Here is a 275,071-nt window from a genome sequence, read left to right as displayed (position 1 = left end):
AAAGATCGGATTGTAGCCTACCGCGATTGCGGTCCATCGTATCGCGACATTGCTGCTCACTTTGGTCGAGATCCAATGACTGTTAGCAGAATAAGGAGTCGGTGGGTTCAGGAGGGTAATACGGAACACCGTGCTGGATCCCAACGGCCTCGTATCACTAGCAGTCGAGATGACAGGCATCTTATCCGCATGGCTGTGACGGATTGTGCAGCCACGTCTCGATCCCTGAGTCAACAGATGGGGACGTTTGCAAGACAACAACCATCTGCACGAACAGTTCGACGACGTTTGCAGCAGCATGGACTATCAGCTCGGAGACCATGGCTGCGGTTACCCCTGACGCTGCATCACAGACAGGAGCTCCTGCGATGGTGTACTCAACGACGAACCTGGGTGCACGAATGGCAAAACGTCATTTTTTCGGATGAATCCAGGTTCTGTTTACAGCATCATGATGGTCGCATCCGTGTTTGGCGACATCGTGGTGAACGCACATTGGAAGCGTGTATTCGTCATCGCCATACTGCCGTATCACCCGGCGTTATGGTATGGCGTGCCATTGGTTACACGTCTGGGTCACCTCTTGTTCGCATTGACAGCACTTTGAACAATGGACGTTACATTTAAGATGTGTTACGACCCGTGGCTCTACCCTTCATTCGATCCCTGCGAAACCATACATTTCAGCAGGATAATGCACGACCGCATGTTGCAGGTCCTGTACGGGCCTTTCTGGATACAGAAAATGTTCGACTGCTGCCCTGGCCAGCACGTTCTCCAGATCTCTCACCAATTCAAAACGTGTGGTCAATGGTGGCCGAGCAACTGGCTCGTCACAATGCGCCAGTCACTACTCTTGATGACCTGTGGTATCGTGTTGAAGCTGCATGGGCAGCTGTACCTGTACATGCCATCCAAGCTTTGTTTGACTCAATGCCCAGGCGTATCAAGGCCGTTATTACGGCCAGAGGTGGTTGTTCTGGGTACTGATTTCACAGGATTTATGCACCCAAATTGCGGGAAAATGTACTCACATGTCAGTTCTAGTATAATATATGTGTCCAATGAATACCAGTTTATCATCTCCATTTCTTCTCGGTGTAGCAATTTTATTGGCCAATAGTGTAATAAGACATGTTTTATTAGTTACTAGCATTTTTTATCGTTTTTACTTTAAACACTAGCCACTACACACACAATGCACCTAACTAAATCATTAAAATATCTCCCAGTACACTGAATGAGAGACTAATCTGGAGCCCTAACCATCTAACCACACTAAAGAAAGTCCGCAATAGATTAAACCATCTGCCCGAATACGGGGGTTAAATTTCATTAACATCATCCGCGCATCTTATCTGGCCAACCTTTATCAACAATAATATAGTTCTGCTCCTCTCATTTTTTCTCACACCCTCCAATTCCTTAAACTCCCCAGACATTTAGAATACCTTCACCCCTCCCACTGCTCTATCAACTTGCGTCCCAGCTCCCTATAGTCTCTCTCATCCTCGAGAACTCTGCCCTGTTGCCACACCCCCATAACCCCACCTTCCCTCCGTCTCCATACACTCCACATCCTTTCCTAGCGTAATTACAACTGCCTTACCCTTCCATACCATGAACTCACCTTTGAAAGCTACCCGTCTTTCCCCACTTAACACTATCCATGCCATCCCAAATGGAATGTCGCAATAAACCTTTAGTTGTCCCACCGAGCGAGGTGGCGCAGTGGTTAGCACACTGGATTCGCCTTCGGCAGGACGACGGTTCAAACCTGCGTTCGGTCGTCCTGGTTTAGGTTTTCCGTGATTTCCCTAAATCGCTTCAGGTAAATGGCGGGAAGGTTTCTGTGAAAGGGCACGGCCGATTTCCTTCCCCATCCTTCTTTAATCCGAGCTTGTACTCCGTCTGTAATGACCTCGTAGTCGTAGGAGTTTAAACAGTAATCTCCTCCTCCTCCTTTCGTTGTCCAAGTGGCATCCCGTTCATATCGTAACAGCTATTTCGCACCTATCAGTTCCTTTCAGCATAAGACATCCCACTTCCTTTTCCGCATCCCAATATCTTCTCCAGTACTTCATTATAGCCCCTGATCACACTTACCACAGGCTCCACCACATTGTTTTCATAATGAAAACACTGTAGCCTACATCATGTCACAATCATTCGTTTTAACCTCTTAAATTATAAGAAATTTGTAAGTAAATTATCAAATGTCGAAGAGTAATCTGGCCGCCACTAGCCAGCCTCCAGTAGGGGGACCGCAAATAACTTTTAAATAGAAACTAATTTAAAAATAGTAAGTGTCAGTTTTTAAATATCGTATTATTTTATGAACCTAGACCCTAATCAATTTTTCAACATAATTTCCACCAATGTTGTTGTTGTTTTGGTCTTCAGTCCTGAGACTGGTTTGATGCAGCTCTCCATGCTACTTTATCCTGTGCAAGCTTCTTCATCTCCCAGTACCTACTGCAACCTACATCCTTCTGAATCTGCTTGGTGTATTCATCTCTTGGTCTCCCTCTACGATTTTTACCCTCCACGCTGCCCCCCAAAGCTAAATTTGTGATCCCTTGATACCTCAAAACATGTCCTACCAACCGATCCCTTCTTCTAGTCAAGTTGTGCCACAAACTTCTCTTCTCCCCAATCCTATTCAATACCTCCTCATTAGTTATGTGATCTACCCACCTTATCTTCAGCATTCTTCTGTAGCACCACATTTCGAAAGCTTCTAATCTCTTCTTGTCCAAAATGGTTATCGTCCATGTTTCACTTCCATACATGGCGACACTCCATACAAATACTTTCAGAAACGACTTCCTGACACTTAAATCTATACTCGATGTTAACAAATTTCTCTTCTTCAGAAACGCTTTTCTTGCCATTGCCAGTCTACATTTTATATCCTCTCTGCTTCGACCATCATCAGTTATTTTACTCCCTAAATAGCAAAACTCCTTTACTACTTCAAGTGTCTCATTTCCTAATCTAATCCCCTCAGCATCACCCGATTTAATTTGACTACATTCCATTATCCTCGTTTTGCTTTTGTTGATGTTCATCTTATACCCTCCTTTCAAGACACTGTCCATTCCGTTCAACTGCTCTTCCAAGTCCTTTGCTGTCTCTGACAGAATTACAATGTCATCGGCGAACCTCAAAGTTTTTATTTCTTCTCCATGGATTTTAATATCTACTCCGAATTTTTCTTTTGTTTCCTTTACTGCTTGCTCAATATACAGATTGAATAACATCGGGGAGAGGCTACAAACCTGTCTCACTCCTTTCCCAACCACTGCTTCCCTTTCATGCCCCTCGACTCTTATAACTGCCATCTGGTTTCTGTACAAATTGTAAATAGCCTTTCGCTCCCTGGATTTTACCCCTGCCACCTTCAGAATTTGAAAGAGAGTATTCCAGTTAACGTTGTCAAAAGCTTTCTCTAAGTCTACAAATGCTAGAAACGTAGGTTTTCCTTTTCTTAATCTTTCTTCTAAGATAAGTCGTAAGGTTAGTATTGCCTCACGTGTTCCAACATTTCTACGGAATCCACACTGATCTTCCCCGAGATCCGCTTCTACCAGTTTTTCCATTCGTCTGTAAAGAATTCGCGTTAGTATTTTGCAGCTGTGACTTATTAAACTGATAGTTCGGTAATTTTCACATCTGTCAACACCTGCATTCTTTGGGATTGGAATTATTATATTCTTCTTGAAGTCTGTGGGTATTTCGCCTGTCTCATACATCTTGCTCACCAGATGGTAGAGTTTTGTCATGACTAGCTCTCCCAACGTCATCAGTAGTTCTAATGGAATGTTGTCTACTCCCGGGGCCTTGTTTCGACTCAGGTCTTTCAGTGCTCTGTCAAACTCTTCACGCAGTATCTTATCTCCCATTTCATCTTCATCTACATTCTCTTCCATTTCCATAATATTGTCCTCAAGTACATTGCCCTTGTATAAACCCTCTATATACTCCTTCCACCTTTCTGCCTTCCCTTCTTTGCCTAGAACTGGGTTGCCATCTGAGCTCTTGATATTCATACAAGTGGTTCTCTTCTCTCCAAAGGTCTCTTTAATTTTCCTGTAGGCAGTATCTATCTTACCCCTAATGAGACAAGCCTCTACATCCTCACATTTGTCCTCTAGCCATCCCTGCTTAGCCATTTTGCACTTCCTGTCGATCTCATTTTTGAGACGTTTGTATTCCTTTTTGCCTGCTTCATTTACTGCATTTTTATATTTTCTCCTTTCATCAATTAAATTCAATATTTCTTCTGTTACCCAAGGATTTCTATTACCCCTCGTCTTTTTACCTACTTGATCCTCTGCTGCCTTCACTACTTCATCCCTCAGAGCTACCCATTCTTCTTCTGCTGTATTTCTCTCCCCCATTCCTATCTATTGTTCCCTTATGCTCTCCCTGAAACTCTGTACAACCTCTGGTTCTTTCAGTTTATCCAGGTCCCATCTCCTTAAATTCCGGCCTTTTTGCAGTTTCTTCAGTTTCAATCTGCAGTTCATAACCAATAGATTGTGGTCAGAATCCACATCTGCCCCTGGAAATGTCTTGCAATTTAAAACCTGGTTCCTAAATCTCTGTCTTACCATTATGTAATCTATCTGATACCTTTTAGTATCTCCAGGATTCTTCCAGGTATACAATCTCCTTTCATGATTCTTGAACTAAGTGTTAGCTATGATTAAGTTATGCTCTGTGCAAAATTCTACAAGGCGGCTTCCTCTTTCATTTCTTCCCCCCAATCCATATTCACCCACTATGCTTCCTTCTCTCCCTTTTCCTACTGACGATTTCCAGTCACCCATGACTATAAAATTTTCGTCTCCCTTCACTACCTGAATAATTTCTTTTATCTCGTCATACATTTCATCAATTTCTTCATCATCTGCAGAGCTAGTTGGCATATAAACTTGTACTACTGTAGTAGGCATGGGCTTTGTGTCTATCTTGGCCACAATAATGCGTTCACTATGCTGTTTGTAGTAGCTTACCCGCACTCCTATTTTCCTATTTATTATTAAACCTACTCCTGCGTTACCCCTATTTGATTTTGTATTTATAACCCTGTAATCACCTGACCAAAAGTCTTGTTCCTCCTGCCACCGAACTTCACTAATTCCCACTATATCTAACTTTAACCTATCCATTTCCCTTTTTAAATTTTCTAACCTACCTGCCCGATTAAGGGATCTGACATTCCACGCTCCGATCCGTAGAATGCCAGTTTTCTGTCTCCTGATAACGACGTCCTCTTGAGTAGTCCCCGCCCGGAGATCCGAATGGGGGACTATTTTACCTCCGGAATATTTTACACAAGAGGACGCCATCATCATTCAATCATACAGTAAAGCTGCATGCCCTCGTGACACGAATATTAAGCATTTATCATAACGGACAAGTAATGTCTCAATTCTATGCTTATCAAACTTCACCATGAGTTGTCATCCACTGTTCAAAGGGCATCTTCAGCGAGACATCATTGTTGTTGCGGAGATAGCATTTTCTTTTTGTTGGAAGAACAGAAGCTTTAATCAATGGGCGCTAGAGTATTGCTATGCAAAGGGTGATCAAATTGTTCCCTGCCATATGAAAAAAATGTGTGAAATCTTATGGAACTTAACTGCTAAGGTCATCAGTCTCTAAACTTACACACTACTTAACCTAAATTATCCTAAGGACAAACACACACACCCGTGCCCGAGGGAGGACTCGAACCTCCGCCAGGACCAGCCGCACAGTCCATGACTGTAGCCCCTGACACCGCTCGACTAATCCCGCGCGGCCCTGCCATACGACTCGATGAGATATTGTGCTCTTTTATCCGTATGACGACAGGTATTGTCATGGAGCAAATATAAAAAAAAAGTTTAATGAGATTATCACGCCTTTTGTCTGGGATTTTTCGACGCAGTCTAGTTAAAAATCTAAAAATGTTTCTCAGGGTTCACTGTGGTAAAATAAGGCAATAAATTCACAATCAACGTACACTGCCCATCAAGAATCGCAGTGTACATAATTTTTTGCGGTGACATTGCATTTGTTGGAACTGCACTTCTTTGGTGATGTTGAATGCCTTCATTTCATGCTTTGTCGTCTCGATTCTGGTGTAACGTGAGCCATCATTGTTTCAGTACAATGACAGTTAGGCTTAAAATTCACCACCTTTATTAGTGCACCGCTCTATAAAACTCCAAGCATTGGCTAGTCAATGATTTTGTGCTCCTCAGTCATCATTTTCGGTATCGAGTGTGGAGCACGATTCCCGGTAATTTAAGGATTCTGAATGAATTTCATAAAGAGCACTCCTTGAAACTTGAGAAAGCTAGCTAAATAAGGCCTAAATCATAGAGCGTTTGATTTTTTTTTAATTTTTCTTCCAACTTTCTGGAACCTTTCCGTATTGAGGATAGGTGTCCGCTCACTTCACGCCTCATCGTGAACATGGGTATGGTTATCTTTATAAATCTTTAACATAGTGTAGCGCTTCAGCAATCGTGAATTGTCCAGAAATTAAGAAATTTAGCCTTCAGTTGCAAGGTAAAATTTTATTAGTTTACCTAGGTTTCTATGCCAATAATGGTAACTTCTTCAGAACAAAAATTAAATTATTTTTAGGGCCAAACGTTGGCCATGTCACAGAATGAAATTAAAACAGAATAAAGACGCATAGTCATAAGATTTTGTCTCTCAAAACTACAAAAATTAAGACAAACGGAGACGTAGCTACGCCGGCCAGGAATAAGAGTCACACGTAAGTAACAAGGAAAGGAGCATCAAAGAACGACAGATATAATTCATAACCATTGTCGACGTCAGAGATCAAGATAAATTTGAAAATTTGTGGTAAGGTCTTATGGAACCAAACTAAGGAGTTCATTGGTCCCTAAGCCTACACACTACTTAATCTAACTTCGATTAACAATCGCTATGGACAGCCCATGCTCGAGGGAGGACTCGAACCTCACACGGGGGGAGAAGAGATCGAGGAGAAATGGAAACAGTCCACAACTTTTAAATTCAAAATGATGAATAAACAGGCAATAAAATGCCTGTTAAACCCATTACAGTCTGTTTGATTTATTCGTAGATTCAGTGATCGCATTATCTTTTTTCACAAATTCTGTAGTAGCAAACAACAACATAAAGATGTTTTTCTAAATTGTACATAACAACGCATCGAAAAAATTAAATATATTTTTTAGAGATAACAACTTCAGATGTTTTGATCATTTATCGAAGTTTCCTGAAGATTAAATATCAGTTTAATAAATGACAGTGAGTATATAATCAAGAACGAGTAGTTTAAGCTTTTGTAGCTTAAACATCTTTAGTATTTTCCAGCTAATTGATGAAACTTACATGTTAAATGTTGTCGTTCCGACAGATCTAAAGAGATATAATAATTACTTCCTGTTCATGATTCCGTGACAGTTACTACAGGAAGAATTTGCTTGTAGTTGTTCCACGAGCTTGGCCATTACAGACAGAAACCGTCATACAGACCATCGGCCCAGCAGGATGTTCGAATTCTGTGAATAGATATCTTAACAGTAAGAAAAGTATTGGTTCCTCATAACATTTATCGCTATGACATGACCACACAACGCCACCTTGACCTTTTTCTGTGGAAGAGTACACAGAGGTTGAACAACAAGGAAAAGTAACATATTTGTTAAGGAAGACTTGATACAGCGCACGAAAAAAAATCTTGACATTGAAATAAGTAAACGAGCTAATTTGCAGAATGATTAACTGACAGCTCGAAAAGCTTTGACTCATGAGATACAGTGCAATTTTATCGGCGGCAAGTAGTATAAACAGCCAACGCTTTAAGTTTGCGAACTTGACAATGTTTCACAAACTTCGACGGAAATGGATGAAATTCAAAGGAGATTCATATCAACATGACAACAGAATGTCTTCTTGGAATAACAGGATGACGATTATTTGTACCGATGCTGTTTCGCGCACATATTGTGAAAGAAATGGATTTTATATTTTCAATACTGCAAAATATGAAACAAGAAGAAATATCCTTACATTTATTTAAATGTTAAATATTTAAAAGAATATCTCTTCGGAGTTAGAGTCATTGAGTTCATTAGAAGTAGAGCAGTAGTTCACCTAAAAAGGGGATCATCTGACAGATTTTGCCCAGCCAGGGTCGTAACTCTGCAGCTACCACTACCCCAAGAGCGTTGGGTCCAACAAGCGCCTCGCTCAGTGTCTAGACATGGTTGAGTTAGACTGTTGAAACATGACAATAGGAGCGAACTTACTGGAGTACATACAGACGCATCGAATAAAAACGTAACTTACTTCGAGACATTTTTGTTGAGGTTCTTCGAATAGCACTTACTAACGTTTATAACTTCTTCCACTATTTTCTGTTCCGGAAACACTGATATCCTTAGACACAGACCCCTTATCAGAGAATATGATTATTATAACCGGTAGTAGAGTAAATGTGGATAGTGGATAAAGCTAAAATACTGCCGGAGTGTTTGCAGCCAACACCCAGGACTCATAAGCCTGTATAAAGAGTCTCCTCCACATCCTGTTAGGGGTAGAAGTACGGGTATTTTTAGACAACATGTGCCACATATACGGGAGAGCGAGATTAGGCTTCCCAGTAGGTGGAGTTTTCAAAGCAAGAACCACTAGCATTAGGTCGGACTAGGTCCAAAATGAATCCTATTGCAAACGCACATGGACTAAAGTAACCAGCATCGTCAATCTAATGCGTTATCAATACCTCCTACAGGTAGCCAGATTTAGATACAGCCGACGCAGTGTCATTCAAAGGCAGCCTGAACACCATCGCATATGAATAAATTGAACATACCGTAGTAGCACTGGGTGATTGTAAGGTTTCCGATATCGAATGCAGAAATCAAGTGTACATTAGGGTCGTCATGGATAAGTGTTTTTGCGAAGTAGTACCAAACTCATTATCACTCAACTGCGCCGAATAACTAATTCGGCTACTGACAACTATCGCTACAAGCTCATATGAGCTACTCAAGACTGTCACCGATGAAAAAGGGACTAGTGATCGGGATGCTATTAGAGGGACGATGAACACCAAAAATAAGTTCATCAGTAAATTTGTGAAACGAAAGCTTTTATCGTTGTGTCGATGTTGAGGTTTTCAAAGACGTATCACAAGGTACGATGAGGGGCGGACAGGAAACGAAATCAAACTATGACGACCCTGAACCCACTACCATATCGCGTTTAGTTGCGAATGGCCGGTCACGCCTGCTAACCTACGTGCAGGGAGTGGCAACTGACCCTTAACATAGACAAATGTAATGTATTGCGAATACATAGAAAGAAGGATCCTTTATTGTATAATTGTATGATAGCGGAACAAACACTGGTAGCAGTTACTTCTGTAAAATATCTGGGAGTATGCGTGCGGAACGATTAGAAGTGGAAATATCATATAAAATTAATAGTTGGTAAGGCGGGTACCAGGTTGAGATTCATTGGGAGAGTCCTTAGAAAATGTAGTCCATCAACAAAGGAGGTGGCTTACAAAACACTCGTTCGACCTATACTTGAGTATTGCTCATCAGTGTGGGATCCGTACCACGTCGGGTTGACAGAGCAGATAGAGAAGATCCAAAGAAGAGCGGCGCGTTTCGTCGCAGGGATATTTGGTAAGCGTGATAGCGTTACGGAGATGTTTAGCAAACTCAAGTGGCAGACTCTGCAAGAGAGGCGCTCTGCATCGCTGTGTAGCTTGCTGTCCAGGTTTCGAGATGGTGCGTTTCTGGATGAGGTATCGAATATATTGCTTCCCCCTACTTATACCTCCCGAGGAGATCACGAATGAAAAATTAGAGAGATTCGAGCGTGCACGGAGGCTTTCCGGCTGTCGTTCTTCCTGTGAACCATACGCGACTGGAACAGGAAAGGGTAATAATGCAGTGGCATTAAAGTGCCCTCCGCCACACACTGTTGGGTGGCTTGCGGAGTATAAATATAGATGTAGATGTAGACCTAGCTGCAATCCAGTCTGTCTTTCGTCGCGTCTAACTTCAGACTTCCAAGTAAAAACAACGAAATTAGTACTTTGATCACTGTTTTAAAATAAAATCGACTCCCTTACGATAGTTAACTACGTTTGTATGTGTCTGAGTATTAACTAGACCATTGCACTTCATCCAAAGGGTCTATCGGAAAAGTTGGTTCCTTATATCTGGAAACAAAGTATACATTTTATATCGTATTATTAATAGGTTACCAATGCCGGCCCTGGCACATACACAATATAAATTAAGTAGGTATCAGATTACACATCAGGCGTTAGGTTACACACTTGGGTTCCTTTGTAACCCCCACTTCTCTTCCTCTGGGGAGCAAACAGGAACTGATTAAGGCCACTCAGGGAACGTCCCTCACAAAAGCTGTAGGGATCTGTGTGTGTTACCGATAGTGGGTCATGATATATGAAATTGTTGCGAAAACACTCCCTATCTCTCACAGTCAACGGGAAGACAATAAAATGGCGGTAAACATAAGGGACCAAGGAACTGAGCTCTCCCCACCCCTCCCGCTATTCTGTTATGAATCCTGACGCCCAAGCCCCCCTCAGTCGAGATCTAATCTTCAGAGTGAGAAAATGATGAAGAGCCAGCAGCAGTACGCAGCAGGAACAAGCCAGAATCCCCATGCACATATGAAAGTAAGTAATAATAAAATTATTAATAAAATTATTTCTATCGTTCTCAGAATGAGATTTTCACTCTGCAACGGAGTGTGCGCTGATACAGTTTTAACCTGACAGGAAGTTTCTTATTTCTATTGTTATTAACAAACGTATATTCGAATACGTAGTTGTGGCTTGTTAATGTTCCAGCAGAACAACACTGTGCTGAACAAATGGCAGAGGAACTGCTGGGTGATGACAACCACAGACTACTAGCCGCAATGCTATAGCTACAGCAGAGCAGCAGCTGTCCACAGATATGCTTCCTCATTTACTGGACCTGGCGTGGTTCAGCTATAGTGTCCATGCCACAGCCACCTTCCCTTTACTGCCCTGTAACTGCGCTGCAGCCTCATCAGAAAGAGCTCACACAACTGCAGGTAGATCTCCCGTCAAGAGAGTTCGCCAGCTCACTTAACTTTACTGTGTGTGGATCTGAACGAGTAAACGTATCTCTGTCACCGGACAATGACTTTGCTCTCGTTATTGACGTTGGAAACAAGCAATGCATCAGTACAAGAGTTCAATAGTTATGGTATATGTGAGAAAATTTGTGTAATATGATGGGTTATACACCGAAGCGCCAAAGAAACTGGTTTAGGCATGCGTATTCAAATACAGAGTTATGTAAACAGGCATAATGTGGCGCCGGTCGGCAACATCTATGTAAGACACGTGTCTGGCGCAGTTCTGAAATCGCTACAATGGCAGGTTATCAAGATTTAAATGAGTTTCAATGTGGTGCTATACTCAGCGCACGTGTGATTGGACACAACATCTCCGAGGTAGCGAGGAAGTGGGGATTTTCTCGTACGACCACATCAAGAGTTTACCGTGAATATCAGAAATCCGGTAAAACATGAAATCTCCGTCATCGCTAAGGCCGGAGAAACATCCTGCAAGAACGGAACCATCGACGACTGAAGAGAATCGTTCAACGTGACAGAAGTGTAACCCTTCTGCGAATTGCTGGAGATTTCAGTGCTGAGCCATCAGCCAGTGTCAGCGTGAGAACCATTCGTCGTAGCATCATTGATATGGGCTTTCGGAACCGAAGGCCCACTCGTGTACCCCTGATGACTCCACGACACAAAACTTTACGCCTCGCCTGGGCCCATCGACACCAACATTGGACTATTGATGAGTTGAAATACGAGGGCGGTTCAGAAAGTAACCTCCGATTGGTCACAGTGCGGGTTATGGGGGGAGTAGCTACGCCATCTGTGCGTTCACTCACTCAACAGGTCAGTCGGCATCAAGCCGTGGTCGAGTGAACGTCGTACCTGCGCAGTTTGAAATGTGTGCTGCAATAGAAAACCCCGCCAAATGTGAAGTGCGTGCTGTCATAAGGTTTTTTACAGCCAAATGATATTCTGCAGCAGCTATTCATCGTTAGCTTTGTGCCGTGTACGGACCAAGAGTTATGAGTGAAGGAGTTGTCCGTGAATGGGTACGTTTATTTAGAAGTGGACGAGAAAACGTTCATGATGAAGAGAGGAGTGGTAGACCATCATTGGTGACTGACGAACTCGTTCAGACAGTTGATGCAAAAGTTCGTCAAAATCGACGTTTCTCAATGTCGGAGTTGTCTACTGGTTTTCCACAGATTTCCAAGACTCTCTTGTACGAGATAGTGACAGCAAGATTGGGTTACCGTAAGTTCTGTGCACGATGGGTGCCAAAAATTCTTACCGACCACCACAAAACTCAAAGAATGGCCTCTGCATTAGAATTTCTGTCACGTTATGAGGACGAAGGAGAACCATTGTTAAACAGAATCGTGACGGTGACGAAACCTGGATTAAGTACGTGAACCCTGAGACAAAAGAACAATCAAAGATGTGATCACATTCAAATTCGCCTACCAAACCAAGAAAAGCCTCGCAAGATTTTTCTGCCAGAAAACTGATGGCAACGGTGTTTTGGGATGCCAAAGGGGTGTTGTTGGTTGAATTCATGGAACGTGGTACGACCATTAATCAAGACGTGTACTGTGAAACAATAAAAAAGTAACGACGGGCTATACAGAACAAACGCCGTGGCATGCTGACTTCCGGTATCGTTTTTTTGCACGATAACGCCCGTCCTCACTCTGCTCGCAGAACAACGGCCCTTCTTGGGTCCTTCAAGTGGGACGTTATCAACCATCCACCTTACAGCCCAGACCTGGCGCCAAGTGATTATCACCTCTTCATGCATTTGAAGAAATGGCTCGGGTCACAGCGGTTTCATGACGACGAAGAGCTCAAAGATGCGGTCACAGGCTGGCTCCAGGCACAAGCGGGTGATTTTTATGCAGAAGGAATTTCAAAGCTTGTGAAGAGATACGATAAGTGCCTCAATCGCTATGGAGACTATGTAGAAAAATAGTGCAAAGATGTAGTTGTAAGATGTATATATTAAAATATTTTTATTTAACTTGGTGTATTTTTTTAAATCAACCGGAGGTTAGAACGGCCCTCGTATGTTGCCTGGTCGGACGAACCTCGTTTCAAATTGTGTCGAGCGGACGGTGGAGTACTGGTTTGGAGACAACTTTAATAATCCGTGGACCCTACACGTCAGCAGGGGACTGTTCAAGCTGGTAGAGGCTTTGTAATGGTGTGCGGCGTGTGCATCTGGAGTGATATGGGACGCACGATACGTGTAGATACCACTCTGATTAGTGACACGTACGTAAGCATTCTGTCCGATAACGTGCATCCATTCATGTGCATTGTACATTCCGACGGACTTAGACAGTTCCACCAGGGCAATGCGACACCCCACACGTCCAGAATTGCTACAGAGTGGCTCTAGGAACACTCTTCTGAGTTTAAACACTTCCAGGCATAAATTATAGGTATTTTTTACTTTACCGAATAACATTAATGAAATTATATTTTTTCCCCTTCTATGTATTTATGATGCACACCATAGGTAAAGCCACAGCCGTCAAGAGAGGAACGGAAATAATGTAGTGCACGTATTTAACAAAATTCAGATTTCTTTCAATAAAAAAATTTCTCTAATAAAAATTATTGTTTTCTTTTTAAAAATTATGCTGTAAGGCCGAGTTTTAAAGTCATACATATGATAACTTTCTTCAACCTTTTGTGCTGCCACTGTGGAATGAAACTTGTATAAAAAATAGTGAGTAAAATATATAATATTTCCTCTAACCACCCATGTTCTATTCAGCTACCTTTTAAAAGAATGTAGAGACAAAATCAGGCTGTTCCTATTCCTTAATAACATTGCCATGCCATCCGATGTCTGTTTGTTAATAACAATTTAATATTTCGTCAAGCGAGAAAACACCAGAGAACATACCCAGGCAGACATGTAAACTTCCACAATTTTAAGCATTTTATCGGACTGCTTGAGTTCTGTCTCGATGTCACGTTAACGTCGCGTTGCATCGACGATATGATGCCCTTAGACATTCACAGTACAGCAGGAGTCCGAGTTATCTCTCATCTTTAAAGCACTGCGACATTACTAGTGTATGTGTGACGTCAAAGTTACGTGTTAGAAACGAACATGACCGTAGAAATAATGACGTCACGTTATATTAATAAAGTCATAGCAAATACTGTAAGCATTACCGATCTCCTGCCAACGATACTGTATTTACAACAAATCCCGCCGCCACCACCACCACCACGTTACTAGATTGTGTGACGTCATATCAAAGTTCTTACCTTTCAAACAAAGATACTGTGTGTGTAGCACAACACTACAAAATACACAACTGCTATATCAGGGATATAAATATACATCTAGTCAACCAGGTCCTCCTCAGCGCATTCGCGGAATAACGCAGGTCAAACGAACCAAACGAGATGGCGGTAGGGTATCGAACTCATCGAGTGGCCATGGCCGTTACTAAATCCCTGGCGCTTTAATAATGGGAACCAAGGCATTGCTACTAACCTGCCACAACACGATATTTATGCAAATAAATCTTGCGATATAATTAGTTTGTGGCGATGCTATAAGACAATCCTACAAGTGCACTGACTTTGGACGAGGTCCACCAGGACTCACGGGCAGAACAAAAATACATGCAACTCTCGAAATATTAGTGTGTGACGTTACTATAAGACCAGTAAATAGAAGCGAAAATAATCTGAAGTATATACGTCGTCGCCGAATACAAATGAAAGTGAGAAATAGGCACATTGCAGCAAAAATAAACTATTTCTACGTACAAAGTGATAGACAGAGGTCACAGCACCTATCTGGCAACTTGATAAAAAGTGACCTTAGAGACAACTGCAGAGGTCGAACACCGACTATTTTCCAATCACCAATTACAGTTAACTCACCACAAATATTATTCAAATTATGAACAAGACACACACAATGAATGCTGAGAAAAGGGGGCTGCACATACCTGATAACAATAGAATCAAAACCATTTCTTCTCGATTTCAATGACCGCCCACAAGGTATCTCAGAGGTGTAGTCAGAACATTAATCTCCGTGTAAATGAAACGCCTAGTCCTGGGACCAGCAGCCTTAAGGCGTGGGCATTCGCTGATGGCAACTGCGAGAAAACGTCCTAGAAAAAACAGATAAATGTGGGGGATCACTGACCTATGTGTGCGTGTCGCTAACGTTAACGGTCAAGAAATTCCTTCCCACCACCGCATGTGAATCTCTATCGCACATTCCATAAACTTCTCTGCATTCATTAAATAAACAGAATCCGAGGATACTCTTCTCGGGTATGCAGCCAGATGATGCAGTCATCTTAACACAATATTTCAATGGACCATCTGGCCACCTTCTTCAGCTGAATGTGCTGATGCACAATCTCAACGGAAATGAGTTTCCAACAGATTCGGCTTCTCCTTATTACGCCGCGGCCTGCTCCTATGCATGCTCTAGCATTAGCCCTGCTGCCCTCAAGCGCAAGTGAACTGATGGTGCACTAGTGGAAGAAAACGATACATCGCTAGCAGACACTAATTAAATGAATTTTCTGGTCAAAGTAAGGGAAACCCTTGTCCCTTTTAATAATATTATTAGATAATTGAATTTCTATAAATTCCTTTATAACACATTCCCTGTAGTGTGAAGTAGGAGAGATCGTTTGCGTCTTATTATATAACATCTTATTCCCTCATTAAGACGGTGTTCTTCTATGCGGATTTCCCTGACTGGGATACAAGGAGTGTGACAAAGATGCTCCATACACCGACCCTGAATAGTACTGGCAATATGGCCAATATAAGCCATGCCACAATGACAGGAATTGTGTATACTTTGTATACTACGTGTTTCCTCAGGCCCACATCTTCCTTTGCCGATCCAAGAAGGCCTCTAATCTTAGTCGATGGCATAAAAATACTTTTAACGCCATATCTTCTTAAAATTCTCGAAACTTTCGGGAATATACACTTAGCAAACGGTAAAAAATGCAACAGATCTACAAGTAACCTCTAGTGGTTCACCCAGCGACTCGAACAGAAGAGCACGATAAATTTGTTGATCCGTATAACCGCTCAGCTTAAAAAAAATTTAAGATAATCCAATTCCTGTATCAAGTTTCCTGCGTCGAAAATGGCGTTAGCTTCCTTCAACGAAGTCCGCAAGACTGGTGTTGTAAATGACAGCTAGTCACTTGAAGGTGGGTTTAGTATTACTGTTGTGTCACCGCCAGACACCACACTTGCTAGGTGGTAGCCTTTAAATCGGCCGCGGTCCGTTAGTATACGTCGGACCCGCGTGTCGCCACTATCAGGATTGCAGACCGAGCGCCGCCACACGGCAGGTGTAGAGAGACTTCCTAGCACTCGCTCCAGTTGTACAACCGACTTTGCCGAGACGATAGTTAGCATAGCCTTCAGCTACGTCATTTGCTACGACCTAGCAAGGCGCCATTATCAGTTGCTATTGATCTTGTGATGCATGTACCGTCAGACCGAAGTTCACCATTAATGGATTAAAGTTAAGTATTCCACCAGCTACGTCCGTTTTTCTAAATTCTAATTTCCTTGTCCTGTTCCAGACCTCACGCCAGCCTGCGTGAGCTAAAACGCGTGCCTTTCGGCTTCTTCTAGTATTCCTGGGTTGGCTCTCCTGCCAATCCACAACAATTACACTATGCCGCAAAGTGCCATCACCATTTCTGTGAACCAAAACATCAAGAAAAGCAAGTTTCCCATCCTTTTCAACATTCATGGTAACTCTGATACTAGGATGGAGACAATTAAAATGCTCTAACAAAACGATTCAAAGCATGTGTTCCATGAGGCCAAACCATAAAAGTATCGCAACATATCTCCAAAAATAGGTGAGTTTAAGAAACGATGACCTGAATGCCATGCCCTCAAAAGCTTCCGTAAACAAAATGGCGACTATGGGGAAAGAGGACTCCTCGTAGGCACTCCGTCAGTTTGCTCAAAATATATGTCGTTAAATATGAAATACGTAGATGTCAGAACATGATGAAGTAACTTGGTTGTTTTATCGTCAAATTTTTCACCGATTAATAACAGGGACTCTTCAAGAAGAACCCAGGTAAAAAGTAACATAACATCGAAGCTAACAATTCCAATGCACATACTTCAACGGCTCGATGAAAGATCTGAGAAGAGCCCATGCGCTCCGAATCACAAGAAGCCGATGCCTGATAAGGTTCGTTGTGTACCACCTTCTGAAAGCGCTCTGCATCAGAAACCGTATGAACGAAAGCGCTGTAAAAGAAATTCTGTTACATAGCTCATGTGTGTGGATGAACACATCTGTAGGCTGTGTATTTACCCACACAGAGTTTTATTTTATAGTAGTGCAATAATATCATCAGCTGTAATGTGTCGGACATTAAGGATTTACCAGAAATCCATCTCTCTCCTGGTGCTCATATATCGTTAGATATCAGACTGTGCCCTGTATACGACATTGTCACTGATGAAGCATAAATCAGGTACTACCACGGTGAGTTCAGAGCCTGATGCCGCCGAGAATTGAAGATTATAGATAGGAGGAAAATACTAAATCTTTTATTTCGTTGTCTTGCAAGTCGGCAAATATGACAACTCGTTTGGAAAATGCCCATAACCTTAACATGTGATGTTTTCCACTTTTTGCACTCTGCTACATAATTTGTTCAGTGGCCATATGTTTAACATAGGGTGTTCGATAATCTGTTAACCCCACCTGATATGGGTCTCAGACTAGCGAATAAATCCTGTAATGTGGTTTTATAAGATTACTGGCCATATTTTGTTGCAGTCAATCTTTTATTGCTCATGAAAATGCTGTAACACACTTATTATTAAGTACACACATCAAAAGAAAGTTTTGCATCACCTCGGTTTAGAGAGTTCCGGAACCTGTACAGAAAATTGGAATAGAGATCAACATAAACATCATTTCCTCCATTTTTATTGCTCATGAAAACTACACATTGCATATTGTACCACCATACAGCGAGACCTATAGATGTGGTGGTCCATTTTGATGAGCCGCGCCGGGTAGCCGCGCGGTCTAGGCGTCTTGTCACGGTTCAAGTCCTTCCTCGGGCATGGGTGTGTCTGTTTTCCTTAGCTTTAAGTTAGATTTAGTAGTGGGTAGGCTTAGGGACCGTTGACCTCAGCAGTTTGGTCTCATAAGACCTTACCACAAGTTTCCAATTTTCCAGATCGCTGTACACATCTACCTCTAATACCCAGTATGGCTCTGAGCACTATGGGACTTAACTACTGTGGTCATCAGTCCCCTAGAACTTAGAACTACTTAAACCTTACTAACCTAAGGACATCACACACATCCATGCCCGAGGCAGGATTCGAACCTGCGACCGTAGCGGTCACGCGGTTCCAGACTGAAGCGCCTTTAACCGCACGGCCACACCGGCCGGCTAATACCCAGTAGCACGACCTCTTGCATTGGTGCTTGCCTGTATTCGTCGCGACATACTATCCACAAGTTCATCAAGGTGCTGTTGGTCCAGCTTTTCCCACTCCTCAACGGCGATTCGGAGTAGATCCCTCAGAGTGTTTGGTTCAAATGGTTCAAATGGCTCTGAGCTTTATGGGACTCAACTGCTGAGGTCATCAGTCCCCTAGAACTTAGAACTACTTAAACCTTACTAACCTAAGGACATCACACACATCCATGCCCGAGGCAGGATTCGAACCTGCGACCGTAGCGGTCACGCGGTTCCAGACTGAAGCGCCTTTAACCGCACGGCCACACCGGCCGGCTAATACCCAGTAGCACGACCTCTTGCATTGGTGCTTGCCTGTATTCGTCGCGACATACTATCCACAAGTTCATCAAGGTGCTGTTGGTCCAGCTTTTCCCACTCCTCAACGGCGATTCGGAGTAGATCCCTCAGAGTGTTTGGTTCAAATGGTTCAAATGGCTCTGAGCTTTATGGGACTCAACTGCTGAGGTCATCAGTCCCCTAGAACTTAGAACTACTTAAACCTTACTAACCTAAGGACATCACACACATCCATGCCCGAGGCAGGATTCGAACCTGCGACCGTAGCGGTCACGCGGTTCCAGACTGAAGCGCCTTTAACCGCACGGCCACACCGGCCGGCTAATACCCAGTAGCACGACCTCTTGCATTGGTGCTTGCCTGTATTCGTCGCGACATACTATCCACAAGTTCATCAAGGTGCTGTTGGTCCAGCTTTTCCCACTCCTCAACGGCGATTCGGAGTAGATCCCTCAGAGTGTTTGGTTCAAATGGTTCAAATGGCTCTGAGCACTATGGGACTCAACTGCTGAGGTCATTAGTCCCCTAGAACTTAGAACAAACCTAACTAACCTAAGGACATCACAAACATCCATGCCCGAGGCAGGATTCGAACCTGCGACCGTAGCGGTCTTGCGGTTCCAGACTGCAGCGCCATTAACCGCACGGCCACTTCGGCCGGCAGAGTGTTTGGTGGGTCACGTCATCCATTAAGAGCCCTTTTCAATCTATCCCAGGCATGTTCGATAGGGTTCACGTTTGGAGAACGTGCTGACCACTCTAGCCGAGCGATGTCGTTATCAAATCAAATGGGTCAAATGGCTCTAAGCACTATGGGACTTAACATTTGAGGTCATCAGTCCCCTAGACTTAGAACTACTTAAACCTAACTAACCTAAGGACAGCACACACATCCCTGCCCGAGGCAGGATTCGAACCTTCGACCGTAGTAGCAGCGCGGTTCCGGACTGAAGCGCCTAGAACAGCTCGGCAACAGCGGTAAGCTGTAGTTATCCTGCAGGAAGTCATTCACAAGATGTGCACAATGGGAGGGCGATTTATCGTCCACAAAGACGAATGCCTCGCCAATGTGCTGCGATTAAGACGTGTTTGTGTTTGGTATATTCTTTCGTCGGGTCATAGTGGAATGCTTCATTTGTTAGGTTGTAGGGTGATATTTTCACGGCTGGCTTGAGTTCGCAGTCTTTTATTGTAAGATTGTGTCGCAACTCTTGCTTCTTCAGTTCGGTCATTTCGTTATTCTTCGGTTTCTCTGCTTCTCACGGTACTCATTTCGTTTGTTGGGAACTCAAACGTGCTTTGCGCTCTTCGTCTGTTTCGTTTCTTCGGTGTTCTTTTTGTTTTCGTCGTTTTGCTTCAGAGCTGGCAAGGTCTCCTTCTATTTTACGTTTGGGCATTGTCTAAAATATGTATTAAATCAACATTTTACTAACAAGTACGCTAAGTACACTTTACGTACTTTTCACGCTTTATTTTCAACTTATATTCAATCACTGTATCACTTTGATTACTTACAGTCCACTGCTTGTTTTTATTCACTTACTGTGCTACTTTTTCGGTTCCTCTCTTCGTCACTGATAAGAAACTGACGTTCTAACCCACGTTATGTACCAGTGAATAGCCACACATTCTAATGTCTAATTACAGAGCATGTCAAACAGGTTTAGAAAGGGCCACTGTGTTCAAGAACATTCTACAACATTCTGGAACGTTCCACAATGATCTAGGATGTTCTCGGATGTTCACAAACTTTCTGGAATCTTTCCGAATGTTCCATACTATTCCCAAACATTCCAAAACATCCCGAATCATTTTGGAACATTCAGGAACGTTCGGAATGTTGTAGAATGCTCACGAATATTCCCGAATGTTCGAATGTTCTGGAATGTTCTAGTAAGTTTTAGAGGGCGAAACTTCCCAGCCCTTTTATCTTCAAAAGCACGTCCTCCAGGTAAAAATGGCAACCTTCTTCATGGATGGGGAATAGGGGGCTTCCACACCATATAACTCCGTTGATCGTACCTAGGCTAGTTTCTAAGTTTTAACGGCACGCATACTGTACACTTACCTTTATAATATATACTGATTTCCTGTTCCTGGGTGCTAAAAATATTTCCATTCACTTCTTTGGTTTCTTTTGGTCCCATTTTAATTAATATATACTTATGTATGCCGTTTGGGCGCAACAAGATGGCTGCTGTTTTCTTGAGCCCAAATGAAACGGCGCGAAAACCATTCCCATTTGGCTACTAGTTTTCGTACAAATGTTGCTGAGAAAAATGTCAAAAAAAACTTAAGCTGCTGAAAGGAAAGAACACAAAGATCTGTTATCGTTGAATCTATCCACGTAGCGCTAATGACTGCGATAACTGGTATACTTGGTCCTACCTTGCTTTCCGCTGACGTGCTCATTTACATATTTATATAAAGTTTTCGTTTCTGTTTTGTATTTCCTTTTCTTATTTTCTTTCAGGTTTCCTTCTGCGCTTTTCTTTTCCTTCTTCACTTTGACATTGTCAATTTCATGAAGGACACATACAGTGAAGAAAACACACATCACTATTATGTGAAGAATCAAATTCCTTATAACAGTTTACAGAAATTTTACTTAAAAAATGCGATAGGCACAGTCCTTGTAATTTCGCCACTTAAACTGTTAATATTGCACTATTAATCAATCAGTAAATTGTTTAAGGCACTCCCTACAGAATCTGAAAGAAAAATGAAAAATTTTCTACAAAGATTTTTATACAGTGCTAACGTTTGTATGAATTGTAGTTTCAAGTGTAGTTAAAAGCGCTGATTTTTCTGGAAATAATTAAAATCGACGTTTCACCTCTTTATTGTGAGGTCTTCCAGTTTAGTGGTGGTCCGCCAAAACGAATCTTGTGTTGTTCCCGTGTAGCCTTGATCCTTTTCTAGTGTCGAGTTGATGAAGAAAGTTGAATAATTCTGTTTTCATAAAGACTCACACGTTTTCCCTTTAAGAGTGAGTTCTTGTTACACAATGTCAATGTGGCTGATTCACTCAACATATTCGAGCAATGACTCGTACGAGAGAGATGAAGTTAATTAAAAAGAACTGGATGTAGCCCAATCTTCAACTTTCGTGTTTGACTTCAGAGATATTATGTTTTCTTAGTTCCTTTAACTATGTGCAATTGTATGTTGGTTGTAATCTTTGCAGCCCATCACACCACTTACGTATTTAAAAATACAGCCGTGCGATATGAAATGAATTCAGAATGCAAGATCAGTAGTAGCGTAGGCGAAAGTAAGACGTGTATGTTGGGGAAAGTGCGATATCGCTGAAAAGGAAATTGTATGCAAGAAGCTAGGGCGACGCATGCAAACTGTTCGGTGGTTTATCTAATAGACATGACAACAGCCAAGGAAGTAATTCAGAGACGCACAGCCAAGGTAGTAACAGGTCGGTATCACCCATACTGAAGTCTATCTTGAGGTTTTGAGGGATCTTAAATGCTATGTCTGGAATGAAGGCAACGATTGCGTAATTTTGAGAACCAGCATTGGAGGAGACTGCAACGAATCTGCTCCCACCATGGCATCTGCCGAGTGCGGATCCTTAGAAGAAGTGAAGGACGTGCACAGAGGCTGTGTTACGTTTCTCTTGTGTTCTGGTTCTACTAGATTCTTGGTTTTTATCTTTCCTCGGTACGTACGTGTTCTAAATGTTTCTTCTGAGAGCTTAAAGTATGCATTCGTACGTCAGTCACAAAGAGTCTAGTGTGTCTCCATAACTGACTAGTCAGTGCGGTGCCGCCGTGGTCACTTCGTGGTACTGACAGGAACTCACAAAAAGACAATCAGACTCGTTAATCACGAGTTTTTATGAGTATTACGTATATTGTAGATGGAACTGCTCTGAGCATCTGCCTAGCGTATTTTCATGCGACGGCTTCTAGTTTAAGAGGAAAATTTTATGCGTCCCCCCTGTAACTGTAATGTTAATGTAACTTCGAGCAACTGAGAGTAGCCCAGTGAAAATTCTCATCTCTAACTTTGATTTCATCTCTAATTTTGATCTCGACTATGTAATTAATACCGATCAAACCACCGGCCAATACCAATCGACGCACAGCAAACCCCTTGCCGAACAAGAAGTGCTAAACGTTCCTTTGCAGAAAATAGATCGAAGCAAGATTAGTTATTCCTTCACAAGACAGTATACTATAACTACGTCAGCGAAGATATACTTTTCCCTTTTCTTATGCATGTAAGAACCGTCCGAGAATTGTGAGAAATTCCTGAAAAAACAATTGACAGAGCTGATTAATTAAAAAATGTGATCGTGACCTGATCGAAATCAGGGTTAACGAAGGTGCCGTACGAGAAGTTGTTAAAGTGTGTCATTCTGTTTTACATGAGGGATAAGAAAAATTTTTGTAACTTTAGCGGGGAGAGCAGACTGGTCAGATAGTTTATTTTGTCAACGCTGTGATGTTTAACGTTAATTATAATCCGTCTTGATTGCAATCAAGACGGATTATAATTAACATTATATAAAAAGTGATTGCAGTATCCATGCAGACATTATGCTGTTTTTGCAAAACCTGTGATCTTTATTTTTATAGCCAGCTTAAAATTATTATCAAAAATTTAAAATGGTGCTGACTTATTGAAGATTGACATAGAAATCGCTTCTAGGGAAGATTCCATAGAAATACCTTCTTAAATTCTGCATCAATTTAGCGCACCCGATTTCACAATAATGATCATACATTTGTGGTCTCATTCGAAGTTTTTCATAGTCAGAACAATATTTTTGAATCTAAACGGTGTTTTCCAGCATCGCTTCCGAAAATCCTGTATGTCTGCAATCCAAGAACTTTCATTAAATGGACGTGGTGCTCCGCGAAATAGTGTTTCGGTTGTTTCTAAGACATATACCATACGAAATACTGTTCTTGCTCAACTAGCGGTACTGTAATCTATTCTGTAACAAACGGAATACATATATTAAGAAAGTTTGTTGTAGGGATTGTACTGGTACCGTCACCGTGATAGCCGACAGCATTAGTCGCTGCCTTACTCTCGTTCGGTCAAAACACGATTAACATTGCAGGTATTGGAGATTTGCACACAAGTTCAACATCGATTTGCTCGGAAACTAGAAGAGCATCGCTTGAAAAGTCGCTTGCCAGGTATTTAGGACAGGACCCTTTCCAACATACATATGACTCAACAGGCCTGACGGTCCCCTCGTGATTCCAATTGAGCAGCTACTTGAACAAGAAGTAGCGGCTCGAAGGCTTGGAAAGCCGCCAACGACCGGGAGAGCGAAGAGCATATGCCAGAGCAGCCAGAGCAGCCTGTCACCACAGCGCTTTCTTTCGGGCCGTTTTCTTAATGCGAGAGCCAATCTAATGGCTGATGTGTGCCTTCGGAATTTATTTCTACATGGGCAATCGGTTTTGTAAAATTATTGCATATTTTCTTTTGTTACTAGTCGTGTACAGGCCTCTAAGTAGGACCAGTGGAATCACATACCGAATTTGGGAATTGTCCCATGCATGCTAACTAGCTATTCGATTGACACTGGCGAACGTTCGGTGATTTTATAGTCTGAAATAAAATTTGGAACTCGTCCATCCGAGCTGCTTCCAGTTAAGAACACGAAATTAAAATTGAGGATGTGCTAGGTGGCGACCAGTTTGGCCTTACAAAAGAGAGGGTAAGTTTGAAAATTTGTGGTAAGTTCCTATGGGACCAAACTGCTGAGGTCATCGGTTCCTAGGCTTACAAACTACTTAATCTAAAGTAAGCTAACTTACGCTAAAGACAACACACACTCATGACTGAGGGAGGACTCGAACTTCCTACGGGGGGAGCCGCTCCAACCGTGGCAAGGTGCCCTAGACCACGCGGCTACCCAATGCGGAGTCTTTCGCCCTACTATTCAATCTGTACATCAAAGAAGCAATGATGCAAATAAAAGAAAGCTTCAGAAGCAGAATTAAAATTCAAGGTGAAAGGATATCAACGATACGATTCGGTGATGATATTGCTATCCTTAGTGAAACTGAAGAAGAATTACGAGACCTCCTGAATGGAATGAACAGTCTAATGAGTTCAGAATATGGATTGAGAGTAAATCAAAGAATCTCGATAGTAATGAGAAGTAACAGGAAAGAGAACAGCGAAAAACGTAACGTCGGGATCGATGGTCACGAAGAAGATGACGTTAAGGAATTCTGCTACCTGGGCAGCAAAATAACCTATGACGGACGAAACAAGGAGGAAACCATAAGAGGACTAGCACTGGCAAAACGGTCATTTCTGGTCAAGAGACGTCTACTAATATCAAACATACACTTTAATTTGAGGAAGAAATTTCTGAGAATGTACGCCTGGAGAACAGTATTGTATGGCAGTGAAACAAAGACTGTGGGAAAACCGCAATAGAAGTGAATCGAAGCATTTGAGATGTGGTGCTACAGACGAATGTTGAAAATTAGGTGGACTGGCAAGGTAAGGAATGAGGAGGTTCTGCGCAGAATCGGAGAGGGAAGGAGTATGCGGAAAACATTGACAATGAGAAGGGACAGGATCATAGGACATCTGTTAAGACATCAAGGAATGACTTCCATTGTACTAGAGAGAGCTGTGGAGGGCAAAAACTGTAGAGGAAGACAGAGATTGGAATACGTACAGCAAATAATTGGGGACGTGTGTTCCAAGTGCTACTCCGTGATGAAGAGGTTCGTACAAGAGAGGAATTCGTGGCGGGCCGCATCAAACCACTCAGAAGACTGGTGACCATCGATGGGCGGAGGTGTTCTCCCGGTATTTCTCAGTGAATATTTTACATGCGATGTAAGTACGTTAAAAAAAAAATTGGAACAGCAAATTTCAGATGAAAGTGGTTAGAATTGTGTGGCAGAGTCAAGTGACAGGACGCATAACTCTTTCGTTAACTGTATTACTTGGAGAAGCAATTGAAAGAAACAAAGAAACATCATCGACGTCGTGAGAAACGGAATAGGCAAGGAAATCGGCCTTGGTGTTGTCGAGGAAACAATCCCGGTGTCCGGTTGAGATGGTTGAGACCAAGAATGAATAACTTGATCGGGTCGACGTGACGTGTTACGAACCTATCGATTTCCAGGTAAGTTTGCTCAGATAAGCTGCTGAGGGATAACAAGCAGTCAAATACTTTTCTGGATGCTCGGCATCTCACACATTACGAGGGCCGCCGACTCAGCTTTTCAGCCAACCGGCTAGGACATAATATGACATTTTATATGATTCCAGCCAAGCTACAAATAATTTAATTAGTAGGGTTTCTTCCTTGCTACAAAATTGCTTCGGCTATAGTGCCGTTCTCAAATAAACCTATAGATGTTACATTTGATGAGTCTACTTTCGTTTATAAAAGTCGTATATATATATATATATATATATATATATATATATATATATATATATGTGTGTGTGTGTGTGGGTGGGTGGGTGGGTGGGTGTGGGTGTGTAGTTAATCCAATCACCGCTATTATCGATTACAGATTGGAAACTTTCTGGCATCCTTTCACGAAATTTTCTGAATAGTCTCTCGGTAATGGGCTCCATATTATCCTGATTTTATACGACAGCTGCGTCAAAGTATATGTTGGTTTTCCTCTAAGCTTCATCCTAATATACGACCAAACATTGGCGATCGAATTTTTATCCGGAGATATTGCAGGCCAGTCTATCGTGGACATTCCATTGTCTTGTTTCCTAGCTGTACAGAGACGGGAGCGATGTTTCATACCATTATCCTCTTGAAGCACCAAGTATGATTCGTTCGGACCAAATAGCTTCTTGACGAACTTCAAAAGGAATTTTTGATAAATATTGTACATTTTTTCAGCGTTTAAATAGGCTGTAAATAAGTGCAAATAAGCAAACCGCAACCGACAAAACAAAACATTCAACTCTTCCACTGTTTATCTATACACTGCAAAAGAGTATTGAGTACAGATTCGAGACCATTACCAGAGATGTCGCCGCGGACGTTACGCTTTCTTGCGGAACTGACTGTATATACTTAATTCTCGTTGGAATAGCAGACATATTGCATTAGTGAGTAAACTTCTGTGTTTAGTTGTTAGACTGTTATAAGTTACGTAATTTCTGTTTGTATAGAATTTTTTTTCTGTTAAGTACTTTTGACAGTTTATTCTCTCTGATGCTTTGTGTATAGAGTGTAGTCTTTGCTAGTCAATAATGATAGTTGTGTTTCATTGATTTTATAATTTTGTTATGAGTTGTGTCTGTGGTTATCTTTTGTTTTCGTTTTATCTGTTCTTGTTTTCCAGAATGTCAATAATTGTGACTATATAACTTTTTGTTTCATATCTATTTGTTCATTAAGAATATTGTTTGAATGAGTTTTCATGTGCGTATATATATCTATAATTGTTCCAAACTGTTCATAGCACGTCCTTTTGTTATTTCCTGTGAAACTTGCAATGAATTTTCCATATGTTCTGTGAGCCGGGTCGAAAAGGAATCAAATAGGGTGTTGCTATACACAAGATGGAAGCCAAACATTGTCAACATGGTGCTGACGTCAGCTGACAGTGTGAATAATGTGTGTAGAGCGTGTATAGTGTAGGCTGTAATCGGCGTTGAGAAAGGAATGAACAGGGTAGTACTAAATAGTTGCTTTTCTACACTGAGGACGAACCGAATGAGATTACGCAGCTTTATATCTATCTTCCTTTCCGCGTATTTGGAAGGATGGAGGCTCCAGCCTCTATCTGGTCATTCTGATATGGGGTTTCCGTGGTGTCCTTAAACTACGCCAGGACAATGCCAGGATGGTTCCTGCTAAGGCCACAATCGACTACATAGCTCATCATTGTCAAACCAGGGCTGTAAGCATGTGAGTACCTGTGTGTATGAATTATATTTTTTGTTCTCAATTTTTAATACCATAAAAATGAATAAGGCTACTACCGTAACTAATACTGCTACCGTCACTGCTATAGACGGCATGTCAAGCACACTGCGAGGATATTACAATAAAGACACTCAGAACCGTGAAATACTTGCTTTGTTCACGAAGCACTTTTCGCCCGATGTCTCGCGCACCAGCAGAGATGCGACAGTGGGTCATCGGTGTCAGCAGATTACGTCTGCTGTGGTCGAGGTCGTGGCCCGCCTGGACACGCAAATACGCTCACTACGGCTGCACGCAGATTGCCAACGTATGGCTCCCTGGCTCCCACGCAGAGATAAGTGTTGTAATACAATATGCTCAATAGACCAGTGTCACATCGGAAAGTGAAAAAGTGTGGGAGATGACATCAAGACACAGACGCCCTATTAATGAGAATAATTCTCTTTCGGAGACTGGCAGATTACGAAATCTTTCCCTGAATGTGAGAAGTGAATTACAAAAGTTGCCGTTACTCGGAAGCTGTACTGCTAGAACTCCAGCACAGTTATTTATATTTTTTGGCAATGGGATGCAATGATGAAAGTTTTTGTCTAGAAACGATTCTTTACACACAAATGGAAAATAGGCACGCTGAAGCAATGATAACATAAAGAAAGACAAAATTAATGAGAAGTAGCACCAAGTTAGATTAGCGAAAAACGGAAAAATAAATCGGGGATCTCGTAGTAGGTGAAATTATTTTGGAAGAAAGGTAGTGCTTGACTGATGTAGCAAGGAGGACATGAGAAGCAGACAAGCATAGACAAAGACAGCATTGCTGGCCAAATAAAATTTACTGCCACCAAAGATGGGCGTTAAAGTTATTAGAATGTACGTCTAGAGCACAGATTTGTACAGACCCTGGCGTTGACTCGTGGACTGTCGAAAGACCGGGGAATACATTATCTAAACGACTGATGTCTGATCTTACATAAAAGTGATAAAAATTAAATAGATTCACAGAATACATAATGAGGCGCTTTAAAGCGGAAAAGGAGAGGAAAGGCCTTAGTAGTTGCGGGAACCGTAGTAACTGGACTTCAAGTACGGGTTACAAGTAAAATGAAATGTGTGAAATATCTATACCACCTGGTTGATAAGGCAACGAAAAAGTTTTCAGTTCCGCCTGCTTCGCCCTTAGAAACTGTTGTTTTACTGACCTATAGAGGGAACGGAGAACATCCTTTGTTTACCATCACTCAGTACTGTTTTATGGTATAATTTTCTCAAGTACTGAATCTAGGTTCAGTAAGCATTCAGTTACAGATACCTATGGTAAGTTTATTATGTAAAGCTGAAAACCGGGCGTAGTGCGAAAGTCTTCAGGAAGCTTGTGCGTTAATAGATTTACCACTTGATAGTATTTGTGGTTAATAATAGGGGTGAATTTGAGGTAAATAGAGAAACTCAATACCAGCCGTAAAAATAATTTCCATATAGACTAAGCGTCCATGTCTAGCGCTGGAAATGAAGTATCAAATTACGGTGCTTAAGCCTTTGGCAGGTTGCCAGCAGGCACTGGACATTCGCCAACAGGCATTGGAGATCCGCAGAAAAGCTTACATTATCAGAAGTTCTTTCAATTTATTATAATATTTGGACACACGAGTGTCCATTCCAAGTAAATACTAATGTTTATATTCAACAGCGTTTAACTTTTCCTCCAGTGTTTGAACAGCTGACGGCATTGGCACTAACTGCGCTGCACGCAGTGTGACCTGGCGGCTAGTCTCTCTGGCTGACGTTCTGCTCAGTGTCAGTTCAAACCCAGCACTGCCAGTTCTTTGCCATCTGCTTCTTGCTATTTCTCGAAATTTCTTATATTTGTGGTGTTTCTATATTCGATGTTTGTATAAATAGCTGCACTTTGCGTCCGCGATGTCAATTCTGTTCTGTCTGTACTTTGGTGTACGTCATAAGAGGGCTTCCAGTGCTAGGTTCTGTATTTCATTAACGACCCTGCTTTTGTATTTGACTTTGTTTCTGGTTACGATGTGATATTGTTTGGTGGAAATACCGACTACTTAAAAACATCTACATTACCGTGAAAGGTGTCTGTGATGGAGCCACCCTACATTTGGATTACGTGTTTTTCGCATAGATTACGGGAGAGGTCCCCGCCTTTATTTTCTGATCGCACGTTGATCGTTTTAGATATTTATCTCAGCTATATGGGAAATACTTCAGTTTTACTCGTGGTTTTTGTAGACGATAGCTTGGTCAATAAACGGCTAGGGCAAAGTCACGTCACATGAGCAGGTAGGAAAGAACGAATTGTATGGAGCAAGTCTAGTCTGTTGTGGTCAAACGTGGGCAGTCGTTAATGGTCATATCATGTAATGTAGTGCATGATATTGATACTCAGCGCTGAGCAGTTTTACGTGTGAAGTGCCTGTTATTGTGACTCTTTGCAAGCAGGCAGACCTAGGCCGGAAGAACCCATTTGAAAGTTGTTTGTATCAGACAAGCTGTGGTCTGATAATTCTACTGCTACACAGTGGAAGAGAAAGTGCATAATATAGGATTTGGTATTGAGAGTGGCTACAATATTATATTTTGAGAGAGAGAGAGAGAGCTATATTTTTAACTGACTACGACAAGCACATGAAGCACCTCTCTTTTTATTCTGCTGAGCAGTACGAATTTAATTGAATTGTTTTCCTCGCAGTTTGATGTGTTATGTGGAGGCAGTACGACTGATTAGATTTTCATATGAACCGTCTACTAAAGTGATGGCTGGACTAAAATCAACATGCAGTATTTTGATTACTTTCGCGTCCCATATTTACCACTGATCGGGAGTTATTAAGTCATTATTTCATTCACCAAACAGACTGGTTACATTTATGTGCATTTATTGTAACGTTACCTATTCAAGAGTCGAGCAGAATCTGTTTTTACTGAATGTCGCAGATCGTTTCTGTTGTATTAATCTATTTGAATGCTTATCACAGTAATTATTCTAATAAGTAATAAATTTATTTAACATTTCCAATTTCATTGCCTTAATCAGATTGCTTTTCCCATTTCACGGGTTTCTAAAGTAGTAAAAAAATACCTTTTATGATTACGCATTTTTAACTTATTCATGCCTAATTAAGATGTCTATAGAGACTCACTGTTGTATAATGGGCTCAATTTTGTAAACGTATGGTAACACACGCTGCAGAACTACGAAACTCCAGCTGCCTAGTTATTACGTAATTTTTTGCAGGTCGTGTGGCATTTTCAGTCCCTGTTTGAGTAACCGTACAACAGATTTAGTTTCTTTATCCCATATATAAGAAAAGAACTGGCCTTTCGCGGCATACAGAGTTTATTTATCATTTGATGTACGCCAGAATATCTTCAAAGTAATGTATATTGTATATACATACCAGGGTCTGTCTAAACGGGCTGTGATACAGATGCCTCTCAATACGATTACTAGTCGAGTACATCTCACTATTTACAGATGCCTTTCGATAAATGTACAAGTTCACTAGGGCGGCACAGCCGAGCAGTGGTTCGAGAACAACGAAGAGCAGCTCAATACCTGATATAAAAGGAACGCCGAACTGAAGGAAATGTTCACCGACATTTTATCAAATGGTTCCAGTGACTAGAGGAAATTCCACAAAAAAAGTAGACTTCCGATTGTGGTCCCTTTCCCCTATCTTACGCCAGGTTTTAAGTGAAATACAGTATGTTAAGGCAACCAGAACCACCTGACTGAGTACGTGAGAGGCAGAAGCCACAAGTGTCTACCCCACACATCTGGAGGTAAGGAGAATGTTGAAGAAGAGGTATTCGATCTTTACCAGCAGTCTTCGCCAGCAGCCGATCGCTAGTAGAAGAATGGACTTGGGCGAAGTCGTTAAACGGCAACCCAGCATCCGGCAAACTTAGCTACAGCTAACTCCTCGGCAAAATATAACGCTCCGCAGAGGAACAGACATTGCAATGTCTCCACTATGGACGACCTGAGGACGTTGTGCGCTACCGCAGGGAAAGAAGACCAGTTTCAGAGACTATTATGCCACCAGACGTCAACCATCACAGCAGTTCACATCATTTCAGTCAACTGCAGACGATTATAGTCGACGTGTGGGACGAAGCCCACCGCCTTACCCTGGACAAGTCCGATCTCCAACACGCCGAAGCCATTCTCAGTCGCCGTACAGAGTAACCAGCCGCTCGGCTACGGCCGAATTGAGAAAAACTAAGTGAGGCGGGCACTATGGTGGTCAGACTACCACAGACAAAAATCCTCAATGGGCGACTACTACGAGGATGTCGGCAAATATCATTGCATCATCAACGACCAACGTGTCCGGGTAGTAGTCGACTCAGGGGCTTCCTTTTCTGTAATGTCGAATGCTTATCGTCGTCAGCTAAAGGAACCGATTATGCTGAAAGTCGGAAATAGAAAATACGTCCAGTTCACACGAACATGTATTACAAAAAGTGTATCAATGACAGAATTCGAGCCCTTCGAATTGATCGTTTTATGAAGTTGTAATAGTAATGTTATTCTCGAATGCGACTCCTTGTAGACATTACAAGTAGTTACACACTGTGGAAAATCTGAGGTTCAGATTGACGAAGCTATTTCAACAAGTTTACACAAAAGAGACTGCTCTGAGCACTTGTTTTGCTGTTAAAGACGTTGTTGTTCCGCCGTGCAGCGAGAGGAGTTCCAGCAGTCAATCGAGATGTTCAGATAAATTTTTGAAGCTTTTGTCGACTGCAAAAATTTATATGCCGGTTTTCGGATATTTTCAGATCTAGAGGGAGGATACAACAGACAAAATGGCCCTGGTAAAACACTGTATCAACGCTGGGAATCATCCCCCACTTAGCCAGCGATCGTAAAGTGTGTCGCCATCTGTACAATTCGTAATTCGAGAGAAAGTGAGGAACTTACAAGATGACGTCATTGAAACTTCGGAGAGTCCTTGGACCTCTCCCGTGGTCCTCGTGGAGAAGAAGGATGGCACATGGCGGTCCTGCGTAAACTAACGACGATTCAATCACATCACGAAAAAAGACGTCTACCCTTGGCCCTTAGACTGCTTGAGAAGAGTGAAGTATTCTCAGCTCTGGACATGCAGACAGGCTACTGATGAATTTAGATTGATGAGACTGACTGGGGAAAGACTGCTTTCATAACTCCTAATGGAACCAATGACTACGTAAGGATCCAGCCACCTTCGAGCGTTTGATGGACAACTTGCTTCCACCTTTGAAACGGACGATGTATCTCTGCTATCTATATGACATTTTCATTGTTTCTAACACATTTAAAGAACATCTAAGCTACCTGATAACCGTGATGAAGTGTGTTCAAGTTGTAGGCTCCTACCCGAATCGGAAAAAGCTCCTCTTCGCCGCCCAAGAAATAAAAGAATTGGCGTACCTAGTGAATTGCATTGGTGTTCGAACCAATGCAGAGAAAACAAGAGCACTCACAGATTTTCCGACTGTTGGCCACAGAAGTTTTCCAGGAATGTGCTCATACTGCCAGCGACTCATCAAGAATTTCTGTAGCAACGCACGTGCCTTGCAAGAACTACTGCATGGATACGCCAGATTTTCCAGGAACGAGAAGCAAGAAAGATCTTTCCTTGTACTTAAGGAGGCGCTAAGGTTTTCTCCAGCCATAACTTAACGAGAATGCCGAGACAGATCTTCAGCTACTGGTTACGGGATAGATGCAGTTCAAGTTAAAACCCAGTAAGGTGCTGGAAAGGTGAGAACTTATGCTTCCAGAATACTCTAAAAGCCCGAAAGCAACTATCCCACAACCGATAATGTGTATTTCGCCGTTGTTCGGACCATCTACTTTTTCCGGCTGTATTCCTCTGTCATAACATTAACCGTTGTGACGGACCACAATTCCCTATGCTGGCTAACTAACCTGAAGTATCTGTCAGGTCGATTGGCGAAGCGGTCACTGAGGCCCCGGGAATACAGCACAGGAGACACAAGGAAACCTTTGGCGGAATAGTACAGCGTGGACGAAATCTGAGTCATTCCTCCATTAAACGACATTGCTGCTGAACCGAAGGAAGAACCACCATCGCCAGAAACCTTAGAAGCCTTGAAAAACGTGGAACCAACGGAGAATTTCAATTGATTAACGGATCATTGTATAAGAGGAACTATGATCTGACGGGGTGAAAACGGTTATTTAACATCCCAACACATCTACGTCCTATTACCCTGACGTTTTCCCACGACGCTCCAACATCTGGTCACTGGGGATCCATGTAGACTCAAGACAGACTCAGACGCAGATATCACTGGGCAGGTGTCTACCGATCGATTAGTATGTGAGCCACTTTAAGGCAGGTGTCGTTGTTACCTCAGAGGCTTCTTGTAACAACCCCACCTGCAGGAGCACCGTTCCACTGAACTGGAATCGACCTCGTTGGGAGATTCCTAAAATTCGACAAACGGTTATCGACCCGTAATGGAAACGGAAATGAACGTATGGCGTCAGTGGCCGGGAGTTCCCAGGCGGGAAGTTCGGCCGCCAAGTGCAGGTCTTATTGAGTCGACAATGGGGATGAAATGATGATGAGAACAGCACAACACCCAGTCCCTGAAGGGAGAAAATCTGCCACCCCAGCCGGGAATCGAACCCGAGCTCCCGCGCGTGGCATTCCAACGCGCTGACCATTCAGCTGATGGGGCGGGCATCGACCGTTAGTAATCCGCACTGACTGATATGTCATCAAAGCTGTGCTGACAGCTGAAGCTCCAGAAATTTCAGGGTTGCCTGTACAAGACATCATTTTGAACCACGGACTGCCCCATTTTACGATCTCTGAGCTTGAAAAAGTTTTTCAGTGGAGACCAGTATCAGAGGTTATTTCACGTCGCGATATCACCCAGTTGTGTATAAGACCCGTAATAGATTCCTCGTCCTGCATGCAGATAAAAAACACCATACAGATGCTCCATTTGCATGTAATGTTCGGATAATTCAATCATTGTTTACGTCCCGACAGATGAGAAGTGCCTACCAGCCACCTAAGAAATTGGCAGCTATACGATGCAGGTTGATGTCGAACAGTGAGATTAGGATACAGTACCGCCCATCGTGACATTCGCATACAACGCAGGGAAGCCAAACATTACAAGCTTCACACCGTCGTTTCCGCTCCACGGTCACGAGACTGAAACGATAATGTATACCCGTCCCCCTTCCCGTCGTACAATACTCAGGATGACCTCATGAAACACCTCATTGCCGAGGCCGAACAAGTAAGACAGCTGGTTGCCATACGGAGCCTGGACGGGTGGGAGAAAGACTGAGATCGTTGTAATGCCAAGCACCTTTCAGTGAGGTACATCCCGGAAGACTTAGTATGGATTGGTGCGCCTGTGCGGAAAGTTGAACTATAGCAATTTACTAAAGCACTACTTTGGACTTATAGCAGTCTTCTCGTTTGTTGGTAGTCACTTACAAAGTTGAGGATTATGACTCACCATCAAGAAAACAAAAGCGCAGAGACGTTGTCCATGTCCGTATGATGCCCTACGACAGTCCAGAGATGCAAATCGATGGTAGGGTCTAGGTAAGACGCCTTGCTATACTCCTGAGGCTTAGTACGGTGATGGGGTCTTCTTGTTCAAGTAATCTGAAGGCTCACTGGACGATCGCGAATCTGCGATGGGAGGGGCTAACTTCGATGCGCTTCATAGTGAGTAGGACGTGACAACACGACCAAAACGCGAGGATCCGCCATCGCTGTCATACAGAGGATCATCGACAAAATTTAGGTCCAGAGTGGTGTAGCTGGCTTTGCAACAGCGAGTCTCTGATCCTCTAGGAGAGGGAACAATCCCACTATCTGTGGAACATGCCTTGTGATGTAGCGGTTAGAATCGCTCCCTGGCGTGATGTTTAGTACCAGCAGTTTTTTGTCGTTTAGTACTTATTATTTCTGGAAGGTTCTCGAAATTTCTTCTCTTTGTAATTTCTGTATATTCTGTGGTTTTCAGTATCTGTATAAATAGCAGCACTCCTCATCCGGAGTTCAGTTCTGTTCTTTCTGTATGACGGCGTTCGTAATAAACGTACTCTCAGAGACATTTCATTGACGATTCTGCTTTCAGATTTGGAATTGAATGTGGTTAAGTAGTGACAATATTCTGTGGTACCAGTTAGGTTACATGAATGCTAAGTGTGAAGAAGGTAGAACCACCACCTGAGTAGTGTGGGAGAAAGCGTTCTAGTTTTTTCCCAAGCAGATGCTTCTCTATTGATGTAAGCGTATAATCCACAACTAATTCCCGTGTTAAACAACGTGCTTAGGTTAGCATTGGCTAGACGTTTCTCCACTGCGCAGACGCAGCTCACAATGCTTGTTTCTGCCTCTAACTGACTCGATTCACAATCCACGAGGAATTTTGCTGAACGACATGTCTGAATGAATTAATCTAATTGGATATTATTCACATACTATCAAACTGTAGCGCGTTGTGTACTATTTATTTACTGAAAATTCTCTTGACATAAATGTACTGAACAAAGGTTTCTAGAAAGTTAGGTTACTGAAAGCTCTAATCCTCTTTGACCAAGCGTGGACACAGACGCATAACGACGGCAGAAACAATAAATTCAACTTTAATATTATTACTTTTTAATATTTCTCCATGCCACCCCTTTCTCATCCTCGTCACTACATCAATGAGTGTTAATGAGTTTCTTGTTAAAAAACTACGTCTTTTCAATCAGTATTGCTCGATGTCTAAATGATTATCAAATTAAAATCCAAATATCAGGGGTCTGATCATCTGTCGGTCCAAGGTTTCTTCTGGCGTTTATCGCTTCTTTCACCTCGTGCAATGATTTGTATATGTAAAAAACTACCTAACTGCACAGTAGTCCGTAGTGCATGTTACAGGTGCACGCCCCTCTACAATTAGTTGGGTACGTCGTTTCAAAGATCTATGCCAAGTAACGCACTTCGTCTTCAAACCAGACGGCGATACCTAAGTCATATGTCTGTCAAGTTGAACTGAATTAGCTCCAGGTATTCCACAGTTACGCATCGCTCTTCTAACCCTTTCCTGTCTTCAGCCCTCCCTATGGGGGTGTATAGGTTTTTATACATTATTTGTTTCCACTTACAAGGGGTCTGCGCGTACTCACCAATTTTGGTCAAATTTATGGCCACAAATGAAAGTAACATAAATATCAGCTCCAGACCGTCAAACGTTAAGGAAAAAAGAGTTTTCGATCGAGACGGGATAGGCATGCGTGGTGTCCAGATATCGCTTGGCACAACGGAAGGAGTGGAGAACGGTAGGTCGAGGGTTGTGTGGTCGAGTACCAATGCGGAAACTTTTTTTTATTTTCAACAAAAAATACGTTTCTTACACTCAAATAAAAGGAAATAATGCTCAGCATATAGTGTTGTTTGAATTTTCATAAAAAGAATGAAAAAACGCAAAGAAAAAATATGGTATCGCAAATAAATTTCCGAGAAAGGATTATACTTACAGCGACGACGAGGGTTCTGCAAATTAGTTTACAAGAAAGCGCTGTAATTAAGTGTACAGCACTTCGTATTCCGTTAGTTTCACTTTGACCTTCGAGTAATCCTTGGCAGCTAATGTAACCCTTTGATGTCTGTTTTCGTCATAGGTAAATAATTTAATGAAAAAGTTTCGAAACTGCTTTTATCGCATCGACCGAGAAAAAGAAATTACATTCTGGGAAGACTACATCATTAAAATACATTTCACTGCATATTTCCACCTATCCTCGCAAATATTTGGCAAAATGACGCGTTGCACATAGATTAAGGACAAACTGTGTGACGAAAGACAGCTTTGTATGGATGTAAACAAAATCTGTTTCTCTACAGAAACTTTAAAACAGCCATGCAATTGTGAAATGCAACGTTTATAGCGTGTGCAGCAAGCCGAGAAAATTACAGTTTTTTTGGTGTTCTTAAGTTTAATGTCACCTCCGGCATGTGCAAGCAGTCAATTGTAAAATAATGAAAGTACCAAATTTTACATTCGAAGTTCTTGTGTACGCCTTACAGTTCCTTCCTGGAAATTTATTAGCATTCCCAAATTTTCTTTTGCGATTCCTTTCCTTACTTATTTATTACATTATTAATAACTACGATACATTTAGCAATATTTGGGTTTATGTGCAGTATAACGTACGAAAAAATCGTAAATAAGAATTTTCTAGACAGGGACTCGACGGCACGACTTTCTGATATCGCTTTACACTTTTTCAACTGCGCCAACCGCTGCCTCGACACAAGGCTAAAGATGATAGCTCATGCCTCCCTGATCCACATCAAAAATACTTCTTTTTTCTTAAACGCTTGGCCATCTGGAGCTCCGACTTCATTTTTGGCCAAGCCCCGAATATAACACAAATTTGGTTGAAATGGCGATGATGAGTAGGCGCGTTCCGCTTCTTACTATCTAATACATGTACCAGGTTTGGTCGAAATTGATACAGGAGTTCCCAATTTCTCACACCACGTCACCCTTCTTGGATTGTTAATAAACGAAAATGCGTGTATGCTAAATTAAAATGGAAGCAGAGAATGTAAGAATAAACCTGATGAGGCCGGCCGGTGTGGCCGTGCGGTTAAAGGCGCTTCAGTCTGGAACCGCGTGACCGCTACGGTCGCAGGTTCGAATCCTGCCTCGGGCATGGATGTGTGTGATGTCCTTAGGTTAGTTAGGTTTAAGTAGTTCTACGTTCTAGGGGACTGATGACCACAGCAGTTAAGTCTCATAGTGCTCAGAGCCATTTGAACCAAAACCTGATGAAACTGAAGAAAATAACTTTATAGTGAAACGAAGACAGAAGAATAACCAAAATATATGCAGTCTAATCGAATTCTTTGACAGAGAGCCTGCTGACGTAACCCAGTGTGTAACGGCAATTCGGTACGCAAGGCAACAGCGGGCAGTGCAGTAAAAATGGTTCAAATGGCTCTGGGCACTATGGGACTTAACATCTGAGGTCATCATGCCCCTAGAACTTAGAACTACTTAAACCTAACTAACCTAAGGAAATCACACACATCCATGCCCGAGACAGGATTCGAACCTGCGACCGTAGCGTTCGCGCGGTTCCAGACTGAAGCGCCTAGAACCGCTCGGCCACAGCTACCGGCGGCAGTGCAGTACTCACCAGCGAAAGGTGTGGGATGCGGCTTCGAATTCTAGTTCCATACCAAATATTAAATCGTCGCAAATGCTCATAGCATCCTACACCCCACTAGAGAGTTAAAAAAGTCTTCTCCTTCTCATATGAGTTCCAAAATAAAGTATGTGATCAAAAGCATCCGGAAACCTGGCTGAAAATGACTTACAAGTTCGTGGCGCCCTCCATCGGTAACGGTGGAATTCAGTATGGTGTTGGCCCACCCTTATCCATGATGACACCTTCCAATCTCGCAGTCATGCGTTCAATCAGGTGCTGGAAGGTTTCTTGGGGAATGGCAGCCCATTCTTCACGGAGTACTGCACTGAGGAGAAGTACCGATGTCGGTCGGTGAGGCCTGGCACGAAGTCGGCGTTCCAAAACATCCCTAAGATGTTCTGTAGGATTCAGGTCAGGACTCTGTGCAGGCCAGTCCATTGCAGGGATGTTATTGTCGTGTAACCACTCCCGCCACAGACCGTGCTTTATGAACAGGTGCTCGATCGTGTTGAAAGATGCAATCCCAATCACCGAATTGCTCTTCAACAGTGGGAAGCAAGAAGGTTCTTAAAACACCAATGTAAGTCTGTGCTGTGATAATCCCACGCAAAACAACAAGGGGTGCAAGACCCCTCCATGAAAAACACGACCACACCATACCAACACCACGTCCGAATTTTACTGTTGGCACTACACACGCTGGAAGATGACGTTCACCTGGCATTCGCCATACCCACACCCTGCCATCGGATCGCCACATTGTGTACCGTGCTTCACTCCAAACTCCACTGTTCAATCGTCCAATGTTTAGCTCCTTACACGAAGCGAAGCGTCGTTTGTCATTTACGTGGCTTATGAGCAGCGGCTCGACCATGAAATCCAAGTTTTCTCACCTCCCGCCTAGCTGTTATACTACTTGCAGTGGATCCTGATGCAGTTTGGAATTCCTGTGTGATGGTCTGGATAAATGTCTGCCTATTACAAATTATGATCGTCTTCACCGGTCGGCGGTCCCTGTCAGTCAACAGACGAGGTCGGCCTGTACGATTTTTTGCTGTACGTGTCCCTTCACGTTTCCATTTCACTATCACATCGGAAACAGTGGACCTAGGGATGTTTAGGAGTGTGGAAATTGTGCGTACAGACGTATGGCACAAGTGACGCCCAATCACCTGCCTACGCTCGAAGTCCTTGAGTTCCGCGGAGCGCCTTATTCTGCTCTCTCACGATGTCTAATGACTACTGAGATCGCTAGTATGGAGTACCTGGCAGTAGGGCACTTTTGGTCACATAATATAGAAATAATAAACGAAATTAAAAGTTACTCGTCAGAATAGTACTCAACAGTTGGAAACATAGTGCCTAGAAACAGAGATGGCTACCTAATTGGGAGAAGCCGTACGTACTCATAGCGTTTCAGTAATGTTGCCGAGTGGGAAAATACAAGAATACCGCATTATAAAGAAGTATTGGTATCAACAAAATGAAGGTTTATTCTGCGAACAAGATGAAAACGGTACTAACTTAAAAAGAAAGAAAGAAAAACAGTAGAACGTTTGTCAACAGCGTAGTCCTACTGTCAGTATTATCCGGGTTGCGTCAGGCTAGCCTTGTTTGTGTACTAAAGGAAAATGGTGCTGTCCACTAACGGAAGCTAACTGCAAGTCGCGCGAACAGCGTGACGCGCCGGGGGACAAGGGTCGCTTGCTGACGTCACACGGTTCGGGCGGCTGGCTATAGATGGGACGCCGGCGTGGTCTGCAGCCTCAGTTGCAGCTGAGGATGGGCTTCAAGGCGGTCGTGGTTTCGGCGGCGCTGCTGGTCGCAGTCTCTGCTCAGGTTACTTCGCTTAGCTGGCATTCCATTAGTATGAATTAATATACACCGCAACAGTCACTTGTCACTAATACTGTGTTGGAACGATGCGTTTCGGGAGCTTGCTGCCATCATTAGGCGCATTTACTTTTACATTGCAGTTAATATGAAGTGATGTCAGTTTCTTCTGCTAATGTGCCAGTGAGGTTATGTGTAGAAAATGACGCCTGTTCAGGAAGATAATTGTGTTACGGTGTGCTCATTATATTGTGATAGGCATAAGTAGTCGTTTTCTTAGCGCATTTACTTACATTTTTATTGGTAAATTCTACGTCTACATCTACATGGATACTCTGCAAATCACATTTAAGTGCCTGGCAGAGGGTTCATCGAACCACCTTCACAATTACTATTCCAACCTCGTATAGCGCGCGGCAAGATCGAACACTTATATCTTTCCGTACGACCTCTGATGTCCCTTATTTTATCGTGGTGATCATTTCTCCCTATGTAGGTCTGTGTCAACAAAATATTTTCGCATTCGGAGGAGAATCTCGTGAGAAGATTCCGTCGCAACGAAAAACGCCTTTCTTTTAATGATGTCCAGCCCAAATCCTGTATCATTTCTGTGACACTCTCTCCCACATTTCGCGATAATACAAAACGTGCTGCGCTTCTTTGAAATTTTTCGATTTACTCCGTCAGTCCTATCTGGTAAGGATTCCACACCGCGCAGCAGTATTCTAAAAGCTGTGTCTGGGACACAGAGCACAGTAACAAGTACATCACAACTTAATGCTTTCACAATCATTTGTTTACATCAATCCAAAGACACTTGAAAGCTAAGATAAATTGATTTCTATTGCTGAAACAGTAGTATACAGTAAAGATGTAACATTTATATCTAGATATGTTTATGTCATGGCAAATATATTTTTTCCAATGAAATAGGCATTCAGCATTGGAGAAGTTTTAAAGAAGCTAATATCATTACAAGTTTCTCATTTAGTAACATGTCTCCATGTGTTATGCCATCAATGAATATTTCCAGTTCTTCATACGAGTTCATCTGGTACCTCTTGATCATTTTATGTAATACGTAAATATCGTGCACCATGTGAAGGACTCTGTGGCTTTTGTTTTTTATGTGGGTGGCTATTGCTGCTTTATTATAGTTGTTAGTGTGGTAGGCAAACATTATTAACAATTGACTGTTGCAGTACACATAAATATCATGCACTATGTCGCAGAATGGGTGGCCTGTGTTTATGTGGGTGGCTATTGCGGATTTATTATAGTTGTTAGTGTAGTAGGCAAATATTATTAACAAGTGACTGTTGCAGTATACATAAATATCATGCAATATGTCACAGCATGGGTGGCCTGTGTTTATGTGGGTGGCTGTAGCTGATTTATTATAGTAGTTAGTGTGGTAGACAAACTTTAGTAACAAGTGACTGTTGCAGTGTACATTATTTCATAAAAATCCTACAATACAGTCGCAGTCTCCAAATCACATCCATGTAACATGCGTAGATTTAAGTTAGACTCCATTGGTAGCCTAGATCTCATAGCAATTGCAACTATTTTCACCTCAAAGGAATATTCAGGGATACGATTTTCTAGTTATTTACATCTAAACCCATTTACATGCTCCACAAGCCGCCATAACGTGTGTGGTAGAGAGTATTTTTCACACCACTGCCACTCCCTATCTTTCCTGCTACAGGCGCGAACGGTGTGTACTAGAGGAGTCACTGTTTGTAAGCCTCCATGTGAGCTCAAACCCATCTAATTAGAATTTCACGGTCTTTTAGCGAGATGCCTGTAGCAGGAAACAATATGTTGGCTGATTCTTCTAGGAACGCGCACTCCCGGAAATGTAACAGCAAACCACACCGTGGTCCAGCACCGACTTTCTTGTTGCATCTGTCACTGGAGCTGTATGAGAATTACGCTTTCACGCTTGCTTAATGAATCCGTGAGGAAACACTCGACTATTTCCTAGATCTTTCCTATTTCCTCTATGGAGCCGTAGGGTTAAGGATCCCAGACTGAGGATAAACACTCGTATGCCTATAGAATGAGCGCTTTGTAAGCTACCTACTTCGTGGTTGGTCTCTTCCTCCTCACGACCCTTCCAGTCAATCTCAATAGAATTTGCCTTTCCTATGCTAGGTTTTATGTGGCTGTGCTGTTTTAAATAATTTTGTACGCTTACTCAGAAGTATTTAACGGATGTGACTATTTCCAATGATTAATCAGAAGCTATGTAATCAACCAATAAATAGATTTTCTCCACTTATGGTCAGCTTCTCGTATTTGTATTGAGGGTCAACTGCCAATCCCTGCACAGCATGGTGACGGGCTGCAGGTTTTCCTGCATTTCACTACAACATTCTACCTTCGAATTTTCTCGAAATACAACAAAGATCATCAGCGAAAACGCAAGTTGTTTCCTACGTGAACAGTAATACATCTACAATACTGTTATCGAAGTGAGTCGAGATCGATGCGTTTTCGGGCGAACGGCTGGGTGGTCGTGGTAATGATGATGATGATGACGATGATGATGTTCAGTTTGAGGGGCGCTAAGCTCGCGGTCATCAGCGCCCGTACAAAGTCCCAAATTTTACGCGGTCCAATTTTATCAAATGGTTCTGAGCACTATGGGACTTAACAACTCAGGTCATCAGTCCCCTAGAACTTAGAACTACTTAAACCTAACCAACCTAAGGACATCACACACATCCATGCCCGAGGCAGGAATCGAACCTGCGACCGTAGCGGTCGCGCGGTTCCAAACTGAAGCGCGTAGAATCGCACGGCTACCCCGGCCGGCTCAATTTTTTCACAGTCCATTGTAGCCACTATCACAAATGAAGATGATGACGATGTAATGATAAGGACAACACAAACACCCAACCCCGGGCAGAGAAAAATCCCCAACCTGGCCGGGAATCGAACCCTGGACCTAGTCGTGGTAAGGAAATACAGTAAGTATACTGCTGAAATGTCTTTCACGACCACCTTCATGCTTTCCTGAGCTATTCACCACTTGAGAAATACGTGAATGAAATAACTATCTCTTGTCAAAATATTCCATTCGCTACAGCGAAACGGTTGACCTAAACTTGTCGCCACACGAAATGATGTAAATACTTTAGCTGACTTCATTAACCACTGCGAAATACGGGCACACCTTAACGATGGAATGTGAAACACATACTCAGACTGCGCCTCGATAATACGGCACTGCTTTATGCCGTCCGATAAAGACCCAGAAGACGGCTCGGCAAGGTGTTTACAGTTATTAAAACGCTTACTGCTTCCTTTATGAAGTCGGCACCTGATGAATCTTTGCTCCATGTCGATCTGAAGTTTCTTTTCTTAGCTGGATGGCCATTTTAATGGTAAGAAATCGAATTGGGGGGGGGGGGGGCGTGTCATCAGTCTAGAAATCAAGTGCGCTCTGCTCGTTTGTTGTATTACAGCAATATTTGTGCCCAGTTTCGCTACCACGTAAAATGATACGCAGATTTCTCGATGTATCGACCGGTGGTGGTCAATTCAGGGAGCTGATTCGATTCAACTCTGGCTCACCTGCCAGTGTTCGGAACACTGTCTATGCAGAGTGGGGCAGATAAGACAAGTCTTCCCAAACATATTCGGAGGAGTAGATTTATCGAGGTGCGGTTATCGCTAAGTTGTGGAGCACTGTCTGACGCAAATTGATAATTTTCAGCATCTCAACTTGCCGAACCAAGTCACCGACATTTTTTTTAATTATATACTTTTTCCTTGGAACTGGAAAGCACCTTCGAAGTGGACAAGGACGTAACATGGAAAGTGACCAAACGGTAAGAAGACAACAGAGCCTCCAACCTCTGTCCTGTTGTCAGCGACTGCTACGGTCGCAGGTTCGAATCCTGCCTCGGGCATGGATGTGTGTGATGTCCTTAGGTTGGTTAGGTTTAAGTAGTTCTAAGTTCTAGGGGACTGATGACCTCAGATGTTAAGTCCCATAGGGCTCAGAGCCATTTGAACCTCTTGTCAGGAGAAGAGGTTCCACAAACGTGTGCGCCCTTATACCAAATGCAAGAAAACCCGTAGCTCAGGCACGGTTCATGTGTCTATCATTGTCACTGTCATTAAGGGCTGGAAATATTGATCTTGAGCATTCATACTTGATATAAAACCGTTACGGACACAAGATTCTTGTCGTTGAGTTTCGTCTGGACTAATCGAAGCACAATCCTTGTTACATGGTATTAATAATGTATTCTTTGTAGATTTCTTATTTAAGTTTGCTTACAAACAACAGTTCAGATGTGCTTTGATGGATGAGCGTGTAGGCCATTTTGTGTTTCCCGAACGACCGATTACAATCTCCAGTGTTCTGTACAGGTCTGTAATTCTGCGAGAACGATATGGGTTACCTTCTGTTCAGTGGTGTGTCTTTCAGTATATCTGTTAAGAATTGTAGATTCTTGCGGCTGTTTAATGTCCCTTCAATGAGTGAGGGACCAATAAAACCGTTCCTGCCGGCCGTTGTGGTCGAGCGCTTCTAAGCGCTTCAGTCCGGAACCGCGCTGCTGCTACGGTCGCAGATTCTAATTCTGCCTCGGACATGGATGTGTGTTATGTCCTTAGGTTTAAGTAGTTCTAAGTCTAGGGGACTGATGAAAAATGGCTCTGAGCACTATGGGACTCAACTTCTGAGGTCAGCAGTCCCCTAGAACTTAGAACTACTTAAACCTAACTAACCTAGAGACATCACCCACATCCATGCCCGAGGCAGGATTCAAACCTGCGACCGTAGCGGTCCCGCGGCTCCAGACGGTATTGCCTAGAACCGCACGGCCACACAGGCCGGCTGGGACTGATGACCAAAGATGTCCTATAGTGCTCCGAGCCACTTTAACCATTTTTTGAAACCGTTCCTAAGAAGTCTGCACCAAACGTTGACCAACCTAGGTTTGTACCCTTCTCTCAACCAGAGTTCTCCTTCAAGTCATCATTAGTGAGTATGGCGAGGACTGATTCGCCCATAGTTTATAAATGACGTCCCATCTGTAAACACGAGCTTGCACAGAAATGCTACACCACTCTGCAGTTTTTGTAGACAAAATTCGCCGAAATTTGGTAGAAGCTACTACCTTGAACGTGTTGATGGACCCAAAAGTGGAAAAGATTAAGTCAGATGATCCCACTTGTATACTGAAGCCATATGTGATTGTGCCTTATCGTTGCTAGAATAGTTTCCCCATTAGCTGCTCTTCTTTTTCTGTGCCGTATTTTGTTGTCCGCCCATCTAGTTTCTACATATTTTTATAATAATGTTTGTAAAGACAGGTCGTAAGGGCTTAAGGTCACATCAAGATACTTCACAGGAAACAAAAGCATCACTGCTCTGTTTTCCGGCATTTAACCCAAACGAAAATCATATCCAACTCATATACATTGTGAAAGAATGTCTCCACGAGTAAGTTATCTGATCGCTACAACAGGATGGTACAGAATGAGGGACTTCGAGACTATTGGTAAAAACACGTACCGCACCTGAGTTACAGGATACAACAGGCAGCTTACATGGAACGTTTTCTGGTGACTGTCGAACACTGGATAGCGGTGCTGTTTCATTGTTTCTACGCAATCGAAGTTCGAAACATGTCATGCCATAGAAGTCCTTCGAAGGATTTTTCGCACGTCATAGCAAAAAGATTACAAGAAGAGAAAACAGTGTCGTAATTCGGCTCCTATAAGCGCTAAAAATTACTCGTGTACATCGAACGGGGTACACTCAGCCTCGTGAAGCCAAGAGCGAAAGACATATTGAATAAAGAAGCAGAGCTATCACCAAGATTCATCTACTGGCAATAGCGGCTGGAGGAACTAGGGACACGCTGATCACGATCACCATAGATCTTGTATTGCCTTGCAGGCAGCAGTCGCCTAGTCGGAACAAGTCTAATGCGTAATCTTTGAGGTGTTTACATCAGAATATCCCCCCCCCCCCCTTTGCCACTAGTCCGATATACACTCCTGGAAATTGAAATAAGAACACCGTGAATTCATTGTCCCAGGAAGGGGAAACTTTATTGACACATTCCTGGGGCCAGATACATCACATGATCACACTGACAGAACCACAGGCACATAGACACAGGCAACAGAGCATGCACAATGTCGGCACTAGTACAGTGTATATCCACCTTTCGCAGCAATGCAGGCTGCTATTCTCCCATGGAGACGATCGTAGAGATGCTGGATGTAGTCCTGTGCAACGGCTTGCCATGCCATTTCCACCTGGCGCCTCAGTTGGACCAGCGTTCGTGCTGGACGTGCAGACCGCGTGAGACGACGCTTCATCCAGTCCCAAACATGCTCAATGGGGGACAGATCCGGAGATCTTGCTGGCCAGGGTAGTTGACTGACACCTTCTAGAGCACGTTGGGTGGCACGGGATACATGCGGACGTGCATTGTCCTGTTGGAACAGCAAGTTCCCTTGCCGGTCTAGGAATGGTAGAATGATGGGTTCGATGACGGTTTGGATGTACCGTGCACTATTCAGTGTCTCCTCGACCATCACCAGTGGTGTACGGCCAGTGTAGGAGATCGCTCCCCACGCCATGATGCCGGGTGTTGGCCCTGTGTGCCTCGGTCGTATGCAGTCCTGATTGTGGCGCTCACCTGCACGGCGCCAAACACGCATACGACCATCACTGGCACCAAGGCAGAAGCGACTCTCATCGCTGAAGACGACACATCTCCATTCGTCCCTCCATTCACGCCTGTCGCGACACCACTGGAGGCGGGCTGCACGATGTTGGGGCGTGAGCGGAAGACGGCCTAACGGTGTGCGGGACCGTAGCCCAGCTTCATGGAGACGGTTGCGAATGGTCCTCGCCGATACCCCAGGAGCAACAGTGTCCCTAATTTGCTGGGAAGTGGCGGTGCGGTCCCCTACGACACTGCGTAGGATCCTACGGTCTTGGCGTGCATCCGTGCGTCGCTGTGGTCCGGTCCCAGGTCGACGGGGACGTGCACCTTCCGCCGACCACTGGCGACAACATCGATGTACTGTGGAGACCTCACGCCCCACGTGTTGAGCAATTCGGCGGTACGTCCACCCGGCCTCCCGCATGCCCACTATACGCCCTCGCCCAAAGTCCGTCAACTGCACATACGGTTCACGTCCACGCTGTCGCGGCATGCCACCAGTGTTAAAGACTGCGATGGAGCTCCGTATGCCATGGCAAACTGGCTGACACTGACGGCGGCGGTGCACAAATGCTGCGCAGCTAGCACCATTCGACGGCCAACACCGCGGTTCCTGGTGTGTCCGCTGTGCCGTGCGTGTGATCATTGCTTGTACAGCCCTCTCGCAGTGTCCGGAGCAAGTATGGTGGGTCTGACACACCGGTGTCAATGTGTTCTTTTTTCCATTTCCAGGAGTGTAATTTAGCGAAAACCACATATCACTTTATTTGTTCCTCCTTGATAGGTTTTGGAAGGCATGTCACAGCTGCTTCGCCCTTAAACTACATCAAGAATTACAAAACATTTTATATCCCGGGCAGCCATAGTCGTGGAAATACATTGTGTTAAATGAGGAATCGCAACAGCAGTTAAATGATCCTTTATTGATCGGTTCCGCAGTTTGTAGCTGCATCCTCAGGTATATACAATGAAGCTCTAAACAAACTGGTATAGGCATGCGCATTCAAACACACAGATATGTAAACAGCACAGGACGGCGCTGCGGTCGGAAACACCCGTATAAGACAGCAAGTGTCTGGCGTAGTTACTAGATCGTTTACTGCTTCTAAAATGGCAGGCTATGAAGAGTTAAGTGAGTTTGAACGTGGTGTTATAGTCGGTGCACGAGCGATGGCACACAACATCTCCGAGGTAACGATGAAGTGGGGATTTTCCCGTATGACCATTTCACGAGTATACCGTGAACATCAGGAATCCCATAAAACATCAAATATCCGCCATCTCTGCAGCTGGTCAAAGATCCTACAAGAACGGGACCACCGACGACTGAAGAGTATCGTTCAACGTGACAGAAGTGCAACACTTCCGCAAATTGCGTCAGATTTCAATGCTGGGCCATCGACAAGTGTCAGTGTGCGAACCATTCAATGAAACATCGTCGATACGGGTTTTCGGAGCCGGAGGCCCACTCGTGTACCTTGGATGACTGCACGACACGAAGCTTTACGCCTCGCCTGAGCACGTCAACACCGACGTTGGACTGTTGATGTCTGGCAACGTGTTGCCTGGTCGGATGAGTCTCGTTTCAAATTGTATCGAGAAGATGGACGTGTACGGGTATGGAGACAACCTCATGAAACCATGGACCAGGCACGTCAATAGGGGGCTATTCAAACTGGTGGAGGCACTGTAATGGTGTGGAGCGTGTGCAGTTGGAGTGATATGGGACTCCTGATACGCCTCTGGCAGGTGACCAATACGTAAACATCCTGTCTGATCAAATGCATCTATTCATCTGAATTGCGCATTCTGACGGAGTTGGGCAATTCCAGCGGGTCAATGTGACATCCCACACGTCCAAAATTGCTACAGAGTGCCTCCAGGAACACTCTTCTGAGATTAAACACTTCCGCCCGCACCAAACTCCCCTGACATTAACAGTATTGAGCATATCTGGGATGCCTTGCAACGTTCTGTTCAAACGTGATCTCCAACGCCTCGCCCTCTACGGATTTATGGACGCCCTGCAGGATTCATGGTGTCATTTCCCTCCAGCACTACTTCAGACATTAGTCAAGTCCACGCAACGTCATGTTGCGGCACTTCTGCATCCTCGCGGGGGCCCCAGCTCTTTATTGTATATAAAGGGTGTCCCATAATGTGGCGACAAACTTTAACTCTACTTGAGAAACAAATTGAGAATGGTAACCTGTGTTCAGAAACGTCACAAAACTACGCTACAGAGCGTCGAAGCAATACGCGCCGGCAAAATCCAGATCAGGATTAAATGGACGACACAACATCCTGAGTTTTATTTCATTTGACTGATAATACTGGATCGTCCTTTAACCCTGTTCTGAATCCTCTATGAATTGATTATATAGACTAGAGGATGCAGCTATAAGTTGCGAAAGCTGTAGTTTCAATAAATGATTGTTTAACAGCTTCTGCGGTTCATCTTTTAACAAGATGCACACCAAGAATGATGTCTAACGTACCGCCAACTACAAGATCATTAGAAAGGGAGCAGAAGATCGGTTTTGAAAGGGATGTAGAACGAATAGGCCGAACTCTTTCCAAACAAAGCATCATGTCATTTATGTTAAGCGATTTGGGGAAACTACGGGAAGAACTTAGTTCTGTACGTCAGAATGTGTATTCGAAGTGGGGTTTCCAGGGACGCTGGTTCTGTGCCATCTCATTTGTTTCGGCACTGTTTAAGGCGTCATGCTAAATCACAGTTAATCATGTTTCACATGAAATGGCTGGCTTGGTAAATAAAAACTGATACACTTTGTGTTAATTCTTCGCCATTTTGTAAGTTTAACCAGAACGGTATTAGGGGTGGAAGCAATGCGGTACCTTTCATGAAATTCCGAAGGCGTCTTGGAAGTCTGAAGCTTATTGTCCTGTCAAATGGTTCAAATGGCTCGGAGCACTATGGGCTTTAACATCTGTGGTCATCAGTCCCCTCGAACTTAGAACTACTTAAACCTAATTAACCTAAGGACAACACATACATCCATGGCCGAGGCAGGGTTCGAACCTGCGACCTTAGCAGTCGCGCAGATCCGGACTGAGCGCCTAGAACCGCTCGGCTACCACGGCCGGATATTGTCCTGTCCGCAATTAATTTATTAAGGACGGAGCTTCAACGTCGGAGAAAACCTAATTCGACTTCAGCTTCAGCAAACGCAAGGGAAACCCAAATCTGAATCGCTTGACAAGGATTAAGCTAGAGCCTCCTCCCGAACATACATTACCCACACCATGTCCTCGCTCCGCTTAAAGAAATATCTTAATATAGAGCGATGTGCGGAAAATCCGTAGGAGTGTCACTGTTTATTTATTGGTTTGTATGGTACTGGATTCAATTTAAATAGTACCACCATCAAGTAAAAATGAAGGCTATTATCTTCGTAATATAAGCAAACTAGATTGTGAAGATTATTTAAAGATATTTCTATATGTTTCTCTTGATAGGACATTCACAACTGTTTTATAGATTATTCACGATTGATAACATCTGCATGTAATTGTATTAAATTTCATTTTCAAATGAAGTAAAGCACAGGCAGGTTTCAGAGCAACAGTCTTCTCTTCAGGTGCAACTGAAAAATTACAAGTGACCAAGTTATATTTCACTCATGTGTCACTCTATTGTTTTTACCCTCTACACTCCCTTTACTACCATGGAACTCATTCCCTGATGTCTTAAAAGATGTGATATCATCCTCTCCCTTCTTCCTGTCAGTATGAAATTAACTCGGAACGACAATACAGGGTTCCTTAATCTGGAATGGGTTTTTGCAATTCGTCGTCCTGCTATAGAGCAGCTCATCGCGGCCAGTTATCGGCTGACTTATGTTCCGCTTGTTGTCATCTCGTTTTGCAACAGCCGCGGCTCTCAGAGGAGGAAGCTATACAGTCTAATCAAGGTGAAATACCCTGAGAGGCTGACTCCTTGCGCACTGCTGTGTCCTCGCGGCAGCGACAGCAATACCACACGTCAGTTTGCCGTTGTAGCGTAGTAATTAGACCGTGATACTCCTCCTGAATGTATCCTGTAGAAAATGCGGCTGCATCCGCTACTGTAGCATGCAAGGGTCGTCTGGCAAACAGCCATATCTGCCGCCTACAGCGTATGCAGAAGCACAAGGGCCACGAGATTTCCCAAGCACGCAGATCCTTCAGCTATTCGTGGTACGCAAGGTTATCAGAACAACGGGAACACCCGCGTGGAGATGAGCAATACAGCGTCGGACAATCCTTGGTCGCGTGATACCATGGTCTTTCCCGCCTGTATCTATATGAAATTTACGCATGAATGCCTGATAGATACGCGTGTGATTTTGCGAACACGTACAGAAGTGCTCTTTACCCTGTAACTGACAAGTATTCTGTGGGCTTAGGCCTTCGTTTTACCTTAAGAAATTCGCACTAATGTGCAACTATAAGTAATATCCCCAATTACATAAGGATTTATTAGGTACATAGCGCAATGCGGCGTAAGCAAATGAAGCGCTAACCACATCCCACACTAGATATAAGAGTTTCAAAAGTTATGTAATGTACAATATTACCTCAGTTGACTGTATCTCATCATTTCTATAGATTCATTAAAGTAGTTTATTTTATGCCGTATAAAAGGGCAGAGACGGTATAAAATTCTGTCAATATCAAACAATGGAAAATCCAGGATGAAATAATGCAATATTATGAAAATGGTAGTTTGTTACTCATCATATAATGGAGAAGTTGAATAGCAAATAGGAAGTTAAATAGCAGATAGATTAAAAGGGTAGTTTGTTACTCACCATATAGCGGAGAAGTTGAGTAGCAGATAGGAATAACAAAAAAACTGTCAAACAAGTAAGCTTTCGTACACTCACGCAAACGTTACTCACACCCACACATACACATACACACACACACACACATACACACACACACATGACCAGTCTCTGGCTGCCTCGGCATAAGAAGAGGCGACAGAAAAAAAACGAATAAACAGACAGGGCAATTGACAGGTGTTTTGCACGTGATAGAGATTTTTTTTTTTTTCAAAATCATTTAGATGGAACCCATCACGAATTCAAGTGGTTCATCTCAGAGTAGCACCTACAGCCTATGCCCTGAGTTATTTGCTGGATGTATTCCAATCTCTATCTTCCTCTATTGTTTTTACCCTCTACAGCTCCCTTTACTACTATGGAACACATTCTCTGATGTCTTAAAAGATGTGATATCATCCTCTCCCTTCTTCCTGTCAGTGTTTTCCATATATTCCTTTCCTTGTCGATTCTATGGAGAATCTCTTCGTTCCTTACCTTATCAGTCCATCCAGTTTTCAACATTCTGTAGCACCACATCTCAAATGTTTCGACTCTCACATGTTCCAGTTTTCCTACAGTCCGTATCTCACTACCATACAACGCTGTACTCAAAACTTACATTCTTATAAATTTCTTCCTCAAATTAAAACCTTTGTTTCATACTATCAGACTTCTCTTGGCCAGAACTGCCCATTTTGCAAGTGTTAGTCTCCTTTTATGTCCTCCGTTCTAGGTCCGTCATTCAATGTGTTGCTACCTAGATGTTCCACTACCATACAATGCTGTGTTCCAAACGTACATTCGCAGAAATTTCTTCCTCAATACAAGGCCAATGTTTTATACTAACAGACTACTCTTGATCGGGAATGCCCTTTTTGCCAATGCTAGTCTACTTTTTTCGCCCTCCTTGTTCCGTTCATCATGGATTATTTTGCTGCCAAGACAGCAGAATTCCTTAACTACGTCTATTTTGTGTTCCCCAATTCCGACATTAAGTTTCTCGGTATTCTTATTTCTGATGCTTCTCGTTACTTTCGTCTTTTTCGATTTACTCTCAATCCATGTTCTTTACTCATTATATTGTCCATCCTATTCAACAGATCCTGTAATTCTTCTTCACTTTCACTGCGAATGAGAACGTCACCAGGGAATCTTATCACTGATATCCTTTAACCTTGAATTTTAATCCCACTCTTGAAGCTTTCTTTTATTTCGGACAGTGCTTCTTCGATGTAAAGATTGAACAGTAAGGGCGAAAGACTATATTCCTGTCTCACGCTCTTTTTAATTTTAGTCAGTGCCTTCTACAGATCTCTCACCTATTGAAAACATGCTGATGAGCGATATTTAGTCCATCCGCTTAATAGCAGGTGCTCCACCTTTGGAATGCAATACAGTACCGACCCTACGTGACACGAGTTCGACAAGTTCTTAATAGGTTTCTTCAGGTATATGACACCTGATGTCAATTGACAGATCGGGCAGTTCTAGTAAGCCAGTGCTTTGTGAGACGCTGCTCTTGTACCCATTATGTCCCAGACGAGTTCCATAGGATTCAGGTCAGTCGATTTTGGTATCCAAGCTGTCAATCTGAGTTGACACTCATGCTCCTCGAACCACAGTACGGTTCTGGCTTTGCGACACGGATAATTATCGTTTTGAAAGTTGACACCGCTGAAAGTGAAGACATCAGCCATGTTGGAATGAAGATGGTGCGCAATAATGTTTACGTGGTCCACAACTGTTCTTGTTGCCTTCAACTATTGTCACTGGTACAATGGAGGTCCATACTAATATCCCCCATAGCATAATATCGTGCCTATCTTCCTGCGTCCATTGTGTGGCGCTCGTTTTAAGCAAACGTTCGTCTAGATGATGGCAGTTACGGACATGACAACTGATCTTTTATAACAAGAAACGTGATTGATTTAAGCAACTAACATGTGTCCGTTGGCCCACAGTCAAATTAGATATTCCCATTGTCAGTGCAATTAATCATTACTGACTACATATACATAAAATGCCAAATGGAGACAAATTATTAAAAAACGATCCCTGAGAGGATAAGGAGCCAAAAATATGTGTTGTTACAGTGTCTGCACGTCCGTTATGGCCTCTGCAAGCACGACGTCTTTTAGGTATCCCCACAGGCCATGCGACTGTACCACCTCATATGACCCATCGTCCAGAGATATCTTTGCATGGGAACGTGGAAGTGAGATAGAGCACCATCATGTAGCAGCCACACTACACTTTGTACTAGCAAAGTCATTTGTTCCAGCAGGTGAGGTATAGTCACGACCAGGAACAAATATATTTGGTCTGTGAGGTGTTCTAGAAGGCTGACTTGTTACACGAGATGGTCGCCAACGATACCTGCCCATACATAAAGGCTGAATTGTTACTGCTGGTTCACTACCATCATACCATGAGGATCTCTGTGCTGCATAGGTGAGTAATTTAAGGTCGACGATACCGCCCCTCATACAGGTAGCCTCATCTGCGAATAGGATGGGTGACAGAAACCCCAGCACCATGGTGGCCTGTGCAAAAACCAAGTGACAAAAGTGTCACTGTGTAGGCAAATTCATGGGTATTACGGCATGCACGGGTTGTAAGTGATACGGTTGGCAGCAGTTGTCGCAGACAATGTGACACATTCTCCCCTTGGTTACTCTGTGTTTTCAGGCCATCTGCCTTGTGCTGACCCTGGACTCTGTTCCATAGTAAAGTTAGCCAGAGCGTGTAAAACTTCACGCATACATCGTGTGCTGCAAACATACAGCCCAGGGCTGTGTCTGACTCGGCACTACTCGGTAAGTCTCGGCTTTGCTCGGTTCTCCTCGGAAATAATAACTACAGCGCGACATTTCACTTGGCGTGCTATCCAGCAATTTTTCTTGCGACATTTGGTGCGGCATTTTCCGGTCGGCACGACATTTTTCAATTCGGTAGAATATTAGTATAAGCGCTGTTTATCCTTCGTTATTCGTTCGTGGAATGAAGGACATTCAGTAGTCAGTGGCTACTTGCACAAAAAGAGGCTATCTGGAATTACTGTCCTTTTTCGAAGACTAGGGTGGGACTCGTAATATCTATATTTCAGTCGAATAATCGAGGGTACCATAAATTTGCTAAATAGTGTCTATACAACAAAGCATTTAAAAGCTTAGTTAATGATGGAAAAAAATATTGTTTTATGTGTAGTTCTTCATTTGTATGGCCATAGTATCCGTAGTTGCTTAATAATTCTTGAGGGTATTTTGTGTTGTATAAGTAGACTAAAAAAAGGTTCATCAGTGTTAACATCAATCATTTATACATATCCTGTGAATTGACTTCTTTCATGTCGCATAAGAATCGTTCAAATGATCTGTGGGACATGCAACTAACTAACTAAAAAACCCTGTTGAAAGAACATTTGCAACTGAACACTATATCAGAGGTTGAAAATACCGTTCCAGTTGTAAATTCCTTTATTATCACGACCGGTTTCGGGCTCTCATAAGCTCATCCTCAGTTGTGGAAACTGTGCTGTGGTCCCCGAGCGCCGCGGTGGACCTGTACTTAAGCCCATCCTCACCTGAGGATGACCTTATGAGAGCCCGAAACCGGTCGTGATAATAAAAGAAATTTACAACTGAAGCGTTATTTTCAACCTCTGGTAACTAAAAAAGATCAACAGACGATCTGACTGGATTCATTGTCGTGTACATCAAAATGCACTTTGTGACCAATTTGCGGGCATGCTGCACATAATGAAATTGGTGGTGTGAACAATAAATTTTCTGAAGTCACACTCGTTATTACGCCGTCAGTTTTCAACAGTTTTTGATTGAACTGAACAAAGATTATAGAGAGGTTATATGCTACTGCGACGTACCTAACTCAAAGGGGAGACATCGAACGATATTTCGATTTAAGGCTCGCTATTGTCGAATTTATGAAGCAGAAAACAGATTTAGAAGATCCAGAATAGATTGCTCACCTTTCACTTTAAGTAGACTTGACTGCCCACTGGCTTCCCTCTGTAACAGACTGCAAGGCGGAAGGCAGCTTATTTTGATTTTGTGGGGACTGTGAATGCATTTAAAGAGAATCTCATACTGTAGAAGGGATGACTTCTGGCAAAGAGCACCACCAGTTCCCCTGAGCCCAATGACGTTAAAGAAAACGAAAATTTAAGAATTAAATGTGGATATGAAAGAATTACTGGAACTGTTTTATAAACATTTTAAGAATACTACCAGTCAACCGCCTGTTTTTGAGCCGTTTTCGAGACCATTCGCTGTTTCAGCTGAATGTCCCGTTTTGCGTATGAAGATGGAACTGATCTCCAGCGTAATGCGCGTTTAAAGATAGATTATTTGCTCTGAAATTGTCCAGGAGTTGTGCAAAGTTTTCCTTGCGAACAGTTTCTATATCTACACAGCTGCAAAACTGATATCAATGTTTCAATCAACTTATGTGAATGAAGGGCGATTTTGGATATGAAATTGAATAAGTGGGGATTACATGGCAATATGGGTCATGAAAATCTGCGGAACTATCAAATTTTGTCCAACTTCCAATAGTTTTCGGAAGATATAAATTTTATTATATCTTCAGCAAACCAAAAATAATTAAATAATAGTGAAAGTTGGTTTTACTTCTGATGTATGTGGTTCAGCAGTATGAAATATGAAACCAAGCTTTTGAATACTCTCCATGTGACTGCACTGTGATCGAATGCTCAAAGTCCGCAGTTTACTCATCTTCTGGCTCAAACAGTACACGTGGTAGTGGGGGAAGTGTTCAGTCAGGCGAGAGAGACCTGCACGCACTCAGATTTCTTGGCCATCCCTGTTCGACATCATTCAACACCTGTTCTCCCAAGACCACGCCATGTCACTCTCCTTTCATTGTTACTCATTCTTCTTAACGAGCCTGTCTTACACGAACGACGAAACACAGTTACCAGTAGTTCGTTGTGCAATTGCTGTCGGCACGCATACTTTTCCGGTACAGATATGGTATCACCCACCCATTGCCAGTTACCTGTCAGTTTGTAAAGACCACGTTGTCCTGTTCCTGGCTGATACACTGGGCCATCGTCTGTCCTGGCTGATATACCGGGCGATCGTCTCTCAGCGCTACACTACACACTCACGTCCACATCAGAGAGAGTCGACTTCAGCGGTGGTGCTGCTACTCCCTAGGGCTAATGTGTGGGCGCGGCACCATCAAGAACAACATTAATACCTCTTGAATGTGCAGCTAAAGCACTAGTACAGATTTCCACTTGTGTGATACATTCACATGTGTGCTTTCAATCATTGAGACCTACGTTCAGAAAGTTCTTTTGCCTCCATCTTCAAGTGTTTGTACATCCCATGGAAAGCACTTCCGAGAATACGACAACGTGACCTTTATGCTCCTTATCCTCTCAAGAATGGTGAATGGATTACCAGTTCTGATTTAGCCATTATCAAAAATGGTTCAAATGGCTCTGAGCACTATGGGACTTAACATCTGAGGTCATCAGTCCCCTAGAACTCAGAACTACTTAAACCTAACTAATCCAACGACATCACACACAGTCATGCCCGAGGCAGTATTCGAACCTGCTACCGTAGCGGTGCATCAACACATCCATGCCCCGGGCATGGATGTGTGTGTTGTTCTTAACTTAGTTAGGTTTAATTAGTTCTAAGTTCTAGGCGACTGATGACCTCGGAATTTAAGTCGCATAGTGCTCAGAGCCATTTGAACCATATATATATATATATATATATATATATATATATATATATATATATATATAAGAAGCATCAAATGAAAACCGGACACCTGCCACAACGAGACCATGGAATGATTCCACTGAAAATTAATCAGCGTATGTGTTACGACATTTATCCCAGTGGGAGAATAGACGACCATTTCCTGTCTCCTAGAACGCGATCGGCCACCGACGTGTCCACAACTGCACTTCCTTGTCCAGCTAAAACCGAGTCCACGAATGTATCTGTTCAAGTCCCCTGAGTAGTGAAAAACCACGCAGTGAAAGATTTGGACCGTACAGAGAAAGTTGCAAGGTGTCTCAACGAAATCGCTGAAACGTAGCCTTCGTCCGATTGGCAGTACGGAAGCGGGTGTTATCGTGCAAAAGGATGATTCCATCAAACAGCATTCTACATCATCCAGAGAGCAACAGTAGAAACATCGAACAGCTCCCCCCCCCCCCCCCCCCCCCAAAGAAATCCAAAGTTGTTCACACAAGTTCCGGTAAGGTCATGACGAACTCCTTCTTCGACTGCAGGGGATATCAGCCCTTTCCTTTCCTTGAGAGTGGAACCACAATCAATTTGCAGCGCTATGAAGACGCGCCATAAAGTCGAAAACGCCCAGGAATGCTGTCGGATGGACTAATCCTGTAACACGATATTGCCCGCCCCCACGCTCCAATCGGACGATGGCTCCGCTGCAGCGATTTGGTTCGCAGTCCCTTCTCAGTTCCTCAAGCGACTATTAGCAAATAGAATCATACTGCACAAAATACAACTGAGGACTGGCCATAAGTTACACAATGTATTTCGAATTAGATGTATCTTACTTCTTCCATACTTTCCAAATGTCTTCAATTTTTCTTTTGTGCTTATTGTTGTAATCATATAGGTTTTGGATGTGTCTGTAACTTTATTCCACGTATAGTATTTAATATTTAGTAAATGGTTCAAAGACATTGCTTTATAAATTGTGGTTCACCACCAAAAAAACTAAATTACGAGGGGATATCAAAATGGGAAGCATAGGAGTAACAGCTCTGTTGTGTGCAACCCACTGACAACATTGTTAGTGAAGTAGTTTCGTAAACAAAATTTGTACAATAACTCTAAGATGTCTTCATGTGCTTTACCTGTTATTCTTCGACGATTTATAACGTCTTTCACGTCTGCAGAGCGAACTAGTCTAAAATATTGCTCTGTCATGTGGGGTTGCATAAAATGACATCGGTAGAGACAGCTGAATCATCCTGCATGCAGAGGGTGTTAGGGGCAGAAGTGGTGATATTTCTACTGATGACTGACGACAGTGGGCTCCACAAGCTTACACCTGTATTTACTTCATTTTCAGACTAATTATTATTATAGAAATTGCGAGTAGTATGTTTAAAGATTGGTTAGCACTGCCAAGTATGCGTGGCACAAGCAAGACATTGTCAGGGCGGCTGGTCAGTTTCGAAATGTGGACGTGTGGGCACGGAACGAATAGTCTATACTGACAGGTGTAGTAGACTTAGTGGTGCAGTTACGATCATGCAGAACATAAGGTAGTAAATTATTTGATCTGTTTGCGGGAATACTGTTACAGATGCAGACAAAAAACAACACTGAAGTTGGTATATATTAAGTTACCAGTTACCACGATGTCTGCATCGGCCAGCACCGCTTCTCTATACAGCGTGATTTATGTGTATGTGTGTGTGTGTGTGTGTGTGTGTGTGTTTGACCGTGCGTGTGAAGGAGAGAGAGAGAGAGAGAGAGAGAGAGAGAGAGAGAGAGAAAGTCAGACTGCGTAAAGCCACAAGACAACTTTCTCTTACTGAACCTTCTTTTCCAGGGAATTCAGCAACCGAAGGTGCACAGACTGCATGTGTTGTCCGAGGTCCGCAACCGTTATGCTAAAACACTGATTACCAGCAGGGTTGGCAACCCTGCGGATCAAGCACAGGAAATATCCTTCGATGCTGTGTTGCCTGAGAACGCCTTTATTTCCCGCTTTCTAATGTGAGTATGCAGCGATCAGGTCAAGTCCTAGAGAACATGTGCTGCAAGCATCTTTCTCACATTGCATTTTCTCTACTTTGACGTCGATAAGCGATCACGAGATATCAATCAGATTTATTCGCATTATAAAGTAAAACTGAGTTATTATTTTATAAGCTTATAAAATACTTAGAGCTGTTTTCAGTACACTGGGTGTCTCTCCTAAGAGACACCAGGAGCTTTTCCTCTGGTGTTTCCGCAAACAGCTGTACGTTCATCGCCGGCCGCTGTGGCCGAGCGGTTCTAGGCGCTTCAGTCCGGAACCGCGCTGCTGCTGCGGTCGCAGGTTCGAATCCTGCCTGGGGCATTGATGGGTGTGATGTCCTTCGGTTAGTTAGGTTTAAGTAGTTGTAAGTTTTAGGGGACTGATGACCTCAGATGTTAAGTCCCATAGTGCTTGTAGCCATTTAAACCATTTGCACGTTCATTTTCGTAACTTGTCAATTCAGCCAAAGCATATTGTTTATAGAGTATTTCGTGTACTATCAAATATCAAAAGAAAAGAATCGGTTCGTTTACCATTAGCAATAACAGATTTTTGAGTGAAATTTTACGTGCCTATTCAATAAAACGATCCGAAATTAGCCAAGGGCTATATTTGATTTAATGGTATGTGTTAACAGGAACAGCAAAACACCAATATTCTAGCAAAGACTGAGTAGCAGTGTTACATGACAGTACATTACTCAAAAACTGGTACATGAGAAGAATAACTGGGGTTTGGAACTAGCTGTAGCACGTCATTCTACTAAAACGTCTTGACTGTGGTAATCTTCCGACCTGTATCGGTAGTGCTCTGTAAATTCAACCGATAACAACAACAGACAATTGAAGATTGGTAAATATTTGATTGCCACGTCCCCTTTCTACCAATTGCCCATTGTCGTGAGTCGGCAGTGTCGAGTACCACCGCCATGCAGAGCGAAAAGGCTGTGCTTTCGTCACACAGAACTGGGACTCCACGTGTGCTTACTGGTTCGGCACAGCACGCCACGACAGTCACGTCGTAACAGTTAAGTCACACATTGGCACCCTAGTGTCAGATCGTCAATGTTGGCTGTGTGCGGACACAAAACATTAGTGGGCCGAAGTCATTCGACTATTCCCTACTCAGAACTGGGGAGACATGATTCAAGACGTTGTGAACAAATAATACGTTAGCATAATTGAAAGCATTTTCGATGGCCACAACGAAGTTTATTCTCGCTCACTGACAGATATCTCCCTTGCAGCATTATCAACGACTCCGAATGTGTCGTCAGTGCTTGTGATCAAATGGCTTCAGTTATGTCACCTCTCTCTCTCTCTCTCTCTCTCTCTCTCATTCACTCTCTCTTCCCCTCCCTTTCTCTCTCTCGATCCTTCCCTCCCTCTCTTTCTCTCTCTCTCTCTCTGTCTCTCTATCCCCACCTCTCTCTCTCTTACACACACACACACACACACACACACACATACAAAAATGTACATAGTGGTATATATTGCTTTACTTTTTGCCTGGGGTAATCGGAAACGTTGTCCCAGAAACAATTAAAACGTTTCCGACCAGGTTTTTTGGTAGATTTTCCGTTGTTTGTCACGTAAATATCGGAGCTGACAATCCCGTTCCAGTTAGTCCCAATTGAGAAACCCGCTGCCCCACAACCAGCTCTCCTGGTAATTGACTGAAAAGTTCCGAGATTCTGTGATAGACCGGATCTAAAGATTAAACAATCGAAAGTGAGGAAAGAAGTCTCTTCGTTCATAAAATTAAGACGATTCTGATCCAAGGCGCCAGCCGCCGCCGTTCACAGACTCTACACACCCTAACTGCTTTCTCTCTGTCCTCGCCATTGCGAAAAAATGAAATTTATCTTTGACATGTGTACCAACTTAGCGCGTCTCTCTGAAAAGTTTATAGAAGTTTCACAAACATCTTTCTATGCGTTGTAAACATTCTCTAGCTTACATTACAACCAAATATTATACAAAACAACTAATTACATACAGCTGGAATACTTTGTGGTTATAATTAAAGTGCAGGTACTCACGGAGGTCCCATGTGGGCTGTAATTATCATATGGCAGCGACACTTGGTAGCTATACCAATACATTAATGAGGAACCGATTTATGGTGGAGAATTATTTCCAGTTTTGGCCACCAGGTTCAAATCTGGCGCTGCGCAATGTCTGTCTGACAATAGAACTTCCACACTGTTCCACACTGCCATTTGTCAAGCCATAACGTGAGTGAACAGTATGAGTATCGAGAAAAACGTGCCATGTTAACCTAAATATTTTGCCTGTATTGCAGTAATTACAGTGCTGCATTGAGAAAGTATCACCGACTGAAAGGTCTGAGGAGAGGCTCCATGTCATTAAATGATTTAAAGGAGCTGATAATGAAATTCGAATACGTGGGCGAGCTCGGTATGGCACCTGGAAGAGATTGGCGTCCTAGCCTGATGGAAATTATGTCCGAGGATGTAGTCGCCTTAGGAGAGAGCTAGTGCTCGTGCAGTTTCACAAGAATTGTCCATCCCGCGGTCAACAGAATGTAAAAGTTTTGCGGTCTGTTTTCTACTGGTACCCGTACGAGATCCAGCAACAGAAACCTCAAATGGTTCAAATGGCTCTGAGCACTATGGGACTTAACAGACATGGTCATCAGTCCCCTAGAACTTAGAACTACTTAAACCTAACTAACCTAAGGACAGCACACAACACCCAGCCATCACGAGGCAGAGAAAATCCCTGACCCCGCCGGGAATCGAACCCGGGAACCCGGGCGTGGGATGCGAGAACAACAGAAACCTCATCGTCAACGTTCTGAATTTGCTCTTCGCTTACTGGCACTAATAGAAGTTGATGACATGTAGCCAGGAAATATTGCATAGAGCTAAAAAGCTCATTTTACTCTACAGAGTGCAGTGAATATACAAAACGACTGATTTTGGATTACTTTTAAACCATGTTTTGTGCATGAAGAGCAACTGCACTCTTCGTATGTGACTGTGTGTTGTGGGTTCACAAGCAACGTTATTCTCGGTCACTTCTTCTTTGAAGTGAAAACACTGAGAGAGACTGTCAGATGTATCTCTACGTCTGCACGTTATCGAATCCTCCCTGTACACCATTCCTGCTTTGAAGGAGTGCAACTGTGTAGAAACCAATGTTTTCATGCAAGATGGGGAATCACCTCATGTCACTTACTCAGTGGAAGATATGCTTAATGCAACCTTCCACCAAAGTGTTATCTCCAGAGATTTTCCACATGCACTGCCTCCAAGATCACCTGCTCCGAATCTATGTGACTTAAGGCTCCGAAGGTATCTGAAAGAACACGTTTACCAGGTACACATTCAGTCTACACCTGATTTGAAGGGTAGTATACAGGAACATGTTGCAGAGATTCGACTAGAACTGCTATGAGCAACAACTGACCACGTCGTTTTATGGGTGCAACATCTTGTCAATGTCTTTGGTATTCATATTGAACAAACTAACGCGAATTATTTGCAGACGAATAGAAAAACGAGTAGAAACCGACGCGGGGAAGATCAGTTTGGATTCCGTATAAATATTGGAACACGTGAGGCAATACTGACCCTATGACTTATCTTAGAAGTTAGATTAAGGAAAGGCAAACCTACGTTTCTAGAATTGTAGACTTAGAGAAAGCTTTTGACAATGTTGACTGGAATGCTCTCTTTAAAATTCTGAAGGTGGCTAGGGTAAAATACGAGGAGCGAAAGGCTATTTACAATTTGTAAAGAAGCCAGATGACAGTTATAAGAGTCAAGGGACACGAAAGGGAAGCAGTGGTTGGGAAGAGAGAGAGACAGGGTTGTAGCCTCTCTCCGATGTTATTCAATCTCTCTATTGAGCTAGGAGTGAAGGAAACAAAAGAAAAATTTGGAGTAGGTATTAAAATCCATGGAGAAGAAATAAAAACTTAGAGGTTCGCCGATGACATTGTAATTCTGTCAGAGACAGCAAAGGACTTGGAAGAGCAGTTGAACGGAATGGACAGTGTCTTGAAAGGAGGATATAAGATGAATATCAACAAAAGCAATACGAGGATAATGGAATGTAGTCGAATTAAGTCGCGTGATGCTGAGGGAATTAGATTAGGAAATGAGACACTTAAAGTAGTAAAGGAGTTTTGCTATTTGGGGAGCAAAATAACTGATGATGGTCGAAGTAGAGATGATATAAAATGTAGACTGGCAATTGCAAGGAAATTGTTTCTGAAGAAGAGAAATTTATTAGCATCGAGTATAGATTTAAGTGTCAGGATGCCGTTTCTGAAAGTATTTGTATGGAGTGTAGCCATGTATGGAAGTGAAACATGGACGATAAATAGTTTGGACAAGAAGAGAATAGAAGCATTTGAATTGTGGTGCTACAGAAGAATGCAGAAGATTAGATGGGTAGATCACATAACTAACGAGGAGGTACTGAATAGGATTGGGGAGAAGAGAAGTATGTGGCACAAGTTGACTAGAAGAAGGGATCGGTTGGAAGGACATGTTCTGAGACATCAAGGGATCACCAATTTAGTATTGGAGGGCAGCGGGGAGGGTAAAAATCGTAGAGGGAGACCAAGAGATGAATACACTAAGCAGATTCAGAAGGATGTAGGCTGCAGTAGTTACTGGGAGATGAAGAACTTGCACAGGATAGAGTAGCATGGAGAGCTGCATCAAATCAGTCTCAGGACAGAAGACCACAACAACAACACATTGAACAAACTGTTTAATCTGCAGTTAATAACAAAATCAACATTATGCCTTTCTCACTTGTTCGACCTTTTCTGCCCAGGTCACATTTCTAAAACATTACGTATGGAAACCTTTCCATACGTCCTTCTTGCAATCACAATGCCAGATTTGCACCTGCTAGCCGAAGTTAGAACTATTTTTTTCCAACATAAATTAGTTACACATTAACAAGTTAGAATATCTGCCAAGTTTCGCTGTCATATGACAATTACATCCCAAACTGGACCTTTGTGAGTAACTGGACTTGGATTAAAACCGAATGGCACATACACAAATACATAAGGTTGAACAAAATTTTAAATTTAGTCTGATACAGAGGATAATGTTGTCCCAGAAATAATTTAAAACAGTTTCAATCTCATGGGCTGACACAGATTTCTGAGAAGTTTCTCCTGGTCATCAAGCAAATGCCAGAACTGGAAACCCACTGCTAAACACTTCCTATTGGGATTCTGCCGATTCCATTCACAGGCAGCTGGGATATTTGAGTGGAAAGAGCCAAGTTCTACAACATATAGCATTCGTCACATGAGCTGGGATTGAAAGATGTAAACAGACGTTGCATGGTATTGAATCCAGAGAATTATTATCTGCACCGATTACAAATTGAGTTGGTTAGTTTTACATACTACTCACTGATGTCATCTCATTGTTAATGGTACTGTATGTTGGTATGTATTTTAAGATGATTTAAGGTAGATCTCCTATTTACACTCCTGGAAATTGAAATAATAACACCGTGAATTCATTGTCCCAGGAAGGGGAAACTTTATTGACACATTCCTGGGGTCAGATGCATCACATGATCACACTGACAGAACCACAGGCACATAGACACAAGCAACAGAGCATGCACAATGTCGGTACTAGTACAGTGTATATCCACCTTTCGCAGCAATGCAGGCTGCTATTCTCCCATGGAGACGATCGTAGAGATGCTGGATGTAGTCCTGTGGAACGGCTTGCCATGCCATTTCCACCTGGCGCCTCAGTTGGACCAGCGTTCGTGCTGGACGTGCAGACCGCGTGAGACGACGCTTCATCCAGTCCCAAACATGCTCAATGGGGGACAGATCCGGAGATCTTGCTGGCCAGGGTAGTTGACTTACACCTTCTAGAGCACGTTGGGTGGCACGGGATACATGCGGACGTGCATTGTCCTGTTTGAACAGCAAGTTCCCTTGCCGGTTTAGGAATGGTAGAACGATGGGTTCGATGACGGTTTGGATGTACCGTGCAATATTCAGTGTCCCCTCGACGATCACCAGTGGTGTACGGCCAGTGTAGGAGATCGCTCCCCACACCATGATGCCGGGTGTTGGCCCTTGTGCCTCGGTCGTATGCAGTCCTGATTGTGGCGCACACCTGCACGGCGCCAAACACGCATACGACCATCATTGGCACCAAGGCAGAAGCGACTCTCATCGCTTAAGACGACACGTCTCCATTCGTCCCTCCATTCACGCCTGTCGCGACACCACTGGAGGCGGGCTGCACGATGTTGGGGCGTGAGCGGAAGACGGCCTAACGGTGTGCGGGACCGTAGCCCAGCTTCATGGAGACGGTTGCGAATGGTCCTCGCCGATACCCCAGGAGCAACAGTGTCCCTAATTTGCTGGGAAGTGGCGGTGCGGTCCCCTACGGCACTGCGTAGGATCCTACGGTCTTGGCGTGCATCCGTGCGTCGCTGCGGTCCGGTCCCAGGTCGACGGGCACGTGCACCTTCCGCCGACCACTGGCGACAACATCGATGTACTGTGGAGACCTCACGCCCCACGTGTTGAGCAATTCGGCGGTACGTCCACCCGGCCTCCCGCATGCCCACTATACGCCCTCGCTCAAAGTCCGTCAACTGCACATACGGTTCACGTCCACGCTGTCGCGGCATGCTACCAGTGTTAAAGACTGCGATGGAGCTCCGTATACCACGGCAAACTGGCTGACACTGACGGCGGCGGTGCACAAATGCTGCGCAGCTAGCGCCATTCGACGGCCAACACCGCGGTTCCTGGTGTGTCCGCTGTGCCGTGCGTGTGATCATTGCTTGTACAGCCCTCTCGCAGTGTCCGGAGCAAGTATGGTGGGTCTGACACACCGGTGTCAATGTGTTCTTTTTTCCATTTCCAGGAGTATATATATATATATATATATATATATATATATGTGTGTGTGTGTGTGTGTGTGTGTGTGTGTGTGTGTGTGTCCAGGATCTCCTCCAAAACCCCTGGATCGCTTTCACCTAATTTGTCACACAAATAGCAGGCATCATGAGGGTCAGCACTATAGGGTTTATAACCTCCCACCTCCAATAGGAGTGGAGATGGGGCAAAAATGTATTTGTGCACCGCTTGGTGTATAGGTTGCCCTCCATAAAAGGTATATGATGTAGGAAGAGTATCAGCTCCCTGACCGACCTGCTTTGCAGACAGATGTCTGGGGCAAGAAACAGGGGAAGGAGGAGAAGGACAGAGAGGGAAGGAGAAGACAGACACAGAGTGTGGACGAGATGGCGGTCACAACAGAGACCGGGCAGAGGAGGTAAAGAGAGAAGGGTGAGGAAGGGACAGAGAGAGACAGGGGTGAGGAGGAGGGGTTGGGCAGAGGGAGGGGGAGGAGGAGATGCGAGGTTCAAGTCCTCCCTCGGGCTTGAGTGTGTGTGTGTGTGTGTGTGTGTGTGTGTGTGTGTGTTTGTCCTTAGGATAATTTAGGTTAAGTAGTATGTAAGCTTGGGGACTGATGACCTTAGCAGGTAAGTCCCATAAGATTTCACACACATTTGTACATTGGAGATGCGAATTGAGGGGGAGGAAGAGATAGAGAGAGGGGAAAGAGGATATAGACAGAAGGGTGAGGAGGAGAAGGTGAAGAGAGACTGATGGAGGTGGGAGGATGAGGTGGAAGAGTGACAGTGGAAGAGGTACAACCAGAGGGGGGGGGGGGGGGGGAGGGGGTGGAGGAGTCTTGTGCAATATTGTGTTGACTGCTTATGCTGGCGAAGGCACGAGGAAAAGGCTAGTTTATAATAAATTAAAAAGGAAACTTAACTGATGTACCAGTAATCACAAATTACTGTGTCATTACACAGTACATGAAGATAGGTTTTTTACCAGTGAATTGGTGGCCGAGCGGCTCTAGACGCTTCAGCCTGGAACCACGCGACCGCTACGGTGGCAGGTTCGAATCCTGTCTCGGGCATGGATGCTTGTGATGTCCGTAGGTTAGTTAGGTTTAAGTAGTTCTAAGTTATAGGGGACTGATGACCTCAGATGTTAAGTCCCATAGTGCTCAGAGCCATTTGAACCAATGAAATGATATTTGTCATGGATGGTGCGCCGTTCTTCTATCAACAGAGATGATTGTTTCAACAGACATACCAGCTGCGAACTTTGTAAAATGGAAGTGAGTGACTTGATGACTGTTGTTGCAGAGAGATGGACAACGTGACATACGAGGCCTACGTGCGAGGCAAAGAGGAGGCCCGCCAGGAGTACGACGCAGCAGTGGCGGAAGGGCGTGGCGCGGCACACGTCGCAGTCGGGTGGGTATTCACACCAGTAGCAACGCCTCAGGAGCTGTGGCAATGCCAACAGGCAAATACAATATTTGCGTCTAACAATCAATCGCAGAAGTAATGCACTTCAATGTAAACTACGGAATTGTGGTAAGTGTGTGTGTGTGTGTGTGTGTGTGTGTGTGTGTGTGTGTGTGTGTGTGTGTGGTGTGTCCGTGTGTTTCAGTTAGTTTGTTAGTTATGTTTTTGTATATTCCGCGAATCATATTCACAACCACTAGCCGTGTTGTGGAAGTATCAGTATAGTCATAAAAAAGATACTTTTTCTCTGTAAAAAGATCTCTACATACGGGTCATTTACGTAACTACTTTTTTTTTAGTTCTACGACAAATTTTTATATCTGCAGCAAAGCTACAAAGATATGCTATATACCCAGAAATCAGTGTATGGAGTGCAAGTAGTTGCCTAGTAGAAATGATTTCCAGTTCTTCAGAACTTTCATCATCTGTCGGCACCTTTAATTCACAAGGAACGTGGTCAAATAGTTTCATATTACCTCTAATACTTCACAAAAACTCTGTAAGATAGTAAATATATTGTAGTTAATATTCCTAATCGTCACACGCTTGCCTACATGAAGTACAGGGATGGCCATCAATTATTATCGTTATAACACGCTGATGAGCAGTGCATATTTTATATTTGCGTGTGAAACCGGTCGAGAACATTATTCCATATATGGAATGTAAGTTAACTTTCTAATATTTCAATCTCCAAAATCAATAATTACTGACATCAAGCATTTGATGTCTTGGATGTCTTGATGTCTTGGACAACCAGTTTCACCTTTCCCCCGTGCTGTATTTTTATTGATCATTTGCCAATTACACAAGTGAATGAACCGTGTTTTTTAAGTTAAGTAGTATACCAACTGTAGTGGACTAATCGATATCAATTTACTGCACCTTTTCTCTTGTTGCCGCCCCCAAGGGGCTCTGTTGTGATGCCCACATCATCAGGAAAGACACTTTTTCTCATTCTTCAGTGTAAGACGGATATTCATTAATACATAGCATGTACATGGGTGGTCTCAGAATTGACATCTGTGGAACAAAAGAAGTAATTTTTGCTACTCAGTAGAACATTCATCAAGAAAGCTCCATGACCTATGTAACATGATTCATTGCTTCTTATCAATGAACAACTTACACATTGTACCTCGAAAGTTATAAACTTTTCAGTTCCTCCAACAAAAGATGCTACACTCAAATGGTTTAGACAGGTCACAAAAAACGCCGGTGTCGGAAATCTTCTCACTTAGATATTTTAGCATATGGTCACTGAAAAGGTAGATGTGATATTTAGTAGAGAGGCCCTTGTGAATCTAAATTGTGGCTGACAAAGGCTCTCGTATTTTCAGATGTGTTCATCTGTTCTTAAATGCATTGTCGTTTCAAAAACGGAAGTCAATAGTGAGACGAGTAGGGAGTAATTAATATCTGTCTTAGTATTTTCCTTAAAGTGAATTTTACAGTTTGTTTCGTGTGTGTGTGTGTGTGTGTGTGTGTGTGTGTGTGTGTGTGTGTGAGTGTGTGTAGTGCATTGACACGTGTTTGTAATTTTTATTGCCAGCCGCTGTGACCGAACGGTTCTAGGCGTTTCAGTCTGGAACCGCGCGACCGCTACGGTTTAAATTTAAAATTTAAATATTTCTACGTTCTAAGGGACTGATGACCTCAGATGCTAAGTCCCACAGTGCTCAGAGCCATTTGAACAATTTCTGATTTTTTGTAATTTTTATTCACAGTATTATAAATCTCTTACGCTAGTTCTATTGATTTGCATAATGTCGTCGTTGAATGTTGCAGCGCACGCGATTCCAACGTGGTGCACGTGTCCGTGAACGTTGAAGCGCAGAAAAAAGTAACCTTCAACCTGACGTACGAGGAGCTGCTGCAGAGGGAGATAGGCGCCTACAACCTGCGCATCAACATCAACCCTCGACAGGTACGTCCGCCAAGGTCTTACACAGTACCACTGCTACACCACGAGTGATCTTTGCTTCTGTCCTACATTCCTTGAAACCTCTGTTGTTGAACCAAGGATCACACAGATCCTAAGACACCGTAAGAGAGGGAAAAAAAAGACCGACTTCGAAGGCATGATCCGGATGCAAACCGATAGATGTAAAGGATACACAGTAGCATTTTGGTTGTGAAACGTACAGCTAGAATATTTCACCGTTTCAGCTTCACATCATTGGCGATCTGAAGAAAGATATGTGTGGACGTCTGTTTCAGTGGAACGAGGAACTGCAAGAGTGGTTGCGGTTGTGCATCCATCAGCGGCCGACCACGTTCTATGAAACAGGAATTGATTATCTCGTTTCCCAGTGGGATAAATCTCTCAACGCGTGTGGTGATTACTTTTGAATGCAACCATTCCATGGTCCCGCTTTGGCGGGTGTATGGTTTTGAGTATGCTTCATATGTAGCTATAGGTGAGACAGGTATAAGCAAAACGGATGCGACCTAAGACCGTAGCTTCTCTCGGACTGGAATGAAGTGACAATTTCAAAAAATTGGATGATTTGTTCAAGAGAAAGAGCTTTACAAACTGAGCAAGTTAATAACGCGGTGGTCCTTCTCTGGCCCATAAGCAGGCAATTATTTTCGCCTTGGCATTGATTGACAGAGTTGTATGTCCTCCTGAGGGATATTGTGCGAAATTCTGTCCAAGGGGCTAGTTATATAGTTAAAGTCCAGAGATTATTGGGTGGGGGGTGGGGGGGGGGGGGCTGTCCATAATACTCCAAACGTTCTCAATTGGCGAGAGTTTCAGAAAACTTTGCAGGCCATGGTAGGATTTGGCAAGCATGAACACAAGAAACAGAAACTTTCGTCATGTTCAAGTGTGCATTATCCTGCTGAAATGTAAACCCTGGATGACTCACCGTGAAGCAGCTGTAGTGTAAGGGTGCTGCAGATGTCAAACCAATGTCCTGCTATGAAATGAGATGGCACCGCAGACAATCACTCGTGGTTGTCGGACTGTATTGAGCCGAAATCAGTAACAACACAGAGCTATCTCTCTTTGTAGTTTAAAGGCGTTTGATAATTACCATCCGACCCATTCGTTTGTCTCCAATTCAAGAACATCTTTGTACAACCTCAGAAATACACCGGACTTTCAGAATCCCCCTCCAAATCGAGCCACGTAGGTGTTCCTGTCAACGATCATGCTGAAGCATTAGCTAGGGAACCTGAAACGTCCCCTTAGAAAAATTATACAGGACTGTGCTTAACCTGACACACAATATTTTTAGCGCAACGCAATCTGACTTTCAAAAATCCCTACAAAAGAATGGCCCTGACTAACATTAACCTATACATTTCACAAATCACTTACCTCACCAAAAATCTTCGTTACTCGAACTACTGCAAAACAGTGAGCGCCACTACTGCCAGCTAAATAAAAGATTCAAACTACGGAAGGCACTAAGTACTGATAGGCATAGTTAGGAAATGAAAGATTTTAGTAGAGAACAAACAATGTATTTACCTTAATAGTGTTGAAAAATCATAATATACATAACAGATCATGACATCAAGCTCCGCCATCTCTCTCCCCACATCCACCACTGCTGGCGGCTCACCTCCAACTGCGCAACGCTACGCGCTGTTAACAGCCCAGCTGCCCAACACTACAATGGCAGACAACAATGCAAACCAGCCACAGATTGCACACAGCACAGCCAGTGATTCTCACACAGAGCGCTACGTGGCGTTACCAATAAGAAAACGTAAACAGCCTACTTACAAACCTTACACATTAAACCAGCTGTCAATAAAAATCCCACACGATGACTTGCGTGCTCTCTTAAGACGCCTTATCTTATAAAAAAAAAAAAAAAAATATGGAAGAAGAGTGTGTGGCGAACATCCTTTCGAAAACTACTGGTTCCATTCAAAAGTAATCACCACATGCGTTAAGAGGTTTCTCCCACTGGGAGACGAGACGATCAACTCTTGTTTCGTAGAAAGCGGGCGGCCACTAACGGATCCACAACCGCAGTCACTCTTGCAGTTCCTCGTTCCACTGAAACCGACGTCCATAAGTATCTTTCTTCAGATTGGAGGAAGTCGTTATTAGCACAGTTACCACTGGGTGACTCTCTCACGCTAGAACTGACATCTTGATGAACTATACTGACGGAAAAAATTCGCAACACCAAGAAGGAATTGAGCGACATAACGTAAGTTGGTACGCGTTTTTCTACGTCTGAAAGATAACGCCTACTCAGATTTCGAGCTAGTCGCATGAGAGAGGCGCTAGTAGCACCACTATGAGGATCCATATCATGCCTGCTTTAAGTACACGGTGTAAGGGGGTAATTACACTACTGGCCATTAAAATTGCTACACCAAAAAGAAATGCAGATGATAACTGGGTATTCATTAGATAAATACTAGAACTGACATGTGATTACATTTTCACGCAATTTGGGTGCATAGATCCTGAGAAATCAGGGCTAGGGCAGCAGTCGAACATTTTCTGTATCCAGAAAGGACCGTAAAGGACCTGCATTATCCTGCTGAAATGCAGGGTTTCGCAGGGATCGAATGAAGCGTAGAACCACGGGTCGTAACACATCTGAAATGTAACGTCCACTGTTCAAACTGTCGTCAATGCGAACAAGAGGTGACCGAGACGTGTAACTATTGGCACCTCGTACCATCACGCCGGGTGATACGCCAGTATGGCGATGACGAATACGCGCTTCCAATGTGCGCTCACCGCGATATCGCCAAACACGGAAGCGACCATCTTCATGCTTTGCCGTTAGTGCACCCAGGTTCGTCGTTGAGTACACCATCGAAACCGCAGCCATGGTCTCCGAGCTGATAGTCCATGCTCCTGCAAACGTCGTCGAACTGTTCGTGCAGATGGTTGTTGTCTTGCAAACGTCCCTATCTGTTGACTCAAGGATCGAGACGTGGCTGCACGATCCGTTACAGCCATGCGGATAAGATGCCTGTCATTTCGACTGTTAGTGATACGAGGCCGTTGGGATCCAGCACGACATTCCGTATTACCCTCCTGAAGCCACCGATTCCATATTCTGCTAACAGCCATTGGATCTCGACCAACGCGAGCAGCAATGTCGCAATACGATAACCGCAATCGCGATAGGCTACAACCCGACCTTTATCACAGTCGGAAACGGGATGGTACGCATTTCTCCTCCTTGCACGAGGCATCACAACAACGTTTCACCAGGCAACGCCGGTCAATTGCTGTTTGTGTATGAGAAATCGGTTGGAAACTTTCCTCATGTCAGCACGTTGTAGGTGTCGCCACCGTCGGCAACCTTGTGTGAATGCTCTGAAAAGTTAATCTTTTGCGTATCATAGCATCTTCTTCCTGTCGGTCAAATTTCGCGTCTGTAGCACGTCATCCTGGTTGCGTAGCAATTTTAATGGCCAGTAGTGTACCTTTGGACGTGGTGAGTTGATTTTGGTCAAGAATGCCTTTAAGGCGACAAATGCCCCTTTATCAATGCCCCACCGAGTTTGAACGAGATTGTGAAACAGGGTTACACGAAGCTGGATGCTCCTTCTGAGTCTGAGGAGTAATACTTGGCAGAAATGTAGTCACTGTACATGATATGCTGGTAGCGGTGGTCACGAGAATGTACGGTCACAAGAAGACCGGACTCCGGACGGGCACGTGGCACTACAGAGAGGGACAACCATCATGTTCGGTGTATGGCTCTGGCGCATTGTACTGCATCTGCAGCAGCAATTTGGGCAGCAGTTAGCTCAACAGTGATAGTGTTACAAATAGGTTACTGCAAAGACAGCTCCGAGCCAGGCGCCCTGTAACGTGTGTTTCAATGACACCAAACCAGCGTCTCAAGCGAGAGCTTATTAGAGGACAGGGTGGAGATCTGTTCTTATGAAAGCTGGTTCAGCCTCGGTGTCAGTGATGGCTGCGTGTTTGTTAGAAGGAGACCAGTTGAGGGCCTGCAACCAACCTATCTGCGTGATAGACGCACTTGAGCTAAACCTAGAGTTATCGTCAGAGCAGGAACAGTCTCGTGATTCACACACCCTGACTCCGAATTTGTACGCCAGTCTGATAATTCTACCTGTCTTGTTGCCATTCATGAACAACATTCCAACAGGATAACGCTTGTTCACATACCGCTGTTGTAATCCAACATGCTGTATACAGGGTGTTACAAAAAGCTACGGCCGAACTTTCAGGAAACATTCCTCACACACAAAGAAAGAAAATATGTTAGGTGGACATGTGTCCGGAAACGCTTACTTTCCATGTTAGAGCTCATTTTATTACTTCAAATCACATTAATCATGGAATGGAAACACACAGCAACAGAACGTACCAGCGTGACTTCAATCACTTTGTTACAGGAAATTTTGAAAATGCCCTCCGTTAGCGAGGATAGATGCATCCACCCTCCGTCGCATAGAATCCCTGATGCGCTGATGCAGCCCTGGAGAATGGCGTATTGCATCACAGCCATCCACAATACGAGCACGAAGAGTCTCTACATTTGGTACTGGGGTTGCGTAGACAAGAGCTTTCAAATGCCCCCATAAATGAAAGTCAAGAGGGTTGAGGTCAGGAGAGCGTGGAGGCCATGGAATTGGTCCGCCTCTACCAATCCATCGGTCACCGAATCTGTTGTTGAGAAGCATACGAACACTTCGACTGAAATGTGCAGGAGCTCCATCGTGCTTGAACCACATGTTGTGTCGTACTTGTAAAGGCTCATGTTCTAGCAGCACAGGTATTAAATCATGATAACGTGCCCCATTGAGCGTAGGTGGAAGAACAAACTAAAATGAGCTCTAACATGGAAATTAAGCGTTTCCGGACACTTGTCCACTTAAAATCTTTTCTTTATTTGTGTGTGAGAAATGTTTCCTGAAAGTTTGGCCGTACCTTTTTGTAACACCCAGTAGAATGTCGACACGTTGCCTTGCCCTGGTCGATCAGCAGGTCTGTCTCTAGTGCTTATAAGACATCACTGGACAACACCTCCAGCGTCAACAATCTGGCCGTTACACCGGTTATTAATGTAGCAGCATTTAACATTTGCAATTGCTTATATCGCGCCTACATTAACCTGTGATCTTGCAGTGTTAATCACTCAAATATGTTACCTAGACAAGTGTATTCCCGAAATTTCATTAGTCTATATTAATTACCTCTGGTGTTGTTTTTTTTCTGTGAGTGTATTTATGCCACTAGTGCAAAGAAAATTCACGGCGCCGTTAATGGTGCTATTATTAATATTCGTTAAGTGGCTTAACATAAGTATCGTGACGTAGTTCGCGTTAAGGCCATTTCATATTATGTGACGTTGGTGCGTGTCTTTTCGGGATGCCCTATAAGTGTAGTGCGGTAGTGAAAGAAGTGACCTTTTGTGATGGATGAACATCACTGCCGCAGTATTTTAAAGATTTTGAATAGAAGAACAAGTCCATGTGGGGGAGATGACACGTGAATAGCTGCGAAACTAAACTGTTTCGCCACGGGATTCACACGATGGAGATACCGACACTAAGGCAAATATAACCATCGCTTCCTTACTAACCAACGTAGTTGTAGTAACTAGTTCCTTATACATAGGTACTATTCAAGAAAAACTTCGCTAACAGGAATGTGATGTATTTGCAGCATAGCTGAACTCAGCTCTTAACCATGCTTTAAAGTAGATCCTGTCGCCACTATTGTACCCACTTTTTCACATCCACTGCTACTTTGCATGTGTCAGGAAATCCTTGTCCGAGAAAATTATGTTTTATTAGGCTAAACGTTTGAGTTTGGTGCATGGCAAATCAAGGCTCCATGATGCATTTGCACATTGTTATAGTGAATTTATCGGTCTCTGATACTTGTGCACCTTCTAATGACCTAATGACAGCTCCAACCGATAGGATTGTCTCAGTGTACCACGCATTGTTATATGCTGCGAACACGTCTAAGAAATTTAAAAAGACTGGCACTCTTTTCATTAAAAAAATAAGCACCACGACTTTCTCTGTTCATCGCTGACTTAAATTTCTCAGGCCATTGGTAAGAGGTGTCATACCATCAGCTGAATTAAACTCTGTCTCCCGGTTCATAAAAACACGTTCACTTTTCGTCTTCTGTCATTGACTTTGAATGTTTCATGCATATCAGAGAGGACTACAACCTGCTCTCCCTCAAGCTTCGTCAAAAACAAAGTGCCCACCTGCCCAGCCAGCTAGCCGCGCGATCTAACGCGCTGCTTCCCGAGCGGGAAAGCATGCCGGTCCCCAACACGAATCCGCCTAGTGGATTAGTGTCGAGGTCGAGTGTGCCGGCCAGACTGTGAAGGAAGAGGTAACTAATATACATGGCGTCCACAATTTAAATTCTAGTTTCAAGACGCTGTAGAAAGAGAATCATCTCTCAGAATGACGTCAAATTGTTTCAGTGTACGAGGGGGAGACCCAAAAGAAACCGGATTGTTGTCATAAAAAATTTATTGAAGATCCTTTTTACAAAATTATTTCAGTCACCATCAAAATCTCTCCATTACGTGCGATGCACTTGTCAAGTCTCTTTTCCCACTGTTGGAAGCGTGTTTGGAACTCTTCAAGTTTGATATTGTCCAGTGCCCTTTGCGAAGCTGTTTTTACCGCCTCCACATCATCATAACGCTCCCCTTTTAGCGTTTTTTTCATTCGTGCAAATAGGAAAAAGTCGCACGGGGCTAGGTCCGGCGAATACGGAGCGTGGGGAACGACAGTCCACCTCTGAGATGCCAAATAGTGGGTCACTCGTAAGGCCGTGTGTGCTGGAGCGTTGTCGTGATGCGGAAACCAGTCACCTGATACCTGATCGCCAAAGTTCCGGGCGTTTCCTCCTCACATCCTCTCGCAGACGCCTTAAAACATCCAAGTACAAATGCTGGTTAACAGTCTGGCCAGGGGTACGAATTCCCGATGCACAATTCCACGAACATAAAAAAAGATAATGATCATCGTCTTCACGTTTGACCTCACTTGCCTTCCTTTTTTTGGTCTGGGAGAGTTGGGAGTCCTCCACTAACTTGACACTTGCTTGGTTTCTGGGTCATACCCGTAACACCAACTCTCATCCCCTGTAATGACTTTGTTCAAGAAGTTTGGATCACGTGCAATCTCTGTTTTCAAGTCCTGACACACATTCATGCGGATGGTTTTCTGCTCCTGTGTGAGACGGCGCGGAACAAATTTAGCAGCAACACGTCTCATGTGCAAATCCTCACTCAAAATCCGCTGGAACGAGCTCCAACTGATTCCTGTCTCTGCTGAAATTTGGTCGATCGTTTGGTGACGATCCTCGTTGATCTTTTGGCGGACCTTTTCAATGTTCTCCTCATTTCGCGATGTTGAAGGGCGTCCATGAATGATCTTGGTCTTCAACATACATGTCACCACGTTTTAAGAGCCCAAACCACTCGAAAACCTGTGTGCGGCTCATAGCGTCCTCCTTGAAAGCTTCCTGAAGCATTTGGTGTGTGTCCGTTACAGTTTTATTTAAAGCAGGAAACAAAATTTCACACACACTCTTTGTTCTTTTAAAGTTGCCGTAACGACTTCGCAGAGGTAACCCGCCAACAGTCAGAGAAACACAATACCACACTTCCACGTTCAGCTCTACACTGACGCCGTCTGCACAGCTGTTTCATGAAGGTCTCCACTACACCATCTAGCGTGAGAACCCTGCACTACGTCTACGAGTGGCAGCGCCCACGGAGTCCGGTTTCTTTTGTGTCCCCACTCGTATTATTGGCGCAAGAAGAAAAGTCATGGAACAAAAAAAAATTAAAGAAATTTGTACTAACAGATGGCGCTGCGACCAACAGAGGCGTGGCACACGGATCTTCCTCAGTTTGCATCCGAGAAGCCCAACATGGCTGTCTCCGTGAAGGGTCCCGTGCTGCTGGTAAAGCTCTTTCGTAAGAACGATAACTGAGCGCCAGTGGCCCTGCGGAAGTTCCGAATGCAAGAGTATGAAAAAAGGCAGTTGTCGGATGTCTGCAAAGGGTCTGAAGAAAATGATTACAAAACTAGAAAACACAGATTCTTTTGTAGTGCAACGTGGCAGAAGAAGGAATGTAGTTGAACCGATGTCTGTCGAAGATGTGACCACAGCACTGCAAGAGGGGTCGAGCGGTGGTGTGCAAACATGCACTACACGGGGAACTGACCGAAAGTCGGTCATGCCTGCGAGCAATGTGCATAAAATCCTACGAAATATTCTGCAGTACTATCCATACAAAATCACCCACGTTCTGGAGTTGCTTCCTGTTGACCTACCAGCTAGGCAAACATTCGTTCTGGAAATTCTTGTTCGCATGGGAGTGGGCAATGAACGGCCGTGGAATATTTTGCGGACAGACGAAGCCCATTTCCATGTAAATACGCAGAACTACAGAATTTGGGCAACGGAAAATCCGCACGCACATCAACCGGTACAGTTTCATTCTGCAAAGGTGACGGTGTGGTGTGTGTTGGGGGCATCGTGTATCGTACAGTGGTATAGTTTCGAGGAGATGAGTCCTGCCAGCCCTGTTACCTGTACCATCATTGGTAAATGACCTGAGATTGTTTTGCGCACCAACATCATTTCAACCTTCCAACAGCGTGGATCTGTAGATACGATCAGTTTTATGAAAGATGGCGCTCCTCCGCACACTACACAGTCATCGAAGCGGCTGCTGCAGAAGTACACTCCTGGAAATTGAAATAAGAACACCGTGAATTCATTGTCCCAGGAAGGGGAAACTTTATTGACACATTCCTGGGGTCAGATACATCACATGATCACACTGACAGAACCACAGGCACATAGACACAGGCAACAGAGCATGCACAATGTCGGCACTAGTACAGTGCATATCCACCTTTCGCAGCAATGCAGGCTGCTATTCTCCCATGGAGACGATCGTAGAGATGCTGGATGTAGTCCTGTGGAACGGCTTGCCATGCCATTTCCACCTGGCGCCTCAGTTGGACCAGCGTTCGTGCTGGACCTGCAGACCGCGTGAGACGACGCTTCATCCAGTCCCAAACATGCTCAATGGGGGACAGATCCGGAGATCTTGCTGGCCAGGGTAGTTGACTTACACCTTTTAGAGCACGTTGGGTGGCACGGGATACATGCGGACGTGCATTGTCCTGTTGGAACAGCAAGTTCCCTTGCCGGTCTAGGAATGGTAGAACGATGGGTTCGATGACGGTTTGGATGTACCGTGCACTATTCAGTGTCCCCTCGACGATCACCAGTGGTGCATGGCCAGTGTAGGAGATCGCTCCCCACACCATGATGCCGGGTGTTGGCCCTGTGTGCCTCGGTCGTATGCAGTCCTGATTGTGGCGCTCACCTGCACGGCGCCAAACACGCATACGACCATCACTGGCACCAAGGCAGAAGCGACTCCCATCGCTTAAGACGACACGTCTCCATTCGTCCCTCCATTCACGCCTGTCGCGACACCACTGGAGGCGGGCTGCACGATGTTGGGGCGTGAGCGGAAGACGGCCTAACGGTGTGCGGGACCGTAGCCCAGCTTCATGGAGACGGTTGCGAATGGTCCTCGCCGATACCCCAGGAGCAACAGTGTCCCTAATCTGCTGGGAAGTGGCGGTGCGGTCCCCTACGGCACTGCGTAGGATCCTACGGTCTTGGCGTGCATCCGTGCGTCGTTGCGGTCCGGTCCCAGGTCGACGGGCACGTGCACCTTCCGCCGACCACTGGCGACAACATCGATGTACTGTGGAGACCTCACGCCCCACGTGTTGAGCAATTCGGCGGTACGTCCACCCGGCCTCCCGCATGTCCACTATACGCCCTCGCTCAAAGTCCGTCAACTGCACATACGGTTCACGTCCACGCTGTCGCGGCATGCTACCAGTGTTAAAGACTGCGATGGAGCTCCGTATGCCACGGCAAACTGGCTGACACTGACGGCGGCGGTGCACAAATGCTGCGCAGCTAGCGCCATTCGACGGCCAACACCGCGGTTCCTGGTGTGTCCGCTGTGCCGTGCGTGTGATCATTGCTTGTACGGCCCTCTCGCAGTGTCTGGAGCAAGTATGGTGGGTCTGACACACCGGTGTCAATGTGTTCTTTTTTCCATTTCCAGGAGTGTATTTCGAAAATACTAGAGTTATCAGACATCATCCCCCTACAACCTGGACGTCCATATCACCTGATCTAATCAGTGTGACTTATGGCTGTAAGATTTTCTGAATGATTCTGAGTTCACTGCTCCAATTACTTGCTGAACTGACGGCAAGCATTGCTCCACGCGTTTGGAACGTGACCCCCGTGACACCCCGGTCTGCTGTGGAAGATGCTGCTTCTCGATTTCGACCTGTGGTAGAAAACGGGTGATAGCATATTGAACATGTCTTGCACCTGTCTCACGAAATTATAATTCTATATCATTTTGCTTTTTATCCGGTTGTTGGCCTCTAATTAAAACCTATGTTTCCCATGCGACGTGGTACGACCTCGCCGTGGTGGATGGGCTTGCTTAACTAACCCAAAACACTGGCATCGTATTGCAGTCATCTGTCATTTGAAGCCGGCCCTATTTACGTTATGAGGCTTTTGGCTAAATCTATTGGTACGATTTTCGTTATTTTTTCTTTGTTTCATTGATGTTTACCCCCTACGTCAATAATACGCAGTACTAGTTTGTGCCATTCTGATCAGTGGTTTTCTTTCTACAGGAACTTTGGTTATGTACACGCTGTATGAAAAATACTTACTAAATTTCTGTAGCCCTGTTTAACTCATACAACGCTTCTGTAATTAATACTGGTTTGGCATTTATTGGTTAGTCAGCCGATTAATTTAGTTTGGTATTTAGTTTATTTGCCAACTTCTGAATAACTAATTGATTTTCATTTCTTCATCTCACATGAATAGCGGATTCCAAGCAGAAGCGATGTGCCAGTCCGTGGCGGAATACAAGCGCATGAAGTTCGACAGCCACAGATAACTACAGAATATCAACAGTTTTACTGGTATATGTAGTAACTTTGTGGAATAAGTTGTCTCCAGCAGCTGTCACTTCTTCCCGTTCTATTGGCCAAGTATTATTACAGAAAGATGTAAATCAGTACACGTCTTCATGCTCTGTCACACATGTTTCCTAGCGCTGCATGTGGTAATACTTATAGCAACAAATCCTATGCCCCAAAACATTCCTGAAACAATAACAAATACCCTTTCACGCATTACATGAACATACAGGTTAATGAACTACAAATCATTGTTAAGACTGGAAGCCATATGAACCGATAAATAATCTACAAGTCTTACATTACATAGCTAATGGCAGAAGAAGATGGGAGTTGCTTCAAAGCATTTAATAAGCTGAGGAAATATCAGGCTGCACAAGTTACTGTTGCATATTTCTTGCGATTGTCTGTTGTCTTTAGTGTTGTCGTTTTCGACATCTTCCCCACCACTGAAGGTTCTTATTCATAATTAAAACTAGGGCCAAGATTATGTCGTTGATAGTGTGTGACGAAATAAGTAGCCAAAATAGTTATTGCCCCACACCGAGACAACCTCACCGTTATCCTTTCTCCCCTCTCTCCCCCCCCCCTCTCTCTCTCTCTCTCCCTCCCCCGTCTCTCTCACACGCGCACACTCATACATAGACAGAGATGTTGCCGTCAGGAAAGGGCATAAGTACAGATAAAAAGTAAAGATGAAAGGTTAACTCTCTTAGACGTCTGAGGCATTGGATGTGGTGCTCAAACTCGCATAGGACAGTGCTGTAATAGTGAAGAATATTGATCATGTTCTTCCCACAGGAACTACCTCGATATTTGCTTTTATTGGTGTAGGAATGCCATGGAGAACTTAAGCCTAACGGTTTGGACCCAACCCCTCTCATAACCGTATATGAGTGGAGTGTCTTAACTAGTGTAAAAGGAAATAGAGAGAAAAAGATGACACAGTAGATACTGAAGATTCTCATTACACTATCGTAGATCTGATTCACACGGGGACGAAGCAGGTAATAATGGCAGTGACAACAAAAGGTCTTACTGTCGCAGTGAAGAAAATATTATAAACGATTCTGCTTGCTCTTAGAGAAGCACCAGATTTTTCATAGACACAAACTGTCCATATTGTTGTAATAGGCGCAGAGAACGTATGGTTGAGGACCCTGTTGGTGCGTAACTCGCCAATAAGTTACATCTGAAATTGCGTAATGTAAAACTTCGGCTGTAATCAGTTATTGTTTCAGCTTTACTGAGTAGCGGTCAGTGTTTTCCGGTGGATCTGAATGCGACTGCCAACTGTTATTTGTTGCAGCCCGTAGATGATCTGGCGGTGGAAGTGCGCATAGAAGAGCAGGCACCCCTGCGGCTGGTGGAGGTGCCCAGACTGCAGGAGACCAACGAGATCCTGGACACGCCGGACAATGCCAGTAAGTCGTCATTCGCGTCAAACGACCTAAAGTACAAGGCAAACGAGATCTTCTGCTACAAATTTGGGAGAGTGTTCAGGGAGATTTGACTTTGTGTTTTGATGTAAGTGATCTTGTTACCGAGCAGTTTAATAATTACTATCCTTCACTAGGCTCAACGTATGAGGAATAATCATAGCTCCGGAGTCCCAGGTATTTACTATATTTCATGTTAACATGGCAATAGCTATGTGGAACATTATGTTCCCACCGTTTTCCGGCGCTGTACCGAACGTCAGCAGCACATAAAGTAAGGGAGACTAGGGCTAGTTGGTTGTTGTTGTTGTGGTCTTCAGTCCTGAGACTGGTTTGATGCAGCTCTCCATGTTACTCCATCCTGTGCAAGCTTCTTCATCTCCCAGTACTTACTGCAACCTACATCCTTCTGAATCTGCTTAGTGTATTCACATCTTGGTCTCCCTCTACGAGTTTTACCCTCCACGCTGCCCTCTAATGCTAAATTTGTGATCCCTTGATGCCTCAGAACATGTCCTACCAACCGGTCCCTTCTTCTTGTCAAGTTGTGCCACAAATTTAATTTTTTTTTTTTTTTTTTTTTGCAAATATGGAGCCACTTCCTTTTCATAGTCTAAATTCTTCAAAAAATAAAGTCCTCATGAAGATATAATATTTTAACAAACGTAAATTCTACTTAAGTGTATGAACAACAGTATGTGTTTAACTGTATGAACTAAAACTGAATTCATCATGAAAAATAATTTGGTTTTTATTATTATAGCTATCAATATCTACAGTTATCCGAATAAAATTAGCTCAATGCTTTAAATAAGCCACGAGTGTGGGCGTAGGGCATCTCTTCATTTGAACAGGTGGGTTCAATTTCCGCACAATTTTACTTTACCTTATCAAACTGAGCCATCCTCGTCTGTCCACCATCAGTTTTACCTTTTCTGGCCGTAGTGGACACGTGAATCTCGTTGCCATTTGTTTCGACATCTTTCCAGGGTGCTAGCGGACACGGTACTTCACCAAAAAGTCATTTGAGTGGTATTGCTGGTGATAAGGAAGTTCTTAATATTGTGGGATATCCGTTGATGGTCTTGTTCAGGGTGATCTGTTAGCATCTTTTTGCGGTTCTCCATGGTTCGTTGAAACTGTGGAGAACCCTCACCATAGTCTTGGTAGGAGGCTGAGGGTAAAACCTCTTCGCCACGGGGAGGTTCAGTCTCTGACTGTCAAGGAAGGACTATCTTACGTCACTTTCAGCATAGCTAATGTCTGACATGCTGTCATCAGAATACATAGAGGAAAAGTGAGATCGACGAGTTCTAGGAAGTCTTTTCTTCTTACACTTGTCAAATCTAGCCATGTCACCCTTCTTGATTGTTGATGGATTTTTCTTCTTTTTGACTTTTCCAGCAGTGATTCTGTCACTGATGGAACTGTGTGCTAGAACAGCAGTAAATCTTTTTCGGTCACGGTTGGGCTGCTTTCATGGCCCGCGCGAAAGGGAGATTTTTTAATGGAGTGACCAGTATTTATTCATTTAAAAAAAAAAATTGTTTCCTTTTTAATGAACAGTAATATAGTGTATGTCCGCTGCTCGTGGTCTCGCGGTAGCGTTCTCGCTTCCCGAGCACAGGGTCACGGGTTCGATTCCCGGCGGGGTCAGGGATTTTCCCTGCCTCGAGATGACTGGGTGTTGTTGTGTCGTCTTCATCATCATAATTCATCCCCATTACGGTCGGAGGAAGGCAATGGCAAACCACCTCCACTAGGACCTTGTCTAGTAAGGCGGTGCGGGTCTCCCGCATCGTTCCCCTATGCTCTGTAAAGAAACATGGGACTTCATTTCATTTCAATATGGTGTGTAGTTGACGTAGGTTTGGAGAGCGAGTTGCCATTGCTATGCCAACTCACCCCATGACTAAATGTAATCAGCAGCGAGCCAGGGTGTGAATCGGACGTTCAAAAGAAGTTATGATTCCCCTTGAAAATCGCAGATGGGGACGAAACGTTGATTTATAAGGTGACATTCATTCGACCACGGCATAACAGCCTGGAAAATTTCATTAATTGTAGAAGATTATATACACACATGCAACAACGGTTAACCAGTCTTTCCAAAACTACCATCAGTGGCACGATATTTCGATCTACGGGTTCAGCAGAACAAAGAAGTTTCAGTCAGAAAAAGATGAAACAAAGGTACTGCCTCCGTGACTCTTCTAAGCAGACTGAAGATACGGTGGATAACGCATCTTTACATAACCCCCACCTCCCACTAGCAGCTCTCTAACCTCACGGTGGAAGAAAACACATGTTGTGTGCCTAGTAGCCCCTTACCTTGTGCCAACTAACCCCAGTCTCCCCTATAGAGATCTAGAAACCTCACCTGTTGCCGATAATATCCTTACGAATAAGCACCAAATCTCTTTTGAACAGCCACGTGTTCCAGCCGTCAACAATAGAGATACGTATCCTAATGTGCTTGTGGAGTCATATTGACCCCAGTGGTATTAGGAAAAGTAAAACAACAGCTGATGCAGGAAACACTAATATGGATAAAAATAAGCAGAAAATAATATTTTCATTCTTGCAGGTGTTTCATGTAACAGCTGTTCAGCTCAAAATTCATCATTCTGTTTTCATAAATGTTACATTCACGAAACAAACAAACAATTAAACTTTGGGTCACATTGATCCCAGTGGTATTCAGTGCAAAAACTTTTAATGTGTTGTAAATATAAAAATGAAGGAAACATCATAGGATACAATGGATTCAGAGGGAAAAATTATAGATTTTGAAAATAATAGTTTTGAAAACAAGGGAGATACATGGCCCAAAGTACTTATGGCGTCATAATGACCCCAGAGCCAATTGGACAGTTACGATTGATAAGGTATTAGCAGACGCTGAAAGGTAAATGCGAAGTATACCGTTAAATACCACTTACCAAGTTTTAAGAAATAGTGTTAAGAATCTATATGTATATTGCAATGGTGCGTGATACCGATTTTATCCTGCCCAGCCCTTACCGCGTGCTGGCCTGTATGGACCACGCGGTTGTCGGGCTAGCTAGCTGCGCAGCAGACAGCGTGCTGTATAAAATAGCATAAGACCCCGCCGAGACTCTTCTCGCTGTATTCACTGTCACATTCCGTTGTCTGTGCTATATGCACTTCGCATGTGTCTGTAACTTCTCAAAATGTATAGACAAAATGGTTAAAATGGCTCTGAGCACTATGGGGCTTAACATCTATGGTCATCAGTCCCCTAGAACTTAGAACTACTTAAACCTAACTAACGTAAGGACATCACACACATCCAAGCCCGAGGCAGAGAAAATCCCTGACCCCGCCGGGAATCGAACCAGGGAACACGGGTGCGGGAAGCGAGAATGCTACCGCACGACCACGAGCTGCGGACGAATGAATAGACAGAAAATATGACTTTTATATCATCTACAGCGTCATCTGCGTCATTCCCACGTTGTGCCACGGACTTTTACAATGTGATTATCAGCGATTACACCATACAAACGAGAATGCTTACAAAACTCTTGTGCATCACATCTTAAAATATTGTTGTGTGCCCGACCGAGACTCGAACTCGCGACCTTTGCCTTTCTTGGGCAAGTGCTCTACCATCTGAGCTACCGAAGCACGACTCACGCCCGCTCCTCACAGATTTACTTCTGCCAGTATCTCGTCTCCTACCTTCCAAACTTTACAGAAGCTCTCCTGCGAACCTTGCAGAACAGTTTTAATCTGCCAGGAAGTTTCATATCAGCGCACACTCCGCTGCAGACTGAAAATCTCATTCTGGAAATAGTCACAGGTTTCTTCGGTTCTGAGAAAACCATCGGGAAAATTCTCAATAACTATAATTAGTACACCCTTGAAGATAGATCGAATTATACCGCAAAGCCCTACTTACCTATCTTTTAGAGCCACTGTAAAGTGAGAAATGCAGATATGCCCTGCAGCCCACTATGTATCACTCCCAAATGCATTGCAGAGACAAAACTAATTACATTGCCCATAGAGGCACTGAACAAGACATTCTTTCTCCATTTCATACGCTTTTGTAGTAAGCGGAAATGACCTAATATGTGGTACAATGCTTTGTGCCTTCTGCTAGCCATCTAACAGTGCTTTGCTGAGTATGTTATTTAGATATGGATATAAGAACACATTGCCTTTAATTCTGTCAAATTATTGTGATTTGCGATATTTTGAAATTAAGAATTACAATTAAAAGAATGTCAAAGGTAAATATATTCTGTAATCTTTTTGCTGTGACACACACTGTTCTAATCATAAACTATTACGTATGTGCATACTCTTAACGTGACGAGGTAAAAAATAAATGGATAAACAAGCACTACAGTGAACCTCGAACATTCTTGAAATCGCTGCTCACCTCTCCTCCGTTGTCAGTGAAAATAACAACACCAGTCGACAGGTACAGTGTTTTGATAGTCCCCCTATCTCCGTAGTGAGCAGGAGGGACAGTTTCGAAACCCATGTTTGGCACTAATTTTCATTCGTCGCTTCAATCTGTGTATACACCGGGTGATCAAAAAGTCAGTATAAATTTGAAAACTGAATAAATCACGGAATACTGTAGATAGAGAGGTACAAATTGACACACATGCTTGGAATGTCATGGGGTTTTATTATAACCAAAAAAATACAAACGTTCAAAAAAATGTCCGACAGATGGCGCTTCATCAGAATAGCAATAATTAGCATAACAAAGTAAGACAAAGCAAAGAAGATGTTCTTTACAGGAAATGCTCAATATGTCCACCATCATTCTTCAACAATAGCTATAGTCGAGGAATACTGTTGTGAACAGCACTGTGAAGCATGTCCGGAGCTATGATGAGGCATTGGCGTCGGATGTTGTCTTTCAGAATCCCTGTTCAATTCAATTCAATTCAATTCAATTTTTATTATCACATAACATGCCTTATACAATCAAAGATTGTGACATAGGTGACTTGTCAGTTTTTACACTACATATAACAATACTAAAAATAGACAATAAACTAATAATATACATGGTGTAACATCTTCAAAGAGGTATTTTAATTACAATTATAATGCATTGTTACCATTCATGAAATCTTCTACACTATAGTAACATTTATCTTTCAGATATTTTTCCAGGTCTCTTTTGGTGCCTTTTATATTTGGGTCATCCATATCTTTCCATATTTTATTTACAAATTTCATGCCCATATAGTATGGGGTTTTTTCATATGATTTTAAACGGTGGGTAGGTAACATGTAGCTCGTTCTATGTCTTGTATCCTATTGATGCAAGAAGAAGTTGCCCTCAAAAAGTTGTGGGTTTCTTTTCGTGAAAGTGAGAGTTTCATAGATGTATATGCTTGGAATGCTCATTAGATCCAGTTTTACAAATAAAGGTTTGCAGTGTTGCTTTGGTTTTGCTCCCACCATTGCTTGGATAATTCTTTTTTGTAGTCTAAAAGCTCTAAGTAAATTTGTTTTTTTCAGACCCCCAGAAAATTATACTATACCTAATGACTGAAACAAAATATGGATTATATACAGTTTTTCTTACAGCTAAATCAGTAATACTATACAAGATATTCATAATATATACAAGGCTATTCAGTCGACCCAGTATGTTATCCACATGGCGACTCCATAACAGGTTTTTATTGACTAACACGCCAAGGAATTTGACACAGTCTGCAGTCTCTAATTTTTTGTCCATATACCTTATTTCACTTATAGACTGTGCAGATTGTTTTGTGGTAAAATGAACAATTTCTGTTTTCGTAAAATTTAATGTCAAGTTATTGTTTTTGACCCATGCCTCCACTTCCCCAAATGTTTGTTCAATATGACGAATTAGGTCTACCTCATTTTTACAACAGACTACAGCTGTTGAGTCATCTGCATAGAGGATAGTATCAGATTGGACCTGACATGGCATATCATTAATATAATATAGAAAAAGCAGTGGCCCTAATATTGAGCCTTGTGGAACACCTAATTGAGTGTTTTTCCAGCCAGAGAGAAATTTCTTGCCGTTGATGTTAATAAGTACTCTTTGTTTTCTGTTTGCCAAGTATGATGACATCCAGCTAAGAGATTTGCCTTGAAAACCATAGCGTGCCAATTTTTGGAGAAGCAGGTCATGATTTACTGTGTCGAAGGCTTTGGACAGGTCACAAAAGATGCCTGACACACACATTCTATCATCAAGACATCTGCTGACTTTTATGACTAATTCATTTATTGCATGGATTGTGCTGCAGCCTTTTCTGAAACCATATTGATTGCCTAAGATAATGCTGTTAGATGAATTGTGATTTTCAATCTGATCACATGCAGCTCTTTCAAATATTTTTGAGAAAATTGGTAACAGTGAGATTGGCCTATAGTTGCCCAATTCATCTTGTTTGCCTTTTTTGTGTATGGGCCCAACTTCTGCATATTTTAATCGATCTGGGAAACATCCCTCATCAAATGATTGGTTGATTATGGAAGAGAGTGGATATGCAATACTGTGATGGACTATTTTTATTATTTCAGTGGGGACCTCATCCCACCCCGCAGATTTTGAATTTTTTAGGGACATTATGATTTTGATGACATCTGAGATGGAAACATGAGAAAACTTAAAACATGTGCAGTTCCTATCTGTCATATTGGGCTTTGTATTTGGTGGTGAACAGTCACCAAATTTGTTACAATTTATGAAAAAGTCATTGAATGATTCACAAATGGCACTGGGTTCTGTAACAGCTCTACCATTTATCACTATTTTAGAAGGGCATTTTCTCTCTGCCTCACTGCCAACTTCACTTCTTATAACAGACCAAACAGCTTTTGATTTGTTTTTTGCATTTGAAATGAAGTCGTTATTTGCAGTACGTTTTGCTAGTTTAACTATTTTGTCAAATGTTTTTTTGTATGTGCTTACATACTTAAGAAATTGAGGGCTTCGATTTACTTTTGCCTCCATATGCAGTTTCCTCTTAGTAGCACTAGACACTCTAATTCCTTTTGTTACCCAGGATCTACTTTTTTGGGACCTGGTCCTCACTGTTACAAAAGGGAAGCATTCATTGAATACACCCAAGAATTCAGTTTAGAAGTTATTGTAATTGTCACTTGTGGAAGTGTGTTTGCTGACTGTCCACTTGGTTTGGCTTAGTTTTTTGCAAAATACTTCCACATTTTCTTGACTGAAATTCCTACATCTTTTTGTTGTGCAGACTGAATTTTGCTTCGGTAGTGATACAAATAGTGCTTTATGGTCTGATACTCCTAAATCTAGAAGAAATTTTTCTTTTACATAATAATTATAACTACTTACAATATTGTCAATACATGTTGCAGAGCTTGCTGTAATTCTTGTATACTGATCGAAATTGAGATTTAGCCCATTTGTGGCTACCAGGTTCTTTAAGTGTGAAGAAAATTTGTCATCAGTCCTTACATCTATGTTGAAGTCAGCACATATAACCACTTTCTTGTACAGTTTCTCACATTTTAATTTATGTAGCAATGTATCAAACTTATCTAAAAATACAGAGCTTATATGGTACCCAGGGGTGCGATATATGCTGATAATTAGTGTGTTATACTCTTTAAGTTCTATACAACAACTTTCAAATGTGCGTTCTTCATTCAGATGGCTAAAATTCTGTCTGATATCATAGTCTACCGTGGAATGAACTAATATGCAAGAGCCTCCGTACCCATTGGTCCTACAAAAGCTGGTAGCCAGTTTATAACCTGTAAGTTCATTTAGGAGACTGATATTTTCAGATTTTAGCCAATGTTCATTAAGGCATATTACCTTCACAGATTGTTTCACACTTTCTAGCAAAATTTCTATATCATAAAGCTTCCTGATCATTTCTTCAGACAGACCTCTTATGTTCAAGTACATAACGAAATTACTACTGCATATATTATTAGGTAGAGGGTCTTTAAAACTAATTTGACTATAAAGTAACGGAACGTCCACCTGAGTGTTGACTACTTGTTCTGGATTCGTTGTATTGGGCCAAATTCGGATAGAACTGGCCCCTTCATCAGTTTCCCTGTGTGTGAGCATCTGGATGATGAGTAGGTACAGTTTTCTTGACGATAATTTCAGTCTTTGCTGTATGTTCTGAGGCTGGTTCTGGCACCTTCTCATCTTCTGGACGTGATGTTCCTGTTTGAGCTGGCACTGTGGCTGAGATTTTGAAATTGTTTTCTCGTTTATCCATTTCCTTGGTCGAAACTGGTTGCACAGCAGTTGCTTTTCTTGCAACGTCGTCGTCTTTTTGTATTAATTTCGCTATCATTTTGCCAACGTATGACTTTCCAGCGTTATTATAATGTAGTCCATGTTTCGTAAACAAATCTCTTGCATCTGGAAGATCAAGAAATGTTACATTTTGTTGGGACTTGCATATTTTGTAGAATTGTCTGTTTACTTTTGCAAGCTCCAGATTTACGATGGAATTGTCTTGCAGGTCGTATCTGTGAGGCAAACTAGTAACTATGATGTTCGGAACTTTCAGATCAAGTAATGTAGTTTTTAAACACTGGGTCGCATGTTTACTCTCATTTCTGTATACATCATTACTTCCACCCACGATTATGACGGCATCATTCTTAGATAGCTCATTAAGTGAGTTGCTGCTCTTAATTATCTCAGTCAAAGGTGCACTGGGTTTCGTCACACCTGTTGCCGTGAATAACGTACTGTACTCATTTATTTTTTCGGCAATTTTCTTGGCGTGGCTATCACCAAGTACAACAACTCGTCGTTTGAGGTTTACTGGTTTATTTTTCGTATTAGATGTTTTCTTGGCTGCGCACTCGATTGGAAGTTCCGTCACTGATTTTTGTTCGTCATTGTTCTTTGTCTTATCACAGTCTTCGTCTAGTGTTGCGAATTTATTTGCTAGCGGTATCGCCGGAACTGTACTCACTGTCTGTTTGTTTGTTTTTTTCGGCAAACGCCACGTTTTTTGCGCAGAACGACGGTTAACAACACTGTCTTGTGCTAGACGATGATCTCGCTCTATCTCTTTGTATTTCGTTTCCAGTTCTTGACATTTCTGCCGAAGTTCTTCATATTTCGTATTTATAGTCATTAAATCCTCTGTAAGAACACTTATTATTTTTCTTTTGATTTTATCGTGTCCATTGCCTCGTTTTTCGTGAGACTCACAACGCACTGACGGCATGTCCAGTCATGTTCGTCTTTTATATATTTTAGATTCACTTTAACACATTTGTCGTGATACCACGACCTGCACCGGATGCATAGTATACCTCTCTTTACCTTTTTTACGCAGATTTTACACACGTCACTATCACTTTTTAAGGAAACTGAGACTTCGTTACAGAACAAAGTTTCATTCGGCGCCATCTTAAAGATGTCGGTCGATCACGATACACTTGCGACTTCAGGTAACCCCAAAGCCAATAACCGCACGGACTGAGGTCTGGGGACCTGGGAGGCCAAGCATGACGAAAGTGGCGGCTGAGCACATGTTCATCACCAAACGACGCGCGCAAGAGATCTTTCACGCGTCTAGCAACACATTTTTTTTTGGTTCTAATAAACCCCATGTCATTCCAAACATGTGTGTCAATTTTTACCTCTCTATCTACATTATTCCGTGGTTTATTAAGTTTTCAAATTTATACTGACTTTTTGATCACCCGGAACATCAAAGATATTTGTGACTCGAAAAAATACAGGAATAAAGGTGTGTTTCATTTGATTAAAGCACCTATGCCGTGGTTTCAGGCTGGCTCTCCCATTTCGTTCGATGTTGGATTGGAGAGCTTCTGAAATGCTGTTGGAGTTTAGGGGGAATACTAAGTGGGCGGGGGCGTGAATGGAAATGGGAGGCGTGCTAGGGTAGCCCGGACAGACGTGCAAAGCCGCTGTGTCAGGGTAGCGTAGTGGTTAGCGCATCTGCGTACTGAGCTGGGGACCTAGGTTCGAGTTCCAGCCTCGGTACAAAGTTTCAGTTCATGGTGTGGGTTCCTGTAGTCATGTCCTAGTTCATGAACCACGGGCAACGTATGAGTGGCCAAGTAAGTGGTCCCGACAGTCAGGATACCAGTTACTTTGGAATAAGGCTGGGCATCTCGGACATATTCTGAGTCGTGGTCACCTTTGTGCTCATACGGCAAAGACTAACAAATCCACCGGTTAGTCCCTCAGCCGTTAGGGGTAAAACCCAATGGAACTCGGGGGAAGTAAGGCTAGCAACCTGCTTCCCTGGTACTTGAAATATGATGCTGGCAACAATCAGAGCAAAATGCCTCGAACCTTTGGAGGTGACGGAGTCCCACCTCTAACTGACAAACCAGGGACTCCTAAGATACGACTTGGCAAACAAATGGTAATGAGATGGGGAGCTATTAATATCAATGGGGGCTACTCTGGGAAGAAGGTAGAGCTGGCAGAGGCTGCAAGTAAGATGGGGCTGGACGTTTTAGCTGTTAGTGACATTCGGGTAAGGAGTGAGAAAGAAGAGGAAGTGGGAGAATACAAGGTCTACCTGTCAGGAGTCAAAGCAGGAATAGCACAATGGGGTGTAGGGCTTTACATCAGGAAAGAAATGGAACCCAGCGTAGTTGCAATAAGGTATGTAAACGAACGACTGATGTGGATAGATTTGACAGTGTCTAGCAAGAAAATTAGGATTGTGTCAGTATATTCGCATTGTGAAGGGACAGATCAAGATAAGATGGATAGTTTTTATGAGGCACTCAGTGATGTAGTTGTTAGAGTAAAGGACAAGGACAGTGTTCTGCACATGGGTGATTTTAACGCCAGGATTGGAAATCGAACAGAAGGGTATGAAAAGGTTATGGGTAAATTTGGAGAGGATATGGAGGCCAACAGGAACGGGAAACAACTCTTGGATTTCTGTGCCAGTATGGGCTTAGTAATCACAAACTCCTTTTTTAAACATAAGAACATTCACCGGTATACTTGGGAACGCAGGGGAACCAGATCTGTCATTGACTATATAATAACAGATCAGGAATTCAGCAAGGCTGTGAGGGACACACGTGTATTCAGGGGATTCTTTGATGACACTGTTCATTACTTAATCTGCAGTGAAATTGGGACTGTGAGGCCGAAAGTGCAGGAGGTCAGGTCCATATGTAGGAGGATAAGAGTGGAGAAACTTCAGGATAAGGAAATCAGGCACAAGTACATAACAGCGATCTCAGAAAGGTACCAGTTAGTTGAATGTAGTCAATTACAGTCATTGGAAAAGGGATGGACAAGGTACAGGGACACAGTACTAGAAGTGGCTAAAGAATGTCTTGGAACAGTAGTGTGTAAAAGTAGGATGAAGCAAACAGCTTGGTGGAATGATACAGTCAAGGCAGCCCGTAAAGGAAAAAGAAGGCGTATCAAAAATGGCTACATACCAGAACCCAGGTAGACAGAGAAAGTTATGTTGAAGAAAGAAACAAAGCCAAACAGATAATTGCAGCATCCAAGAAGAAATCGTGGGAAGACTTTGGAAACAGGTTGGAGACTATGGGTCAAGCTGCTGGAAAACCATTCTGGAGTGTAATTAGCAGTCTTCGAAAGGTAGGTAAGAAGGAAATGACAAGTATTTTGGACAGGTCAGGAAAACTGCTGGTGAATCCTGTGGATGCCTTGGGCAGATGGAGGGAATATTTTGAAGAGTTGCTCAATGTAGGTGAAAATGCGATCAGTAATGTTTCAGATTTCGAGGTAGAATGGGATAGGAATGATGATGGAAATAGGATCACATGTAAGGAAGTGGAAAAAATGGTCAATAGATTGCAGTGCAATAAAGCGGCTGGAGTGGATGAAATTAAGTCGGAACTCATCAAATACAGTGGAATGTCAGGTCTTAAATGGCTACACAGGATAATTGAAATGGCCTGGGAGTCGGGACAGGTTCCATCAGACTGGACAAATGCAGAAATCACACCAATCTTTAAACATGGTAACAGAAAAGATTGTAACTACAGAGGTATCTCTTTAATCAGCGTTGTGGGTAAAATTTTCTCAGGTATTGTTGAAAGGAAAGTGTGAGTATTAGTTGAGGACCAATTGGATGAAAATCAGTGTGGGTTTAGGCCTCTTAGAGGTTGTCAGGACCAGATCTTTAGCTTACGGCAAATAATGGAGAAGTGTTATGAGTGGAACAGGGAATTGTATCTATGCTTTATAGATCTAGAAAAGGCATATGACCGGGTTCCTAGGAGGAAGTTATTGTCTGTTCTACAAGATTATGGAATAGGAGGCAAACTTTTGCAAGCAATTAAAGGTCTTTACATGGATAGTCAGGCAGCAGTTAGAGTTGACGGTAAATTGAGTTCATGGTTCAGAGTAGTTTCAGGGGTAAGACAAGGCTGCAACCTGTCTCCACTGTTGTTCATATTATTTATGGATCATATGTTGAAAACAATAGACTGGATGGGTGAGATTAAGATATGTGAACACAAAATAAGCAGTCTTGCATATGCGGATGACTTAGTTGTGACGGCAGATTCGATTGAAAGTTTGCAAAGTAATATTTCAGAGCTAGATCAGAAATGTAAGGACTATGGTATGAAGATTAGCATCTCCAAAACGAAAGTAATGTCAGTGGGAAAGAAATATAAACGGATTGAGTGCCAAATAGGAGGAACAAAGTTAGAACAGGTGGACGGTTTCAAGTACTTAGGATGCATATTCTCACAGGATGGCAACATAGTGAAAGAACTGGAAGCGAGGTGTAGCAAAGCTAATGCAGTGAGCGCTCAGCTACGATCTACTCTCTTCTGCAAGAAGGAAGTCAGTACCAAGACTAAGTTATCTGTGCACCGTTCAATCTTTCGACCAACTTTGTTGTACGGGAGCGAAAGCTGGGTGGATTCAGGTTACCTTATGAACAAGGTTGAGGTTACGGATATGAAAGTAGCTAGGATGATTGCAGATACTAGTAGATGGGAACAATGGCAGGAGGGTGTCCACAATGACGAAATCAAAGAAAAACTGGGAGTGAATATAGATGTAGCAGTCAGGGCGAACAGGCTTAGATGGTGGGATCATGTTACACGCATGGGAGAAGCAAGGTTACCCAAGGGACTCATGGATTCAGCAGTAGAGGGTAGGAGGAGTCGGGGCAGACCGAGGAGAAGGTACCTGGATTCGGTTAAGATTGATTTTGAAGTAATCGGTTTAGCGTCAGAAGAGGCACCAATGTTAGCACTGAATAGGGGATCATGGAGGAACTGTTTAAGGGGGGCTATGCTCCAGACTGAACGCTGAAAAGCATAATCAATCTTAAATGATGATGATGATGATGACTTGAGTCTGCATACATACACCTTTGTCTAAAATGTTACCATGTATGGGACTCCAACCTAGGACATTCTTATGGCAGGTAAGCTCTTAACATAGAGCCACCTTGCCGATTAAATAGATGCATTTGCAACGCTCTGAAAACTTCAAAGTCGATTTTCTTGAGAATTTTTAAGAGTTTCATAGAAGTGCTTTGACAAACTGATATTTGAGTTCTGAACTTCACCTAGCACAAATACAGAAAAACACAAAAATCCGATTGTTGTGTGGTGTCCTTGTCCGCCCCGCAGATACACAGAGCAGCCCACCAAATACCTGCACTTGTGCAACTCCAGTCGGTGACCTAAGTTTAGTGATCGATCAGCGTACAAGCAATGGTACGTGGCCCTGAGAAGGCATAGCCTGAGAGTACCGAGTGTTACCTGTTGCAGCGGACCCCCTGGCTCGCATCGAGCGGCCCACGCCGTCGTCTGCCATCGTGCGCTGGTCGCCCACCAAGGAGGAGCAGCGGCAGCGGGGCGAGGAGGGCGTCTCCGGCCAGCTGGTGGTGCGCTACGACGTGGACCGCGACGCCAGCCCCAACCAGATACTCGTGAGTCGCCACTTTGCTTGCTCACAGTGCTAAGCCCTATTTGTCCCATACCAGGTTCAAACGGTTCAAATGGCTCTGAGCGCTATGGGAATTAACATCTGAGGTCACCAGTCCCCTAGACTTATAACTACTTAAACCTAACTAACCTAGGAACATAAAACACATCCATGCCCGAGGCAGGAGTCGAACCTGTGACCGTAGCAGCATCGCGGTTACGGACTGATCCACCTAGAACCGCTCCCCATACCAGGCTAACAGGTCCAGGGGGAAGAAATCACGCCCACGAGGAATGTGCCGCAGCTCGAAAGTCTGAACTAAACAACGTCCGAACAGGCCCTGGAAGACCGAGGGGAACCGACCGGCCGCCGTGTCATCCTCAGCCCAAAAGCGTTACTGGATGCTGATATAGAATGGCATGTGGTCAGCACACCGCTCTCCCGGCCGTAGGTCAGTTTACGAGACCGGAACCGCTACCTCTCAATCAAGTTGCTCCTCAGTTTGCCTCACAAGGGCTGAGTGCACCCTGCTTGCCCACAGCGCTCGGCAGACCAGATGCTCACCCATCCAAGTGCTAGCCCAGCCCGGCAGCGCTAACCTCGATGATCTGATGGGAACCGGTGTTACCACTGCGGCAAGGCCGTTGCCACAGCTCCAAAGGTTAGATCCGGTTAAAATTGATTTCACCTATAAAGCTCTTCATTCGCGTTCAAATAGGTCAAATGGCTCTGAGCACTATGGGACTTAACATTTGAGGTCATCAGTCCCCTAGACTTAGAACTATTTAAACCTAAGTAACCTAAGGACATCATACACATCCATGCCCGAGGCAGGATTCGAACCTGCGACCGTAGCAGCACCGCGATTCCGGACTGAACCGCCTAGAACCACTCGGCCACCGCGGCCGGCTTCATTCGTTTTCAATCAATGTTTGAAAATTAATGAACCTAAGGTAAACAGTGACATTGTATTGTATTGTATGTTAACCGTTGACCTAGAAACAACGGAGAGGCTCCGTCCCCGCTGCAGCCGCAGTGGTCCACAACCCCACGACGACTACCGCAGTCCACTTCACCCTTCCGCCGCCCCACACCGAACCCTGGGTTATCGTGCGGTTCCGCCCCCGGTGGACCCCCCCCCCCCACCCTCCAGGGAACGTCTCACACCAGACGAGTGTAACCCCTACGTTTGCGTGGTAGAGTAATGGTGGTGTACGCGTACGTGGAGAACTTGTTTGCGCAGCAGTCGCCGACATATTGTAACTGAGGCGGAATAAGGGGAACCAGCCCGCATTCCCCTAGGCAGATGAAAAACGGCCTAAAAGCCATCCACAGACTGGCCAGTTCACCGGACCTCGACACAAATCCGCTGGGCGCATTCGTGCCGGGGACCAGGCGCTCCTTCCCGCCCAGAAAGCCGTGCGTTAGACCGCACGGCCAACAAACAGTATCATACAATCATGCAACAGACAGTATGACCATATGATTTTCAAGAGCCATAAGTTGGTTTTTATTCAGCAAAAAAGCTTGCTTGAAACAATGTATGATTCCACATGGAGTATTAACAGAGTTATATTTCCGAAAATACAAATTGTTTTCGTGTGGTAACTTCTTCACTTACTTGTCATCAAAGTGCAAACACGAAATTTCAATGAAAAAGATAGCTGTCGACACTGCAAGGTGGGTTCACCAATAATTCCAAGTATTGCTCTTGTCAAATGTGCATATGGTTCGCTTCCACAGGGTTTTTAATTACTTCATTCTAATTTTTTTGGACTTTCTCCTGTATCTTCATGGGGTAGACAAGTTAATTACTGTATTTGGCCTTCTTAGTGGTAGTATAGGTTAGCCGGATTTCCTTCACATCTCCCTGTAGTGTCGGTAGCTGGACCGACACCGTGAAGTGAATTGCTGAAAAAGAAAGCTATAGACTAACGCTGTGGCCGATAGTGCACGCACGGCAATAAGCATACGGGCGTGAAGTCTGGAACATAAAAACTTATGAATGAATAAGAAGAAAAGTATGTAGATGCTTTTTACTTAACTTTTATTGATTCCTCGGAATACATCTCTCTTGAATACTCGTAAGCTATAGGCACTGATACAAATGGCTCCTTGCTAGTTCGTAGCCATTAACTTAGCTGATGGCTATTCTGTCTCTCGGCTAATGAGAGAGAAAGGCTTCGTACAACTGGGCGATAGCTAGGTTCGCGTACAACTGGGCGGTAGCTTGGTTCTCGTACAACTGGGGCCGAGTCCACTCTCGTATCACGAGACCTGCCTTGGTGGTGGCGCTAGGTCTGCGATCACAGTGGCGACACGCGGGTCCGACATGTACTACATGGACCGCGGCCGATTTAAACTACCACCTAGCAAGTGTGGTGTCTGGCGGTGACACCACATTCCTCCCCCGCAAATCGGCGAACGGTCGTGTAATAAGGCTTCCGCCCGCCGTGGGGAGGACCACATGTTGACGTATGCGATGAGGTGGGGAGCCTAACAACAGGCGAGGCTGTGCCACCCGCACCCGGCCATCCGGTCCGAGGGGAGCTAGGAAACGCCTGCAAAACTAGTCCAGGGTGCACGTCAACATGCGGTGTATGCGCCCGTAAAGAAACATGAGGGGCCGAAGTGTCGACCTCCATTGCGTCGGGGTAGCCGACGCGCGATGACGTCACGTGGTCAGGAGCGGGCGGGAGTTCCATGGCGGCGGACAGCTGGTCACGGGAAGCGATCGGCGGCGCGTGACCCTGGGAGGCGCTTGGCGGCTGCAACGAAGCGTCGAATGCGGTCGGCGGCGGCGGCGGCTGCTGCTGCTGCTGCGGCGGCGGCGGCGCGTCGCCATGGGGCAAAATGGAAGGCATCGTCGGTAACACCTGGGGATGAGGCGAGCCAGTAGATGGGTCCCCAGGGCGCTGACCGGACGGCACCGTCGCTGAAAGCAGACGGGGAGCGGCAGAACCCGAGCGACGACAGAGGCGCAGCTGATTGAGATGCCGACGCACCTCACCAGAGGCCCCCAAAACCAAATACATCGCGCGGCCGAGGCAGCGAAGAATGCGCCCTGCGAGCCAACGCCGTGAACCTCTATAGTTGCGATAAAATACAACGTCGCCTGGAGCAAAAGCAGGAGTTTGCCGCTGCGCAGGAAACTGATGCGGCGGATGCAGCAAAGACATCAAGGTGCGATGAGGACGACCGTGGAGCAACTCAGCCGGCGAGCGACCATCGCGGGGCTGAGAGCGATACGAAGACAAAAAGAGCAACAATGCGTCCTCCCGAGAATGCGACTCTTTCAATTTCAACATCTGTGACTTGAAAGTCCGGACCAAACGTTCAGCGGCACCGTTGGACTGAGGCGAAAACGGCGCGGATGTCAGATGTTGAATACCATTGGCCTGGCAGAATGACTGAAATTCTGCGGACATGAATTGTGGGCCATTGTCGGAAACAATAGTCTGCGGAAGACCTTCAATGCAAAAGATAGCAGACAACGCTTGGATGGTGGCGGAGGACGTCGTGGAAGACATCCGGACAACAAAAGGAAAATTACTGAAAGCGTCGACCAGAACCAACCATCGAGCATTCCAGAATGGACCAGCAAAATCAATGTGCAAGCGTTGCCAAGGGGAAGTGGCTTTTGGCCATGCAAAGACTTTCCGCGGCGGTGCGGATTGTTGTTCGGCACACGCCGGGCACGAAGAACACATATTCGTAATCGCAGCATCGATTCCGAACCAAGTACAGTGCTGACGAGCAAGTTGTTTCGTTCGCACTATACCCCAATGTCCTTGGTGAAGAAGCCGTAAAACAGAGGACTGTAACGAACGTGGGACCACGACTCTGGACTGATCATTATCAGAACGCAACAACAAAACACCACGTCGAACAAAAAGTCTCTCCTTGTGAGCAAAAAATCGGCGAACCAACGGATCCTCGATCCGAGACTTTGACAAAGGCCATTGCGTAGCAACAAAACGTAAAACAGTAGCAAGGACAGGGTCAGCAGCTGTGGCTGTAGCGACACGACGAAAATCAATCGGAAACGATTCGACCACTTCATCGGTTTCCGAATCAATGAACATGCAAGCAAGTTCGGAAGAATCGAATGCTTTATCCTCAGCAACAGGCAAACGGGACAACGCATCGGCGTTTCCGTGCTTAGCAGTGGACCGATACATGATATCGTAGCGGTACTGCGAGAGGAAAAGAGACCAGCGAATGAATTTCTGCGCTGTACGTGGAGGTACAGGCTTGGTCGGATGAAAAAGCGACGTCAAAGGTTTGTGGTCTGTGATGATGGTAAAGTGACGACCATACAAGAAATCATGGAACTTAGTAACACCAAACACGAGAGCCAAAGCTTCTTTCTCTATCTGTGAATAATTTCTTTGCGCAGACGAGAGCAATTTGGACGCAAAGGCAATAGGGCGATCATGTGAGCCAACTTTGTGCGCAAGCACAGCACCGATCCCGAAATCCGATGCATCTACCATCAACAAAAGGGGTTTCTGGGGATCGAAAGGCGTAAGGCAAGTATTAGAAAGCAACGCCGATTTCAACTGGCGAAAGGCGCGTTCACATTCCGGCGTCCAGACGAACGGAACACCTTTACGGCGTAAGCGATGAAGCGGAGCTGAAATGGAAGAGGCATTGCGCACATATTTATGATAATAGTTAATTTTACCCAACACACTCTGTAGCTGTTTCAGATTTTGAGGGGACGGCAAGTCTTGTATGGCACGGAGGTGCTCTGGACTCGGATGTATGCCTTGGGCATTAATGACATGTCCCAGGTATGGTAAGTCACGAGCAAAAAACACACATTTGTCCTTCCTCAAGCGAAGACCATTTTGCCGCAAGACCTGAAATAATGTTCGTAAATTCGCAAGATGATCTTCTTCTGTCTGTCCGGAGATCACTATATCGTCCAGATAGTTTGCTGCAGTAGGGACCGACGCACAAATAGTTTGTAAATATTGCTGAAACAAGGCAGGGGCGGATGCACACCCGAAAGGCAGTCTTTTGAAGCGGTACAATCCAAGATGCGTGTTAACCACCAATACGCGCTGGGATTCGTCGTCCACCGGTATTTGCAAGTACGCATCGGCTAGGTCCAACTTTGAAAAATATTTTCCCGGGCACAGTTTAGCAAAAAGATCTTCCGGGCGGGGCAAAGGAAAAGTAGCAGTCACGAGCTGTGGATTCACTGTGGCCTTGAAGTCCACGCAAAGTCTCAATTTTCCGGAAGGTTTTGGCAAAATTACTAAGGGTGAGGCCCAGAGAGAAGCTTGCACACGTTCAATTACACCCTGCGATTCGAGATCGTGTAACGTTCTTGCGACCTCATCACGCAATGCGTGGGGAACATTGCGCGCCCTGAAAAATTTCGGTTGCGCGTTTACCTTCAGTTCTAAATGTGCTTCATAGTTTTTAGCGCAACCTAAGCCCGGTGCAAAAATGTCTGCAAATTCGTCACACAGCCGAGAAACACTGTCTGTAGGCACAGTCTGATTCACAGATAGGACCTGATTTACAATAGACATGTACAAAGGCACAGTCCCTAGTAATTCCTTGCAATGTTGCTACCCACTCCCTATTAGTTTGACCGGCCGTACGTTTTGTACGAAAAAACGTATACCGTTTTGCAACCACATTAACTGTTTCTTTGAAATAGGCATCTAAGGCAGACAAAATTTCCTCGTAGGACAGAGTTGCTACGTCGCGTCGGGGAAACAATTTCACTATCACACGGTATGTGGACACACCGACACAAGAAAGCAAAAACGGCTGCCGCTCATTACCTTGAATTCTGTAGGCAGCAAGGTGGAAGGCGAACTGACGAGACCACTCTTGCCAGGTCTCGTGGTTCGGGTCGTAGTGCCTAAAAGGCGGTGCAACGGCAGGTTGTGGCTGCGGTAGCGGTGAAGCGGCTGCGGCCGCATCGGTGTGCAGCGCACGTTGACCCTGGACGAGCTGTCCAAGGGCATCCCATCCTCGTCGCCAATAATTGTAGTGTCGGTAGCTGGACCGACACCGTGAAGTGGATTGCTGAAAAAGAAAGCTATAGACTAACGCTGTGGCCGATAGTGCACGCACGGCAATAAGCATACGGGCGTGAAGTCTGGAACATAAAAACTTATGAATGAATAAGAAGAAAAGTATGTAGATGCTTTTTACTTAACTTTTATTGATTCCTCGGAATACATCTCTCTTGAATACTCGTAAGCTATAGGCACTGATACAAATGGCTCCTTGCTAGTTCGTAGCCATTAACTTAGCTGATGGCTATTCTGTCTCTCGGCTAATGAGAGAGAAAGGCTTCGTACAACTGGGCGATAGCTAGGTTCGCGTACAACTGGGCGGTAGCTTGGTTCTCGTACAACTGGGGCCGAGTCCACTCTCGTATTACGAGACCTGCCTTGGTGGTGGCGCTAGGTCTGCGATCACAGTGGCGACACGCGGGTCCGACATGTACTACATGGACCGCGGCCGATTTAAACTACCACCTAGCAAGTGTGGTGTCTGGCGGTGACACCACACTCCCCAGGACAGAATTTGTGTACCCCGACTGTCTTCTTCTACTGTTATCCCACTTGAAAGTGTGCGAACGTTTTCTAAACGTTTTTGAATCATCTAACTGAGGCGCGAAATGGGTACCAGCCCGGTATTCACCCAGTCAGAGATGGGAGATGTGTACGGGCGAATACGTTTGGAACTGTTGAGCAGTGACTGTCCACATAAACCAAGGTCTACCAACAGTATCTTATCTTCAATCAATCAACGATAATTGTTGCGTACGTGCCTCCATAGCAGGCGCCTCAATCATTCACCTATGCTGACTGCGCTTCGTTGACGACGGAAACTGGAATTTGCACACCTGTACCGCAACAGGATGTGCAGTGAGCGACGAAAGGTGGCCCTTCAGATGAATCACGCTTTACGCTCCACAAACGTGAAATATCTTAAACAAAACACACCGAAACAATCGTTGGAAGGGTTCAAACCGGTGGTGGGATCGTTGTGGACTGGGGAATGTTTTTGCGGCGTTCCCTGGCTGATCTCGTCGTTCTAGAAAGCACAATGGGTCAACACAAATATGTTTCTGTCTCTAGGGACCATGTCAACCCCTATATGCAGTTTTTTTGTCTCAGACGATAGCATCTACCATCAGTATGTAGTATCCTCGTCGCCACCACTGAAGCGTCTTGTACCATGGAAGCAATGGCGACGATGAAACTTTCTGGCAGATTAAAACAGTGTGCCCGACCGAGACTCGAACTCGTGACCTTTGCCTTTCGCGGGCAAGTGCTCTACCATCTGAGCTACCGAAGCACGACTCACAGCCGGTACTCACAGCTTTACTTCTGCCAGTATCTCGTCTCCTACCTTCCAAACTTTACAGAAGCTCTCCTGCGAACCTTGCAGAACTAGCACTCCTGAAAGAAAGGAGACTGCGGAGACATGGCTTAGCCACAGCCTGGGGGACGTTTCCAGAATGAGATTTTCACTCTGCAGCGGAGTGTGCGCTGATATGAAACTTCCTGGCAGATTAAAACTGTGCCGGGCACACAGTTTTAATCTGCCAGGAAGTTTCATATCAGCGCACACTCCTCTGCAAAGTGGAAGTCTCATTCTTAATGGAGAGGATGTTATTGGTAGTTGGTATCTTCTCTCCAAAACACAATTGCACTTGTGGAGTAACATGTTTTTTATTTACATGAACTATAAGTTTTCATGTAACTGGAATGGAGTCCATGTGTTGTGGTACAAGCCAAACTGGAGTGCGAATTAGTGCGTCAGTGACGAGTGACTGCATGATTGTAACCCTCCGGCTTGCGGCGGCCTAAATGATTGCAGTCGAGAAAGCGTTGGTGGCCTGTTGCTTGCGAGTCTGTCTTTGGCCTCTCTCGTGGTAGGCGCAATTGCTCCTGCGCCTACTATCGATCTTCTTGCTACATCTTTGACGATCGGTGTGCTGGCGACAGCTTATGTAGGCACATTCCTCCCCTCTGAAATGTCGCACCGTGGAGGAGGGCGTACTCCAGACCGTGCCCCGCCATCTGGCTTGCAAGGCAAATGGAAAATCCTCCTGTAAACTGCTGCCAGGGCACACGACCAGGCCTGAGGACGTGTCCTGGGGTGATGACGGCAACAGCGACGGAAGGTCCAAATCCATCGGGTCGGCTAACTGGGATGGAGGAGCGATTGCACATTGTCCATCCACTCCTCCTGGTGTGCCTGGTGGCACCAGAAGGCGGCTGCGAAGGCCGCGCGGTCCAGTAAGGCCATGAATCTGTTGGAAGAAAAGAAGCAGAATTAAAGAGCAACTGACACGCACGAATTTAGTTCTGGTGTCGGCGCTGCAAACCATCGGAACCTGCAATCAAGTACTGGCCATTAAAATTGCTACACCACGAAGAAATGCAGATGATAAACGGGTATTCATTGGACAAATATATTATACTAGAACTGATATGTGATTACATTTTCACGCAATTTGGGTGCATAGATACTGAGAAATCAGTGCCCAGAACAACCACCTCTGGCCCTAATAACGGCCTTGATACGCCTGGACATTGAGTGAAATAGAGCTTGGATGGCGTGTACAGGTACAGCTGCCCATGCAGCTTCAACACGATACCACAGTTCATCAAGAGTAGTGACTGGCGTATTGTGACGAACCAGTTGCTCTGCCACCATTGACCAGACGTTTTCAATTGGTGAGAGATCAGGAGAATGTGCTGGCCAGGGTAGTAGTTGAACATTTTCTGTATCCAGAAGGGCCCATACAGGACCTGCAACACGCGGTCGTGCATTATCCTGTTGAAATGTCGGGTTTCACAGGAATCGAATGAAGGGTAGAGCCACGGTTCGTAACACATCTGAAATGTAACGTCCACTGTTCAAAGTGCCGTCAATGCGAACAAGAGGTGACCGAGACGTGTAACCAATGGCACCCCACACCATCACGCCGGGTGATACGCCAGTATGACGATGACGAATACACTCTTCCAATGTGCGTTCACCGCTATGTCGCAAACACGGATGCGACCATCATGGTGCTGTAAACAGAACCTGGATTCATCCGAAAAAATAACGTTTTGCCATTCGTGCACCCAGGTTTGTCGTTGAGTACACCATCGCAGGCGCTCCTGTCTGTGATGCAGCGTCATGGGTAACCGCAGCCATGGTCTCCGAGCTGATAGTCCATGCTGCTGCAAACGTCGTCGAACTGTTCGTGCAGATGGTTGTTGTCTTGCAAACGTCCCCATCTGTTGACTCAGAGATCGACATGGCTGCACGATCCGTTACAGCCATGCGGATAAGATGCCTGCCATCTCGATTACTAGTAATACGAGGCCGTTGGATTCAGCATGGCGTTCCGCATTATCCTCCTGAACCCATCGATTCCATCGTCTGTTAATAATCATTGGACCTCGACCAACGCGAGCAGCAATGTCGCGATACGATAAACCGCAATCGTGATAGGCTACAATCCGACCTTTATGAAAGTCGGAAACGTGATGGTACGCATTTCTCCTCCTTACACGAGGCATCACAACAACGTTTCACCAGGCAACGCCGGTCAACTGCTGTTTGTGTATGAGAAATCGGTTGGAAACTTTCCTGATGTCAGCACGTTGTAGGTGTCGCCACCGTCGCCAACCTTGTGTGAATGCTCTGAAAAGCTAATCATTTGCATATCACAGCATCTTCTTCCTGTCTGTTAAATTTCTCGTCTGCAGCACGTCATCTTCGTGGTGTAGCAATTTTAATGGCCAGTAGTGTATATAAAAGAGCCAAAGCGTTCCCGGATCACGCCTCTTTCTCAGCACCCATGGTTGCCATAAACCCTGAAAACAACAAGATCACGCTGCACAAAGCGATATTTACTGACCATTGGTCGCGCCAGATGCTGCGATGGGTGTATCCATGCAGAAGATCCGCGGTGATCGACCGTTTCGTGGTTGAGGGAGCGACAAGAGGTGCGAAAGTGTTGCAGTGCCTGTTCCCGTGTGTGGATACTGCGAAACTTGGCCATCTGTTGCTTTAAAGTATTACGAAGCGTCCTGCTTCCCAATTGGACTGCGGCTGAAACGGAGCACTTGTTAGACGATGAATGCCATTTCGTTCACAAAACTGTTCAAAATCACATGAAGTGAACTGTTGTCCGTTGTCCGACACAAGTGCTTCTGGCTATCCTTCAATGCAAAATATGGAGGATAATGCTTGAATGGTGCTATGTGACGTGGTAGAAATCACAGGGACCGCAAATAGGAACCTGCTAAAAGAGTCTACCACTATGAGCTAACGACTGTTCTAAAATGCTCCTGCAAAGACATTGTGCACTCGTTGCCACGGCAATTGAATCTTAGGCCAAGCTGAGAATCTCTGTGGAGGAACCGACTGGTTTTCCGCGCATGCGCGACACTGTGACGTCACCTGTTCAATAGGGGCGTCCATGACCTGCCAAGTGCTCGCGCTAACTGTTTAGTGCGAACAACTTCCCAATGTCCTTGGTGGGCAATCGCAACACATCCTTTTACAACACTGTGGGAATAAGCACACGCGACTGTCCACTGCCATTTTGAATTAGAATCACACACTGTTGGATTGCAAAGTTAAGCCGACGTCCAAAATATCGGCGCACAACTAACTGAGTTCTGAATACTGTTTAATGAACGAGTCCAAGACGTGTCAATGTAATGCAGCAAAATCTGGGTCTAATTCAATGGCCTGTGCAATTCTTCTGTAGTGCAAGGGAAAAGATTCCAGCAATTTAGAGTCCTGCGCATCTATTTTGTAACAAGATGCAGCAGATGCATCAAACTCAGCCTGGGCCAATCGGAAGGCGAGATAGGGCGTCTGCATTCCCATACTTCGTCGTAGGTCTGTACACAAATTCATACTGATACTGCGAAAGCAACAAAGCCCAACGTTGCAAGTTCTGAGCTGTGCGTGTAGGAACCGGCTTTGATGGATAAAACAAGGACTGCAAAGGCTTGTGATCTGCGACCATACAAATAGTGATGGAATTTGATCACACCATACAGAATAGCAAGAGCGTCTTTAATTTGACAAGAATTGCACGCAGTTTGAGTTAACATCTTTGAGCCAAAAGCGATAGGTTCGTCTCTTGCACTAATTTTGTGCGAAAGCACAGCGCCAATTCCGTAGGAAGAAGCGTCGACTTGCAAAACTATCAACTTTCATTTATGTCACACAACTGCTGCTTGTTGTTTCTATTTTTGTTAGTGTACTTAATCTTAGCCAACGGGCTTACCGCAGTGGTAACACCGGTTCCCGTCAGATCACAGAAGTTAAGCGCTATTGGGCTGGGCTAGCACTTGGATGGGTAACCATCCTATCTGCTGAGCGCTGTTGGCAAGCTGGCTGCACTCAGCCCTTGTGAGGCAAACTGAGGAGCTACTTGATTGAGAAGTAGCGGCTCCGGTCTCAGAAACTGTCATACTGCCGGGAGAGCGGTGTGCTGACCACATGCCCCTCCATATCCGCATTCAGTGACTCCTGTGGGCTGAGGATGACACGGCGGTTAGTCGGTACCTTTGGGCCTTCATGGCCTGTGCGGGAGAAGCTTAGTTTTTTAGTTTAGTTTCATTTAATCTTAAGTATGCGACTTATGGACCTGGTGAGGGATAATCACAAATAGAAAGACACGGTACATAGGATTTTTGGAACCACTCACGGCACAGGTTTTTGGTTATAGATAAAACACAGTTGAAGGAATGACAATAACATGAAAACTTCAAGGATCTTTTAAGGCAATTTAATGGTATATAAGGCTATTAGTAAAAAACACACCATGGAGAAATACAATCATGTGATGCATCCCCGAAGTTAACACATATAACCTTCTGAGTTGAAATAATGAATATTTTTCACAGATCTGTACAAAAGTGTTAACTAAATATTGACACAAAGCATGAAATCAATGCTGTAACCTATAAAGCACCGCAGAGGAATTTAATACGTTAACAGATGGGTGATGTATCTTGAAATTCGTCAAGCAGCTGGGATTTAGTAAATAGTAAAGGGAGGTAATTACACAATTATTCATTACACTATGGACAAATTCACATACGCCACGTATTCAGTCAGAGAATATCTATCTATATGTTGATGAATAATTTGGAATGAAGAATGACGATCTGACACATATGAATGCGCAAGCAGAAACATGTGCAAATGTTAGCATAAAATTCGAGAGGGCCGTTCACCAGACCAACACAAAATTCGAGAGACTCTGTGAACGGAGTAAATATGTTTATCAGAACGTTTATTAGAGTATCATGTAAAAATCTGAAGTAAATCGGTCAAGAATGTTCGATGTTTTTGGAAACAATGTTTCCTCTCATTTCTCTTTTGCATATTACTACAGATGAAAAGTGCTATTTATCGCAAAATAATGGGGAATGTTCGGAATCACAGCGACAGTAAAACCTACAGTCATTGCAATGGCTTTGGGGGCCTACACAATTGATCGCCAGTCCAAATTTTAAGTGGGCCACCAACTTCCGTGAAGTATTTGTTGCTCTGGAGAAGGCGACAGTTGCAATATAGTTCACGAAATCTGTTTATGTTGGTATGTATGTAATGGAGCTATTAAATCTCCACATGTACCATTTTCATTATGAGTTTGAGAAAACTCATTTTGGAGATCCAAAGTTGCTTGATATAGACACAGACAGCTTCATTTACTGGGTGGAGAACTGTGATCCATACGAAGTGATCAGGTGTCAACTCAGTGCATTTGACATTTCTGAATATAACACAAATAGACCATTTGGTATAAAGGCAGCCAACAAGACTGAAATTGGCATACAAATGTTTATGATTCCTGAGGTAATTAAAAGCAGAATGAATGATTTGTGGTCGAGTGTCAAAATTCCGCTTGATATTAATTGACTGCAACTCTTCTATGATCAGGAAGACGCCTTCATCCATAAGGTTGCTTGGCAGTTGCTGAATACTCCCTCCACGATTTTTGGGACGTGAGGAAGACTATTTTTTCTTCGTCTAAGTTACACTGTGATCCTTTTGGATGTAGTTACATGTGTGGAATGATGCAAGAAGACGCTTTACCGTGAATGACGAGTCACTGAAGATAGATGGCACTTCTTCCAATTTTATTTTGTTGCGGTTTGCCTCTGAAGGAATACGATTACCGATCAATGATTTACAGCATCCTTTGCATGATTGTCCATCATTATAGGCAGGCATATCATTATGTGCGAGCAGCTTATGTATCCTGATGATACCCACACACCTTACCAAAAGAACGATTTGGCGATCACAAACGTAGCAAGATAGGTCAAGAAAGTGTCAAGGTCTGCCAAGAATTTTCTCACTCTTCTTTCAGGCAACTCTGCGAGCCTGGACAAACTTTTCCGTTGTCATTTCTTCTCACACACTTATCTGCCTTCATTGTTCCCGGAAGACCAGGCATTTTTGGTCGCCAGCCAAGCTTGTACAACTGATATGATGTTTGAGACATTCTGCAGTCGAATTACCATAAGAAGATTCCTGACAGCTAGCAGCCCTGTTACAAAGTTTCAGCTGTGAAGTGATAATGGCTGCACGATAAACGATAGGCTTCGATATAGCTGCGACAAAGCCGAGACATTACAAAGACGTTCACAAAATCGGTTTCCTAAAGTATTTTTACCCCGAAATGGCGGGAATTTTGTAGTTTGTTCGAAAGAACCATATTGACAGTCAAATATCATACAGGGTGACACACGGGAGACGGACGGTTTTGAACTGCGTAGTACTGAGGGCGCGGTGGTCGGAGGTGGTCGTGGTGAGGATAGTTCTGATCCACACAAGACGCCATTTCATTTACTCAGTCACTATGGAGCAGTGGGACTTACAACATCGAGTGTTTGTCTATGAAAGTTTCGTGAAAAGTGGTGAGTCTATTATTGCTACGCAGCGATTGTTTCGTGCATGGTTTAATGTCTGTCGACTTGGAGGTGTTCCGACCCGTAACACAATCCTCAGATGGGTGGAAAACTTCAGATCAACTGGAAACATACTGGATAAGAAGCATATTGGCCCGAGATTCAGAGTAACGACACCACAAAATGTTGAAGGGGTAAGGCAAGCGGCAGTCAGCTAGACGTCATACCAGTGAGTTACGAATCAATCGTGAATCAGTTAGACGAATTTAGCATAAAGAATTAAAATTCCCTCCCTACAAAATGCTCATTGTCCAACAACTTAAGGAAACTGATTTTGCTGTATGAGAAGACTTCGCTTACAGAACACAAGTGATTTTGGGATCGAATAAAAATGAAATTTTATTGATTAGCGTTGAAGCTCATTTTCGTTTAAACGGGACTGTGAATAAGCAAAACTCACGTTACTGGGCTCCAGAGCTTCCACACCTTATCCACCAGCGTCCTCTACGCTCAGAAAAAGTAACAAATGGTTCAAATGGCTCTGAGCACTATGGGACTCAACTGCTGAGGTCATTAGTCCCCTAGAACTTAGAACTAGTTAAACCTAACTAACCTAAGGACATTACAAACATCCATGCCCGAGGCAGGATTCGAACCTGCGACCGTAGCGGTCTTGCGGTTCCAGACTGCAGCGCCTTTAACAGCACGGCCACTTCGGCCGGCGAAAAAGTAACAGTCTGGTATGCTCTTGGCTCTGTTGGCATTATTGGACCTTATTTTATTTTAAGAGAATGAGGACACAGTTACTGTTAATTCGGTTCGTTACATTCGTATGCTTGAAACATTCTTGAAACAAGAACTAAGAAGATGACGAATCCCTTTAAAACGAGTTTTGTTCCAGCAGGATGGGGCAACATCGCACACCACAAACACTTCAATGACAGTTCTTAGATGCATGTTTCCTGGCCGGATTATCTCACCCTTTGGCAATGTTCCTTGGCCTCCCTGGTCTGCCGACTTGTCAGTATGTGACTTTTTTCTTTGGGGGTACCTTAAGAACTGTGTCTATAACCACAAACAACGAAATTTGGACGAGTTGAAGAATGCAATCATTGAAGAAATTGCTGCCATTCCCGCAGAGATTTTAATCCGTTTAATGGAGGATTTTGATAAGAGACTTGAGTCATGCATTCGAAATGGTGGACATCACCTTGAGGACATTATTTTTTACAAATAACTTTGTTAACTAAAATGGCAAATAATGAGCTCTGATTTTGTGTAAATAAACATGCATTAATTTTAAAGTTGTCTGAGTATTATTTCCTTAAAAACCGTCCGTCTACCGTGTGTCACCCTATACCAATACAACGTTTTATGTACAAAATTAGATCTGAAACTGGTCAGTTTCAGACCCCATTTGTCCATTTCCCACTCTTCGTTTGGCTACGTAAATTCGGACAAAACCCCATTCTGTAGTTTATAGGGAGTCGTTTGACCTAAAGTATTTCACGCGAACTATGGCTCTGTCAGTAATGTAATAGTGACTCAGGAATACGTACGAGGGACGTTCAATAAGTAATGCAACACTTTTTTTCTAAAAGCAGGCTCTTTTTGTTCGGGATTCCAATACACCACATTTCAAAGTCTTCTGGCTACAAAACCCTATTTTTCACCATAATATCTGTTCAATGTGACGACTTTTCGCCACGTTTATTGGGCGGGCCGGTGTACCCAGCACTCTCCACGTCGACTTCGGAGCCATCATCCTGCAGTGTCAATGATCTCTCCACACACGTATTGCACCAAATAGATGGAAGTCGTAAGATGCGTCATCCGGGCTGTAGCATGGACGTGGAAGAACAGTTCAATGAAGTTGCCAGCTCCTCTTTGGTGCACAGACTTGCGTGAGGTATTGCGTTGTCGTGGAGAAGGAGAAGTTCGTTTTCATTTTTGTGGCGACGAACATGCTGAAATCGTTTCTTCAATTCCCTGAGGGTAGCACAATACACTTCAGAGTTGATCGTTGCACGATGAGGGCGACATCAAACAGAGTAACCTCTTCAGACTCCCAGAACACCGTCGCCATGATCCTACCATCTGAGTGTACAAGTTTGAAATTTTCTTCTGAGGATTGCAGTTTTGTTTCCAATGTGGCGATGTTCGACAAAAAATTGTGGCGATCAGCCTCGTAACACGCAAGCAATTCCGCACTATTGGTCCTTCCGTTAGAAGGCGAGGAAACCAGTAGGTACACATCTTTCACTACACCAACAAGTGGACGAGTTTGTCAGCACTACTAAGCGGGTGAGTCAAACGAAAACTTCAGATTTGTAATAAGAAATCGAAATTTCTCGCCGTTATCCCGTAAGTTGGTAAGCGTGCTACAAACAGCGTTCAGCATGACCTGTAGGTGGCAGCATAGTGCAAATGCACACATACCATCGCAGTATCAGTATAAAGATGGCTGCCCCACTTGCGACTTGGACCAGGGAAGAACAGCGTTCCGTTATTCAAAAAATGGTTCAAATGGCTCTGAGCACTATAGGACTCTACTACTGAGGTCATTAGTCCCCTACAACTTAGAACTAGTTAAACCTAACTAACCTAAGGACATCACAAACATCCATGCCCGAGGCAGGATTCGAACCTGCGACCGTAGCGGTCTTGCGGTTCCAGACTGCAGCGCCTTTAACCGCACGGCCACTTCGGCCGCCCGTTCCGATATTCGGTTTTTGCGCAGTGAAGGTGTGAAACCTATTGAAATTCATCGAGAAATGAAGGTTCAGTACGATGATGCATGTTTGTCACAGCAGCAAGTCTACGAATGGAGTAGGAAGTTCGCAAATAGTGTGACTTCAGTGTAAGATGTCCTCGTCCAGGTCAGGGACAACGAGTTCTGACTCCACAGTACATTGCAGCAGTTGAAGCCGTAGTGAAGGAAAAACTGCCGAGTGACACTGAATGACATTGCAGCATGTTTACAGATTAGTCATGGGTCAGCACACCACACTGTGGATGATGTGCTCCAGTTTCACAAAGTGTCTGCAAGATGGGTGCCACGGCAGCTGACTCCTGAAATGAGAGAACAACGTGTTGATGCTTGTGCAGAACTTCTTCCCCGCTTTGAATGAGAAGGTGATGGCTTACTTGCAAGAATCGTTATTGGGGACGAAACCTGGGTTCACTTCCACGAACCGGAAACGAAGAGAGCGAACAAGGAATGGCGCCATACCTCATCACCAAAACCAAAGAAGTTTGAAACAGAATCATCAGCTGGGAAGGTTATGCTGACTCTCTTTTGGGAAGAAAAAGGCGTCATTTTGGAGCATTACATACCTAGAGGGACCACTGTCACCATTGCATCATGCACAGGTCTCCTAAAAAATCATCACCAGCCTGCAATCAAATCAAAGCGACGTGTATTGCTGTCAGCAAGGCCCCATACTGCCCGTACAACAGTTGCAACAATCACAGACCTGCATTTTGAGTGTCTTCCTCATCCATCATACTCACCAGACCTTGCCCCAAGTGATTTCCATATGTTTGGACCACTCAAAGACGCAATGGGAGAAAAAAAGTTCCGTTCTGATGAAGAGGTACGCCACGCCGTACATGAGTGGTTGCGCGGACTACCAAAAGAATTTTTTTCTAAAGGAATTTATGGACTTTGTAAGAGCTGGAGGACGTGCATTGATCGTGGGGGAGATTATGTTGAACAGTGATACAGCTTTGTACCACTTCCGCTCAATAAATAATATTTAAAAAAATATTTAAGGTTGTCATTTGACTCACCCTCGTAGTTCGAAGTTCTAGGGGACTGATGACCTCAGATGTTAAGTCCCGTAGTGCTCAGAGCCATTTGAACCATCTTTTAATCCTATTTACTGGTGTCACTAGTTTGCTGGTTTCCTTGCCCATGAGTGGCAGCAGCAGCGCTTATCGATAAGTGCACTGTCGTACTATTTCTGGCGCGACCGTTAGTATTTCTGGGTCGTCGCCTGTCGGGAGGTCAGTCGGGGACGGTTAGCGCCAGTGAGGCGCGGACAGCCAGTACTTGCCGACCGCTGGCCACACACATGAACTGTCCGACGGAAGCAGATTGGAGCGGGAACAACCGCTGGTTGGTCGTTCGGTTGGTCGTCTCATTGGGCGACGTGTATTTGGTCTTCTGATCGTTTCTGGGCCTCGTAAGTTGGTCATGCCGGACGTGGGTCGGTTCCTTCCTCGTGCAGAGATGTCGTCGCCGATGGGCAAGAGTTACTTCTGCATGGGTGGGTCCGAGCCAGTGTACCCGGGTCGCCGTGTCCCCGAATTCCAAACGAACAACGAGTTGAGTCGGGTTGCAGCTGCAGTGAGCTCAGGATAGCCAAGACTCGCCCGACCATTGCCGACACTCATAGCTTGAGTGGGGATGACCTTTATTGGTCGTTCGGTCGGTCGTCTAATCGGACGACGTGTATTTGGTCGCCGACCGTTTATGGAAACTCTATGTGTGTGACTTGTCATTTCTCCTTGTTGTTCCATGGTGATTGGTTTTTAGGATTGTCAGAGTTCTTGGTGCAAGTGTTTACGTGGAACTGTGTGTAGCTTCTTTGATTTCCGTTGAGCAGATTAATGTAGTTGGTGTACTGGAGTAGCCAGTCGATCGGTTGTCGCGCCTTTAGTTGGGTGGAAGGGAATTCAGTAGGTTGTTTGTTGGTTCTTCAGCCGTCCCTAGGCCGTGTTGCCACCGATTATTTAGTGTTACACTTGACTGCCTATCTCGCCTAAATTGTTGTTAGAGTTTCCTCCCCAGGCCGACCTTCGGAACACTTCTGAGCACCACTGTTCTGCTCTTTGTGTTTGTGATTTTCTTTTGTCGCAAGTACTGTGCCAGGCCTTCAGCCGTGTATTAATTTTGTCAGTTCTGTGTTCAGTATATGGCCTTCAGTCGAACATTATGTGAAGTATTTTAAGATAAGGCCTTCAGCCATGTTTTATTTAAAATCCTTGTTTGCTTTGTATTTAGGCCTTCAGCCGCGTTTGTTTTAAAATCTGTGGCTTTCAGCCCGTAACGTGTAGATTCCTTTCTGTAAGGTTTCTCTTTAATCATCTTGAAATATTAAAATAGCCCTCAGCCGTATTGTGTAAATGCTTATCTTAATGTTTGTCTTTAATTATTCTGAATAATTGTTTGGGCCTTCAGCCGTCAAGATATTTCAAGTTTTCTTAAGATGGTTTTCTGTTGTACTGTTTAAATGCTTGTCTTTAAAGGTTCCCTTTTATTATGTTGAAATATTATTGGGATTTCAGCCGAGGAATTAATTTAAATTTTCCATAATATGGCTTTTAGCCGAAATTGGTTAATGCTTGCCTTTTAAGAATTTCCTTTGCTGATCTGAAATATTATTTGGGCCTGTAACCGAGAATATATTTTAATTTTATTTAAGTCAGGCCTTCAACCGTTTGTCTAAATTCTTGTGCATTAAAAGGAGCCAGCCAGAGTGGCCGAGCGGTTCTAGGTGCTACACCCTGGAACCGCGCAACCGCTACGGTCGCAGGTTCGAATCCTGTCTCGGGCATGGATGTGTTTTATGTCCTTAGGTTACTTAGGTCTAAGTAGTTCTAAGTTCTAGGGGACTGATGACCTTAGAAGTTAAGTCCCATAGTTCTCAGAGCCATTTGAACCTTAAAAGGAATTATTTAAGGATATTTTAGTTTTACTTAAGTAAGGCCTTCAGCCGTTTCTCTAAATCCTTGTGTTTAAAAAGGAATTATTTAAACCTTACTATTGAGAAGTTACTTCGGCCCTCAGCGGTGAACTGATCCTTGTTGTTTTAAAGAGAAAACTGTACATTGTGTTTTCAAGGATTAAAATTCTGTGTACTTGTGTAACTAACAGTAACTGATCTTGGCCCCTTTCCACACCCTGATCCGCTCTGTCCTGCGATACCGGATTTCAAACAGAATTTTTCCTTTCACAAACAATAGATTACCTATCAGCGTCTGTACACATTTAACAAACTGTAGCAGATTATGTTGCACTGTGCTCTGCAGTATCTAATCTTGTGTGTGTGTGTGTCTGTGTGTGTCACAACCCCACCACTTTGAAACACAAAATTCGTGGAAGAACAGGTGAAATTTAAGAAAAATTAACACGACGAAAAAGGGACCCACAACCTTACTACTATCGCTTGCGCCTTGTCCTGCGGTTACGCAGGGTCGGCCATGGTTAACCGGATTTGGTATGTTAATTGTAAGGAGTGGCCGGATGCCCTTCTTGCCGCAACCCCGTACCCCCCCCCCCCCCCCTATCCCAGGACGGAATTAGTGTACCCCAGCTGTCTGCATCTTGTGTAAATCGTGAAATAGTGTGAATGTGTTTCAAATGTCTGTGAGTCGTGTAACTGAGGCGGGAAGTGGGGACCAGCCCGGTATTCATCTTGTAGGAGGTGGAAAACCGCCTAAAAACCACATCCAGGCTCGCCAGAACACCGGCCGTCGTCTTTAAACCGCCGGGCGGATTCGATACGGGGCCGGCGCGCCTACCCGAGTCCAGGAAGCAGCGCGATAGAGCTCTCGGCTATTCTGGCGGGTACCGACAACCTTACTCACTACTATTAAATTTTATCTTATACTGTGGGGGTACAGAATTCACCGTACACTCAACTCATAAAACGATCGAGCAGCCACGCTTCAATACAAAACATAAAGTAATCACTCTGTAGCAGCGAATTTCTCTGCAACTGACGTAACATGGCCCTCAACAAGTAAGTGCTATGTGGGCATAAAGCACGTTGCCATTGCCCTGTTATTTCCCGCTCGCCTGCCTCTGTACCAGCTGACTCGTGTGCAGGTGAGCGAGGACGGCTACTTCGTGCACTTCTACGCGCCTCCCGGCCTGCCGCCGCTGCCCAAACACGTCGTCTTCGTGCTCGATGTCAGCGGCTCCATGATGGGCCGCAAGATCGAGCAGCTCAAGGCGGCCATGAACACCATCCTGGACGAGCTCAACGCCGGCGACGTCTTTTCCTTGATACCTTTCTCTTCTGAAGTGCAGGTAAGCTGAACCGCCACTAATTGGAACGAAATGGTGGAAAACTACGTTGTTGGTTGATAAGTACAATTATAATTGCTCTAACTAAAATGTTTTCTGACGATCGCGGGTAAAAGATCTGAAGTAACATATTTTAAATTACAGTATCTCGCATTAGTATGTTGTCTAAGCTCTCCCATTACCTTTCACATTCTCTAACACTTTCATATGGAAGTATGCAACACTTAATTTCGCTACACCATGCTTTCATTAGTTTTAAAGTGTATTCCTTCCTTTTAGTTTATGACAGTGCTACTCATTTTCATTTCATTAAATTTTCTAGGCAGATCTCACCTTTCTTCTTCCTGTAACTATAGCAGCTGCTAATCTGAACCAATGAAAACTGCGTATCCTATAAATTTATTTTGTTGTTGTTTTGTGGTCTTCAGTCGGAAGGCGATTTGATGCAGCTCTCCATACTAGTCCGTCCTGTCCAGTCCTTTCAATCTATGGAAGACTACTCTAGGATTTCATAAGATACTAGCACTAAAACTATAAGAAATATAGAAAATAGACACATATTAGTGAGTAGTGCAGCTCTCCAAGTTTTTAACTCACATTATGACACTAGGCTGCAAGTGCTACTCTGAAATGAAGAATTTGGCATAGGAGACTGATGACAAAAAAAAGGGACACTAGATCGAACACCCTTCCTCGTGTTGTGGCAAATGTCATTAAAGTCAGCGTTGCATATGCCAGGGAAGGTGCAACGACAGTGCAACAATATTAGATACAGACTCCCAGGTAAACGCCATTTTCCTTGACTTCCGGAAGGCGTTCGATACAATTCCGCACTGCCGCCTGATACAGTAAGATCCTACGTAATATCAGACCAGCTGTGTGGGTGGACTGAAGAGTTTTTAGCAAACTGAACAGAGCATGTTGTTCTCAATGGAGAGACGTCTACAGACGTTGAAGTAACCTCTGTCGTCCCACAGCGGAGTGTTATGGGACCATTGCTTTTCACAATATATATAAATGACCTAGTAGATAGTGTCTGTGGATGATGCTGTTAGTATACAGAGAAGTTGCAGTATTAGAAAATTGCAGCGAAATGCAGGAAGATCGGCAGCGTATAGGCACTTGGTGCAGGGAGTGGCAACTGACCCTTAACATAGACAAATGTAATGTATTGAGAATACATAGAAAGAAGGATCCTTTATTGTATGATTATATGATAGCGGAACAAACACTGGTAGCAGTTACCTCTGTAAAATGTCTGGGAGTATGCGTACGGAACGATTTGAAGTGGAATGATCATATAAAATTAATTGCTGATAAGGCGGGTGCCAGATTGGGATTCATTGGGAGAGTCCTTAGAAAATGTAGTCCATCAACAAAGGAGGTGGCTTACAAAACACTCGTTCGACCTATACTTGAGTATTGCTCATCAGTGTGGGATCCGTACCAGGTCGGGTTGACAGAGGAGATAGAGATGGTCCAAAGAAGAGCGGCACGTTTAGTCACAGGGTTATTTGATAAGCGTGAAGGCGTTGCGGAGATGTTTAGCAAACTCAAGAGGCAGACTCTGCAAGAGAGGTGCTCTGCATCGCGGTGTAGGTTGCTGTCCAGGTTTCGAGAGGGTGCGTTTCTGGATGAGGTATCGAATACATTGCTTCCCCCTACTTATACCTCCCGAGGAGATCACGAACGTAAAATAAGACAGATTCGAGCGCGCACGTAGGCTTTCCGGCAGTCGTTCTTCCCGCGAACCATACGCGACTGGAACAGGAAAGGGAGGTAATGACAGTGGCAAGTAAAGTGCCCTCTTCCACATACCGTTGGGTGGCTTGCGGAGTATAAATTTAGGTGTAGATGTAGACAGCAGTCCACTGTGGGCGTTGGTTCATTCGTTTGTCTGTCTACAGGCGCGAAATATAAGTGGCCATTAAAACTTTTCTTTTATAAGGCTGTACTGTTCAGAATCGGTATGCCAGTGAAGCAAAATCACCGTGAGTTCTGAGGCAGTGGTCTTATCGAGCCACCAGTATGAACGTACCCGTTTTCTAAACCACTATGTCCTGCTCCTTGGAGAAGTCTGTAACTGCCATACTCACATCTTCGTCCAACAGGACTCGACGACACTCCAATCAGGGTATGTTCTAGAGTGTCCCAGTGTCCTACTGTCGAATGTCCAATCGCACAGATTGACCGGCGTCTTGTGTGTCGAATCGTGGCCAGCACTGACTTGGTACACAATTCGCCAACGGTGGATTAAGGCAATTATGCTACCCCATACACATTATCCGCTCTCCGATGGAAGTCAACCGATGTTTCTCCTTCAGCAGCCAAGAAAATAATAACAGCACGTTGGTTCTGTTTGGACGCATTTAATAATAACGTCGCCATACCTCAGTTTTCCATATTTATCGCGTGTACTTCGGAAAAGACACGAATGTCACACTGATATCTTGCCTACATTTCGGTGCTTATATACCCGCATCGGAGTCGCGCTACATTGAATCTGAGATGTAGCAACGCCCTCAAACGGAGCGTTTTTGAGCGCCCCTTTTAATTCGAGGCAACGGTAAGGAGCGGATGATTAGTTCATATGTCCTGACACACCTGCCCTCCAGTAGTGAAATCTGCAACTTTGTCACGGTGCGTATTACGAATGGAAACTTGAAGAGATGCTCTCCCCATCGAATGATATGTACCATGAATCAGTATTTCTTCCAACTTTCATACAGTCATCGACAGAAACCCCAGAGGCACGTGCGAATAAACCTACATTGCAAACTACATACATCAGCTTGAAAGTGTCAACTGTACTCAAGCCTTGTTCATGATCTACAATTTTTCTCCTCACACTTCCCTCCCGTACAAAACCGCCTCATCCTTGATGCCTCAGATTGAGTTCCACGAGCCGATCTCTTTGTTTAGGCACATTTTGCAATACCTAATTTTTCTCTCCAGTTCAATTCAGTACCTCTTCTTCAGTTATCCTTCAATCTTCTCCATTCTTCTGTAACATCACAAACTTCTATGATCTTGTATATATTGCTTGCCGTCCATATTTGATTCCATATAAGGCTATAAACAAAACAAATACCACCGTAAAACACTTCCTAAGACCCAATTTTATGTTACAAGTCAGCAAATTTCTCTTTTCTCGACCGATTACCTTGTAACGGTGAGTCGGTATCTTATATCCTCTTTACTTCTACGGTTTTCAGTTATTTTCCTGCTAAAACAGCACAACTCTCTTACAAATTTTAGCCTTTCATTTGCTAATCTAATTCCCTCAGCATCACTTCACTTAATTTTTCTACACTGCATCACACTTGTTTCACCTTTGTTGATGTTCATTGCGTCTAAGTTGGTCGTTTTCTAGACATGTCACACTTCAAGAATTAAATTTTGTAGGTGAATCATGGACCTTGTCGTTGGTGGCGAGGCTTGCGTGCCTCAGGGGTATCTGTTGAGAGGCCAGACAAACGTGTGGTTCCTGAAGAGGGGCAGCAGCCTTTTCAATAGTTGCAGGGGCAACAGTCTGGATGATGGACTGATCTGGCCTTGTAACACTAACCAAAACGGCCTAGCTCTGCTGGTACTGCGAACAGCTGAAAGCAATGGGAAACTACAGCCGTAATTTTTCTCGAGGACATGCAGCTTTACGGTATGGATAAATGATGATGGCGTCCTCTTGGGTAAAATATTCCGGAGGTAAAATAGTTCCCCCTTTCGGATCTCCGGGCGGGGACTACTCAAGAGGACGTCGTTATCAGGAGAAATAAAACTGGCGTTCTACGGATCGGAACGTGGAATCTCAGATCCCTTAATCGGGCGGGTAGATTAGAAAATTTAAAAGGGAAATGGATAGGTTAAAGTTAGATATTGTGGGAATTAGCGAAGTTCGGTGGCAGGAGGAACAAGACTTTTGGTCAGTTGAATACAGGGTTATAAATACAAAATCAAATAGGGGTAATGCAGGAGTAGCTTTAATAACGAACAAAAAATAGGGGTGCGGGTAAGCTACTACAAACAGCATAGTGAACGCATTATTGTGGCCAAGATAGACACGAAGCCCACGCCTACTACAGTAGTACAAGTTAGTCTGTCAACTATCTCTACAGATAACGAAGAGGTTGATGAAATGTATGATGAGATAAAAGATATTATTCAGCTAGTGAAGGGAGATGAAAATTTAATAGTCGTGGGTGAGTGGAATTCGATAGTAGGAAAAGGCAGAGAAGAAAACGTAGTAGGTGAATATGGAATGGGAGTACGAAATGAAAGGGAAAACCACCTGGTAGAATTTTGCACAGAGCATAACTTAATCATAGCTAACACTTGGTTCAAGAACCATGAAAGCAGGTTGTATACATGGAAGAGGCCTGGATATAATGGAAAGTTTCAGATAGATTATATAATGGTAAGACAGAGATTTAGGAACCAGGCGTTAAATTGTAAGACATTTCCAGGGGCAGATGTGGATTCTGACCACAACCTATTGGTTATGAACTGTAGATTAAAACTGAAGAAACTGCAAAAAGTTGGGATTTGAGTGAGATGGGACCTGGATAAACTGACGGGACCAGATGTTGTAAAGAGTTTCAGGGGGAGCATTAGGGAACGATGACAGGAATGGGGGAAAGAAATACAGTAGAATAAGAATGGGTGGCTTTGAAGGATGAAATAGCGAAGGCAGCAGAGAATCAAGTAGGTAAAAAGACGAGGACTAGTAAAAATCCTTGGGTAACAGAAGATATATTGTATGTAACTGATGAAAGGAGAAAATATAAAAATGCAGTAAATGAAGCAGGTAAAAAGGAATACAAACGTCTCAAAAATGAGATAGGCAGGAAGTGCAAAATGGCTAAGCAGGGATGACTAGAGGACAAATGTAAGGATCTAGAGGCATATCTCACTAGCAGTAAGATAGATACTGCCTACAGGAAAATTAAAGAGACCTTTGGAGAAAAGAGAACCACTTGTATGAACATCAAGAGCTCAGATGGAAACCCATTTCTAAGCAAAGAAGGGAAAACAAAAAGGTGGAAGGAGTATATAGAGGGTATATATAAGGGCGATATACTTGAGGACAATATTATGGAAATGGAAGATAATGTAGATGAAGATGAAATAGGAGATACGATACTGCGTGAAGACTTTGACAGAGCACTGAAAGACCTAAGTCGAAACAAGGCCCCAGGAGCAGATAACATTCCATTAAAACTACTGACAGCCTTGGGAGAGCCAGTCCTGACAAAACTCTACCATCTGGTGAGGAAGATGTATGAGACAGGCGAAATACCCTCAGACTTCAAGAGGAATATAATAATTCCAATCCCAAAGAAAGCAGGTGTTGACAGATGTGATAATTACCGAACTATCAGTTTAATAAGCCACAACTGCAAAATACTAACGCGAATTCTTTACAGACGAATGGAAAAAACTGATAGAAGCCGACCTTGGGGAAGATCAGTTTAGATTCCGTAGAAATGTTGGAACACGTGAGGCAATACTGACCCTACGACTTATCTGAGAAGGTAAATTAAGGTAAAGCAAGCCTACGTTTCTAGCATTTGTAGACTTAGAAAAAGCTTTTGCCAATGTGGACTGAAATACTCTCTTTCAAATTATGAAGGTGGCAGGGGTAAAATTTAGGGAGCGAAAGGCTATTTACAGTTTGTACAGAAACCAGATGGCAGTTACAAGAGTCGAAGGGCATGAAAGGGAATCAGTTGGGAAGGGAGTGAGGCACGGTTGTAGCCTCTCCCAGATGTTATTCAATCTGTATATTGAGGAAACAGTAAAGGAAACAATAGAAAAATTTGGAGTAGGAATTAAAATCCATGGGAAAGAAATAAAAACTCTTAGGTTCGCCGATGAGATTAAATTCTATCAGAGACAGAAAAGGACCTGTAAGAGCAGTTGAACGGAATTGACAGTATCTTGAAAGATGAACATCAACAATAGCAAAAAGGGGATAATGGAATGTAGTTGAATTAAGTCGGGTGATGTTGAAGGAATTACATTAGGGAATGAGACACTTAAAGTAATAGATTAGTTTTGCTAAATAACTAATGATGGTCGAACTAGAGAGGATATAAAATGTAGACATGTAGGTAAGCGTTTCTGAAGAAGAGAAATTTGTTAACATCGGGTATAGATTTAAGTGTCAGGAAGTCGTTTCTGAAAGTATATGTATGGAGTGTGACCATGCATGGAAGTGAAACGTGGACGATAAATAGTTTGGGCAAAAAGAGAGTAGAAGGTGTCGAAATGTGGTGCTACAGAAGAATGCTGAAGATTAGATGGGTAGATCACATAACTAATGAGGAGGTACTGAATAGAACTGGGTAGGAGAGAAATTCGTGGCACAACTTGAGTAGAAGAAGGGATCGGTTGGTAGGACATATTCTGAGGCATCAAGGGATTACCAATTTAGTATTGGAGGGCAGCATGGAGGGTAAAAATCGTAGAGGGAGACCAAGAGATGAATACACTAAGCAGATTCAGAAGGATGTAGGTTGCAGTAAGTACTGGAAGATGTAGAAGCTTGCACAGGATAGAGTAGCATGGAGAGCTGCATCGAACCAGTCTTTGGACTCAAGACCACAACAACGCCGATGTTCATCTTATAACCTGTTTCCAAGACGGTATGCATTCCGTTTTACTGATCAACCAAATCCTTAGCAGCGCGTATGTGGGGAGGGTTTTTGGACATTTGAGTGAATTTTGTACCACGCTGAATGAAGTGGGACTCAGGTGATAATGCTTGGTTGCAGGTATGGCATCCAGACGTGCCGCTCACGTTTCGACACTGGCAGCCGGGCGTGAGCTCTGCGTTCAACGCCAGTGCCATCGTCGAAGCAACAAGCGAGAACATCGCGAAGGCCAAAAACAGCATTAACTCCTTTGAAGCGAACGGACGTATGTACAAGTCTCCCCCGGGACTTTAAACATATAAAAATCACAATACAATAAAAGAGCTGTAGTTAACTTCCAGATTTCATCTTCTCTGCTTTTCCTAGAAAACAGTTGCCAATGTACGTGTGTGAAACGCATTTGACAATTGGCACCTCAGACAGAAGAAAATACTTCGAATTAGTATGCATTTGCTGTATTTTTAATGCGCCCATGTAGTTCAAAGATTGTAGGATTATTGTAGCGACTGCTGCAAATAAAGCAGTGGATATGATTCACTATAATATGAAACTATAAAAAAAAGAAACACGAAGCTGGCTGGAGACATATCCCTTTTTTATTGTCATTATGACATATTTTGTCTCACATTTCATTACGCACGTTTTCCTGTTTAACACAAGCACATTTGATGAATTACCGTTCATGATTATACTCTGTCTCATTAGGCAGGTGAAAACATTTAGAAAACTGATCACCGTTGAAGAACTTGGAATGACTCTAACAATAGCTTTTAACATCGCAGTTTGCAGTACATAAATCCAGTCTACTACCACAAATATTTCATTACCCTATGTACATTAGGCATTTGCTTGTAATTTCACATGTCTGATAGTTGCTTCTCAGTATATGTTATATGAATCTCAGAATTTTAACCACTCTACAAATGTTAGTTATTGATATAAGCACTAGGTAGTGTCACAATACTCAACTCTACCTCCTAACGTCAAGTAATTTCATAGGTAAGATAGAATCAAAGCCAACATCCACCTAAATAGCACAAGTTTATATGACTACTAACACCATAAGTGATAAGGAGTTGGAGGAATGTATGATCAGATAAAAGACATTATTGACGTCCTTAAGAAGACGAAAAATTAATTTCTATGCGAGAATGGAATTCAATAGTAGGAAAAGGAAGCATATCAACAAAGGGGAACTGAGAAAAAGGAATTAACTCTAGGTGCAGTTGTCCACTGCAGTGAAGAGCTATTAATGTCGCTTCTTTGACTTTTTTAATGGATCCTAAGGCTGTAGAAGCCGAAAGGGCACAGCACCAGTAGATTGTGTCTACTGCAGTGAACTACATACATTTGTAGCCGCGGGACTGATTAAAACGCCGGAGAAGCGACATTGGCAGCTGTCCACTCCAGTGGAGAACTACACATCAGGGTTCAAGACGAAGCCTTCTTGTGGAAGTTAGCGCAAAGGGTTTTTTAATAATTGTTAAGAATCATGAAAGACGGTTACGTACGTGGAAGGTTTCAGATGCTTTATGTATGTAATGAGCTCTCCGAAACTAGGTTCAAAACACTATAACATCTGCAGTGACAAATGTGGACTGAAGATAATTCATTGGTTATGAGGGGGAAATTAAGTCTGACAAAATTAGAAAAAGATAGTACATTACTGTGATCGGATCTGAACAGATTAAAAGTCACACAGGTCGTAGAGAATGTCAAAGGGGCCTTTCTGCAACGACTGACAGAAACTAGAGAATGGAATACCCTACAAGACGAACCGGTAGTTTCGAGAGATGAAGTAGTGAAGGCATCAGAGAATCCATGTAGGTAAAAGGTACAGAATAAATCCTCGGATAACACATGGGATATTGAATTTAACTAAAAAAATGGAAAAATACAAAAATCCAGCAAATGAAGTAGGTTAAAGGGATTACAGACGCCCATAAAAATGAGACCGACAGAAAGTGGAAAGTCGCAGAGCAAGAACGGCCAGACAAAAAATGCAAGGCTGTAAAAGCATGCACGGAAAAGTTAGGGGTCGCATGTCGGAAAATTAAATTAAAAGCTTAGCGGAAAAGAGAAGCAGCAGTATGACTGTACGAGCTCAGGTGGGAAGCCCGAACTAAACAACGGAGAAAAGGCTGCAAGGTGGAAGGAATACTCGTATGCAGAAGAGCGGTGGGTGGTAATAAATACGAACATGAATACAGTGTTAGACTCTGGTGAACACGCATGGTAATACTGATCCCACAATTTATCTTAGAATATAAACTGACGAAAGGGGAATGTAGGTTTGCAGCGTTTGACTGGAACAAATTCTTTGAAATTCTGAAGATAGCAGGAATAAAACACCGAGACGCAATGTTACCTATAACACAACCAGAATGACATGAAAGGGATGGATGTGACGAATCTGTCATAATGCAGTGTACTAAATAAAATCCCTGGGACGAGATTAAGCACTGAAATGTACGGTTCTTTTTAGAAGTGCGAGTCGGTATAATCATGGCCGCGCGGGACTAGCCAAGCGGTCTAGGGCGCTGCAATCATGGACTGTGCGGCTGGTGCCGGCGGAGGTTCGAGTCCTCCCTTGGGCATGAGTCTCAGAAGATTTCACACACATTTTTTTGTATAATCATAATTTCGAGCCATATGTGTCTGCTTTCGTTCCCAGCAACTAAACTTGATGCAAGAAACAGTGTAACCAGTGATCCTTCAGTCTCTGTATCCAAGCATTTGGCATGTGATGCGAGTTTTAAAATAAAAAGCAATATGTATTCAAACAGAAGAATAAAATAATGAAAATGATATAGAAAACGGAACAGCATTCAGAATATACATGTTACAAAAACGCATATGTCAAATGAAAGGTCTTTCTCTCTGAACCTCCTCAGACCAAACACATTACTCTATTTCTAAAAGTTTAACGATGAACAATTTAATCATGAATTTTGCACATGTGCAATAACGGCAAATAACACAGAACAATTTGTTAAAAATACACAGCAATAAATTTAACATCCTCAGTACATGTGCTTTTTACACTCTATTCAGTGGTGCTAACAAATTTTACGTGTAAAATTACCATTTTCAAATTGCAAGTGTCTTTAATGTAGGCCAAATTACAATTTAATTACATAAATTATAACTGAAGTAATAACGTAAACATATGTTGTACAATGAAGTAGGGAAAGGTTTAAGGAATACCATGCTGTATTCATTTGATATGCGACTAGAGATAATACAATAATCTGACACAGCTACATAATTAAAATATGTAAAATACGAATTAACTCAATAAATAAATAGGCTTTTGCTGATGATAGTGCTAGTGCCCTAAGGTATCATCTGTTGCCTTCTTTGTCAAGATTACATGAAGTGTTCAACAGTTATTAATGTTTAATGGTTCTTTGGAAGATTATTCATTTACCACGACCAATTCTTGCAACATGCTCTTAAGGGTAAATCATTCGCAATTTAAGTACAAATTCGTTGAGACCTCAGCAAGTAGATTAATGAGATTGTAATAATGAAGTTGTTGGTTTTAATTTTGATACTAGCACACATTTGTACTTCATATTTATTAAGAAAAGGATGTTAACTAACAAAAAACAAATGACTTTTTATTAAAAAAATGTTACTACTTTTGATTGCCAGTTGCATGATAAAAAATTGAATTTTCGATACAGATACGCGAAAAGACTCTTCACTAAACGAAAAGATTATATACGTCAACAATACCATTCACTCTAAAAAAAAAAGTATTTGATTTTTTTATTTTATGTTTCCACTTTTAAACAAAATTTTAAATTTTCATATATTTTCTGCAAATAGTAATCAAAAAACCCATATTATTTTCAAGAATTACTATGCTTCCACATTTGTTAACTAACATTTTCATTTTCAAATAAATATCAGATCCAAAAAAGTGAAAAAAGTATGCCACTAGAGAAATCCCAGGACTGATATCTTTACATGTATTACCTAATTATGCTACGTGCTACACTACCGATCAATTTGTTATTAATCTGTTTTGTGCTTCACAGAATTTAGATATCTTCCAATCTTCAAAGGAGATTTTCTTCGATATATTGTGTGGTACTGCTTCAGCAAATTGATGTCTGTGCACATAAGGCGCCTTTCTAAACCACATTCCACACCTGCATAAGGGAACACACACTTTAATACTCCTACGCGCTTCAGTACCAGTAGAATAACTTTGTGACTCACTAAGGCTCACTCACCCTCGACTACATACACACAACTAATTTACTGTCACCTCCACACTATACTTTGACAAACACGTTGCCACAGTCATAAGGGGTGCCAATGACCCTCGATTTCCTTAGCTCCGAGAATCTCCATGAAAATCATTTTACGTATAAACATTTCAGCCATTCAGATTCAGAAGCAGACTACAGACATTTTCCTTGGCCTTTTCTTGCTCGTGCTAATAACATTCTTCTACAAACTGCTGCACCTGCCGGCGCATTTCAGAGTTTAATTTCCGGCAGGCATTAGAAAACATCTGCCATCATGCGAGAATCACTCTCTCTTGAGACGTAATAGATAGGAGAGAACAACAGAGAACAAGAATAAAAAAGTATTGGGAAGCCAAAAAAAAGGAAAGAAATACGATGTCATAAACCAGGCGTCTCGTGTGCTCCTGTGTCAGCCTGATTCGAACAATAATAATTATAATAATAATATCATTAAATCTCTGTAAATAAGGACTATTTTATTTTCTGCATGCTGTTTTGCAATTTTGTACTAAATTTTAATTCATGATCAGTAGTGGCATTTTCCTTGCTGTTAGAAACGAGAAAGAAATATGTTGCTGCCATAGTCCTAAGAAAGGCGAATATGTTCTGCACGGAGTTAGGGATCTAAAAGAAGGGAACTAACTTTTCGACTTCTCTACCAGCTTCAAAGAAACTTAATGCAAAACATCTTGCGTATTTGTGCTTTTTTACTTGTTATGATGGGCACCCATGTCATGTAATACAACGCATCATGTCATGTAAAGTAACATGTTACATGATGCCGTGCCAGGTAACATGACACATGCCATCATGTCATCACCAGGCAATATGCAATATCACACAACAAGAGATGAAAGTTTAGGATACATGCATCCCCACTATGGGATACTTCCTATTGTAGATGTACCCTGCTCTTTGATATTTCCCATTGTAGATGCGTCCCACTCTCTAGAAGCACACAAATTTGTGTCTGTTTGTTCTTACGCCCTGCATTGTACATTTAATATGGGATGGGTTTAGGGGTGAAACCATCTACTCTGGGTAAAATCAACCCGTCCCACCTAAAAATAAAACTGTTACAGCGTAGTCCAGAAGCAAACCCACTCCCAAAAATTTTATCACCCCCCCCCCCCCCGCAAGAAAAAAGTTATTATACATTTCCTATGCCTGGTGAATTTCCTGGATTTTGGTCATAGGATAAGGGACTTGTAAGATAGGGGTGTGCCAGCATCTCGCTAAGAAAGCTCACGGCAGCGAGGAAGCAGTATTAACTTGTAAAATAGTGCGAATATTTCAAGATGTTTGGATTCAGAAGTCTTCGAAACTGCCGGTTATGTCGAAAAGCTAGACCTTTTCTTTCCATCCCTAACTCTGTCCAGGACATATTCGTCTTTTTTTTCTTATCATAGGAGCACTTTTCCTTGTGGTCCGCAACTTTTACTCTACAATAACTTTGACATTAAACCACCAATGTTTGGCAACCGATGTAAATTTTTGTTGACTCAGTCAATGATGATCTGGTATAGGTTTTTTTATCGTCTTATGAACCACGTTTCTTACATCCTGGCAAAGGATTATTTCTCTATTTTCTTACAAAAACCTGTTTTTTGTACATGAAATCCGAATGAAGCTATATATTATCAATTTTATGGTAAGAATGCGTTTTTTAAATTTATTTTATTCACTTTAAACCGACTTGAGATAAAGATTATTGGACAACAAAATTTCATTTTGACTTTATCCTTTTACCTACTTTGATACAAAGTCTGAACTATTCGTACAAGTTGAAAGCACAGAAGCGGTGCACTTCAGGAATCTCATCATACAACGTGTTTTTGCGTTTTTTTAAACGTAAAATCTGAAGGATGCCTATACAAATGGTGCCATTACCTGAGCATTAATATCAGCCCAATTAAAGTCTTTTGCTGAACGAATTAAACAATTCATGCAATTTTCATGGACGTCGCTTCTGGTCAGTCGTTCAAACCTTGCTTAATATGTGGTAACCTAGCTACTTTAAGTCAGATGTTTGAGTGGCTATACAAATGGCCACTGGCGTGAGTGGGGGGGGGGGGGGGGGTAAACCAAACAGCTTTTAGCCCTATGTTCGTAGTTCACATAATAGAATCCCAAGAGCCGAGGCCCCCTCCAAACCAGGATTCTGAGTGCAGCCTTTACAGACTTATTTGTTACAACACTCCCGCATTGTAACTATTAGTACCAAAGGGTGTTGCATTTATTTTAAAAAGTATAAGTAAATATTTTTAAGTTAATGTTTCCATTTGCTAATAAATATGAAAATTAAATAAAATCCTATAAAAGGGGCTACAACAGAAATTTTAGTCGTTCACTTTATGTTCACATAACTTTCACATTGAACACTCAGCTGTCAGCGACTACGTTAATAAATGAAAAAAAATTTCATACTTAACCCAGCCTTCTTCGGATTTTCTGCGAAATACTTATTTAGGAACTGATGTCTGGGTAGTGAACTTTCAATTGCACAAGCGTGAAAAGGAGAGGACCAGTCCTTAAGGTTTCTTTCTTTTTTAGAACTGTGTAAATACAACCATCTAAACTAGTTAATTAATTCACTACTGGCCGTTAAAATTGCTACACCAAGAAGAAATGCAGATGATAAACGGGTATTCATTGGACAAATATATTATACTAGAACTGACATACGATTACATTTTCATGCAATTTTGGTGCATAGATCCCGAGAAATCAGTATCCAGAACAACCTCCTCTGGACTTGGTATGCCTGGGCATTGAGTCAAACAGAGATTGGATGACGTGTACAGGTACAGCTGCCCATGCAGCGTCAACACGATACCACAGTTCATTAAGACTAGTGACTGACGTATTGTGACGAGCCAGTTGCTCGGCCACCATTGACCATACGTTTTCAGTTGGTGAGAGATGTGGAGAATGTGCTGGCCAGGGCAGCAGTCGAACATTTTCTGCACAGGACTTGCAACATGCGGTCGTGCATTATCCTGCGGAAATGTATATTTTCGCAGGGATCCAATGAAGGGTAGAGCCACGGGTCGTAACAGATCTTAAATGTAACGTCCACTGTTCAAAGTGCCGTCAATGCGAACAAGAGGTGACCGAGACGTGTAACCAATGGCACCCCATACCATCACGCCGGGTAATACGCCAGTATGGCGATGACGTATACGCGCTTCCAATGTGCGTTCACCGCGATGTCGCCAAACACTGATGCGACCATCATGATGCTGTAAACAGAACCTGGATTCATCCGAAAAAATGACGTTTTACCATTCGTGCACCCAGGTTCGTCGTTGAGTACACCATCGCAGGCGCTCCTGTCTGTGATGCAGCGTCAAGGGTAACCGCAGACATGGTCTCCGAGCTGATAGTCTATGCTGCTGCAAACGTCGTCGAACTGTTCGTGCAGATGGTTGTTGTCTTGCAAACGTCCCCATCTGTTGACTCAGGGACCGAAACGTGGCTGTACGATCCCTTACAGACATGTGGATAAGATACATGTCATCTCGAGTGCTAGTGATACGAGGCCGTTGGGATCCAGCACGGCGTTCCGTATTACCCTCCTGAACCCACCGATTCTATATTCTGCTAACAGTCATTGGATCTCGACTAACGCGAGCAGCAGTGTCGCGATACGATTAACCGCAACCGCGATAGGCTACAATCCGACCGTTATAAAAGTCGGAAACGTGATGGTACGCATTTCTCCTCCTTACACGAGGCACCACAACAACGTTTCACCAGGCAACGCCAGTCAACTACTGTTTGTGTATGAGAAATCGGTTGGAAACTTTCCTCATGTCAGCACGTTGTAGGTGTCACCACCGGCGCCATCCTTGTCTGAATGCTCTGTAAAGCTAATATTTGCATATCACAGCATCTTCTACCTGTCGGTAAAATTTTGCGTATGTAGCACGTCATCTTCGTGGTGTAGCAATTTTAATCGCTAGTAGTGTATGTTAGCTGCCAGTAATTTGGAAGCAGGACGATAACTAATTTACTCACGTGTGTGCCGTGCAGTCACGTACATGTTCAGTGCACTGAAGACGGCTCTGCGCGTGTCGGATGCCGGAGTGCACAGCGGGGGCGGCGGCTCGGCGCCGGGGTGGCGCCGGCACGCACCCATCATTGTGCTGCTGACGGACGGCGAGCCTAACGGCCAGGTCAGCGACACTGACGAGATCGTTCGCCGCATCACCGAGCGCAACGCAGAGTCGGGCGCGGCGATCTTCACGCTGGCCTTCGGCACCGGCGCCGACTACGGCTTCCTGAGGCGCCTCGCGCTGCGCAACAGCGGCGTCGGCCGCAGGATCTACGAGGCCGCAGACGCCCACCTGCAGTTGCGAAACTTCTACCGCCAGATCGCCTCGCCGCTGCTCGCCGACGTCACATTCAACTACGACGGCCAGCAGGTAGGTTTTCGCACCACTGTCTGCAAACCTCTCATCAATATTGAAAGGTTTAAGCAGCCATTGTTCATGTGTTCCATTTTTATCTTATGGATTACTGATACGCACTTATTCCTTTTTGTGTCCGCCGCGATAGCTGAGGGGTCAGAGTGACGGATTGCTGTCCTGCGGTCCCGGGTTCGATTCCTATTTCTACATCTACATTTATACTTCACAAGCCACCCAACGGTGTGTGGTGGAGGGCACTTTATGTGCCACTGTCATTACCTTCCTTTTCTGTCCCAGTCGCGTATGGTTCGCGGAAGAACGACTGTCGGAAAGCCTCCGTACGCGCTCGAATCTCTCTAATTTTACATTCGTGATCTCTTCGGGAAGTATAAGTAGGGGGAAGCAAAATATTCGATACCTCATCCAGAAACGCACCCTCTCGAAACCTGGACAGCAACCTACACCGCGATGCAGAGCGCCTCTCTTGCAGAGTGTGTCACTTGGGTTTGCTAAACATCTCCGTAACGCTGTCACGCTTACCAAATAACCCTGTGGCGAAAAGCGCCGCTCTTCTTTGGATCTTTTCTATCTCCTCTGTCAACCCGACCTGGTACGGATCCCACACTGACGAGCAATACTCAAGTATAGGTCGAACGAGTGTTTTGTAAGCCACATCCTTTGTTGATGGACTACATTTGCCAAGGACTCTTCTAATGAATCTCAACCTGGTACCCGCCTTACCAACAATTAATTTTATATGTTCATTCCACTTCAGATCGTTCCGAACGCATACTCCCAGATATTTTGCAGAAGTAACTGTTACCTGTGTTTGTTCCGCTATTATATAATCATACAATAAAGGATCGTTCTTTCTATGTATTCGCAATACATTACATTTGTCTATGTTAAGGATCAGTTGCCACTCCCTGCACCAAGTGCCTATCCGCTGCAGATCTTCCTGCATTTCGCTACAATTTTCTAATGCTGCAACTTCTCTGTATAATACAGCATCATCCGCGAAAAGCCGCATGGAACTCCCGACACTATCTACTAGGTCATTTATATATATCGTGAAAAGCAATGGTCCCATAACACTCCCCTGTGGCACGCCAGAGGTTACTTTAACGTCTCTCCATTGAGAACAACATGCTGTGTTCTGTCTGCTAAAAGCTCTTCAATTCAGCCACATAGCTGGTCTGATATTCCGTAGGCTCTTACTTTGTTTATCAGGCGACAGTGCGGAACTGTATCGAACGCCTTCCGGAAGTCAAGGAAAATGCCATCTACCTGGGAGCCTGTGTCTAATATCTTCTGGGTCTAATGAACAAATAAAGCGAGTTGGGTCTCACACGATCGCTGTTTCCGGAATCCATGTTGATTCCTACAGAATAGATTGTGTGTTTCCAGAAATGACATGATACGCGAGCAAAAAACATGTTCTAAAATTCTACAACCGATCGATGTCAGAGATTTAGGCCTATTGCTTTGCGCATCTGCTCGATGACCCTTCTTGAAAACTGGAACTATAAGTGCCCTTTTCCAATCGTTTGGAACCTTCCGTTCCTCTAGAGAGTTGCGGTACACGGCTGTTAGAAGGGGGGCAAGTTCTTTCGCGTACTCTATGTAGAATCGAACTGGTATACCGTCAGGTTCAGTGGACTTTCCTCTGTTGAGTGATTTCAGTTGCTTTTCTATTCCTTGGACACTTATTTCGATGTCAGCCATTTTTTCGTTCGTGCGAGGATTGAGAGAAGGAACTGCAGTGCAGTCTTTCTCTGTGATACAGCTTTGGAAAAAGGTGTTTAGTATTTCAGCTTTACGCGTGTCATCCTCTGTTTCAATGTCATCATCATCTCAGAGTGTCTGGATATGCTGTTTCGATCCACTTACTGATTTACCGTAAGACCAGAACTTTTTTAGGATTCTCTGTCAAGTCGGTACATAGAATTTTACTTTCGAATTCACCGAACGCTTCGCGCATAGCCCTCCATACGCTAACTTTAACATCGTTTAGCTTCTGTTTGTCTGAGAGGTTTTGGTTGCGTTTAAATTTGCAGTGAAGCTCTCTTTGCTTTCGCAGTAGTTTCCTAATTTTGTTGTTGAACCACGGTGGGTTTTTCCCGTCCCTCACAGTTTTACTCGGTACGTACCTGCCAAAAACGCATTTTACGATTGCCTTGAATTTTTTCCATAAATACTCAACATTGTTAGTGTCGGAACAGAAATTTTCGTTTTGATCTGTTAGGTAGTCTGAAATCTGCCTCCTATTATTCTTGCTAAACAGATAAACCTTCCTCCCTTTTTTTATATTCCTATTTACTTCCATATTCAGAGATGCCCCAACGGCCTTATGATCACTGATTCCCTGTTCTGCGCTTGCAGAGTCGAAAAGTTCGGGTGTGCTTGTTATCAGTAGGTCCAAGATGTTATGTCCACGAGTCGTTTCTCTGTTTAATTGCTCGAGGTAATTTTCGGATAGTGCACTCAGTATAATGTCACTCGATGGTCTGTCCCTACCACCCGTCATAAACATCTGAGTGTCCCAGTCTATATCTGGTAAACTGAAATATCCATCTAAGACTATAACATGCCGGCTTCAGCTAGCTTTCCGTACCTATAACGATTTCAGCTTCAGTGCTTTCCATCAGCGCTTGAAGTTCCGGTACTTTATCAACGCAGCTTCGACAGTTCCTGGCAGGGTCTGAGATTTTCTCCGCTCAGGGACTGGGTGTCGTGTTGTCTTCATCATTATTTCATCCCCATCCGGCGCACAGGTCGCCCAATGTGGCGTCGAATGTAATAAGACCTGCACCAAGGCGGCCGGACCTGCCCTGCAAGGGGTACCCGGCCAATGACGCCAAACGCTCATTGGTTTTGTATCGGTAACACATTGATCAATTTCCGCATTTTCTCTACTACATCGGCTACATTTAGGTCTTTGCCTGTGCTCTTTCGAGCGACTTTGACTCAGCCAATGAATAGAGGGCATGGTCGCTTTACTTGGGTAGGCTAGTTTTAGAAACAAGGAAGAGACACGAAACTTCCTGGCAGATGAGAATTTCATGCTTGATCGAGAATCTAACCCAGGGACTGAGCTACCCAAGCACACCTCATTAACCGTTTCCACAGCTTTATTGACTGCAATACCTCATCTCATACATTCCAAACTTCACAGAAGTTTTCCTATGAAACTTGCAGGGATAGCACCACTAGAAGAAACGATATTGCTGAGACGCAGTCCAGAGTGCTAGTCCTACATGTTTCGCAGGAGAATTTCTGTGAAGTTTGTAAGGTACTGCCTGAAGTAAAGCTGTTAGTTTGGGTGGTGAGACGTGCTTGGCTAGCTAAGTCGGTAGAGCACTTTTTCGTGAAATATAAACGTCCCGAGCTCCTATCTCGGTCTAACACACAGTTTTAATTATCCAGAAAGTTTAATATCAGCGCACACTCCGCTGCAGAACGACAAATTTCGTTTGGGAAGTGACAGCTGGAGTGTTGCAGTCAGTTGGAGTGTTTGTTGTCGTGGCTGCACACAGGTAACAATGCTGGCCAGGGAGCGGTCGCTAGAAGTCGTATGTGATGGTCAGACAGTTGTCTGATGCATTCTGTTTCGCTAGTGCTGTGGACAGAAGGCGAAGCATTATAAGAAGTGGTAACGAGCGTCGCTACAGTACGATGCACTGAAAGGAAGAGAGACAGCTATGCATGACTGCAGTAATAAGTTCGTATTGAGGACGCAAGAACAAAAAGTGTATACCACTACTCGCTATTTGTCTGCACATCAACACAAGGTAATGTGTACTTGTCCTTTACATCTTGGCGTGTTACTGTACATCGGTGCAGTGTGGTTGCTAAGGTCTTCTAGTAGAATGTGTTGCAGACTGGCACAAACAGCTGCGATCAGTTTGTGGCTGATCTAGCTCTGGCTGTGAACTGAATTTAATTCTTGATCAGGTGTAGTAAGTCTATGCGTACTCAGCAAACAGATCTTGCACTTTTCATACCACTTTCAAACGTGTGTTATGAAATCGATCTTTCTATGGTTGCATTTAGAGGAGGAGGTGTTTGTAAATTGGTTCAAATGGCTCTGAGCACTATGGGACTTAATATCTATGGCCATCAGTCCCCTAGAACTTATAACTACTTAAACCTAACTAACCTAAGGACATCACACAAGACCCAGTCATCACGAGGCAGAGAAAATCCCTGACTCCGCCGGGAATCGAACCCGGAAACCCGGACGCGGGTAGCGAGAACGCTACAGCACGAACTCGAGCTGCGGACTTTGCAAATTAATCAGTTGAATTGTGTAAGGCATTTGTAAATTTTCAAGTACAGTAATAATTATCACAGTGCAATCCTTGCACCTTTATTAAAAATGTTCAATTTCTACAGATTTAATTAGTTGAAGCATTAATTACATCAGATCAGGAGAGAGCAAAAGTGCGGTGTAGCCCACTACCTGCACAGAAATACTTAAACTAAATATTCTCATAAAGTGCATATGAACAGGCCTCATAAGGCCCGACGTTGCCGACAGCAAATATATCACTGGACGCGGATGTGGAGAACCATGTAGGCAGCACATCGCTCTCCTAGTCGTTGACACCTTTCGTGACCAGAGCCGCTACTTCTCAATCAAGTAGCTCCTCAAATGGCATCATAAGGGCTGAGTGCACCCTGCTTACCAACAGCGTTCGGCAGACCTTAACGGTCACCCATCCATGTGCTAGAGGAGACCTAAAGCGCTTAACTTCGCTGATTTGACGGGAACTGGTGTTACCACTGCAAATATTCTCATATCTACTCCAAATCAGTAGTTATCCAACTAAAGATTAAAAATCGTTCAACGCCAGTGATTGGTAACGTTAAACGAAACCCAACAACAAATTACGAAATTTGGCGCACCTACAAAGCAAATCTCAAACTCAAGTTATGCAAAGAGTATATTCAACAGAGAAGCTGGCAAAAATTATGACTTGCACGAAACAGATGTGTGGCATTGGTTCGCACTGGAGAATAGTATACAGAGCGCTGTTTCGTAAAAGAAACAATATAGTGTGCTTAAGGCTGTGAAGCATCGTGCACTTGGGGTTAATGTTCTTTTCTTTCTTTACAATATCACCAGGTTCTAGTGTAAGAGTTGAAGATGCGTTATGTGGTCAGTACCATACATGATAATGAGGTAAACGTACTTTGGAAGGAGGATAAAGAAATACTGATAGTGCTGAAATAAATACTGGTCATGCTGTGACTAGATGAAACTACCAGCATCCGCCCATAACTGTAGATTCTTTCATTGTTCTAGGAGAAGGCTGATCGATCGAACTAGAATACATGAAATACTAGTTCACAGTCGACACACTTCTTTGCCACAGGAGAACTTGATAATTTACTTCTGTCTTTGACTATAAAAGCATAACTTGATGCACTTGATAACAAACTGTTCTCTTGATGTTCGAAGTTTACGGCAGCACAAGTTCATGTGAAACCTTAACAACTCGTTGGTTCTACACTAAGTTATCGTCTCCTTCAGATGAGGTCAGAAACTCAGCGTCAGGGCAATGCTTTGCTGAAAGGGAAGTGTGGTCATCTTAAGTGCCTCCCATTGGTTGTTGCAGACAATACCGAACCCTTGGTGCCCGCTGGAGTGGCCAAGTGGTTCTAGGCGCTACAGTCTGGAACCGCGAGACCGCTACAGTCGCAGGTTCCAATCCTGCCTCGGGCATGGATGTGTGTGATGTCCTTAGGTTAGTTAGGTTTAAGTAGTTCTAAGTTCTAGGCGACTGATGTGCTCAGCAGTTAAGTCCCATAGTACTCAGAGCCATTTGAATCATTTTTGAACCGAACCCTTGGTAATGTTCGTGGTATCGATTCACGCTGACAACTTTGGCATAGCACCGCGATCTTCAAACGACAGTAATATTCGCTGTGACATCACTGAAGACTGTGATTAGAATATTTTTATTTCTGTGTAATTTATCTACATTACAACATAAAAACAAGTGATTAAGAACGACCATTCGGTGGAAGTTTTTATACACTCTTAATTTGACATAAAAGTTTCTCGTTTGGTCTTTTCTCTTTCTCTCTGTTCAAAATTAACTGTGCAGCTTATATTCAAGTCATTGTGATCTCTGTGGGCAAATATAGTCTTTTTGTGATTGTACCTGGCCTGTGGCTGTCTTCTGAGATGGCACAGCAACCGTGGTCTGTGTTAAATAAAAGCGATAACTATAAAAATATACAAAGCCCTTGCTTGCACAAGATGGGATTATCACCACGCTTGTTAGAGTGTGCACGAATTAACTTGGCCCATTGCTGCCACATGGTGTGATAGGGCAAAGACAATGATAGTATTGGGAGTTCTGTTGCATGCAATTGCTGTGCAATACTGGAGGTGTAGTTCGACACATGAAGCTTACTCACAAGCAAAACAAGCTGCAACTAGGAAGTCTGCAAATTACCGTATTAATGGGTTATGCCAGTATGAGCAATAACTTCAGCTGTCAATAGTCTCTGACTTGAATACCAATATAACAAAATGAGTGTATTAACAACTGACATGGCCTCTTCGGCAAGTGATAGCAGACTAAGGTGGCGACCACTCAGAAACAAAGGGATGGACTTGCCCATCGCTGAGAACCAGCATGCATTTCTTTACTCTTGCAAAGGTATTTTGCTTGAGCTCTACCGATCTGGTCGCACAAATTTTCAGTTGATTTTACTTTTCATATTGAGCATTTCTGCCTAATTTTCGAAGATTATTATTGCGTTGTATTGATTTTATCCTCATTGACTCCATTTCATTTCAGTAGATTTAGTTCATGCACATCCTTTACGGCAGGGTAAAACCTTAGTCCTCTAAAAAATCCATTCCACTACCAGTCCTCTAAAACTCCATTCCACTAGCGATGCTATTTCCACATTCTTACCTGACCTCTGTGTCCTGTATTCAGGGATCATTGGTGGAAACTTTCAGCGACAATGAAAGTTTGAGTGGGGCATCGACGCATGCTCCGACAGCGTAATTGTTAAGACGACGACCCATAGAAAGCAATGGCTTTTGGTTGGGATCCCAGACTACCATGATTTTCCAATTACCACAAAACATCCATTAAATACCGATTTCGGTGTCATTTTCATATCACATATGTTAGAGTGTTTTTTCAGTAGGCCTTCACAGTTATCAGTAATCTAAGTAGTTTCTTGAGTAACAGTTCAGCAGATTTTAATTTATCATCTAAGAATGCCCTTGTCTCAGATGTCATAGAGAAAGTGAGAAAACATTTTATTAACAGTTCTATACAGTGGTATTAGTCTCGTTATTGAGCTGAACATTCCTTCTTCATTACTTGCTTACAATGGTACACTAATTTAAAATATACAGATTCAGGTTACTTGCTCTAGAAATTTTAAATCGCTTGGGTGAAGGCAAGCAGTTCGTTGGAAACATAATATTGTCTTAATAATCAGCTTAACTTTTAAATGACAATGTGAATACATAAAACTGTCAAATTTTGGAAAATTTGCAGTAATCCTTAAAACAGGTGTATAATAAGTGAAAAATGGATGTTTACTACACCTTAAGCAATAGCAAAGTTCCTAGACTTTCTATCCTAAGAGAACTATCAGTAATTAGTGTTCTATGTTTGTAGAAAAAAATATTTAATTCAAGAAATTTATAAATAATCCAGTACACACATTCTACGAGGTAGGTGCATCATGACTCTATGGAGGGTGATACCTAGATTTTTGTGATCTTCGATTAGCGAACTTTTTTTTAATTTTTGATCCCTGATGTTGATCTATATGATCATCATGAGATATATCTGTCTCCCTACATTAATATATAAATCACAAAACAATTGTAGCCCAATAGGCACTGTCAGTAGCCGTAAAAACAATAAACTATATGATAAACCAATACAAATCACCATAGCATTCCAGAACAGGAAGTGTGGGAGGCACTCACTCTCTCTCCTTGAATCTGCAGGTACGGACGTTCTATTCATTACAAAATTCTCATGCATTTTTAGCAGGAACTGTTTCCAGTTCTACTTAACGTCAGACTTGCCAATGCCGAGCGCAATACAATCAGCTGATATGGATGCATAATGATGTGGTCAACTGGCGAGAAGAGGATGGCCTTGTTTCTACCCTTAGTTTCACAAGTCGATCCTACCTGCTAATTTGCTTGTGGTTTCGAGAGATGTCCAATCTTCAGCTAGTTGAATGTTAGTCCTGGCATTCACCTTACCCAAACAACCCATTAAATTGTAGCTGTGAAATAAACATTGTTCAACTGTAATTATTTCTGTCAACATTAAATGAAGAAAACATAAAAATAAATCAACATATCAATTAATGTAGTTAGATGTTAAGTTTTGTGGTAAACAAGATATCATTAAACCTTTTAAAGTTGAATAAGTTTTTTCTGAGGTTTATGTTCCGTTTCTCCACATAGAAGAACATTAAAGTGTTATCGTTTGCTGGTAGTTTTTGTTTTTATTCAATTACATTTGATCAATTATTCTCAGTTTTTCTATTGGTATTTCAGATATTTAAGTTTCAGAGTCTACCTAATACACCATTTGAAATATTTTTTTGTGGATAACTCTTTCGATACCCTGAATTTATTCACAACTTATTCAAAATGGCAGCTTTCAAATTTATATCGATAATATAACAAAATTTAGTTTTGACTGCTAATGAAATTGACTATTATTTAAATGTCAAAGTAACCACCATTAAAAACATTAAGTTGATACCTATCAGTCTTTTGCAGTACAATAAGCTATCTGTACTTCCGTCAAATTTATTTCTTGAGGCATAATACATTAGCAAATTCATTGAATCAATGGCAGTTGTAGAATCTAGCCCACTTCTGGATAGATTTCTATGGTTGCCTGTACATATGATCCATAAAGTGGGTCATGTCAGCATACTGATTCAAATGTTTAAGGTTAACAACAATTAACAATCACACATGCATGATAAGAAACAGTAATTGTGATATATGATGTCTGATTTAAGCTTTAGTAATTTTCAAGACGAATACTCCAGCAGCACTAATCAGAGTGCTGTAAAGAATTGATACCTGTGAGTGAGAACTGAAACTTACTAGGGTGCAATTTTTGGTTGATTAACAGTAACTATAATTAAAATGCTCGTTTTTAATTACTAACAGCTGTGAAAATGAAGAATTCATCAGAATATATTAAAAGATCAAAATTAAGACATCGGACTGCTAACAGGAAGACAATCACAGCTCTTGGACTTCCTTTGTTTACCTGTAAGTAAGATATTCACGCTCTACCCCTCCTCCTAATTGAAGAAAGTTTGTTCGCTTTTAATTTCACTTGAAACTGCTAATGGCAACAGAAATGAGTGAGAGAGAGTGGAAGCTTATAACATGAAGGGAAAAGCAGAAAGATGTACAAAGGAAGATGAGGTGTATGACATTCCGAGATTTGATGAAAACTGTAGAATCTCGCAATTTTGGCGAAAGTATGAATAAAATAGATTAGGCTTTTGTTGATTCAGAGCTTGTTCCAACACTGCCGAGTGAGCACAGATACCTGCGATCACCCACCAGCTAGCCCACAAGCAGGAGCAGGTACTGTAGGCTACCTGGCAGCTGGTCGTATTGCATGCGTTCTTTGCATGCGTGAGCCATTTGGTTAACCCTGCCCTCCTAGGTGCTCAGCCTAGGTAGCACGATCCCATAGACTATAGCGCAGCTGGCTGTCTCCTCATGCTACTCTGTTCACCCACCTAAGCCCACTGCTGCCCACAGACGCCCGGCTACCCGTCATGGCCACAAGTACTGGAACAGCCTGGTTTAGAGAATGATGAACTGTAAAATCTCTATGATCAGCAATTTAATTCCACTACGTTTCGGGACTGCAGTCGGATATCGTCGAGTTTTTGACATGATATTTCGGCTGACAATCATTCAGCCAACTTCAGGCGAGTGTTTTGCACGGTACATTGGTAGTTAACGTGCAAAGACGCATGCGCGAAGACAACCAGTACATGACCGACTTCCGTCGAGTTACATGCTCTTTTCGAATATTGTTCCATCTATGGTTCGCAGAAGCATGCGTAATCACGCTGTCTGTCGGAATGCGAACTCGTGGAGTTAAAACTCTGGTGTCAAAATGAATAAATGTCGCTAGACGTGTCATTAGCCACAAAAATATTTTCTTTCTGGAGAAGTTGGTGATATCACCGGGTCCCACGCCTCATCTAGCTGAAAGCCACCATTACGATTAATAAGATCTTGCGCAAAACGTATTTCCACCCCTGAATCCCTGAAGGATCTCGTCGGAGCCATGATTTCTGTGGAATCAATTGTCCTCTCCTCAAAAGTCTTCCATAAAAAAGTTTGGTACCAGAGGGGAGAGAGGCTACTCATGGCATCAACGTTAATTTGCTTAGTTATTCACTGTTGAATATGAAGTAGGTTGAAGAAACAGCATGATGAAATAGCGCTGTTATATCAGCTTTGAACTTACTTCGGAATGAGTGACAATGAATCCGTGAGAAGAACCAGAGCGTGTGAGAAGACTTGGAAGCTCACTAATAAGTCCTACTCGTTCGAAGTGACTTCAGGCTATTAATAAAGTCACAGGAGTTGCGAATATAATGTAAACACTTTCCCGCAAAAAGTCTCAATAATGGCGCAAGATATCTAGCTAAGTCATACGTCGGCAGAGTAGGAAGTAATGGAAAACGTACTTCGACTTTTTTATAGAAGACGATATAAGCATGGTGAAACCGAGCTGTGAGGTCTTAATCATCTCGCAGATTCTTGCGGAAGGGAAGAAGAATTCAGCACTACTGTCGTTTTCCTTTCTACTCTCCCTGTGGAGTCTTCATCAGTCTTCCTGTACATTGGTTCACTCAAAAAGCTATAAATCTTCTGGTTATAGGGCTCAAGTGGTAACAGTACAGTGGCTTTTCCCTTATCCGCTGGAAGATCCACCCTGTGGTGATCTTGCTGTACTTGCGGAGGGCGGCCCTGTCCATCGAGAAAATGTTACTCTTTTGACATGGAGCTCTCGTAAGTACGCGGCAAGTTTCACGTCTCATTTCCTTTGCAGCATCACTGAGAAGAGGTCCAAAAGCTTCTTCAACAGGAGCAATAAAATCAGTTAATGGCAAGGCTGCCGGCGTAGGCACGAAATTCAAGCCTTTCCAATGCACTGACAAGAGTAACAGAAATTTAATTGTTTAGACATCTTCATCAGTTTTGTTTAATGGTGAGTAGACGATTGTGATGCATCGAAAGTGGTTATTTAGTTGATGGCATTTTATTCTTACATGTTGTACCAACATGGAATCCCCTACATCTACATCTGCACACATCTACATATATACTCCGCTAGCCACTAAGCAGTGTGTGGCGGAGGGCACAATTCGCGCCAAAGTTATATCCCCCCCCCCCCCCCCCCTCCACTGTTCTGTTGCGGATCGCGCGAGGGAAAACGACTGTCTGAATGCCTCAGTACGATCTCTAATTTCCCTTATCTCTGAATGGTAATCATTGCGTGATTTGAAAGTTGGTCATAATAATAGACGTTCTACATCCTCCGCGAAGATCGGATTTCGGAATTTAGTGAGCAGCCCCTTCCGTTTAGCGCGTCGTCTATCTGCAACTGTGTCCCACTCCAAACTTTCAATGAGATTTGTAACACTCTCGCGATGGCTAAATGTACCAGTCACGAATCTTGCCGCTCTTCTTTGGACCTTCTCAATCTTTGGAATCAGACCCAACTGGTAAGAGTCCCATACATACGAACAATACTCTAAGACTGGACGAACTAACGTATTGTAAGCAATTTCCTTTGTTGAAGAACTGCATCGCTTGAGCATTCTACCAATAAACCGCAATCTAGAGTTGGCCTTGTCCGTTATTTGTGTAATCTGATCATTCCATTTAAGATCATTTCAAAGAGTCGCACCCAGATACTTGACGGATGTTACCGCTTCCAAAGACTGGGTATTTATTTTCTACTCGTACATTAATGGGGATATTCGCCTTGCTATACGCAGTAGGTTGCACTTCATAATATTGAGAGATAGCTGGCAGTCATTAAACCGCGCATTTATTTTCTGCAAATCCTCACTGGTTTGTTCACAGCTTTCGCGCGATACTACATTCCCGTAGACTACAACACCATTGGCAAACATTCTAATGCTGCTGTCAATACCATCAACCAGATCGTTTATGTAAATCGTAAAAAGCTGCGGACCTATTACGCTGCCCTGGGGCACACCTGCAGTTGCGCTTGTTTCTGTTGAAGTCACACCATTCAGGACGACATGCAGCAGCTCTCTGTCTGTTAGAAAACTTTCTATCCAACCGCATATGTCATCGGATAGACCGTAAGCGCGCTCTTTTTGGAGCAAGCGACAGTGCGGAACCGAGTCGAACGCCTTTCGAATATAGAGATATTTCTCGAGCTGGGGGCCGGTATCTAGAGCCTGATGTATATCATGCACAAAGAGGGCCAGCTGTGTCTAGCATGACCGCTGTTTCCTAAAACCGTGCTGCTTTCTGCACATGAGCTTTTCAGAGTCTAGAAAGGCCATTATGTCTGAACACAAAATACGTTCCATGTTGTTCTACAACAAATCGACGTCAGTGAAATTGACCGGTAATTATGTGCATCCGAATTTCTACCCTTTTTATAGATTGTTATGACCTGGGCCTCCTTCCAGTTGTAGCATAGTCAACATATAATCTTAGGGGGAAAGCGCCTGAGCCAGATGCCTTCCTGGCGTCCAAGGAGCTTAACTGTTTTACAATCCCAGATACACTAAACACTATGTCAGCCATCCTTGCGTTTGTTCGATAATTGAAAGGGGGAATGGCGCTGCAGTCCTCTACCGTAAACGAGTTTTTGAAAGCTAGGTTTAGAATTTCTGCCTTCTGTTTATCATCATCCGTTACATTAGCCGTACTGTCAGCAAGAGAAGGTTACCTCGAGCAATTAAACAGAGAACCGACTCGTGGACATAACATCTTGGGCCTACTGATAACAAACAGACCCGAACTTTTCGACTCTGTATGTGCAGAACAGGGAATCAGTGATCATAACGCCGTTGCAGCATCCCTGAATATGGAAGTTAATAGGATTATAAAAATGGGAAGAAGGTTTATCTGTTTAGCAAGAGTAATAGAAGGCAGATTTCAGACTACCTAACAGATCAAAACGAAAATTTCTGTTCCGACACTGACAATGTTGAGTGTTTATGGAAAAGTTCAAGGAAATCGTAAAATGCGTTTTAGACAGGTACGTGCCGAGTAAAACTGTGAGGGACGGGAAAAACCCACCGTGGTACAACAACAAAGTTAGGAAACTACTGCGAAAGCAAAGAGAGCTTCACTCCAGATGATGGCATTGAAACAGAGGATGACACGCGTAAAGCTGAAATACTAAACACCTTTTTCCAAAGCTGTTTCTCAGAGGAAGACCGCACTGCAGTTCCTTCTCTCAATCCTCGCACAAACGAAAAAATGGCTGACATCGAAATAAGTGTCCAAGGAATAGAAAAGCAACTGGAATCACTCAACAGAGGAAAGTCCACTGGACCTGAAGGGATACCAATTCGATTCTACACAGAGTACGCGAAAGAACTTGCCCCCCTTCTAACAGCCGTTTACCGCAAGTCTCTAGAGGAACGGAAGGTTCCAAATGATTGGAAAAGAGCACAGGAAGTCCCAGTCTTCGAGAAGGGTCGTCGAGCAGATGCGCAAAACTATAGACCTATATCTCTGACGTCGATCTGTTGTAGAATTTTAGAACATGTTTTTTGCTCGAGTATCATGTCGTTTTTGGAAACCCAGAATCTACTATGTAGGAATCAACTTGGATTCCGGAAACAGCGATCGTGTGAGACCCAACTCGCTTTTTTTGTTCATGAGACCCAGAAAATATTAGATACAGGCTCCCAGGTAGATGCTATTTTTCTTGACTTCCGGAAGGCGTTCGATACAGTTCCGAACTGTCGCCTGATAAACAAAGTAAGAGCCTACGGAATATCAGACCAGCTGTGTGGCTGGATTGAAGAGTTTTTAGCAAACAGAACACAGCATGTTGTTATCAATGAAGAGACGTCTACAGACGTTAAAGTAACCTCTGGCGTGCCACAGGGCAGTGTTATGGGACCATTGCTTTTCACAATATATAAAAATGACCTAGCAGATAGTGTCGGAAGTTCCATGCGGCTTTTCGCGGATGATGCTGTAGTATACACAGAAGTTGCAGCATTAGAAAATTATAGCGAAATGCAGGAAGATCTGCAGCGGATAGGCACTTGGTGCAGGGAGTGGCAACTGACCCTTAACATAGACAAATGTAATGTATTGCGAATACATAGAAAGAAGGATCCTTTATTGTATGATTATATGATAGCGGAACAAACACTGGTAGCAGTTACTTCTGTAAAATATCTGGGAGTATGCGTGCGGAACGATTTGAAGTGGAATGATCATATAAAATTAATTGTTGGTAAGGAGGGTACCAGGTTGAGATTCATTGGGAGAGTGCTTAGAAAATCTAGTCCATCAACAAAGGAGGTGGCTTACAAAACACTCGTTCGACCTATACTTGAGTTTTGCTCATCAGTATGGGATCCGTACCAGGTCGGGTTGACAGAGGAGATAGAGAAGATCCAAAGAAGAGCGGCGCGTTTCGTCACAGGGTTATTTGGTAACCATGATAGCGTTACGGAGGTGTTTAACAAACTCAAGTGGCAGACTCTTCAAGAGAGGCGCTCTGCATCGCGGTGTAGGTTGCTGTCCAGGTTTCGAGAGGGTGCGTTTCTTAATGAGGTATCGAATATATTGCTTCCCCCTACTTATACCTCCCGAGGAGATCACGAATGTAAAATTAGAGAGATTAGAGCGCGCACGGAGGCTTTCAGACAGCCGTTCTTCCCGCGAACCATACGCGACTGGAACAGGAAAGGGAGGTAATGAAAGTGGCACGTAAAGTGCCCTCCGCCACACATCGTTGGGTGGGTTGCGGAGTATAAATGTAGATGTAGATGTATTGAATTATCTGTAGCTTTCATAGATCTTACGTGCGACCAAAATATTTTGGGGTTACTTTTAGAATCTGCAGATAAAATATTGCTTTCATTTCGTTAAAAGAATCTCTCCTTGACCTTTTGACAGCTGCTTTCATTTCGCATAATTTCTGTTTGTCAGCGGGACAGTGACTATGCTTAAAACAACTGTGCAAAATTCTCTGCTTTCTCAGCAGCTTCCTAATATGTTTGTTCTACCAGGGTGGAGCCTTTCCCTCCCCTATATTTTTGCTAGACACATACTTTTCTAGTAGTATGCGAAGGGAAATCCAGCCACATTGATCTAGGCAGAAGTTTTTTTTTTATTTATTAAGCCTACAAAGGATATCTTGCGCCCAGATCCGCAGGTAGTCAGTGGGTGTCTAACATACAACCCACTGTCGTGATCTGTTTTTGTGTAGTCACCTATGATACCAAGCGAGTTGGTGACCCAAGAACAAAGCAACCTTGCATGGTATGTGTTATATCCTAGCCAGTAATGCCACTCGAGCCCGCTGCCAAAAGGTTGGCAGTATCAAAGTCCGGACGCCGTCCGCATAAGCAGCGCCAGCGATACAGGAAATCGCCGCAAGTCTGCGCGCGCCACCGCTGGCTTCTGGCTTCTTAAGCGCTGGAGTCCCGAGCACTAGGACAGTTCTGTATTCGCCGCTCAGTTGTATACTCGCCACCGAATTGTGTACTTCTAGTCAGTTGTGTGTTCATCGCAGCAGAGTTGTTGTTTGTCGTCAGCCGACGCTGACCTAGCCGCTCCGACTCGAACTAGACAGATTTCTGTAGACACCGAGTTCACTACTGTGTTACTGTATCTTCATTAATAAAGATAAGTACCGACTTTTATTTAATCAGAGTGTTTGAGTATTCATCTTTCTGTTCACTGTTCCAGCGGACCGGTCGGGCCCGCTATTAAAAGTGTGGCGGTGACTTCGTAAGCCGTTTCTACAGCGAATTGTTTGTCGCTACGAACACCGCCACAAAAGTATGCATTCCTGGTCTGCAGCAGGGCAACATCAAGTGCTGGTGTTGCACAAGAGTATGGCTGTGATGAGAGCAGTGGAGTTTGGTGGCGCGGCCAAGCAATCGGCGGTGACAGAAGTAACGGCATCTGGATAGCGTACCCTGATATTCACAGTACCTGGCAAAGGCAGATGGCAAACGAGTTGGTGGCTAAAAGTGTATTTGTCAGACTCTCAACCCATTAGAGCTGATGTTAAACTGTAAGACACTTGGTCCCGTGATAGATGGTGATGTGCTGCTTCAGTACATGGTGACAGAGTGACGATTATTCTCTAGGTCACACAGCCTGCTCCATGGACGTCAACAGTTCAATGCCTCCTGCTCGCCTGATTACCAATATTTGTACACACCAGTGTCTTGGTGCGCCCCAGGCATCATGAAGCTCTGCTATACCAAACACTGCAGAAGCGTCCTGGACTCTGGTAACACGGCTGGTTATCGACGAAGTAGTGCAAGCAGCACGATTATGGCAACGATCGCTTGCTCTGGCCAGCATTGCTACATTCTTCCCCTCTTTGAAAAATTCCACCTTCTGAATTCCTTGCTGTAGTAGCACTGACTGCTTTAGACACAGTTCATACTGGACACATATATTATCTTTATTTCGCTAGTTACACTGAACACAACTTTGTTGTATAGCCTGTACAGACAGGCAGGTGTCTCAGTCTTGCTGGTACTGCTGAATTCTTTCCACGCAATTTCTCCAGACGGATGACATTGTTGGCATAGACCTGCAGATGGAGTGAAGTTTGAATTGCTCAATTTTTGTTGGTAGCAATATGTAGAGCCTATCAATATCAAAACTAAGAGAATGGCTGTAATAAAAGTTCTTAATGTAAGGAGACGATGGAACTGGATTATTCTGAGCTGCTATCATTTGGTCCAGGGGGCGAGAATTGTTGGAATTTAGGCATTTTAGTTTTTCAGTGGGCAGGGTCTCAAAAGAAAGGTAGAGCAGATAAAGCAGTGAATAGATTGTGTTCAGTATCAACTCATATTTATCATTGCTGATTTCACAATCTCAGTGCTTATGGAGGGGCAGGTATAGCTGTAGGTGGAATTTACTCGCTTTGCTGCATTTTACCTTACTCTTCACCTGCCTCCATCTCCTTCTTCCTCTATGAGGAAGCTGCTAACAACTACGGCAGAGCTTCTGCGGCACATTTGAATGGTCGAACTTGCTCTATGTGCACTATGATAATAGGCATAAGAAGCTGTAATTTCACAGTGACTGTAGACGTCATCTTGACCATCTGATAGGGTCCCTGATGCCATGTAACGAGTTGATTCGTTTTGCCCATAGGAATGTTAGGGTAGGTTAGCATCATGCAATTACCAGTCTATAATTTAGGCAGTTTAACTTTTATTTGTCTTCTTGCTGCTCCAGGGCTTTGGTAATTGCTTTCTGTACCTGACGCCACCATGTCTCTCACTCTTTTTGCAAAACTACGTAAGGTTGACACATCGTACCCAGGGGATGATTTGTATAGTTTGAAATGGATCCTCCACCCATAGACGGACTCATAAGATGACAGCTCAGTAATCTAATACACTTTCTAGTTATATGTTTCTATAAAATAAGACAGCAAAGTATGCCAACTATTATGGTGACTGTTCACATATTACTCAACATTTCATTTATGGTCTTGTTTATGCACCTGCCCTGTTCTTCCATAACCTTGCAGATCAAATGTTCATGTCTTCCAGATTTGTAGGAATGTCCTAATTCCCTGCTATTGACACATCTTAGCTCAATAATTTTCACATCAATCATTAGGAACGGTTGGCTGGCTTCTGGTAATCTCTGTTTTCCATGTCTCACTTGTGTGTCCATTACAAATGCTTCTCTGTAATACATCATTCTGTAATTTCTTTGCCCCTTTGTGCTGCAAAGATGGAATCATGGGCCGTCTCAACATCTCATCATGTAAACTTTATAGTATGATTATATGTTATCCGCAGTTCGTTTATTTATACAGCATCCCTTCATCAGCGCTAGTCTGTTGGTATTACAAACAGATGACAATCTGGGTCAGTGCCCTGTGCATTCTGCTATTCGTTTAAAGGAATGCCAAAACACTCTATTACGTGCACTTTCTGACAGAGGCTGTCGACATTATTGTTTCTCCCAGGTTATGGATACTTCAGTGTCAGAATCACAGAGCTGTAATTCCCGTTGTATCAAGTAGATCCTTCAGGTCCATAAGCCATTTTAAGGCTGCATGATCTGCTACTATTTTGGACCATCTGCTGTAAAAAAAAAACGACAGAAATATGTGATACCACAAATCAGGATGATCTTCTCTTTTTTTTTTTTTGGTCGAATAATTCTTCTCCACCTTATTTACTTGCTTGGAAGCACAGGCTATTGGACTCTCTACTCCATCTACATCTTGACTTAATACGCAGCCTAAGGCATGGTTGCAAGCATCACAAGACAATATGAACCAGGGATTAATAGGTCCTTTAACTACACAAAGGCTTCTTCACAATCTAGTCCCCAGTGAAATTTCTCCCCTTCTTTGGGTGTGAGAGATCTCAGTATATCTGCAAGTTTTGGCACAGACATTCTATAATGCATAACCAAAGCTAGAAAGGAGTGCAGCTCTTTTTCTGTATTACAATCAGGAAATTCTCACATGAATGATACAGGAAAGGGGTCTATTTACACACCATACTAGCCGATAACATGGCGTAAACAGCGAATTTAATTCATGACGAAATGGTATTTCACCGAACCCAGTGTTAGCTGTGTTGCTTATAATCGACTAAACATATCCAATAACCATACATCACGGTTTTGGATATCCTTGAAAACACTAGAATTTACCATATATTGTCTCGATTTTAAGCCTTGCAGCACCCTTCTGAAACATCACTAGTGCATTCTTCAGTACAAACGGCTTTCTGTGCTACCAGGTGCAAACATAAATGTGGTCTTGAGTCGATCTTCCAAGTGATGGTACCCACTTCGCAAATCCATAGTTGTAACATATCGGCCTTGTCTCGGTTATCTAACATATCAGTACTATATGGCAATGGCTACGCACCAATCACTGAGCTGAATCAAATACCAGCACTTAAACAAAACCGATATACCTCAATCCCATTTATTTTTTGCTAGGGTACCGTTGCTGTTGCTGCCCCCCTCCAAGTGCTGATCCTTTCTTGTTTAATGCTATAATGAAACTGTTGGTTTACATACTTTTCCATCACCGATTGGAAGTGATGTGGAACTTGGTATGGTTTCTTGTACATCAGCAGCCCATTCCAGTTGGAATCCTTTACTTCATTATACGTGGTACTGAAAATGGTCTGGGAGCGTTAAACAACTCTGTTTTTTCTTCTAACAGTTTTTCCATTTCCCCCTTCTCCCTTCCCTATAAATACGACACTGTCTCCCACATTGTAGCTAAATTGGCAGACTTGTCTGGCTTAGAGAATTTTATACTTAACTCCCAACGAAAATATTTATCTTCCAGCCAATCTTTGTCTTCCAGATTGGCTCTCAGTGCTCCTCATAACAGCTCTACCTCTAATAACCGGAATTATCCTTCGTGACAATCACTATCCAGCTTTCATCAACCTCTTGCGCACGCTATATTCTACAGCACACTAACCATTGCACTTTGTCCAGTTCCTCATTCTCTCCTGAACTTAAACCACACACAAAATACTGAATGGCAAATCTGAGAAGACTTCCCCTGGTCTAGGAATGTGCCTCACAGTAGTTCAGTTTTCTTGGCTGTAATGCCTTAGTGGTACAATGCATCATCTGGCTCTATTGTTTGGCATGTCAGATCGACTTCAGCATGATGTCTACTCAGAAAACCCAGCCCCTTTAAGACAAGACAATTGCTGCCAACTCGAGGAAGCATTTCCACACTAGCCTGGAAATCTTTCCCTCTCACTCAGAAGTTCACTAATGTCAAACCGAGCAAGTGAACACTATCTCTATGACACTCAGTCTACAAGAAGGTGGGCCTATATTTCATACTCCAAGTACGTTTTGACTCGCCATAAATACCTGTGACCACGTATTTTGCATAGTCTGTCACACAATAATCTCCCACTGATTACACACAAGGATTTTCGGAGCTCATACTTACAGTAACACCACACAGTGGCCACAAGTATCCTGCTTCTGTTTAACGCTGGAATTCGAATTCCACCTTGCATCAATCTATCTTGTGCATGTGAAAACCTCGTTTAACATTCCGGATCCTAATGTCCAACCTGCAGATGCGCCAAATGTGACTTAGCTAACCACATCGATAACAAGTAACTTCTGTATTAAATACGATTTTTCTCTCCCTAGGTCTGGCCACTGCATTTATTTCTGTCAAATAATGCATACATTGCCCTTTTCTCTGCTTCCTGTAGAAGCTGAAAGGATGATTATTTACTGTCCTAATTCTGTCCACAAAATTTTCTGTTTATTCACCTCTGAGATATATTATTCAGCTGTTCCTGAAACTACCTAGAAGCGTTTTTACTCAAACAGTGGTCCAATAACACTTCCCACAGTTCGTGGAGGGGATGAGTACCCCACAACTGTTGGCACAAAACACATGCCGTTTCGTCCCCTGTTAACCACAATCAAGCCTTACTCAACAACTGCTCATCGTTCTAGCCTCCTAATTTTGAATCCATGTGTAGGTTGCTCATGAACGCCAAAACGTTTTCTCCCGTCTTAATCAGAACCTAATGTGGCAATGCTAGCGTCTAGGACGGGCAGGGACACACTAGGAGGTGGCTGTTCCCTTTTCTCTTCCAGTAAGCTTTCTAGTTTCTTAAGTAATTCTAAATTATCTGCTCTTACTTTAGTGACTTGATCAAGTAAATGCTGGGTTGCCCCCTGGGCACATACCTTCTCGCTCAAAATCTGTTACTCCAGAAGCTAAAACAAATGTGTGTGAAATACAACCACATTAAGAGAAAAAAATGACCTTACGAACCCATATAACGCTTATAATCAACACTTACTTGCACCCTTCTGCTAAATGCTGTCTCTGAACTGTTGCTGGATTTGCCTATCTAGCTCCGCAGCCACAATGTCGTTAGCCCCCAGTAGCTCTTCTGATTCCAAACCTAACGACACGGGGTTCTTTAGTGGATAAGTAAGGGCACATCAGCCACAAGCAGGTTGGAGGCAGTTGATTTATGATTTAGTAACTCCAGCCTACAATGGATATCCTATGCTCACGCTCACAAGCGGATGGGGGGCGACGAACTCACGGTACATTGAGGCTATGTTTTGCTATATAATCACTCAGTGGAGACTGGGAATGGGGCAACCCTTCATGGTAGGCACTTCTGGACAGTGACAGAACTGTATCAGGTGTGGTGCTTGTAAGTGTGTGGGTGTTATGTTGATGAGTTGCGCAACGGATTGATCTGCGAAGTACCCTTTGGCTCCTGCAAGAAGCAATTTCCACCCCACACTACTACAGAAGTCAGACAGATGCTCCTAACGTACCAAAAATACCTGAAAAACTTTCAGCAATAAATATCTTCCGGAGTCGTCCGCTGTAAGGAAAAGACACAAAAATATTCTGTTTTCTTACGTAACTGGTGGGATACTTGGGTACTGGAGTATTGCTAGTTAGTGTGAGCAAAACATTAAATGAACGGCAAATATTATTTGTAGCTAAATCTGAGAAAATGAAGTGAAACTTTTATTTATAAAATGATACACAAATTTCTGGGTTCTTTTCGGAATATGAGGTTACCTCTTATGGATAGGAATTCTGTTAATGAAATTTATATACCTTTAAAAATGTTATTTACTCAGCAGAATGGCTGAGAGCCACACCTACGCAACTTGAATAATTATCCGATTGAATTTTTCTAAGTACAATCGAGGCTGTCGCGTGAGAAATGTAATCGAGTGACGTGAATGAAGTACGTTATTTCTAATGGAGGAAAGATGGGGCTCGTCTGCGCTGTAGCTAACAATACCGTGAGCTGCAACAACTGCTGCCTGCGTCGTTCGCCGCTCAAAATTAACAAAATTATCTCTTTCTATCTCGATTGACCTTAGCCAAACGAACTCTCACTACACCTTGATGAAGTCAAGGACTCCTATCGGCCCCTGGTCTAACTATTGGCGTGGTACACCGATCAGATAACCAGTCCACTGCGATGCCACTCAATGTTCGCTCACAGGCGCTAACTAATACTCTGTCTGTGTTCACACCGCACATTAAGTGTCGCGGCCAACACAGTGAACAAACGCTTAATCACGAGTGACTCAATATAGAGTATCACTCCAATTCATTAGCGACAGAGGTGCTCTCTCAGTGCAGTACTGAGTAGATACTTTGTTCCTTGCTCTCTGCGTACACGCACAAGCCTGCTCACTTCCTCTATATGTTCCCGCTTCAAGAGCGTCACTGGAACGATCCCTCTCCACGCAAAAATCGAAAATGTATATCATCAACTGTCTTTCTCTCACTCCTCCAGCTCATTGCGTCAGAAATAGTCCGCCAATCAGCGTTACTCTTACAAACAGGAGAATGGCGCTCCGTTTAAGCCGACCAATCCGGAAATATATAGCATCTGCATTAGGCGTTTACTGTCCACCTGTGAGAACTCTGAAACTGTGCACTAGGTCCATCAAAAAATTCATATGCTGGTTCTCTCCCAAACAATACAGCGGGTTTTGCTTTTAAGGTGAACATGAAACCCATTATCCCTTTTCTCTGGCAAAAAACTGTTTTGGTCCATGGGTGGTCGGCCTGCCGGCGCAGCTGTGTGCTAAATCACCCTCCTACGGACTTTCCAGCGGGCTGGTTGCCTCCGCTGAACAAAAACTCCTGTGGCTGTCGTGTTCTGAATGTTTGCGTATGCCAGCCTCGACTTTTTAATCTTGAGGCGCACTTGCTATTTATTTATTAGATTTACATATCGATTAAATGGAAATATGTAAAATTGACTCTACCCTATCGAGTTTGGGCTCGAATGAAACGTCTTGTCATGCAGGATACGATGGTGAGGTCGGAATATGTAAGAAATGAAGGTCAGGAGACCACACCATCTTACATGCTGCTGACTAGCATAACTATACCAAGTGCAGGTGTAGTTGGTGGCTTGGACCAGCAGTGGCAGGTGATGGAAGACATTTCATCTGGGGAGCAAATCTGGTTCCCAGTGTTTGGCTGACAGCACCTGGCACTAGTCGACACAAAGAGAGCTGGTGGCTATAAGGGTACTAGTTTGACTCTCAGCCCATCGGAGTTGATGTTGGAACAAACAGCAGGCAGCTGTGCGGGGTTACGGATGAAGATGGCTCCTCCAGCAGACAAAAATTCCTGCGCCACCCAGCAGTAGCCTCCTCGACAGCGGTTACAGATTCACTGCGTCTCGTCAGCTGCATGGCAAGTATTTATACATGCCAGGACTGAGTGAGTTGACCAGCAGATCAACAGACACTCCAGGCGTCACACAGCTCCCTGGTCACAACACGCCAGAAGTCCTGGCTTTCGGTAACACATCTAGTTGCCCACAGAGTGGTGTTGTAAATGTACGGAGGCAGATGTGATGACGAAATGCAGTGCCCCCTGATTACCGGAAACTGCATACACTGTGGTGACAAAAAACAAAGGCGAGGGATACCTCCTAATATCCTGTTGCATCTTCCTTTGCTTAGTATAGCGCAGCTAATCGTCATGACATGGACTCAACAAGTCATTGGAAGTCCCCTGCAGGAATATTAAGCCATGCTCATCTACAGCCATCCATTACTGTGAAGGTGTTGCCAGTGCAGGGTTTTGGGCACGAACTGACCTCTTGATTATGTACCATAAATGTTCGATGGCTGGCCAGATGATTCGTACGAATTCTCAAGAGTGTCCTTCCAACCAATCGCAACAGTTGTGGCCCAGAGATGGGGCGCTTCGTCATCCATAAAAATTCCATTGTAGTTTGCGAACATGAAGTCCATGAATGGCTGCAAATGGTCTCTAAGCAGTCTAGCCTATGATCGGTTCAGTTGGATAAGAGAACCTTTCGATCTAATCCGACACCACTATGGAGCCACTACCCGATTTCACAGTGCCTTGTTGACAACTTTCATCCATGGCGCCGGCAACGGTGGCCGAGCGGTTCTAGGCGCTACAGTCTGGAACGCGTGACCGCTACGGTCGCAGGTTCGAATCCTGCCTCGGGCATGGATGTGTGTGATGTCCTTAGGTTAGTTATGTTTAAGTAGTTCTAAGTTCTAGGGGACTGATGACCTAAGAAGTTAAGTCCCATAGTGCTCAGAGCTATTTGAACCATTTTTTCATCCAAGGCTTCATGGGTTCTCCGCCACACTCGAACCCTATGATCAGCTCTTACCAAATGAAACCGGGACACATCCGACTAGTCCACGGTTTTCCAGTCGTCTGTGGTCCAACCGATATTGTCACGAGCCCAGGAGAAGCGCTGCAGGCAATGTTAGCAGGGACACTTGCGTCAGTTGTCTGTTTACACAGCCCATCAACGTCAAATTTCGCTTTCCAAACAGGTACGTTCATCGTACGTCTGACATCAATTCTGCGGTTTCCTCGCATAGTGTTGCTTGTTTGTTGACACTAACAGCTCTACACAAAAACCGCTGCTCTCGGTCGTTAAGTGAAGGCTGTCGGCCATTGCGTTGTCCGTGGTGAGAGGTAATGCCTGTAATTTGGTATTCTTGGCACACTCTTGACACAGAATATTGAATTTCGCAACGATTTCCGAAATGGAATGTACCATGGGTCTAGCTAGCTCTAACTACCATTCTAAATACAAAGTCTGCTAATTCCCGTAGTGCGGCGATGATTACGTCCGACACCTTTCCACATGAATCACCTGAGTACAAATGATGTGCAGTTGGTCCCGGCGGAGGTTCGAGTCCTCCATCGAGCATGGGTGTGTGTGTTTGTCCTTAGGATGATTTAGGTTCAGTAGTGTGTAAGCTTAGGGACTGATGCCCTTAGCAGTTAAGTCCCATAAGATTTCACACACATTTGAGCATTTTCTTTTTAGGTACAAATGACAGCTCTACCAAAGCCCTGCTCCTTTATACCTTGCGTACGCGATGCTACTTCCATCTGTTCGTGTGCATATTAATGTCGCATGACTTATGCGACGTCAGTGTAGATATGAGTATTGGGTTGTTTAAAATATCTGTTTTTGAACAGGTGGACGAGAACTCGCTGACAACGTCCAGGTTCCCGACGCTGTTCGGCGGCGGGGAGCTTGTGGTGGCGGGCCGGCTGTCCTCCGGGACCAGAGAGCCGTGGTGTGCCGTGAGGAGCAGGGACGGCAACGCGGCAGATGCCGTACCGGCGCCCGCCGTGGTCAACGTGACGTCAGCAGAGCGGCTGTGGGCCTACCTGACGGTGCGGCAGCTGCTGGACCAGGACGCCGCAACGCCCAACGAGACTATCCGCACCAGGGCCAAGGACATCGCTCTCAGGGTAACACACCGATCAGTAACGTACACCGAAAAAGATTTTTAGCTTGCACACTGACTGTCACTAGGCGGAAAGAGCAGCTGAATACCTGTCCATGATGACAGTGCCGTACTTATGTACCCCTTATTTGGATAAAGTCTTCGTATTAGAAATTAATTTTAGCAATCCGTCCAGCTACTGAGCTGGCTCATCTTCTAAATACACTACTGCCCATTAAAATTGCTACATTACGAAGATGACGTGCTACAACGCGAAATTTAACCGACAGGAAGAAGATGCTGTGATATGCAAATCATTAGCTCTTCAGAGCATTCACACAAGGTTCACGCCGGTGACGACACCTACAACGTGCTGACATGAGGAACGTTTCCAACCGATTTCTCATACACAAACAGCTGTTGACCGGCGTTGCCTGGTGAAACATTGTTGTGATGCCTCGTGTGAGAAGGATAAATGCGTACCATCACGTTTCCGACTCTGATAAAGGTCGGATTGTAGCTTATCTCGATTGCGGTTTATCGTATCGTGACATTGCTGCACGTGTTGATCGAGATCCAATAATTGTTAGCAGAATATGGAATCGGTGGGTTCAGGAGGGTAATACGGAACGCCGTGCTGGATCACTAGCAGTCGATATGACAGGCATCTTATCCGCATGGCTGTAACGCATCGTGGAGCCACGTCTCGATCCTTGAGTCAACAGATGGGGACGTTTGCAAGACAACAACCATCTGCACCAGCAGTTCGACGACGTTTGCAGCAGCATGGACTATCAGCTCGGAGGCCGTGGTTGCGGTTACCCTTGACGCTGCATTACAGACAGGAGCGCCTGCGATGGTGTACTCAACGACGAACCTGGATGCAAGAATGGCAAAACGTCATATTTCGGATGAATCCAGGTTCTGTTTACAGCATCATGATGGTTGCATCCGTGTTTAGCGACATCGCGGTGAACGCACATTGGAAGCGTGTTTCGTCATGGCCATACTGGCGCATTACCCGGCGTGATGGTATGGGGTGCAACTGGTTACACGTCTCGGTTACCTCTTGTTCCCATTGACGGCACTTTGAACAGTGGACGTTACATTTCAGATGTGTTACGGGCCGTGGCTCTACCCTTGATTCGATCCCTGCGAAACCCTATATTTCGGCAGGATAATGCACGACTGCATGTTGCAGGTCCTGTACGGGCCTTTCTGGATACAGAAAATGTTCCACTGCTGCCCAAGCCAGCACATTCTTCAGCTCTCACCAATTGAAAACGTCTGGTCATTGGTGGCCGAGCAACTGGCTCGTCACAATACGCCAGTCACTACTCTTCATGAACTGTGATATCGTGTTGAAGCTGCATGGGTAGCTGTACCTGTACACGCCATCCAAGCTCTGTTGTACTCAATGCCCAGGCGTATCAAGGCCGTTATTACGGCCAGAGGTGGCTGTTCTGGGTACTGATTTCTCAGGATTTATGCACCCAAATTGCGTGAAAATGTAATCACATGTCAGTTCTAGTATATTTGTCTAATGAATACCCGTTTATCATCTGCTTTTCTTCTTTGTGTAGCAATTTTAATGGCCGGTAGTGTGTTTAGTCATGTCACAAAAGATGTACAATCTTTCTGTTGTATGTATCGTATGAAAACGAATTTTATTCGACCCAACAAGCAATAGTTCGCTGCGCGCACAGTCAACGGCAAAGAGAGTCATGTATCATTTATTTATTCTAAGTTCTGGGACAGTATCATTAATCAAAGGATCTACACTGCACGTGAAATACTACAGACGATTTACTTTCCACGTTACTTCCTCCGTCCGCTCTCAAGTGTCAACGATATTTAGAGTTGAATCGTAAGTGACGGACGGAACAATCTGTAACTGGAGTCAGACGATAGGGCTGGTGGTCCTGGCGAGACGGAAATGTGAGATACTGTTCTGTGTTATGCTGGTTCTGGAGCGGGAGACTGGTGGATGACTTCAGGGGCCTGGTGAAGGAAGTCATCATGTGGTGACTCTCCAGCAATGGCTTTGCATACTATTAGGTGTCCTTGACTATACAACTCCATCAATCGCATATAGCTAGTCAGAGGCAATGAATCTCCATGCAAATGCAAGTCGAAGATTGAATCTCAGATGGTGCGTGACATGGCCGTAGGTCTTGAAACGTCCATTTGCAGCAGAAAGGTGACTGTCATCGATGTTTTTCGCTTTGGAAGACGAAGAGTACATTGGATCTTCAGCATCTGTATCATTGAGGAACTGTAGTTTGTTAGAGTGCTCTGTCGTGAACAGTCGACGCATGTCCGGTTCGAAAGTAGCCTTGTCGCCATTGATACCAAGCGGTGTTTCCCATGTCGCCTGCTGGTTGACATTACCTGGCTGAATAGCAAAATTTTCTGTTATACCAGCACACGTTCTCCCCGTTCTCTCTGGCTGGCGAACAATTGCTCCTTCTGCGAGGGAGTTGCCTTTGTGACGCTTGTCTGAAGCGCTATTACTTGCTCAGATAGTTCAGATAGTTGCATTCGCAGCGCTTCTAGGAGACACTGTCCCGGCAGGAAATGTTACAACGCCCTAGTGTGGTTACTACTCGACTATTCGGTTACCAATTTGAGAGTTTTTCAGGGTTGGCGTACATTACGCGACGAGGTTGTCACGAATAATGTTGCGAGACGCGGCTGACGCGAAAACTTTTGCTACTATGCGCTTCGTTGCTCCTAATGTTCCGTATTACTTTATAATTGCCACCAATGATGCTACTTCACCACAGCCATTTTGGTATACCGATTATTCAACTGAAATCTGTCATCACGTATAAATAAAAACTAGCGGAAAAAGGCTCACATCGGAGTGAAAAAATGGCAGATATGCTCCTGTTTCATAGACTGATGGAAAAATAATGTTCCAGCTGCCTCACGTTCTACCTTCACTGCACCTTTAAAAATTTTACTGAAGATTTTCGCGTGCGAAAATATTTGTGTTCTTTTTAAAATGCAACTCGCCTCTCACTTCCACAAGCTACCCGAATTGTAACTCGCTCACACCCACTTGTCCACTGCTGTAAGTCGCTCACACCCACTTGTCCACTGCTGTAAGTCGCTCACACCCACTTGTCCACTGCTGTAAGTCGCTCACACCCACTTGTCCACTGCTGTAAGTCGCTCACACCCACTTGTTCACTGCTGTAAGTCGCTCACACCCACTTGTCCACTGCTGTAAGTCGCTCACACCCACGTGTCCACTGCTGTAAGTCGCTCACACCCACTTGTCCACTGCTGTAAGTCGCTCACACCCACTTGTCCACTGCTGTAAGTCGCTCACACCCACTTGTCCACAGCTGTAAGTCGCTCACACCCACTTGTCCACTGCTGTAAGTCGCTCACACCCACTTGTCCACTGCTGTAAGTCGCTCACACCCACTTGTCCACTGCTGTAAGTCGCTCACACCCACTTGTCCACTGCTGTAAGTCGCTCACCCATCCAATCCCACTTGACCATTCTCTCACTCTTTCATTCGTCCCAAATCATTTCCATTATCTCTTAGTATCTCCGTAAGTGTCATTGAGCCTGTCCCACAGCCATAGTCTCCCTCGATCTGTGCTACTAATACTGACACTTCTTACTGTCACGATCTCGCTCTCGCTGACTCTCTTGCCCTTACTGTCTCATTCATTCCTTCCCACTGCTGCTGTCTCTTCTGACTGTGCCTCTCTCTCTCCTCCTTGTTGGTCATAGACTGTCTCTCATTACCATAAGCTCTCGCGAGCTTGCGCTTTCTCCGTCTCTTTATTTCTCTCCCATAAGCACTGTTTCCTTGACACTTTTCCTAGTACTGTTCTCTCCCTGTCAACTATGTTCCATTGTCGTTGTCCCTCTATCTTCTCCTCGCACAGCCATTGTCTCCTTCGTCCTTCCTATACCACAACTAGAGTCTACTATCTACCAGTATTTATAATTTTTCCGTCTCTTTCCCATTGTCACTGTCTCCTTCTCTCCCAGTATGAAAAAAAAAAACATAATATCTTCGCACGTCAGAATTTGAGAAAATTTTAAAGCTGCAGGGAAAGGTAGAATGACGCAGCTGGTACCCCAATTTTCAAGTCAGTCTTTAAAACAGGAGCATATTAGCCTTTTTGCGCTCCGGTAGGAACGTTATTCCACTGCTTCTTGCTTTTTCCTGCTGCAGCAGGGCGTCACGCACGTGAAAAGAACTTTACGGTTCAGTAAAATTTTGATAGTTTACTTACGTGGAATTTATATGATCCAAAACTAATTTTACACTTTAGGCAGAATTTTACGTGCACAAAAATTTTCTTCTACAGCGCGAGGTTGCCGTAACTCTGAAATATTTTACATCGTACTTCTCCGTTCTACATCACTTTATACAATACGTTTTCGTCTCACTTCGGATTTTACCTGTGTATCTTGGTGTACAAGTAGAGTAACTTTGAACCTCTGTAACGCGGAAACGGGTGAAAATATCAAGAAAATTTTCAATGCTTGTTCGAGACTGGGCTGTTAGGAATGTATCCCAAAAATTCAAGCCATTTGCTGTACATAGTCGCCTTCGAGTCCGCGACTCGACTTAAGTACGATAAAATGGAAAAATAATTGAGATAGCCTAAGGAACTGCCCATGAACTGATGGTGCATGAATAAATCCCTTAAGGTACATTGTAGAGCACATCTAATGCAAGAAGAACGAACCGATATGCTCCATTTTCCTAGGCAGGAGGAAGTGTGTAATATTCCTACTTTGACCCTGTACAGTAGAACAGTAACAATAAGACGCTCCTTATGTTGGGTATACAATTGGTACCTAGCTCAAGGGCTATCGAAAACACTTGACCCTGCCTTTCTAACACAATAGAACGCGGGGTATGAGCCCCGGAAGAATCCCGTTTTTATGCGCGGCGTGCTCGAACATATTAGTTAGATCATGCTGTCGCATGCGTTCTGATTCGACATGGGTAGTTTCAACTGCAGTTTTTAATCATCAATCGCAGTTGTTCCACAGATGCTACATTTGAAATTTTTTATCATGAATACGATTGCTAGTTACGGTACTGGTTTGTGTTACTTGTTGCTACAGGGAACCTGTTGTTAATTATGACGATTGTACGGCTCTCATTTGATACGAGCCTTTCTAATTTATTACATTTGCGAATGATGAAATTTCCACTTAAATTATTATTATTATTATTATTCAGTCTTTCCAAACTCACGTCTAAAAAACATGTCTCCTAAAGCTTTTTTTCTTTAAGAACTGTTTCTCAGATTTTATAAAAGATATCATATTTACGCCATTAACTGTAACTTTCTTTATTTCACAAACAGTCACTGGCGTAAATATGATGTCATTTATAAAGTTCTACGTGACTGTGAATCCCAGGTATAAAAATTTAGTTTCTCAAACAGTGCACAGTCAAAGGTCACTAACACACAAATTTCCTTACGTTTAATATCCGCTGTTATTTGTATATGGATATGGTTCCACATAGTTTAACAATATTCTAGGATGGCACACACGAACGTTTTGTCAGCAGTCTCCTCCGTAGACTGGTAGCATTTTCCCAGTATGCCTCTAACGAGCTGAATCTATGTGTTCATTACATTTCACGTTCACACAAAATGTTACATGTAGGTATTTTTATGGGTTGGCTGATTCCGGCTGTCACTCACTGATATTATAGTCAAGGGTATTACGTCTTTTAGACTGCCATGCCTTATACAGTAAAAATTGAATCATTATAGGATCACTCTGTCGTCCGTTAAGACGCCTTCTCAGGAACGGATAGAGCTGTCTAGTTGCAATTACTATCAAATACTAAAGTCGGCAGTCCGTTGGAGGTGTACAAAATTCTGCCTTCTAAGGCAATTCGGTCAAAAGATCACATATTTTGATATTCGCAAACTCACTCACCAAAGGCTATGCATGAACAATCTACAGGGTGTTACAAAAAGGTATGGCCAAACTTTCAGGAAACATTCCTCACACACAAAGAAAGAAAATGTGTCATGTGGACATGTATCCGGAAATGCTTACTTTCCATGTTAGAGCTCATTTTATTACTTCTCTTCAAATCATATTAATCATGGAATGGAAACACACAGCAACAGAACGTACTAGCGTGACTTCAAACACTTTGTTATAGGAAATGTTCAAAATGTCCTCCGTTAGCGAGGATACATGCATCCACCCTCAGTCGCATGGAATCCCTGATGCGCTGATGCAGCCCTGGAGAGTGGCGTATTGTATCACAGCCGTCCACAATACGAGCACGAAGAGTCTCTACATTTGGTACCGGGATTGCGTAGACAAGAGCTTTCAAATGCCCCCATAAATGAAAGTCAAGAGGGTTGAGGTCAGGAGAGTGTGGAGGCCATGGAATTGGTCCGCCTCTACCAATCCATCGGTCACCGAATCTGTTGTTGAGAAGCGTACGAACACTTCGACTGAAATGTGCAGGAGCTCCATCGTGCATGAACCACATGTTGTGTCGTACTTGTAAAGGCACATGTTCTAGCAGCACAGGTAGAGTATCCCGTATGAAATCATGATAACGTGCTCCATTGAGCCTAGGTGGAAGAACATGGGGACCAATCAAGACATCACCAACAATGCCTGCCCAAACGTTCACAGAAAATCTGTGTTGATGACGTGTTTGCACAATTGCGTGCGGATTCTCGTCAGCCCACACATGCTGATTGTGAAAATTTACAATTTGATCACGTTGGAATGAAGCCTCATCCGTAAAGAGAACATTTGCACTGAAATGAGGATTGACACATTGTTGGATGAACCATTCGCAGAAGTGTACCCGTGGAGGCCAATCAGCTCCTGATAGTGCCTGCACACGCTGTACATGGTACGGAAACAACTGGTTCTCCCGTAGCACTCTCCATACAGTGACTTGGTCAACGTTACCTTGTACAGCAGCAACTTCTCTGACGCTGACATTAGGGTTATCGTCAACTGCACGAAGAATTGCCTCGTCCATTGCAGGTGTCCTCGTCGTTCTAGGTCTTCCCCAGTCGCGAGTCATAGGCTGGAATGTTCCGTGCTCCCTAAGACGCTGATCAATTGTTTCGAACGTCTTCCTGTCGGGACACCTTCGTTCTGGAAATCTGTCTCGATACAAACGTACCGCGCCACGGCTATTGCCCCGTGCTAATCCATACATAAAATGGGCATCAGCCAACTCCGCATTTGTAAACATTGCACTGACTGCAAAACCACGTTCGTGATGAACACTAACCTGTTGATGCTACGTACTGATGTGCTTGATGCTAGTACTGTAGAGCAATGAGTCGCATGTCAACGCAAGCACCGAAGTCAACATTACCTTCCTTCAGTTGGGCCAACTGGCGGTGAATCGAGGAAGTACAGCACATACTGACGAAACTAAAATGAGCTCTAACATGGAAATTAAGCGCTTCCGGACACATGTCCACATAACATCTTTTCTTTATGTGTGTGTGAGGAATGTTTCCTGAAAGTTTGGCCGTACCTTTTTGTAACACTCTATATATGAGATCTGTTCAAAAAATTCCGGAGCTTTGTTCATAACATTTTTCTACACTTACCTTTTACTTCTTGCGTATGGTCTCCTTCGAAATACTCTCCTCCAAAATTGATACGCCACTCCCAGCGCCGTATCGATTTACGGAAACAGTTTTGGCACACCTCTTGGTGGATCGCGTGAAGCGAAGTCTGCGAATTTTCTTTTACCTCGTCTGTCGTCGTAAATCTTCGTCGTCGCGACGGCTTTTTCAACTTTGGAAATAAAAAAAAAAAAAAACGTCCGCAGTGGCCAAGTCTGAAGAGTACGGAGGATGAGGCAGCACAGTGATGTCGTTTTCTGTGCAACGGTCACGCACCAACGTGGATGAATGTGCGGGTGCGTTACAGTGATGCAGGAGGCAGGAATTGTCTCGCCACATTTCAGGCCGTTTCCTTCCCATATTTTCGCGCAGATATCGCAACACATCCCGGAGCTACCATCAATTAACAGTTTGTCTCTGTGGCACGAATCCATGATGAACAAATCCTTGAAATCAAAGAAAACTTCAGCATGGCTTTCACATTTGATCTGACCTGACGAGGTTTTTTTGCTCTTGGAGAACCTTTCCCGGCCCACTGTGAAGTTTGAACCTTGGTCTCAACATCATAACTGTAGACTCATGTCTCATTTCCATATATGATTTTCTTTAAGAACATCTCGTTCTCATTTGCGCAATCCAAAAGCTCTTCTCAGACTGTGAGGCAGGTCTTTCTGGTCTTGACTCACGAGCCGTTGGACGAACTTGGCGGCAAAACGAAGCATTCCAAGACGCTGTGTCAGGATTTCATGACACGATCCAGCTGAAATGTTACATACTTGGAAGGAGAGACAGCATTGGTCGTATATTTTTGTTTATTATCGCAAAATTGATTTTCGGTCACTTAGTGACCATCTTCAGTGCTGTAATTATAACTTAAATTAGTAAGCACTGGTGTCCATCTTCAGTGCTGTAATTATAACTTAAATTAGTAAGCACTGGTGTCAATAAGCTTACGGCGATCACATAGACTCTATGTGATCGCCGTAAGCTTATTGACACCAGTGCTTACTAATTTAAGTTATAATTACAGCACTGAAGATGGTCACTAAGTGACCGAAAATCGATTTTGCGATAATAAACAAAAATATACGACCAATGCTGCCTCTCCTTCCAAGTATACCCATTATCTGGTCGTAGTGCACAGGACACTATGGAGTCGCCAATCAATGAAATGTTACATTCTCTCGGGCAGTCAGTCTTCGATTGGAACGCACAATTTCGTTGACGTTCCTGACATGAGCGGCGTCGATAAACCGCGAAGGGCGTCCTGAACGAGGGTCATCTTTAACTTCCGTCCGGCCATTTTGAAACTGTGTAAACCACTCGTATCACCGAGAACGGCTTAATCACTCATGGCCATAGGCATCTTGAAACATTTGGTGTTCCTCTGTAAAGGTTTTCTTGAGTTTAACGCAAAATTTAAGGCAGACGCGTGCTTCTCTCTGTCATCTCGAAATCCATAAACTGTGCGACACAACGTTCTTCTCAATACAGCACTGAACAAAACTAACAGACATTCAACAATGAAACTCCCAGGCGGTTATACATCAAACACAGGCGTGTGCAAGGGTACTAACCGCATTTCGCTCCAACACACCATTGGCACGAAATTATGAATTTTCCGGAATATTTGGAACAGATCTCGTACTCATAATTAAGTTCGCACGGAACTCTCACATCGCGTATCCCATTTGCGCACTCTCTTCTTTTCTTTTCCTTTCTCTTTTTTTTGTACGAAGTGCACGATTTTACATCTCTGATCGTTTAACATAAGTTGCCACTATCTGCACCGTTTTGAAATTTTATTAAGGTCTGACTGAATATTTGTGCAGATTTTTTTCAGACATTTCATGATGGACAGCTGTGTCAACTGCAGAAAGCTTGAGGTTACGATTAATATTGTCTGCCAGGTCGTTAATAAACAAAATGAACAGCAAGGGTCCTAACACACTTGCCTGGGACACACCTGAAGGTACTCCTAGATATGTCGATGACTCTCCATCCATAACAACATTCAGCTTCCTCTCGCCAAGAAATCGGCAATCCACCCACAAAATTCGTTTCATATCCCATGCGATCGTAATTTTGTTAATAACCGTTGGTGCGGCACTGGCCACTTTTCGGCAGACAAGATATAATGCATCTGCCTGATTGCCTTGATCCATAGTTTTCAGGATGTCATATGAGAAAATCGCGAGTTGGCTTTCGCGTGACCGATGTTTTGGGAATTATATTGGTTTGCGCCGACCCATGCGGCCGAGCGGTTCTAGGCGCTTCAGTCCGGAACCACGCGGCTGCTACGGTCGCAGGTTTGAATCCTACCTCGGGCGTGGATGTGTGTGATGTCCTTAGGTTAGTTAGGTTTACGTAGTTCTACGTCTAGGGGACTGACGACCTCAGATTTTAAGTCCCAGTGTGCTTAGAGCCATTTGAACCATATTGGTTGGTGTGGTGAAGGTCAGTTCGCGACGCCACATTACCTTTGAGCTCAAAATATGTTCTCATATTTTACAACACAAGGATCTCATTGGTATTGGTATTCTAAATCAATGTAGGTTTGGTTTCAAAAATTTTGTCACGCTCAGGCTTGTGGTCCGAAAATACGATCGAAGAATACAAAATTAGTAGAAAAAAAATTATCTGTTCGCAATACGATGTTATGAAATATGTTAGTAAGTGCTCACAGAACTTCGTAGCTGATGTCTCTGTCGCCTGATAGTGCAATGACGTTTAACGATGAGCACACCAGCTCGCATCCTAGTGACGAAAGACATTTCTGTGAATAATATTCTTCCCCAATAAGAGGGGAGAAGGCATCTACCGTTTCCGATCACCAGATTATGCATCGGTGTTCTGAGTTAAAAACCTCCTCGATGTCTCTAGGAGTGAGGGCACGCGATATCCTCTAGGATGATTCAACTGTGAAAAGACGACGTCAAGATCGACATTGCCCTTAGTGGTATTCAAGGATAGTAGAGAAGCAAGACTTGTCACTTGTTTTCATTTGCGTGCTGTACCTTAGCAACATAAACGCAATACCACTGTCCGAGCTCTCACCACAATAATTCGCGCTACATAGATATAATGTTCGTGGATGTGTGTTACGTCCATGCAACTAATTGAAGGCAGTTTGATTATTGCCATAAGCGTTTCACTTCTTTTATTTGTGAAGCGTCTTGAGTGGTGATGGCGATTTCCAGAGCTGTTAGCTCATGCATGTTGTCCTGTAGATGTGTTGTTAATCATCACTACACACAGAAAATACACACATGCTGAACACAAAGTGCAAACTGCAAGTAGTGTATCCGATGTGTTGAATCGAATGTGGGTGGAAGAACGCAGCAAATCGGCCAACTGGAGCATGGAGACTAACGAACACATCTCCAGGACAACACGCACGAGCTAACAGCGCTGAAATCGCCATCACCACTGAAGTTCCACAAATAAAAGAAGTGGAACACGTATGGCAATAGATAAATTGCCTTCAATTAGCTGCGTAGACGGAACATACATTCACGACTTTTGAAGCAACTAGGGAAAGACGGTTAACAGAAAAAATAAGGTAAAGTCTCTGTTGATCCATTATGGATGTGGGACAGCGGCTGGTCAAGTATTCAACAAATAAATTCGCCAAACATCCGTGCAAATTCCAAACAAGTATGTAACATACAGTAAACCTGCTTGACTTTGTCCACTGATACTGTAAAAGACTGGACAAGTTTTGAAAAAAACTGCGATGTTAAGAATACAGCACTTTCATCTAATCCTTTTTATGTTATAATATTGGTGAGTGGATCAGAAGCGAAAGCTGCTGATAACATTCCAGCAGAAGCTAAATATTTTTCGGTGGCAGGAGGAACAAGACTTTTGGTCAGGTGAATACAGGGTTATAAATACAAAATCAAATAGGGGTAATGCAGGAGTAGGTTTAATAATGAATAAAAAAATAGGATTGCGGGTAAGCTACTACAAACAGCATAGTGAATGCATTATTGTGGCCAAGATAAACACGAAGCCCACGCCTACTACAGTAGTACAAGTTTATATGCCAACTAGCTCTGCAGATGATAAAGAAATTGAAGAATTGTATGATGTGATAAAAGAAATTATCCAGGTAGTGAAGGGAGATGAAAATTTAATAGTCATGGGTGACTGGAATTCGAGAGTAGGAAAAGGGAGAGAAGGAAACGTAGTGGGTGAATATGGAATGGGGGTAAGAAATGAAAGAGGAAGCTGGTAGAATTCTGCACAGAGCATAATTTAATCATAGCTAACACTTAGTTCAAGAATCATAAAAGAACGTTTTATACATGGAAGAATCGTGGAGATACTAGAAGGTATCAGATAGATTATATAATGGTAAGAAAGAGATTTAGGAACCAGGTTTTAAATTGTAAGACATTTCCCGGAGCAGATGTGGATTCTGACCACAATCTACTGGTTATGAACTGTAGATTAAAACTGCAAAAAGGTGGGAATTTAAGGAAATGGGACCTGGATAAACTGACTAAACCAGAGGTTGTAGAGAGTTTCAGGGAGAGCATAAGGGAACAACTGACAAGAATGGGGGAAAGAAATACAATAGAAGAAGAATGGGTAGCTCTGAGGGATGAAGTAGTGAAAGCAGCAGAGGATCAAGTAGGCAAAAAGACGAGGGCTAGTAGAAATCCTTGGGTAACAGAAGAAATATTGAATTTAATTGATGAAAGGAGAAAATATAAAAATGCAGTAAATGAAGCAGGCAAAAAGGAATACAAACGTCTCAAAAATGAGATCGACAGGAAGTGCAAAATGGCTAAGGAGGGATGGTTAGAGGACAAATGTAAGGATGTAGAAGCTTATCTCACTAGGGGTAAGATAGATACTGCCTACAGGAAAATTAAAGAGACCTTTGGAGATAAGAGAACCAGCTGTATGAATATCAAGAGATCAGATGGAAACACAGGTCTAAGCAAAGAAGAGAAAGCAGAAAGGTGGAAGGAGTATATAGAGGGCAAGGGCTATGTACTTGACGACAATATTATGGAAATAGAAGAGGATGTAGATGAAGATGAAATGAGAGATACGATACTGCGTGAAGAGTTTGACAGAGCACTGAAACACCTGAGTCGAAACAAGGCCCCGGGAGTAGACAACATTCCATTAGTACTACTGACGGCCTTGGGAGAGCCAGGCATGACTAAACTCTACCATCTGGTGAGCAAGATGTATGAGACAGTCGAAATACCCTCTGACGTCAAGAAGAATATAATAATTCCAATCCCAAAGAAAGCAGGTGTTGACACATGTGAAAATTACCGAACAATCAGTTTAATAAGTAACAGCCGCAAAATACTAACGCGAATTCCTTACAGACGAATGGAAAAACTGGTAGAAGCTGACCTCGGGGAAGATCAGTTTGGATTCCGTAGAAATGTTGGAACACGTGAGGCAATACTGACCTTATGACTTATCTTAGAAGAAAGATTAAGGAAAGGCAAACCTACGTTTCTTGCATTTGTAGACTTAGAGAAGGCCTTTGACAATGATGACTGGAATACTCTCTTTCAAATTCTTAAAGTGGCAGGGGTAAAATACAGGGAGCGAAAGGCTATTTACAATTTGTACAGAAATCATATGGCAATTATAAGAGTCGAGGGACATGTAAGCAGTGGTTGGGAAGGGAGTGAGACAGGGTTGTAGCCTCTCCCCGATGTTATTCAATCTGTATATTGAACAAGCACTAAAGGAAACAAAAGAAAAATTCGGAGTAGGTATTAAAATCCATGGAGAAGAAAGAAAAACTTTGAGGTTCGCGGATGACATTGTAATTCTGTCAGAGACAGCAAAGGACTTGGAAGAGCAGTTGAACGGGATGGACAGTGTCTTGAAAGGAGGATATAAGATGAATATCAACAAAAGCAAAACTAGGGTTATGGAATGTAGTCGAATTAAGTCGGGTGATGCTGAGGGAATTAGATTAGGAAATGAGACACTTAATGTAGTAATGGAATTTTGCTATTTTGGGAGCAAAATAACTGATGATGGTCGAAGTAGAGAGGATATAAAATGTAGACTGGCAATGACAAGGAAAGCGTTTCTGAAGAAGAGAAATTTGTTAACATCGAGTATAGATTTAAGTGTCAGGAAGTCGTTTCTGAAAGTATTTGTATGGAGTGTAGCCATGTATGGAAGTGAAACATGGACGATAAATTGTTTGGACAAGAAGAGAATAGAAGCTTTCGAAATGTGGTGCTACAGAAGAATGCTGAAGATGAGATGGGTAGATCACATAACTAATGAGGAGGTATTGAATAGAATTGGGGAGAAGAGGAGCGTGTGGCACAACTTGACTAGAAGAAAGGATAGGTTGGTAGGACATGTTTTGAGGCATCAAGGGATCACCAATTTAGTACTGGAGGGCAGGGTGGAGGGTAAAAATCATAGAGGGAGACCAAGAAATGAATACACTAGGCAGATTCAGAAGGATGTAGGTTGCAGTAGGTACAGGGAGATGAAGAAGCTTGCGCAGGATAGGGTAGCATGGAGAGCTGCATCAAACCAGTCTCAGGACTGAAGACTACAACAGCAACAACATGATTAAAAATGTTGTACATCTAACGTTCTGTAAGAGGAAAGGGAAAACAACTTTCCGATTAAAGTTTTTGTATTGCTGATGTCCGCGTTGGCGAATTTCTTTGTTAAACAGATATAATGTAGATGGATGAGAAAGAATCCTTTACCCGTATACTTCATCTCTCTGACTGTTACCCACAAATATGGGCCACAACATTCGGTATCGTACGGATGACTAAGCAAGCAATAATAATAGTAATAATACATCCTCTTTACAGCGTTTCCGGTTAATTATTCTTCCACGAAGCACTGGTATTATGTTAGTAAGACTCTTAATTCTTACTTTCTTCCTTACAGTACTCGTTTGTGACGTCTGTTACGTCACTGGTGGTGGTCAAGCCGAATGCTACGTCTGCAGTCAATCTCGATGAGCCCAACGCGCCAGGAGAAGGTAATAATCTTGCATTGATCTCTGTTTACAGAAATTATGACATAAATGCGATCTGACTTTTTCGAATAACATATCATCATCATCATCATCATTTAAGACTGATTATGCCTTTCAGCGTTCAGTCTGGAGCATAGCCCTCTTATAAAATTCCTCCATGATCCCCTATTCAGTGCTAACATTGGTGCCTCTTCTGATGTTAAACCTATTACTTCAAAATCATTCTTAACCGAATCCAGGTACCTTCTCCTTGGTCTACCCCGACTCCTCCTACCCTCTACTGCTGAACCCATGAGTCTCTTGGGTAACCTTGCTTCTCCCATGCGTGTAACATGACCTCACCGTCTAAGCCTGTTCGCCCTGACTGCTACATCTACAGAGTTCATTCCCAGTTTTTCTTTGATTTCCTCATTGTGGACACCCTCCTGCCATTGTTCCCATCTACTAGTACCTGCAATCATCCTAGCTACTTTCATATCCGTAATCTTGTTGATAAGGTAACCTGAATCCACCTAGCTTTCGCTCCCATACAACAAAGTTGGTCGAAAGATTGAACGGTGCACAGATAACTTAGTCTTGGTACTGACTTCCTTCTTGCAGAAGAGAGTAGATCGTAGCTGAGCGCTCACTGCATTAGCTTTGCTACACCTCGCTTCCAGTTCTTTCACTATGTTGCCATCCTGTGAGAATATGCATCCCAAGTAATTGAAACCGTCCACCTGGTCTAACTTTGTTCCTCCTATTTGGCACTCAATCCGTTTATATTTCTTTCCCACTGACATTACTTTCGTTTTGGAGATGCTAATCTTCATACCATAGTCCTTACATTTCTGACCTAGCTCTGAAATATTACTTTGCAAACTTTCAATCGAATCTGCCATCATAACTAAGTCATCCGCATATGCAAGACTGTTTATTTTGTGTTCACATCTCACCCAGCCAGTCTATTGTTTTCGACATATGATCCATAAATAATATGAACAACAGTGGAGACCATGAACCACCGAATAACATATAAATAATGTAAATCTCTGTTATTCCTTCAGCCAATTATCATCATCACAAGGCCTTTACTTTATCCCATAGTTGATGCACTTCTGTTAAAAGTTGGAAATTACCTAGCATTGTTCTAAGACACATGTACGTTAAACTCACGAATTGTCCACAGTCTGTTTCACTAAAAACTTCGTGAATCAATATAGATACAGTTATTCTGTAATGCAAAGAGAGTTAATCAAATAATAGGAAAGTTTATGGAGTGAGAACAACGTCCGATCTGCGCACGCCGCCAACATCAGATCGGAATTGTCACGTGACGCGATTATAAAGCTGTTTGTTCATATTTTGCACGATATTTTTATACATTTATTTATTAGTTACAGTAATGGTGAATAGTTGTTGCTACTAGGAATGCAGATCGTGCTACATCGAAAGTGGAAATGTTACTTATAGTAAGTACCATTGAGATCTAGTTACAATAATCATACCAGTTATGAGCTGAAAAATAGCGAGAAGCAGTTTAATAAAGAACTGATGTCGTCAGGCTAATTTCTGCGACTGTATGGCCACAGATTTATGAGTCAATGACAGATAAATTCGGTAGTGTGCGAGTGTACAGTTAGTAAACCCATTGAACGTATACACACATTGAGGAAATTTCACCTGCAAATTTTTATTCGCATTAGACAGGCATCCAAACTATTGTGCTAATTTAGTTACGATTAGCTATGGCGTGCAAAATGAGTATATGCGATTAACATTTTATTTTCTCTAAAAATAAACGAATATTAAACATTTGGAGCGAGAAAGTGAAAACGGAAGAATTTTGTTCCTAAAAAGATTTGGAAGTGCGATAAATTGCTAATTGCTGCATTCAGTAGCTCCAAATTCGATGTTTTCGCGACACTTCCCCCTCACCCCTCCCCCCCCCCCCCCCCCGGCATGCTAGGACACCGTTTCGTGATACCATCGTAGCATTAGAATAATTTGCGAAAACAGGGACTCGATAATACGACCAAATGGATATTTCAAAACCTAGGGATAGAGAAGTCTGGCAAGAAAAAGGCAGTGGTGTAAGGTGCTATCTTTATTCTTTTTGGTGGGAAATAAGTTCAACTGACGAGATGCTGGTGTTGGACAGCACTCGTAATGAATGAGTCATAAAGACAGCTATCCCAATCGAGGGAGAGCTGCGGGCTGTTAGTGAACTCGCCCGCAGCAGCCCTCTGCTATGTGCTGGACTATTTAACATCAAAGCGACTCCTATAATAAGCAAATACTACACTTCGCATCTCATTATTTTGTGGGTTGGGTTGGGTTGTTTGGGGGAAGAGACCAAACAGCGAGGTCATCGGTCTCATAAGGATTAGGGAAGGATGGGGAAGGAAGTCGGCCGTGCCCTTTCAAAGGAACCATCCCAGCATTTGCCTGGAGCGATTTAGGGAAATCACGGAAAACCTAAATCAGGATGACCGGACGCGGGATTGAACCGTCGTCCTCCCGAATGCGAGTCCAGTGCATTATTTTGTGACATCCACCGAAGTGTACCGCCAGCAATTACAGATGATCAGCAGAGACATGTCCACCTTGCGTAAAACCAGGAAAAAAAAGCTTCGACTATTTTGTTGCGAAAATTACCAGTCACCGCAGAAGTCCTCGTTATCTCGAAACCACCATCGGAGTAAAGAAAAAGCGAGAATTTAAACTAGAAAGAATAAAATCTATATTAAGCTAATTCTATCAGCTTGTTGAACAAATTACACTACCTGAGACCGTATCTCGCGTTCAGTGTCTGCAAATACACTGCCATGCACGTGTGTATTACAACCATTTCAGACAATCTTTCACGACATTGGCACACATGTCGGAAAAAAAAATTCAGTTTACGTTTGACGACAACACTCTATAATTCAAGAGAACGTTGCTGTTTTATACACTATCACAGGTCCCCTTTTACCAATGAGATGCTATATCATACTAGCATTCACGAAACAAAGAGTGAGAGCCCGTTTCGCCCTGTATAGTTGGGAGTTTGAAATTTAGTTAAAAGATATCGCTGCAACGGAAAAAAAGAAACACCAGTCAAGAACCACTCCATGGTGCAATATCCATCTCTTCCACCCACCAGGCGACAAGTCGTTGATATCCGTGTGATAGCTTAAGCAATTATATTGATCATGAGAGTCAGTTTGCATGGCGAGTAATTTTTTTTTTTTTTTCCAGTAGTTGGATTCCACTCGCAACGTAGGCCAAATGGGAATTCATAGAGAAAAGGTGACGTTCTTTTTGAGGAACATTATTGTGAAATGATATCTGAAGCTGACCACAGAGTGATTCTACAGCCCACAACATACATTTTGCGTAAGGAGCGCGCCATTAAAAACACGATCATAGCGCCTGTTACCATCACCCTGCATAAAAAGCTTTCTTGAGTTTACAGGAACATATGGGTCACTGATAGTGTTAACGCTTTCTAGTAGAAATGCTGTCCACAATTTGGAATCAAGTCCATCAATTTAACTACATATTTGTGTCTCAGGGTCCATTCACGGATATCACCCAAACATTCGTTATTCTGTACCATCCAACAGAGAAAAATTACGAACTATAAAAACTCCGCTAACTTGATCCAATACATTTTTACCACATCTGACACTTACGATATATATCGAAAACGAATACCATCTACATGTTAGCATCGGGCATACGTGGCGATCCTATTAAATATACAGGTATTTATCCGTCGGAGCAGGTGGCCAGTGATCGAAGCCACTTGCTCAGATCGGTTTAAACTTTAATTGCCTGTACTGTACGAGAACCATCTACCAAGGTTATCAGTCGCAGGAGAGGGTCCCTGTTTCATTGTTTGCTACACCACTGTTTCTGCTGTAACACCCTTTGTTCACTGCATTACAGTTTTTTTTCTGCCACGACTACGATGTCAGATTCTAAACTGACATTAACACGTTTTTGTTCCCCAAAAAACAAGACATCGTACGGTGTAAATCTTACAACACACCCACACAATGGGTAATTTAAATGAGAGACAGTCACAAGAAAAGGAGCCTGGAAAAGTTTTGAGGGATTGTGGAGCGTTTCCAAACTGCTAACCGTAAGTGATTGAAGACCTCTACATTTCAAGTCATTATTGACAGTGGCGGGATAGCAGATGTCGCTGTGTTCCATTTGATTGATTCCTCATATTGTTGCCATGCACTTGATCACTGTTTTGTTGTCAGCCATCCCTGGAAGGTGTTGCCCCCTCCACCCTTTCTCCATCTCAAACAAGTGATGTCAGTCAATCATTATGTGGTAATCAACAGCTTACCAGTGGACTGCTAGGATGGAAAAGGCACCATCGATATACTGTAATAATAAGCAACATAAATGATAGTGCGATCAAGTTTAGCAATTTTGTCGTAATTTTAATAACGACCAGTGATGCGGCAGGATGCGTACCAATTTCTGTATCATCACTAAACAGTCTCTCCACGACTTAGCGAGTTCCATAGCGAATGCAAATAGCCAACTGTGTGGTACGTTCATTCTCCGTTAATTCTCGAACATATACACCAAAGTATACCAGAGAATAACCTGAATATCTCTAGTACTTCGATCATAGTGCGTAATTTACGATCTTTCTCTATGTGGATGGGAGTCACAGGGCATTCTCGTATTCTTAGGATAAAGTTAGGGACCGAAAGATCTCCTCATTTTGCCTTTGACCAACGCTCCCTGCAGTACTGGCATCGATTTAATCTGCTCTTGATCAGAAGTAGACCGCTACATTCTACATTTTGTGTAGGAACAGTGTGGACCGAGGCTATAACTGCTGGACGGCACCCACCCAAGAGTACAAGATTTCTCAAGATGCGTGAATGTCAAAGAAATTAGCTCTCTCCGACTTCTGGGTACAATTGATCTCGCTACCTATTGCAGTGTGTATTATCAATGGTATCTTTCAACCCCGACCGTCCACTGGGTAAGCTGGTGATTACTGCATAATGGTTAACTGACACCTCTCGACTAAGATAGAGGGATCCTTGGCGGAACACCAGATAACTGCTACTTGTCGCTGTGAAGCATGGGATTAAATGTAGAGGACATCACCTCCATACAGTTGTTTGGTAGTGTTCCTCCATGCTAAAGTATGGTTCAATTTCCATATGCTGCGATGCCCTCCATACGTTTTTAATCAATTTTTTTTCACCAATAAAGCGCCGGTACCTCTTTTTCATTGTACTACCCCATGCGTGTTGTGAACAGCACCTTCCAGCGATGGTCGACTCTGGAACAGTAACCATGTACATGACTGCAAAATGAAGGAACAATGCTTTCCGAAATGGAACACCGAGACATCCGCAACCCTGTCAATGAGGAAGATGAGATTAAGTGTACAGGAGAATAAGTGTACCTTCCAGTAGCTGTTGGAAGGGCTTTACAATGTCACAAACTCTTCCGGTCTCCATATGTTGCGAATTCTTCCACATTTTTGTCAATGAGAAATATCGCCTCTGTGTTTTATTTACACCAACCTGTGTTGTGGTAGCTGTGTAGTATATGCCATGCGATGTTCAGCTTTCTGTGAGAGCCAGATGGTCGAAACATGTTAATGTCGGTTTAGCAGCAGCTGACACGGATCTCTAAGTCATGGTAGAAAAAACAAACTGTATGGCAGTGTACACTGATTGGGTGTGTTACAACCGAAAAACAATGTGTTAAATTGCCTATGAAGGAACAATAAAGTAGGCCTGTCATATGATTGGTAGTTTGTTGGATTGCTCACCATACAGTATAGGTGATGAAACTTTACTATGGTTTGTGGAAGCGAGTACGATAATGACCACCTGACCCAATGAACCAATACCTGTATATTTAATGGGATTGCCTTATATGTTTGGGTAATAGACACGAATGTACCCTGAGAGACACAGAGATAAATTCTGCCGAAATTTTTACAAAGGCACAGACGGTGTTTAGAAAGGATAGATTGCATGCAACTGGTGGTGGCGTGTTTCTCGTTGTTAGTAGTAGTTTATCCTGTAGTGAAGTAGAAGTGGATAGCTCCTGTGAATTATTATGGGTGGAGGTTACACTCAACAACCGAGCTAGGTTAATAGTTGGCTCCTTTTACCGACCTCCCGACTCAGCAGCATTAGTGGCAGAACAACTGAGAGAAAATTTGGAATACATTTCACATAAATTTTCTCAGCATGTTATAGTCTTAGGTGGAGATTTCAATTTACCAGATATAGACTGGGACACCCAAATGTTTAGGACGGGTGGTAGGGACAGAGCATCGAGTGGCATTATACTGAGTGCACTATCCGAAAATTACCTCGAGCAATTAAACAGAAAACAGACTCGTGGAGATAACATCTTGGACCTACTGATAACAAACAGACCCGAACTTTTCGACTCTGTAAGTGCAGAACAGGGAATCAGTGATCACAAGGCCGTTGCAGCATCCCTGAATACGGAAATTAATAGGAATATAGAAAAGGGAGGAAGGTTTATCTGTATAGCAAGAGTAATAGAAGGCAGATTTCAGACTACCTAACAGATCAAAATGAAAATTTCTGTTCCGGCACTGACAATGTTGAGTGTTTATGGAAAAAGTTCAAGGCAATCGTAAAATGCGTATTAGACAGGTACGTACCCAGTAAAACTGTGAGGGACGGGAAAAACCCACCGTGGTTCAACAACAAAGTTAGGAAACTACTGCGAAAGCAAAGAGAGCTTCACTCCAAGTGTAAACGCAGCCAAAACCTCTCAGACAAACAGAAGCTAAACGATGTCAAAGCATAAGGAGGGCAATGCGTGAAGCGTTCAGTGAATTCGAAAGTAAAATTCTATGTACCGACCTGACAGAAAATCCTAGGAAGTTCTGGTCTTACGTTAAATCAGTAAGTGGCTCGAAACACCATATCCAGACACTCCGGGATGATGATGGCATTGAAACAGAAGATGACACGCGTAAAGCTGAAATACTAAACACCTTTTTCCAAAGCTGTTTCACAGAGGAAGACCGCACTGCAGTTCCTTCTCTCAATCCTCGCACAAACGAAAAAATGGCTGTCATCGAAATAAGTGTCCAAGGAATAGAAAAGCAACTGGAATCACTCAACACAGTCCACTGGACCTGACGGGATACCAATTCGATTCTACACAGAGTACGCGAAAGAACTTGCCCCCCTTCTAACAGCCGTGTACCGCAAGTCTCTTTCGTGGAAAGAGAACGTTTATTATGGCCGCGATTGCATGTTTCTTTTTTGATACTTGCTTATTACAGGAGTTGCATTGATGTTAAATAGTCAAGCACAGAACGGCAGGCTGCTACGGGCGAGTTCCCTAACAGGCCGCAGATCTACCTCGGTCGGGTTAGCTGTCATTTATCACTGTTCTGAGGGATGCCGGTGTTAAGGTATGTTGTCCAAGACGCGACGCACACTAGCGACTGCGACGGGTCGCCACGTGACGTCAGAAGTTGCCTGCTGGCGCATGCGCAGTTCGAGTTTGGGATGCGACGCGCGACTGTTGCGGCAGCTGCCGCAGCACTGCACCAGTGAGCAGTGTTGCGACGGAAGTCGCACGACACAAAGGCGTACGGCTGCCAGAAAGATGTCGAGCCAGTCAAGGAAAACTGAAATGAGCCACTCACAGGATGTGATGATCTGTGAGCTGGTCTCGCAACATCCTTGCCTTTACGATTTGAAGAACCCTAAATATAGAGACACTATGTTCAGAGACAGAATTTGGGAAGAAATTGGTGCACAGTTGAAACTGGCAGGTGAGTGAACTATATAATATTTTCCCATTAATGCAAATTTTTCAGGCCTGTTATGAAAATCAGTATAATCCATGCAGATGTAGAATTAGAATGATGAAAATAAACTTGAAGGTCAATTTTCGCATTACTCTTTTTTGTGACGATAAAAATTGAAAACGGCAAGTACATTATAAAATGAACAATGTAAAGTACAACGAGAAAGTTACGTTTTACAATACCTTCACTTTGAAAGTAAACGGTAAATTGGTGTCTTGATGATACCTTCTAGTTGTGAAAAACCACCAACAGATTGTTGTACAGCTTTCTATAATCAATAGATGTTCGTTTTTGAGGAAGGCGTTTCTCAACAGATTGCGCAAACAGTATGCTGCAATAAGTAATTTGTCACATTCACTTCAATTCATTGGTAGAAGATGGTGCTCAAAAAACTTGTGCCAAAAGTGCACTACTGTTTTACAAGGCCCTTCTGGTCTGACACAATTCACAATTGAAATTCGTCTTTTGTAAATACTGGAGTCATCTTTTGAGTGCAGCTTGGCAAGATTAAATGTTCATGTCATCCATAACGATGTATGCTGTCAGAATATAAGAGTATGGAAGTTCATTTGGATGGGAATAAAGAGTCAGTCGGCTATGAAAGTTGCCTTAGCTTGTTCCAAAAGTTTCTGCATGGGAGAAACCGACAAGTGTAATTTGGGGAAATTTTGTGAACAAGCACGGACATTATTTCTTCCACATTTCTGCCAGTGTATACTGTAGACGTTCAGAATGAAAATTCTAGAGATGTTTAAGGTGTAACCCTATCTTGTCAAGAACTTGAAACAATGCAATGACGCTATCGTGCGCTTATTGTTAATAAACTTATCTTTCATTGGAATTTTAGGTGAAATGTGCAAAAACAGATGGAGTTATATTCGGGACTCGTATCAGAGAAATAAACGAGAAAGAAAGCTTGGAACAGGTTCAGATGCCTCAGCAAAACCAAGAAAATGGGTTCTGCTTGATCACTTGGCTTTAAGAAACCTACATTTCGTGGCATTTTAAATGAAATTGTCAAGAGCATATGGAGAAATATTAGTAACTCATACCGGAGAAGTATATGACATAAAATGGTTTCATTAGGTCCAAATGTGTCAGCGAAACAAAACAAATGCATTCTCTATCGTGTGATGACCACACGATTCTCGTTGCGCGTCGACAGAACTGGCGGCTAGTCGCGACGCTCCCGGAGATATATGAGCCCAAATCTCGGAAACGGAGATCGATATCATTCTGATCTCAACTTTAAAAATAATTTCGATAAGTTAGCTTCTTTTCATCGGCAACGATGTATGACCTAACGTGAACCATACGTAAAGTAGCCAGCGACCACATTTTTCACTGTACACAATTTAAAATTTAATGCAGTAGGTTACTTGTGACGAATATCGGAAAAATAGACACCTCATTATCAAGCTGTGATGTGAAACTGTAAGATACGCAAACATCAATTTTTTGTGCCTTTTACTTTCCTCACAATTGATAGAGAAGTAATATACAGCGAAAAAAAAAACACGCAAAACCGGAAGAGATACTTTTCAATTTTTTAAAGTAAAAGGAGAATCTGTATCGAAAAACTAACTCTGGGAGCCGATGTAACTTTGTTGCATTAACATACAGTATTTTTTACAGCAAGAAAATCGGAATTCTTATTTTTCTTATTATTTGAATCCGCCGCCGCCGACCGGAGCTTGGGAAACAGCGACGACTCCAGTCGTGTTGCGGCCGTGTCGCCGTCTGCCAGGGTGGGAAAAGAGGAGGGGCAGTGTCGCAGTCGCAGCCAACTGTCGCGTCTTGCACAACGTAACTTTAAACAGCGCTCGCTTTAGCCGGCAGGGTCTTCCTGTTTCGCAAGCAGCTGACTTCTGAAATAGCCTTCTGGAAAGTTCTCCGGTTGGGGGAGGGGGGGGGCGTATGCTAAGAAATTTCCCTTTTGCGCTCCCTAGGAGCGTTGCGTCCAGGCATACTGCATATCGCTACGGAACGCAAAAGGCGTGATGAGGCCTGCGGCCATAGAGGGCTCGGTAGAAAAACAGCAGAGGGTGGACAGCGGGCTGTCCATGCGCTGCAAGATGGTCGGAGGAGTAGCCGGCCATTTGAAGAAGCATGTGATCTCCATGTAAATCGGTGGATGGTGGAAGGCAGGATGGGGGAGGGAGGGAGGGAGGGGTGAGGGCCACGGTTTCTGGCAGTTTGTGGTTGTACATTGAAGAGAATGCACGTTCAATTACCAATCCCTCTGTAGTCTTTTAGGACGACGATTTTCCCAGTACATATGCTGCATTATGATCCGTTGATTACGAATACTGGTTTTTTCATGACAATTTCGAAGTGTAATTCGAGCTGTGACGGAATTTTTTTCATCAGTTGTGATAGCGGTTATTGGGTTCGATTACCTGGGCCGCAGGTGGGGTTTTGACCAGGCATCTATCTGTAGCGAAATCTGACGTCAAGCAGCGATAGGTACTGTTTGCTTACAGGTAATACACTTTTTAAAGTCCTCTCTGTCGAAAACCAGCGCCTCGTCAGTTGAACGTATTTCCCACTAAAAATAACAACGTTAGTACCTTAATCCCCTGCCTTTTTCCTGCCAGCTTGTGGGTTAAGGGTAGGGTTTGAGTGCGTCTGTCTCTATTTTCGAGTGGTATTCCGAAATTTTTTCCCAGCAAGATAACACCAGTTGTAAGGTGTCGCCAATTTTTTACATGTATTTCGCTTTTATGCCGTCCTTGTGTAGCGCTATGCATATGGTTGTGTAATTAGGCCCATTCTTTGTGATGAATTGTGTAGTTAGGATCAATCTTTGGGTCAGTTTCCCGGCCAAATTAAATAAATTACAATAATCTAATCTTCCTCTCTAGCCTGTGGTGGTTCAATTGTATTATGGGAGGTGCACTTGGGCTTTCCACCCAGGACGACCAGGGTTCGAGTGCCGGAAAGGTCACCACCAATTTTAATTTCCCGTCAGTTCCCAGGTGGGGGATGGATTGGATTTTCAGCACAGCCATGGGACAACGAAATTTCCGCCAAAATTCGAAATTACCACCAAAATTCGAAATTACCACCAAAATTCGAAATTACCACCAAAATTCGAAATTTCCACCAAAATTCAAAATTTCCACCAATAGGGTAGGATGGGGAAGGGGGGGTGAGGGAGAGGAGGCGGATGGAGAGAGGCAGGGGCCGACGTGCAGGCTGAGAAAAACATGTGATGTCATCCAGGGGGTGGGCATGGTCAAGGACGGGGTTGGGCGGGTGTGGTCGGGAGTGGGGGGCGATTAATTGATCAACTTAAATAATTTGCATATAAATTCGATTTCAAAAGTGCCCTCGTAACCCCAACTCCCTACTACCGCTGTGGTTCTTCAGTGCTGTATGCTAAGCCCTCATTACACCATATGACACGTCAAAGTTATAAGGTAGGAAGATTTCCCTGTGCAGGATGTCAGAAACAATCTGAAAAGCTTGTAAGCTTGTTGCCAGGTAGGTTTCGCTTGGAAATAACTCTTTAGAAAAAAAGTCGATACGTTGCGCCGTTCCCGAGTTAATTAACGTTGGATTTATGCAATGACGCCGTCGCGCCCGCAAACTCAAGTGGTCCACCAGATACAGTTAGTGTTCAGTTTGAAGCGTTCCTATCACGGCTTGCTTACCTTTGCATTATGTCTTAGGAAATACAAGATATTTCTCGAAATGAAGCACTTCATGAATTATGAAACTGTCTGTTATTCGGTACAGGATGATGAAAGCATTTAATTTTGAATACTTTTCCTGTAAAACTAAATTTTTTTAGTATACGTAGTTTCATATTTTGTAAATCCGAAAGTGCAATGGTGGTTGGCGGCACATAAGATGTTTCTTGACCTTATAAGTTAATTAATCTTACTACACACAAGAGAAAATTACATTAAAGGACAAGACTGTCGGAAAATGAGTGGTCAGTTTAAACAATCTAACAATTAACGATATCTCACTGAAACACTAGATCGTTCCGTCATGAAACTACCGATCTGAACTTAGTTTGAACGGTTAAACGTTATTATCTGTTATTTTACATGATAGGAAAGGCTTATTGATTTAGTTCTTACTCAAATAAAATCAGTTAAATTCATATAACAGTCATTATTTCAGATAATGAGTGCATATAGTGGACTTACGAATATCCTAGCTCATGTCTAGGTTACGAAGGGAAGAAATTAACAATATACAAACCGTTTCTGAACGCTTTTGAACATCAAACATTTAATTTGCATAAAGCTTACTTGTGTGAACATTACATAATTCATGCATAATTTGTTAATTGACACAGAGTATTTCACATGTGATATTCGTTCTTCTTTACTGACAAGGGGGCCTATGTGTAAAATAACCCTCTAAGTAGTTCTCATAGCGTGGATGTGTTGTGTACATAGTTCCGCGTAGTCAGCGTGTACACACCTTTCCCACTAGAGCGTGCCCCGCTAAGCACAACAGTGCAGGCACAGCGCTCGTCCGTCTCCACATTACGAGATGGCGCTGCCATAGAGACGGACCAAATTCTGCTTCCGCCGATCCATGTATTAATATGTAACGCAGCCAATGAGATTGCTGCTAATGTAGAACCTTTTCTCCTCGCGGATCACACTCGCGCAGTGAGACATGAATGTGCGAGGTATTATAACAAGTGTACAGACCTCCAATTTGTCAGTCTGCATTTGCCTGCACCAGTCTGTATCAGTCTGGATTTGTCTGTACCAGTTTATAGTCAAGTTTCAGTCTGCGCCTAATAAGAATATCATATTCCTGTACATAGCCATGAAGATAAATGTATAGACACTTTTGTCAAGTATCAGAGATATATGTGAGAATACGATTAACGTACCAATACGAAAGGGACTTCAGATTGTCAATTTTGGTCACCATCAATCTGCTACTCTAAGCGTGCAAGTGGCATTTCTATAGTCTGACCTAACGGCAGAAGATAAACACGCCACAATAAGACCACGAGACATATTGCTGACACTCGCCTACTTCGTTAGAGCGACAAGTCAAATAATCTGATGGTGTGTGTACTGAAGGTCTTACAGTATGCACACAACAAGATGATAGTGCACGCGAATGGTGAGCCCTTCGTTCGGATTCGATCCTTACTAGTGTCCCACGTCTAATTTTGGTACCGCTCTCTTATTCATTAGTTTTATTTTTTTTACAGTTATAGTTTTTATTTTTTATTGCAAAGTAAATTCCCATGCACTGTAACCGACAGTTAAATAATTACATAATGGCCTTTAGGTACGTCTGACCTCATGAAGAAAAATCTAGACAACCTCTCTGATGAAGTTTCCATTTTGCTTCGTGAGCTGATTCAACCATTCCAGACCAAAAACTTTTTTTTCTCATCCTCGTTAAATAATTTAGACTGTAATTCTATACAGACCAAGTAACACAGTCCCACCATCACTCAAACTTTAAACAAACCATTTTTTACTAATGCCGCTAATTAAGGTTAAGAATCTCACGGGCGCAGTGCTATGGTGCTGCTGCAACATAAACTAGACATTGAGACCTTCCTTATCTTTAATCCCAACAGAAATAGTCGTGGTTCTTATTGGCCACGCTGTACTAAAGCTCTCTTGCCTATGACGCAAGGTATCAGCACTTGTTGCAGTGAAACATGCGTTGTGTTGTTTTGTTGTAGCAGCATATGCTCCGGTTTCCTCCCAAGGACTACCGCCGCCTCCTGGGCTTCACGCAATGTATTCGTTCCCACTGAGCTGGCCGCAACCCATGTCGCACCGTAAGTTCTCATTCCGTCATCAATGTAAGTACCATACGCATGAACTACTTGCTACCAGAAATAAGATACAAGTGTAACAGGAAACTGGTATTGTTGCTTGTCCAAAGGATGTTGTGTTTCTTTCCCAACAGCTGTCAGTGTCCAGTAGTAGACTTCGGCCTCATGTGCAGATGTTGATGTTGGTTAGAGTCGATTAGGATGCAGTTTTAGGCCTATCTAAATCGGGCCTCGCGCTTGCAGGGCAGCCCACGTGGCCCGCCAGAGTGGCAAGTTGAGACGACAGCCGCGAGAAACATCTGAAGCATTTGGTCGTAGTGTGACATAAACATTGTTTTAATTGCTTGGCGCGCTTTGCTTACTACCTTCCATGTATTTCGTGATATCCTAAAAAGACTGTTGAGTGTCAAGCCATAAAGTCCAAGCAAAGATATTGTCAATACTTCTACTGCCGCACTTGTGATACCTATTCTAACAAGGACATGCCACGACGTTGGGATCACGCAGTTACTTTAGACTTTGTAAACCTATAATAGGCTATCAAAACAACATAATGCGCAAATAATAAGGTATACTACTCTTGCAATTCCGAGAAAATCTCAAGAAAAGTCTTATGCGTCTACTATGAAAGTGATGTATTTGTGCGGATGTTCCAGCAGCAAGAAGTCATTGTGGTCAAGTGGTTTGGCGGCACAGTAGCTCAGCGTGTTCAGTCAGACGGTTAACTGCCTTCTGTAATGAAGAAACTGAGTGAACGGATCAACAGTGAACTTCAATGGGTGTTATGGGACGTCCGCCCCGAACAAATGCAACGAACAAAATGATATAAAAAAGTGGTTGGAATTCGCTAACAGCAAGCGAGGCGTGGAGAACGCATTAGTTCTAAGGGAAGAAATTAGTATACAAACCATCTCTGAATGCTTTTGAACATCAAACATTTAATTTGCATAAAGCTTACTTGTGTGAACATTACATAAATTCATGCGTAATTTGATAATTGACACAGAGTATTTCACATGTGATATTCTTTCTTCTTTACTGACAAGGGGGCTTATGTGTAAAATAACCCTATAAGTTGTTCTCATAGCGTAGATGATAGTGCACGTGAATGGTAAGCCTTGGTTCGGGTTCGATCCTTACTAGTGTCCGACGTCTAAGTTTTGGTATCGCTCTCATATTCGGCTTTAGTTTTACTTTTTTACAGCTATAGATTTTATTTTTTATTTTCTTATTGCAAAGTAAATTCCCATGCACTGTCGCCGACAGTTAAATAATTACATAATGACGTAATGAACCCCGCAAACGCTTCTTTTAATCTATTTTTTCTTCATCACTGATCACTTGATTTAATTTATGTGAGGAAAAAAAACATGAATTTTCATGAAGTTATAGTTAAATTAGTATTTTACTTGGCTATTTACTATTCTTAATTAAATTTTCAACGACGAGGGTCAGGCTTGGATCGCTCAAGTCAAACCTCGATAAATAAGGATGCGAATGGAGTTATTCGCAATCAGTAATATAGTAAGTCTCAATGTGACAGACCACAAGAGTAATGTACAATCACTTGTCGTATGTGCTCTCGACATCACACTTTGCAGGATATTATTTGTCATACAGACACGGAAAACAAATTGAAACTACATGCAAATACTTAATGCAAATCCAAGTGGTTTTCTTTTTCATTACATTACGTCTCAAATGTCACATAAATTAAATAATATGACCAGTGATGAAAAGTAATTGATTGGTAATTATGCTTGAACGGAAATCGAACCGTCGCCTCATACACGATCATCTTATGAACCCTGAGCACTAATCACTTTTTTAACTCATTTTGTTCATTATCGTTCATTCTGTTTGTTCGGGGCGGACGTCCCCTGAAGCTTGTTCAGTTTCAACATTGTTCCATTAACTCAGTTTTCAGACACGTCATACTTCCTTTCAGATTTTCTACGAATAGCCAGAGTAGTGCACAGTTATACTTGCACATTATGTTGTTTTAATGGCCTACTAAAGGTGTACAAAGTCTGAAGTAAATCCTTGATCTCTATGTCATGGCCTCCCCTTGTAAGTAAATAATGCATCCAAATTCTCGTACAAATTAGCTGCAACACGAAAACCGAAAATTTTTCGGTGCTCATGTATAGTTCTCTCGGATTGCAAGGCCAGTATCTTAAGTCTTCGTGACGTAATCAGCATTTTTCGAACTAAAAACTACCTTTCAGAAAGCTAAATCTCTGCTGATCTGATAAAAATAACCACATTCAAACGAGAGGTATGTCAAAAACTGTAGTTTTTCATTGGTAATGAAGAATAAAAGCGCAGGAATTAAACGCACCATCGCAATTTCCTTGAGGTATCCCGCAACCTAGTGACCAAGGTCAACAGCCCTCACTTATGTTGCGGTTTACGCGGAGCGCTAAGCATGACGTCACGTATTTGCTGGCAGGCCTTTTTTTCGTCGGAGGCAGCTCACCGCGCCTCAGGCAGCTGACTGTTATAAGGAACGATTAACAAGTTTCTGTTCAAAGACCGTACACTCTAGGGTCGCTATGCCAACCAGTCAAAATCTCATCCGTTTGGTAAACTGCTGCGTGAAGAGCTCCGTAACTGTCTGCTGTACATCGTCTTCCGACAGGAATCGTCAACACTTCGAGGTCATTTTTAAGCGACCGAAGGCATGGTAGTCGCATGGAGAGAGATCAGGACTATAGTGCTGTTGCTCTAGTGCCTACCACTAGAGTTGGCGTAACACCTACGTTACGACATTTGCGATATGGAAACGTGAGTTATCACGAAGCAGTAGCACCCGTTGCCACAACCAAAGATAAATGTCAGCGAATACCACATGGTATATCTGGAGTTGTATTTTGGATGGTATATTCTGTTGTATATTATGTTGTATTTATTTGTTGTATATTCTGTTAAATTTTCTATGGTATACCACATGGTACCCGCTGACACTTTTTTCGGATGTATTTTGGATGGTTTTCCAGTCAGTTGGCAGTTGATGTTGGAGTGCTGACATCACAGTTACAGGTAGCGTAAACCAGTTATGTTGGCAACTGACGCAGCGTATACATGAATCGTGATAACCCCTTCAACATCAACTAAGGCCTGAAGATAGCGCACTGAAGCGCCGAACTGGTAGCTACACAGTAAATTAGATCACAATGTCGTGGCCTCCCCTTGTAAGTAAATAATGCATCCTAATTCTCGTAAAAATTAGCTGCAACACGAAAACCGAAAATTTTTCAGTGCTCATGTATAGTTCTTCTCTCGGATTTCAAGGCCAGTATGTTAAGTCTTCGTGACGTAATCAGCATTTTTTGAACTAAAAAGAAAACTACCTTTCCGAAAGCTAAACCTCTGGTGATCTGATAAAAGTAACCATATTCAAACGAGAGGTACGTCAATGACTATAATTTTTCATTGGTGATGAAGATGAAGGGAACCAGCGGAAAAATGATCCTATCGGAGCACAGAAAAGGTTGTATGCTCCTGCTTAAAAGACAGACTGAAAGTGGGTACTAATTGCATTATTCTGTCTGCCTCATCAACTTAAAACATTTTCTCAAGCATTATGCGGTGCGAATATTTTGTCACTTTTTTATGTTGAGAGAGAAGGAGACAGTAGCAGTAGGAAAGACACGCAGAAGTAATAAATACTGGAAGATAGCAGACAGTGGTTGAGGTACTGAAAGAGCGAAGGAGCCAATGGCTGCGTCTGTGACAGAGAAAAGGGACACAATGGCAGTGGAACATAGTTGACTGTGACAGAACAGTGTTAGAAAATTGTAAGAAAATGAAACACCTACAGCCATCCTTGTGATCTTATTTATCCTGTAGCTATCAGTTTCGGCTTCAGTACGCCATCATTCAGACCTTAGTTGATGCTGAAGGGATTATCACGATCCATATATACGCTGTGTCAGTGGCCAACATAACTGGTTTGCGCTGACTATCTGTAACTGTGATGCCAGCACTCCAACCATCTACTGGAGAACCATTTGAAATACAACAACCATAGACAAATGTCAGCGAATACCACATGGTATCTTTGGATGTTGTATTTGGATGGTATATTCTGTTGTATATTATGTTGTATATATTTGTTGTATATTCTGTTATATTTTCTATGGTATACCACATGGAATCCGCTGACACTTTCTGTGGATGTATTTTGGATGGTTTTCCAGTCAGTTGGCAGGTGATGGATGGAATGCTGACATCACAGTTACAGTTAGCGTAAACCAGTTATGTTGACAACTGACGCAGCGTATGTATGAATCGTGATAACCCCTTCAGCATCAACTAAGGCCAACTAAGGCCTGAAGATGGCGCACTGAAGCGCCGAAACAGGTAGCTACACAATAAAAAAGATCATAAAGACGGCTGTAGGCGCTTCATTTTCTTACAGTAGTGAACTGTCGTGGTCGCCAAGACCGCAGTCAAAATAATGGACATACCAAAAGTGCTAGCAAATGGTTAAAGAAGACAATACCATTGGAAGAGGCATAAAGAGAAGGAGAAAGTGGAAGTGGGAGAGAGCCAGAGACAGAGGATGTGACAGTGACAACGAGGAGGTGTGAGAGAGAGAGTGACAGTGGGAAGAGGCAGCAGCAGTGCAAAGAATGACATAGTAGCAGTATGATATAGCAAAAAAAAGCGCGAATGTGTTCGCCTGCCACAATTTTTGGGGAAATTTTACAGGTGCTGAGGAAGGTAGAATGAGACAGCTGGTACCCCAATTTCCAATCAGAGTCTTTTGAATAAACAGGAACGTATTGGCATATTTGGTGCGAGTATAGGAGTATTTTTCCGCTTGTTATACACTCGCATTCAGGAGAAAACAGAGCACCTTGGACGTCTAGAGATAGGACGTTCGTATTCACAGGATACGTACACTATTATGTTCCGCACAAATGATCAGCATTTCAGTCGCCACGGGTCAGCATGTGTCCTGTTGCCTAACAGTCAAAGGGTCTGCCATGAGCCACGATAACTTGTTCCAAGTGTGATGACATCGACGCATATGAGGCGCAAATGGCACCCTGTGGTACAGCCATCCATGCTGGATTCACCTGGTTCCAAAGTTCAGCTGTGTGGTTGGCATTGGGTCACAGCACTGCACCTGTCATTTCACCATGTCCCATACATATTTGATTGGCGACAAGTCTCGTGATCTGGCGGGCCAAGGCGAAACACTAACATACTGTGACATCAAGAGGGCACATGTTCGTGCAGCAACAGCATACCACGTCATAAGAGATTGAGTTGGCGCTGTATGTCTTGTGCGAACGCAGTCACTGAGATGCCGCTCCCCCTGCCTGCGGTGAACCAAAATGCGGCCTTCGTTTCCCAAGAAACAGAACCTGTATTCGTCCGAAAACACTATCTGGTGCCATTCCTGTCTCCAGTGACGTCGTTTCGTACACCATTGCTGTCTAGCATGTTTCTGCGCATTCGTCAAAGGTAAGCGGAGATGCGGATGACGCGCACGTTACCATTGCCGTAATAAACAGCAATGGACTGTCAGTCCTGATAGTGTAAGATGTGTTCCACTTTTGTGCCAGAGCCGAGAAGAAAGCAGATGTGTCCTGCAATGCCATTCGGAAGAGGTGTCGATCTTCATGGTGTTACGTCGGCGCCATTTGTTACGATATTATATAAAAAATTATATATATATATATATATATATATATATATATATATATATATATATATATATATATTTAATTTATCAACATTAATTTTTCTTTTGTTAGAGCATGATTCTTTCTCTCAGGGATATTATCTTTTGTTATCACATTTACGTACGTGCATAAGTAAATATGAAACGGGTTCTTGAAGGGCAGCTGTTATTCATGTACCAACTTTAGATTTTGAACGTGATGACTAAAATATAGTTGCCGCAAACTAAATTGAATGTAATTTTGTTAATATCTATTTATTGATTGCAATGCAAGGCTCGAGAGAATTTCGATTGTTGCCGTGGAGCGGCAAAGAAAAAACTTACTGAACTCATGGAATCTGTATAATATAAAAATGAGTTTTAACGTAAATTAATTATCTGTTGCAATTTAAAATGGTTCTTACAACGAAATCTCTCGCATTTACAGTTACTGTTAACACTGAAAAATGAATTAATACTTCGGCGCGTAATGGCCGACCAGAGGCTGCATCGGAAGATGAGCTTCCCGCAGCGCAAATTAATGAAAAAATGCTTATTAAAAATAATTAGCCACTGTGAGCATTTGAGGTGACAACTACTACAAAGAAATTCATTTTGTGATAATAATAATAAGTTTATTTTAGTAGAATACAGAATAACTTACATAAAATATGTGTAGCTGCTCAATGGCTGCCTTCCGTATCGCGAAACAAAACAGTGTATGTACCATAAAGTACGTCCTTCCTCCTCCGCCGTACAATCTCGTCTCTTTCGATCCTTTTTTTTTATTTTCATAGACATTAAATAAAGATGCTACTCTTAAATTATCGCTGCATATCAGTTGTTTCAAGAACATTAACTGTATCTTTTATACTAATTATATTCATAAAATACGTTAACTACGGTTTACAACCGATAAAAACGTCAATATTTATGTGACGTACCGTCACAACGGGGCACGGGCGGGGGGGTTAATCTGGGTGGTGCGATCTGAGCCGTCTTGTCGTGTTGTACGGCCTTCCGTGAACCATTCTCGATCCCCCTCCCTTGTTCTGCAGAAACACGAGCAGCAATTTCCCGGATGGATGCATCACATTCCCTCATGCCAAAAATGGACCCTCTTTCAAACTCATTGATTTGAAGGTACGGTTCGTGCATTCAATTTGCGAGGCATCCTGCACGTCTACTCAAATTACACTGACCCGTTACCTTCGGTTTATAGCGACAACTATAGCCGCAGGCACACTCTACCGATAGGTGGTGTTGCCCCACGATATCGATGTTGACCTTGAACCGCGGGCCGACATGGTTTAAATGATTATATCGTTTCTGCAGAATATCCTAATATACATGTCGGGTGAATATGAACGTCCTGTCTCTAGTTATTCAAGGTGTTCTGTTTTTTCTGAACGTGAGTGTTCGGTAGCAGGCCAGCCTGCTGCTGTGTGTGGTCTGCTCCCGTTAATCACCGCCTTTGCTGCGGCGAGCCCTGCCCTCGATCAATATCGATGTTCATGAGCGAAACCAGTCATAGTCTGGTTCTTCGGCCGTGATTCTGCAACGTGTAAAGGAATTGGAAAGACTATCACATTATTGCATTTACTGTACGTTGGAAGATTGCGAATACTGATGGCCGCACCTGGAGTAAAAAATTTCCGAGGTGTTACTGCTCCCCCATTCGGATCTCCAGGTGGCTATTACTTCAGGGAGTGTCATCAAATCAGGATCAGGATACTGAACGTAAGACCATTTCAAAGAGCAGGAAAACTGGAAAATCTGAGGAGAGAAATGGACAAACCTGGAGTGAACATAATTGGTTTATACGAGATTGCAGTGCCTGTGTTATTCTGCTGACTGCGGCGACCACAGCCGTTACGAAACACATCAGATGAATTCTCAACTGCGAATAATGACTACCATCAGCTATAGAATGGAATGACGGCAGTGAAAATCTGTGCCGGACCTGGACTCGAACCCGGTAATCCCGCTTATCGCGATTACGTCTGATCTGTACGGGAATGCGCGAGTACAGATCGCAGACGTATGGTTGATGACATATGGAAGTTTCGGTCTGGCCGTGAATCGTGCACGGATAGCCAAATGGTAAGGCGACCGCTCGCGATAAGCGGGATTACCGGGTTCGAGTCCAGGTCCTGCACAGATTTTCACTGCCGTCATTCCATTCTATAGCTGATGGTAGTCACTATTCGCAATTGAGAATTCATCTGATGTAATTGGTTTAAGTGATGTGAAGCAGGCAGATAGTGGTGAAATAGTGTCAGATAATTACACAATGTTTTACTTCGAAGGAATAGTACGCTATCTATGAGGTGGACCAAGGGCAGATTCTGATGGCCCGGAGGCTCGGCACGAACGCTTCAGCAACTGCACGACTTGTTGGGTGTTAGAGGAGTGCTGTGGTGAGTGCCTTCAACACATGGCGAAACCAAGGTCAAACCACATCAAAACGTCGTAAGGTTGGGCGGTCATCCCTCATTATAGATGTCGGACGTTGTATGTTGAGCAGAGTGGTAAAACGAGACAGGAGGCGAACTGTGACCGAAATAACACCAAACTTTAATGGTGGGCAATGTACAAGTGTGTCTGAACACACAGTGCACCTAACACTGGTAGAGATGGGCCTCCGCAGCCGACGACCCATGCATGTGCCAATGTTTACACCACGACACTGTCAACTACGACTGAAATGGATACGTGACCATCGGCACTGGACGTTGGTGCAGTGACAGAGCGTTAATTGGTCTGATGAATCCCGATACCTTCTTCATCATGCCGATGGGAAGGCACGAATCTGTCGTCTTCCAGGGGAACAACTCCCTGACACCTGGACTGCGAGACGGAGACAAGCTGGCTGGCAGAGTCGTGTCTAGACGTATCAGGGGTCCATATCACTCCAACTGCACACGCCCCACATCACTACAGAGCCTCCACCATCTTGAACAGTCCCCTGCTGGCATGCAGGGTCCAAGGATTCATGAGGCTGTCTCCATACCCGTACACCTCTATCCGCTCGATACAATTTGAAAAGAGTCTTGTCCGATCACTCAATATGTTTCCAGTCATCAACAGTCCATTGTCGGTTGTGACAGGCCCAGGCGAGGCTTAAAGCTTTGTGTCGTACAGTCATCAAGGGTACACGAGTGGGCCTTCGGCTCCGAAAGCCCATATCGATGATGTTTCGTTGAATGGTTCGCAATCTGACACTTGTTCACGGCCCAGCATTCAGATCTGCAGCAATTTGCGTGAGGGTTGCACTTCTGTCACGTTAAACGTTTCTCTTGAGTCGCCATTGGTCCCGTTCTTGCAGGACCTTTTTCCGGCCGCATCGATGTCGAAGATTGGATGTTTTACAGGATTCCTGATATTCACGGCACACTCGTGAAATGATCGTACGGAAAATCCTCACTTCATCGCTACGTCGGCGATGCTGTCTCCTATCACTCGTGCTCCGACTATAACACCACTTCCAAACTCACTTAAATCTTGATTATCTGCCATTGTATGAGCAGTAACCGTTCTAACATATATAGGCGTTGTCGACCGCAGCGCCGTATTCTGCCTGTTTACGTAGCTTTGTATTTGAATACGGATGCCTATACCAGTTTCTTTGGCGCTTTAGTATATTTCCACTGTATTCTGCATTGCAAACGCTGTTATCAATTACTAAAAGCCTATTTGGCATATCATTTATAAATATGTAATTTAACGAATGGCTTCATGCAGAGCTAGGTGGGACATATAACTAAGGCTCCTATATCATGAAAAGTATTGTTTATCTCTGTTCCCTACTGCGTGTCACAAATACAGACATTTTTTTTCGCTGACTAGTTTCACCTGAAATCATTTTGTCTATTATCTATCAATCTGTTCTTATTAAGACCATTATACAATTTGCCATATACATTTCCCTCAGTTACAATTGCGCCATTCTATGATTTCTGTGCCATATATTTGTAAGGTTACGCAAGAATGTACGTTTTCTGTACGGTTAATAATTTCTTTTTGGATAATAGCAGGCGAAGACAGTGGTTTGATATACAGTTTACTCATAGCAATAGAATTTTTTTCTGTTGCTAATACCTCTAAATAAAAAATTACACAATGTCCACTAATGAAAATTTCTCCTTGATTTGATTTACATTTATTTTCAGTTGCATCTGTTTCGGTTATATGTAATTATAAAATTGTTGATACATTTTTGTTGCTTTTAAAACTGGCATTATTGTGTCCAAACAAAGCTGTTAATTTTAAAGCCAGAGTTATTGCTACATAAATATTTTAACGCACACTTATCGAATTAAAAAACTTTTCATTGTTAATAAAAACAACGGATGATATAAAAATGATATGACATTATGGTCCCTTTCTGCTGATTCTCGTGTTTGATTTTTTAATATAATACTTTATCCACCTACTCTCTTACCGCCAGCGAAGCCCCTGATGGACATTAGTTTAATACACAACTGCTTAGAATAAGTCTCTTCTGATTTTCACCCATATTTCGTCCAATTATTCCAAAGTTCCAAGATCACAGGCTTTTTAACTCAAAGGATAGGCCTTTATGTACTTAATATTACAACGCTATAATTTGCTACTGCAATCTATAATTAACAAATTCTGACACACATTTGGAATCTGTTTCAGATATCCCAATGTCATTCGATGCGGCATTAGGTAAGTGTAGTAACACCTTTAATAGTCTGTATATATTTTAAATGAAAATGATGTTCCAGATCAGTGTTCCACAATCTCTTATTACTCACAGTACATGCAGATGGGCCTAACCCAACATCGTACACCAACATGTCTGCCTCCTCAAAATCGTGTTAATCTTAATATAATTATTGGATAATCATTGTATATATAATCATTGTATAATCATTTATTATTATTATTTCTTTCCTTTCTAAGACGCTATGTCTGGTTAAAAATGGAAAGTGACACAGACCTTGATCAAGCGTGACTTCCTTTTAACTGTACGGTATATGTTACATTGCATTCAGGAACTTTTGTGTAAATGAACATGTATCAATAATTACAGATTTCTGTAGTTGTACATATACGTTTGGATGTAGCTGTATTGCGTTGATGTACTGGTGGATATTGTGTGGTATGACTCCTGTAGTTGATAGTATAATTGGTATAATGTCAACTTTATCCTGATGCCACATGTCCTTGACTTCCTCAGCCAGTTGGATGTATTTTTCAATTTTTTCTCCTGTTTTCTTCTGTATATTTGTTCTATTGGGTATGGATATTTCGATTAGTTGTGTTAATTTCTTCTTTTTATTGGTGAGTATGATGTCAGGTTTGTTATGTGGTGTTGTTTTATCTGTTATAATGGTTCTGTTCCAGTATAATTTGTATTCATCATTCTCCAGTACATTTTGTGGTGCATACTTGTATGTGGGAACATGTTGTTTTATTAGTTTATGTTGTATGGCAAGTTGTTGATGTATTATTTTTGCTACATTGTCATGTCTTCTGGCGTATTCTGTATTTGCTAGTATTGTACATCCGCTTGTGATGTGATCTGCTGTTTCTGTTTGTTGTTTGCAAAGTCTACCTTTATCTGTTGTGGTATTGGGATCTTTAATAATATGCTTGCTGTAATATCTGGTATTTATTGTTTGATCCTGTATTGCAATCATGAATCTTTCCATCTCACTGTATATATTGCCTTTTCTTAATCATGTGTTGGATGCATCTTGATCAATGTGTGGCTGTGTTAGATGATACGGGTGCTTGCCGTGTAGTGTTTTCTTTTTCGAATTTACTTTCTTCATATCTGTTGCTGTTGTGTGATCTAAAGGGTTGTAGAAGTGTTTATGAAATTGCAGTAGTGTAGCTGATGTATTTATATATGTGATTGCTTTGTGTATTTTGCTAGTTTCTGCTCGTTCTATAAAGAATTTTCTTAAATTGTCTACCTGTCCATAATGTAGGTTTTTTATGTCGATAAATCCCCTTCCTCCTTCCTTTCTGCTTAATGTGAATCTTTATGTTGCTGAATGTACGTGATGTATTCTATATTTGTGGCACTGTGATAGTGTAAGTATACTGAGTTTTTCTAGGTCTGTGTTACTCCATTTCACTACTCCAAATGAGTAGGTCAATATTGGTATAACATAAGTATTTATAGCTTTTGTCTTGTTTCTTGCTGTCAGTTCTGTTTCCAGTATTTTTGTTAGTCTTTGTCTATATTTTTCTTTTAGTTCTTCTTTAATATTTGTAATATCTATTCCTATGTTTTGTCTGTATCCTAGATATTTATAGGCATCTGTTTTTCCATCGCTTCTATGCAGTCGCTGTGGTTATCCAATATGTAATCTTCCTGTTTAGTGTGTTTTCCCTTGACTATGCTATTTTTCTTACATTTGTCTGTTCCAAAAGCCATACTTATATCATTGCTGAATCCTTCTGTTATCTTTAGTAATTGGTTGAGTTGTTGATTTGTTGCTGCCAGTAGTTTTAGATCATCCATGTATAGCAAATGTGTGATTTTGTGCGGGTATGTTCCAGTAATATTGTATCCATAATTCGTATTATTTAGCATGTTGGATAGTGGGTTCAGTGCAAGGCAGAACCAGAAAGGACTTAATGAGCCTCCTTGGTATATTCCACACTTAATCTGTATTGGCTGTGATGTGATATTATTTGAATTTCTTTGGATATTAAGTGTGGTTTTCCAATTTTTCATTACTATGTTTAGGAACTGTATCAATTTAGGATCTACTTTGTATATTTCCAATATTTGTAGTAACCATGAGTGGGGTACACTATCAAAGGCTTTTTGGTAATCAATGTATGCGCAGTGTAGCGACCTTTGTTTAGTTTTAGCTTGATATGTCACCTCTCCATCTATTATCAGATGCTCTTTACATCCTTGTGCTCCTTTGCAGCAGCCATTTTGTTCTTCATTTATAATTTTGTTCTGTGTTGTATGTGTCATTAATTTCTGTGTAATGACTGAAGTTAATATTTTGTATATTGTTGGTAGGCATGTTATGGGGCGATATTTAGCTGCTTGATCTTTAGGTTAAAGATAAGTTATTACATGTGTAAGTGTATCAGGGAATGTGTATGGGCCTTCAATGTAACTGTTAAATAATTTAGTTAGATGTGAATGTGTTGAGGTGAACGTCTTTAGCCAGAAACTTGCTATTTTATCTTTTCCAGGGGCTTTCTAGTTGTGAGTAGAATTAATTGCTCGGGTGACTTTATGTTGCAAAATCATCACTTCAGGCATTTGTGGTATTATCTTGTATGCGTCTGTTTCTGCTTGTATCCACCGTGCATGCCTGTTATATTGTACCGGATTTGACCATATGTTGCTCCAGAAGTGTTCCATGTCTGTTATGTTTGGTGGATTGTCTATTTTAATGTGTGAGTTATCTATTGTCTGGTAAAATTTCTTTTGGTTTGTGTTGAATGTTTGGTTTTGTTTTCTTCTATTTTCGCTTTTTTGTATCTTCTAAGTCGTTTGGCCAATGCTTTTCACCTAATTGCTCTATCGCTTCTTGTTGTGAGATTTTACCTAACCTTTTTCGTTTTTTGTCTGATATTTCATTTCTTATAAATTGTGTTAGCTGACCGATGTCTTTTCTCAGTTGTTCTATTCTGATCTGTAGCCTGTGTTGCCATGCTGGTTTTGTCGGTTTCTTCTGTGTGTTGGTTGGTTCTGATCTCTGCCTAGTGTGTATATTTAGTGTAGTGAGTGCTCCTATATAAGCCAGTAGTTGTAACCCTTCCATAGTTGTATTTTCATTTATTTTGTTGTGTATGATTGTGTTGATAGTTGTTATTGTTGTTTCGACTTGTGGGTTATTTGGTAGTCTATGTAAAAATGGTCTAATGTCAGTATTTGTGTATTTGTATTCTATATATGTCAGCTGAAATTTTTGTTCTATATCTAACATGTATGTCACTTTGTGTTCTATTGGTGCCTGTTCTGGTGGCTGTCTTAAGATTTCGTTTTCCTCTGATTGCTTCATTGATGCGTGTTGTTCTTTGTTTGTTTGCTCTGGGATGTTTGAGTCTATTACTGTATTTTCTTCTTCTTCTGGTTGCATATTATTTTGTTCCGGTATTTGTCGTACTTGTTGTTTGATGTTTTCTAATTCTGGCTGGGTTATCCTGTTATTTTTTATTATTACACGGATCTGATCAGCTAGTCGTTGTTCTGTTAAAAATTTTAATTCTGGGTATCTGGTAATAAATGTTGTGTATACTTGTGATCTGTATCCAGTTGTGTTGGTTCCTAAGTTTGTTGCTTGGTAATAACAGAACATGAGGTGTCGGCTAACTTCATCTGACCATCTCATCCTCTGTCTTTGTTTTCCTTCTAGAGTGGTTGCAGGAAGCATATCCTACAAAACACCTCTATTTGGATTTAAATCATTTTCCGTGTGGCTAGTAGTGTCGTTACCATTATGGACGGGCATAGGATTCAAGCGTCGTCCCCGACCATGACAGCGCTTTTCCGAGGCTTCATTAGTTCTGTCCTGAACCAACTAATCACACTAAAAGGGGGGTTAGCCCTATTAGTGGTTTGTTCTTCTCGTCGCCTTTTACGACAGGCAGAACATACCGGAGGCCTATTGTTTTCCCGGGCCTCCACAGGGTTTATTATTATTATTATTATTATAAAATAGGGATACACTCATGAATTTATTAACAACTTAATAAGTTTAATTCACTGTAGAAAATAGACATTACAATAATAGTTTAAAACAAAATAACTCTACTCGTAATGTAACACTTGAGAATGCTTTGCTGCACACAAACAGCTGATTCGTGACAGAATCGTGGACAAAGCAAGCTTCATTTCTTTATCTATTATTTATTTATTTTACGCTTCTAGTTCCGTAGGATGAAACTGAACACAAATCTCCATGTTTATGGGAAGTGTCAGTACATTAAATTACAATAGAAAAGAAATAATAGGTAAAATAAAATGCTTATGACTTCTATTTAGACGACAAGTTATACGTTTACGCAAATGCAATTAACAGTATAGCACGGAAATAAGCTTAATTTTTCAAGGAACTCCTCGATAGAATAGATGGAGTGACTCATGCGGAAATTCTCCAGTTTAGATTTGAAAGCTCATGGATTACTGCTCAGGTTTTTGAATTCTTGTGGTGGCTTATTGAAAATGGATGCAGAGATTACTGGTCGTCTTTCTGCACAAGAGTCAAGGAGATGCAATCCAAATGTAGATTAAATTTCTGCCTAGTATTAACTGAGTGAAAGGTGCTAATTGTTGAGAATAAGCTCGTATTACTAGTAAGAAAAGACATTAAAGAATATATATATATATATTGAAAGGCCAATGTCAGAATACACAGACAAATGAACTGGATTCGACAAGAAGTTCACAAACGTACACCACTTATTGCCCAAACTGCCTGGTTCTGAGCCAAAAACACTCTTTGACAGTTACCACATAACACAATGCTGTACGTCATAAGTGAATGAAAATAAGCAAAGTCGACTACTTTTCGTGTCTATCACTCTCTCTCTCTTTGATGTTTTAATTTCAGTTAACATTGGGGAGCCCATTTAACACAATTATATACTTCAAAGTGGTGATAACACATGAACTGCCTTCTCAGAGATAGCCGGGGTTTATTGGCAACCGGAAAGTATCCAAAGGGACTTCGATAAATCTTGTTTTCAATGACCCATCTGCAATCCTACTAGATTAAATCATTACGGACCAAATAATAGTCACACGGGATAATTCCTCACCGGTTGCTCAATCAGGTAATTATTTGCAAAAAAAGAAATTACTTGCAATTCCATCCCCATCAACGTAACTTATGAAGGAAAGAAGTTCTGTGTGACTGACAGTATAGGTGGACTCGACCATCTGAAGTGAGAACTTACGGGTGGTCTTAATTTTCTCCTTCAAAATGTCTTCCATGTCACTGGATGTGTCACTAACTCGCCAGCTGATTGCGTCAGCTTAGAAAGACATTTTTGAAATTTTAATAGCAGCTCCTGAACCAAGGACTATTTTTACAGTTTCTTAACATGCATACATTAACAACTTTTCTGCCATTGCATGTGGTTTTTTGGCCTTGGGATAAGTTCGGCTACCTATCCAACTTCATGTACTTTCTTCAAAACATGTACCGATGTAGTCACGGGCTTCACTTTTTTTTTAGTCCAACAACCGACGAAAATGATTTACATCTTTACTTAACCGAGAGGATTGTTTTATTGACAAATGCCGTTTCAATTTACGCAACAACACTTTCGGGTTTTGGGCATGTTTTGTCATCTCGCCAAAAAACCCTTTAGATAAATAATTATCACTGTATTGGCTCTGAATTACTTTACTTTTCTCGGCCTCGACGGTTTCACTACTTGCACTCGAGGACGGACCACGCTGCACAATGAACTTATATGGATAATTTCGGAAAAATGCAGTTTAATAACAGTTTAACAGAAAATACTGGTGCAGCAATCACAAAATTCGGACAACTGCAGAGCACAGCTTTGATAAAACTGAACTGAATATTTAAACAATGGGAAGTGCAGGATGTAATAACAGTATTGCTGTTGATTGAAATAATGTGTTGTTGTCTGACATGTGCAGAAGGGCGACCAGTACACCCTGTTCTGCGACTGACAGTTAACGGCCTTATTCTTATTACACAATAAACCTTCTTCAGACTGAGAAGCTCATGTACACGATTCAGCATGGTTTTAGAAAGCGTTGCTCGTGCGAAACTCAGTTTTTCTTTTTCTCATACGACATACTGAGAACTCTGGATGAAGAACAACAGACAGATTCAATATTTCTATATTCCCGGAAAACATTTGACATGGTGCACCATTGCAGTCTGTTAACGAAGGTATGAGCATATAGAATAAGTTTACAGATATGTCAGTGGCACGAAGACCTCTTAAACAACAGAACCAAGTATGTTGACCTCTATGGCGAGTGTTCATCAGGGACAAGGGTACCATCAGAGTGCCGCAGGGAAGTGTGGTAAGGACCGCTGTTGGTCTCTAGACATCTCTAGACACATAAGTGACATAACAATCTGCGATTGTTTGCTGATGATGCCGTCGTGTACGGTAAAATGTCGAGTGACTGTGGAAAGACACAAGACGACTTAGACAAAATTTCGGGCTGGTGTGATGAATGACAGCCAGCCCTAAATGTGGAAAAATGTAAATTAATGGGGATGAGTAGGAAGATCAAACCTGTAATGTTCAGATAAAGTATTACTAGTGTCCTACTTGACGCTGTCATATCATTTAAATATCTGGGCATGGCGTTGCAAAGCGATACGAGGTGAAACGAGCATAAGAGAATTATAGTAGGGCAGACGAATGTTTGACTTCGGGTTATTTGGAGAATTTTAGGAAAGAGTGGTTCACCTGCAAAGGAGACCACATGTAGGACGTTTGTGCGACCTGTTCTTGGGTTCTGTTTGAGTGTTTGGGATCTGTACCAGGTCGGATTGAAGAAACACATCAAAGCAATTCAGAGGCGGGCTGCTAGATTTGTTACCGGTAGGTTCGAACAACACGTAAGTGTTACGGAGATGCTTTGGGAACTCAAATTGGAATCCCTGGAGGAAAGGCGAAGTTCTTTTCGAGAAATACTATTGATAAAATTTAGAGATCCGATATTTGAAGCTGACTGCCGAACGATTCTACTGCCGCCAGCATACATTGCGCGTAAGGACCACTAAGATAAGATATGAGAAACTAGGACTCCTAAGGAGGCATACAGACAGTCGTTTATCCCTCGCTCTATTTGCGAGTGGAACAGGGAAGGAAATGACAAGTAGTGGTCCAGGGTACCCTCCGCCACTCACCATACGGTGGCATGTGGAGTATCTGTGTAGATGTATACGTAGATTCCACCACGACCGCCACTTTCCCTTCAGGTAGCTCCTTAACTGTTTATGCTCTGCCGAATGCATCTCTTTCAATTCCTACCACTAAGAAAACTTCTGAATAGTATCGGGAATCTGTCCGAGCTCCTACGAGTGACAGACGTGACAACTCTGGTAAGGCGTAGTATCTATTCCTTGCATATCCTCGTCCAAGAATTTAGAAAACTTTAGCTACATTTTCTTCGACAGGTAATAGTGTTACTTAAAGCCGGCCCTATCCGTTGCTGCCTGATCTCAGGCATAATGTGTAGGTGTTCCACCCTTCCTCTCAATCTATGCCTACAGCGTTTACGGACGACTGTAAACGTCACGAACTACGAAGACTTGCACGACCCATACACATTACCCAGCAATACAAGTGCTGACAAAGTCACAAACGCAAAAACTAATTGTCAGGTGGAACTAAGAACACTACAGTTTCAGATTTATCTCTCCCTGAGACCCAGGAACTTGACGTCCAGTTTCTTTCTTTTTTACAATTAAATGAACACCCTTAGCTGTTTACAGACGTTGACATACGTCAACGGGGACAGATGAAAATGTGTGCCCCGACAATCTTACAAGGGAACATCCCCATCGCACCCCCCTCAGATTTAGTTATAAGTTGGCACACTGGATAGGCCTTGAAAAACTGAACACAAATCAATCGAGAAAACAGGAAGAAGTTGTGTGGAACTATGAAAAAAATAAGCAAAATATACAAGCTGAGTAGTCCATGCGTAAGATGGGCAACATCAAGGATAATGTGATCTCAGGAGCCGTTGTCCCGTGGTTAGCGTGAGCAGCTGCGGAACGAGAGGTTCTTAGTTCAGGTCTTCATTCGAGTGAAAAAGTTTAATTCTTTTTTTTTTGGTTTCAGACAATTATCACACTTCAGGCACTCACACATAACCAACTTCGCTCTCCAAAATTCCAGGACATGTTCAGATTTGCTTGGACATACGCAGGATTTGACGGTTTACACACGGAAAAATTTGAAAACGTTAAAAACATATGTTTTGACAAAGCACAGGGGAAACTGTGTGACTGTGAAACTGTTGCATTCATTTGTTGCAGTTTATGTGACAAACTCTTATGTTTTCATCACTTTTTTGGGAGTGGTTATCACATCCACAAGAAAACCTAAATCGGGCAAGGTAGAAGAATCTTTTTACCCATTCGCCAAGTGTACAAGTTAGGTGGGTCGACAACATATTCCTATCATGTGACGCATATGCCGTCACCAGTTCCGCATAGAATATATCAGACGTGTTTTCCTGTGAGGAATCGGTTGACCTATGACCTTGCGATCAAATGTTTTCGGTTCCCATTGGAGAGGCACGTCCTTTCGTCTACTAATCGCACGGTTTGCGGTGCAGTCGCAAAACACAGGCACTAAACTTATTACAGTGAACAGAGACGTCAATGAACTAACAGACAGATCATAACTTTGCGAAAATAAAGAAAGCAAACTCTTCACTCGAGGGAAGACTTGAACTCGTTCGGCAGCTGCTCACGCTAACCACGGGACCACGGAGCCCCTGTGCTGACACTGTCCTTGATGTTACCTATCTTGCGCATGGACTACTCAGTTTGTATATTTTGCTTATTTTTTTCGTAGTTTCACACAACTTCTTCCTGTTTTCTCGATTGATACGTGTTCAGTTTTTCAAGGCCTATCCACTGCGCCAACTTATAACTAAATCTGAGGGGGATGCGATGGGGAGGTTTCCTTGTTAGTATATATATATATATCTTTCTTTTTTTCCCCACACACGGCTCCTCAGATACAAAGCACGCCACATTTTCTTCTTGCATGTATAGGTCTCAAGACTGATACCGAGCTAGGCAGTGAAATGATTAATAAAGTGAACATGTGTACGGGATAAATCTCTGCTAGGCCTCCAATGTAGGTTTCAGTTGTTTTCCTAAACTTGTGGGGATCCTTATTTTTTGACAGACAAGGCTGGTCCAGTTCTCCGTTGATCTCCTACCTGAGCTTTTGCCCCAGTACTAACGACTTCGTCATCGATACAACTGAATCCTGAGCACGAAAGTTCAGTAAGAATTCGTGTTATTCATGTTATCTTTGGAGAACCATCGCTACAAGAGACTTAAAATAAATAAACCCTGAAAGTTTTAAAATACAAGCGTAAGTATCCTAACTGAGGCTCTGCTTTGAATTATGCTCCGCTGTTCCTGGGTACCCAGCGCAAAAAAATCCCTGTATAAGGCGCTATAAGTACATTACTGGCCACTAAAATTGCTACGCCAAGAAGAAATGCAGATGATAAACGAGTATTCATTGGACAAATATGTTATACTAGAACTGACATGTGATTACGTTTTCACGCAATTTGTTTGCATTGATCCTGAGAAATCAGGACCCAGAACAACCAACTCTGGCCGTAATAATGGCCTTGATACGCCTGGGCATTGAGTCAAACAGAACTTGGATGGCGTGTACAGGTACAGCTGCCCATGCAGCTTCAACACGATGCCACAGTTCATCAAGAGTAGTGACTGGCGTATTGTGACGAGCCAGTTGCTCGACCACCATTGACCAGACGTTTTCAATTGGTGAGAGATCTGGAGAAAGTGCTGTTCAGGGCAGCAGTCGAACATTTCCTGTATCCAGAAAGGCCCGTACAGGACATGCAACATGGGGTCGTGCATTATCCTGCTGAAATGTAGGGTTTCGCAGGGATCGAATGAAGGGTAGAGCCACGGGTCGTAACACATCTGAAATGTAACGTCCACTGTTCAAAGTGCCATCAATGCGAACAAGAGGTGACCGAGACGTGTAACCAATCGCATGGCGGGTGATACGCCAGTATGGCGATGACGAATACAAGCTTCCAATGTGCGTTCACCGCGATGTCGCCAAACACGGATGCGACCATCATGATGCTGTAAACAGAACCTGGATTCGTCGGAAAAAATGACGTTTTGCCATTCGTGCACCCAGGTTCGTCGTTGAGTACACCATCGCAGGCGCTCCTGTCTGTGATGCACCGTCAGGGGTAACCGCAGCCATGCTCTCCGAGCGAACTGTTCGTCCAGATGGTTGTTGTATTGCAAACGTCCCAATCTGTTCACAGAGGGATCGAGACGTGGCTGCACGATCCATTACAGCGATGCGGATAAGATGCCTGTAGTCTCGATTGGTAGTGATACGAGGCCGTTGGGATCCAGCACGGCGTTCCGTATTACCCTCCCAAACCCACCGATTCCATATTCCGCTAACAGTCATTGGATCTCGACCAATGCGAGCAGTAATGTCGCGATACGATAAACCGCAATCGCGAGAGGCTACAATCCGACCTTTATCAAAGTCGGAAACGTGATGGTGCGCATTTCTGCTCCTTACACGAGGCATCACAACAACGTTTCACCAGGCAACGCCGGTCAACTGCTGTTTGTGTATGATAAATCGGTTGGAAACTTTCCTCATGTCAGCACGTTGTAGGTGTCGCGACCGGTGCCAACCTTGTGTGAACGCTCTTAAAAGCTAATCATTTGCATATCACAGCATCGTCTTCCTGTCGGTTAAATTTCGCGTCTGTAGCACGTCATCTTCGTGGTGTAGCAATTTTAATGGCCAGTAGTGTAGCTTTCAAAATGACGTCTGTAACGGAGATGCGTTCGAAGCTGTTAGCTGTCATTGAGATTCTTTTGGGGGGAAAACAGAGCATCGCAGATATTCATAGACGCTTGCAGAATATCTGTGGAGACCTGGCAGTGAACAAAAGCTCGATGAGTGAGTGCGCTAGGCGTCCGTCATCATCGCAACAAGAGTGCGCCAAACTCTACGATCTCCCGTGTGCTGGCCAGCCGCACAGCTGTAACTCCCGCAATGCTGCAACTTGCGGACACTCTCCTGCGGGATGATCGATTGATCACAATCAAACACCTCGCTGCGCGACTGGACGTCCCTTCTGGTAGCGCTAACACAATGTCTACCAGTTGCGGTGCTCAAGTTGTTGACGTCGACCAGTAGAGTGTTACCCATGCGGGCATACAGGTCCTCCCAGCAAGATGACGTAGAGCCGTTGCATTGAGCGGAAATTATGTTGAAAAATAGGGTTCTGTAGTTAAAACAGAGGGGAATAATATGGTGTATTGGAATCCTGAATAAAGCGAACCTGCTTTATGAAACAAAATGTTGCGTTATCTGTTGAACGCCCCTGATATGGTCTTGAAATAATGTTACAGGCAATGAGCCACATATTAATCACTTTCCAAAAAGTCTTTCAGAAGAAGTCTATTATAACTGCAATCCTGCAGCTCTGACGCAGACATGCGGGGAGATTTTGTAGTAAACTACACTCCTGGAAATGGAAAAAAGAACACATTGACACCGGTGTGTCAGACCCACCATACTTGCTCCGGACACTGCGAGAGGGCTGTACAAGCAATGATCACACGCACGGCACAGCAGACACACCAGGAACCGCGGTGTTGGCCGTCGAATGGCGCTAGCTGCGCAGCATTTGTGCACCGCCGCCGTCAGTGTCAGCCAGTTTGCCATGGCATACGGAGCTCCATCGCAGTCTTTAACACTGGTGGCATGCCGCGACAGCGTGGACGTGAACCGTATGTGCAGTTGACGGACTTTGAGCGAGGGCGTATAGTGGGCATGCGGGAGGCCGGGTGGACGTACCGCCGAATTGCTCAACACGTGGGGCGTGAGGTCTCCACAGTATATCGATGTTGTCGCCAGTGGTCGGCGGAAGTTGCACGTCCCCGTCGACCTGGGACCGGACCACAGCGACGCACGGATGCACGCCAAGACCGTAGGATCCTACGCAGTGCCGTAGGGGACCGCACCGCCACTTCCCAGCAAATTAGGGACACTGTTGCTCCTGGGGTATCGGCGAGGACCATTCGCAACCGTCTCCATGAAGCTGGGCTACGGTCCCGCACACCGTTAGGCCGTCTTCCGCTCACGCCCCAACATCGTGCAGCTCGCCTCCAGTGGTGTCGCGACAGGCGTGAATGGAGGGACGAATGGAGACGTGTCGTCTTCAGCGATGAGAGTCGCTTCTGCCTTGGTGCCAATGATGGTCGTATGCGTGTTTGGCGCCGTGCAGGTGAGCGCCACAATCAGGACTGCATACGACCGAGGCACACAGGGCCAACACCCGGCATCATGGTGTGGGAAGCGATCTCCTACACTGGCCGTACACCACTGGTGATCGTCGAGGGGACACTGAATAGTGCACGGTACATCCAAACCGTCATCGAACCCATCGTTCTACCATTCCTAGACCGGCAAGGGAACTTGCTGTTCCAACAGGACAATGCACGTCCGCATGTATCCCGTGCCACCCAACGTGCTCTAGAAGGTGTAAGTCAACTACCCTGGCCAGCAAGATCTCCGGATCTGTCCCCCATTGAGCATGTTTGGGACTGGATGAAGCGTCGTCTCACGCGGTCTGCACGTCCAGCACGAACGCTGGTCCAACTGAGGCGCCAGGTGGAAATGGCATGGCAAGCCGTTCCACAGGACTACATCCAGCATCTCTACGATCGTCTCCATGGGAGAATAGCAGCCTGCATTGCTGCGAAAGGTGGATATATACTGTACTAGTGCCGACATTGTGCATGCTCTGTTGCCTGTGTCTATGTGCCTGTGGTTCTGTCAGTGTGATAATGTGATGTATCTGACCACAGGAATGTGTCAATAAAGTTTCCCCTTCCTGGGACAATGAATTCACGGTGTTCTTATTTCAATTTCCAGGAGTGTATATCTGCGAAGATAAGGAGCAGAAAAGATCATATGGCCCTTTGGTCCATCTGAAGGTGGAAATTGAATGTGCATTTGGCTGTTTTTGCAGGGAATTCCATTCTGGGGAGTTCGGCTAGCTGGTGTAGGTCTTCTTTTATTTGACACCACCTCGACAGAAATGATTATGAGGACAAAACACACACACCCAGTCCCATGCGGACAAAATTCTCGACTCTGTCGAGAATCGACCTGGGGTCACGTGATTGAGATTCAGCAGCGCTAACCACTGGACCACGAGCTACTGACTCTTGAAGGTGGAGGTACAAGATTTTTGACAATGGCCCTGGTATCGTCAACAGGCAGGTGGCCTGCCAGCATGGGGTAAGCCAGACGAGCGTGCCGGTTCGTCGCACAGACTACCATGGTGCTGGGAGTTCTGTCATGCACCCTAGTCACAGATGAGGATACCTTTACGAGGTTCGGCATCGACAACCTCATCAACCACATGTGGGTTACGAAGGATCCCTATGGTATGGTGGCAGCGAACCATCAGCACCCGTTCAGCCTCAATGTGAGAGCCGGGATTATCGTCGAACGCCTTGTGGGATCAATCATCCTTCCACAAAGCCTCGCAGGCGAGGCATAACCGCACTTGCTGTGCATGACTCTGGCTCTCCTGCTGGAATACATCCATTTAGCGGTACTAAACGTAACGTGCTCCAGGTCACTGCCGATTTGAGTGTGAAGCTAAGACACCAGCACAGACATAACAATCTATCCTTCCAGCCGGTGTGCATCCATTGGAATGTATTTATGCCGGCGATATGTTCACATGAACTTTTTTGTTTCGTATCCTTTAGAGATCGGTTCCTGTAGTTTCGCTAATTCAGAAAAAGTACCTTGTATATCGATCAGTCCAGAATAAAAAGCATTGACTGACTCAGTAATTTCGTCCTGATCTTCTTTCCGCAATACAGTGGTCGGTCGTAGACTCCGTGCCTCTTATTACATTGTTTCACGCCTGCGCCGCGTGTACACGTTCAGTTCTCCGGCTGATGTTTCAAACATTCTTTCTCGATTACGTGAAACAAATTTATCCAAAAATAATTAATAAACGGGTTTTCTCCCACTTGTTGCCCTTCTCCCACCGCTTATAAACACTTGAAAATGGATATTTTCCTACGTTTAGATTTGGAACTAATAGCGTGGAATAAAAATACACGAGAAACTGGATCATTACAATACCCGCACTGTGCTTCGCACGATAAAGAAGCCTAAACGTCAGCCATCACTGAACGACATCTCTATCTCCTACCGTGAACTCAATTTCCGTGTGGGATACTTGCTTTTTGAAAGCACCTGCAGCACCAAGTGGGAGCGCTGACGTGTTTGATGAAACTAAGGGTTACACCAGTAATGAGGTATAAGGGGCAGCCGAATGAAAACGAAACAAATGTAAAAAAGTAAGTAAAGTGTTTATTATTTCAAAAGTATTCTTTCATCCAACTGTGAGACAAGACTGCCAGTGCCTTCACGAAAAAAGTGTTGCTGTTGCCTATGGAACCATGATCGTAACCAGACGCGCACCTCTCCGTCTAAAGGAAATCGACGGGGACGAAAGATTTTTCCGGGTGGTAAAAGGCGGCCGGGGCGTTGGGATCGCCACCCTCCCCTTCCTAGTGGCACAGCGGGGAGAGGCTGTAAAGTACCTTCACGAAGGACACCTGCCCAGTAATTGACTTGCCCCACATACTTTGTTTCACACCTTATAGTTCCACGTACCAACTACGTTACTGCGCTTCTGTTTCTGAGGTGCGACTTTCTATCTTAACAATTTGAAAGAGTTATGGGACGTGTATTGTAACTGTGCAGGAGACACACAGAAAAATCGTGTTTAACGAGATCAACCGCAAGTAGGAATTTAAATTGTGCATAGCTTTGACTGCTCAGATTCAACAACAATATCTGGTTAATTCAACAAGCAATAGCGCTCTTTATGATAACACACACTAGCTGTGACATGTGAGATTAGGTCAAATATGCGAAATGATGGTCGATTTCAAGTTCCCTACCCTCCTCTCTCCTTATTCTCCGCTATTTTACTCCGCACCCTCTATTAAAAATATAGTAAAGTACGAGGTCTAGCCACAGGGATGAAAAGCAAAAAGTCTACATTCTGAAAAGCAACGAGAATGTAAGCTTATACTATAATACAGTTAAGCGACAGTTCAAGGAGTTCTCTGGAACAACGGCTTAACTGAAAACCAAATCAGTAAGTAATTCGTACATATTACACTATCACATCATGTATTCTGAACCATGACATTTCATTCATATGTGCCTGAAATATAGTCCTTACACAAGAGTTTGAAATTCATAAAAATACTATTTAAAACGTTTGATGCTCCATATCTCGATCTCAACATATTCCAGTTAAGTCGCTGTTCCAAGGAACCTCTAAACTGTATTTCATTGCATTGTGTGTATGAGAGCAGGGTGCTTTGGACCTTATTCTAAAGCCAATTCCATATGTTTCAGATTTGAGTTTTGATGACTATGACGCCCTAGATATCGACCCAGATCCTGTCGCAGGTAAGTTTATCGGCATATAGCGCATCATTTCGTGGTTCAGACTGCACGGTAAACGGTACCTGCCCGGATAACTGAATGGGTGAGCCAGTTCAGAGGGCCGAGGAAGATTAATGCACGCACCTCCTCATTAAAGCATTGTGGGGTTTCTACCAAACTTCGGATTGCGGACGGCTCTATTTCTTCTTTTTTTTTTTTAGTTTCGACTGAAGGAATAAGCCTCTTCTTTCTTCTACTTCTTCATCTACATAGATACTCTACAAATCACATTTAAGTGCCTGGCAGAGGGTTCATCGAATTACATTCACAATCCTCTATTATTCCAAACTCGTACAACGCGCTGAAAGAACGAACACCTTTACCTTTCCGTACGAGCTCTCATTTCCCTTATTTTATCGTGGTGATCGGTTCTCCCTATGTAGGTCGGCGTCAACAAAAATTTTTTCGCATTTTTGAGGAGAAAGTCGATGATTGGAATTTCGAGAGAAGATTGCTTCTCAACGAAAAACGCCTTTGTTTTAATGACATCCATCCCGAATCCTGTATCATTACCGTGAGACTTCTCCCTTATTTAGCGATAATACAGAACGCACTCCCTTCTTTGAACTTCTTCGATGTACTCCGTCAATCCTATCTAGTAAGGATCCCACACCGCGCAGCATTATTCTAAAAGAGGACGGACAACCGTAGTGTAGGCAGTCTCCTTAGTAAACCTGTTACATTTTCTAAGTGTCCTGCCAATTAAACGCAGTCTTTGGTTAGTCTTCCACACAACATTCTTTATGTGGTTCTTCCAATTTATCGAGTGGTTCTAGGCGCTACAGTCTGGAACCGCGTGACCGCTACGAATCCTGCCTCGGGCATGGATGTGTGTGATGTCCTTAGGTTGGTTAGGTTTAAGTAGTTCTAAATTCTAGGGGACTGATGACCTTAGAAGTTAAGTCCCATAGTACTCAGAGCCATTTCAAGCATTTTTTCTTCCAATTTAAGTTGTTCGTAATTGTAATTCCTAGGTGTTTAATTGAATTTACGGCCTTCAGATTTGACTGATTTGTCGTGTGACCGAAGTTTAACGGATTCCTTTTAGCACTCGTGTAGATGACCTCACACTTTTCGTTATCTAGGGTCAACTGCCAATTTTCGCACCATATAAATATCTTTTCTAAATCGTTTTGCAATTTGTTTCGATTTGCTGATGATGTTACTAAACAACAAACGACAGCGTCATATGCAAACAACCCAAGACGGCTGCTCAGATTGTCGCTCAGATTCTTTATATAGATAAGGAAAAAAGCAAAGGGCCTATAATACTACCTTGGTGAACGCCAGAAATCACTTCTGTTTCACTCGATTTCTTTACGTCAATTACTACAAACTGTGACCTCTCTGACAGGAAATCACGTCACATGACTGAGACGATATTCCATAAGGACACAATTTCACTACAAGCCACTTGTGTGGTACAGTGTCAAAAGCCTTCCAGAAATCCAGAAATACGGAATCTATTTGAAATCCCTTGTCGATGGCACTCAGCACTTCATGCGAGTAAAGAGCTAATTGTGTGTCACAACAACGATGTATTCGACATCCTTGTTGACTGTGTCAATAGACCACTTTCTTCAAGGTAATTCATGATGTTCGAACACAATATATGTTCCAAAATCCTGCTGCATATCGACGGTAATGATATGGGCTTGTAATTTAGGGGATTACTCCTACTATCTTTCTAGAATATTGGTGTGACCTGTGCAACTTCCCAGTCTATGGGTACGGATCTTTCGTAGAACGAACGGTTGTATGTGATTGTTAAGTAGGAATTATTTCATCAGCATACTCTGAAGAGAACCTAATTGGTATACAGTCCGGACCTGCTTTTATTAAGTCATTTAAGTTGCTACACTAATCCAAGGATATCTACTTCTCTCTTTCTCATGTTGTCACCTGTTCTTGATTCGAATTCTGGAATATTTACTTCGTCGGAATTTCGGAAGGCTGAGTTTAGTAACTGCCTTGGCAGCACTGTCTTCGATAGTATTTCCATCGCTAACGTGCCGAGAAGGCATTGACTGTGTCTTGCCACTAGCATACTTCACATAGCGTGGCCCCTCCCGCCGGAGGTTCAAATCCTCCCTCGGGCATGGGTGTGTGTGTTGTTCTTAGCATAAGTTAGTTTAAGTAGTGTGAAAGTCTAGGTATCGATGACCTCAGCAGTTTGGTCTCTTAGGAATTCACACACACATACTTCACGTACGACCAGAATCTCGTTTGGATTTTCTGCTATGTTTCGAGACAAAGTTAAGTTGTGGAAATTGTTATAAGCATCTCGCATTGAAGTCAGCGCTAAATTTCGAGATTCCGTAAAAGATCGCCAATCTCGAAGATATAGCGTCTGTTTAAAGTTGGCATGTTTTTTTCGCTGTTTCTGTAACATGGTTCTGAAACGTTTTGTGTACCAAGGAGGATCAGCTCCGTCGTTTGTTCTTTTATTTGGTATAAATCTCTCAACAGCTGCCGATACAATTTCTTTGAATTCAAGCCACATCTGGTTTACACTTACATTGTTAATTTGGAAGGAGTAGATATTGTCTCTCAGGAAGGCGACAAGTGAATCGTTATCTGCTTTTTTGAATAGGTATATTTTTTATTTATTTTTGGAATATTTGGCGGTTACAATATTCAGCCTCGCTACGACAACCCTGTGTTCACTGATTCCTGTGACCGTTTTGATGCTCGTTATTAACTCAGGATTATTTTACTATTCGCGTGGGCACATGAACTAACTGCTCGAAATAACTTTCAGAGAATGCATTTAGCACAATTTCGGATGATGTTTTATGCGTACCTCCGGAATTAAACATATATTTTTGCCAACATATCGAAGGCAAATTAAAGTCACCACCAATTACAATTGTATGAGTCGGGTACGTGTGTGAAATCAAACTTACGTTTTCTCTTAACCTTTCACCAACTGTATCTTCTGAATTATAAGGCCGGTAAAATGATCCAACTATTATTTTATTTCGGTGGCTAACAATGACTTCTGCCCATACTAACTCACAGGAACTACCTACTTCAATTTCTTGACAAGATAAACTACTTCTAACAGCAACAAACAGGCCACCGCCAACCATGTTTAGCCTATCTTTTAGGAATACCGTTCGCAAAAATTTCGAGTGAGCTTATCTCCGGTCTTTGTCAGCTTTCAGTGCCTATAAAAATTTGAGCATCAGTGCTTTCCATTAGCGCTTGGAGCTCTGGGACTTTCCCAACACAGCTATGACAATTTACAGCTGTTATACCGAAGGTTCCTGTGTCTAAGTTCTTTCTGTTTTCGGCCTGGATCCTTTGTGACTGACGCCCTTTTTGTGTTTTTCCGTGACCCTCTAACCTAAAAAACCGCCCAGTCCACGCCACACAGCAATTCCTATCCGTGTAGCTGCCACCTGCGTACAGTAGACTCCTGACCTACTCAGCGGAACCCGAAACCAAACCACTCTATGGCGCAAGTCGAGGAATCTGGAGCCTACACGATCGCAGAACCATCTAAGCTTCTGATTCAGAGCCTCCACTCGGTTCTGTACCAGAGGTCCGCGATCGGTCCTGTCGACTATGCTGCAAACTGTGAGCTCTGCTTTCATCTTGCAAGCAAGACTAGCAGCCTTTACCACTTCTGTTAGCCTCTCAGAGAGAATCCCTTCTGATCCAAAGTGACAAACATCATTGGCACCGACGTGAGACACCTCCTGCAGTTGGCTACACCCTGTGCTCTTCATGGCGTCCGGAAGGACCCGTTCCACATCTGGAATGGCTCCACTCGGCATGCGCACGGAGTGCACATTGGCTTTCTTGCCCTTCTTGGCAGCCATGTCCCTAAGGGGCTCCATGACGCACATAACGTCGGAGCTTCCAACTATCAATAATCCCACCCTCTGTGATTGACCGGATCTTGCAGGCTGAGAGGTGTTCTCTTCGGTGTTACCCACTGGAAGCCGGATAAAGCGCGATACAAATATTGCTGATACCAGCTGTAGCATTAACCACTTTTACTAAAAGTGTTCCATCATTGTAGGTTATTGTTAGCATCCTGTAAAATTATGTCTGACGAACGAAAAATTAGTCACCCCCACGAGTCATAACCTAGTACCGTGTAACACGGCATCCACCCTTGATGATGGCTTCAGTTCAGCGAGGAAGGAGTATCCACAGCCCACTGATCATGAAGATGTGGTAGAAAGGGCAACCTACAACTTTTAAATCATCATACGAGAGACATTCCCAAAAATTATAGAACCACCTACAGGCGGAACTACATGTTTTATGTATCTTGTTGCGAGCCTAGACAACAGTTCAACTGGCACATGTACGCAACTTTTTTTTTTTTAACGACAACAGTAGAGAGTCTCTTGAGAGCCCTCCTCAGCGTCTTTAGCGCTCAACGTCGACGAGTCTGCAAGTTTAAAACGGTGACAAATATTATGCCCGGTGAGTTTATTCTGACAAGCAGAGGTCACTGGCGGTGGAATCGCCTTTTTGAAACCATCCCAGCTATCACACGCTGAAATCATTCACCTTTGTGGGCCTTCATTTGCGATTAATCGACGAAAACAAAATCGGAATTTCGCGTGATATGGCATTAAGAAAAAAAGGACAAGTTAATCCATTTACATGTGCAATAGTGCCAATAGTGTAATTTAAATTACAAAAATGTACATTTTCCTGTTGGCAATCTTTTTTTCTTTTTTTTGAGTCATCAGTTTTCTGAATGGTTTGATGCTGCCCGCCACGAATTCCTCTCCTGTGCTAACCTCTTCATCTCAGAGTAGCACTTTCAAACTTACGTCCTCAATTATTTGCTGGATGTATTCCAACCTCTGTCTTCCTCTACAGTCTTTGCCCTCCACAGCCCCACCTAGTACGATGGAAGTCAGTCCCTAATGTCTTAACAGATGTCTTATCATCCTGTCCCTCCTCCTTGTCAGTGTTTCCCACACATTTCTTTCCTCTCCGATTCTGCGCAGAACCTGCTGATTCCTTATCTTATCAGTCCACCAAATTTTTAATATTATTTTGTAGCACCACATCCCAAATGTTTCGATGCTCTTCTGCTCCGGTTTTCCCACGGTCAGTGTTTCACTGCCATTCAGTGCTGTGCTTCAAGCTACATTCGCTGAAACTTCTTCCTCAAATTAAGGCTTGTGTTTGATACTAGTAGACTTCTCTTGGCCAGGAATCTCTTTTTGCCAGTGTTAGTCTGCTTTTGAGGTCCTCTTTGCTCCGTCATTGGTTAATTGGATGCCTAGGTAGCAAATTTCCTTAACTTCATCTACTTAGTGACCATCAACCTTGATATTTAATTTCTCGACGTTCTCATTTCTGCTACTTCCCACTACTTTCGTCTTCCTTCGGTGCCTCTCAGTCCGTATACTGTGCTCATTACATTGTTCATTCAATTCAACAGATCATATAATTCCTCTTCACTTTCACTCAGGATAGCAATGTTATCAGCGAATCGTATCGCCGATATCTGTTCACCTTGAATTTTAATTCCACTCCTGAATTTTTCTTTTATTTCCTTCATTGCTTTTTCAATGTACACATGAAACAGTAGGGGCGAAAGACTATATCTCTGTCTTACACCCTTTTTAATCCGAGCACTTCGTTCCCTGTCGACCACTCTAATTATTCCCTCTTGGTTCTTGTACGTATTGTATATTACGCGTCTCTCGCTATAGTTTACAGCCCTCCCCGCCATTTTTCTCAGAATTTCGAACATCTTGCACCATTTTAGACAGTCGAACGCTTTTTCCAGGTCGGCAAATGCTATGAACGTGTCTTGATTTTTCTTTAGTCTTGCCTCCATTATCAACCGCAACGTCAGAGTTGTCTCTCCGGTACCTTCCGAAAGCCAAACTGATCGTCATCTAACACACGCTCAGTTTTCTTTTCAATTCTTCTGTATAATATTCTTGTCAGCAACCTGGATGCATGAGCTGTTAAGCTGATTTGTGATAATTCTCTCACTTTTCAGCTCTTCCAGTCTTCGAAATTGTCTGGATGATATTTTTCCAGAAATCAGATGGTATGTCACCTGAGTCATACATCACATACACCAGCGTGAATAGTCGTTTTGTTGCCACATCCCCAACTGATTTTAGAAATTCTGATAGAGTGTTATCTATCCCTTCTGTCTTATTTGATCTTAAGTCCTCCAAAGCTCCTTAAATTCTGATTCTAATTGTGGATTCAGCATCACTTCTAAAGCGACTCCTGTTTCTTCTTGTATCACGTCAGAAAAATCTTTCCCCCTAATAGAGACCTTCAATGTAGTCCTTCCAACTATCCGCTCTATCTTCTGCATTTAATAGCAGAATTCCCGTTGTTACTAACCTTGCTCTTAATTTCACCGACAGTTGTTTTGATTTTTCTATAAAGTCAGTGGTTCCAACAATTATTTCTTTTTCGATTTCTTCACATTTTCCGTGAGCCATTTCGTCTTAGCTTCCGTGCACTTCCTACTTACTTCATTCCTCAGCGACTTGTGTTTCTGTATCCCCGAATTTCCGTGAACATTTTTCTACTTCATTTCTTCATCGATCAGCTGAAGTATTTCTTTTGTTACCCATGACTTCTTCGCAGTTACCTTCTTTGTGCTTATGTTTTTATTTTCGACTTCCGTAATTGCCCTTTTTTGAGCTGCCTATTCCTCTTCAACTGTACTGCCCATTGAGCTATTCCTTATTGGTGTTCTATAGCCTTTGAGAACTTCAAGCGTATCTCGTCATTCCTTAGTACTTCCGTAACTCACTTCTTCGCATATTGATTCTTCCTGACTAATCTCTTAACCTTCAGCCTACTCTTCATCACCACTACCCGTACACTGTGATCTGAGTCTATATCTGCTCCTGGGTACGCCTTACAATCCAGTATCTGATTTCGTAATCTCTGCTTGCCATGATGTAACCTAACTGAAATCTTCCCATATCACCCAGCCTTTTCCAAGTATACCTCCTCCTCGTGAACAGAGTATTCGCTATTACTAGCGGAAATTTATTACAGATCTCAGTCTTTCTCCTCTCTCATTCCTTGTCTCAAGCCCATATTGTCCTGTAATCTATTCTTCTGCGCCGTCCCCTACAACTGCATTCCAGTCCCTCATGACTGTTAGATTTTCATCTCCCTGTACGTGCTGTATTAGCCTTCCAATACCCCCATACACTTTCTCTGAACTATCGTTATCGGTGTTGGTTTGCTGTCGATTCTGATAAGAACAACCCTATCACTGAACTGTTCACAGTTACACACAGTAACACACTACCTTCCTATCCATAACGAATCCTACTCCCGTTATACCATTATCTGCTGCTCTTAATATTACCCTATACTCATCTGATTAGAAATCTGTCTTCTTCCCAATTCACTTCACTGGCCCCTACTATATCTAGATTGAGCCTTTGCATTTCTCTTTTCAGATTTCCTAGCTTCCCTACCACGTTCAAGCGTCTGACATTCCACGCCCTGACTCGTAGAACGTGACCCTTTCGCTGGTTATCCAATCTTTTTCTCATGGTCATCTTTCCCTTGGCAGTCCTCTCCCGGAGATCCGAATAGGAGGACTATTCCCGAATCTTTTGCCAATCCAGAGATCATAATGACACTTTTTCACTTACAGGCCACATGTCCTGTGGATGCACATTACAGGTCTTTAATGCTGTGGTTTCCATTGCCTTCTGCATCCTCATGCCGTTGATCATTGCTGATTCTTTCGCTTTAGGAACAGTTTCCCACCCCAAGGACCAATGGATAAGAGAGTGCCCTGAACCTTTGTTCGCTCCTCCGCTCCTCCGCCCCCTATGACAAGGCAGTTGGTAGAATGAGGGTGACTTCTTATGCCATAAGTCTTCGGCCGCCAAAGCTGATTATTAATCAGAATTTAAGCGGCAGCTGGTTTCGAATCTGGGATCCAGGAAGCCAGGAAGTTTTGATAACTAATCAAGTACGCTACCCTAGAACATGAGGTTACAACGTCAGACAAGCGTTTAGGACATAAATCCTTGTTGCACTATGGAGAAACTAACTCAGATGAAGAATTAAACGGAAGAAGGGATTGTAAGTAAAATGAAGTCGAGCAATATAAGGAACAGTAGTAATGAATGCAATAATCGTGGATGAAAATATAGTATCATGAAACAGAAGAAATAAAATCGACATAGATACATGAAAATAATTACAACTGTAGTATGCTCAAAGGTTCCAAGCGGAAAGAAGAAAACATTACAGCTATTGAAAAAGCTAATATGGCGATTAAAATGATATGACAAAGGACCAGAAAAAATTAAACTTAAACTAATTAACTGAATAAAAATAATGTTAAAAGCTATTTCGATAGAGATTTAAAAATAAAAAAATTGCATGTACCAAATGAGATTGGAACTCACGACCTCCTGTACATAAGGCTTGTATTATAGTCATTACACTACACAACCACCCTCAGTAACATTTTTTGCTTAACGCTGTAGAACATCACGCGAAACTCCAACATTTTTATTCGTCGTTTACTTGCAAATGAGGGCCCACCAGACTGAATGGCTGCAGGATTTCATACCTGGGACCTTAACCTTTATCACCGTACAGATGGTTTCAAAAAGTCGATCCCATCACTGTGGAACTCTCTTTATGAGTGTATGACCGCGTTACAAAGTAAAATCGAGCAACTTTCCGAGTACTATTGCATGAAGCAGGTCGTTTACCTGTGGTGAAGTTTCTGAGTCGCAAACAGAGATAAAATTTAGAATTTTACATTAAGTATGACATCGGGTTACGCCACAGCGCTACTGATTCCCTGCCAGCAAGACTGCTGGTAGAATCCAATGGCTACAGGCCTCTAGGCGGTTGTGCGTCAGTGAAGGTCCCATTGGCCGGTAGCCGCGTCCCATTCGTAATGAATTGGAGTCATGTCTGCAGGACGTGCAGACCGAGGGAACATGCAGAACACAGAGTACCACAGAACTGCTCGCCAAACTTCTAGCGCGAAATTTATTCATGTGCCAGTTACGGGAGGGAATAAATTACTCATCTTAGGATCTCCTGTAACGTATTATAAAATATCAAATTCGCAGTAACCGATATGACCTTTTTCCTTCGCGTTTTAATTTGCTGGAAAAATTGTATTCACACCCAAGTTTTTTCATGTGTAGTTTAGAATACAATTCTCGCTTTCAAACCAACAAGCCGTAGTCAAGAATTCCGTAACTAAAAGAATAACACATAACTAAAATAACATGAAATTAAAAAAATCTGTCATTGTAAACTTGTAAGTTTATGATTATTATTAGTTCTTTCTGTTGTTGTCTCTATTCCAAAGACTGGTTTGTTGGACTCTCCGTGCTCGACAATACTGTGCGTTCATCTCTGCAGACTACTGCAAACTACACTACTGGCCATTAAAATTTCTGCACCAAGAAGTGCGGATGATAAACGAGTATTCATTGGACAAATATGTTATACTAGAACTGACATGTGATTACGTTTTCACGCAATTTGGTTGCATTGATCCTGAGAAATCAGGACCCAGAACAACCAACTCTGGCCGTAATAATGGCCTTGATACTCCTGGGCATTGAGTCAAACAGAACTTGGATGGCGTGTACAGGTACAGCTGCCCATGCAGCTTCAACACGATAACACAGTTCATCAAGAGTAGTGACTGGCGTATTGTGACGAGCCAGTTGCTTGGCCACCATTGACCAGACGTTTTCAATTGGTGAGAGACCTGGAGAATGTGCTGGCCAAGGCAGCAGTCGAACTTTTTCTGTATCCAGAAAGGCCCCTACAGGACCTGCAACATGTGGTCGTGCATTATCCTGCTGAAATGTAGGGTTTCGTAGGGATCGAATGAAGGGTAGAGCCACGGGTCGTAACACATTTGAAATGTAGCGTCCACTGTCCAAAGTGCCGTCAATGCGAACAAGAGGTGACCGAGACGTGTAACCAATGGCACCCTATACCATCACGCCGAGTGATACACCAGTATGGCGATGACGAATACACGCTTCCAGTGTGCGCTCAACGCGATGTCGCCAAACACGGATGCGACCGTCATAATGCTGTAAACAGAACCTGGATTCTTCGGAAAAAATGACGTTTTGCCATTCGTGCACCCAGGTTCGTCGTTGAGTACACCATCGCACGCGCTCCTGTCTGTGATGTAGCGTCAAGGGCAACCGCAGCCACCTGCAAACGTCGAATTGTTCGTGCAGATGGTTGTTGTCTTGCAAACTTCCCCATCTGTTGACTCATGGATCGAGACGTGGCTGCACGATCCCTTACAGCCATGCGGATAAGATGCCTGTCATCTCGACTACTAGTGACAGGAGGCCGTTGGGATCCAGCACGGCGTTCCGTATTACCCTCCTGAACCCACCGATTCCATATTCTGCTAACAGTCATTGGAGCTCGACCAACGCAAGCAGCAATGTCGCGATACGATAATCCGCAATCGCGATATGCTACAATCCGACCTTCATCAAAGTCGGAAACGTGATGGTATGCATTTCTGCTCCTTACACGAGGCATCACAACAACGTTTCACCAGGTAACGCCGGTCAACTGCTGTTTGTGTATGAGAAATCGGTTGGAAACTTTCCTTATGTGAGCACGTTGTAGGTGTCGCCACCGGCGCCAACCTTGTGTGAATGCTCTGAAAAGTTATTCATTTGCACATCACAGCATCTTCTTCCTGTCTTAAATTTTGCGTCTGTAGCACGTCATCTTCGTGGTGTAAAATTTTAATGGCCAGTAGTGTACATTCATTTCAACCGGCTCACTGTATTAAAGTCTTCGTCTCTCTCTGTAATTTTTAGCCCTTACTCTTCCTTTCCGTACCAAACTGACAAATACTTCATGCTTTAGAAGTGCCCTGCCAACCGACCCGTTCTCAAGTTGTGCCACACAAATCATTTCTCCCCAATTCGAATCCGTACCTCCTCGTTCCTTATACGATCCATCCATACAATTTTCAACGTTGTACTGTAGCACCAGATTATGATAGCCTCTATTCTCTTCTTGTCTGAACTGGTTGTCGTTCACATTTCACTACCATACAAAACTACTCTCCAAATAATAAACTCAGATTTCGTCCGAACAGGCCGCAGAAGGCCCAACGGTACAAGCGGACCGCCGAGTCAACCTCAGCCAAGAGGCGTGATTGGATGCGGATAGGGAGAGGCATGTGGTCAGCACACCGCTCGTCCGGCCGTTGTCAGCTTTCGTGAGTGAAGCCGCTACGTCTCAGTGTAGTTCAGTGATTCCCTACCAGGGGTAATTACTCCTTGAGAGGTAAAACAAAATTTTCTAAGGGATACAAAAAAAAAAGGTTCGGTAGCGTTTGGGTCTCGAAACTAAGCTATTTTCAAACGATCGTTATCATTATTATCACTATTTCGTAAAACTGTAATGCTAATAACAAAAGTTACCAATAATTAGATTTTTTATTTATCGTCGTTGTATCCAATGCAAAGGGTATTCTAATCAGATTTTCACTTGTGCTATCCACACTGTACACACACAACAAAAATCAGTAACATGACTGGTGTATACTTCCATCGGCTGAAAGCATGAGGTAACGATATTTAGCTCACACAAAAGGAGCATCTGTTGAAAGGTGAGTAGCAGTGTACAGAGAGCCATGTAGGCTGCTCCACCTATGGAATATCGGAGCTGTTACATCTGTACATCTGTCACATCGCCACTGCATGTCACAAATATAATTGCAATTTCCTTACCTGTTGTAACGCATATGTGCGATTATACCAACGCACAACTTCCCAAGCCCAAGATCCTCCGATGTATAGATAGTCGTAAGAGCGAAAGTTATTAACTGTTGCTCTTTTAAACTTATAATCATGAACAAAATGTTCTATAACTTTTAGCTGGGGCCAATGTTTGATTACAAAAGGATGAGTAACATCAATCACAGATGAATCCGATCGAGATGCAAATTTGCACAACTGATAATAGAAACTTAATCCACTTTCTCTAATATTAGTTATGCAGTCCTCGTCTTCTTTAGTAGTGTACACTAACCACTTGTTACGATATTTAACTGACTGCAAATCAAAACTTGCCCATACGTTCTAACAAGAGCCGTTACCGTGTTCATTCGTATCCTTGTTGCCAAGAGTGAAGTTCAAAACACCGCAAAACACCAATGGCCCATGCAAGATGACTTGGGCACCTACGTTGTGGTTTGATAACTGGCAGCTATATAAGTAATGAATCTGGAAAGACAGGGTCAGTCGTCGAGCAGCCGCAAGTGCAGTAGCATCGAGACAGATTAATTATGCCGCCTTATTTTAGGAGGAGTGGGCGTTCGCGTTTTACAGTTTTTAATGCAATAGACAACATTTCTATTACTACCAAGGATTACGTAGGTGCCCAAGTCATCTTGCGTGAGTTTTGAACTTCACTTTCGCTAACAAGGATACGAATGAACACGGTAACGGCTGGGTCACCGTTGCTCTTGTGCGTGGACCAAAAGTCGATAAAGTAAAAGGGCTAGTTAATTTCAAGTCACGTGATGTCGTCGCTTATCGGACATTTCAGATTTGTGAAGTTTACAACAGAGATAAGGGTTCATCGTATTACATGTCGACTATGCCTTTGGTTCTCAGGACCAGGAATCATCGTAAAATAAATGAATCGGAATCAGTCTCAGTGTGGGTGAAAGGCGTTAACAACTGCAGTTTGAATACGTCAGAAAGATGTGTCATCTTATAGAGTACGCCCGTTGTGTCAGGGTACATAGCCAGTATTGGACAAAAGCGAGGGATGTCGATCTGTATTCCTAACCCTATGACGTGGCGCTGGCTGCTCCAGACTCATAGGTGAAAGCAGCCTCTCTGTAGCTGTGCATTCGCGCGCAACGTGACATTACGCTGTGTGCTCTGATCGATACCAGTGCTCAGTTTTGTGTGGTCAGCTGGTATGGGTGGTTACCTCCATGCGGTCCAGGACAGCACGAGGCAGAACAGCGTGCAATGAGCCGGATTTGGTGCGAGTCAGCGCCCATGATCCCTCTTCTGTCTCAGTGTGGTGTGGCCTCCAAGCCAATAAACAAGCAAGCGAATATCTGTTCTACTCGTTATCTCACTACACATGACGGTGATGAGTGTTTGACAACCATACAGGCTTCATCAGTGAGTTACACAATTTTAAAGTTAGAAGAGCTGCCTGATACCGGTAGTATCCTAACAAGAGCTACTCTACAGTTCTAACAGTCAGCGGAATTCATAATTTTGCTTAAGGTCGTTTGATTTTTAATTTCATGTCGTTTTTAAACTTACAATATGTGCATTTGGTGATTTTTTCCCGCCATTATAATTGTAGGAGAAGTGAGCTCTGGCGTGTGAAATTTAATGTAGCCTCTGAGGTGTTTAAACAATTAAACAGTGGTGGCAGCATGATGAGGAGGGGAATTATTTAAACTTCAACATTGTCTAAAAATAGCATTAGCGGATTTAGGATATGTTACAGCACGTGATACTGACAACTATACGGTTTAAAGTAAGCTCCAGGACAACCTGTTTCAACTGTAACATCAGAAGGGCACTTATTAAACTCAGGGGGAAAGGTGGGCTTTCGGGTAGGAATTGGAGTTACATGGTGCTCTGTGACATGACGATTTTGAATTTCCTACCAAACTTAAACTTAGAATGATAACTGTTTAAATGTAACTCTTCAGGCTTTCCCGGCGATCTAATGACATCTTGGGTTGTCGGGTGTTCTGCCGGATATCAGCGTCGTACTTGCACGATATTTCAGTCACGTAGCTCGTAACCTTCATCAGGTGCGACCTAAGACTGCTCCTCGAGTGGACCTGGTCCAGTATTTATGCCTATGGCCTTCCTCCTCCACCAACGGCTGCAGGCGCTTCCTCTGTGGTCCGCGCCCATTCCCTGCGACCCGCTGAAGCGTTGCTGCTCCGATTTCCGTCCGCTGCGGTTCTAGGTGTTCCCTCTGCGGTCCGCGCCGACCAAACCCGCTCCTTGGGGTTTCATCTACGGTCTGGGGTACCAAGCGTTCCCCCTGCGGTCCGCGCTCGCTCACCACGACCTGTTGGAGCGTTGCCGCTCCGTTTTTCGTCCGCTGCGGCTCTGGGTGTTCCCTCTGCGGTCCGCGCCCACCAGTCCCACTTCTGGGTGTTCCATCTTCGGTCTGGTGCGCCTGGCAGTCCGTCAGGGGCTCGTTTTCCATCTCCATGTCTCTGGTTCTTCTGTTTGTGTAGTGTTGCAGCTGGCCCCGTTGCTCTGGAATTGTTAAAGGAGCAACGGGGCCAGCTGCAACACTACACAAATTAATTTCGGTGATCCCGTAGTGGCCCAGACAGGTAAGGGTTTCAGAAAAGACTTGCTCGTGCTCCCGCTCCTTTAAATAACCCCAAATATTTTCTATAGGATTAATCCTTAAAGTGACAAAATGTTTCATCCAACAAGACAATCAAAGGGTATATATCAGGATGTGTTCTAGGGAGTAGTACTAAATACAACTGCTCAATTTATTATCTACTTCTACGCCAATCATGAGTTATGGGGTGGTGAATATTCATAGAAAGGAATCAGAAGCTCATAATTATACTTAGTAAATAATTCACTGTTAATTACGAAAGGAATCCGTTGAAAATTATCAGTTTCAACTTCTGTTAGTACGCATCTGTCCACAGAAGGAAGACAGTTCCCAAAAGATTGGGGTTCGACTTTAGACCATGCATACAAACACACATTTTCAGCCACATCAGTATTAGAGAGTGTTTTGACTTGTTTTAAAAGCTTTTTCAAGCATAGGCAAATAGTCTACCCAACCTGCTCTGTGTGTAACAAACGTTGCACCCACTGGTCCACTTGGCACTTTGTTATTCATACTCTCGTCAGTTACTGTAGTAGTGTTTGAAACTGTGGAAATTTGAGTAGCTAAACGGTCTGCTTCAGTGTCTCCTCTAAATCAGACGACTCGCATTCGGGAGGACTACGGTTCATCATGATTTAGGTTTTCCGTTATTTCCCTTAATCGTTCCAGGCAAATGGCAGAATGGTCTCTTTCAAAGGACACTGTGCCGATTTCCTTCCCCATCCTTCCCTAATCCGAGTTTGTGCTCCGTCTTTAATGACCTCGCTGTCGACGGGACGTTAAACTCTGATCTACTCCTCCTCTCCCAGTATCAAACAGTCTTTAACTGCCACGTAACTACTCCATCTCCTTGACATAATTCTTATAGACAAAAAATATACTAACGAATGTCAATATTATCCCTGTAACTCTAAAAACCAAACAAAAAAAGTAAACAACATGCCTGTTACATTCAAGAGTGTGCATAAACTAATCGTGTTCCATATTTTAAGTAATCGTACTATATGTTCACTGTCAGCGAAAATATTTTACATTGTCTCTAATGTTTTCGAAAACATTTATGAAAGTATTTATTTCTACATCAGAAGAAGCATTTCTCAGCACGTAACACGTGAAGCAGGATTTAACCAAGAACTGACTACACGACAATTTGTTTGTTGACATGTACGGTGCAGGACAAAACTAGCTGTAAGTTTGCTTACAAACATCTCCCATACTGATTTTAAACTTTATAATGTAGTAAATGTTACTGTCAACTGAGCTTAAGATACCAGAAGACAAAAATCCACATGTGACAAATACCAGCTGACAGGAAACCAGAAATGTAGACGAGCGCCTCCAAGGCCACTTCTAACTTGTTCACTGATAACTCACGCCTACTAACTTAGGCACATAAGAATGGTACTCATATTTATTATAGAAACTTGTGAAAACATGAATACCAATAACATCGATCGTCTGTACTAAATAAAGTAATACACAGCATGTAACCCAGTAGTATATACACTGAGGTGGCAAAACTTATCAAATACCTCCTAATATAGTGTCAGACCTCCTATGGTCCGGCGTAGAGCAGAATCTCGACGTGGCATGGACTCAATAAGTCGTTGGAACCATGCAGAAATATTGAGCCATGTCGCCTCTATAGACGTCCGTAATTGCAAAAGTGTTGCTGGTGCAGGATTTTGTATACGAACTGACTTCTAGTTTGTCTCCCATAAACGTTCGATGGGATTCACGTCGAGAGATCTGGGTGGCCAGATCATTCGCTCTAATTGTCCAAAATGGTCCTTTAACCACTCACGAACAACTATGGCCCGATGACATCGTTGTTTGAGAACATGAAGTCCGTAAGTGCGAATGGCTCCAAGTAGCCGAACATAACCCTTTCCAGCCAATGACCGGTTCAGTTGAACCCGAGGACCCAGTCCATACCGCGTGAAAACAGCTTACACCACCACCAGTTGCACAGTGCCTTGTTGACAACTTGTTCCATGACTTCGTGAGGTCTGGCCCATACCCAAACCCTACCATTAGCTCTTATCAACTGAAATCGGGGCCCATCTAACAAGGCCAAGTTTTTCCAGTCGTCCACATTGATTTCTGTGGTTATTTAATGCATTGTTCAAATGTTCAAACGTGTGTGAAATCTTATGCGACTTAACAGCTAAGATCATCAGTCCCTAAGCTTACACACTACTTAACCTAAATTATCCTATGGACAAACAAGCATACCCATGCCCGAGGGAGGACTCGAACCTCCGCCGGGTCCAGCCCCACAGTCCATGACTGCAGCGCCTTAGACAGCTCGGCTAAATTTAATGCATTGTTGCGTGTCTGTAATCACTGATAACTTTAAGCAAACCTCGCTGCTCTCGGTCGTTTAGTAGAGTCCGGCCAATGTGTTGTCCCAGGTGAGATGTAATACCAGAAATTTGGTGTTCTGGGCACTCTCTTGACACAGTGGACCTCGGAATATTGAATTACCTAACGATTTCCGAAATGGAATTTCCCGCGAATCTGGCTACAAGTACCGTCCCTCATTCAAAGTGTGTTAATTCCCGTCGCGCGGCCATAATCACGTCGGGAACCTTTTAACATGTATCACCTAAGTACAAATGGCAGCTCAGCCAAATCGCTGCCCACCTTGTGTACGCGATGTAACCGCCATCTGTATAATTATGTCTTCGTACATCCATATTTAAATTCGACGAAGGTGGGACACAGCTGGTACAATTTTTATTAAAAATGAAACTCCTCCAGCTGTACTATAAACATAAAATCTTAAGTACAGCTGGAGGAGTTTCATTTTTAATAAACATCTGTGTATGTGCATATCGCTATGCCTTCGCTTTTGTCATATCAATGTATATTTACCACTGTCACTTAGAGGTTTCTGTAGAGTGCCTGGGTGTTCGTCAGACCACGAAAATACCCGTGCAGCCCTGTGATTGTAGCTGTAATCATCTTCGAAGTCTCCACAGAAAACTCATGAAGAAGATGTAGAAGAAAGGGTAGCACCTCGTCACAAGTGACACTGAAATAAACATTCCGGTTCATTTTCACGGCAACTTGAAGAAGTGGGCCAAAGTCGTGGTACTAGAAACACCTCCGAAACTTCACAGAACCACCTCCGGGCCGAACTACACCCTCCACATCTGGTGGTCAAAGGCCACAGAGAGCCTTTGGTGCACACCACGAGGCAAGATCACCACTCGTCCGACCACACTCGGCGTCTAAAATCAACTTCTGGCCGTATTTTGTGTTTGGTGCAGCCTTGTGTATCGCTGTGAACAAAGGTCTTTTGCGAAGCAATCTTCTTCCGATGCCCTTAGCATCCAGTTCCCATCGCAACGTTTTCTCGGAAACTAATTGACTTGGACCTGTTTTTAACATCAGTTATTATTATAGGATTTGAGTCAGACAAGGAGTTCCCCGTCGGTTACCATGACCAGTGTATATACACTGTACTACGTGGCTGCAAGTGATACATCATTCCTTGTAGACGAAAGTAAAACTACCATAGTTTTCATTAACTGGTGCTGTGTCTCAGGTGTGTCACAGGTCTCCAAAAGTTGTTGAAAACGGAAACACGTCAGCAGAGTGTTCGACGAACCGGCACGAAAAAAAAAAGAAAAAATCTCTTAGCGTGAGATCAGGTGACATACAAGACCAATGGTGCAATGCAGTTCTGCATTTAGGCAGTTTATTGTTAAGAATGTCCGCCCCCGGTAGCTGAGTGGTCAGGGCGACAGAATGTCAATCTTCAGGGCCCGGGTTCGATTCCCGGCTGGGTCGGAGATTTTCTCCGCTCAGGGACTGTGTGTTGTGTTGTCCTAATCATCATCATTTCATCCCCATCGACGCGCACGTCCCCGAAGTGGCGTCAAATCGAAACACTTGTACCCGGCGAACGGTCTACCCGACGTGAGGCCCTAGTCACACGTCATTGTTAAGAATTATCAGGTCTTGTGGTTTAGCGGTAAGGCGCATGCCTGGAAACCGAGAGGTCAGAGGATCGAATTCCTATCAAACCACGGAAATTTTCAGTCTGTCTTTAACCTAAACTTCACCGTTTAACGACGTGAGAAGTCGTCCCCCAGTTGTCCATCTGGAGTGGATTAGAAACACGGACGTCGCCGACGTGGTGACCGTGTTGACCTTGCAATCAACCATCGAAATACACTGAATTAATGTTATTGTTAAGAAATGCCCTCATAAGCAACTGCCGGTCGAAAACTGAAATTTTCGGCACGTTCTAGCAGTTGCGCCGGGGATACCTCCACTGGCGGCCACATGAATCGGCACTTAGGTGTTCTTTTGTTTTCGATGTGCCACTTTAAATTCATCTCAAGTTTATATCTTCATTTATTTACACTACTGGCCCTTAAAATTGCTACACCACGAAGATGACGTGCTACAGACGCGAAATTTAACCGACAGAAAGAAGATGCTGTGATATGAAAATGATTATCTTTTCAGAGTATTCACACAAAGTTGTTGCCGGTGGCGACACCTACAACGTGCTGACATGAGCAAAGTTTCCAACCGATTTCTCATACACAAACAGCAGTTGACCGACCTTGCCTGGTGAAACGTTGTTGTGATGCCTCGTTAAGGAGGAGAAATGCGTACCATCACGTTTCCGACTTTGATAACGGTCGGATTGCAGCCCATCTCAGTTGCGGTTTTTCGTATCGCGACATTTCTGCTCGCGTTGGTCGAGATCCAATGACTGTTAGCAGAATATGGAATCGATGGGTTCAGAAGGGTAATACGGAACGCCGTGCTGGATCCCAACGGCCTCGTATTACTAGCAATCGAGACGGCAGGTATCTTATACGCATGGCTGTAACGGATCGTGCAGCCACGTCTCGATCCATGAGTCAACACATGGGGACGTTTGCAAGACAACAACCATCTGCACGAACAATTCGACGATTGCAGCAGCATGGGCTATGAGCTCGGAGACGATGGCTGCGGTTGTCCTTGACGCTATATCACAGACAGGAGCGCGTGCGATGGTGTACTCTACGACGAACCTGGATGCACGAATGGCAAAATGTCATTTTTTCGGATGAATCCAGGTTCTGTTTACAGCATCATGATGGTAGCTTTCGTGTTTGGCGATATCGTGGTGAACGCACATTGGAAGCGTGTATTCGTCATCACCATACTGGCGTATCACCCGGCGTGATGGTATGGGGTTCCATTGGTTACACGTCTCGGTCACGTCTCGTTCGCATCGACGGCACTTTGAACAGTGGACGTTACATTTCAGATGTGTTACGACCCGTGGCTCTACCCTTCATTCGATCCCTGCGAAACCCTACATTTCAGCAGGGTAATGCACCGCTGCATGTTGCATATCCTATACGGGCCTTTCTGGATACGGAAAATGTTCCACTGCTGCCCTGGCCATCATATTCTCCAGATCTCTCACCAATTGAAAACGTCCGGTCAATGGTGGCCGAGCAACTGGCTCATCACAATACGCCAGTCACTACTCTTGATGAACTGTGGTATCGTGTTGGTGCTGCATGGGCAGCTGTACCTGTACACGCCATCCAAGCTCTGTTTGACTCAATGCCCAGGCGTATCAAGGCCACTATTACGGCCGGAGGTAGTGGTTCAGGGTACTGATTTCTCAGGATCTATGCACCCAAATTGCGAGAAAATGTAATCACATGTCAGTTCTAGTATAATATATTTGTCCAATGAATACCCGTTTATCATCTGCATTTCTTGTTAGTGGTCAGTAGTGTAGAAGATATTGTCTTGCGAAACTGAATCAAGCTTTTTGAAATACACCGAGTTTTCAATGCATTTCGCTTGAGAGTGTGGCGGTTATGCCGCTGAACGCCCAACCCTTACTTCTGTGGCGCGAGGTGTCGAGTCAACAGTAAAGGAACGAAAATATTTTGGTCTGTCGCCAACACTGAAATAACATAGTGCATATGAAGTACAATAATACGGAAATACGCATGAAGTATCACATATTATATGTTTACCTAGAAAGATAACCACTGGCATTCGCTTTGTGGTCTTTTGCAGAGGTCGTGCCAACGCTGGCCGACATTACGTGGCTGAGCCCTCTGCGGAACGGATCTCAGGTCACGCTCAATATTAACGGCACCGACCAACACCTCCAGCTCGCTGAGAACCAGGTAAGTCCTCGCTAGCTATGCCTTACCTTAGCAAGAGTGTTACCGCTGGCGCAGATGTGTAGTACCTCTGCAGTGGACCAGTGCCCAGCTGTAAATACGATGCTTAATTTTTGAGGGAACTGATCTGTGACAGGCTCCGTACCTGTACTCCTGCTACAGCTATTGTTAAAACCTTTTTAGGTTTTCCTTGATAGACCGCAAGTATGGAAATACGCAAGAGACGGTATTGAACACAATGATAGTTGCACATGCGTAAAGGTTTGCTAATCACGATTAATAGCACGTCCCTTCTAATCCTTCGAAAAATCCCCGCTGGCTTTTCTTTATTTTGAAATTTAAGTGTTTATGCGACTAAAGTGAATAACATTTTTATGTTGACAGCATGTACAGAAATAAAATATGCGGCTCCTATAAAGAAAAAGGACACGTGTAATAACATATTGTGGGAAACCTAACTGTATATTTGTGTGTTCCCTTTAGATCACTATAGAGACCGCAGAATTACACAGACAGTCTAAACTTACTAACTCCACCTTGCTTACGCATGTTACATGGAAATGAAGGCGAGCATGTACTGGTGCTTGAACTCGCAACCGATAATACACGAATACAAGCTTTCACTGATATGTTTTCTTTCAAGTTGAACAGAGAGAGAAAGCTGTCGGCATCTGCGTGCTTTACAGCCCGACAAAGTGTTTTCGAGGGAAAAGAAGGCAAAATATGGTAACTTAGTGCAAAGCTTAAATGAGAGTTTTAATCAATACTTCCACAACAGGAGCAAGCACAAACGAAGACTGCCATGTAAACTGCTATCAACAGTGGAGGAAATTAAGAACAATAGAAAAACCGTCTCAACACTGCCGAGAAAGCTTTTCCATTACAGACTCAAACAGAACTGATCGTGGAAATAATCTTGAAGTATCAAAAAAGTGGTAGCAAGGGATCTGCAGGCAACAAATACTTTCTGCTAGGTGTAAAGGATTTTACCATCACGGTGCAATAGAACATGACGTAGGTACAACGGAAGTCATTCACCAACACGTAAAACAATTTATCGTATTCGGGATAAATTTGAAGGCGACAGCACTGTTCAGTATGTGCCTAAGGAAAGATCTGGGTGACCAAAATCATTAACAAGTCTAGCTTCCAGCACTGTTGTGTTGCAACATTTTGCTAGGTAACCTAAAAAATCTGTGAAGCGGGTTGGACGTGAGGGCGGGGTAAGCCGATCAAGAGTACGACGAATTCTGAAGGCCGCAAAGTGGATAGTGTGCATTCCAAGATCGCTGCACGCTAAGAACGAGGTCAGCCCAAATCGAAGGATGGAGTACTGCGAGTGGTTTGAAGGCATGCTTCGCGAGGGTAAACGGTTTGCAGCTATGGTTATCTGGTCTGAAGAGGTGCAGTTCAAACTGAATTCTACTGTAAACCGTCAGAACTGCGCGTACTGGGCTCCAAAAAATCCTCATGTTCACATGGACAAACATGTTAATTTGCAGGGTGTTACTGTGTGGTGTGGTCTGCCATCACGCGTTTGATTGGTCCATTCTTCTTTGAAGGTAGCGTACCTGGAGAGGTGAACCTTCATATGCTGCAAACATCGATGTCACCTGCTAACCGAGAGGTGTTTGGAAATGAAACAGTTTACCTAAAACAAGAAGGCGTTCCTCTCACTACCATAGAGACTTCAGAGCCTACTTGGACGAAAATCTACCTGTACGATGGATAGGCGAATGGCAGCTGTTGAGTACCCTACCACGGTCTCCAGGCCTTACACCTCTTGACTTCTACCTATGGTGGACCTTGAAAAGTAAAGTTTATCAACAGAAGCCAACTACACTGATAGAGCTGCGGGTAAACGTTGAGGCGTCCTGTGTGGCTTGTAATATTAGTAATTTTCGCCTCACAAACATTAATATACGCTCAATAGTAAACGCCTGATGGCCTAAAGTTATCGAACAATTGTAAAGTAAAAGAAATGAACCATCGCATAGCAGCGACAGAATCTATTATTCTTTGTCTTTGCCATTCTTGCGCGGTGCCAGTAAATCTCTATGTACATTTATCGATTAATGGTATAAAAAAGAATTCTGTTGTTTCAAGACAAATGAGGCTTTTGGCGCCTCACCTTTTACTGTTTGTATTCCATGACAGGAGGACGCGGACTTGCTGCGTTCCGCAACTGTATTTTATACTCTATGTGAAAATATTGAGTGAAAATGCTAAATGTTATTTTTTTTTTTCAATCAGAAAACATGTAGTTTCTGGTAACAGATTACGAACAGACAGCATCAAGAGGACATTTTGACTGTTATGTATAAAGTGTTTAACCACTATGGTCATCTATTGTAATTTAATATGAAAAGGTACGTAGCATTAAAAAAACGTGTGTTAAAGATAAGTGTGCTTATTTTCGTAAATTAACCTTGATGATTCCATCTCCTTATTTACTTGAATTATAATTATTTTGTGTTACTTCATCATCAGAAATTACGATCACGCTGATGGGCCGAACGCAGCATGAGGCAGAAGGAACATTATCGATTTCCTATTATTTCTGAACCAATTTTTTTTTTGTAGTGTTGCATTTCTTTTAAAGTCTATAAATCTTCTGGTCCCTTAGTGTTGATCCGGGTATGACTACATCGCGACTATAAAAAAAATACACAGAAATGATAATGTTTCTTCCGAGTGATCTCAAATATATATATATCAATATACTGCTCTTATTCAGGTATTTAATGGTCAACTTATGTTACTATAATAGCGTAATAAATCCCTGATTCTGTTGCCAAGTGGCCCACTAAAATATTCACTTTTTCTACATTAAAAGAAAAGTAACAATTCTTTTTATTTTCGTCCCCAAAGAGCAACGCTACAGGCTGTCATACTGACAACACTGACAGCCGTAGTTCCGTCAACAATACAGCGGCACCAATGTTGTTTGGCTGCTAATGGGGGTCACTTTGAACAAACAGCTGCGATAAGAATGGAAGCAGAAGAAAGAAATTGAAATTTGTGCCACAGCTGGGACTCGCACCCCAGTCTTCTTGCTTACGAGGCAAAATGGCTAACCATTACACCACCGCCCCTCCCCAACACAAACTTCAATTCATATCTTCAGTTTGATTTTCCACTACATTGTCACTATTGTCATGGCTCTCCGGCATTGGAATAACACCCCAGTGTTGGACGTAATGGGAAAGTCATGTACTATAGATGATGTAATAGATCTTATAGTTTTTCCTGAGACATTCAAGTCTCGTCTTTATCTGCAATAATGATGGAAGTAGAAGAAAGAAATTGGCCAACGGCCTTGCCGCAGTGGTACCACCGGTTCCCCGTCATATGACAGAAGTTAAGCGCTGTTGGACTGGGCTAGCACTTGGATGGGTGACCATCCTGTCTGCCGAGCGCTGTTGCCAAGCGGGGTGCACTCAGCCCTTGTCAGGAAAACTGAGGAGCTACTTGATTGAGAAGTAGCGGCTCCGGTCTCGGTAACTGACATACGGACGGGAGAGCGGTGTGCTGACCACATGCCCCTCCATATCCGCATCCAGTGACGTCTGTTGGCTTATGATGACGGGGCGGCCAGTCGGTACCTTTGGGCATTCATGGTCTGTGCGGTAGGAGTTTAGTTTTAGAAGAAAGAAATTAAAATTTATGCCAAGGCCGGGACTCGAACCTACGTCTTCTTGCTTACTAGGGGTGCTATTCCAATTCCGGAAAGCCCCGACAATAGCGAAAATGTCCAGGGAAAAGAAGTTGAAGATATGACTTGAATTTTTTTTGGGGAGGGCACTCGACTTGCGCAGTTCGTGTAGCAATATTTGCAATATAGCTGGGGTGGTGTAATGGTTAACATTTATGCCTAGCAAACAAGAAGACCCGGGTTGGAGTCCTGGCAGTGGCGTAAATTTTAAGTTCTTACTTTATTGCAGATAAAGACGAGACTTAAATGTCTCACGGAAAGCTTTAATTATAAGACCTATAACATAAAGAACCTGTCCCCTGTTCAAGAATTGTAACGGTATGACACTTTGTTCCATTAACATTGATTATCAAAGAGTGTACATGTTTTTGGGCCGTTCTGTGTACCTTTACAATACTAGAAAGTCCGAGATGTGGCAGCTGACTGCAGCCTATGCTGTGTGTTCCAGACGGAGGGCAGCTTCCAGAACTGCACCACGCCGCCCGGCGGATCTGGCGTTTGCCGACACCTGGCCGCCTGTATTCTCCCCGAGTTCAAGGAGAGGCTGGACGTCTTCCTCTCCGGTTACCTGTGCGTCGTGGAGGACAGGTGAGACAGCCTTTATATACCTGTTGTCTTCAGTTGTCTTCAGGACCGGTCTGATCAATTGCGAGATCTCTAATCAGCATTTTTATAGACGTCTAATTTCACTTTCATGTAATATCTGAAATGACAGGTCAGGAAATTTTATTTCGCTGATTCGTCCACTAACATGCTGTGTACCTTGTTTTACGAAACTATCAATTCAGCATTATAATCAAAATTTCTCAAGTCACTAAAACTGCACACCACAGTTGACTATTATTAGCTTTGTAAATATAAATTTCTGCTTCGCCAAACAGAAAATTTTTAGTCCATTAGTTACGTTGGTCACAAGTACATTGAAAATTTATCTACTGACTAGTTTGCTCTTATTCGTGTTTTCATTCCATGGAAGAGTAAGATATGCACTGTTACAGATTTGTACCGTCTGCAGAATTATCGCCAATGAGACTGACAAATGACTGCTGCTGCAGATGCTGACATGTGCATACTATGTTGAAGTTGATATAACATATTGAATTTCACAATAATAAATTACAAAGACAAAGCTTGCTTGAACTCAAAAATTAATGGAACTAACGTAAATAAGGTGTGCCAGGACAGTAATTGTAAGTGAGAAAGATTGGCATCGACCTTCATTCAGACAATCAGATGTCAGACTAAATTCGTAGAAATTCGGAGCAGACTATATTGGGAACACACAAGTACATAAAGTAACATCTTTGCAAGACGCCAACTATAATCTATTAGACGATTTAATAATCTCTCCCGGCTGGACAGACTGAGAGAAAGTGTGTTCCCCATCAACTTAGACTTGGATCTGTTGCCCAACAGACTGGATAATGAGAAAAATTTGGACCATGAGTCGTGGGTGTCGATTCTTACAAAATCATTAACGATTATTGATTGGAGAAGGTCACACATCTGCTGAATTACTAGTCGTGGTCCAAAATATCATCAATTTTATTCGCTCTTCACCAGCACACACATGCAAAATGGAAAGACTCCACATCAATGAGAATAGCAAGAATACAAAACAAACAGAAAGAATAAGAAATATCGTGCACAGGCACGATTTAACGCAATTTTAGATCGGCGTGGTATGGGCAATAAGAGAGAGGTGTGATGCAAGTGACCAGTCGTCCCAACAGGTCGTTCTCTAGCAATCATAAAAACAGATGGGCTCGCAGTGATTGCCCTGATAGACACAGGAAACAAGCTGTAGATTCCATATGCAGTTGCCTAGATCCGCTCGGTCATGGGTGTGCCCTCAACTATGAGGCTGCATTGACCACGCTGCCTAACCATGTTTTCTGCAAAGCGAACCGAAAGCACTTTATCATGATTCTTCCGCGATAACCAACAATGCAAGCTACTCTCACCAGAATGAACGACTCAAGGAGACAAGACATCTGCTGCAACTCGCTGGTGGCAGCAACTCTTTAATGATTGTCTGATAAGCTGATTCTCAAGATAGCAAGCAGTGGCTTGTACCGCAACTCCCAGACTATTCCACCATCTTCTCATCTCTACCCCGAATCTCCGTGCCTAAGGCCAGAGTGTTTTCTTCTGTATCCGTCTCCAGACCCCAAAATACTACACTTCCTCTTTCCTAAGCACAAAATTTGCGAAATTGAACTTCCCCCATCGACAATGGCTGAGTCAATGATTAACCAATAAAACTAAACTGCACGCCAACAGCTCACCTAGCAGATATCTTTATAGTTGCCCAATTAATTCCCTTCCCTCACATGACACTCCTATGTAGCTAATAATTTTTAAATTAACCAGTGAACTGTCTGCCTGCACTGTGACAGAGAGAAATTTGCGGTCCACTTGGAGTGGTGTCATAATGTCGCCGAACCTGCCCCACAAGTAGGAGAGAATTTTTTTAACAGTGACTGCCACTCAGCTTCGTACGTGACGGCAACGAAATGGGTATCTCTGGGCTAAACCCTCTGTTTTCTTGGAAGCCCTATTGGCAAAAAACATACTAGCTGAAACTCCTCTCAGCAGTTTCCGACGCGTAAGACTCGTAAGTCACTTTGCAGTATTCCTGATATGTCTGATCGTCCTTTAGACTGATCTTTTTAGAAGCAGCCTCTGAGCCCACACAGTGGGGGTTGCAGTTATGAACAATTCTGAGTGCATGCGTTTGGTTGATGCTGTAGCAGAAAACACCGCGTGTGTCTCAGCCCTTACTTTAGAAAGACATGTAAACAGGCAGAATACGGTACTGCGGTCGGCAGCGCTTATATAAGACAACAAGTCTTTGGCACAGTTGTTAGATCGGTTACTGCTGCTACAATGGCAGGTTATCAGGATTTAAGTGAGTTTCAACATGACGCTGTAGTCGGCGTACGAGCGATGGGACACAGCATCTCCGAGGTAGCGATGAAGTAGAGATTTTCCAATACGACCATTCCACGAGTGTACCGTGAATATCAAAAATTCGGTACAACATGAAGTGTGCGAAATCGCATCGGCCGGAAAAAAGATCCTGCTAGAACGAGACCAAAGACGACTGAAGGGAATCGTTCAACTCGACAGAAGTGTAAACCTTCCGCAAATTGCTACAGATTTCAATGCTGGGCAATTAACAAGTGTCAGCGTGCGAACCATTCAACGATACATCATCGACTCGTGTACCTTTGCTGGCTGCACGACACAAAGCTTTACACCTCGCCTGGATCCGTCAACACACACATTGGGCTGTTTATTTCCTGGTCGCACGAGTCTAGTTTCAAATTGTATCGAGCGGATGGGCGTGTACGATTATGGAGACAACATCAGGAATCCATGGACCTTGCATGTCAGCAGGGGACTGTGCAAACTGGTAGAGGCTTTGTAATGGTGTGGGGATTGTGCAGTTGGAATTTTATAGGACCCCTCTTACGTCTAGATGCGACTACGATAGATGACAAGTACGTAAGCATCATGTCTGATCACCTGCATCCATTCATGTCCATTGTGCATTCCTACGGACTTGGGCAACTCCAGCAGGACAATGCGACACCTCACATGTCCAGAATTGCTACAGAGTGGCTCCAGGAACACTCTTCTGAGTTTAAACACTTCTGGTGGCCATCAAACTCCACAGACATGAACATTATTGAGCGTATCTGGGATGCCTTGCAACGTGTTGTTCAGAAGAGATCTCCACCCCCTCGTAATCTTACGGATTTATGGACAGCCCTGCAGGATTGATGTTGTCTGTTCCCTGCAGCACTACTTCAGACATTAGTCGAGTCCATGCCACGTCATGCTGTGGCACTTCTGCGTGCTCGCGGGGGACCTATACGATATCAACGCAGATGTACCATTTTCTTTGGCTCTCCACTGAAAGCCATATGCTTCAACCAGTGAACCAAGAGTTGAAAAATACTGTTAGAAACAGCGAAAACCAAGGAAGAAAATTTTTAACGTTTTATAGCCAGCAGATGATTTGTCCTTTCTCTAATCGTACATCACATCACTCAAGATGCACACTTTTCTTAAAGAAAACAATAGGAGCAAAAGTTACATAATCTATTACTGGAGTATGTTCACGACACTTTGCTGCTATGTGATGGCACAAAAGGTAAAACTGAAGGGCTACTTACATCGTTCTTTCCATAAAAACGTAAAGTACACATACAGCTTGAGGACAACGAAAGAATAAATTCCCTGAATCTTGAAATGACGAACATCCAACAACAACATACATCCAACATACATAGAAAACACACGTACGCAAACATAACAATGGAGAACTCACCTAGCCATCCAACTATTCATAAACGTGCATATTTTAGGACTATACTACATAGAATACATTCGGTTAAGTTAGAAAAAACAACCTTCAGAAAATATTTACAAGCTAAAAAGTATTTCTACTGTTACCAGTCACCGTTTTATTTATCTGCAGGATGCGTTTCAAAGTTTTAAACCTCCATCATCAGGTGGATTTACATTGGTTAGTATGACATTTGTGTGTGTGTTACGATTTTTTGGAGGACCTTGTGGCACTGTCTAGTGGAGAAACGACACAGGAGACAATGTCAATAACAGACACGGTAAAGCCTAACCTAAAATGTTTGCATTTAAAGTTAAAAAGTGTTTCCACAAACAATAGCTACATAGTGAAAAAACTGACAATTTAGGCACACAAATACAGAGAAATAATACAATCAAATGCCACACAAAGAAAGAAGAGAAAATAATTTTCAGCATATCAAACCTAAACTATTGCTAAACTATTTTTAAAAAATGCATTCTCCACTAGTAGGAAACTTACTAGTTCACAATTATGACTCTTACTAGTCAATAACTTAAAACAAGTACCCAAATATTCAACAACAGTGAATATATGAACTGTCATGCCCCACTTGTTCTGCCTGTTACCTACGGAATACAGACAGGAATTTCAAAACCCGTTTCCAAGAACACATGAATGTTTAAGTTTTTCGTCAAGTGACAGTCAACAGCCGTTAAGTACTTGAGAAAATTCGTTATGAACCACCAGCCTCCCATCATTAGATGAGGTAAAGTTGAAACGGATCAGTTGAAAGAATATTTCATGTCCTTATGGGCTTGTATAACATCAGATTTATCATAGTGAAAATCCTCAATTTTTCCTGGTGGTTCATAACGAATTTTCTCAATTGTGACTTCGATGTTATACGAGCCCGTAAGGAATATTATACTATACTTTAACCTGATTTGTTATTTCCTTACGTTTTGTGATTGTGGTCTATGACCGAAACAGGTATACATATAGGTCTGTAATAAACAGTTTATGGTTAATCATGTATTTTCTCAAACACATCAAGGCTTTAGGACTCAAACCCTTTGAAAAACCGGACTTTGCAGAGCATTTGTCGGAAACCAAACACATTATCGACAGGGTAGAAAACAAATTGGTAGTACTACACAATGGAACCAATGGTAAGACCCTAAATCTGTTAAAACAATTGGAAAAATTCTTTCATAAAATTAATACACGTTTAATGGACAGGCAGATTTCGCTAACCATAGCAATTTTAATAATTTAAAAACTTATTTTAAATCTATTTCCTCGCATATGTCAATTTATTTAGCTCTCTGAGTTCTGACACTACTTGGTAAACTTCATCTTCCGTCATTTCATGTTAAACTACAACTATGAATTGTCTTGAAATGTATAAATAGATGCGCGTCTTGAGTGACGTCATGTATGATCACAGGAAGGATAAACTAGCGTCTGCTTGCCACAGAATGCTAAAAATGGTCCTCCTTCGTTTTTCCGTAAGTTTTTCGCGGTTTCTTATCATATTTTCCGTCATTTGATTGGCGAAATACGAATTCTAACATCTAACCTTCTCGTGACAGGGACAAACAGCACCTGAATCAGAATTAAATAATCAATAAAGACGGTTGACCACCAGGGTCCGAAATGCATTATGTATTTCAATAAACAAGAAAAAACATGACTGAAGCCGTTATTATTCAGACTCCTGCGTACTGAATACATTCGCCTTCACACTGCATAATATGGGTAAAATGAGAGTGTTATTATTCTACATTCAGAATCGTTAACGGTTAATATTTCCCACAAAACTGGGTTATGAGGTACCGGTCCCATGACAGCTAGGAGCCCTTAGCATGTTTACCACTTGCTACTTACTTAAACCGGCTCTGCTCGTATTGTCTCTTAGAAGTTCAATAATGGGAGTGGTGCAACATGAGTTTAAAGCACTTGGTGTTTATGATATTCTCAAGTTTTCAGCCGAATGCTAATGACAGTAACCGTTCTGACTTTGGTAGGTTAAGCCAGTAATTTATGGATAAATTTGAGATTTAAATATAATAATATAACACAATATAAAATATATAACAATATAGGGTACAATATATGAAATTTAATATATAATATAATACAATTAATTGATATCAAGCATGAAACAGTGTCATGCTTCACATCGAACTGGCTAGAACCCGAGGTATGAAATGGCAAATCGAATCCCTGCTGCGTTAGGTCCGTGTGAACCCACAGCAGGTGTGTTCAGGTTCCAAAGCATCCACTTTCTTTTTCACAAAGTAGTCACGAAGAAAATTAATAAATATTATTTCTCAAAATAACCTCCCTTCAAACGTTCCAAAACGTCAACGACATGATTTCAAGATTTCAAGGCCGCTGCGAACACTTCGCCAGGAGCCTGTTTTGATTCCTGGAAGAAAGCTGCTGCAACAGCAATATGACTGGAGAATGTGCGAGCACATACTCTCCCTTTCATAGTTGCAATACGCCGTAAGGTCGCTAGGATCCAGGTCATCTGAGTAAGGAGAATTAGAAACAATTTCAAAGTTCTTTTCGCGAAGGAACTCCTTCACCCCGTTCGTCCAATATTCTGGTCAATTTTCTTGATGAAAGAGCACACGTGCAACCTTTCCAGATGTTTTTCTCGCAGTGCTTGTAGGGCTTGTTCTCCAAAACGTCTTGCTAGCTCACACCCGTCACCGTAGTGCTCTTTGAAATACTAAGAGTACGGATGTTGCCAGTGCTCTCCCACAACTAGGCCACCATCATTTTTTCATCACAGGCACGTTTGGTGGTGTCGAGCCTCTGTGTTTTCACTGAGCTGTCTGGCTCTTCGTTTGTGGATTTAAAAACGGCATCCATGTCTTATCTATTGCCATTGTTGTCGAAAACAGAGTCCCATTTTCGTCTTCATCAAGTGTCAGCCTCCCCTGGCAAATTGCCTCGCACGAAGCATTGAAGTCGTCCACCAGAATCCGTGGTACCTACCTGGAGAACATTTACCGCGTTTTCAGATCATTATGAAGGTCTGTGTGCGCATATCTCACGAAACTGCCATCCATGGAAGTGATATCTCTCAAATTCAATCAGTCACCTTCTAAAACATCTGACTCCACTCACGTCACGATGTTGACAGACCTCCTGATGAGAGGCCGTGGCAAGAATGACTGTTATCGTTGACACAACGGATTTTCGGTTATACCGTTTTCTTTTTTCATCTCTAGTTTAAAATGGCTGTTAAAACTGCTCAAAAGAAATCTTCTCACTCGAACAATCGCGTGACATTTGACTCACGCGGCGCAAGAGCAGGCGATTGTGAGAAGCTAAAAGATTGCCCCAAGGACAAGCTATAAATATGCTTGATATCTGACAGTTTCGTGAAAGACAGATCGAAGTGGAAAGAAATCCTACCTTCGTATAAATTCCTGTTGTATTTTAATAAATTTATAATGGGAGTTCCCATACAGTAATTAAGAGCGCTGAATATAAATATTTATGGTGAGCTTTTATGTAAAGTTAACAGTCAACTGCGAAAGTTATGTCGTTCCAAAATATTACTTGATATGAGCCCAATACAGTGTTATTAGAGACCACAATAATTTACCAATTGAGTTGCAAATGAGTAATTTGATCCCTATTCACTTAATGTGTAAAAATGTTACTAGTTGTTAATCACATTTAGAACACAATGGTAACATTCAGGTGAAACAAGGGATGAAATTGATTTGGAACTGGATGCCCAGTAAACATAATAAATTACCAGAATGAGATTTTCACTCTGCAGCTGAGTGTGCGCTGATATGAAACTTCTTGGCAGATTAAACCTGTGTGCCGGACTGAGACTCGAACTCGGGACCTTTGCCTTTGGCGGTCAAGTGCTCTACCAACCTTTTTTTTTAAGCCTAATGCTCTACCGACTTTTTTTTTTTTTTTGCATTTTTGTTCATTGTTGATCGTTGTGTTCGGTCGTTGCGGACAGCGCAAGACATCCAGTTCAAGTTCGCTGGTTGATCCTTCCACTCAGTTTTTTATTACAGAGGCCAACCGGCTTTCTGGCCGAACACGCTGAGCTACCGAGCCGGCAACTGAGCTACCCAAGCACGACTCACGCCCCGTCCTCACAGCTTTACTTCTGCCAGTACCTCGTCTCCTACCTTCCAAACTTTACAGAAGCTCTCCTGCGAAACTTGCAGAACTAGCAAAGGTCCCGAGTTCGAGTCTCGGTTCGGCACACAGTTTTAATCTGCCAAGAAGTTCCATAATAAATTACATTAAATTGACCGTTACTGTGATCGCGAGAATAAATACGTGGCAAGACCCTTTGTGGAGATACCACCAACAGAAGCGACTAGATTGCAGGACAAGCTAAAGCTGGAGAATTAGACTCAATCGCGATTGTGAACCTTTGTTTATTTGTTAAAGGCTGTGTTTACATATAACTTACACTCTATATAACGTACTGCAGTACGTGTTTCAAGGTTATTTTTGCGATAACTTTTCACAATATATTAATAACTTTCACAATATATTAATAACTATGACCTGTCATGAAAATAGTACCAAGAGAAGTCGCTAGATCGTGCAGCGATCCGAAGTTCGAGAAGAGCCCGAGATTCCGCGATCTGTGACGTCAATTGTTCGAACAGCTCGATTCCTGCTGCAGCACAGCAGATCACAGAACTTAATTTGACTGATGAACGTCATTCCAAAGACAGTGTGTTGAAATACAAAGGAAGAGACTGATTCCGAACTAAATATTTAACGGCAGGAAAACACAGCGGTTCAAGTATTTAATGTAAGCGACTTAACCTAATATCACAACTAACGTTTTAGATGTAACTAAACTTATCATTACACGTTGACAATAAACATTAATCCGCAAACAGTAGTTGCAAACTAAGGCTTCCTCGGTTTGTAAATAGCCAAAGACTGTCACAGATTTAGGTAATTAGTCTTGTACAGTAAGGAAGCAATAGAAATGGTGGCCGGTGTCCTCTTTCTAGAAGACAAATGCCCACGTGGATTAATACGGTTCTTTATTTACATAAAGTGGAAAAACATGTACTTAACTTGAATAGAGTCCATGTGTTGTGGTGAAAGTTCATCAGTAATAGTCCTCTTGCAGGCTGATGTAAAGTACAATTCTTATTGAGGTAAACTAGTCCCAAAATAGTCACTAATCTGGTCGGTATGTACTAACGACCTAAACCTGCTCTGCAAGCAGTCTGCCAGACGCCAAACTGGATGGTTGAATGAGACACTCCAGTCAGCGGCGGCCGGCCGCTGTGGCCGAGCGGTTCTAGGCGCTTCAGTATGGAACCGCGCGAACGCTATGGTCGCAGGTTTGAATCCTGCCTCGGGCATGGATGTGTGTGATGTCCTTAGGTTGGTTAGGTTTAAGTAGTTCTAAGTTCTAGGGAACTGATGACCTCAGATGTTAAGTCCCATAGTGCTCAGAGCCATTTGAACCAGTCAGCGACGGTAACTTAAATACATGCTGTTGAGATTGCGTTGGCGGAGTGTTGCTTGTGAATGTGTCTCTGGCCTCTCTCATTATAGGTTCGGTTAATAAAACACCTACTAACCATTCTTCACGTTTCATCTTTATCAACCTGGTGTGTTGGTGACATCTTATGCCAGCTCATTTCTCCGTCACGAAATGCCATACCCTAGTCGTGTAGGGAGGATGCAAACGACAACGGGGGGAGGCAGGACACTGGACATAGAAATGAGCTGGCAGACGTGACTGGAGGACAGCAAACTCCTCACCACCCCCCGCCATCTGGCTTGCGAGGCAACAGGAACATCCTTCAGAAAACTGCTGTCTTGGCACACTCCCAGGCCCCGAGGGCGTGTTCTGGGGCGATGATGGCGACGGCGACGACGGGTCACGACCATTCGGTCGGCGAGCGGGAACGGCGGAAGCGAGGGCGCATCGTCCATCCGATCCTCCTCCGGCGGGCGTTTGCGAAGGCCGCGTGGTGCCGTGAAGCCTTGAATCTGGTAGAAGAAAAGCAGCTGAATGACAGGGCAAATGACACGCACGAATTTGGTTCCGGTGGCGGCGCTGCAAGCCATTGGGACCTGCAATCGAGTACATAGCTTACAATACGTTAATTAGTCCAGTCTTAGAGTATTGTTCGTTTGTATGGGACCCTTACCAGTTGGGTTTGATTCAAGAGATTGAGAAGGTCCAAAGAAGAAAGCCATCGCGAGAGCGTTACAGATCTCACAGAAAGTTTGAAGTGGGACACACTTTCAGATAGACGGCGCCCTAAACGAAAGGGATTGCTCATTAATTTCCGAAATCCGATCTTCACCGAGGATGTAGAACATACATTGTTACCACCACCTTTCAAATCGCGCAATGATCACCATTCAAAGATAAGGGAAATAAGAGCTCGTACTGAGGCGTTCAGACAGTCGTTTTTCCCTCGCGCGATCCGCGAGTGGAACAGAGGGCCGGGGGGTAGGGGGGGGGGGGGGGGGAAAATATGGCTTTGGCGCGAATTGTGCCCTCCGCCATACACCGCCTTCTGGCTAGCGGACTATAGATGCAGATGTAGAAGAACCAATGCGTTCCTGGATTACACATCTTTTCCAGTGTCCAAGGTTGCCATAAACCCTGAAAAGAAAAAGATCGCGCCTGGCAAAGTGATACTTGCGGACATTGACGGCGCCGGATGCTGCAGTGGGTGTAGCAAATGTAGCAGCGTCCGATGGCGGCGGCCATGCAAATGTTCCGCCGGTGATGGTCCGTCTCGTGGAGGGGAGGGATAAGAGACAAGAAACAGTTGCAACACCTGTTCCCGTGAGTGAGTGGTATGAAGCTTGGCCATCTGTTGTGTAAAAGTGCGTACGAAGCGTTCTGCTTCTACATTGAACTGAGGGTGAATTGGAGCATTTAATAGATGACGAATGTCATTTCGTTTACAAAACTGTTCTAAATTACGTGAAGTGAACTGTGGTCTGTTGTCAGACACAAGTACTTCTGTCAAACCTTCTATACGAAATATTGAGGACAACACTTAAATAGTGCTACGTGACATGGCAGAATTCATAGGCACCGCAGATGGGAACTTGCTAAAAGAGACTGTCACTATGATCCAACGAGTATTCCAAAATGGTCCTGCGAAGTCAGTGCGCACTCTTTGCCATGGGGATTGAGTCTTGGGCCAAGCTGAGAATGTCTGTGGCGAAGCGGATTGGTTTGCCGCGCATGCGCGACAATGTGATGTCATCTATTCAATATGAGCGTTCATGCCCTGCCAAGTACAGTGCTGTCGCGCTAACTGTTTAGTACGAACAAATCCCCAATGTCCTTGGTGGAGCAACGCGACACATTCCTTTGCAACACTTTGGGAGTTATCACACTTAATTGTCCAATATAATTTTGAACTAGAGTAACATCCGGTTGAACTGAAAGGTTATGTCGACGTGCAAAATATCGGCGCACAGCTGAGTTCTGGATACTGTTCACTGAATGAGGGCAAGACGTGGGAATGCAACAAATCTTGAGATCTGGGTCTGTTTCTATGGACAGTCCTATTTTTCTGCAGTACAAGGGAAAAGATTCCAGGAATTCAGAGTCCTGCGCATGGATTTGCTAACAAGATGCGGCAGTTGCATCAAAATTAGAGTCTGGGCCAATCGGAAGGCAAGATAGGACGTCTGCATTGCCATACTGTGCCGTAGGTCTGTACGCAGTTTCATATTGATACAGTGAAAGCAACAAAGCCCAACGCTGCAATTTTTGAGCAGTACGTGTAGGATCTGGCTTTGTAGGAGGAAACAAGGACTGCAGATGCTTGTGATCTGTCACTAAAAAGAACTTGCGACCACACAAATAGTGATGGAATTTGGTCATACCATACACAATGGCGAGAGCCTTTTTTTCTATTTGAGAATAATTGCACGGAGTTTAAGTGAACAACTTTGAGGCAAAAGCAATAGGTCAGTCTTGTGAACCAATTTTGTGTGTTAGCACAGCGCCGATTACGAAGGAAGAAGCGTCTACTTGCATCACTAATCTGCCAGGGTCAAAATGCACTAAACAAAGCATTTTTGAGTTCCTGAAATGCGTCTTGACGGTCTTTAGTCCACACAAAACGCACGTTTTTGCGACGCAAGCGATTCAATGAGCCGCGATCTGCGGAGAGTTCGGTATAAAACGGATGTAGTATATCAACTTGCCTAGCACTGACTGTAGATCAGAGACATTGCGAGGAAAAGGCAGATCACAGCAAGCAAGCAAATCAGATTGGAGGGGTCCACACCCTGACTGTCACATGACCTAAATACTCGAGTTCTATCTGAACAAAGTCACACTCTTCGAGACGACACTTGTGTCCTGCTTCTGGTACCACTCAAAAAAAGAGTACGCAAATTGGCAATGTGTTCCTCTGGTATACGCCCTGAGACGACAATAACGTCAAGACGGTTTGAACATAGTGGCACGTAGTCAGTTGTTCCAAGTAACGTTGAGAAATGGCGGCTGCTGAAGCACTGCCGAAGGGCAAACGCAAATACTTGAACAATCCTAAGTGTGTATTTACAACAAACGCTTTCTGTGATTCTTCATCCAATGCAATTTTCAAGTAGGCAACACTAAAATCTATCTTAGAAAAGTAACGTCTTGCACCAAGCCTGCGCATGAGTTCTTCAGGGCGAGGTAACTGATAAGTGCCAACTATTGTCTGTGGGTTGACTGCAGACTTGAAGTCAACACAAATACGAATGCGACCTGAAGACTTAGGCCACAAACCAGAGGTCTTACCCAATGACTAGCTTGAATGGGAGCAATTGTTTCAGTGGACAGCTTACTTTGTCTCTTAGTGCAATTTGAACTGGACGGGCCCGGAGAAACTTAGGCTCTGCATTGTCTTTCAAAGTAAGATGCGCGACAAAGTCATTATCATTTCCCATTCCTTCTGAAAATAGCACAGTAAATTCTTTGAGTAAGCTAAAAAAAATGGTTCAAATGGCTCTGAGCACTATGGGACTCAACATCTTAGGTCATAAGTCCCCTAGAACTTAGAACTACTTAAACCTAACTAACCTAAGGACATCACACACACCCATGCCCGAGGCAGGATTCGTACCTGCGACCGTAGCAGCCTCGCGGTTCCAGACTGCAGCGCCAGAACCGCACGGCCACCGCGGCCGGCTTTGAGCAAGCTAGTTACACTGTCTTTTGGAGTGAAAGCAGTTAATGAAAGTACATTGTCTTGGATGGTAAATCCAAACAAATCAAAGGCATCTAAACCGAATATATTCTCACTGTCTCTTGATTTCAACACAGTAAAATCCACTGCCCTGGTGTGAGATTTGTAAGTGGCACGGAAACTACACTGTCCAAGCACTGTAATTTCTTGTCCGTCTTAAGCAGTGAGATGCTTGCTAGATTTAGAAAGGCGTGATGAGCCTAACTGTTCGTACGTGGCACGATTAAACAAAGTTACTGAGGCACCTGTGTGTAACTAAAAGTTCACAGGACGGCCAGCAATTCGCAGCGAGACAAATAGTTTGTTAGAACGTCGTTGCACAGCATTAGGGCGAGGAGGAGGAACAATCCTAATCTTGTTATTAAGAGAATCTGTTTTAGGTTTTGAAAACACACCGTTCACTGCATGAGCGCGAGCCTGTTTATTCTGGGAGCGGGGAAAATCGGCGTTTTCCTGCCGTTGCAAACAAACTCCTTGGACATGGCCTTTTCTTTCCACAAGTGAAACACATTGCGTTACGTGATGGGCAGTCGTGTCTTATGGCGAGAAAAACATTTAGGGCAAGACTTCACAAAATTCACAAGCCTGTTTACCTGTCTTTGTGGCTGTCGGCGCTGCTGTGTAGGCGCACGTTGTGGTTTCTAGGGGCGGTCGCGACAAGGAGCCACTCGACCCGACCAGTCGGGACCCACTCAAACTTATCCACGCTATGGAACCCGAATCATATTGCTCTAAGATCTGCAATACTTGGCGAAGTGATGGATCAGAGTAAAATCTGTTCCCCTATTCTTCTATCTGGGACACAATGTTGTTGCATCACGTATCATTAAATCATTGCAAAAGTTGCCAAAACTACACTTCAATTTACAATTCCTACTCATGCTGTGTACCACTGGCGGTAAGTCTATTCCGGCGTTTTCTGCAAGTGAAATAACTGGTATCTGGATGCAGCTACTTGGATTTGCTGGACACAGTACTGAGTTAATGCAGCGATTACTTTGTTATGGACTAGTTCGTCTGAAGACACGTTTAGGTATAATTTTTCAACTTGATCAACTTGAAAATGTGCTTGGAACCGAGTCAGGTATTCAATCCATTTATCCTATGTTTCCTTAAATTTCCGGGACGGTGGTATACTGGTCGGCGGCACTTGTTGGGTTGGTTGGTTGGTCCGTTGTGGTTGTTGGGCCGACTTAGCTTGTGCAGCCAGTAGTAGTTGTACCGTCGTCAATAAGGTAGCGATTTGTTGTTTCTGAAACTGAAAAGCTTGTGTTGGATCCATCACATTGGCCATCTGCGGCTGAAACACGGGGACAGAGGGTGGACTGGGCGGGGAATTCATGGTTTACAACTTTACACGGTATATCAAAAAGCAAGCAAAGCCTCTGAAAGGAAATATTTGACTAGTTCTGCAACTCCCCTCCTGGAATGCATTCAAAGATCACTCATTTCAATTTTACTCATACATTTCGCTGTTTTCATCGTTGAAATCCCTGCCTCACATAGATAAGTTGATCCAAGAAGCGATGAAACATAAGATACCACTTTTATACCGTTAGAGCAGGTTTTTGCACACAATAACTTCCAAAAGCTATCTTTTACAGAATTAGAGTACGTTTTTAACTAACTTCCATAAGCTATCTTTATTGTATTATGGCTTTAAGGAAATGTCATTTTGAAATGTCAATCTTCAAGTTCAGTCGCACTAAAACAGAAAAAGAGTACGCATTTTACTTATAATATCTTCCACATCCGTTTTTGGAAATCTTGAGCTATGAAAGCTAGGAGAGCTTCGATTGCTTTGAAATCTGAAAATCGGTTTTCACTGCTGTCATTTTGGTCCTATCCTTCTTTCCAGCTTCTTGGTCCAATAATGTTCATTGATAGGATAGTTGTGACTGTATTTGAGGAAAGTATTTAACGTTTAATTTCTGTAACTGTGCAGGAGAAAAGACCGTTGCTTGGCACGAGCGTTAAACCGGTTAAATGCAAATGGAGACAAAAGAGGAGAAGTCAGTGTTGTCAGATTTACTGCCTACGAATTCCGTGCGAAGACACATTGTCAGCCTGTCGGAGTGGCCGAGCGGTTCTAGGCGCTACAGTCTGGAACCGCGCGACCGCTACGGTCGCAGGTTCGAATTCTGCCTCGGGCATGGATGTCTGTGATGTCCTTAGGTTAGTTAGGTTTAAGTAGTTCTTAGTTCCAGGGGACTGATGACCTGAGAAGTTAAGTCCCATAGTGCTCAGAGCCATTTGAACCATTTGAACAGATTGTCAACAAACTCACATTTTACAAAAAAACTGTTCATTTTTTGTTGAATGATTTTACAATATCGACTCACAAAACCACCCTCGCGTTAGACGAATCTCTTACTGAGTCAGCTCAAGGGGTCATGGTAGGCACAATGCTTTGTACAGCGAAAGTGGTAACACAGTAGGAGCTGTCAATGCCAGGCTACCATTTGTTTACTGATGAGGGTCTTATCCAGCCCGATAGCTGTCAAATGAACCTCGCTTAAATTACATTATAATGCTGTAATCGTTCTGTCCATGGTAAGTGATAACACTGTCTTGCGCTGTACAGTACTACTTCTCTCTTTGACCTACCTCGCTCTACCTGTCCTCTGTGTCAACACGATGCACACATCGAAGGCGGAATTCTTTTACAGCTGACACTATTTAATTGTTTTTAATGTTGTTTCTACGTTCCAAAGTGAAAAATGTCAAAAATGACAGTCCAGCGAAAGGACCTTGCTTATGTTCTAAATTTGCGATATTTCAGTCTCTAACATAAGCCATTTGTTGATATGCATCTCTACAATCTGTCTAAAGCAGCATTTACTTTTTTCCAGTTTCCTTGGTGTATGCTGCCCCGACGCTACCTCAGTTACACCAGCAGCCTAAGAATTAGCGGCCTGCCGAAACAAGAAAACAGCCTCTCGTATGGAAGGTAGCCGACCGCAGTGGGAAGTCTGCAGTAACCGCGTAGCTGCAACAGAGAACAGTAGTGGAAGATTTCCAAGCAGTGTCAAATCAATCAAACATCACCGGCGACAACAATATGAACATAGTGCTGAGCACACACAGGCCAAAATGCGTCAATTCTGTGCGCTGTACTGGGCGCAGCAGGAAAATGAAATACACTCGACGTAACGTTCAGTTACCATGTAAACTTACTGTTGTTCTTACTGTTAATAAAATTTAATTTTCTATACATAGCACACTTTATTTCTTTTTATACTTCTTCTAAAATTCTTCATGCCTCCTTTATTGCATACACGCCATTTCATACAAGTTTGTTTGGAGAGCGATTTCGTTACCAGTGCAAGCCCACAGTAGTTATCAATGCTGGAATCACTTCTCTATGTTCCTTTATAAAAAAATAAGTTCCGGTTTGTCGTCAGACCAAAACATGTGTTTAGTACTCTAGTTCCTTATTGGTGAGTATTTATAACATTAACTGCGGTTGTCCTGCCGTAGTTTATTTATTTTAATCGGTCTTCAGCTTACAGGCCGATCAGAAGACAATGATTGATGTTGTCCATTGAAATAAAATGAAGATGAACAACTTTGCACTAGGAAGCGACGATGAAGATTTAAATTAAACCTGCCTATTACTACTCCAAATATGTAGAACTGCGGCGCTTTTTTTAAACGATGTTTCTGTTGGCAACATAACTCTTTGTTTGTTTGTTTTGTTTTAGGGCGCAGAAACAGCTGGGGTCATACGCACCAAAGTGAAAACTATAGAACACGAAGATAGAAGTTAAAAAAAAGACTACACATCCATCCCAATTGACGTAAGAGAAGGACGTCCTATGTGATCTAAATAAATTTAAGGAATGGTAAGGCAACCGAAGCGGGAAATACGTATTCGAGTCCTGGCCTGGCACTAATTGTCATTATACAGCTGATGGCTGCCCGTATTCGCAAATGCGAATACTTTTCGTAGCGGCTGTACCCGCAGTGCATGTTTCTACGGACATGCATGCATGACTATGCAAGAGATATACTAAAGAGACTGCCTACACTACACTTGTCCGGTCTCTTCTGGAGTATTCCTGCACGGTATGGGGTACTGCATCGTACTTTTGAACAACACAGGTACTGAAATATCGTATTCATCCGCCGACACTGGGCAAGCTACTTTCAAATAAAATGTCTCCTCTGTATGAGAATATACGTGATGAATACACAAGTGTGGGTTTTAGACATATGGCTGATGACACATGGACGTTGGCGTCTGTCCGTGAATCGTGGTCGGATGGCCTAACGGTAAGGCGACCACTAACGATAAGAGGGGAGTCCGGATTCGAGTCCTGGTCTGCCACAAATTTTCACTGTCGTCGTTCTCTTATACATCTGATGGTTACATGTATGAATCACTTAAGTTCAAAAGTTATCGATTCTACTAAATACCAAGGAAAAACTTAAACTGGAACGATCGCATAGAACGTTCATTGAGAAACCGAACCAAAGACTGCACTTCTTATTGGCAGAAAGACTGTGCAAGAGATGACTGCCTACACTACGCTACTCCTTCCACTTCTGGAGTATTGCTGTGTGGTATGGGAAACTTAACAGACAGGACGGAGGACATCGAAAAAGTTCAAAGAAGAGCAGGACGTTTTGTACTTTCACTAAATAGGTGAGAGAGTGTCACGGCTATGATTCCAGAGTTGGGGTGGCACTCGATGCGCGGGATCTTTTCACCAATTTATGAACCTTCTTCTCAGAATGGAATAATATTTTGTTCGTGCCCACCTACATGGGGAGAAATGATCGTCGCAATAAAATAAGAGAAACCAGTGTTCTCGTGATAAGACTTAAGCGCTCGTGTTTCCCACTCACTGTTCGAGAGTGCAACGGTAGAGAAATAGCCTGAAGGTGGTTGGATAAACCCCCTGCCAAGCACGTAGCTGTGAACCGCAGAGTAGTCACGTAGATATAGATAACTGACCATTATACTTTCTGATTTTTGTAACTAGACAAGTAAGTAAAGAAAATGGTAAGATCATTGTTCTTGGGTGGTAACAGTGTGTCCGATTCCAGGTCGCTCATACAGCTTTAATATGACAGACAGATTTCAGATTAGTTCCTTTGTGTGATAGAATCTTGAGTTAGTTAGGCAACACATAGAATATTTCGGTGTTTCGAGACAGTGGCTGTCGAACACAACGTTACTGCTTGGAACTTGAGTCAGTGGTGGTATATAATGTGGTAAGAACCTCTAGCACGCTCATCAGAGAAAGGATTAGCCATCAGCGAAAGGCGTGAGATTGTTGTAAGTGATACTAGACTAAGGGCTGCCAGCTAACTTTAATTCTAGAAAAATCTGTGTGCAGTGCAACATTCTTATATAAACTGTAAGTGAACAAGGTTTATAACTTAAAACAAACACTGTGGACTAGTTTGCAAGCAAAGACAATATGAGAAATAAAATAAAAGTGCAAGAGGAAGAGGTTCCAATGGCAAAATCTGCAGACGACATAGCCCTGCAGGCTGTGTGGAAGGACGGCTTATAAGAACTGTTGAAAGTAACAGACAGCGTACTAGCACACTCTATGGGACGACGTGCTTCACATTATAGTGGAAGATATGTTAGGACTCTGTGTATGGAGAAGTTTTACATTAGATAGCCAGAACGGGAAATATATTAGAAGTGACTGGTGCAAACCAAAAACATTTTGTTCAATGAAAGAGCTCTACTACCATCAGATGTTGATGAACAAATGAGGAACAAGTTCTTCGAAGTGTATTGTAAGTGTGAAACGTGGATCATCGAAAATCTAGAGGGGAAGACACCTGAAGCAATTGCAATACAGAGCTATCCAAGAAATGTAAAAATGAACAGGTAAAGTAAGAAATGAAGAAGTATTGAAAAGAACAGATGAGGGATCAAGACCCTTAGCAGAATATGGTATGGGTTAGTGGGACATGCTGCTGCAGCATCAAGGAATAGTTGGCTTGGAACTGGCAGGAGCAGAAGAGGGGAAAAATAGCAGGGTCGAAGACTAGAGTATGAGAAACAAATTGTAGGCGATTTTGGCTGCCGTGGTGCATAGATATGGAAAGGCTGAAACAAGGCAGTAAATATTGGAATCCAGCATAAAAGTAATCGAACGATCGATCATCTAAAAAACATTGCTACGTTGTAAGTGAAGTACTGCAGATGCAGGCTTTAGCAGGAACCTCTAAGGATTTCATCGCGGAAGGACTAGACAAGTGCACAGTTATGCAGAGGTTTGAGAAGCAACTTTCTTATGGTTTTTCCAGATAATGGTTGGTACTACTTTTAAATCACTTGCAGGAACACTTGAAACCTATGACATGTTCACTGTGAATGGAATGTCCATACATTAAAAGATCCGATAGTTGGAATTGTCTCTGCACAAAGCCTAGTCGTGAGAACATGCAAGCAGAAAACAACTACTTCAATGAATCGTTGCTATCAAGAAATTATAATGAAATATCATAGAAGGTGACATTCATTAAGAGCACTTCTACTGGATGAGGTAGAGAGGTAACGATCCTGACAGAGATCGCTTGTATAAATTGATATCATTATATTAAATACAAACTGTATTCTCCAGAAGGACACTTGAGTCGGTCTGAGACTTTCACAGTACTGGACGGGAAACTTTCCACTGATTTTATGTGATATCGAGATCCACAAGTTACTCTGCGCACTTATGATTCTGTGTACGCTTCCAATTCTCTCTGAGGTTTTCCATAACAGGCATTCCAACCATGTTATCTAGCGACCAATGTCCGCAGCAAGCATCATGCACATCAGCTACAAAGCCTCCATATGAGAAAGTTAACTGCTAACAACTTCCCACCCGAATTTGGAGCCAGACTGACAGAGTATTCTACGGGCGAAGGATGCTCCATCTCATTTCCATAAAGCGAAGATAACGAAAGAAACTGTCTCATGTGCGATTAGTTGTGGATGAGCCTGGGTAATTGATACGTTGAGACATCTCCATTCGCGGGTTATCGGATCAGCAAGCACGTAAAGGAGTCTTTACACGAGAGCTAAGATTCAGAAAAGCGAAGGGTCTATGAGATTTTTTCGTACGTACGTTATTCAGACTAGGGTTCGGTATTTCAAACGACTATTGTTTTCGATAAACATTTTACTCCTACAAGGGAACTGCATACACAGACGAGAACTCATTATACTGGGGAAAACAAAATTTGCTGTAATATTCTACACCAATCTAGTTGAAATGAAATAAAGATATAGTTTCCCACCTATATCTGCCTTTGTACACCGTAAGTCACCATACGATACATGGGGAAGGGTTTGCAGTGCAGCGAAATCACTCTTCTGAAAATGAGAAATCTGGTAGAATGTAATAATTTATTTTAGGAAGGGTGTACCGAAAGTATTTGACAGCGGTGTAGCTTTGTGTGGAAGTGAAACATGTACCATAAAAAGCTCAGGTAGAAAGTGAACAGAAGCTTTTGAAATGTGGTGTCACAGAAGAATGCTGATAAATGGACGCGTAAGTGTACTGACTAAAGTGGAGGCACTGGATCGACTAGAATAGACGAGAACATCAAGGCACAATCTGAATAAAATCAGCAATCGGTTAAGAGAACACATCCTGAGGCATCAAGGTTTAGTCATCTTTGTTGTGGAGGCAAGTGTGGAGACCAAGTCTTGACTGCAGTAAGCAGGTTCAAGCGGATGTAGCAGTAGCTACATAGAGATGAAGAGCCCAGCACTGGATAGGCTAGGGTGCAGACCTGGATCAAACTAGTCTTTGGACTAAAAAATAACAACGAGGGCAAAGGAAAACACTCAAGGTAGATACCAATTTCGTCCAAACTTTCGTGTCGAGCAGCTCTTAGTAACCCTACGGTAACTATGTCCATGGATGGCGAAGAAATAGGAATGGACAACTCATCAAACTACTTTCCAGACACTATGGTGAGTCGAAGTCTGCTATCCTGTCATATCTATCCACGAAAGAAAGTGAAACTGCGTGTGAAACGACAATATTGACTGTGCTGGCAAAAAATCAATATGCGAAATGGTAATGTAGATCTTAATGTCTAAGCTTTAGAAGCAGTCACATCAGGGATAAAACTGCTTTGAGCACAGCTCTGCTTTCACGGCAGACTCTGAGGAACACGGCAGATAAGTGTATCATCAGTCAGATTGTTAGAGGCCCTACTGAAACGAGAGAGTTGCTGGGATGCATACTGAGGTGACAAAAGTCAGGGCTATATCGTGTCGGACCTCATTTCGCACGGCGTAGTGCAGTAACTTGACTGGCATGGACCCAACAAGTCGTTGGAAGTCCCCTGATTAAATACTGAACCACGAAGCCTCTTTAGCCGTCCATAATTGCAAATGTGTTGCCGATGTACGATTCTGTGCCCGAACTGATCTCTCGATTATGTCCCATAAATGTTCGATGGAAGTCACACCGGGTGATCTGGATGACCAAATCATTCGCTTGAACTGTCCAGACCGTTCTTCAAACGAATAGCAAAAAGTTGTGGCCCAGTGACATTGCGCATTTTCATCCATAAAAGTTTCATCGTTGTTTAAGAACGTGAAGTACATGAATGGCTGCAAATGGTCTCCAAGTAGGCGAACATCCAGAGAACCCAATCCTTTCCGCATACAGCTGACACTATTATGGAGCTACCATCAGGTTGCACAGTGCCTTGTTGACAACTTGGGTCCATGGCTTCGTGGGGTAAGTGCCACACTCGAACCCTACTGTCAGCTCTTGCCAACTAAAATCGAGACTCATCTGACCAGGTCACAGTTTTCCAGCAGTCTAGGGCCCAACCAATAGGGTCACGAGCCCAGGAGAGGCGCTGCAGGCGATGTCATGCTTTTAACAATGGTACTCGCTCGGTTGTCTGCTGCCATAACCCATTAACCCTAAATTCCTAAAGGATGCGTTCGTCGTACGCCCCACACTCATTTCCGCTGTTATTTCACGCAGTAAAAAAATGTAAATGTTGTGTGACTAGGGCCTCCCATTGGGTAGATCGTTCACCGGGTGCAATTCTTTCGATTTGACGGCACTTCGGCGACTGTCGCGTCGATGGGGATGAAATGATGATGATTAGGACAACACAACACCCAGTCCCTGAGCGTAGAAAATCTCCGACCCAGCCGGGAATCGAACCCGGCCCCTTAGGATTGACATTTTGTCACGCTGACCACTTCTTTTGCGCTGACCACTTTTTTTATTTTTTTATTTTTTTTTTCTACAACGTGCAAATTTTGACAAATAGTGGCTAATTAGAAATTAATAAAGTAAAGGAAATGAATAAAATTGAAAATGTCCAAATGAAAATGACAGAAAGACATCGTTGATAGTACAAACACAAAATAAACATGCTCCTCTAGCAATGAAATTAAATTCAAGTCGGGGGCGACACCTTATCACCACCCGACGGTCGATAGAGCAATAGAGCCATCTATCGAGCCGTTCTCCAGACGCTGACGTAAGACTATGTCGTCTTCTCGAAGATAACTAAGGTTCCGCTAAGTGTGATCGATGACTGTCTCGGCTTATTTCGTCTATCTCACCCGTCACACCCCATCTGGCCGGCGGGTCGGTAAATGTCCGCCGCAAGTCTTGCCTATATTTCTTATACTGTTGCAGCTTCGCGTGTCCATCTAGGAGAAAATGTCAAAAAATCCATTTTGTCCTTTCCCGATTTGTTGTAGACGTAGCCCACAACCATTCCCCGTACCCATGTCACTGCATTTGTTTTATGGGCCGGAAAATAAGATTCTTGGGGGAAAAGGAGTGTGTCCGATGAAATTGTGTGAGGGGCGGTGCGTAACAGAAACGCCAATACCTGTCGCGGCAAGTGCCACACCGGAGCCGCCCCACTACATGCTAAACGATGTTCATCAGTGTTGCACAGCTTAAACATAATGGAGTGTCTGACAAATAAATCGCATGCCGCCGTTGGTTCGTTGCGAACTTCCTATCTGCCACCACATACTATTTTGAGCGTACCGACGTTGGGAGGTAAACGTTCCGTATAATGCGCCTATCTGTCACCAGTTCATGGTTCAAGTAGTTCAAATGGCTCTGAGCACTATGCGACTTAACTTCTGAGGTCATCAGTCGCCTAGAACGTAGAACTAATTAAACCTAACTAACCTAAGGACATCACACACATCCATGCCCGAGGCAGGATTCGAACCTGTGACCGTAGCGGTCACTCGGCTCCAGACTGTAGCGCCTAGAACCGCACGGCCACTCCGGCTGGCTCACCAGTTCATGTCTGGGTATTTCCTTTCCGTGGTATTCCTGGGGCACCGGCTCAGTGATATTTGGTACACATCTCGCGTCGTCGGTAGTCGTGTTGTTGGGAAGGCTTCTCTGACAAGAAAGACTTGAAATGTGACATCTTCGGTGAAATATGGCGCACATTGACAGGGAGCACCATTGAAGTGGGCGCCAGAGCATCGGCCAACGCACCCGAGATACTGTGAAATTGACCGCGCCACCGTCGAAAAACCGTACTGAAGAATAACGCCCGTGCCTTTTCGTGTACGTTCACCAGACCAAGTCCACCCTCTCCATGTGGCAGCATAAGCGTTGTGTATTGGATCTTAAACAGGTGTCCCACACTCACGTAAGTTCCGAAAGTTGCTTGTATCCGCGGTGCCATTATGCGTGTTAAAGGCAGGACATGTGCTACGTGAGTGAGTCTTGGTGCTAGTAGCTACACGTTAACATACGCCACCCTCTCAATCATATCCAACGCTCTTAATTTCTGTAACAGCACCATTGTCCGCATGAGCTTCAATATGCGTCGGTAGTTATCTGCTGCTGCCCGCTGCACATCTGAGTGGAACGTGACACCTAAACATTTTATGGTGTTAACTGACATCAGCGGGCCTTCCTCATCCGGTCGTAATCCTCGACCGACATTCATGCAGCGTAACTTCTGTAGATTAAGCACGCTTCCCGCCGCCACCCCGTATCCATGCCAATGCCGTACGTACTTCGTCGCCTGCCCGTGTTAGCAGCGTCACATCGTCAGCATAAGCGCGGCAATGAAAGGTCAGTTGTGGCAACGGCATTCCCTCCAGCCGTCTTAGGAGATCATATAGGCTGGGTTCCGACGCCATCGCATACAAACATATCGAAAGGCGGCAACCTTGACGAACTGACCGTGAAATGACAATGTAGTCAGTGCCCCGCCCATTCACTGAGACGTTGGATCGCACACCGTGTAACAGTCGCATGATCACGAGAATGAAGGCCTGTGGTATTCCCAAATTGCCCATCACGGAGTGCAAATAGATACGATCCACCCTGTCCAACGGATGATCGAAGTCAATAGAGACTAGTGCCCCGCGCAGTCGGCACGCCGCTGCCAATGCGACGATATCTCGGTAATCACCAAGCGCCTTATGGACATTACTCTTACCGCCGAGGCATGTTTGATCTGTGAGGAGTTTATCAGAAATTAAAGACTTCAGGCGAGCCCCAAAGATGCGCGCGAAAATCTTGTAGATTAGATTAGATTAGATTAGATTAATACTAGTTCCATGGATCATGAATACGATATTTCGTAATGATGTGGAACGAGTCGAATTTTCCAATACATGACATAATTAGGTTAATTTAACAACATACTTAAGTTAATATAACAACTTTATTTTTTTGTGTTTTTGGTTTTTCTTTATTTTTTATTTTTATTTTTTATTTTTTTAATATTTTTGTTTTGTTTTTTTTTCTTTTTTTTCTTAATTTATATCTAAAAATTCCTCTATGGAGTAGAAGGAGTTGTCATTCAGAAATTATTTTAATTTCTTCTTAAATACTTGTTGGTTATCTGTCAGACTTTTGATACTATTTGGTAAGTGACCAAAGACTTTAGTGCCCGTATAATTCACCCCTTTCTGTGCCAAAGTTAGATTTAATCTTGAATAGTGAAGATCGTCCTTTCTCCTAGTATTGTAGTTATGCACACTGCTATTACTTTTGAATTGGGTTTGGTTGTTAATAACAAATTTCATAAGAGAGTATATATACTGAGAAGCTACTGTGAATATCCCTAGATCCTTAAATAAATGTCTGCAGGATGATCTTGGGTGGACTCCAGCTATTATTCTGATTACACGCTTTTGTGCAATAAATACTTTATTCCTCAGTGATGAATTAGCCCAAAATATGATGCCATATGAAAGCAATGAGTGAAAATAGGCGTAGTAAGCTAATTTACTAAGATGTTTATCACCAAAATTTGCAATGACCCTTATTGCATAAGTAGCTGAACTCAAACGTTTCAGCAGATCATCAATGTGTTTCTTCCAATTTAATCTCTCATCAATGGACATACCTAAAAATTTGGAATATTCTACCTTAGCTATATGCTTCTGATTAAGGTCTATATTTATTAATGGCGTCATACCATTCACTGTACGGAACTGTATGTACTGTGTCTTATCAAAATTCAGTGAGAGTCCGTTTACAAGGAACCACTTAGTTCAGGAGGGTTAGTGGTCTATAATCTCCTGGCCTTCTGCCACCTCGTGGTTTGGGTACTAGGATAATGATACCCTTCGTGAATTCGACAAGTATCTCAGTCTACGGTAAGAGGAGTTCATAATACATCTGAATCCTCGTCTGTCCCACGAGGTACGCAAAGGCGCGGTAAAATTCAATCGGGAAGCCGTCCTGCCCTGGGGACATGTTCGGAGCTCCCTTGGCAACTGCATCTGTCAGCTCGTCCTCCGTTATCGCTGTGATGAAGGTCTCCGCATCCAGTGGTGGTCCCCTTTCTGGCATTTCGAAGATGACATCATTTAGTCTCTCGTTGTTCACTAGTTCAGGTCCATATAACTGGAGGAATTAGTAGGTAAACACCTGCACAATGTCACGTTGGTGCACAACTTGCTGCCCAGTTCGTGAGATTATTTCCCTGATCAATGTCCTTCGTCGTCGTTGGCGTTCACAAACTACGTGGTGTATTGAGGGGGCTTCGGCAGCAACTGTGTCCGTATATCTCGCCCGGACCATTATGCCTTCCATTCTTAGTCTCGTCAGCTGTAATAACTTGCCTTTTATCCTGCGCATGACCGTGTGCCTTTCTGGCGATGGTTATTGGGTCATCAGCACTCAGAGCTGTAAAATAAAAATCCACCGTCGCGCGGTTCCACTGCGGTTTGTCCTGCCCGTATCGTATCAACGTTCCACCACAGGACAACCGAGGTGTATGCCCGTTGGCAGCGAACGCAGGTCTCCCAGACCACCTCTATCGACCGGCGACAAGCAGCGTCATGTAAAAGTGCTCTGTTCATTTTCCGGTGACCCTTACTCCACCATGTCTTCTGCCGCGTTAGTGAATGCGTACAGAAGTACGCCATATGATCCCTAAAAGCCGCCGACCAGATTTCGGCATCCAGTATCGCCGTCCGTAGAGCGCGCGTAACGTACACTCTATCAAGTATACTCGCTGAGTGTCCCGTTCCCAGGAATCAAGAAGGGCCATTTCGGTAATCAAAGCGCGCAATTCCACATAATGAGGTACTTGGTCGTTTTGGCGACGACACAATTAAAGTCGCCGCCCACTACATAATTTTCATATCGGCCGGTGAACAACGGTGCTATCTCTTCGGTGTAAAAGGTCGCCCTTTTTCTTCTTTTTGTGGAGCCAGGCGGCGAGTAAACATTGATGAAACGAACTCCGTCGACAGTGATCGCTATTCCACGTGCCAAAGGGAGGGACGTGACTTCTTCCACTCCTATGCCTTCTCTGGTGAGGATCGCCATACCGCATACACTCTCATCGTGCACTGAATTATGTTCGTCGTAGCGTAGAACTCCGGCGGTGATGTGAAACGCTCTTCTTGTAGGAGTAAAATATCCACGTCTGCGGCGTGGAACATATCTTTCAGCATTTGAATTTTAAGTGGTGTCCGAATGCCATTAATGTTGATCGTCGCAATGCAGTACGCCTAGCGTGTGTTCATCAGTTGGATGTTGAAACAAAACTGCTGTCAGTTATCGGCACCCCCGTCGCTCCTCACCACACCAAGTTGTTCAACATTCGCCAGCCCCTCCCGGCACATGGCCAGGACTATCCTCAATCGCTGTATCCGTATCTTCATCCTGCTCCTGTTGGTCCATTTCCTGCGCCCAGTCCCCCACCATATTTCCAGAGCCGGCCGAAGGGTGGCAGACAGCGGTGTCACCGCTCTGATGTTGGACAATCGTCATTTCCACTACTGCCTTCCGGTCACCAGAAGGGGAATTCAACTTTTCGTGCTGTGCAATTCCTGCCCTGTCATCTCGGTATCTGTTGAATCAAATGGTCACACGTCAATAGTGTCGTTGTCGTCCACTGGCCCCTCGGGACTACGGCTATCGTCAGCAGAAGCCAGTCGATGCTTCTTTCCTCTCTTCAGCGAACGCTGTTTCTGTTGTCTTAATAATTAGAAATGTTATAAATGTTATAAATGTTCAGTGTGACCACCGCTGACCGCTGAAAGGCTTTTGATTGTGTAAATCATGGAATACTTCTAGATAAGCTCAAGTACTGTGGTATGAATGGGACAGTGCTCAAATGGTTTAAATCATACCTAACTGGAAGAGTGCAGAAAGTTGAAATAAACAGTTCATATAATGTGCAAAAAACTGGCGATTTCTCAAACTGAGGAACAATCAAGAATGGAAGGCCGTAAGGTTCAGTCTTGTGTCCTCTGCTGTTCTTCATATATATTAATGACTTGCCATTCTATATTAACGGAGATGCAAAGCTAGTACTTTTTGCTGATGATACAAGTATAACTATCACACCCAACAGACAACAATTAACTGGTGAAATTGTAAACGATGTTTTTCAGAAAATCATTAAGTGGTTCTCTGCAAATGGGCTCTCATTAAACTTTGACAAAACACAGCATATATAGTTCCACAGAGTAAATGGAATGACACCATTAAAAAATATAGACTTCGATCAGAAATCGGTAGCTAAGGTAGAACATTCAAAATTTCTAGGTGTATGCATTCATGAGGGGTTGAACTGGAAAAAACCCACTGAGGATCTGCTGAAACGTTTGAGTTCAGCTACTTATGCTATTAGGGTCATTGAAAATATTGGCAATATACATTTGAGTAAATTAGCTTACCATGCCTATTTTCATTCTCTGCTTTCGTATGGAATCATATTCTGAGGTAACTCATCATTGAGTAAAAGAGTGTTCATTGCACAAAAGCATGTAATCAGAATAATTGCTGGAGCTCATCCAAGATCATCCTGCAGACACTTATTTAAAGAGCTAGAGATCTTCACTGTAGCATCACAATATATATATATTCACTTATGAAATTTGTTATTAACAATCTGAACGAATTCAAAAGTAATAGCAGTGTACGTGGTTACAACACTAGGCGAAAGGGTGATCTTCACTACTTAAGGTTAAATCTAACTTTGGCTCAGAAGGGGGTAAATTATGTTGCCACAAAAGTCTTTGGTCACTTACCTAATAGCATCAAAAGTCTGACAGATAGCCATACAGCATTTAAAAGGAAATTAAAAGAATTTCTTAATGCCAACTCCTTCTACTCATTAGATGAATTTTTTGATATAGTAAGTGGGTAATTTCCCAACCCACACACAAAAAAAAAAAAAAATAAATAAATAAAAATATTGAGTGTCATGTAATATTTTGTGCAATGTAATATCTTGTATAGACACCTTTTATTAACCTGACACATTCCACATCATCACGAAGTGTCGTATTCATGATCTATGGAATAAGTACTAATCTAATCTACACAGTAGCCAAACTTCTCCCACATACTTGAAAACATATCTGTTGTTATTGGGTGCACAGCAGCAGTGATTCGGTTCTGCAGATCATTCAGAGTGGTTGGAGACAGGTTGCAAACAGCTTCCATCACATAACCCCATAAGAAGTAGTCACAGGGTGTGAGATCAGGAGATCTTGGTGACCTGAAGTGCAGAGCCAGGTCCTCAAGTCCCCTGGGATCGATCCAGTGCTGAGGCAGGGAGTCATTCAAAAAGCTTCTTACATCATGGTGCCAATAGGGTGGAGATCCATCCTGTTGGAAAATGAAGTCACAGGAATCTTCCATAACTTGAAGGAACAGCCATCGTACCAACACTTCCAGGTACATGATTCCTGTTACAGTTCTTTCTGCAAAGAAAAATGTTCCATAATCCTTTGTACCGGATACGGCACAGAACACATTGATCCTCGGACAGTCTCTTTCATGTTTCAATGGTGAATGTGGATTTTGCAAATCCCATATATGAACATTGTCTCTCTTGACTTTCCCACTAAGGTGGAACGTTGCTTCATCACTAAAAATTACACACTGTAGAAATGAATCATCCTCCATTTTTCTACCGCATAACTACAAAATGCGAGAAGCTTCTCCTTGTCATTGGGGTTGAGAGACTGCATAACTTTTAATCAGTAGGGCTCTTACAGCAAACGCCATCTCAGAACTTTCCACAGAATTGGTTGGGGTATTCCAAGTACTTGATTGGCTCTATTAGTAGACTTACTGTGACTGTGCACAGAACTTTCTTGAATCCGTCGGATGTCATCCTCTGAGACATGCAGTTGACCTGTGCTTTTTCCTTTGCACACTCTCCCATTCTGTTTATATTGCTTAAACCAATGACTAACGCTTTGCAAGTTGGTCATAGAATACTAAATTTGGTATGAAATGCCTGCTGCACTACAAACTCAAGAATCCAGAAAACATTGTGCTCCACATCACCATCTCACTCACAGCTGACAGTGAAACGGCATGATGGCTCTATTTATGTGCAAAGTGTAGTGGCCACTTCTGAAAACATCACCACCCACCTGCCGCCAAACTACAACATGTCCTTAATTCTCACCACAAACCTGGACTTAATTTACATTAATTTCTTCCGTCTCAGCATTTCTTCACTGTAACTACTCTTTGCTTCATTCTATTTTAGTATTCTACATCTTTCATTGTCTTTCCTGTCTATTTATCATTACCCCCTCCCACCTCTGTAGTTAGTTAGTTATACATTCCATAGATCATTATTGAAATGTTGTGGAATGGCTCTGTTTACAGAATATGTGTACGCCGTTAGTCTTAACATTACTCAACATATTATTTTTAGTCCTGTTTATGCAGTTACACTTAAAAACTAGTTTTTTTTTAGAAGCTACTGGTTTTTAAATAAAATTTCGTCCATGGAACAGAAGAAGCTGTCTGGGAGAAATGATTTTAGGTTAGATTTAAAACTGGCTTTGCTAACTGACAGATATTTTATGTTTTTGGGGAAAATGATAAAAAAATTTGTTACGGAATATTGAACTCCTTTCTGAGCCACTGACAGCTTTTAATAATGGTAATAAATATCATACAGTATTTACCTCTGAAGTTGTGTAGGCTTATTCTTATTGCTCACTTTTGTGCAATCTGTACTTTGTTTCTAAATTATGAGGTACCCTAGAAAATTACTCTGTATGACTCTACTGACTGAAAATTTGAGCCGGCCAGAGTGGCCAAGCAGTTCTAGGTGCTACAGTCTGGAAACGCGCGACCACTACGGTGCAGGTTTGAATCCTGCCTCGGGCATGGATGTGTGGTGATGTCCTTAGGTTAGTTAGGTTTAAGTAGTTCTAACTTCTAGGGGATTTATGACCTCAGCAGTTAAGTCCCATAGTGCTCAGAGCCATTTTTTGAAAATTTGAAAAATATATCCAGAGGGTTATACATTCGTTCCCAAGATTAGCAATTGTATGAAGATCAACAGTAGCTGAACTTCATATTGTTTGAGAAGATCAGTACCATAGTAAACTTCTTCCAGTTAAAGTTTTCATCAACATGTACTGTCAAACATTTGGAGCATTCTGCTCTTTACTGAGACCTATGTGCTACATCAGTTATTCGTATAGCTCTATTTGTTGTACAGAGATGAATGTAGTGTGTTTCTTCAAAGTTTAGGGAGAGTTCATTTTCAGAAAATCACTTCATTGTTCTTACAAAATATCATTTACCAATGAAATTTATTGAAATACTTGTTCAATATTAAGGTGGAAGGTCACTCACATACATAAGGAATGGCAGTGAACCCAAAATTGAACCCTGTGAGTTGGCTATGTAGAAGTAGACACTACAGGCAGTGTAATTTTTCTGAAGTCACTAAAACTTTCTACCTTTCCAACATTGTCTAAATTATTCGGCACAACTCTTTGCTTTCTGTTTCTTAAGAATAATTCAAACTAGCTGTGTATGAAGTCATTAGTTCCATAGCATGACATAGTGTAAGAGGGTTTACTGCATGAAACAGCAAATGATGTTCTTTTAAAGCTGAGTAGTAAAACACAAATAGGATAGAGATGTGAACTGTGCAATTTCCTCACATTTTTCACACATTATTGCAGGCTGATTCTATCATTGTGCAAGCAAATGCTGATGCAGCAACTCCACTCAAAGCTCTGGTGTATGGCTATGCTTGAGCTGACTGGTGTGGGGTCCTTGGATTTGCATGTAGGAACGAGTTTCTCGAGAAGCTTTGTTGTTGTGTGCTTGCTTCACCAGGTGGGGACATATTCTAAGCTCACATGTGTGCCTCGCTGATCCCTCATTGCAAATACACTCCAGAATGCTTCAATTTTACAGCTTAGTTAGAAACTGTGTTCAGGAGAGAGAAGGTCATAATGACTACAGGTAGTGGCCTCAATGACACAACTTCCAGGAGGAGTGAACAACAAGATGCATGGTGTGTTTAAGAAGTGCCCATATGCCTAAGTCAAAAAAGTACACAGGAATAGAGTCTCTTGTTTCTGCAGGACATGTTATTGGCGGAAAGTAGGAGGAAAGTTCCTACCAGTACTTGTTGAGATATGGGCCAGTCTGTCATCTCATTCCATCTGTTGGCTATGTAGAAGTAGACACTACAGGCAGTGCTGCTTGTGGTTACTATGCAGCCTCACACATCCTTCAACACTTGTTTACAGTGAATCACATACTCTTTACAAATACACTTAGCTCCATTCAGATTACATCACATGCATTGGTCACATTTCCTATAACGTCTGCACGTTATAGATGGGTTGGGCATACCCCAATGTCTTTAAATGTCCCCAGAGCAAGAAATACAATGGATTTAGGTCCAGTGAACTTGAAGACCATGCTACCAGACCACCATGACCAGTTCATTGTGCAAGAAATGTTGTGGTGAGATACTGTCGCTCAGTCCATGAAAAATGAGGTGGTCCCCCTTCGCGAATAAACCACAGTTGTTGTTCAATAGCATTCGTCATTCATTGCATAATTTATTGCAACAGCAAGATTATCTACAGATTATGTGTCACAAGTAAAATGGCCCATATCTCAACAGACACTGGCCGCAGGACACATTATTATAGGCACTTTTCTTCCAGTTTTGAGCAGGGTAACAAATGAGAAAAAAAAATGTTGTTACAGATTAACAATTTTCGCGTTATTTCATTTAGTTTCACTGTGACAACTCACTTCTTGCCAAATTTCATGATTCGTGGTCAGTGAGAAATACAGTGTAGGTTCTGATGACTGAGTTTTCGAGTATCAAAATGTGACGTAAATGGCAGTATCTTTTATTGCATTGGCTTAAAAGGATTCAATTTTTTTACACTACTAAGGCACCATAGACCTCAGAATGCGGCATTAATTTCAACTTAATATGTCTACCAGTCGTTGTGAAAAGGTGTTTTCAAAAGCTGAAAAGACAAATAGCCATACATCAAAGTGATCCTGTGAGGGTACCATTTTTACCAACCCTAAAGATAGATGGACTTGCAAAAATATCCATACTACCTCCTGTAGGAATGTGTGACACTTTTTTCAAACTCACTGTGCTGCATATGTTGCCTTGTCTTTTGGCTGTTTTCTGCACTCACAATTGCACTAGTAATGTAGATTATACATATTAGAGTCACAAAAGGTGTTACATAATCTATATTACTCTGTATTGTACATTGGAGTTTTTCATCTTGTACTGGCATTGAAACAAATGGGACTTGACTGTTCCCCATAATGAGTTGCTGGTGCCTTTATGCAATGTTAGTGGCTGTATCAGAAGTTCATCACCTCCTTCCCAAGCAGTTTCCATTGGAGACTGCTCAGCTGAATGAGCACACGTTATCTCTTGCACATTATCACATCATCTAAGCATAGGGTTACCATATTACTCATTTTTAACCAGGGCTCATCCATTTTTGAGACACTTCCTGAACCCCCACTCACTTTTGAATTTTTTTGCAAAACCACCCATCTTTAGGGTTCTGTCCAACAATCAGTAAAAATGGCATCCTTGTAGGATCACTGTGATGTATGCCTATCTGTCTGCTCAACTCTTGAAAACACTTTTTTGCAGGAACTGGCAGACATATCAAGTTGAAATTAATGCCACATACTAAGGTTTATGGTGCCTTAGCATTGTAGAAAAATTGAAGCTTCTAAGTGAATGCAATAAAAGATACTGCCAATTATGCCACATTTTGACACTCAAAAACTCATTCATCAGAAACTACAGGGTATTTCTCATTGACCAAGAATCATTAAATTTGGCAAGAAGTGGTGATGATGATGTTTGGATTGTAGAGCACTCAACTACGTGGTTATCAGTGCCCGTACAAATTCCCAGTCTTTACTTAGTCCAATCTCACCACTTTCAGGAGTGATGATGAAGTGATGAGGCCAATACAAACACCCAGTCATCTCGAGAGGCAGGTGAAAATCCTTGACCCCACCAGAATCGAACCTGGAACCCTGGCAAAAAGTGAGATGTCACAGTAAAACTACATGAAATAATTCCAAAATTGTTACTGTTAATATTCCTCTTTCTCAGGAACTTTTAGACATCAGTTTGAAATTTATGTCATGAACTAAGGTCTAAAGTCCCATGGTTGTTGATAAATGTAAGCTACTATGTCATTGTAGTCAAAAGATACAGTCATTTATATCACACTTGTGATACTTGCAAACTCAGTCATCAAAACCTAGAATCATGAAATCTGACGAGAAGTAAGGTTTCACAGTACATGTAAGGACAAAAATCCTAAAATTGTTAATTTGAAATTATATCACACAAAAAAATATTTTTTGTCATTTTTTAACTGATTGTCTGTTGATCCAACTGTTAAATACTCCTTTTTCTCAAGAATGGGTAGACGTATATCTTACCTGTATCAGAATCAATAGCAGGCAAACATTGTTAAGAGTCTAGATTCCTGCAATGGATGAACTATCTATATACATAATTAAATTTGTATGGAATCCTTGGTGGATAAGTCCTCCTTACATTTTCCTGGATTTTTTTGTAAAATACAATAAAAATATATTATTTATCACTGCAGTTTATGTTGAATCCTGGCTCTGGCAACACTCATCTACGAAATTATCTGCATTCTTTGCCGTTGTTATGTAAATGTATTTTTCTATGATCAGTTCACTCTTTAGCATGTGTTTGCTGAACTCTACTTAAAAGCTACAACATTGCGTCTCTTTTCTCCTTGTTTCAATTTCACTTTTGTGAAGACACAGTGAAGAAGAGAAGTTTAAGAGCCAGAGAGGGAAGCAATGGAAAAACTGTTAATTTATGAGGTGTTAATATTTTTATTGACGATGTTGCTTTAAAAACATACTTGTCTTCATGAACTCTGTGACTTACATGAGTAGTGGTGTTGATTGCATTGAATTGCTGAAAGTTGTACAGTACTGTTCTATCCCTTTTTTTGTCTACAACATGAAAAAATGTAACACGCATTCAGCATTATGACAGAATTATCTGTAAAAAATATTTCCTTAAAGAAGTCAAAGAAATTAAAAATATGTGAAATAAATCACATTATCTCAATTCCACAAACTGTTTAGCATTAAAATTGGTAACTCTAACTACGTGGCCTGTCTGACCCAGCTTAAAACAAAACCCTGATTTTCCACCATGAGTGGGGTTAGGAACTGACTGTTCTAGGTAGTTTTCTGAAAGGCATATAGTAATGTTTCACAGGATGTCTTCTGATACCCAACACTAACAAAAATCTATATTATCCCAATTGATTGTTGGATGATAAGACACTCCTCCAATGATTACAATGTGATTAAGGTTTTCAGTTACATTAGGTGGTGAATCTGGTACTGAATAGAAGGATCATATTATAATCATATGCCCACACTGATACTAAATCTTGCCCAAACAATCTCACTTGCTGCTTCAGTTTTGGTGGATCTGAGTTTCCTGTCTACTGAGACAAATGCACCACCTCCATTTTCCATTTCCCTATCCTTTTGCTATCCAGAGATCTCACTACAGTCAACATCAGGTTTTAACCAGCTTTCCATGCCTTATTATGTGGGCTTCACTGCTTTTTAGGAATGCTTCACACTTTGCCACTGTGTTATGAATGCTTCAGCACTTCACCACTAGGACTTTAATAGTCTCACCTTGGGGGCATTTGTTTGAATCTTACACTGATATTTTTGAGTTTCCTACAGCTGTCATGACCTGCACTTGATGGAGAATCACTTAATTTAAAAAAACCTTTGTGCCCCCCACACACAGTGAACTACCTGTGTAGGTGCCTCCAATGTGTAGTGCACACCTGACCCATTTAGGGTCACAACTTTCAACCCTACAGTGCAAGTCTAGCAAGTCACACCCTAGCTTGTCACTGAACTTTCACTGTCTCTGGTTCAAGTCTTCCACTTGATTCAGAATCAGGGGGCTTCGATCTATTGTGGGAAGAAAGCTGCATATTGTGAGCTTCATTGAAACACTGTGAGCAAGGCTGGTATTCTCAGCCTTCTCTGCTAGTCACTGGCATGATCCAAATATGAGCTTGAATCATAGAAGACAGGCATCACTTGTTCCAACATGTGCCACATTCAGAAGTTGGTTGCATCCTCTTCCTTCAATTGCAGCTGGAATAGCCTCTTCAACATGCTCAATGAGGTCCCCAGGCATATACACTGAGTGTTCCTGGTGTTCCTTCCCAACCCCTCCAGCCATTTCCTTACTGAAAACTATTATTTGCCATTTGCTTGAAGTGCCAATGATTGTGTTTGCTACCCCTTGACACAGGACACAAGAGGTTTACCAACAGGTGAAGCAAGTCTCACTGGCTCAGTTTCACAGTTTCAGTGGAAAACAGCAACTTGAACCAGTTGGTTAGGTGGATGAGTGCAACATACTGAGTTCTCTGAGATCTCTGTCTCCTCTGAGCAGTACATCTAGATTTACCAACACATGTCACTCACAGTGAAGTGGAAAAGTAATGATGGGTCCTTTATTTCCTGCAGGAGACAGTATCCACAAGAGAGGGCTTACATTAGAGGTACCTTTGTTATTTCTAGTAAACAGCTCCCAGTAGTCCTTCCAACATGCCTATTCACAGCAGCACCTAATCACTTCACAACAGACATGGTGATTTTCTGCTATTTACTGGTTTCCACCAACTCATCTCCTGCCAGATACTGTCAAGCACAGTGGTGCTTCATTATGCCCGATGCAATATTTTACAGAATAGTAAACATATGAATTTGTACTAACAATAATCAAAAATCCTAGATGCAACAATATGTAACATAAGGAAAAGGTGACCACTCTCCTGTAGCACATCAGTATATGGAACAAGGAAACACAAAGCAGAATATAGTGTTCACACTAGCTTTATAGTCCTACCTCTTTTTCTGGCAAATTCACCCACAAAGACACCCACATATACAACCTTGAGGCCATAATAAGAACAAGAGTCTTCTGTTATGTGTTTCTGTGCTCCATGCATCAATCTGCCATAGGTGAGTTGTTTTCTTTTTCTTATTTCATGTATGATTTTATACTGAGCTTGCTGATTCTCTTTTAATTTATTAGCCTGATACACTACAAGTTTTACCAGTAGACTTTTGGAACTAAAATTATTTACAGCGAAAAATGAGATATCTATTTTGACAACAGAAAACTTGGTAAAAGTTTTACTATTTCTCGGAAACATTTTTCATGTTATGGCTACTAACAAAATTCGACAGTAGTGTTGATTCTCACCACAGCATCATGATATTGACTTATCAAAGACTAAAGGAAGAAAGTATTGCAAATAAATAATGCAGTTCTCCAGGCTGGGTGCTGTGCAGTGTGGATGAGCTACTCAATAACATAAGAAAATGAAATGCTATATAAAGCTAATAATATGCCTCAGAAAAACTGAAAAAATGGACAACAGATGGGCAATGAAAAAGTAAAATATTATTTGGTT

General features: G+C 43.0%; 1 protein-coding gene across 4 annotated transcripts; it reads left to right on the top strand.

The window, feature by feature from the left end:
* The first annotated feature begins 40,832 nt into the window (after positions 1-40,832).
* On the top strand, positions 40,833-254,030 carry LOC124785945 (inter-alpha-trypsin inhibitor heavy chain H4-like). 4 transcript variants are annotated; one of them, XM_047254225.1, is made up of 17 exons: positions 40,833-40,930; positions 60,066-60,232; positions 68,459-68,569; positions 70,412-70,550; positions 82,932-83,046; positions 96,826-96,986; positions 117,743-117,946; positions 124,717-124,861; positions 132,894-133,285; positions 158,554-158,832; positions 173,340-173,433; positions 186,939-187,034; positions 197,374-197,403; positions 212,899-212,952; positions 233,404-233,516; positions 237,677-237,816; positions 253,665-254,030. In XM_047254225.1, the coding sequence occupies exons 1-17, from the start codon at positions 40,874-40,876 to the stop codon at positions 253,714-253,716; spliced, it is 2,349 nt and encodes a 782-aa protein (XP_047110181.1). In that variant the 5' UTR covers positions 40,833-40,873; the 3' UTR covers positions 253,717-254,030. The 4 variants fall into 4 exon arrangements, with proteins under 4 accessions (XP_047110181.1, XP_047110179.1, XP_047110180.1 ...); XM_047254223.1 differs by having other exon boundaries at positions 186,939-187,058; XM_047254224.1 differs by having other exon boundaries at positions 186,936-187,034.
* Positions 254,031-275,071: the final 21,041 nt, after the last annotated feature.

The sequence above is a fragment of the Schistocerca piceifrons genome, chromosome 1 (assembly GCF_021461385.2).
Source record: "Schistocerca piceifrons isolate TAMUIC-IGC-003096 chromosome 1, iqSchPice1.1, whole genome shotgun sequence".
Lineage (NCBI taxonomy): Eukaryota > Metazoa > Arthropoda > Insecta > Orthoptera > Acrididae > Schistocerca > Schistocerca piceifrons.
The sequence above is the reverse complement of the archived record's forward strand: the minus strand, read 5'-3'. Positions and strand labels throughout refer to the sequence as shown.

Coding starts and splice junctions, on each gene's coding strand:
- LOC124785945 (XM_047254222.1), top strand. CDS start 40,874: ATGGGCTTCAAGGCGGTCGTGGTTTCGGCGGCGCTGCTGGTCGCAGTC. Junction 60,233..68,458: donor TTTATTTCCCGCTTTCTAAT/GTGAGTATGCAG, acceptor CTGTTGTTGCAG/AGAGATGGACAACGTGACAT. Junction 233,517..237,676: donor TCCAGCTCGCTGAGAACCAG/GTAAGTCCTCGC, acceptor TGTGTGTTCCAG/ACGGAGGGCAGCTTCCAGAA.